At 43.1% G+C, this 288,358-nt stretch overlaps 1 protein-coding gene across 4 annotated transcripts; it reads right to left on the bottom strand.

The window, feature by feature from the left end:
* Nucleotides 1-90,680: 90,680 nt before the first annotated feature.
* On the bottom strand, nt 90,681-270,295 carry NFATC1 (nuclear factor of activated T cells 1). 4 transcript variants are annotated; one of them, XM_077352944.1, is made up of 10 exons: nt 269,723-270,295; nt 239,565-240,669; nt 223,514-223,673; nt 188,227-188,429; nt 183,240-183,412; nt 181,919-182,059; nt 165,278-165,333; nt 162,144-162,276; nt 139,473-140,153; nt 90,681-93,248 (listed from the first exon to the last, which is right to left on the bottom strand). In XM_077352944.1, the coding sequence occupies exons 1-10, from the start codon at nt 269,739-269,741 to the stop codon at nt 93,199-93,201; spliced, it is 2,721 nt and encodes a 906-aa protein (XP_077209059.1). In that variant the 5' UTR covers nt 269,742-270,295; the 3' UTR covers nt 90,681-93,198. The 4 variants fall into 4 exon arrangements, with proteins under 4 accessions (XP_077209059.1, XP_077209057.1, XP_077209060.1 ...); XM_077352942.1 differs by lacking the exon at nt 269,723-270,295 and adding an exon at nt 248,139-248,507; XM_077352945.1 differs by lacking the exon at nt 269,723-270,295 and adding an exon at nt 248,139-248,505 and having other exon boundaries at nt 139,774-140,153.
* Nucleotides 270,296-288,358: the final 18,063 nt, after the last annotated feature.

Here is a 288,358-nt window from a genome sequence, read left to right as displayed (position 1 = left end):
GCCATGAATGCTGACCCATTCTCCCCCATGGCCAACAGAAGTAGCATAGTGATGTTTGGGGCAGGGCAGCAGCCTCTCATGATCCTGGAAGTTGTATCCCAGAGCCACTGGTGCCCACATAGTGTTGGCTTGGCAGATCCATTATGATAGGAAGACATACCTGGAGCTGTCCAAGAAGCACATCAGAGAATGCTTGCAAGACTGCTGTCATCACTCAGTGGTGCTGATCCTACACAGACAGCCATCTCAGAAATCCCTCCATGTACTGAAGCAACACCTGCCACTGAGACTGTGTGCACACCTGCAGCCACCTCTTGGTCACCTTACCAGTTATCAATCTGACTACCGCTTCTGTCCCTTGCCTGAATGGGGGTCTGGTCACCTGTGCCACCACCTGACTCCAACCACTCTTGTTGCCCCAATAAAGCTTATTCTCTGTGTGGAGTGTATATGCATGTGTGACCAGGGTTGCCCAGGGTCAAGTGGCCAACTCAGGTGCAGGAAAGAAATTAAGGACTGTCAGAGATATGCTGCCACTCTCCACTCCTCCTTCTGCAGTGCCTCTGGCAGAGGTGATTTGGGGAGGGGAGAAATGGCTGAAGTGGTATGGCAGGACCTCTGGGTCTGATGAGCATCTGTGGGATACCCAGATAGGCTCACCCTGTCTACTGCCAGCCTCTGGTGGCTTCAGTACTGCATCTGCAGGGTGCCAATGCCAGGTGCTGCCAGGATCATAGCTGTTGCCCCCACGGTGAACCGGCCTATCCTAACCTCCCAGGGAGAAGGGGGACGAGTTGCCAAATCCCAGTTGGGAGACTTCTGGAGCTTCAGAGGTGAGGCAGGGAAGCACATGGCCCTCCATGGAGTGCAGACCCAGAGAGTCCTTCTTCCCCAGGATGCTCAGGGTCACTGTTCTCACTCTGGAGGGGAGCTTCAATTCTGGCTCCCACCTGGAGGATGGCAACCCTAGCTGGTACCCTCCCTGGCCAAGGCTTGTCAAGGCAGTGTTTTTTTTCCATGGGATTTAGTGCCAGGGAGGGGATGGATCTGATCTGTGCTGCCCCTCTCTGTCCCCTAACAGTGATGCACTCTGCCATCTTGACTGACGACTCCCATTGGCCTACACGGCCCCGCCTCTCATGCCACCCCGCCTCTCAATAATCCCACAAAAGCCTGCTGAATCACCATGGCTGCTGCTGTGTCAGCACCCTGCGGTGCTGTTGGGACACCTTTTCCCTTAGGCAGCCAGCTAGTGGCACCATGGTGCAGGCTCATGACTGTCCTGTTAAACATCTACAACCGGGCTGTTTTACAATGAGGTTTTCTGAGATTTTGGTCAAGTTGCACAGTGGAAAATTCTGACGAAGAGTGCTTGCACTCAAAAGCTCATGCCTTGAATAAAGCTTTGTTGGTCTTAAAGGTGCTATTTATAGTGGAAAAGTTAGATTATGCCAAATTTCAAGCTGATTAGACAAAATTCCTGGCTGCTTCTGCTTATCATTATTATTATCATTAGAAATTTTAGAAAGTCTAATGGCAGAATGCAATTTAATTCCAACTAATGGAAAGCCTCTTGAAGCTTCATAATGGTATAACATGAACATTTCTCACTCTTTGTGCCAAATACTTTCCATCTGAATTAGACAAGGAAAGTGAACAAAGGGAAGGGCAAAGCTGAGCACGAACCAAACACTTTCCAGCTGCACTCCATTCAATACTTACCTGGGATCATTTATTATTCAAATTTCAATTTAAATCATTTGAGGAAGGCCTGTGGCTCAGTGGTGTAGTGTCTGCTTGGCACCCAGAAGTTTGCTTACACAATTGGTGGCACCTCCAGTGAAAAGAATCAGGTCATAGGGGCAGTTTAAGGATTTGTGGAGCTCATAGCACTAGAGCCAGTTTACAGATTTGTGGGGCCTTAGCAGAGCATGACTGGTGCTGTTACCTGTGCAGTATTAGTAGGGCATCCTTATCAGGGGTAGTTGGAGCTTTAGAAGCAACCGACAGCTTCTTTTTGTTGTTGTTCTTGCGTTCCACAATCTGCATAAGTATGAAAAAGCCCTAATAACCACAGTAAGGGCCCTGGATCTGTGTAGCACATGCTACATGTGCTACTAGGTTAAACCACCTCTGAATAGAGGATGGGAAAGCCGTCTGCCTTAATCTTTGGATGGTCTCTACCAGTCTGTGTAGGCAATGCTGATGGGATTGAACCAATGGTCTGATGAAGGCAGCTCCATGTGTATATGTGTTCCTATTTATTGTCCATTCCCCCCCCAAAGGATATTTGCTCAAAGCAACTAGTAAATTTAAACTTCAATAAAACAATAATCAACAGAAACAGCAATGATAACACACCGAAAATCCCACAGATCTTAACCTAAGCCTATTAACAGTACAAAAAGAAAAAAACTGCTGAATTTTCACTCTGTACCCTCCACTAAAGATACTGAGGTGTACTTGCTGTCCCCCAATTTGTTCAATTTTTATCAGTTGATGTCTAAGCCTTTCTTAGGAGAACGGGTTACATGAATGTTCATTTTCCTTGTGTGAAATTCTTGTCTCATCTATCCGCCAAGGCCTTCAAACAATATCCAAAATGCACATATGGTTTAATTCAGTTGTATGAACTGACTGTTCCTGGACGGTGCAATACCTCTTGCTATTTGTGACATGGATATTGTGAAATAAATGGCATGATGGCTTGCCATAGACTATTAATTCCATTTTCACATTATCAGGCTGACCATACATAGCTCCCTAGATGGTGATCTGTGCTTTTATTGTATACTGCTCTGGTTGTATATTATCCCTGTATATTGCATCTGGGAATACATATAAATTCAGCTATAGTATCGGGGCTGTGATTTTGGGGAGAACTGACAAAGGCTTTACATAAACAGTATGGTGGACACTTAGGCGGGAAAGTATAAATACAATGAGAGAAAAACCACAAAGAAAGAAGGAAATTTAACAATCCAAGCTCTCTTCTCAAGTCTTAACCAGCTCCTGCTAAATTACTAGCTCAGCAGCAAATAAGCTAGTAAAAACCAAAGCTGTTTGCAATTAGATCTTTTGTTGCACTGATGCCTCTTTGTAATTAGTACCATAAAGGATGCCCAAGTGAAATATTTAACAGTGCTGAGGTTGCTGGATAAAAAAGTAGCACTAATTTCCCCCAGTTCTGAAGGCTGTTATTTGGCCAGAGAAAAAGCCATTCAGTGAATTTCTTGATTTCAGGAAAAGGTATTGTAAGTTCTGATATGAAACTTTACTGGATATATTTCATTCATTCATTCATTCATTCATTCATCATTCATTCATTCATTCATTCATTCATTCATTCATTCATTCATTCATTCATTCATTCATTCATTCATTCATTCATTCATCCATATTCCACCCCTCCTGGCATTGCTGGCTTGGGACAGCTTCCAACATAGCATAAAACAATACAATAAATTATAAGCAACCTGTTTCATCATATGTGAAATGGTTGTGTGGGTGTGGTTTTGTTCTTTTTCAAGTAACCAGAAGTACCAAGCTCTGGCCAAAGAATACAAGTCAGACTTAGGGGAACTGATGTAGGGTACCCCAAGATTCTGTTTTCCTCCTCCATGGTACATCATATTACCTGTACCATTTTGTTGTTTCATGTAAACTGCCCTGAGCCTTCGGGGAGGGCGGTATATAAATACAATAAATAAATAAAATAAATATTAAATATTTATATATGGTTGCTCAGGAAGATAGTTAAGATCTTTGGAACTGGGTGTCATGGCTATATTTCTTTGGCTAAGGCAACAGATGCAGCTGTCTTTGTCGTGGGCCAGAGCTTTGATGCTCCAACCAGGTAATTATGAAAGAACAAGTCAAAACTAAAACCATCCAAGATTGATTCTGGTCAGTAAGACTGGTATTTCAGAAAGGATTGCATTGACATCCTTAGATGGATTTTCCTTGTCATGACCTGGGATCCACATATATGGAACACCTTTCCCAGTGTTTGCCTGTGTGTAACTTACATTCTTTTTACAATTTGTCCTAGGGTTTGCTACATTTAGGGAGGTACATGCAACATTAACCTGTTCCAATATATTTTCTGTTCCATCATTCTGGAACAGGCTACCATTGGGACGAACAAGCTGTTATGTTGCAGTCTGTTTTGGGCTCTGTTTACTTTTGATGGCTGCTGACTGGGGTCCTGAATGGGCTGCCATTATTGTTTCTTGTTTTTAGCATGGGTTTTCTATATTTTAATCATGTTTAGGCTATATTTTACTTTGTGTACCACCTTGGAGTCTCTTTTGTGAAAGGCGACAAATATTTTAATAAATTAATACGGTTCATGCTCAAGCTAGACTTACTTAGTCCAGCATGGTTTGCCAAGTGCAATTGTAATGGTTTCAGTATCCAGATCAATATGGTTTTATTCCTAAAAGTATTATTTCAGATGCCATTAGGAAGGTTGTGCGTGTTCTGTTTCATTCTAAGATAGAAATAGGAATATTGTGGAACCAAACCAGGATGCCCACTTGCCAAGTCTCACTGATCTTTTCTCCAACACTACAGTCAACCCTACACTGAGTGCCATCTTGCTAAGCCCATTGATTACAGTGGATGTCACTCTGTTTGGGATTGCACTGGAAGAGATTAAAATTAATCGAATACAAGGAGAGGAGATTTAAAATCTCCCCAAATATGGACTCGCTGCAGCTGGATGACAATCGTGTGTGTGTTATCTCATCCCACAAGATGGCAGCATTACTGGATTTATTTAAGTTTGTATGTAGAGCCGACTTTGTGCCACAAGCCACCAAGGAAAAACAGTAACATGATATCCTACGGAACAAGACAATGGATGGAAAAAGGAAAAGGACCGATCCTTTTGAATAATAGATTCAGGTGGGTAGCCTTGTAGGTCTGAAGCTACAGAACAAAGTTTGAGTCCAGCAGCACCTTTAAGACCAACAAACTTCTGGGCATAAGCTTTCATGACTGGGCACAATTTTCCACCCAACTCATGTTTACATCTAAACAAATGAATAAGTAAATAATAAAGATGCTGGAGGAGATTGTTGAGATACCATTGTTGAGAATACAGCTGTTTTATTTTTCTCCAAATACTGTGCAGAGCATAAAAAGAAGTGGAGGCAATCAGATAGTCACATGAAGTGTGCTAGTTGCACATCAAATATACATGGTGTGGAGGATAGAAAAATAGGGGCACACAGTGGAATTCAAAACCAGCCTATACAGCTGACTTGATTTGACACAATAAGATGGGCTCTATTGTCATGCAAAATAACAACTAGTTTTGTCAAAAGGTAGGCAACATTAAAAACAGTATGAAAAGAAGAAATTGGAGCTTTGCTCAAGATGCCAGGAGCGGGTGCATGCATGTGTGCGTGCGCATGGGGAAGGGTTTAGAGAAACTATGTTTGGAAAGTAAAACAACGGGGATGAAAAGAAAAGGGTCTGTGGTCTGGAGCAAGGAACAGGCCTTTAATCAGGGAAAGTTATAGTTCTCAGAAGGATGTGAAGAAAGCCAGAACAGTTCTGATCAAGGCCACCGCACCGAAAGAGACGACTATATGGAAAGTGCATCTGTTCTTAGCCCAAGAGGAAACAAGGCTGATGACAGGATGTTCATTAGCAACTGAAGAAAGGATAAACAAGAGTTTCATTTTTCAAGATGAATGAGATAGATGTACATTCTGTTCAGGGAGATGAGTGTGGACAAATGCCAGCACCAGGCATGATTAGACATGACGTTAAAAATTATAGCTCATCAAGGGGGAGGAAATGCCGTGCTCCTCTCCTGCATTGATGTGACAGATGTGCTAATATTAGGGGATGGGATGTGTGGCAGGAGGGTGTTTTCTGATTAAATGATCAGCCACGAAAACTAATTAACACAGCAGTTAGGTGCCCTTCTCCAAGCCAGAACAGTATCTTAAAAAAAAATGGAAGCCAGATCTTTCTCTTCTTGCTGTAGTTCAGAACAGTGCTGTGGATCACTCTACTTTTCCGGACAATTACATCTGCATCCCACACACTGGGGTGGGGCAATCTGAAACAACTATCAGCAAATACTACCATCATCAGAGTAGCGAACTGTCTTTTCCCACCAGGCTTACTAATCCAGATCAGGAGATCCCTTTACATGCATTCCAGCTGCTAGAGTACCACGGCCTTTGTTCCCATCCCAAAAGCTTTCAGTGTAGTATACTGTTTAAGAGTGGCAGACTCAAATCTGGAGAGCTGAGTTTCATTCCTCACTTCTCAACATGCACCCAGCTGGGTAATCCTTGGGCTAGTCACAGTTTTCTTAGGACTGTTCTAGCAGAGCAGAGCAGTTTTGTTAGAGCAGCCTCAGCTTCACTGATCTAACAGGGTGTCTGTTTATTTTATTTATTTTTATTTTATTAAATGTATATACCACCCTCCCTTGTGGCTCAGGGCGGTTTACAGTGAAAATTCATGATGCAATATAAGGAATTTTGTTATTGAAAACATAATATTTCCAATAGTAAAATTCATAACAATAGAATCATTACCATTTAACATTAAATATTATGACCATAAAACTTTGCAACCCAATGACTGTATATTGTTTACTGTGCTGAGGTCTGACACTTTCATCTATGAGACATAGTTGGTGGTGAGAGAGGCCTTTGGGCTCTGGTTGGTGGAGTTGCTTCATTGGCCTCAACTGAAGGTGCTCCATTTTGCAGGCCCTGTGGAAATGCTTTAGCTCTGGCAGGGCCCTGATCTCTTCATCCCACCAGATGGGGGTCAGGATAGAGAAAGCCCTGGCCCTGGTCAAGGCCAGATAAGCCTCCCTGTGGCCAGGGACCACAAGCTTGTTGGCATTGCTGAGCATAGTGATCCCTCAGGTACTCAGTGCCCAGGCCATGTGTGGCCTTGAAGGTGATCACCAGAACCTTAAACCTGATCTGGTATTCAACTGGTAACCAGTGCAGCTGTTGGAGCGTGGACTGGATGTGGGCCCTCAAAGGTGTTCCCATGACAATCCTGGCTGCTGCATTCGGGACCAGTTGTAGTTTCTGGTTCAAGGATAAGGATAGGCCTGCGTAGAGCAAGTTGTAGAAGTCCAGCCTAGAGGTGACCATCTCTTGGATCAGTACAGCTAGGTTTTCTGGGGCCAGGTAGTGTGCTAGTAGCTTAGCTTGGTGTAGGTGGAAGAATGCCAGCACTGCTACTCTTGTGACCTGTGCCTCCATGGAGGGGAGAGGAAGGGAAAGGTGTTTATAAGCTGATTTGGGGATTCATTGGGTAGTAAAAAGTGGGGTATAAAAAACCAGCTCTTCTTCATGTGCATGTGGTATAACGGCTAGAGCATCAATACCAGAATGTGGCAGTCCAGGTTCAAATCACCACTCTGTCATGGAAGCCTGCTGAATAAACTTGAGCCACATGCTTAGTCTAGCCTACCTCACAGGGTTGTTGTGAAGAAAAAATGGAGGAGGGAGAATGCTGCAAGCTGTTTCGGGAATCAAAGTATATATGAAGTGTTGTGGGACTTTTCTTTTTTGCGTCCTGGATGTACTACCAATCAACTTTACTGGTTGCTCCTGAACTTTAGTATTGTGGGAGATGTAGGAAACAAGCTGGAAGAAAACTGCTTCAAGGTTCAAACATAAAAGCTGTACATAAATGTGTTCATCCTCTCTATTAGCATCCTCCAAATTATAAAACATTTTATAAACTTCCATCTGCCCCTTTAATTATATATTTTTAATGAACAAACCAAACTCAACAACATTTTGCCTTTCTTTATAGAGAAGGTACACTTTCTGTACCTTTTCAAACTGTTATATCCTTCTGAGATGGGCCAAAGCAGACCAGTAGATCTCAGGTATATTATGTTCAACCTCCTTTCTAGCAATCCATAGGATGGAGTTTGCCTATTCATTCATTCATTCATTCATTCATTCATTCATTCATTCATTCATTCATTCATTCATTCATTCATTCATTCATTCATTCATTCATTCATTCATTCATTCAATTTCTATACCGCCCTTCCCTATGGCTCTGGGCGGTTTACATGGAACATTGCACAAATTTACATAGAACTTTACAACAATCTATAACATTGCTGCTTCATCTGCCTATTTTATGTACTTTTATGTACTACCTTTCCCAGCAAGCAACATTTTCAATGAATGACCACAGCAATTTATGGAAAGCGGGAAGGATCCGTGCCAGTTGAGGTGGCAGCTTGCTTGAAGCTTGGAGCAGAGGAGGGGCTTCCCAGTCAGACTGTGCAGGCCAATGCAGCCGGCGGCACAAATCTCATGGGGTCTCTGTTCTCTAAGAAATGACTCATTCATTTGTTGCCCGTTCTGCCTCCTAAGAAGGAACCTGTAGTTGGAAACTGTTGAAAATGCATTTGATAGTGCCTCATGAATTAGATTTGACAGAATAATGCATAGTTGACCACAAGTTGTTACCGCATTGCACCGCCTCACTGGGTCAGGGATTAGGGGAACAGCCTTACAGTGGCTAGTCACCTTACTCCAGAACCGGACACAGAGGGTGGCAGTGGGGGAACAGTTATCACGCCCCTATGCACTCACTCTCCCCCATGCTTTTCAACATTTAAATGTGCTCTCTGGCTCACCTGGTCCAGAGTTTTGGGCTAGGCTGTCACCAGTATGTGGACACCCAGTTGTATCTCCTGATGGATGGCCAGCCGGATTCCGCCCCCCCCCTGAAACATTTGCCAGTTGTTTGGAAGCAGTGTCTGGATGGTTCAGGCAGATTCGTCTGAAACTCAACCCCTCCAAGGTAAGCCTTAATCCTGAGCCAGCTTGGTGTAGCAAGAGCCGGCTTGGTATAGTGGTTAAGAGTGGCAGCCTCTAATCTGGAGAACCGGATTTGATTTCCCTCTCCTCCACATGCAGCCAGCTGGGTGACCTTGGGTCAATCACAGTTCTCCCAGCTCTCTCTGAGCCTCAGCTATCTCACAGGGTGTCAATTGTGGAGAAAGGAGGGGTAGGTGATTGTAAGCTTTTGAGACGCTTTCCAGTAGTAAAAAGTGGGGTAGAAAAAAAACAGCATATCTTCTTGCCTTCTATTTAGAATGTTCCACAGTCATAGGGAATTAGAATCATGCTGCACCCCCCATATGCTTCACCCTGTTATGCTATTCTTTCAGAAACTGTATTTTCCATCTTTCACCACATGATGGCAATGCAAGATTTGAGGTTTGTGGATTGTATGTGCATGTGTTCATGCATTAATATAGTTAGATCGATTTTCTTTTTAAACAGTGGTGAAAATATTGATTCAGTGGTTATTTATTTATTATATTTGTATACCACCCTCCCCTGAGGCTCAGGGCAGTTCACACGGTATGTAAACAGTACATGGAACTTTGTATGTATAACATATAATTACCCAGCATTCCATAACTTATAAACAAACTACAACAACAATAACAATAACTCTGGCAACTGAAGTAACATTCTATTCGACATAACAGTTTGAACAGGTCTATGGTTCAGGTTGAGTGTATGGATTTCTGGCAAGGAGGTAAGGGACCCTGTAGATGTTGCTGATTTCGGTCAGCCTCAACTATATTCCTGGCTCCTTTTTACAGGCCCTGTGGAATGGCTTTAGTTCCATCAGGGCCTGGATCTCCTCCGGGAGCTCATTCCACCAGGTGGGGGCCAGGACAGAGAAGGCTCTGGCTCTGGTTGAGGCCAAGCGGGCTTCTTTTGGCTAGTGAAAAGTGGGATACAAAAACCAGCAGCTATTCGTCCTCTTGATTTTTCTGTATTTGTTGGGGGGGGGGGGAGGCTGGATGGGAGAGCCTGTGATGATGGAGCATTTCCCACCCTCAGCTTATATGCGAGTCAATAAGTTTGCCCAGATTTTTTGGTAAAATTAGGTGCCTTGGCTTATATGTGGGTCAGCTTATATGTGAGTATATACAGTAATAATCCTTTCTTCTGCTTTATCTTCACAGCATCCCTGTGAAGCGATGGGGCTAAGATCACCCAGAGCATTCCCATGGCAGACTGTGGTTTCAGACTGGGCTCCTAGCCCAACATATTAACCACTATATCCTGCTGGTGTTATTCCCTCTGCCTGAGGGAACTTAAGCCCTGCTCACCTGCCATTCTCACCACCCCCAGTGGTATCTATATCTGGCAACAACGCCAGTATGGTCCCGGCAAAGGCTACTCTGAAGTATCTTTGAGGTACACTGGTGTATCTCCATGTTATACCTCTTGGAAATTTAGAGACTAGTCTTGGAATTGCACTGATAATATCAAATACCACTTCCTTCCTCTCCAAGTTTCTGGTTTCCTGGCAGTTTTACACTCTTCTTACTTTTGGAACTCCAATGAAGTGATTGCCTATATTTCCCATTATTAGAAGAGCCACTAGATGTCGGTGTGGGGAGACAGACGTGGGACAGGCCTTTGGAAAAGAGATTGGTACACTTGAAAGGGCACACTGGAAGATTTCCGTAATGACTAGACTGTTTAAAACTAAAGATGTGGAGGAAGCAGAGTGAACTAACAATGCAACGGGAATTGAACAAAGAGGAGAATTAGAATTCTCAATGTACACTCAAATCAGTCCTATTCACAACAGGATTTTTTCTGTAGACAGGGCAGAAATACGTGTGCTCCAAGGGGTGACCTGCATGCTTCCTGCAGAAAGGGTCAATCAGGCAGTCGAGGAATGTCTGTGGCAGAATTGAGAAATGTGTGATTAGCACATGAATCCCAGGGAAGATTAGGCCAATCTATCCCCACAGAGAAAGGAATAGGAGTTAATAAGCGATTAGCATTGGAGACGGCATCAGGGCAAAATGACTTCTCAGGCAGACAGAGCAAGAGATCACCTGAAAAGTTTCCCATTTGCTTTGTCACCTTTTCAGCACCATCTGCAAAGGCATTTTAAAATACATCCGGTAGCGCATGTAGCTTCCAGACAGAGAGCTCCAGTGACAGGGCACATCTCTCCCAGTGATTTCCTTCGAGAGTTACATCCAAATGAAGACCATCAATTCTTAAAAGTAAACTGTGAAATCACCACCACTATGATAGTGATATCAAAATGTTAGGGGTGTATTTCCATTATGGGGAGAGATGGAAGGTGTAAATACTCTTTTGCCACTTTTTGGTTGCATTTTGTTATTCCTAAAATCTTCCCAGTGGTAACAGAAAAGCATGTTATTAAAAAGAAAGGTGTGTGTGTGAGAATAAGGTTGGAAAAAACCAAGCATATGTGGGTCAATGGCTAGGTCACAAGTGATGAGCATGACGCCATGTGCAATTGGAACTGCCAGTCACAAAAGTACTGGCTCCAACCCAGGGCTTAATCACAAGTGTTTTCTGCTCAATGGAGCTCAAGCATGCATAGCAGCATGCTGAATTGCCACGATGGTCATGCGTAAGGGCCATGGAAACTAATGAGACTATCAGTTTGGTCCTGTGCATATTTACTCATGAGTAAGCCCCACTGAAATTAAATCTGGACTCTAATCTGGAGAGCCAAGATTGACTCCCCACTCCTCCACATGCAGCCAGCCAGGTCACCTTGGCCTAGTCACAGTTCTCTTAGAGCTGTTCTTGTAGAGAAAACTCTTAAGAGTCTTATCAGACTCGCCTACCTCACAGGGTAGGTGTTGCAGGTAGAAGAAAGGAAGGTGTTTGTAAGCTGCTTTCGGTTTCCTTTTGGTAGTGAAAAGTAGGGTATTAAAAGTCAGTTCTTTTTCTTCTACTTCTTGTGCCTAAGCTAAATTTGCTTCTAAAAGCTGTAACTCTATGAACATAGTTTGAGACTATTCCTCTTACTGTAGTGGGAGTTACTTCTGGGAAAACATGTATAGAATTAGACCAGGGGTAGACAAACTGTGGCCCTCCAAATGCTGGCAAGGGCTCATGGGAATTGTAGTCCATGGACATCTGGAGGGCCACAGTTTGCCCACCCCTGGATTAGATTATTAAATACAGTCATTTTTTTTAAGCAGGAGGAGGATTTCCGAGATCAGTGGTTCTCAACCTGGGGGTTGGAACCCCTTTTCACAGGGATTGCAGCAGGGCAAACAGCTTGGCTGGAGGGCACCAGCCACACAACAGCCTTGCGGGGTAGATCGAGATAGAGCATTTGTCTGTCTGGAGCAGCGGAAAAGAGCGAGATTGGCATGGTGGGACAAGAGGCAGAACCTAACTGAGAAACCCCAGGGAAAAAAAACATTCATATGCAATCATGAACAATCTTCATGATGCAATCTTCATGATCCTCATGCCATTGGTCAGTTTTGGTTTAATTTCTGTGAAAGAACACTTGCATAATGTTATGGTTGGGGGTCACCACAACATGATGAACTGTATTAAAGGGTCGTGGCATTACGAAGGTGGAGAACCTAGATAATGATCCCAGTTACGATAAATGAGCATGGAATATTTGCAGACTTCAGAGTGTTTGCTGGTGTAGCCAATGAGGTCTACCATGGTGCCGCATCAAGCGGCATCAGTTTGATGCCACAAATCAGTGAAGTAACTCCAGCACAGCAACTCAATTTTAGGATTTCTGAATAATGTAATGAAGATGCAAAATATCATAGATGTGCAATATAAGAAAATTGTAAATGCATCTGCAAGTTAGCTCAGGGAAGGGAAGAATCATAAAATTTAAAACATTGTTCTTGATGTTAGGCTAATTTTGAGAGAGGTTGAGGAACCTTCATAGAATCATAGTGTTGGAAGGGGCCATTCAATCCAACCTCCTGCTCAATGCGGGGTCAGCCTTGATCAAAAGGGAGTTCTTGTTTTGCATGGTGGAAAACCTTCTCTGGTTCATTACTTAGGATGTATATGAACTGCTTTGAAAAGCCTTTCTGTACTTACTGAGTCTAATGAAGTTTCATTTGTGATAATTAACAACAGATTGCAAACAGATACTCCCTGCACACTCACTCACAATGCAAGACTGATCCTCAGTTTTGACGAGGAGATTAAAAAGAAAAAATATTACGATCTGAGTCTGTACAGTATTTCTTGTATAATCTTAGTGGCTGCCCATGGTATGACCACAGGCCAAACATGTTTCAACCCAGAGGGTCTTCATCATTGGTCAAATAACATGTATGTACATATATAATGATACAATGTTACAATATTACTGTTCACTCTGTGGGTTTGGCAGACATTGATGCAGATTTCTTTGAAACAACAGTTCTTTGCTCAACACCAACTCCAGCAAGAAATGTCGAACAGCAAACAACAGAACCCATCAAACTTCTATACAATTCAGGCTGCCTGTCAAGTGACCAGATTGGCCCTTAACGGAGCCCAGCAATTGGTCCATTTCTAGGGTCTCTAAATTGTCAATGGTTGGCTGCTTTACAATCCTTCGTTTGCATGTCACTTGAGCAAGTGTCACTGCATACATACATAATAATTACAAGACCTGGTTGATAGCATACGAATCCTGAATTCTGTTTTATGGTCATCCCATGTACAACCATGTTCAAAATTTATTTAATACAGCACTACGGCTAGATAAAACAGATGGCAAAGAACACTGGGATACAGCCATATTTAATATTGCAGAGCCTGAGAACCCCATGAATCCTTCACCATCATTTTATGGAAATACCAAAGGGTAGAATTCCAAGTTGTGCACATGGAGTGAAGCTTGTGGAAGAAGACTTTCTTGGCTTCTCCTTCCCACTGCAGCCCTCCAAGTCCTTTGAGCATCTGTTCTTAGGGGGTTAGGGGGTCCATCGCAAAACAAAACAAAACATGGGGGTCTGCAATGGGAGGGTGGTACCAGATGAGTGGAATGGGCAAACATTGCTTCAGCTCCTCTGCAAATGGGAGGGCTGAGCAGGCAGTGTCAAGTACCAATGAGCCAGTAGAAGTTCACCTTAAGGTTCAACCAAAGCAATAAACAGTTTCACGATTTGCTGACAGAGATGCTCCGAGCAGGTCAAATCCCACCCTACTATCATGAGCAAAGAGGTGATTGTTTGGTGGGCAGTTGAGGTTGTTCATGAACATCTTGGGCCAAAATACTAGGTTACTTTCCACTTAGACTGAGAATTGCACATTACTCATCCCTTATCACAGTTGCCAGTTGTTTAAATTAAAAAATGAAGAGAAAAAGTAATATTCAACCAAACACTGCATTTTTAAAAGTCTTACTGAGTCTGTCAGACAAACATCAACTGTTGGGAGAGTTTAAATTTGCAAAGGGAATTGAAGCATCAGACTCATTCAAAGAATAACATACGTTTCCTCCAATGCCCCCTGCAGGACACTCTTCATATTCTGTTCAATCATGCACACTGCAAATCTTGCATATTCCAACATCAACAAGCTTAAACATCAGGTTTCTAGAGCATTCGCAACATCATTTAATTAATTGAGCCAGCCATGACCCTGGGGGACAACTGATTTTACCTAATGGATAGATATCAAGAGTAGTCCAAATGCAGGAGGAAATGAAGCCACCACCACAGCTACTACATAGCCCCAAAGTTGCTTATCAGGGTGCTTGTATTGGGCAAAGAATGGTGAAAGAGAGATTAACTGATCCAACGTTTGGCTCACAAGTGATCATGGCTGTCCAAAACAGTATGTTTGCCTGTCAAAAGTACTTGTCTACCAAGTTGTCAGCATGCTTACTTAGAGATGCATTGAATTGACTCTGATTATTTACATTTAGAATTGGCGGTCAAGGTCATCTGATCCTTTCTTATGCAACCTACAACACAGCAAGAGTTTTCACTTGGCTGATATATGGTGAACTTTCCTATCCAGTGGCTTCCCCAGAAATCTTTAGAAGGGAATGCTTCAATTTCTTCTCAATGTTAACTTTTACCTATTAGTCCCATCTTCTCATGACCTGTTATCTTTTATTTCTTTTCCCTTGACAATTCACTAATAGCTTCATTCCCTTTCCCTATCATTGGCTCATCTTTCTTCTTATGTACAGGCATAAGTCAGCACCAACGTGCAGTTCTTTCTTGTCTTTTTTTCAAGATCTGATTTTTTAAGATCTCCATTAACTTCCAAACATACCTGCGGAGCAAAGTAAATGAATGTTTAGTTGTCATTCGTTCTGGGTTTAGAATCTAAGTGGAAATCCATTACATCCCAGTATAGATTTTTATAGTTTAGTTTCATTTATGTAATAAATGAATGCCTGACTGTACTTGGCACTGCATATGTTAGCTAATGAATAGACCTTCCGCCATAAACGCCTGGAAGTTTAAACCCATGTTTACTGGCCTGGATTAAATCCTAAATCCATTGTGGATGTCAAGATACTTCCTTGAGAAGTAGCTAAATGCTGGAAGTAAAACTGAATAAATCATGCAGACATTTGTGTATAGCTTCTATAAAAAATTAACAAAAAACTATAGCCGATCTGCTCTCTAACCTACACCATTTGAGCTTCTTCAGCTCTCAGTGTCTGGGGAAACAACTAACACAGGGAAACTACACTTCAAGTTTGCATATTGCATCTGCACCCTCAGTCCAGCACTCATAAAGGGAAAGGGAAAGGTATCCCCAGTGCAAGCACCGGGTCATGTCTGACCCTTGGGGTGACGCCCTCCAGCTTTTTCATGGCAGACTCAATACAGGGTGGCCTTGCCAGTGCCTTCCCCAGTCATTACCGTTTACCCCCCCAGCAAGCTGGGTACTCATTTTACCGACCTCGGAAGGATGGAAGGCTGAGGCAACCTTGAGCCGGCTGCTGGGATCAAACTCCCAACTTCATGGACATCACTTCAGACAGCATTACCAGTCATACACTAACCAATATCTTCATTAACCAATCAGTGTTTCTTAGGACTACTCTATTTGTATAGTACTTTCTCTATTCTGGCGGGAAACTGATACTCCATGCCTCATAGGCTCCAGGAACAACAGTTTAACTCTTTCGTGACTGCAGGTCACTAAACCAGTTTCCAATGCCCTGTCAGAAGTTCTGATCCCCTTATTCTACACACTGGTCCTCACATGTGGTTGGCAGGATGCACTAGTTTCTTACTATCGTTGACTATAGCCACATAATATATTATGGGCCCACTGTTGGCATTCAACCCCAGGTTATCATGAACTTTCGGAACAAGGCACAAAGAAATGTCTCCATCTTGGCCATTCCCATAAATGCCATGGGTCAGCCCACAGCTTACTCCTGTGAGGAAATGGAAAATTTGGGCCCTGCACCAGTGGAATACCAATGTGAGCTGCTGGGTCAAGAAACAGACCCAGTGAGGGAAGCATCAAGAAGTGAGAATGCATCCCAATCACAGCCAGGCTGCTTATTCAGGCGGGAGAAGAAGGAAATGATACAGATGTCTGAGTGTCCATCACTGCTGGTTTCTCCTGAACCAGCAGAGTACAGAAGAGGGAGAGACTGTTTGACAGCTCTAGAGAGTGTCCATCTGACCACTCAGCAGCAATCAGTATTAATTCCTGGAGCAGAGTCTTTGCAGGAGCAGGAATAACAACCAGATAGGGAAGCAAAGGACTTGCACCTGGAGGATAATGGACTCAGCAGCAGTAATAACAACAACAATAAAAACAACATTTTTTTATTTGTATCCCACTCTTCCAAATGCTTAGTGCAGGCAACACTTGGGCTTTGGAGATGAGTTAGTTAATGAGGTGGTTAAAGGGAATATGCTGAGCAATGCTCAATGTTGGAGAAATCCTGCACACCTTTGTGATCTGGCTCACTCTCTTTTTGTAGTCTGCCCCTTGCTAACCTTTGCTTATGTCCATATTTAGAAACCCAGACTTTCCACCCTGCACTGGTTCCAAGCCCTAGAGCAGGGGTAGTTAAACTGCGTCCCTCCAGATGTCCATGGACTACAATTCCCATGAGCCCCTGCCAGCGATTGCTGGCAGGGGCTCATGGGAATTGTAGTCCATGAAGGGCTGCAGTTTGACTGCCCCTGCCCTAGAGTCTCTGGCCCCTGGACTGAACCTTTGTCTTTCTGACTTCTTGCCTTGTCAATTGCCATTGTTTTGACATATCCTGGACATTCTGTGCAGAGTAACAGCGCCAAGCTTTGCCTTGAGCATGATATTACCATCCTAAACCTAGAGGGAACAACCTCTCAGATTCTGTTGCTTGTGCTGGAATGTCTGTGAATGCAGCATGGGTACTCAGCTGTATTGCCTAAAGCAGTTTCCACTCTCTTTTCTGGAGGAAAGGGAGACACCCAGGGAATTTAAAATGTCATCGCTTTGGTCACAGTGTTAAGCTGAGAAGAAAAAACAAATCACCTGTGCAAACCTAGCACCTTTATTAATTGTCTGCAGTTTTTGTAGAATAGAGCCCAGTGGCCTCTTTAAGACTGACAAAGTTTTATTCAATGTATCCTTCTTCACATATATTGAAATGGAAGTTACCAGTCTGTACATTTAGGTAGGGGTTGCAGTTTTGTAGCACAGTATTCTCCTGTTTGTTCAACAGATGGAGAAGTCATTTCTTAAAATTGCCTTTTGCCTACTTCTACTTTAGAAACAATCGCTGAAGCATATATATATATTATCCCAACATTATTATGATAATTTCAGATGAGGAGTTTTTTTTTCTCTCTCTCTCCTCCCCACTGTTACTCATTTCTGGGCTGTAAATGTTCAGAACTAAATTAAGTACAAAACCTAGTCATTCACCTTGTATGCTGGAAAGATCGCTGTGTCAGCACAAGTCTGATAGCCCGGAAACTGTGTCAAGCTGGTCAGAAAGAAGAAGTTGGTCGTGGTGACTAATGGGAGAGGTTGATCATTGCCAATTTGCCACTTTTCTGGGGAGTACAAATCTTCTTTTTGAAGGCCACATGGACACATCCACTCCACAGTCAAGCATGTTTTCCTTAAAAATAGGAGAGGGGATTTCTAAGCTAAAAAGAGGGAAGTGTGGTCCATCCAGCCATGTTTATTTTTATCCACTTTTAAACGCCTTGTTTTCCTCTTAAAGGAATTGTAAGAGTTGGGCAGCATGCTTAGCCCTGGAAAGTCCCTGCTTGTGATTGGGACACTAACCATTTCAGAAATTAAGGTTTCAATAGACAGGGGGGAAAAGAGCCAGAGAGCCAAGCAGTACTTTTCTACTTCAGAAAAGGAAAATCCCCAGTTGTTGGATGAAGTCCTGATCAAATGTGGTCCATTGAGAGAAATAAGTCATTGATGGAGATGCAGTGTCCTGCATCTTCAAAGTGGCGTTACAATTCAAAGTAAATATATACGAACCCTGCTATTTGTGGGAAGAACAAATATTATTGAGAATAGTCAATTAGCAGATTTAAGACCAGAATTGGCAAAGCTAAACTAGCAAGCTAGCAGGTTCCCCCAAGGAGCAGGAATATTTTGCTCAAACAGCAGGACACTGGATTCTGGGACATTGCAAGGGATCCTTCGGAATGGCAGTCCAGTTGTAAGAATGCAGCTGCTTAGGGGAGCAAAATGGGCCAATGTGACTGACAAAGTTGGGGTGAAGAAGGAAACAAATTCTTTGGCCAAGCCATGAGCATCTCTTAATACGCTTTGGGGTTCATAGCTGGAAAAATTGTTTAAAATGAATTCACAGTAGTATCTTCTTAAGACAACTGATGCATGCTGTGCTATCTCAGGTTTGTAATCCTCCCCCTTTAAGATTCCAGCCATTTAATTTTACTCTCTTCCATGAATGGTTACCTTGATCAAGGGCTTACTTCAGAAAATGTTAGAACTGGGAAATAAGCAACATCATTGTCTGGAGCAGGGGTAGTCAAATTACGGCCCTCCAGATGTCCGTGGACTACAATTCCCATGAGCCCCTGCCAGCGAATGCTGGCAGGGGCTCATGGGAATTGTAATCCATGGGCATCCGGAGGGCCGCAGTTTTACTACCCCTGGTCTGGAGCATAGTATCTGTCAGTTAACAAGGCCAAGTTACCACTTTACAGTTTCTTTCTGGGTAGAAATGATACCCCAAAGGGGTTGGTTGCTTGGTGTGCCAGGTTTGCTTTAGCTGTCTTGAAATGGCACTAGTTTGGTCCTCAGAGAGAATAGCTAAAGTAACAAGTATGGAGACATAGCATATGGCATAAGGAACTTAGTTCGTTAATTTAATAATAACAATCTATTTATTACCCGCCCTCTATCTGGTGACTCAGGGTGGGTCACAACTGTTGCATTTACATAAATAGGATAAAAATCAATATTGCCAGAGGGTTGGTTGTAAAGGTCAAGGGGCAGAACCAGCAGGGACAAGCAGCCGCCACCAGAAGTCAAGCGAGGCTACAAACATAGGAGTGTTGGTGGGGATGGGGGGGGGGAGGTAGACTACTCCATGGCTCTTGTGGCAGTTTTGGCATTGGGATGGATTCCTTTGCCTAGGGAAATGGAGCTGGTATGCCCATATCATCCCGTGTTCTGGGGAATTCCTTAAGAGGTTTAAGGATGGAGCCAATTAAATGGTATGCCCAGCTCAAGGGCTGTCAGTAGGGTTGTCACCACTAAGGTGGCAAAAGGAGCCATGCAGTGATGACTGGCACCCTGGGGTTTGCCACACATCAGTCGCACCCGCAGTAGGTGAGTTGGACGGGGGGGGGGGGGGGTTCCATCATCGGTATGTGGTGGATGATCCATGTCTGGTGGATGATCCATCCCCAAGCTGTGCCAGTCCTTTTATTGGCCAAGATTATCCATGGGGCATTGTATCACATGCACTTCCTCCCTATTATTCCCCTGGGCCCACAATGCAGATCATCTGCTTTCACAATATGAACCAGTTTGGTCCAAGAGCTGTGAGCCCACTACTAGGACAGCATTCCTCAGAATTGCAGCCTCTTATTTATGTTGAATAAAACAATTTCCTTTGGTAGGGCATGGGATCAGTGAAACTTTCAGCTCTGCGATGCTTTGAAATTGAGGGGAATTTACCATAATCACAGGAACTTCTAAATATTATCATCATTAATAAAGTTAACATGTGGTACTCAAGGAATGTCTATGCACACCGGTGCAAATGTAGCTTTTGTTATTTGTATGTTTCTGTTCATTGAACTTGTTATTAAAATGCAGCATAGACTTCCCCCTTCCCATTATTTCTCTCTTTTAAAACCCAACACAACCAATTTATGAGCTGAAACCACAATGGAGAGTGCGCCCACAGACAACGCATCTCGCTAAATAGCTAGGTCATCAGAAACTGTCTTCTGCACTTCCTTGATACTTTAAGTATTGATCCGCTTAATATTTTCCACATTACATATAATCAGCTTTATAAGGGCTGTCTCGGGATTACTCTTTAGGTGAACAGGTCACTGAACAACCACCCTGTGGGCAAAAAGACGAGAACAATGAGCACATCTCTCCATCTCTCCCTGTCTCCATCCTCCTTCTATCTATCTATCTATCTCTGCATCTTTTCAAAAATTTGCTTGGAACTCAATCAAGAAGCTGCTGGTTGCAGCCAGCTGGAGCGTTAAGAGCCCAAATGGGTTTGCAAAGTTGACTCCCAACAGAGCTGGCTCTACTCATTTGGACACTGGGCTCCGAGAAGAGACCATAGGGCCGCAAAGAACCTGAAGGAGGGAAAGGGGATCCCCTGACCCTTTAATAGAGGCTTAATGTGTGGAAATGGGCAGCTGAACCTTTTTGTGGCCTAGTGATAAATAATGCCCAATTATCAAAGGAACAGGGCATTTTGGCAATCCTAATGAGCATATACCCCTCTTGCTGTTCTTCTCCTCCCAGCTGCAGGCAATCTCTGCAGCTTGCTGGAGCCAGGTGGGCTGGTGTTAACAGCCACCAGCCACACAAGCCACACCTGTTGCCATGTCTTGATCACGGTAGCAAACCTACCCTGCTTGCCCACATACAGCTATTTTACCCAGTCTGCACTGTTCCCCAGGGAGGAGGGCTAGCTGCCAAGGTGCCAATGAGCTCATTGATATGAGTGACTGCTGATTGGTCAGTAGCTTACAAGTTATTGTCACACCTAGACTGTGGCCGATTTGCTACTGAGCATCTCTTATGCCAATATATCTGACAGTGCTCTGTACTCTTAAGTGTGCATGACAGTCATAAATGTAACATGTATCATCTTTTGCATCCTTTCACTTGCACACTGGGATAGAATTCCAACCTATCAAACTTTGTCCCATAGTTGTGAAGTCACACCCAGGAGAAGAGTCAGCCAATAATGTTGCATCCAAAGAGTCCCACTTACTTGTCAGTTTGACAATGTCGTTTCTGAAATTGGTTTCATGATAACATGAAAAAGGCACAACCCCGTTGATATTATACATGGATTTCAGCAGATCTAATTTCATAGGCAGTCAGAAACAAAATATTGGTTTGGGTGGAATGTACTTCCAAATAAGTTTGTTTAGGAATCCAGCCTTAAGCATTTTGGTAAACTTTCTCTTAATTTTTCTGCCCTAAATTTAACTTAGCACTCTTCTTGTTTTCATATGATGCATGATGGGAGCATCTGTCCTGAATCAAACCAAAGCCAACCTGGGGGGTCTCATAGTCAATTCAGAACCTTTTGAGATTAGGTTGAGGCTGTGAAATTGTCTTCCGTCTTGTAGAATGCTCTGTAGGTGCACTGCAAATCTGCACATGGAATAGTCATTGACTCTGAAAATGATGGATGTAGTCCCTGCATTGTGAAAATCCATCTAAATACTGAAGATACAAAAAACAGGGCCACAGTAGTATCACCATTTATTTGAACAGCATTTCGTCCGATACAAAGAAAAGAGAGTCCAGGTTCCTCTGTGCTTCTAGCCACATCTGCATTGTTGCTGCTAATGCTTTTCTTTTACCATCTTCAAAAGATTTTTCCTATCTTTTGCAGGTCAGAACTGATAATCAGAAATACCATTCTATTTCTTCAAACTGCTAGCAAAGCAACATTTCTATCTGAAGTCACAGAAAATTCTTTTTTTCCCCCTTTTCTCTGTGAGGCTGCTGAGACCAAACAAAACTTTTTGCTACATTATAATACCCCCCCCCCCCAAAAAAAAGTGATTTCTTGATCTTATGGACCTGGCAGCACGTTTCACACAATGGGATGCTGCCCTGACATTCTCCTGGGCACATTTCGATGTCTTAACTCTGGCTGAGACTTTAAACTATTTTTAGCCACTTTAAACGTATCCAGGGGGAAGAACGTTTCCCTTGTATTCATATAAACAGTATCACTATTATTAAAAAGTGAAAAATGGCTTCTCTTTTTACATCAGATGGTTTCTACAATACAATTCCATGTGTAGAAAAGTCTTTGGGGAGACATGAAGCCTTCTAATAAACAGGGATTCATTTGATGGAAGTCCAATATTTCTGGACTTCCAATCCCTCTGTGCATTGAAGGGAAAGGTTCTTCAGTCTAGATTCCTATTCTGGGGTTCGGATCTAACACTATACAAAACCTGACTGACTCTACTGTTAAATCTGTATTCTTGGATTTGGACTGAATCTTACCACTGAGACACATTTGCACAGAACGTCAGCAGCATCCCAAGAGGGCATCCCCCCAGTCTACAGAGCCTTGGCATTCCAATGCTGCATGTGAATGGCCAACTGCATGCAGTGAGTGTCTACTAAATGCAAGAGTAGTCAACTGGAACACCTGTGTAAATTCTTTCTAGGCAGCCTCATAACCAGTTGCTCTCACATCAGATGTGCACTGATGTAAGTGGATTATATGAAAACATCCTATAAAACTGGGAACTAATATTTGATGTTGCAGGTAAGATTCTGGGTGGGCGTCTCAATAAAGAGCCAAGTCTTGTTCTTATAGAGAGCATATTGTACCTTGTTAATTCAGAATCTGCTGGCAGTCCCCAGAATTTGGCTTAATTCTGGAATCACCAAATGTTATCTGATGCACAGGCATGAGGAAACTGGTACACAGTGCTAATGATCACATTAAAGGCAATTGAGTATTTGAGAGAAAACAAGTCTTGCAAGAAAGTATTTATACTGCAGAGCTGGCCATTTCTTAAATATTAGAAACATGCGTACAGCCCAACAGATACCCAAATATAAGTCATCAAAAATTGCTCATGGAATTTCTCTGCTGGTTCATTTATTAGGCAGCATATCGAGTAAGGCAGTAGCAGGGGGAAGAATACAGTGGTCTTGTCTGGAGTCAGTGTGGCATAGTGGTTAAGAGTGGTGGCCTCTAGTCTGAGGTTTGATTTCCTGCTCCTCCACCTCCAGCCCGCTGGGTGACTTTTTGCCAATCAGTTCTCTCAGAGCTCTCTCAGCCTCACCCACCTCACAGGGTGTCTGTTGCAGTGAGAGGAAGGGAAGGCGATCGCAAGCCACTTTGAGACTCCTTCAGGAAGAGAAACGCGGGGTACAAAAATGGCCTGTTCTTCCAATAACTGCAGCAAAAATGAGATTGCTTGCAAGGCATCCAGCGCCTAACATTAATGAACATGCTCATATCTCACAACTGAGAAAGAAAATATCAGTCCCCAAACAAATGGAGCGGCAAATAATCTCCTTATAGAATACATATGATTGGATGAGAGAAGAGATATTAGAGCTTATTTCAGAAAATGGATTTTTGTCTACATTATAGACAAAAACTATAGGTGTCTACACACGTGTGTGTATTTATTGCTGCATTTTGTAATAACAAATTTGTTTAAAAGAAAATAATATTATGCCTTCTTGACCAATCAAATAATGCAAGAAAAAGGAAAGGGGAAGGAGTTTACATACAGAAAGCGCTTTAGAAATACATTCAAATAGATTTTATCGTATTCTAATCGATATGAAAGCGGCTGCATTAGCACATGATGGCCACAAGGGGCCCTGCTAGCACTTCGGCACAAACTTCTTGAGGCCAGCAACATTACAATAGGAATTGCTCATCCCCATGCGCTTTACCATCTGATTCTGTTTACATGGGAATCTGAATGTGTGGCACGCATATTTTTCTGTTATTTTTTTTTCCTGTTTGTGTGCTCAGCACAGGCAAATGAAATAACAATGATTTATGCTGTTTCTCATCCAGAGCCTTACAAAATGGCTAAAGCTTCAAATCATGTCACAGCACATCACAGAAAAGGACATAAATGGGAAAAACTTTAAACGTTCTCCCTATATCAGCAATAAAAATAAGTTTCAGATCACTACTGCAACTTTGGATATTGATGAAGTGAGATGATTCAGTTGCCCAATGTTGAATCACATTTTGGAGTCTGGTTTCTCAACCATAGTATCACTCATGTCAGGACTGCCTGTGGAGGTCGATTATGCACACACTGGATAATGCACTTTCAGTGTGCTTTTGCAGCTGGGTTTTCCTTTGCGGAACCTCTAAAGTGCATTGAAAGTGCATTATCCAACATGAGCCTAATGGGCCAGAGGCAGGCCTAAGAAATGAAGCTACAAACTATAGAAGATTCCTTCTCATTCTCCTCCATAGTACGTGCAATCAGTTTCCAAGCTATTTGTAAATTTCAGCTTTTCATCCCAAGTATGTGAGGGCTGCTTTCAGCGCTCAAGAACTGATGTTGTACAGGGCCAGCTTGGTATTGCGGTCAAGAGCAGCAGACTCATATCTGGAAAGCCAGGTTTGATTTCCCACTCCTCCACATGCAGCCAGCTGGGTGACCTTGGGCTCCTCTAAGTTCTCTCAGAGCTCTCTCAGCCTCACCTACCTCACAGGGTGTCCCTTGTGGGGAGGGGAAGGGAAGGTGATTGTAAGCTACTTTGCAACTTTGGGGTAGTAAAAAGCAGGGTACAAAACTCTCCTCTGTAAGCCTAGTTCCTGTCTCTCATCTAAAGCTTTAGAGTTGTGCAGTAGAGTTATAAACCCACTTGGAGTTCTCCTGGAATTACAACTGAACTCGGGATTAGCGATCAATTCCCCTGGAGGAAATGGCAGTTTTGGCAGACGTTGAAGAAGCCTGTTTAGAGAGACAATGGTATCTCTCCATACAAAAAAGAAAGTAGCACACTTTAGATCTGAAAGAAAGAATCGCATTTATTACCTGCAGAACATCATCCTTAATGTCCTAGATGTATTGTGTATATTATTCATAAGGCTTTCAGCTTTTTGATTTGCACCTGACTTTTCAATGATGCCGTTCAGTTTGTGTGTGTGCAACCATACGGTTTGTGTTTGTTTGCAAGTAGCCATTGGATTGTCTTGTTCCTAATGTATACATTTATTCCGTGTAACTGAATATGTTTTCCGAAACAGACTTGTCATGCATTTTAAAAGTCTTCTGTGTAACTCAATATGTTTTTCAAAATAGACTTGTCATACGTATTTCATTGTTAGTGGGTAGTTGTTTGCGCTGGTGTACTTTGCAGCAGTAGTTTGGGTGGGCAGACTGTACAACATCACACTCCCCATTGAATTTCTTCCCCACATTTGTTTGTTTGTTTGTTTATTTATTAGATGGCCCATCCATCTTGGCATGGTATACAGCCATCAAAACATATAATAAAACACACAATCAGTTAAAATATCTAAAAGAGTAACTGGAGTTCTTGATCCCAGACCTCGTCCCTTTACTCTCAATGCTTCCCTCCACGCTTCAGCTCCACATCCAGAGTATTAGGAGGGAGAGGGTCTTAGGGGGGTGTCTTAGATGTTTCTGGTAGCCAAACCTCAATTGAATGTCTAGCTGAAGAGCTCCATTTTGCAGACCCGATAGAACTAATCGAATCAGAGAATCAGAGAATAATAGAGCTGGAAGGGACCTCATGGGTCATCTAGTCCAGTGGTCCCCAATCCCCGGTCCGTACCGGGCCGTGGCTCCTCCTTGTTCTCCTCCCTGGCTGCTGCCTCGGGTGCTGCCCTGCCACTCTGCCGCCGGCTCACCTTTGGTGCTCTCCGGCGGCTGCCATGGCTAGGGCTCCCTCTTGGTGTGGCACTGAGCAGCTGCTGATGGCAGCACCCTCCAGCAGGCGGCACGAAGTCAGGGGCCCCAGTGGGAAAGCAAGTGGAGCAGGAGCTCAGGTGGCGGCATCCCTTGGCAAAAGACTACCCCCTCCCCCGGGCCTCAGTAAAATTGTCAAGTGTTGACTGGTCCCCGGTGATAAAAAGGTTGGGGGCCACTGATCTAGTCCAAGTCCCTGCACTATGCAGGATGCTCACATCCCTATCGCTCATCTACTGTAACCTGCCACCCGTTTGCCTTCACAGAATCAGCCTCTCTGTCAGATGGCTATCTAGCCTCTGTTTAAAAATTTCCAAAGATGGAGAACCCACCCCCTTCCGAGGAAGCCTGTTCCATTGAGAAACCGCTCTAACTGTCAGGAACTTCTTCCAGATGTTTAGATGGAATTTCTTTTGAATTCATTTCATCCCATTGGTTCTGCTCCATCCTCTATATCAGTGGTCCCCAACATTTTTATCACTGGGGACCACTCAATGCCGGGGACCACTCACCGGGGACCACTCAACGCCTTTTACTGAGGCCCGGTGGGGGGGGTAGTTTACTCCTCTACTCTCAACCACTGCCCTAGCACTCTCTGATAGCTATGGTAATGTTTAAACATCCCTTCAAAATAAGATACAGACACGCCACAACAATGAAGTGTGTTGTAAAGGGCTGGGGGGGATGAAGTAAAGGGCTGGGGGGGGGAGAAGGCGTCCTTCGGGGCCCACCTCCAATTAGTCGAAGGACCACATGTGGTCCACGGCCCACAGGTTGGGGATCGCTACTCTATATGGCACCCTTTTAAATATTTGAAGATGGTTATCAGATCCCCTCTCAGTTGTCTCCTCTCTAGGCTAAACAGACCAAGCTCCCCCAACCTTTCTTCATATGTCTTGGTCTCCAAACCCCTCACCATCTTTGTTGCCTTCCTCTGGACACGCTCCGGTTTGTCTACATCCCTCTTCAACTGGGGTGCCCAAAACTGAACACAGTACTCCAAGTGAGGCTGAACCAGAGCAGAGTACCATCACCTCCTGTGATCTAGACATGATACTCCGTTTGATACAGGCCAACATCCCATTTGCCTTTTTAGCCACTGAGTCATGCTGCTGACTCATGTTCAATGTGTAGTTTACTAAGACTCCTAGATCCTTTTCACACATGCTACTGCCAAGTCTCCCCCATCTTATATTGGCGTATTTGGTTTTTCCTACCTAAATGCAGAACTTTACATTTGTCCCTATTGAACTTCATTTTATTCAGTTTAGCCCACTTCTCGAGCCTATCAAGATCATCCTGTATTCTGATTCTGTCTTCTGTCGTGTTTTCTACCCCCCCCCAGTTTAGTATTGTCTGCAAATTTAATAAGTATCCCCTCTAATCCCTCATCCACATCCACATCATTTATAAATATGTTGAACAACACAGCCCCCCGGACAGATCCCTGGGGAACTCCACTTGTCACTCGATGAGCCAGTCTGCCCAGGTGTGCTCTTAAATCTTCAGGAGATTCCGTAGATGGAATTGACTACTGTTTGGGATTCAGAAGGGCCCATTTAATGGAACCAGGAGTTAGGAACAAGTTGCATCTACTCACCATACTGGGATATCCCAATGTAATTTTGTCATGACCATGGGAATGGTCCTCCTGTGTAGCAAAAAGATTTTTCAGATTAACAATGGTATCCTGATTTCAAGCCCTGACTTGGATGGCACAGATTTAATCAGATCTTAGAAGCTAAGCAGGATCAACCCTGCTCAGTACTTAGACGGGAGCATAACAGAAATTGCAGAGTCACAACACAGAGGAAGGCACCCTATGGGGTTACCATAACAGAAGAAGAGCTGGTTCTTTATACCCTGTGAGGTAGGTGGAACTGAGAGAGCTTTAAGAGAACTGCTCTGTGAGAACAGCTCTAAGAGAACTGTGACTAGTTCAAGGTCACCTAGCTAGTTCCATGTGGAGGAGTGAGGAATCAAACCAGATTTGAGGTTGCCACTCTTTAACCACTACACCACACTGGCTCTCAAGTTGGCTACATGTCGAAGGCACTTTCCATCCATACCATCCTGCTTTAAGAGGGGGAAAATATTTAATTTTAAACTCATTGAGTCTATTCTGGTTTCAGGTAAGCACTTTTGGGGAGTCAGGGGGGATTTCATCAGCTGGGTGTCATAAAGTGCTACATACAGCAATCAAGCAGGTTACGCTATTAATTTCAAGGAATTAGAACAGCTTCCACTGACACAGAGAAGGCCTCCTAGAGGTCATTGTCTTGTTCTTAGCAACTTCCTTCCTGGTTTGGAGTTTGGCACGGGGAGGAATGCTCTGAAGCCTATTAAGCAGAACACCCCTCTTCCCCCAAGACCTGTCAGATTGGCAAACCACAGATAAAGAAATGGAAAGTAATTGCTCCAGGGGATTTCTACCCTGCCATGCCCAGAAATTAATTTTCCATTTTTGTTACAATGAAGGTTTGATTTTTCCCTAATGCTGAGACAGTATTTAAAAAACAATAATGCAGGTGCACTCTTACACTGGAGACTGGTTCCAGACTATTTCACAAATTAATAATTCATCCCACAGTATAATTTCATTGCTCAGTGTTTTTTAAAAGAATTGGGAGTGACGGGGGAGGGGGTCAGCAGATGAGTTAAGAGGCATATTAAGTGCCAACTGTGAAGAATATCTCCAATGCAAACTCCTTTGAAATAGGTAGAAGTTGAACAAGAGAACCATGGAGTCTATTGGAATCCAAATAACTTTGCCATTTCCATTCTTCTATATGGAGCTCACACAGGAGAAGTTGCCGGTAGATCACATCCTGTAGCAATAAGGCTAAAGTGCCAGTTTGTTTCTAATGTTTGCTTCTAGCCTAAGGACTGTTACTGGTATTGTTTATGCTGGCAAATGTTTTTATGCTTCTGGGTTTTGATACAGTCTTGTTTCTATATTTTTGTGTGCTTTTTTGCTTTGGAATTTTATGTGCTTTTATGCTTTGGGAAGTTTAAGGGCATTTCTACCTATTAAAAAATAGCGTTATGCCAGTGTAATGGTGTAGTGCTAAATATTATCATACCTCTGGCTATTCCTTACCCTCTTCCTGTCTCGCTTTCGTCTGCCGCCTTTTTGCGCTTCTTACACTCCACATTGTCTGCTGGAAATGGTGGAAGAGAACAACATGCTTTACATGCAACTTTCTTCCACCTGTCAATCAATCCTGGCAACCAATCATCTTTCTCAATGTTTTAAAGAGCCTACGATGCCTGCTATTTTTTTTTTAATTCAGTGCTTCACCGTTAAAATGCCTATGCATCTATGATTAGATGCATAGTGATTTTTGAATGCCACCCCTTATGGAATCATGAGTCTTGATACTTTAAAAAAATAATCTCATTCCTGATTTTTTGGGGGGAGGGACTTTAGAGAGGCATGCTTTGTGTCACAACTTTTAGGAAACATTTTTTGGCTTTGCTTGCATGCTTGTACACCTATTTGTTGTTCCAGGCAGTTCACTTAAAAAAAATTCCTTCCCTGGGAGAAGGGAGAGGGGGGCAGGTGTGAGGATGTGACATCAGAGGCAGAGATAGCACTTCTTCGCCTCCATACATTTCTTTTGCTGGTGGCCTGCTGGTTGCTCTCCTGTAGCTCATACTTTTTAGGTTGAGGAATCCACTTTATGCGATTCCCTAACTAGCACTTTAAAATGGAGGATGTAGCAAGCAGTTTGCTGCCTGGATGCTGGATGTTGCACGAAAAAGTGGATGATTCCAAAATTGTAACAAAGGAGAAACAGAATCTATCCAGACTGAAAACGGAAAACAAATGAATCTAGAGACCGTTTCTAGAGACCGTTTTGGCAGAGTCAAAGTCTAAATAAATGACATAAGAGACTTTTTATCCTTTTATACTCAATTAAGCCACTGGATAGATTCTGTTTCTCCTTGGATGCTGGATGTTGGCAACGTCATTCAGAGTGGCCAGAATATAATGCCTACCTAAGGTAAGCATTTCACTACATTTAACGGGTGCGGAATGGCCCTAAGCACTTTTATGCTTCTGGGTTTTTATCTGATGGGTTTCTTAAGAGTTTATGGATTGTATTTTGTGAGCTTCCTTGAGCAGGTCTCGGAAGAGACAGCATAAGAAAGATGGACAGACAGACAGACATGGCTTAGACCTCAAATTTCCAAAGGGCTATCTTGGCCCATATGTCCCTGTATGCCAACCAGAAGTGGTTTATTCTAGTAGCACATGTGGCATGTGTTACACGCTCCACAGTTCCAGGGCCCCCTGGTTACGAGGCTTCTGGACTGCAAGAACAAAAAAAGGCCAATATGTATGCCCTGTTAATAACTCAGCTTGCACATTGCTCATGGAGCATGTGTGCAGACCACAAGCCATGTAAGTGTAAGGGTCCCCTTAGATGCTGGGGCACTGCATTTGTGCATCTCAGCAAGGTTCAAGAAATGTTTCAGCAAAGTGAAGCTGTCGGTTGCTCCCAAAATTCCAACTATCCCTGGGAGCCTCCCCCCTGCAGGGCCAGCTGTGCTCTGCTAAAGCCCCACAAATCCTTAAACTGGCTCTAGTGTTACAAGCCCCAGGAATCCTTAAACCACCCTTGATGCCAACTACTGGTGAAAAAGGAAGCCAATTTTTGCCCACTCTAAAAGATGTGCTGGGAATAATAAGAATCCCTGTAGACACTTGCAAAGAGGATTGGAGGCCGTCGTAAAGAGGAATTTGGTGAGGCTGAGTGAAAAGATCAGCTGGATCTCGTCATGCATTTACTCCCACAAAGGGAACTCCCAAATTAAAACTCCCGTTAAGTCTCTGTTTTCTACTTTAGAAACCACCGGCTAAACAGTCTAACCAAAATGTTGCTATGATGCATAATTTAATAACGCTTTTTCTGTCTCCACACTGGGAATAATCTTAAATTTTATGAGGGGTCGTAACAGTTCTTTGTAATGTGCACTTTGTGCTACAGTTGTGATGAATCACATATACTTCCCCCCTCCCAGTAGGCTGTCAAGTCTATTTATTCCAATTCCACGCGATAATGAAAATGACTTCATAATGTATTGAGTCGTGACACGTTAATCTCATAAATCAAGCAAAATAAGATAGTGAGTCACTTCCTATGCAACAGCAGAATAATTTGGAAACAAAAAACCCTCTTGTTGATATTGAAATCCACCACGAACGATCTTGCCGTTCCAGCTATGCAGCAGAAGACGTGGCAAATTTCTCCACTGGTGCCTGGAGCATTGTAGGTGGTCTTCTACTGATAGACGCTATTTTGCCAAGATCTGCCATTAATTGTGGCAGTTCTCCTTGCCATTGTTTGCTTCTTCGGTTTCTGGGGTTAGTTAGTCTCTTAAAAATGCACTTCTTTGCTCAGCGCTTACCCAAGGCATGGATTTTTCTCTTAATTTATATCCCGAGCTGTCTTTTTCTATTTGACTTTGTGGTATTTATACTCCTGTATTTCATTCTTTTTCTCTATGAAGCATGAACTAGTTAACCACCTTTTCTCGCTATATTATATGGAACCATGGGCTGCATTCCCAGCCTCAAAAATGTGTAATCACATGAGTACATTTGGCCTATATCCCTCAGCACATTTTATAAAAAGGTCAATAGAACTCTCATTAAAGTCAGGCTTAAAAATTATGAATAGTGGCTGGTTCAGGTCCACATCGACCAGCAACAACTCAAACTTTGTTGTTTTTTATATCCAGAAATGCAGCAGAAAAAGTCTGGGATATCTGAGGGAGTCCGCTGCCTCCTGTGCTCCATGTTCTTTTTCTGCGGAAACAACCTGTGAGGACAGAGTAGACCTGGGGCCTCCTTGGTCTTGGCCATAGTGAAGGAAATTTCATCTTCCCTTCCAAAATCTTTATAGCTTGGACCAAAAAAAAAAAAGGGGGGGGGAAAGCCACAGAGCTACTGCTTCCTTTGCTTCCTGCTTCCTCTGCTTTTCATATCCATTTCTCAACCCCCCTTGCCTCTGTTTGGCAAATGTCCCTATTGGCTTGCCAGCCTCCCAGTGGGAGTAGTAGTCTCAAGGCTACAGATATCCCCACCTCCGTGTCTCTGAATTAAAACTAAGCTGCGCTAGAACACTCAAAATTGCAGAGAAATAAAAATGCAATTAAAATGATCACAGTTAAACACTAAACAAAGAGAGTACTTTATAACATTTCCTTTGAATTCTTCTGCTTTCAGGAGGCTGTGTAGTTTTCTTGAGAGGACATCCCATGGTTCATTCCGTACACATTGGATAGCACACATTCAATGCACTCCAGAAGCAGATTTTCCTGTTTTGCACAAGAAAATCCAGGCACAAAAGCACATTGAAAGTGCATTATCCATTGTGTGTGGAATGAACACATAAGATGTGGACCATGACTGAGAAAGCCTTTTTCCAGATCCGACAGATGTGGGTAGTGGTGGGCAAGAATCCACAACAGGGCCTTGGTTGAAGAAGGCTCTGTTCAGCACAGCATATCCATAAGGAGGCTCAGGTATTATACAAAGGGGAAAATTTCTTTGCCACTGTTCATGGAGTATGCATTTGCAGATGCAGGATCTGCTCTAGAAAGAGAACTGTTGTATAATTGTCCAAATAGTGTCTGAGAGCAGTGGAGAACAGGGTTCAAAGCCCAACTGGGCTGTGATGCGCCGGTCTAAACTGGAAGTTACATCTGACTCTGAGGCTTGCACAACCAGATGTGATGTCAGGGAACCAAATTCCCATCACTCTGAGGCTTGAACAGGCTATTTCCCTAAGCTGAAATGACCTAAGGAGACCATATTAGCCGGCAGCAAGAAACTTGGGTTGCCCAACATTATGTCCGGCTGTGCAAACAACATATTTGAGTCATGCCAGATGCAAAGACTATTTTGAGCTTTTTGGATGATTTTTGCCTAGTTGCTCTCTGTGTGTCAGCCTAGCCTATCTTGTAGGAACGTTACTGAGCAGCCATGGGTACCATAAATGTGTGACACAAGTGAACTATGCACAAAACCATTTTCAGGCATGGAAGACCTTTTCTGAAACAAAGTAATGTTTACCATAACAGCTGTTGGTCCATATTAATGTATTCACCGCCCTTATTTCTGTTGGTAAACTGCAGGTACGTCCTGTATTTTAACAAGGCTTGCTTGATTTTTTGTGTTTTTGAGCACAAGGCCATTATGCTTTGACAATTCATGTCCTGGTGTAAAATGACACATTGGTCTAACTACACGAGCAGCCAGTAACATCAGAATGGGCTCGTAACCAACTTTTGAACTTTGTATAGCCTGCATGTGTTAGGGATGTGATCTGACGGTCTTGAAAGACTTGCCTTTGACTAGGGAAAAACACTTTGTCGTACCAATCCAATCACACGCAATAATCTCGCTTCGATCTATCCAGCAGGATGGCTGCAGCGCTTGCTCTGAAAAAACATTTAACTGGGAAAGGCCCTCTGTACTTTTGTCGTCTTCTCAAGTGCACTATATTAAACTTATCACCTCACTTTTAACAAGAGCCTTGCTCCAGCTGCAATTGAGTCGTGGGACTGCGGATCTCAGTTCAGAGACATTGTGTAGTGTCTGTCTAGTGAATTTATTATGGAGGCTAAATTGCCAGCTTTACTCAAAGAAGCAGGTGACTGTAAAACTTGGTAAGGTGGTGAAGGGGTCACAGGGAGGGCAGCTGGTAAAAAATCAAGGGACTTGGAGACTTTATCTGATCCACCTTTCCAGCCTACCTCATGCTGTACTCTTTAGCGTAGTGCTGTTATTTATCCAAGTATGCAGGTCAAGATCAAAATAAGTTTCTCTCCCCTGCCCTTGCAGAAATAGGGACTAGTGGAAAGTAGCTCTTTAATCCAGAACAATTCCATTAAAGAAAGACAGGAGTTCTAAACTTCTAAAAATACCCAGAACAAAGAAATAGATTGTGACCGACCTCTTCAGAAAGTTACATATACATATTAAAGCATATTATGTACTGATGCATTTATTCCCATCAAAAGCCTCACGTGCTCTGTTCCATATCCATGATGGGAGCAGCTCTGTATGTATATCAGCCATTTATTTAAGAAGATGGAGAAGCTACTGCAAGCTGGAAATTCTTGTACATTAATGGCAGCCACTCCACCATCAAGACTGGACTGCATTGAATCAGGTGCAATCATGGCCCTGTGCTTGGACATTTTACTCAATGATGTCAATGTAGCTGGGGCTTAAATGAGAATGGGTTTAGTGAATCTGTCTCATGGTCAGGCTGGGCACAAAATGGCACATAAAGTTAAGTTTGTGCTGAGCTTTAGCCAGTTTGTGGGTTGTAAAGTGAAGTTTAAAGTGGCCCTGGTTGACCTGAATCAGGGCCAGAACTTTCTCCATCCTGGGCCCCACCTAGTGGAACGAGCTCCCAGAGGAGATCAGGACCCTGATGGAACTCAAACATTTCTGCAGGGCATGCAAAAGGAAGCTCCTCTACCAGACATTTGGTTGAGGTCAACCTAAACCATCACTTCCCATTGGACCCTAAGCCTCCCTCCGATGACAATCATTAAAGATCTGCCTAAATCACTGGGCCTTCAGTATGAGTTGATTAATGTTTTCTAGTATTCTACCATTCTACTGTTTATTGTTATCACAACATTGTTGTTATTGTTACTGTTGTTACCACATTACTATAAACTGAGTTATTTGTATTGTTCCTATTTCATGTAAACTGCCCTGAGCCTTTGGGGAGAGTGGTATATAAATAAAATATAAATAAAGTTAGTTCAGGGAAGCACTGGTGTCATAAAAAACTTTGGGGGAGGTTTGGGAAATAGATGTTTCTCCCAAAAAAACCAACATCAATTTAAATACCTTCTTTAAGCAGTGAGTTCACCCAGAGGGCATTTAAAGGGACTGTGATCCCTTTAAACACCTGTTAACTCTGGTTATCCAGGGTGTAAACTGCACGGAGCTTTTATTCCAATCCCGGATCGATTCAGTCCCTGCCGTCTACACAGAATGTGATTTCCGTTTTGGCCGATTTAAATTTTCCTTCTGCAGTAAGAAGGATTGATCCGGAGTGACCCTACCTTTATTGTGCGATATCTTAGAGTGCTTTTAATGTTCAATATTTCAAGATTTGGATTGGGAAAGCAGGCTGTTTTGAACCTCCGTGGTAGATATGCCCTGATTGGCCAAAGGTGGCCGTGTGACAAGCTTTCCTTAAAGGAGAAGCCCCTAATTTCTCTCAACTTCTGTCGGTTTTGGATTTTTTCTCCCTTCTCTGCCTTCTTTGATCCTCTCTCCCCCCCTCCAAGAAAAGAACGAGGCTCCCTACTTGGCTCCTCTCCCCCCCCCTTCAAGAAAAGAAAGAAAGAGGCTTGGCTCCCCCTTTTCCTTCTGAACTACCCTGAACGACATGTGAAGAATACGTTCCTGTTTCAATGGGGGGGGGGGAAGAGGAAGACCTGAGTTCAAATCGATCTGAATTCAACAGGATCGACAATGGAATAAACAAAGTAAGTGCAGACTCTGCCCTGATGTCCTGAAAAATCCTGAATATTGTTGGGATTTGGGGGGTTTGACCATTTCAGATAACTGGAAAAAAGAATACCCAGCTTTATATGTGGATGAAAGAATACCTCCAAGATATCAATAAGGTATTCATCAGCTGTTTTTTCAACTCAGATATAAGTGTCTCCATGCCTAACATCTGACAGAGGAACAGATCACAGGGAATACAGACCAGTACAAGGGGACAGATAGCAGGTGTGGCAGGTCATCAACTGCAGCACCTTGGCCAGCTCCAAGGCTATTAAATTGTGTCAACAGAGGCCAGAACCAGACTGACCATGTTCATTGAAGACCCAAGACCCACATCCCAGGATCTGTGTTTTAAAGAGCCTGGAATTTCAAGGATGTTCTATGATCTCCTGATTGTGGACCTTCTAGAGTAGTAGTGGACCTTCCAAAGGGTCTGAATGGTAATTTGGGGGGGGCAGGATTGGTTCCAAAGTTCTGGTCTGGAGGTGTTGCTCTTTGCTCTCTGACCTGGGTTGATGGTTTAGCTAGGCTATATGGGTCCTTCAGGGGTAATTCACCCAAGATCAGGTGGTTTTGTCATAGTGAACAGAATGTTATCAACTTTTACCAGGAGAGGACAGCCCCCCCCCCCCCTTTGCTCATCAAAATGGGTATAGTGAGGAACTATTGGAGCTGCATGGATAAAAGCCACACAGTATGGGGGGTGAAGTTAGGAGGGGAAATCAGATGAGATCAAGGGGAAAAGCTGGAGAATCCAAACTGTGTGTCCTTTGTTTTTGGTGTCTGTATCCAAACCTCTGAGTGGGACAGTTGGAAGTAGAGAGGAGGTGTAAAGGGCTTAATAATAATCAGTTGTATTAAATCAATATATTATTTACTAACTTCAAACTTTTTATTTGTTTATGGTTTTAGGGATATATTAGACGCTAAAATATGCCAGGAACTCTACACACAATATAATGACACTGAATGTTCATGATAGCAAAGATGTCATTGTACCACTACCGAATCCCATGTAAACAATGTTAATTTTTCTTGCTAACAGCCACCTTTACATCTGACATTTCATAAAAAAACTTTAGTCTGAATTCATACTTTGTCAGATACTGGTGAAGTGTGCATGCACACAAAAGCCTATACCCTAAATAATTTTGGGGGGGTCTTCAAGATGCCACTGAATTCAAACTTTGTTCTGCTTTAGACCAACAAGGCTACACACCACAAAAAGTGAATCACTGGCAAATTCAGCAATATGTACAAGAGAATGGACCGTGGTTTTAACAGCTCAGCTTTCTCTAATTTTTCTCTGTACCTACATATTGGTTTAAATCCCATATAACAACCAATTGAGTTTGTTTACAGAAGCAGTTTTGATCACATCCCTCCCCAGCCCTTTCTACACACTTTGAAAAGCTGCTTCCAGGGGTGGTTGGGAGACCTTCAAGAATAACGCAGGATGTGGTTCAGGGGTTGCAGCTAAAAGGGAGAATCAGCAGAAAGTCATTACCGTCATGACCTCATGCATCCACTGTTCAGTGAGTCACACAAATAGGAGGGCAGAAGTCCCCGCTTTCAGATCCCTGCTTTCAGATACAGCCCCTCAAGTACACTTTAGTCAGTGCAGACGTAAGGTAAGGGTACTTAATGCATATATATACTAAATGCATATATCCACGGTACTAAATGCATATATTTTATTTAGTCATTCTTGTCTTACTTTGCCTGTAATGAGCAAAGGGGAACATTCATGGTTCTCCTCTCCTCCAGTATACTCTCACAAGCTTCTTGATGGTTAAAACTGCGCTGAGTGAGTACAACATGGAGCTCACAGCAACAACCCAGTGAGGAAGGTTGTAGGGGTGGCCAAACTAACAATATGCACAGTACCAGCTTTTAAATCAACTACATCTCTAAATTATTTGGTCACTACTTGATTCATATACAAAACTTTTTTCCTAGAAACTTCTCACAGAAACATAGCTATCCTCACAATACAGGTTGAGTTCTCCTCATTCAATACCTTGCTTACAGCAAGTTTCTCATTTATGCCCAATTTCTTGAAACAACTTCAGAAATCTACTGGTTTCCCTTTTAAAATTCACCTCCATCTGAGGGTTTATATTTACACATTAACCCCCCTTCTTTCTTTCTTTCTTTCTTTCTTTCTTTCTTTCTTTCTTTCTTTCTTTCTTTCTTTCTTTCTTTCTTTCTTTCTTTCTTTCTTTCTTTCTTTCTTTCTTTCTTTCTTTCTTTCTTTCTTTCTTTCCATGAGAAGAATGCAGATTTCAGGTAAATTTTTGTATTTAATTTTATTTAAGCCTAAAACTTAAAATTCCAGATCTGTGGATTTAAATTGTATGATTCTGGATGATGTAATCCTTCCTGAGTCTTCAGGGAAGGTGGAATATAAATATAATAAATAAATAAAACTTGTTTTATATGAATGTATCTGTTCTATATCTGATCACAAAGCCTGGGTATCATGGGATTATTTACTGCCAAGACTTTCACTGCACTTTCCATTTTGATCTTCATTGAATCTGCAGAGCTACCAGCAAGTGATAGGTAAGCAGACTTGGTAAAGTGGTGAAGGGGTCACAGGGAAGGCAGACGGGGCTGTTAAATGGGAATACCTTTCAGTCAGCCTCTCGTGGACTAGTCTAGGTAGTGTTTGGGTTGGTTTGTTCTGTTCCTCCGAATCTCTATGAATCCCTTCCACCCAGGCCTACCTACAGTTCTCTTCTACATACAACTTTGTGATAAACCACTCTTCTAGGACTAGGGCGCGATTTTCGGACGAAATTAAAGGGAACTGGCGAACAGGGGGCTGTGTTGTGCTTGGGGACTTAGGGGACCTTTAAAGCACTTCAGTGGAGGGACTGTAGCTGGAGAAGCTTCACTGGGTGAATCAAGCCTCGCTGGTTCATTGCATTCCCCGCTCCGAGGAAAAAAAAAATGGCGATCGCTTCGCCGGACGTGCGGAGGAGAGAGTCAGGGGGAGGGACTTTGTTGCAACCCCTACATTGGGAACGCATAGGTCTTTTTCGCAAGTGTTGCAAGTCGTTGGCAGGAGTGTAGCGATTTTCTGAGGGTGAATCCACTTTTCTGGATTTCCCGGAAATCGCTACAATGAAGCGATTTTCGCGCTAGTGTTGCAGGAGTGTTGCAGATTGCTCACGACGTCATGCAGAATGTAGTTTTAGTGGCGAAAACAAAATGCAAGACTAGTGCTATATTAAAGTTGTGCGGAATGGACATGAGTTAAAAGGAAGAACTAAAGCCAGGTTTCCCAAAGACTATTTTTGTTGTTAGGTGCGAAGTTGCGTCCGATCCATCGCGACCCCATGGACAATGATCCTCCAGGCCTTCTTGTCCTCTACCATTCCCCGGAGTCCATTTACGTTTGCACCTACTGCTTCAGTTACTCCATCCAGCCACCCCATTCTCTGTCATCCCCTTCTTCTTTTGCCCTCAATCTCTCCCAGCATTAGGCTCTTCTCCAGGGATTCCTTCCTTCTCATGAGGTGGCAAAAGTATTTGAGTTTCATCTTCAGGATCTGGCCTTCTAAGGAGCAATCAGGGCTGATCTCCTCTAGGACTGAGCAGTTTGTTCGCCTTGCAGTCCAAGGGACTCGCAAGAGTCTTCTCCAGCACCAGAGTTCAAAAGCCTCAATTCTTTGATGCTCGGCTTTCCTTATGGTCCAACTTTCTCTGCCATACATTGCAACTGGGAATACCATAGCCTTGACTAAACGCACATTTGTTGGCATGGCGATGTCTCTGCTTTTTAGAATGCTGTCTAGATTTGCCATAGCTTTCCTCCCCATGAGCAAGCGTCTTTTAATTTCTTTGCTGCAGTCCCCATCAGCAGTGATCTTGGAGCCCAGGAAAATAAAATCTGTCACTACCTCAATTTCTTCCCCATCTATTTGCCAGGAATTGAGAGAGCTGGATGCAATGATCTTTGTTTTCTTGATATTGAATTTCAAGCCAACTTTTGCACTCTCCTCCTTCACCCGCATCAACAGGCTCTTTAGTTCCTCTTCACTTTCTGCCATTAGAGTGGTATCATATGCATATCTGAGGTTGTTGATATTTCTCCCTGCAATCTTGATCCCAATTTGTGACTCCTCTAATCCCATCTTTCTCATGACGTGCTCCGCATACAAGTTAAATAGGCAAGCTGACAGTATACAGCCTTGCTGAACTCCTTTCTCAATTTTGAACCAATCAGTGATTCCATGTTCGGTTCTCACTGTTGCTTCTTGACCTGCATATAAGTTTCTCAAGAGACAAATAAGATGCTCTGGTATTCTCATCTCTTTAACTTGCCACAATTTGTTGTGCTCCACACAATCAAAGGCTTTAGCATAGTCAATGAAGCAGAAGTAGATGTTCTTCTGGAACTCCCTAGCTTTCTCCATGATCCAGCGTATGTTGGCAATTTGATATATAGTTCCTCTGCCTCTTCGAAATCCTGCCTGTACTTCTGGAAGTTCTCGGTCCACATATTGCTGGAGCCTAGCTTGTAGGATTTTGAGCATAACTTTGCTAGCATGAGTAATGAGTGCAATGGTGCAGTAGTTTGAACATTCTTTGGCATTGCCCTTCTTTGGGATTGGAATGTAAACTGACCTTTTCCAATCCTGTGGCCATTGCTGAGTTTTCCAAATTTGCTGGCATAGAGTGTAGCACTTTTACTGCATCGTCTTTTAAGATTTTGAATAGTTCAACTGGAATGCTGTCACCACCACTAGCTTCATTGTTGCTCAGACTTCCTAAGGCCCATTTGACTTCACATTCCAGGATGTCTGGCTCCAGGTCAGTAACTACCCCATTGTGGTTATCAGGAACGTTAAGCTTGCTCTTGTATAGTTCTTCTGTATAATTTTGCCACCTTTTAAAAATCTCTTCTGCTTCTGTGAGGTCCCTACCATTTTGCTCCCTTATCATACCCATCTTTTCATGAAATGTTCTCTTCATATCTCCAATTTTCTTGAAAAGATCTCTGGTCCTCCCCATTCTATTGTTTTCTTCCATTTGTTTCCTATTGGCTGTCCAAATGTTATCAAATGAAATGGGGAGAAAGAGAAGCCAAGTGTTTCAATGCAAGTAATTTCCACCAAGGTATCTGGTTTATACTCTAACCAATGCATTTTAACAGCAGTGCTGGTTCAGTAATGGAACTTCTTCATGGTGTTGACATCTCATACTTTAGCCAATAGAAAGCCGATCCAGTCCGGTGGGTTGCAGTAATTTCTGGGGTAAACATCCTTTCTTCTGTGCCACCCTGATCCACACCGTCATGCCCTTATTAAGTTTTGCAGATAAATATAACACCTATATCTGGATGGCATCTGAAGACTTCACTTCCTTTGTTTATTATCCTACAGTGCAATGATTATTAGTAGAGACAAACAGCCAAGCAATCAAAAGGGGGGAACCAACCCTATTCGCCACCCACCCACACAGATTTCTCACCGTAGATTCTAGATATGACTCACGGGATATGTATTCAGCACAGTGGGTGGGGTACTCCTGATTTCTATGTTTCTATTGTTTGAGTGTGTGTTTCTTGATACTTGCTAATACTGACTTTGGCTGTAAGCCTCAAAATACTTTCTCCAGAGTAGTCAAGTTGAAGTTAAATGGCATTTACATCTCAGACGGTGCTCAGAAGGCCTCCCGTCTTGACATTTTGGCACTCTTTTCAATAAAGACTTGGAGCTCTGACATGGAATGCAGCTGCACTGCCTCACCTGTCATTGGGGAGATCCTACTCAGGGCCTTCCCAGTTTGCTACGGGAAGCGCAAGGAGTGGTGAACAGTCAGGCATGTTCTTCACTCAGTCAGCAAATACAGGAATTTCTGTCCAGGTCTCCGTCTTTAAAACGATGCTAATTTCTGAAGAGTCTGTTTGTAGCAGTGTGAAAAATGATCAGCAGTGTTTGTAGTTCTAAAATTTTTGAGCTGCATTATGCAAAGCACTTCACATCATCTGTGAATGGCAGCTGGAGGTGCATAAGTTATATGAAACCATGCCCTGGCAAACTGTGCAGTTAAGTAGACTTTGTATAGGAAAGAGATAGTATCTTGCCACCCAGGGGGTCTGCCTTTTAGTATCGGAGTGCCAAACAGGATGGGTAGATTGCCACCTGGTAGCCCCTGTGGGACTATCACTGCTCTATAAGCTGCCAACGTGGAATGTAGGCAGCTGCTCCACTGTGAGTTTCCCATGTACACAGGCGCCGATCCAACAGGGAGAGCCATTACCTCCAAAGTAAAGGTAAAGGTACCCCCCGTGCAAGCACCAGGTCATGTCTGACCCTTGGGGTGACGCCCTCTAGCGTTTTCACGGCAGACTCAATACGGGGTGGTTTGCCAGTGCCTTCCCCAGTCATTACCGTTTACCCCCCAGCAAGCAAGCTGGGTACTCATTTTACCGACCTCAGAAGGATGGAAGGCTGAGTCGACCTTGAGCCGGCTGCTGGGATCGAACTCCCAGCCTCATGGTCAGAGCTTCAGACTGCATGTCTGCTGATTTACCACTCTGCGCCATAAATGCAGGGCCAAAACTCTACCATGTGCCCTCTCCACAGCGGAAGCTTGGCCTTGGGCATGCTCAGACATATTCTGGATGGTTTTACACAATCTGAACATACTTTTCTGTGAATCCATTTTAATGCAGGTAGTCTGGACATGTTAGTGTATGTTTGAAGTCCCACTCCTTAGCAAAAGTTGCAAACTCAGATGAATATTGCCTTCTATTATCTGGTATTCATTCTTCACATCCTCGATGTCTTCCTAAAATTGATTGTAATCTATAGAGCTCGAACTCGGGTCTAGTAACTGTATGAATTGTGGCTGATGCTGTATAGAGCAGGGGTAGTCAACCTGTGGTCCTCCGGAGGTTCATGAACTACAATTCCCATGAGCCCCTGCCAGCAAATACTGGCAGGGGCTCATGGGAATTGTAGTTCATGAACATCCGGAGGACCACAGGTTGACTACCCCTGGTATAGAGTATGACTGCTGTAGGAGTCTACAGGGAGTAAGTAGCTGTTACCAAATGAACATTTGCCTGTTTGGTATTGTTCTGTGCATTATTGAATCTTTAGCATTTCTGTTCTGATACTCTAAGCATTTTGCACACTTGGACACCACATCTGTCTAAGTACTTATTCCTGGGGAATACATTTTTTCCTCTTTTTGCATATTTTTTGTAACATACTTTGTCTCAGTGATATTGAAATGACAATTTTGAACTCCTTGAAGAATGAAACCATTGTCAGCTGCCAGTTCCTGTTTGATCTTCCAGAAAGCTTTGATTTTCCATGGCACTTGCCACTTTATTATGGTCTACCCTGACTGTTCCCATACTGGGAACTTCGCTGCCCCGGCTCCCGTGCAGAAGGATAAATCCAGGCCGGACAAGGTGCACTGGGCCAAATACTCTCCCAAGCAGGAGCAGGAAGAGGTGGGATAACCTGCATCAGCTCAAACTCTAGCCTGCAGTCTGGAGTGAAGCCTCCAATGTGGAAACAGACCTTTCTTTATTATCCCATTATTTTCTGCATAGCCTCATCTCTCCACCCCCACCTTATCTCTTGCAGTTTTTCTCAGTGGCAGGATAATTCCTGATGAACATATGAACCTGTTCCTGCAGCTCTTCCTCCTATTTGGCATTCTTGCCTGGCTGAAATGTTCTGCTACAGGTATTTCCTTTTCTGGCTTTTGTGAGATTTTCAGGTTATATTTCTGGAGATGCAAAATCTTTCATTACAATTTTGCAGATTTATCAGGCAGGGTTTTTTCATTATGTGTTTCATTAGTTTGTGGTCTGTTTCAACTCTTATGACTCTTCCACAGATATACTGATGGAACTCTGCACACACTCCTAAAATTGCAAGCATTTATTCTTCTTTTTGCACATTATCACACAGTGCTGGAGTGGTAGCAAACATGATGTATATGCCACAGGCTTATCTTTCTGAAATACTACTGCTCCTAGCTACATTTTGATGCATCCACCTGCACTGCCACCTCTTTTTCTACATCAAAACACTGAAGGATTGATCAAGGGTACTTATTATTAGCTCTTATCTCTGGGAACATTTTATCATAAGAGTCATATCAAGCTTATTCTGTGTTCTTTCAAACTAGCTCTCAAAGACTGATTATGCAAGGGTTGGAGAGGCCAGGCTGGCAGCGACAGGGCTGTAGGGCTAAGCCCTGATTATGCATGACGTCGCTGCCAACCCGGCCACCTCCCAGCCCTGGCCTGAATCAGGGCCTCGGACAGCTCATGGTAAAGGAATGCAGACACTTCCATGTTTCCTGTGATGCTGCAATTGCCATTTGCAGCCCTACCAGGCCAGCTCTCCCCCAGTCTACGATGTCCCTGCAGGGACACCAAACACCCTGGCTAGCTTTGCAGTGCTGTGGAACTGAACAGGCAGTTTTCCACTCCCACAGTGGTGGGTTGTGGCACACTGATCTCCCGCCATAGTGCGGAGGGGCCCCCATGCCCTCTGCTCCCTCCACTGCTGCTTCTGCTGCACGGCGTGATGGGCTCTCCCAGCCCCAGCATTGTGCGTGTGCACGCACAATGTCAGGGCAGTCCGTATGCATCAGGGATTCCTTCCCCCATGTGACCTTGGGAAGCGGCTGGGCATGCTACCCCGTTGCAAAGAAGCAGCAGTGGCATCTGCTACCGTACATAATCAGTCAAAGTGGTGGTTTCATTTGTGCCAGTCCTGAGGCAAGTCTAGCTAAATAAATACCCCTATAATAATTTTCACCTTTGGTCTGGAGGTAATAGTGTTTCCAGTTGCTGGATTGTACCATCCTTTTCTGGATCTGGCTTTATGCCATCTACAGTTAGCATGTGAACAAAATAGGTAACAAAACAGTTAGCATGTGAACAAAATCTGCCTTTTATATGAGTTTAATTTCACATTTTTCTCTCTGTTATCTTTCCAATAGTGCTTTCAGGCTGGTGTCTTGGCCTTCCTTTGTGGAGCCAAGTATTAGCATGTCTTCAATAATTGCTTCCATACCTTTTAATCTTTTCATTGTTTCATGAATTTTCTTTAGAAAAAAATTCTGAGTAGAAGAAATTTCAGAAGGTATTCTGACCAAGTGCCAACATCCAAATGGTGAGTTGAAAGTAATCCATTTTCTTCCTGCTTCATCTAGCTTCAGTTGCCAGTATTCAGTTTGTGCATCTAATACACTGAAGTACCTGTCTCTTGAGAACATGTGTATTATGTCCTCAATGTTAGGAAGTTTATACTGTTCTGTCATGATGACTTGGATTATGTTTTAAGGGTCTAGATAAATGTATAATTATTTGGAATTTTATTTTCTGTGGACACAATAGAACAGGCTTTCTCAGCCAGGGTTTTGTGAAATCCTGGGGTCTCTTGAAGGTCCTGGAACGGTTTCCCAACTGGGTGGGAGTTCATTAATTTTTAAAATATTTTTTAATTTGTTAAACATTTATCAGGGTATAAGACAAATGGTCATATTGACCTGCCTACACTCCCAAAATTTCCAGTGGTGAACCTGGAGGGGGTTGGAAAAGGATGGGCCCTGGATGGGCATGTACACAGCTATGCTTTCCAACCATATTCTGCAACATCACACTACTTTGTGGGGTTCTTGAAGCCCGAATAATGTTTCAGGGGTTTTTCAATGGTAAAAAAGTCAGGAAAGGCTGCCATAGAACATTTACTTCCTATGGGTTCATCTAAATTTGCTGGAATTACAGTTTGCTACACACATTTACATGTTTTCCTTATTTTTTCTTTGACAGCATTTTCTACTCTTCTTACTGTATAGATCAGTGGTCCGCAACCTTTTTTAGGCTGTGGACTGGTGGGGGGACCAGCTGCGCATGCGCGTTTGCGCTGACAGCTGCATTTCCCTCCCCCCCTCCCGCAAAAAGAAGCTTGCCGGGATGCAAGCTAATCGGCCGCTTTGGCAGCCACTTTGCTTGCGGCCTGGGAAGTTTCTCACTGCAGGGGGGGGCGGGGAGAGGGAGCCGCGGCCCGGTGGTTGGGGACCACTGGTATAGATGACTGATTTGCATCTGGTTTCAGCTTTATGTGACACAATCCAGGTATGCTGCCTAGCCCTGTAAACATATCTGATAATTGTTCTTTCAATTTTTGTTTTGTTATCTCTGTCTCTTCTATGCTCACTAGTCTCATAATCCTTATCAGATGTAGTTGTTTGCTTTTCTTCCAACCCAATACTGCTTTTGTGTTTGTTTCACCCAAAGTACAAAATGTAAGGGTATACATTATATTATATACCTGTACTTTAAAATACATTTCCCAAATCACCTTTAAGATCCTGTCAAGGTTGATAAACTAATTTCCCCCCCCCAAATCTAAATCTGCTAGTGGTTTTTCATATGTTTGTAATGGAATCCAGTTAATATCAGGTCCTTTATTTATTTTAAATGGAATAATTTTCTTATTTTTGCCTTCTTTAATTTACATCATTATTTCATCTTCTTTCTCTTCTTCAGTTTGGATTACTGGCAAAAACAATGTGTCCATGTTGCCATAGATTTCAAGAAGTCTCTCTCCTCATTTTGTCTCATTCACTTTCCACAATATTTTCCCCCTCTGCTTAGTTGGAGAAAATTATTTCCTTTTGTGCAATTATTTCCTGCCTTTATCTATTTTGATGTGGTTCTTGCCACACCTTTTACCCTGCTTTGTTTCTTCTTGTCCAGAAGACAACGATTGGTGAGGATTGGTGATCTCGTTTCCTGTTTGTTTGTAATGTATAATTTGTCTCTTAATTCGATACACCTCTTGGGATTTATTCTGTAGTATTTTCATTTGCGCTCTAGAAATTTCATATGCATGTGCAAGTTTTAGTGCTTTCTCTAATTGGAGGTCTTCCCCTTGCAGTAATTTGTCCTGCATTTCTTTTGAATTGGACCTCATTAAGAGATTGTTGCCTATCATATGAGCAATACAATGAAAAGCATTATCTTTAGATGTAGAGCATTTAAATCACCTCCATATCCATTGGTTCTGTAATCCCTTACTGTCATTAAAAAAATCATGTAAAATAGAGACATTTTTTCCCTTGGTGTGCAATATGTCTCAAATAATGGAAACAGTACTGGGCTGTATTTCATATCTTCTGCTGATAGTTTGCCACTGGCACTGGAGGCCCTGCAATTATCTTTACCAGCTTGGTGTAGTGGTTAGGAGCATGGACTTCTAATCTAATGAGCTGGGTTTGATTCTGCACTCCCCCATGTGCAACCAGGTGGGTGACCTTGGGGTCCCCACACCACTGATAAAGCTGTTCTGACCAAGAAGTAATATCAGGGCTCTCTCAGTCCCACCTACCTCACAGGGAGTCTGTTGTGGGGAGAGAAAAGGGAAGGCGACTGTAAGCTGCTTTGAGATGCCTTCGGGTAGAGAAAAGTGGCATATAAGAACCAACTCCCTCCTCGTTCTCCTCCCCAATGTTGGTTGAAACTGTGCAGCCTTCTGTTCTTCAGACCATAACTCTGCCTCTAAGCCTCAAATACAAATTATATACACAGTTCTTTTACTGAAATGCTACACCTGTTAAGTGCTTGTTTGTTTGTTTGAATCACAAGATCTTGTAATGAGAAGCCCATCCATTGAGTCTACAAATATGAAATAAGACTATTTTGTAAATAACATTTCCTTTCCTCATAGGGAAGGTGCCTTAACCATTTAATCATATTTGTTGCCCTCTTATGTGTTTTTTCCAGCCCTGCAATGTCCTTTTATGGATATGGGGAACATATCCAAATGAGGCTGAACCATCATTTTATACAGGGACATTAATATATAGCCCATTTTATTCACAATCCCTTTCCTAATAAACCCTAGCAAAAAAGTTTGCCTTTTTCACTCCTGCAGCTTCCCTGGGTTGACACTTTCACTGGATTACCCATGACAACCCCAAGATTCTGTTACCAGCAAATTCAGACCCCATTATTGTATACTTGAAGATTTTTGGTTCCTATGTACATCATCTTATGCCTTATACTTACCAAGACTCACCAAGTTTGTGGAGAGCTCCTCTTGGAGCAATTCACAGTCAGCCTTGGTTCTCACAATCCTGAATAATTTTGTATCATATGCAAAGTTGGTCACTACTAGGAACAGATATGCACCAAGGAAATGCAGTTCGTTTCAGTTAATGGTATGCTCAGTTTGTGAGCTATATGAACCCAGAAGTACCTGTACAAACCTGTGCCCAGCAGAACCCAGTTGCAATGTGGCAATGACAGCTCAAAAGAACTGATATCAAACACAGATTCACACTCCAAGCAATGGAGGCTGCAAGCCTAGATAAACCAGTGTAACGTACTAATGGCTAGCAGAACCCTGTAACAATGCCAGCTCAATCACAATTCAAGTAAGGGGACATTTTTGCAAGCCCAGAAGAACCAGTACATTGTATGGTTCCCAGTAGTACCAGGGCAATCACAGAGTGCCCAGCAGACCCCATGCCAATGTGTAAATGCCAACTCAATATAATGGACAGAATCTCAGTCCAGATGGGGGTTGTAAGCCCAGTAGAACCCAGTGTGATTATGGCAATGACAGCTCAACAGGACTGATGTGAAGTACAGAATCATAATCCAAGCAAGGGGCATTGCAAGCTCAGCACAGCGAGCTGAGCATACAGAATAGCCAGAAGAACTCAGTGCCATTGTGGCAATTAGGGTTAGACATTGAACCAGCACACAAAGTAAAATTCTGGACTGAATTTTGGCTGGTTCAGTGGTCATGATGAGATGTTCATGGAAATTTTGGGGGACAGGGTTCAGGTGGTGGTGGTAGTGAAGCATCTATCCCTTCCATATCATAATGTCTTGCTGCTCCTACTGTTATATATGAAAATTGGCTAGAGCTTTTAGGAGCAGGCAGGAGTTAGGATGAATTACATAGAGACATAATACGGCTGGAAATTCAATCCAAGAATTTTGGTTCTAATCATTTCTTTTGAGGGTTTAGCTACTATCCTACCATGCAGTGGTGTTGTAAGGACTTCTAATAGAATGATTTGAATGTTCTAAATCACTATTGATATTAAATATTATCATTACCATCTTTATTTATATTTTAAAGGGCACTTACTGATAAGCACAGAGCATGTCTTTAGCATGATAATGGCACATCAGTGTATTGCTCTTATGCTTAAGTATAATTAATAATGTACTCTATAATTCTCCCTTATTCCTAATGCACAGAGTTGATCAATCCAAGCTGTTGTCCTGTACCACAGGGGGAAAAAAGAGGGGAAAAATCTTGAAAAGATGAGCTAGCAGCAAAAGCCACATCATAACAAGCTGCTATTGAGCATTAATTATGCCTGTAATCACTCAAGAGAGTTTAATTCATGCTGTAAATCACATTCCAATACAGAATTTTGGCATTACATTTTGTTTACTTAAAATAATGTCATGCAAGTGGCTTTGAAGTAGGGATTTTTCTTTTTTCATGTTATTGGCTCAGTAGAAGAGGATTAACAGTCTACAGTTTTAACAAAACCATATCATAGACTTCACTATGAGCTCCACCCTGTTCAGTATTTGCTACTAAGTGTCTTGGCATACAAGTTCTTTGGCTAAATGTAAAGTCATAAAAATATAATTCATTGCATTTTTATTCATTGCACATCTACTAATCACTGCCTTTTGCATAACTGCCAAACTGCATAACTGGTACTATTATTACTACTATTCAGTATAACCTAATGAAGCTGTATTTTATGAGTCTCAGGGGGGCTGAACCCAATCATCTTTTTTGCTGGTGAAAAAAAATATTTTTAATTTTTTTTAAATATTAGGGATCATGGGTTTGGCATGATCAGGAGTGCAGACTTCTGGGTGACCTTGGGCTTGCCACGGCACTGATTAAACTGTTCTGACCAAGCAGTGATATCAGGGCTCTCACAGCCTCACCCACCTCACAGGGTGTCTGTTGTGGGGAGAGGAAAGGGAAGGCGACTGTAAGCCACTTTGAGACTCCTTCAGAAAAGCAGCATATAAGAACCAACTCCTCCTCCTCCTCCTCCTCCTCCTCCTTCTTCTTCTTCTTCTTTTTCTTCTTCTTCTTCTTCTTCTTCTTCTAAAAGAACAAAAGCTGTGTAGGATGTAAACTGTAGTAAGGAGGGGAATAGGTGAAATTCAGTGAAAAAGCTGGCTTGATCTATGCCGCAGTTCAGGGTACCAGGGACCTAACCATGCCTTGAAACCTCAACTATTATTATGCTTATACGATACACTGGAAATTGACTCCCTTTAGCTATGGGCATGACAAAGTGCTTAAAGGGAGTAAATGGCAGTCTAATGAAGTTCTCATTTATTTAAAGAAGGTGTTTGTAATAACTGTAGTAAGACACATGACATATACAAGACACATTTTAAAGCCTACTTTGTGGCAGTGATGGTAGTAAAGAAACAATTTTTTTCCACCATCCTTACGTCCACACAGTTGAGCCCTGTGGAACTCCTCCAGGTGGTCAGCATCCAGTTGCAATCAGGCCCTCAAGAAGAGGTAGACTGATCAGCAATGCACAGTGACCAGTTAGCGACTAGAAAAAACAAATCTCTTGCATGGATGGTCAAAGGCGTGTTGTGATCTGGCCTGCAAAAGAAAGTAGTCTGGTTGGTAGCCCACTGTGACTGTTTTGATCAGCACTCTAAGGATAAAATCTCTCACATCCATTCCAACTTGGGATCTGTGTTAGCTATGACAGGGTTGGATGTTGACCTGTCCAATTGTATGGAATACTTTTCAATTTATTCAGTCTGAGTTATGGACAGGATTCTTGGACGTCTGAAGCCTATCACGGGCTTGTATAGCCCTTCTCCTTCTTGGTTATTTAAGTCTTTATTTAATACAAAGTGTTCTCAAGTGCCAGATAGAGCAATGAATTCAAAAGAAATTGGTAAAATACTGCATTATATAAATGTATTTTATTGCATTATATAAATGTATTTTAAAATCTTTTTTGTAGTTTTTTGACCATTCATCTGCTTTGGAGATCCTTATTTGAGTGGAAAGGCAGCATGAAGATGTTTTGAATGCAATCAAATTAAAAAGAGTAAGCAAAAGGTATGGGGAATAACAAAGCATTGTCCTTATTTAGATAACTCATAGCCACTGAAAAGCACATCTATATAGCATCAGCCACTGGTGGCCCCTATCTGGGGACAGATAAATCTATGGATTGGGGCTAAATGGAGCCTAAGCAGATCTTTTTGCACATTTGGGGACCCCCTAGGTTTGCAGAAAAAAACCTTAAATCTTAAAAAAATATACAATGTTTAAATTTTCCCCAGATTTAAATGCCTACCTTGGCAGTTGGAGGAGATCAGGAGCCTTGCTGAGTTCAGCAGAAGCAGCAGTGCAGGAGTAACAGATTATTGGTAAACTGGTACTGAAGATCTCCATCGTCATGCACTCAGCAGTCGTACTTGCAACAATGTTCCCCCCCCATTTTTCCATTTTATTTTATTTTATTTTATTTTATTTTATTTTATTTTATTTTATTTTATTTTATTTTATTTTATTTTATTTTATTTTATTTTATTTTATTTTATTTTATTTTATTATTTCTATACCACCCTTCCATATCCTAAACAAGTATATTTGGCTTTAAATCCCATGCTATTCAATAGTGCACCAATGGGACTTCCCCAGACATAATGTGTCATGTGAAAAGGGGAAACCTTTGGGGATTTTCAGAGGGCAAGAAGCAAAAGTTCCACATTTATTAGAGATTGAGGCATCTTTCCATGTCAGTGCAGTATTACTTTGCACATTGCAAGACAGATCATGATATTAAAAGCAGGCTGCAAGGCGAAGCCTGGAGAAACCCCTCATTTTCAAAGGGTAATTCAATGGCTGAAATAAGCTGGAAGAAAGGAAATGAGTTCTGCTAAGATTTTAGCCATCTGGGATAAGGGATCAAATCTCCTCCTCCCCCATTAAAAGTTGTGAAATGAATGCATCTTTCATTGACCTGTAAAATTCTTTGTGATCTAGTGTAAAACACCAGCCAAGGTGTTATTTAGACAGGCAAACACTGATATCTCTATTTGTGATTCTGAATAGCCCGGGTATATTCAGAAATCTGCCAGCAACATCAGGACATCATTAAATATTATTCATTACCTTCCATGGAAAAAAAGAGTCCTTAATCCTTCATCCTCAGTCCAAGAAACTATTGTAGTGTCCTCTGAGATCTTTCTGTTCTCTGCTTTAGATGCCTTAGCTTTTGGCTCATACTTAGATAGAACTGCCACGATGGATTAAAGTTAAAAATCTCTTTACCTTTCAAATTCAAAGATGAAAAAGAATTCATTTTTATGGGACTATTTCTGTGTGTGCATGTGCACGCACATCATAAGGGCCATCAAGTCGCCTCCAACTTTTGGTGACCCTATCAACTGATGTCCTTCAAAGCATCCCTTACTCTGGTCTTGCAGAATGAGCACCATAACTTCATGTTGGGTCTTCCTCTTTTTCTGCTGCCTTCAGCTTTTCCTGGCATTATAGTTTTTTCCAGCAACTCTTATCTTCTGATAATATGACCAAAGTTTAGTCATTTTAGCTTCTAGAAACAGTTCAGGTTTCACTTGTTATAGAACCTACTCATTGGTCTTTTTGGTGATCTAGTGGTCCCCAACCCCCGGTCCAGGGACTGGGACCAGTCCGTGGATCAGTCGGTACCGGGCCGCAGCTCCTCCTTGTCTTCCTCCCCGGCTGCTGCTTCGGGGGCTGCCCTGACACTCTGCCGCCGGCTCACCTTTGGTGCTCTCCAGCAGCCACCATGGCTGGGGCTCCCCCTCAGCGTGGCACTGCGCAACTACTGCTGGCAGCGCCCCCCAGTGGGCGGTGGGAAATCAGGGGCACTGGTGGGAAAGCAAGTGGAGCAAGGGCTCAGGCGGCGGTGGTGATGTCCCTCGGCAAAAGACTACCCCCCCCAGGCCTCAATAAAATTATCAAGCGTTGACCGGTCCCCGGTGATAAAAAGGTTGGGGACCACTGATCTATGGTATCTGTAAAACTGTCCTCACATTTCATATGAATCAACTTTCTTCCTTTCAGTTTTCATAATTGTCCTACTTTCATACCGATACATAGTAATGGGGAATACTATAGCATGAATTAACTTGATCTTGGTCACCAGTGACACATCCTTACACTTAAGGATCTTTTCTAGCTCATTCATGGCTGCCTTTCCAGTCTCATGGCCATTATGCATGGCAGGAAACATTGCATAAAGTCTTTTAAACAAAGAATTTTTATTATGCACATGGAGTGGTTTTTGACACAGAAAACCCAATGTAGCATTTTTGATTATTCATTGTCCTTACTCCTCATAGTGGTGACTATGTCTTTTCAGCGTAGCATTTGAAACTAGCTTTGCTACAACTTTTTCTTTTACAACAGTGCCAAAGACACCTATTTTTGCATGCATAAATCTTGGCATGTTTTTGGTCTCCTCCCTTTTGGCACCACACACCAATGGGGGAACAGACAGCTTCTAGTCCGTATTCACCAATGGCAGCTTGACATCCACATTAAACCCTGGAGAACTGTTACCACTCAGAGTGTTTCACTCTAGTCTGATTCATGTGTGTTAATGCAAATTCACTTTGCCATTTCCATCTGACTTGCAACCCTATTGCTGCAGGGTGCAACGTTAGTTTATAGCAATCTAGGAATATTAGGCCAAAATAACAGGAGGGGGATTGATAGATTTTCCAAGTGATATGGTAGTCTTACGAAATTGTTTCTTTGGCACCCGGTCATACCATGTGGAAATAATGAATGTCAAGTTAGAGCTATGTTTATGATATACTTTCTAAAATGCTTCTGATTACTCGATGTCACCCTTAATCAATACTTTCTTATTGAGAATTCTAAATCAGCTGTTCATTTTTGGCACCGCTCCAGAGCATGTACAAAGGCCTATTGCAAGCAGTGGGACAAGAAAGTTATTCCTGTGGTTGATTTACATCCTACTGATAAAGGAGTTCTGCATATCTAACTTTCACTAAATCAGGATTGCTGTGTTTGGTACCTGCATGCTTCACGGAAACCGAGAACTTGCTTCATATGTATGGCTATACCATGTGATATACAATTTGGTGATGATGCACTCAAACTATTATCAGAAGCATAAGCTTTGCTAGGCAACCTAGTTGTCTGAGGAAAAGAGGAGAATTGGCACCTATAATATCCCTAAATAATATTGTGTACAATAAGGCTAGCGATAAGTACTTGGACACCCAAACAGAGACCAGGATCTCTGTTTCCTCCCCTTATAGGTTCTCCAGCTGCATCACATGACAGGTCAAGGGAACAACAGAACCAGTGTTTAAGAATATGGGATCATTTCCATTTAATCTGTATTAGTTTGAAGATACCACTTGAAACTTTGACTTGGTTTCTGGGCCACACAATGGTGTTTCAATAGGATCTGTTTGTGTTGATAGAATTTCCATGCAACAGTAGAAAATAGGTGGTTCTAGAGTGATAAGCACCTCTCATCTTCTACATCAGTGGTCCCCAACCTTTTAATCTCCGGGGACCGGTCAATGCTTGACAATTTTACTGAGGCCCGAGGGGGGGGGGGTTGTGTTTTGCCAAGGGCTGTTGCCACTGCCGCCTGATCCCCTCCTCTGCTTGCTTTCCCGCCGGCACTCCTGACTTCCTGCCGCCCACTGAGGGGAGCTGCCAGCAGCAGCTGCGCAGTGCCATACTGAGTGGGAGCCCCAGCCATGGCAGCTGCTGGAGAGCACCAAAGGTGAGCTGGCAGCAAAGTGGCAGGGCAGCCCCCAAGGCAGCAGCCAGGGAGGAAGACGAGGATGAGCCGTGGCCCAGTACTGACTGATCCATGGACTGCTACCGGTCCCCAGACCGGGGTTTGGGGACCACTGTTTTACATGAATACAGAGGCAAAAATGCATTCAGCTTCTCTGCCATTTCCTCATCACCTTTTAGTCATCCTTTCACCCTTAGTCATCCCCTCTGGCTGGTTTTCTGAGAGCCATCACTAATACAACTTAGAACGCCATATTTCAGCAGATGACTGGAATTTAGGGTATCTCATTTGCATGTATAGTTGAACTGGTCTTGTCTTTCTGCTCTCTTTCATCCCCAATTGTAGACAAGGATCTTTGGACATTACCTGCTACGAAAATGGTTTTAAAACTTGGAGTGTGTTAGTTTCTTGTGATTACCTGATCCCTCAGTCAGCTGCAGAAGTTGCCTCCTTATTGGTGCCAGTTTGACCCATCTGTCTTGCACCAGCAGGCAGGTAGAAATCAAGTGGTATGGTTTATCCAATTTGGGAATACCTCCTGGATTTGAATAATTCTTGTTGTGTATGTATTCTTCCCTTAAACAATGCAAAGAGAGATTAAAGGAGAACTGAAATGTATTATTTCTGAAGCTAGGCTGTTGCTTTTTCACTCCATGAACTCACCCACTAGATTACATGGAAAAATAATAAATAAAAATTTGAAAAGATCCTGGAACTTGGCTTTAATTATGACGCAGAAATAACTCCCCAGCATCTATGAAAGGAGGGCATTTATTCACATTTGGCTTGATTTTCAAAGGTGTTGAGTAGTTAGCTCTTACCATTGTCCATGTAAACCGTGCCTGGTCAACACCTTTGAAAACCAGGCCAAAATTGCCTGTGGATGTTAAGCATTTCCCAGCAGAATCCTGATGCTTGTTTGATAAACTCTGTTTCGCAGCACTGTCTCCCCAGACAGCAATATATGAGTAATAATAGTAATGGCTAGCAGATTTGGGCAAGGAGTTAGAGATATTTGATGTGGTTCTACAAGGGCTTTCATGGTGCTTTTTATTATTTTCAACAAAAATAAGCTCTTGTTTTACAGGCAATATACCGGTAGAGCACAATAGAAGCACATGCCTGAAAACAATTTGGAAACAGGAAGGTGTTTGCCTGCTTATGTGCAACTTGGATACTTTTCCATAATTTCTGATTTCATTTTCTTGAAATAACTTGAATCAAATGCTGCCAACTGGCAGTCTAGGCCAACTAAGAAGGGCTTGTTTGTTTGCAATTACTCTTGGATCAAGACGCCAAATGACCAGAATATTCCAGCTAAGTATATCCATATGTGAGTACATTTATACCCACCAACTAGAAGTCCCTCATAACACTATTCTTCATACACACTTTAGTGACATCTGCACATAGTAAGAGAGCCAAGCAGTTCACTTGCAGAAACTCAGACAAGCACCAGTCTTCGGGCCTTGCAAACCAAACCAGAGTCCAACATGGCAGCAGGGTAGCAGGTGAACTGCCTAGTGCCATCTAGACATAACATTGCGACAAGTAACATTTAAGATATGTAAAGCAGATAAAATTAAATTGGACAATTTAGATGTCACAGGGCTGCCAGCCTCCAGATGGGGCCTAGAGAACTAAATCAGAACTAATTAAGAAGAAGGCCAAGCCTAGAACTTTGTAAGTTAAGCAATTAAACATGTTTTTACACACTAGAACAGGGATAATCAAACTGCAGCCCTCCAGATGTCCATGGACTACAATTCCCATGAGTCCCTGCCAGCATTTGCTACCTCTGCATTAGAATGTTTAGGATGCTTTTGTTACCTGCAGTTACTGAATTTCTAAAATTAAATACTTGGTTTATTGTCTTAGATCTTAAACACATCCACATCCATATCTCCATCCATGACAATAATCACAAATGTCTCCATTTCCCATATGGATATTTTTCAATATGCTGCCCGCCCATTTGATCTAGCAAAAGGACCTTGTGTTGTCACCAAGTGTGTGGCAGTGGTAGTGGATTGCTTTAGAACTCAAAGTTTTTGTCTTCGCTTATTATGACAGTGTCCAAAGAAAATCTTGTCATTCAGATACACCTAACCCTCACCACTGGTCAGAAGTTGGGTTTCTGTGTGAATCGGGATACGTCAAGACTGGAGTGTACCCAGTGCTGTTCTCAGCTCACTAGAGGCTAGAGTTTCCTTCCTCAGGCAATGGTTCCTTTGAAGTTAGAAAATTCTATCTGCAACACAATCCCAAAGAAGGCATGCACAGAAGATGAACAACAGTTACAGGATAGTTACCTAATTAAACCAGTTTTGGGTGGAAATATATGACCCTTCGTATGTCATGCAGCTCACTTTGGAAAAGCAGGCAAATATGGCATTTGGCACACAGCTGAGTGTTACCACCTTCTCACAAACTTCTCCAAATTAATGGAAGGAAACGCAAAGGAAGATTCATCCTTACCGGTGATCTGGCCAATACATGTCTCAGGAATGGTGTGCAGGGGGAAAGGTGAGTGCTAGCCTGGTGTAGTGGTTAAAAGTGCTGGCCTCAAATCTGGAGAACCGGGTTTGATTTCCCGCTTCTCCACATGCAGCCAGCTGGGTGACCTTGGGCCAGTCATAGTTCTCAGAGCTCTCTCAGCCTTACCTACCTCACTGAGTGTCTGTTGTGGGGGGAAGGAAGGGAAGGTGCTTGTGTCTTTTAGACTCCTTGTGTTAAGAAAAAGTGGGGTACAAAAAAACAGGCCTGAGCCACTACGTCGTTGGAATTCAAGTATAAATATATACATAGGTAGGTAGGTAAGTAGGTAGGTAAGTAAGGAAGTAAGTATTCAAATAAAATAGTTTGTCATCTCCCCTGCTGCTGTTTCCACTTTTCAAATGTTCCCTCCCCAGCTCTTTAGCAACTTTCTTTTTTCTGCTGACCAGGGTTTCCAAACTGTTGCCAAATGTCTAGTGCCCTCCTGACTATTACTACAAACAATTAAAATGAAACCTATGACCTTGCTATGCATGCCAAAAGCTCAGGTCACTTGGTCTAAATGTGGGCGGTGGTGAAGAGAGGGCCATTTATATGGTTAATATATCAGATGTTTAAAAGTAATGACATCAGCTGTGTGTAAAACACACTGCTGTTTTTTGCAGTGAATCGTGCTGAGATTCTCCCCCCTTCCTTTCAGAGGGTGTCCCCCTCTAGGATGATAAATTGACAGGCAGAACCCTGTTGAATTCTTGCTTGCTGTACAATTCATAGCGACATAGGAGCTTTGCTAGGAAAAGGGTTGGCAAAACTTTTAATACAGAGACAATAACTCAAAGACTGGCAGCTGGTGTATATGTTTGTGTGTGTGTGTGTGTGTGTGTGTGTGAGAAAGAGAGAGAGAGAGACAGAGGATTGACAAAGTTATATGAGCCTCAGGGGAGGGTGGCATATAAGTAAACAAACAAACAAACAAACAAACAAACATTCCCAGTTTTTTGCAGTTTTCCTGGGTGATAACCAACAAATTAAGCAAGCACCAGCCTGGTTTTTCAGGATGGTAATGTATTATTTACAAGGTGGGCTCAGTAAACACAGCACTTGAATACTTTTTCATAGCTAAAGACAGACAGGTCCTTCCTTTCTTCCAAGGAGCTTACAATCTAAAATAGGGAATGAAGAAAACAGATGGAGAAGTAGAGCTAAATTCTTACAGATTCCAAAAAAGATAAAAAGAGCTCCAGGTATTTCACAATTTTTTAACAAAAAAATCCTCCTTAATTTCCCCCATCTGTTACTTATCTATAAAATGAGATAATGTGACCCACTTTTGCAAAATACCGTTTGAGTTCTGTGATGAAGAGTGCCATTATATTATAGTCTTATAGAACAGATTACGCTCAGACGAGACACGGCTATATAAACCCAGCAACTGCTGTCAGCAGATGGCAATGTGAAATCCTTTGGGCTTGATCATTTACTTATTCTGAAGATTTACAATTATGAACAAAGAAGGAAACATCCATACCAGGTCTTTCTGGTTTTATTTGGAAGCCTATTTTCTAGGTTCCAGATGACAGGCATCATGTTAGAGTGGCATCTGCTTGAAATTTTAACCCATCCTGGCTGAAAGGTCTATCTAGAATGTTAATTTTTTTTGAATTAATTTTTACTCAAGTAGACAATCTTAAGCTAAAGTTCATTTTGAATGTAAAAAAAAAACCCTTATTGCTACATTTATTTAATGTAAATTGGCATGCGTCCGTGCATGTGATTCAACCTGGAAGACTTCAGCAAACCCCATTAATGTCGGGGAAACCCATGGAGATCATGTAGAAAAGTTTCAGCTTAACCTAAAGGGTGGGGGGAAAACAGGGATTTGAATCTGGAAATATTCCCATTTTCACTTCTGGAAGGGAGCTGGCGGGAAAGGAGTAATAACAATAATAACAATAAAAATGTCAGGGAACTTAAAAAACAGTTTGTCATATCCATTTTCCTTGGCAAGTTACTTTTCCTAGTCTAGCTTTGTGTGTCCCCTCCTCCCCCCCAGCCACCTTCATACTTCTAAAAATCTTATTTGAAGCTCTAACAAAGTTGCAACTTGTACAATGCAACTTGTTCGTCTCCCCTCTCATTTTTGAAAGTGCCCCTTTTGATTTGCTCTTCCCCAGAAGAGAACCTGGTTGCATACTTATTTATGGGATGGGATCCCTCCTTTTTGGAAAAGTCACAACCCAGGCTCGGCAAGCCACTAGCAGGAGAACAGTAAATTAACTTCATTGAGCAGGCAAAAGAAAACACACAGATCTTGCTCTTTGGCTTTTTTCAGTTGCTAATGTTTCCACAAGTCCCTCCAAGTTACAGAGTCTTCCCCGAGGGATTCACCTCTCCTTCCATTACTAAGTCGCAAAAGCCTGAAGAGCCCATGACTGAGTTACCTTCCACTTCTGAAGCTGCCTGCCGGTGACAAGCCGAACAGAGTAAATAAAAAAGCTAATTTCCTTTTCTGAAAGCTTTCTAGCTTATTACTGAAAACACACACCTAGGTATAATCTTTTTAAAATATTACTGAAATATGAGTGTTTTGCAGGGGTTGCCACAGAAACACGCAGCACGGCACAGCATCCAAAATAGGATGTCTAGACAAACTCCTACTGTCTGACCTTTTATGTATTTCCTAATCCAACCAAACTTGCCAACCAAATTGGTGACTAAGCAGCAATTCACTTTATACGCTGTCATAAAGGCCTGATAGGGCCCAGGTCACCGTTATAAATTTCAGTCTGGCTACTTCAGCAACTCTCGGCTTCCTTTACCAACACAACTCCCGTGTGGTTTCTGGGCTGCGATGTGTGCACTGGATCATCGTGAAGTAATTTCGGGGAGGGGGGGGAAACTGTAAAACCCCAAAGCCACAGCGTGGCTGAGAAACAGAGAGGACTTTCATCCAGCAGGACCCCAGAGTTTACATAAAACTCTAGAAGGAAGACTGGCAAAAGCCTCTGCTAAAAACAAAATTAAAAACACAGTGACGTTAAGTTCTGCAGCAGCTCTCTCTTGGGGGGAAGGAGATCAGGGTCTGCTGTACCTTTCTACTGTTAAACGTTTACAAAATGAACTTTGCTAGAGTGAAGAGCTGCATTCCCTTTCCTTCTCTTCCTGCACTGAAAAGTCAATTTGTTTATTCATTCCCCCGCCCCAGCAACCATTTATACAACAGGGCTCGTGGAAAAGATGTGGTAGTAGATGGTGCCAGTGTGTCACAGCTGACTTATGATGACCCTGTAGGCAAGAGATGTTCAAAGCAAGAGATGTTTAGAGGTGGTTTGCCATTGCCTGCCTCAATGTCATATTCCTGATATTCCTTAGAGCAGGGTTGTCAATCTGTGGTCCTCCAGATGTCCATGGACAGCGTTTGCTGACAGGGGCTCATGGGAATTGTAGGCCACGGACATCTGGAGGACCACAGGTTGACTACCCCTGCCTTAGAGGTCTCCCATCCAAATACTAGCCAGGGAAGGCCTGGTTTAGCTTCCAAGATCTGATGAGAGCATGTTAGCCTCCCAGTCAGGGTAGTCAAAAAGATACTTCACTAATTAATGTCCATGATGCAGAGATACATTGCAGGATGATTTTATATCAGTTTTCAGAATGCATTTTAGCTTTTTATGGGACATCTGATCAGGAACCAGACAGGGCCTCCCTGCAGTAAAGGAATTATTAACCTGTTAAATGAAACACGTTCAGCTAGGATGCATGTGCACACATGCAAAAAATGGACACGGAACATGTTCTAAAAGGCTTTCCAGTCATTCATTTAGCATTTTTAAAAGGCTTAAAATCAATATTCTAAAATGTCTACCAAGCTCAGAAGAATGTAAGGCACAATTTTGCAACCACAAAAACCTCCAAAAGAAGGGAAGAATGGAAAAGGCGTTTGGTAGACAGAGTTGGGAAGGAGGAAAGAAAAACATTTCTGGATAAAACCAGAAGTGATGGCACACTGGTCTGGGGATCACCAGAAACTCTATGGAAGAACCATAGAGTTTCCAGAAATTCCTAGCCTGGCATGATGTCCCATCCGGGTTTTCAAGCATTGTACCTACAGACTATAGCATGTCAAACTGTATCCTCTGGGAAGAAATGTCTACTTCTCCAGCTGCATATATCATTAAAAGGTGTTATCTCTGTCTGGCACTCAGGATTTAAGAGATGAACAAGCAAATAATGCACCAAGTGTTTCTTCATAAAGAACAGTAATGCATACGGATCATGGTCACCCAGAATGGGGGCAGAGGACTGACATGCTTTCATGTCATGTGTGATGACTTGTTTGTAAAGAGTGTTTGCACTCTTAGGAATGAACTATCAAGAGTACTGTAGACTGACTCATGACCATCTTGAGGACAGCAGCATTTGTCTGTGCTTAGAGTGCCAGCTTGTTGCAGTGGTTAAGAGTGGCAGCCTCCAACCTGGAGAACTGGGTATGACTCCTCCTCCACATGCAGCCAGCTGGGAGACCTTGGGCCAGGCACAGTTCTCAGAGCTCACAGGGTGTCTGTTGTGGAGAGAAGAAGGGTTGACAATTATAAGCCGTTTTGAGACTCCTTTGAGTAGTAAAAAGCGGGGTACAAAACTCTTCCTCCACCTCCAGCTCCAGCTCCACCTCCACCACTACTTCCTCCTCCTCTTCCTCTAGGGAATCCATTTCCAACATTCCCAGGGTATTCAAATCTCATACACAGCAGCAGATCATTCAAGAAAGTGAGGCAAACCACAAAGCAAGCGATTCCATAGCCGAGAACTCAAAACCAGGCAGGCAGTCCTTTTCTCTTATGCATACTTCCTGCCTTTGAGCTTCGGACTGATTTGCTCTGCTGGCTGCTTCTGGTGAGTGGCTACTTCTTGGTTGCTGGCAGAGGGCCTTGGCTCTTCCCGTTGGCAGAGTAGGCACTTCATCTAGGAACAGTGGAGACAAAAAGGAAAACAAATGGAGGAGTGTAGGGGGGGAAAGGAAGAAAGCTATCAACGGGTGCAAAGTGATCAAGTCCCACCCTGTCCCATTCTCCACAATAGGGCTGCCAACCTCCAACTGGGTCCTGGAGTTCTCCCAGAATTAGAACTGATCTCCAGACTAGGGATATTCATCGTCCCTGGAGGAAATTGCAGTTTTGGAGGGCAGACATACTCTAGAGCAGGGGTAGCCAAACTGGGGCTCTCTGCGCTCGCTTCGGCAACACATATACTAAAGTTGGAACGATACAGAGAAAATTAGCAAATTGGCACTCTCCAGATGTCCATGGACTACAATTACCATGAGACCCTGCCAATTGGCCATGTTAGCATAGGCTCATGGGAACTGCAGTCCACGGATATCTGGAGAGCCATAGTTTGGCCATAGTTTTGGCCATCCCTGCTCTATAGCATCACATCCGCATGGAGTTCCCTTCTGTCTACTCCAGGAATTGTCTCCATATTGTCAGGAATTTCCCAAACTGGATTTGACAGCCCTACTCCCCAGGGCTCCATAAAAGCAGTGGAGCAAGCTACCCATGCCCCATAGGGCTTCTTAAAGTTTTACAAGCTTCCTTCCTCTTGCAACAGTAGAGATCAACTCATTCTCATTGAGCCATTTCACTGCAGCAATAAGAAACAAGCTCAGGACTTCTTCTGCATCAGCTGATGATTTTGGATAAAGAAAAACCATCTTCCTCACAAGAGGTAGGCTAGGCTGCTGCTAGTATCTGGTTGGCTCAAGGTCGCCCAGCACACTTCCATGGCAAACTGGGGATTCTAACCTGGCTCTCCCAGACCCTCGTCTGATTATGATCTAGTCTGATTAGAGCATGGGAAGAGGTACAGAAAAGGGCAACTGAAATGACTGATGGAGCATTTTGCCTGTGAAGAAAGGTTGAAGAGATTAGGGCTCTTTAGCTTGGAGAAACTGAGGTTTACAGAATTATGCATGGAATAGAGGAAGTATATTCTCACAATATAAGAACTTGTGGGCACTCAATGAAATTAATAGGCAGTAGTTTCAGAACGGATGAAAGGAAGTACTTCTTCACCCAAGGAGTGACTAATGCATGGAATTCACTGCCATAGGAAGTGGTGGTGGCTGCAAACATGGACACTTTCAAGAGGCGATTAGATAAACATATAGGGAAGAAATCCATGAGTGGCTATAAGGTATAGATAGAACATTAGGTCTAAGGCAGTGATGCTCTGTATTCTTGATCCTTAGCAAGCAATAGTGGCAGAGCTTCTGGAGTTCTGGCCCCATGGGTGGACCTGCTGATGGCACCTGGTTTTGGCCACTTTATGACACAGACTGTTGGACTAGATGGCCATTGGCCTAATATAACATGGCTTCTTTTATGTTCTTATGGCGACATACGATAATTCCTTGACCATATAAGGTGATATATGTTTTCAAATTAAACCAAAACCTAGAGACCACAATAACAGTTTATGCTGTGTATGTGGACTAACAGAGGCAGGGAGCTTGGAACCAGGACCTGGGATCATGGACTCTTGATGACTACTTGCCAGCACTCAGGGTCTTGCCTGCAATTTGTCAGTTTTATCAACCTATCAGAGGCCTCCGTTAAGGGCCAATTGTGTTTGCTGTTCTGCATTCAGTTGCTGGTGTTGTGTAAAAGAGCTGGTTATTGGAAAGATTGCCTTCGAGTCATTACTGAACCCGCTGTTTAACAGTTTAGGCACAGCTGATACTGTTGTTACCTTGCTTGGATTATTACACTCCTCTGACCAAGATTCTAGAGTGATATTGTTATTAACTTGAAAAGATCCCTGGCTAAACTGGAAGCTTTTATAATCCTTCTAGAACAGGGGAAGCCAATGGCTAGCCTGGGTGGGTGAGGTCATGCCAGAACTTGGACACACTTCATAGTCTAAGAGAGATGCCTATTTTTTACCCTGGTGATTCATCACATCCTTTGTAAGTTCTAGCCTACCCAACTCCTGATAGTAGACAATTTGGAAAGAATTAAAATGATGCAGGTTGCACTAAACTCCAGCAGGTTTAGTTGCATCTTGAGTCAGCCTTGAATATTGCTAGTAATGTTTCTTGAAAAGTGGGGTGCTGAATTCAAACTATTTGGCCTAGAAAATTATGGACCAAGGAGTTAAACCACTACAGAATAAAATACTTTGCTGCCTATTGTGTGTGACAACCCACGTACAATTGAAAAAGATAGTCAGTGCTTGAGGTCCCAGTGGTTTGTGTTGGGGAAGTTTTTTCTTTATTATGTAGAAAAAGCAATATACTGCATTCCTCCATCCCTCCCAGGTGTAGTTATTTACCCTCTAACACAAAGACATTGGCAGGGTTCTTTTTTTTTTGCACATGCACAGACATACAAATATGCCTTCAAGTAGAAACAAAAATTCTTAGCCTTCTAAAACAACTTTATAAAGGCATGTAATTTCTGTGGAAAAATATTCACATTTCCTACATATATTGTTATTTATTTTAATCCTGCTCACAGAAAAATCTTAATGAGAAACAGATTATTTGGGAAGAATCTAAAACCAAACCTTATGAGAAACAGATTACACACTGTAAAATTAGTGATCCACAAACCTAGTTGTAATGTTAGTTGCAGGTGATACCCACAGAACATGCCCAGGTACACAGTCATCTCTTATATTAATGAAAGGATCAAGTAAGATCAAGGCAGAGGTTTATTCATTGCATCTAAAGTTCTCAGGGACCGTATGTGGTGTCTTCTTTACCAAGTGGGTCAGGCAAAAAGGCAGAGGCTAAAATAGCCATCCATGCCAGCAGAGCAGAAAGGCAGAAGGTATAGAACGGGGGTAGCCAAACTATGGCTCTCCAGATGTCCATGAGAATGAGAGGAAAAAAGATCTTAGTAGATAGCTCAATGAAAGTGCCAACCCAGTGTGTTGCAGCAATGAAAAAATAAAATTTATGTCCAGAATTATTACAACAGTGATGGATTAACATGTTATAATACCCCTGTATTGCATTCTATGTGTTCTATGATGTTACTTCATTTGGAATATTGTGTGCATATCTCTAAAAAAGAACACAGCAGAGCTATAAATGGTACAGAAGAGAGCAACCAAGATGATTAGAGGGTTAGAGGAAAGGCTGAGGAATCTGTTTAGAAAAGAGATGACTAAGAGGGGACATGATAGCAGTTTAGAAAATAATTCATGAGGTGTAGAGGGTTGCCAAAGAGCAATTTTTCTTCCTCTCCCAAAATACTAGAAATTGAAGGAATCCAATGAACCTAATGAACAGTAGCTTCAGGATGGACAAGACGAAATAATGATTTATATAGAGAGTGATTAAAATAGATTCATGGCTACTAGTCACGGTAACTCCATGTTCAGATGCAGTCAACATCTGACATCACAGAGCCAGGAAGCAGCATCAGGGAAGGCCTCAGCCTTGATGTCCTGTTGTTGGTCCTCTAGAGCAGGCGTTTGCTTGCAGGGGCTCATGGGAATTGTAGTCCATAAACATCTGGAGGACCACAGGTTGACTACCCTTGCTCTAGAGGAACTGGTTGGTCACTGTGTGAGACAGGACATTGGACTAGACGGTCTGATCCATCAGGGCACTTCTTATGTTCACATACTGTTATGACAGTACCAAGGGGAAGGCTAGCACAGGGACCAGAGATTTTCAAGTTACAAGTCAGGGTTGACCGAGCTTAGCTTCTGAGATCTGTGCCCATTTGATACGGAACTGGTCATCTCAGTTCTCTCTTTAAAAAGTTGTAACTTGCAATGATCCTTGCACTAGTGATAAAAAAGAATTGCCTTGGAGCATATATAGACTGATATTCCGCTTAGTGAGAATACATAGGATAACTACAGAGCAAAGAAATGCTCAGCAAGGTAGCAAATGATTGTTAAGAATGAAAGCTAGGTGTTTTATGTGACTGATAGGTGTCTGAAGTTTTCTTTAAGTGTACTTTCTGCTACTCTGGGTCAGAGAGTGAAAGTGAACTAAGAGTGTGTGTGTGTACGCGCGCATGAGAGAGAGAGAAGCATGTGCAATAAAATGGCATAGATTAGGCTTCCTGGGCAACTGCCAACTCAGTCTTTAAAAGCTGAAGGAAATAAAATAGCCTGAGCTATTGGAATGATTCAACTGGCTAAGGAGCCAACTGGTAGACTGTGCTTCACTTGAACAGCTGTGGTTTGTTTCCCCACCCGTTTTGGTTAAGTCTGGAAATGTATGTGCTTTTGCAGAAAGCTCTTGAATCAGCTTCAGCTGATACTTCTGCAGCCTGGAACAGAAGAGACAACTGGGAGTGGGGAGATGGAGGAAAACTCCTGGCTAAGAAGAGAGGAAACTCCTTTGCTGAATTGTTTCTCCATCCAGAATGGGAAGAACAGGAAAAGCTTGAAACTTGTTGCTCCTTTGCATGACTCATGCTGAAAGTTCTCCAATGTATTCGGACTATGTGTCTTTGAAGAAGGAAGTGAGAGTTATTGGCATGCAAGAAGAAAAAATATTTAAGATGTATATTGATGTCAGGTAGCAACACATTGCAGCTCTTGTTGTGAAAGGACTTTACAGAGTAACAACAAACAGTTTTGCTGAGACTTTTTCCACATGGGGAATAAGGCCTGGGCTGACGCTTGTCTGACAGCAGGGCCAATCCCCACTTCCACATGATTTTGGTGCAGTCTGGGCCTGTCCTGCTTCAGGTCCTCATTTGCACTGTAGCAAGGGAACACAGATTCTTCTGGCATTCCCTTCCCTGCTACAGAAACCATTGGGGCCGATGTTGGCCCAGGCCTATCTGGCAGGGAAGAGTCAGACCTTCCAGGCCCAGCTCCTCCCCTGCCCTGGGCTGACTACGATGTCCTAGGCACCTCTGCAGCACCGTGCAAAGCTGTCATGCTGTCTGGGACATTTTTTTTTCCTGTTTAGGACTGCAGTATTGCTACTGCGTTTCTAAACAGAAAATAACACACAGACACCCGCGCAGGGGAATCTTTCTGCCTTGGATGCGTCGTTTGGAGGCAGAAATCCAGTGCAGATGGGGTGCACTGCCAAAACCAGGCCCCATGGGGACACCAGAAGTGGTGGGACAAAGTGCCCCATCTCAACCTGGCAGCAGTCTGGCATAGCCACTGCCGTGCAGAATGGGTCCTTGTGTATACATTTTAAACTAGAGGCTAAGATCTGTCAGCTTCTAGGTGGGACCTTGAGATATCCCAGAATGACAACTGATCTATGGACTACAGAAGATAAAAGTAAAGTTTGGATGAGTGGTGTTATGGATCATACAGTGTAAAATTTACCACAACAAAGACAGCTAAGCCGCAAGAGGATTTATTTAGAATACATGTTTGCAAGCATGGAGAGAAAGCTAATTGGTGCATTCTCTGAAGTCTGCATCAGTGCAGCTCATTTAAGACCTTGATACGTCATCATGAGGTATCCTGACGCTCAGTCCCTCACTGTCCCTTTGACCAATCATGAGGTATCCTGACGCTCAGTCCCTCACTGTCCCTTTGACCAATCATGAGGTATCCTGACGCTCAGTCCCTCACTGTCCCTTTGACCAATCAGGTCAACGACGAAGGGCGTACAATCTGACCTATCACGGATGGCTATATATTTTATTACAATTTTCTCGCTCTATGTTTCAAAGAATACATTCCTTTATATGGAGGGATGCTACATTCAGGAGCTATCTGCTTTTGACAAATTCAAGGTTACTTTGAGAGACAAAGAAATAACTATACACATAGTGCCAACAATGAACTCAAGATACATTCTGCCTGGCCTAAAAATAAACCATACACAGACTGTGTCTAAAGTGTGTTCCACAAATCTGTATTTGTGTTCTCAATTGTGTTCCACAAATCTATATAATCTATATCAGTGGCCTCTATGATATCCCATCCCGTTAACTTCATGAAATACAGCTCAGAATCAGTATTGTGCATGCCGAACAAAAACCTTACATTTCCAGGGTTCTTCTATGATAGTGTACTAGAACCTTTCTCAGCATTTTTGCTTTTAAGAAACCCCTGAAATACTCAGGCATTGAGAAACCCCGGAAGTGACAGGATCATGCAGAATGTGGTTGGAAAATGTAATCTCCCCAAAGTCCCTCCCCTTTCCACCCCCTGCAGGCCTATCATTGGCCACTTTGGGAGGGGGGGGGAAGGTCGACATAACCATATATGATTATATCATCCAATAAGTGTTTAATCATTTTTAAAATATATATACAAAATTAATTAACTCCCCCCCCCATCCAGGAAACTCCTCCAGGGTCATCATGGAACCCCAGGGCTTCACAAAGCTCTGGTTGAGAAAGGATGATCTGCTTTTGTGCCCACCTTTCCCTGTTATGCTACCTTTTACTTTCTTGTTGCTTCATGATACGACTACATTATCCAGAACCATCTGATTATTGAATAGCGTGTCTGTCTCGGGGGCTTTACGCACCGGGATCTTTGTTGCAAATTGGTCACTGAATGAAAAATCGCCATTTAAAATAGTGGAATTCGTCGTTATGCATACCTGCCTTTGTAGTGGAATCCAGTTGCGTTTTGTAGCGTTTCCCACAGGCTTCCGGTCTCGGCAGAAATCGCTAGAAAGGAAGCGCTATTGCCGAGCTCATCCCGCCCCTGGCCGTCAAGCAGCCAATGGGCAGCCGTTAGCATGCTCCCAAACAGCCCCTTTCCCTTTAAGATAGGTTTTTTTTTAAAAAAACACACCCATTGTAACGAATCTGTGTAGATTCGTTGCAACGGAGAGACCCATCCAGCTGCCTAATGTGTTTGAGCTGTCATTTGATCGTGGCCACGCTGCCTCCGAGTGAAAAAAAAAATCCCCCCTCCCCCCTCTCACGGGCCCGATTTTCGGCTGAATGACTGTGTAAAAAATAAAGTGACTGCTTAGTAGTGTGCTTAGTGACTGAAGTGTGCTTAGTGACTGAAGGGGAGGGACTGAAGCCGGGGAAGCCTCTGTTTGAGCTGTCATTTGATCGTGGCCACGCTGCCTCCGAGTGGAAAAAAAATCCCCCTCCCCCCCCTCTCACGGGCCCGATTTTCGGCTGAATGACTTTGTTAAATGTGTGTGCTTAGTGACTGAAGGGGAGGGACTGAAGCCAGGGAAGCCTCTAAACAGAAGAGGCTCGCTGGTGCGTTTATCCCCGCTCGCTCGGTGAAAAAAAAATGGCGATCGCTTCGCCGGAAGTTTGGAGGACAGGCTCAGGAGGAGGGACTTTGAAGAAACCGCAACAATGTTAACGCACAGGTCTTTTTCGCTAGTGTTGCAGATTGGTTGCAAGAGTGTAGCGCTTTCCGGAGGGTGAATCCACTTTTTGGGATTCCCCTGAAAGCGCTACAAGGAAGCGCTTTTTGCAGATTGGTTTCAGGTGTGTGGCAGATTGTCTACGACGTCGTGCGTTAAGGCAAATCAATAGCGTTTCCAATTGGCAACCATTGTGCGATTTTGAAGGCGTGCAAAAAGCCCCTCGGGATTCCCCACCCCCAGATTGTTCTAGGAAAGTGACTCACAGGTAAATCTTGTCTGAGGAGCAGCCTGATTAATTCATCATAATCAACAGTATACAGTTAAAAAACAGGATCATGTTGCCTTTTAAGCATATGCACGGATGTCCAGGAGGACTTCCAATTGAGCATCTCTGTAGCCTGTCATATGATGTCAACATGTCTGATAAAAATGTAGCTATCTTTTTCTGATTCAAGGTTCCGATCCATGCTCACACACCTTGAGCTTCTCTTAGCCATGATTGTCATTTGTAAAAGAAAGCCAGTAATCTACCTCACATGGTTACTAAGGGCCTTTTTGCACGGGGATCTTTGTTGCAAATTGGTCACTGAATGAAAAATCGCCATTTAAAATAGTGGAATTCGTCGTTATGCATACCTGCCTTTGTAGTGGAATCAGTTGCGTTTTTTAGCGTTTCCCACAGGCTTCCGGTCTCGGCAGAAATCGCTAGAAAGGAAGCGCTATTGCCAAGCTCGTCCCGCCCCTGGCCGTCAAGCAGCCAATGGGCAGCCGTTAGCATGCTCCCAAACAGCCCCTTTCCCTTTAAGGAAGGTTTAAAAAAAAAAAAAAAAAAAGACCCATTGTAACGAATCTGGGTAGATTCGTTGCAACGGAGAGACCCATCCAGCTGCCTGGGGTGTTTGAGCTGTTGTTTGATCGTTTGATCGTTAACACGCTGCCTCCGAGTGAAAAAAAAAATCCCCCCCCCTCTCACGGGCCCGATTTTCGGCTGAATGGAATGTGTGAAATGTGTGTGCTTAGTGACTGAAGGGGAGGGACTGAAGCCGGGAAGCCTCTGTTTGAGCTGTCATTTGATCGTGGCCACGCTGCCTCCGAGTGGAAACCCCCCCCCCCTCACGGGCGCGATTTTCAGCCGAAACAGTGTGAAAAATAAAGGGAAAATACCTCAGCAAACGGGCTTCTGCGGGCTTCTTGTGCTTAGTGACTGTAAACAGCTCTGAGGAGGGACTGCAGCCTGGGAAGCCTCACTGGCTAAACGGAGGCTCGCCGGTGCATTGATCTCCACTCGCTCGGGGAAAAAAATGGCGATCACTTCGCCGGAAGTTTGGAGGACAGGCTCAGGAGGAGGGACTCTGAAGAAACCGCAACAATGTTAACGCACAGGTCTTTATCGCTATTGTTGCAGATTGGTTGCAGGAGTGTATCGCTTTCCGGAGGGTGAATCCACTTTTTGGGATTCCCCTGAAAGCGCTACAACGAAGCGCTTTTTGCGGGTCGGTTTCAGGAGTGTTGCAGATTGTCCACGACGTCGTGGGTTATTCCAAATTAGTAGCGTTTTCAATTAGCAACCATTGTGCTATTTTGAAGCCGTGCGAAATGGCCCTAACAATAATCCACATAAATATCATAAGGGGCTTCACACTTTATGGGTGGTATACAGCATACTGTTTAAGTTCATTTCTACTTTATAAACTCATTCTAGCTCTTTTATCCTCACCCTATGAATACATGTATGACAACTATTCCAAATAATTTTAAGCAGCCCCAAAGGTCATGTTTTCTATTTTAGAAAGAATCATGACAAAGAAAATGTAATCTGTGACTTCTGGTCACTAAACTCTTCTGCCAAATGAAGGAGCTGCTGGCAAAATAAGAAGATTTGCCTGGTCTAATATAACAAAAATACCTGTGTCTTGTAATAGTCATCTTTCTTTCCCTGTGAGTGAAAGTCAAGGTTTCCAGGTGTTACGCCTTGGCCTGAACTTTCAAGATTTTAATCTACTTTCCAGGGTCTTCCTGGGAAAGGAGTTAAAGGTTAGGGCAAATAACAAGAAGTCAGGAAACCAGCTGTTCTTGCTTTCTCCTCTGTTCTCATCATACTACTTCCTTTCCCTGCTAAGTTTTCAGTCTCTTTCTTTCTCTCTCCATGGCATAAAATGAAAGAGAAACAATTAGAAATAAAGATATAACAATCACTGTGAAGAAATGCAATTTTGGGAGGAGGTCTGAACTAAATAAAACCTTCACCAGGTTTTTTTTTCTCTGGGCACAGAAAAGGCAGGAAGAGGGAAGTCAGTTCAATGGCTTTATAGCCTCATCTCAGCTACCTCTTAAGAAACGCTACTTGGTTTAGCTGGGATGGTCCAATCCCCCCCCCCCAAGAAGGACTTCAGGAAGAAACCTCTGGAGATGTCTGGAAAAGCTTCTTTGACCAGTCAGACCTGGTCAGTAAGTGGAGAAAAGAGATATGATAAACATCCTGGGAGCAAGGAGCAAGGTATCTTCCTCAGGGGCTGATTCCATTGAAGTAGACAGAACTCTTAACTGAGGTATGGAGGTGGTGGCCATGATCTGACCTCCACAGCTGAAGGAGGCTTGAAGGTTATTGGATTTTCATAAAAATCTGTAACTTTTAAAATTAAGAAGCCTGCCTTATATTTAGTGACAGATAGGGTATGTATAAGAGAAGGACAGTGGAATTGTGTTTTACCCTTTTTGTTTGAATCTATTGCTCAATCTGATGCTGTGCTAAAATTGTGCTTGTGAACATCTACTTTTTAATACATTCTTTATAACTTCTGATGCTGGTAGTGGTTCTCTGTGTAACATAGATCTCCACTGTTTGAAATATGCTTTTTTAAAAATGAGCACCAGGAGGAAGGGGAGGACAGTCAATTGGCAAGTGGCTATTCTCTTAGTGGTGCACAAGGAAGCAAGCTGCCACCATGGTAACCAGACTCTGAGTAGAACCTCAGCTGAGAAGTTGGGAGTCCTGACCCCCCCCCCCCGAGGACGCAATTCCTACAAAGACCATGTGGTGGCAGTAGTTGAACAGATAAAAAAGAAAAGCCCCTCCAGGATTTGGGAAAACCCAGAAGGGCAAAAAAGGGCCCACAGGTTAGACTGGGACTGTTCCATGACAGAGTTATTTTATGTTTATATGACAAACCTGTTTTGAAGCCATTTGTATTAAATGATTCTATAGTAAAGGTAAAGGTATCCCTTATGCAAGCACTGGGTCATGTCTGACCCTTGGGGTGACGCCCTCTAGCGTTTTCATGGCAGACACAATATGGGATGGTTTGCTAGTGCCTTCCCCAGTCATTACCATTTACCCCCCCAGCCAGCTGGGTAAGGCAAATAGAAGGACAAGTTGTCTTGTGATGGGCTAGATCACTGATCTTCCTAGCCTAGTAAATACCTATTTTGACTGTCATTGGTTCTTCAACACTTCAAGATGAACATCTTTCTCTAATGTGTACTGAGATGTTGTTTTTTATTATTTTTAAGTGAACAGTACTTGGGGTCTTAAGCATGTAAAGCAAGTGTTCTACTGTTGAACTATGATTCCACTTGCTTTCCTTTTCCAAGCTCCTATGATTAAATGATATTGAGTGATGATTAAAAGAATAATACATTACTTACTGAAGGAAAATGTGCTAGTCAGAAATTTGGTGATCAGGTACTGTCTAGCATCAAATAGGAAATATTACACCCCTAAATTTTATTAAACAAAGAGCATGTCGAAAATGGTGAAATTCAATAGTTTCTAAAAAGAGTAAAAAAACCCAAAACTAACATTTCAATATTTTGTGAGGCAGAATGTCAATTTTGCTGACCACAAGGGCAGAGACAATCATAGAATCATAGAATAATAGAGTTGGAATGCACATCATGGGTCATCTAGTCCAATCCCCTGAACTATGCAGGACAGAATATGGAATATGATAAAATCTGCCCTGTAATATTTTAGAGGGGATGGCATTAAAGCCAACTAGTGAATGCCTTAACAAGGTGGGGGGTTAAGTGTTTCATATATAGTGGCAGAATCTAGGGAGGTAAAATACCCAAAGAATTGACTTGAGGAGACCCTGCAAGTCTGAATCAACATACTGTTGTAATCCAGCTCTGTAAGGCAATGTTGGGCAAGTGAAAGGGTCTTTGCCTTATCTAGCAAGAAGACATCTTCAGTTCTAAGCCCTAACTGCCTCAATTTAGCATCTACAGTCTACACCCATGAATGGTAAACATCTTGTTTAAGAAAGAATAGCAGATCTTCTGTTTCTGAAACAAAAATAATCCTTTAGTTTGATAGAGGGATACAGCTCTGAGAGATACATCTGAGATGGACAAAGTACTCCCATTATCCTACATATAAACTGGCATTGGGGATGGTCAAAAGATTCTGAAATCACCAAAATCTAGATAGTGACACCATACAGTAACTGGGGTATTATCTTAGAGTTGAACACCTGAAATAATCTAGTAACTCTAATGAGGACTTAACTGAGGAAGATCAAAAAACTTTGCCCTTGATAGAGCCAACTTCAGACATTTGACTCAATGTCTCCTTCCAATTTCTGAGGCCAGGAGACTTGATATATTTCATTACCCTGCTTAAGCGATTGCCCTTGTCCGTTTATGGGAAGGTGACCCTCAACTTGAGGCATCAGAATGAGAGAGATGGGTAAATTATCTCCATCCATGAAGTCCTGTATAGAAAGGCTCTTTATCAAGTGTACAAAGTCAAAAGCCATGAGGAAGTAATCAATAACACTTGCCCCCCTGGCATTAAAGTTCCAAATGAATCTAGAAAGCTGTTATCAACTGCATTTAAATCTTTATCCTGCATTGACACAAGGACTCGTAACTGTTGCTTAGGTGACAGGCTACCATTTCCCCTCTCCATGAACTGGAGCTACTTATGTCTATCAGGAGATGAAAGGTCAATCAGCAGGTTTTCTTTCCCATTTGCCCCCAAAGAAGGGGGACGATGACAAATCTTCTGACCTATGTGACTGAGTTTGTTTAATTGAAATCAGAAGGTAATAGATGGTATCTCTGAGGAATGATGGCATGTGAACGCAGTCAGTCAGATGTAGCGATAACCAGAGATGGAATTCTGGGCAAAAAAAAAAGAGAGAAGCAACAGTCTGTCAGAATGGATAGATCCTGTCAGTCTGTCATAACATTTTAGATCTACATTTTCAATCCTTGGAACAGAACAGCTCCCTAAGCTGTTGTTTGTTCCCCCAATTTATGAAACAGCCTCTAAAAGGATAAATATTCAAGACAACCCTACATGGGTCGAGAACAGACCTTTGCCTTTTGTTGCTCCTAGGCAGCCATCCAAACTCAACAGAACCCCTCCTGTCTCTCCCCTGACTGGTGGAGAATTCAGAGTTCTGGCTTATTGCCTTAGCAGTTAAAGTGGTCAGGGTATTTAATTGCTCATAAATCTTCTGCAGTGTCTCAGCAATGCAGAATGTCTGAGATGCTAATATAAAATCAAAATCAAATTCAAATTTCAATCCTTTAATGGCATATAAAACATTAAAAGATACCCATATATTGAAAACAGAAGTACCCTCATCACCCTCCTGGAAAAGTTGGCCAGATTTGTGAAATCTTTCTAGGGTGGGTGTGGTAGACTGTTAAAAAAGAGCAAATGCCAAAATATTGCAATCTTCTGGTATGTTGCTCTCTAGTTTTATAAAAGAGGTATCCTCAATACTCCCAAAGCTCTTCTGGAGAGCTCTAACAATTGTTAGTTCTAGCATTAAGTTTTAAAAAGTCATCAAGCTTGTATGGCTTGAGGATGGCTAGGGGTGGTCCTCAAAAGGACAACCTCTTTTCCTAGCCATAATATGCAGGCTCATAAATTCAATGTTAGTCACTCAGGGTAAAATGATAGACTAGCAACTCAGAACAGATAAATAATTAGCTATAGCTCATAAACAGAGGCAGAGGAAAGAAGCCAGGAATACAAATTTCCCTCTGGAATTTTTTTTTAATCTCATGATTGCTGCTAGATGTACTTTGGTGGACTCCAGGAGACAAGAATAATGAAACTTCCAATTATTAGAAGAGGCAAAATGAAGGCCTAAATTCTTGAAATTAGATACTTGCTCAATTACACCAGAAACCAGATTCCTATTCTAGAGCTTATGCCATACACGTTGGATAATACACTTTCAATGTACTTTTGCAGCTGGATTTCTAAAGTGAATAGAAAGTGCATCATCCAACGTCTGCAGAATAATTTAAAAGGCTAGAAAGAGGAACTTGTTTTTAAAAATCACGATTATAATAATTTGAACACTGAGGGTACATACTCTGAGTCTTGTCATCTGAGGTGCAGAGTTTAACTATAGAGTCTTGATTGTCGCTGCAAGGAAAGGGAGTATATTGTTTTTAGGGGATTTTATGTTGGTCTTATTGTTGTGACCCGTCATGAGCCACTGTGTGGGAGTGGCGATATACAAATTGAAACATAAACAAACAAATAAATAAAGGAAGTCCAGGGTCAGAGACAGGACCTGGCATTGTTGGGCAGGTGCCAACACTTCATGGCCTTGGCTGGGCCCATTTCTAGATAACAGCAGCATTGTAGCCTGTTCTTCTCCCTCTTGGTGCTAAAAGGAATAGCACTGAACCCCCTTGGAAGGAGGGTGTCCTCCCCAAAGGATAGGCCTGCCCACTCCTCTCTCCTTTTATGTACTTATTTACTTGATTTGTTAGTCTCTTTTCAAAACTGTATGTACAGGCTGTAGGTCCTCCCATCCACCCTCCTCTGCAAGATAGGCAAGTGAGGGGCAGACCTGTCAATGTACTGCTCACCTTCTCAAATAGAGAAATTCCTTCTAGGGGGAACAGCAACAACAGCTCTCATCCAGAGGAAAAGGACAGGTGTGTGATTGGAGTGGGCTCATTTGCTGGAGGAGTAGCCCACAGTTTGCTTGTCTCTCCCCTTGGAGGAGGCCTTTCTCCTGCTTCCATGACTGTGTTTTGAGAGGTTCATAGGCAACATTTTAAAGAGGAATGCATAGGATGAAATGTCCTTCAGTTTCAAAATCTAGACAAAAATGGAATTATGCCCCTTTGAGGTATCTCCTCTCCCCATCTTATTCCCAGGCTTCACACCTAAATTCTTCAGGAATTTCCCAATCCAGTCCTAGCAACTCTACTCCATTCTAAAGACATGTTTAGGTCAGGGCTTCTGACCCTGTGCACGACCTAGCTCTCTTGGACCTTTGTGATAGTGACTGAATTCTAGAATCAGTCGGCAAAAGTTCATGGTGGTGGGCTTACCTTGCTGCTGTTCTTTGTTCCATAAGAAGCAAAAATGGGGTTGGGAAGTGATATTGTTCAATATCATGAAACTCTATGAATTCCCCATATCTATGATTTTTACCATACTGATTAGGAGATTCTTAGAGTGTCGTGATGTCACTTCTGGATACAACCCAACTATTTTTGCTCCCAATGGAGTGTGGAGGTCTGTTGGCAAAGCTATTTGAAGAGCAGCTTTGTGTCTTCTGCTGCTTCTCAGAAGCTTTCAAGAATACTAGCCGATCACAGTTGTATTCCCTGTAGCAACAATCCTGTGAAGGCAAAAGATGGAATTTTGGCCAAGGCTGCCTAGCAAATTTCACAGATGAATTGGTACTGAACCTGTTTCCTGCTGTAGTGAAAACAGTTGGAACTGGTAGACCTGGGCCTTTCCATGTCTCATATGCAGTTTTGGTCTCCTAAATGAAAGACTCCTGGGTGGAAAGAGTGAGAGTGAGATCGTGTCCTCCTAACTTACCCTGTCACCTTCATTAACTGATATTATTATGCCTGTAGAAAAAGGCTACTCATCTCAGACTCCAAGGACAGCTCACGCTGTTTAGTTTGAGAGGCATGGTGATAGCATAATGTGATGTTTAGGTGATTATTAAAGTCAGCTCTAGGCTGAGGGAACCCAGAGAATGTGGGAAAGTTCAACTCTATAATTCAATTGCTGGATGTTTCAGACTGAAAGAGAGAAGTAGATAAGACTGTATTAGTGAAGAATTACTGAAAAGTGTGATTAAGTGCAACCTGTGGGCGGCGGGGCTTTTAAAATAGCTCTCTGAAAGGAAACACAGATGAAACAGAGGAAAAGTAAAACATGAAACTGGTACAAATGCAAATTAAATGTAATAAATATCAGTGTAGATACAGCAGTAGATACGGTCTGTGTTCCCTTTAACCTACTTACATGTGCCCTCCAAAGTGCAACAGTCAACTTTTTAGATGTCCAAATCCTTCTTAATTATATGATGAGACAGTCAAATATTTGAAAATTTGGTCACAACACATTTTTGAATCAGCTCTCTAAAGAATCAAATTCCATAGCAGGGTGACTAATCCGCAGCTTTCCTCCAAAACTCTTTACTTCAGAGAGGCCCTGAAAACATAACCATCAAGACGTTGTTATCTAATTGCCCCTCTCAAAATGTTCCCGGGGAGAGCCCCCACCCCACTTGTTAGATATATTATGTTGCATAAAGCAATTCTGAACAATTATATATATTCTTTTCTATACCCTTTTAATATTCTTATTAAACTTTTATTTTTCTTTTTAAAATAAAAAAAAATATTTAAAAAACACAAGAAACACTCACCTTTTAGAAAGTATACAACCAAATTGTTTCTTTCCCCCATAATAGAAAGTCATAGGGTTGTGGAGCACTAGAGCAGGGGTAGTCAAACTGCAACCCTCCAGATGTCCATGAACTACATTTCCCATGAGCCCCTGCCAGTGTTCGCTGCAGGTGCTCATGGGAATTGTAGTCCAAGGATATCTGGAAGGCCGCAGTTTGACTACCCCTGCACTAGAGCATAACCTGGGGAGTGTTTGAAGAAAGGAGAGACCTCCGCAGGGCAGAAGGCTGTGGAACCCACCCTCCAAAGCAGCCATTTTCTACAGATGCACTGATCTTCTTGACTGTCTGGAGATAAATTTGTAACAGCAGGAGATTTCCAGGTTCCACCTGGAGGGTGGCAACCCCATTTCAGATGCCACTCCAGATGCATTGGCATCACTTTCCATGATGAGCTCTTGCATGACTGGGAGGCGAGATGCCTAAAGTTGTGAGTCACGATCAATAGTATGGGTTACTCCCACATGGAGAAAAAATGAAACACATGTTTTTTTGTCCCACCCATTTGGTTTCATCATGGACAAGCAGCCCCAGCTGCATGAGAAGCATTTCCAGCATAGCTTTTTTCCCCCCTGAAGGACACTGATGTTAGGCAAAACTTATAAGGGGGATATTGTGACTGAAATCAAAGTGGGAACCAGTGAATGAATATGAAGAAGAGTTGGTTCTTATATGCCACTTTTCTCTACCAGAAGGAGTCTCAAAGTGGCTTACACTTTCCTTCCTTTTCCTCTCCCCACACCCTGTGAGGTAGGTGAGGCTGAGAGAACACAGACCGTATCTACTGCTGTATCTGCACTGATATTTATTACATTTAATTTGCATTTGTACCAGTTTTATACATTTCTATCACGTCCCCTTTTAGTTGTCTCTCTTCTAAACTGAACACTCTCATATTCCTCAGTCTTTCCTCATAGGAGTAGTGATCCAACCATATTGGTTTCCCTCTTCTGTATTTTTCTGTACTTCCCTTGTCTGTACTATAGTCAGTGTGGTGCAACGGTTAAGAATGGGGGATGCTAATCTGGAGAACTGGGTTTGATTCCCCACTCCTCCACATGAAGCCTGCTGGGTGACCTTGGGCCAGTTCTCTCAGAACTCTCTCAGCTGCATCTACCTCCCAAGGTATTTTTGTGGAGAGAGGAAGGGGAAATGGTTGCAAGCCATTTTGAGACTCTTTGGGATAGAGAAAAGTGAGGTATAAAAACAAGCTCTTCTTTTACTTCTTTTTCTAGCTCTATGATTAGGGTTGCCAGCTCTGGACTGGGAAATACCTGAAGACTTTGGGAGTAGAATCTGGGGTGGGGCTGGAGTATATACTCACTGGAGTATAATGCTATGGAGTCCACCTTCCCAAGCAGCCATTTTCTCCAGAGGAACTGATCTGTGTCATCTGGAGATAAGCTGTAAAACCAGTGGTCCCAAGGTCCCACTTTGGGACTCGCTTCCCTATCTACAATGCCTTTTTTGAGATATAGTAACCAAAACATCATGCAGTATTTCATATGAGGCTGCACCATAGATCTACAATGAAGTGGTATAGAACTGACAACTTATGCAGCTTCCAGACATAAATGAGGGTCCAGACATAAATGAATGGGGTGTATGGGAGTGAGAGACATTATACTTGGCTACATCTGAGGAACAGTTAGGGCAGCACAGACCCTTCCATAGGCTCAGCTGTGCCTCTGCTCTTGGACTCCTGGTCACCGTTATAACCAGTATCGGTTGTTGTAACCATCAACTGAAATTAGACCAGTATAAAGTACTGTTTATAATTTCATTGGGAGATCATTTCTTCCACTGTAGCTGACCTAGAGGGAACAGTTCTTACAGGGTGATGGGTTCAGTGATCAATATCCTTGTATGATTTGGTGAGCAAAGCTTATTGATTTATTTGTTTTGTGCCATGCTGTGTCTTCAAAGAGATACAGGTATGCCCGTGCACTTTGGGTGGAGACAGCTTATTTAGATTGACAGCAAATGAAAACCTCCTATACTTTTGGTTTCATTAGTCTTCATTATATGACCACGACAGCTTTAATTGCTGCCCTGCATACATAAGTAATAAAAAAGTAAAATGTTTAAATGAACTGTGACTCCCAGAAGCTATTATAAAAGATTAATGACAAGCACTCTTGCTAATTTAAACGTCTACAAGAACCATATCCGAGAAGCCCTTGTGGTTACAAGGATATCAGAACAATATTTGCTAGACCTCTTGTCTTGAGCCATTATGCACCAAGCGTTGACGATCTTGATTATTCCGTCCTTAGTGAGTCTGACTTCAACACATACTCAACTTCCATTTACTCAGGTCTGACAACCTATCTCTTTCGTGCAGTCCAAAGTGTCTTCATGTATTGATGACAGACTGTCATGAAGAATTGCTGATGCTGCTTGGAGCATTTGAAGGGATCGTTAGAAACATTCCAAATTTACTTGCAAATTTCATTCACTGGGCAATAAACTGAGAGTACTGACCTTTTCTTTAAAGCAAATGAAGGTAAATGTTTGAGCCACAGCACAGGCAGTTTTTAAATCTTAAAAGAATTCAGGCTCAATTTTAATTCACATCTGAAAACGGAATTTTAATCTTAATAGATCAAAGTGGATAGCCAGGTTAGTTTGTCTGTAGCTGTAGAAAAGAGCAAGAGTGCAGTAGCACAAAGACTAATCAAATTTGTGGCAGGATATGAACTTTCATGAGTCTCTGCTCACTGCTCATTTCATCAAATACAGCTAAAATGTAAGTCCATCTTTCCTTATATCTTGGTGAGAAGACTGATTTCATATGCGAAATGACAATAGCAGGCATAATTAGTTTAAGTGTGACATGCAGCGGGTTAGCAGGCATGGAGAAATCAGCATGGGTAATGAGACAGGAAGCCTAGGTCTCAATTCAGTCCAGGAGGATGTATAGTCTGGAGCTTCATTATCAGTTGCAATTCAGCAGCCTCTCTTTCTAATCTCCCTTTGAAATCTCTTTACAAGAGAATTGCTACTCTTAGACCGATTATGCACGGTGGCAGCCACACCGGGCTGTCGTTGTTCTGGTGCATCAGGGAAAAAACCCCCGCTGTCCCCTGACTATGCACAGGGGTGGAGCATCCCAGGCGCATGCTGGCTGCTCTTGCACAACTGCCCTGCGCATGCAACGCGGAGCCGGAAGTGCCGGGTGCGCTCAGAAGCGGTACCAGCGGCAGCGGGGGTGGGATTGGGGGCATGCCCACCTGCTGCACGATGGTGGGGAGCAGCATGCTGCCCTCCCACCATGGCGGGGGCAGGGGGATGCCCCAGCCAGCTCCACGGCTCTGCGGAGCTTGCAGGGGTGTGCAGTGTTCCTGCAGGGACACCGTAGGTTGGGACTGGGCCGGGCCAAAAGTAACCCAAGGACTGTGTTCGCGTAACGTGGGTCTTCCATGGGCCTGGGCCAGGACATGCCCATGCTGCTGGTGGCGGCATGCATAATTGGGGATTTCCCCCAATGTCCGGCCACCGCCAATGTGGGCGTTCCAGCCAGGGCATAATGGGTCTCTGAGTGGCAATCATATGTTTTGTAAGGTTAGAATGTGTCCCCAATGTTTTTTTTTATGCAATAGTTTCTAATCTTTGTCATAAGGATTGGCCTGGTTGTCCAGCGTAGAGGGTGGAAGGGCATTGCTGGCATATGATTGCATAAATCACATTAGAGGATGAGCAGGGGTATCAACCTGAGCTGGTACAGCAGTTGTTGCTGGGTCCACTGATAGTGTTGCTAGGATCTATATGGGAACAAAGTTGGCATCTTAGTTTGTTGTAGGCCTTGGCAGAAGAGCCCATGTCTCTGTTAAGTAGTTTATCATTGTGGTTGAGAAGGATTTAGCTTAGCAGGCTGTTTGTAAGGAAGAAAAGTTGGCCCCCACTGTGCCTGTGGGAGGAAAGTGTCTCTATTCAGCAGGGGTTGCAAGCTGTTAATAGCAGGTCCAGTTTAAGGCTTTGTGGGGCCCGTAGCACCAGAACCAGAGCAGGACCCTCAATAGTTCTTGTTTTTCTAGCGTGGTATTGAGGCCTTCAGGAGTCCCCGGGGAGTTCTTTCTATAGTGTCAAGTGGGAGCTAATTGGAGACCCTTATATTGTTCAGTGGTGGAAGGATGCGGAAGTGGCTGTTTGGCAGTAGACAGTAAGCTGTGAGGACGCTGCCTGTCCGAGCGTGCTCTGTTCTGTGCTGCGATGAAAGTATTCCTTTAAACATAGATGGTGGGGAAAGGCCTCCAGGTCTCCACAGAGCTGCATTGTGTATTTGGGTTTAGTAGGGTAGAAGTATAAACCACTTGAAAGGACAGATTCCTCTGCTAAATTGAGAGTATGCTGGAAAAATTTAACAACATTGCTGGTAGGCCTGTTGTTGTGACTAATTGTGGCTTGTAAAAGGTTAGAAAGTTTTTTGTCTTTCTCCTTTTGTAAAGGTTGGTTTCATATTGTAGATGCTTTGTCTCCTGTTGTGAAATTCCTCTGAAAATGGTTAGTTCTGTAGGGAGGAGCCAAGTTCAGTGAGCTTTTCCTTGATCAGTTTCTGGTTCTGGTACAGGATATGGACCACAGGTTTCAGTAGCTTCTTGGAGAATGCATGACACTAAATCTTACCATGGTTTGTGAGATAGGTGGATTGTAGTGAATTTTTTTTCTCAATCCCAGTGCAGGGACATTCTGGGCTGAACCAGAAACAAAATGTTATACTGTGGCACAGTGGGACAGCCACAGTTCTTTAGAAAAGGAGAAAATTTATAAATAAGGATGTTCAGTCAAAAAGGAGAGAAAAATCTTGCCTCTGAGTGAGGAAAGTGGACAAAATCATCATACATGTGAATAATACATTAATTCTTGGCTGCCCTCACTATTTCAGCCCTGCCCATTTCAATGGTTCTTTATGCTATGTACAGTCCAAATTTGTTTACCCATGGAAGCAGGTTAAACTATATCTCTCTTTTCCTCATTTATACCACTCAGATTTCTCAGTCATAGAAGCAACTGTTGGCCAATCTTGATTGAAATCATTGTTAGCCTCCATGAGATGTAAATTGGTACCTTCTAGACAACCAGCTTCTGTTTGTATAAGAGTACAGAAACATTGGGGTAACACAGAATGGGAGCAAAACAGAAAGACCCCAAACTGTCATCTATATAGACAGTACAGTTATTCTTGCAACAGACATTTTAGTCTCTTCTAGTAGCTACCCAATGAAAATGATCATCTTACCAATTTTGCAGTTTGCACCAGTTATTTCATGAGTCCAATACAAATAATTCTCCATAACAACCAATGACAGTTGCGACTGACAGTTAAAGAAGAGACATTTAAGCACTGACTGTGGACTGGGAAGTTGGCTAAGAGGGTGAGCAGATCAAGGAGGATCCTCATTCAAGCAAAAGAGAGAGAGAGAGAGAGAGAGAGAGAATAGAGAATATCTATTTTTAAAAAATGATCCCTGCCTGGTTAAGAAGGGAAATAGCTTCTAGAAAAGATGTGGTCCCTTGACTGTGTATAAAGAAGGATTTTGGGTTGTATGTTCCTACTTTCTAAACTATATGTGTCAGTGAAATTCAGAAACCTCTCATTGGGTTTCAGCAGGAAGTGAAAAGCAAGCCTTATTGAATAGCAGAAACACTTGTTGGCAGCAAATTATCTGGTTGTTTGTATGAATACAAAGTTACCTCGGTTGTATTATCTGTTCATCTCATACATCCTACACCTAATTCTACCTTACCTTTTCTCCTCCAAGTTAAATAAAACATTTTTTTTCTTTTTGAACTTTTAAAAGTCTCTGATGTGCCATTTCAAAAGCAGAATATAAGAAGCTGATTTCATCTTTACCCTCAGTTCCGTTGGCTGGACCAGCATCTATGTGGAACAGCCAATAAGAAGAAAATAGATAAAGGGGCTGCTCAGCAAGAAAGAAGACAGAAGGGAAAATCTTTCAGGTGAGGGAGGGAAGAGGGTGAGATTGTCATACCTACATTCTTCTTTCAAGTGATGTTGAATAGAAGACTTAGAAGAAGAGTTGGTTTTTGTACGTTGCTTTTCACTATCAGGAGTCCCCAAAGCACCTTACAATTGCCTTCCCTTCCTCTCCTCATAAAAAATACCATGAGAGGTAGGTGGGGCTGAGAGAGCTCTGACAGGACTGCTCTGTGAGTAGCTCATCTGGCTGCATGTGGAGGAGTGGGGAATCAAGCCCAGTTCACCAGGTTAGAAGCTATTAATCACTACACCAAGCTGGCTGTTGTGTAGGTGTAGGTACCATATTGGGAAAGTTAGGAGTGGGTGAGAGACAGTGCCTGAAACATTAAAAGGGGAATTCCTAAATTACACCTGTCTGCAAGTTCTCCAACCTAGAAATTATTCCTTAATGCCAGGTAGACAGAAGTTTCTGGCTCCTGTGCAGGGTGGAAGAAGCACTTTGCATATATCTAGAACAGCCTTTCTCAACTTTTTTATCATTGAAAAACCCCTGAAACATTCTTCAGACTTTGAGACACCCCAGAAGTAAAGCAATCGTGCAGAATAAAGTTGCGAAGCACAGCTGTATACACACCTGTTCATGCGCCCTCCGCTTCCCATCCCCTCCAGGCCCATCATTGGCCATTGGGCGGGGGGGGGGGGGAGGTCGATATTACCATATATGGTAATATCAATGTTTAACAATTTTGAAAAATACATTAAAATTAATTAACTCTTACCCACTAGGGAAACCCTTCCAAGGCTGCCGAGAAACCTCAGGGTTTCACAAAACATATGCTATGTCATGTTTTGATTGTTCTATTTGTTATGATGTTCCATGACGTTTTATGTAAATTGCCCAGAGCCGTATGGAAGGGCAGTATAAAAATCTAAATAAATAAATATTATGCCACCTTAACCTCTTGGTCTTCTGTAGTACAATATTCGGCCTTCTATTGTGAAAGGTTCTGGAGGGTGGTAAGGTTAGGACAAGAGCTTGATAGTCGTTAGTAATTTGCACATGTTCGAAAGCACACTTTCACACAGGCAAGTTATAGCAGGGTGGTTTGAATTCATGGTTAAACCAGATACAGCTTCTCCTTCTGCCTTCCCTTTTGAGAATGAATTTACTCAGGAAGGGGATAATGCCTCAGCTCCAACCCTTTTGGAGACTCCCTTCCCAAGCAATCCAGATGAAAATCCCTTACACATTTCCTTGTATGTGTTTTAAAATAAAAATGAAATGTGAGAATTCAGAGGTGTTGCAAAACATAGTTTTGAGCCTTCGGGGAGGGCGGTATATAAATCTAAATAAATAAATAAATAAATAAATAAAATAGTTAGGGGAGGATATTGCCCCTCCCCCACACCCATAGCTGCAGCCCTGCTGTGTATTGCTTATACATGTGATTATTGTTCCTGAGCTTTTTATGATGGCACGGTAGTGGTGGAAATATGCATCTGATTGTAGCCCTTACACACAAGGGAAGTCAGCCAAAAATCTGGTGTTGTCCAAGAACTTCTAGCTTCCACACAACGGAAGAGCAAAGTTCACATTAGTCTTTCATTTTGATCCAAATTGTTCTGCTACACAAAACTGATAAAGATCAACTCTGCAAGGTAAATAATAGTCCCTCTATGTTCTCTGTCACTTTACAGAAGTGATGAACATTATATTTTTGCAGGTCATGCTGTAATCTGATTCCTTTATTCAAATGCATCAGTTGAAAATGGAGGGCATGTTTATTATTCCTCAATCTCATGATGCTGGGTGTGGGGAAAGGAAAGGGAAATGTTGGAGCTATAGGTCAATTACCAGGCCTACAGGTAGCCATGATGACAGATAAGCCCTTGTTCAGGAGCAGAGGTTTATATCCTTTTAGTGCCCCAGCCAACATCATATATTTTTTCGGTCAGATAAAACATCTTTAAATGCATATATTGTAGTATACAGCGATTCACGTCTGGAAGCTGTATTCCAGCATTCATTTCGCGGGTCCTTGGATTCTGCCAGGACAAGAGGGAAGGATCAAGAAATCCTAAGTGTAACAGAAATGGCTGCAGTATGGGATCCAGGAGACCCCTAAAAAAATTCTTCTTGCTTGTTATACTATTTTGGGCACCTGTATGGGAGAGCTACTGGTTTGACTGGTATAGAGAGAAACGACGTGTACATATACACAAGCGCTAAATGATAATGAGAATCGATTAATGGAAGCCCCATTAACAGAGATATTGGTTTTTCATCTCACTTTGCATCCTAATGCCATTCAGTTCTCACATTGGTTATAAGCTCCTTTATTTTGCAGTATGCTAATCTGTTGCTCGTCAGGGTCTTATCAATTGCCTTCATCCAGTCTTGGCTATATGGACAGCTCAGTTTCTTGTACACCTTGACTCTAATTGGCCCTTCCAGGCAACTCCCTCCTCACCCTCTACCTATACAGAACAGTTGGTGACTTCTTTTTCAGTGCATCTGAGGGAGTGTGCGTGCACATGAATGCTTATACCATTGGCCTTGAAAGTGCGACTGGACTTGAGCTTTGTTCTGTTGCGTCAGACCAACATGGCTACCCATCTGAGAAAGCAGAAATTTATTTTAAATGCCACTTTTCTGCAAGCCAGGTTACAATGTTCTCCCCTCCTCCATTGTCCCCTACAACAACCTTGTGAGGGAGTGTGAAAGAGAGTGTCTGAGCCAAGATTACCTAGCCAGTTTTCCTCTCAGAGTTTTCCCTGGCACTTTGGACCATTACATGACACTAGCTTCAAGCCCCGGAAACATTTCCTGTTTGACTGCCACTATACATTACAGTGGTTGACCTAGGCTCTGGATACCAGCGTATAGGGGCTTTATAAACAACCCTATTGATCCTGCATCTATTCCGCCTCACACAGAGCTAAAGTTGCTCTGAAATCCTGTGACTCCATCATTAAAACAGGATTGGCTTGAACTCTACAACCCATTCTGTTGGGCCAGCATATTAATTGAGATTCAATGTGCAAATGTCTTTGTGAGAAAGTTCGGTGTAGGTTTGTTGGTCCATGGAAATGACTCCTATTTGGATGTACAAATGCTGTCAGGGAAAGGGTGTGCATTTTCTCATAGACCAGTGTGGTCTTGTGTCACGGGCTTACATTTTGATCTTGGGAAGGACACCTGCAGTTTTTGGTCTGTAATATGGGTACCTATAGCACTTCCAAAACATACTATGTATCTATTGTGATGTAGTAGCAGTCAGAAACAAGTACCCCAAGTTTGGGTTTTGTTTTTATTGGATGTGTTATGCTATGCCTCTTTATAGGTTAGGTTCATAGGTAAAGGTAAAGGTATCCCCTGTGGAAGCACCGGGTCATATCTGACGGGGTGACGCCCTCTAGCGTTTTCATGGCAGACTCAATACGGGGTGGTTTGCCAGTGCCTTCCCCAGTCATTACCGTTTACCCCCCAGCAAGCTGGTTAGGTTCATAAGTGTTGGGTAACTGGGTCCCATCCCTTGTTCTGAAATTATATACCCTGCAGTTAGCGGCTCCTTGGTATTTTTATACTAAGAGCCAGCATGGTGTAGTGGTTAAAAGTGGTGGGCTCTTATCTGGAGAATTGGGTTTGATTGCCCACTCCTCTTCCACATGCAGCCAGCTGGGTGACCTTGGGCCAGTCACAGTTCTCTCAGAGATCTCTCAGCTCTGTATACCACACAGGGTGTCTGTTGTGGGGAGAGGAAAAGGAAGGTGACTGTAAGTGTCCTTGAGACGACGTTGGGTAGTGAAAAGCAGGGTATAATAACCAACTCTTCTTCTTCTTTATATTTTTCTTGAAACCCTTCAAAAAAGCTGATTCTTCTGTCCTATTGTCAATGAAGTGGCCTCACCTTTCCCTTAAATCTACAGTCCTGTAAATAAAATATCTTATCCTATTCTTAGTAGGGGCAACAAGGTCCCTCACATTTTACGTTCATCTAAATGTGAGATTTGGGTTTCCAGACTCAATATTGTTGTTGTTGTCATCTGAGCGCAGCATCCGACATAAAAAACTTCATCTATGAGCATTGTTTGTTTGAAGTGCTCCTGGAAACAAAACATATACAGTCGGCAACAACTCTGAAGGCTTCCCAGGTAGAGTCATGTGTTCATTTAGCTACAGAGGGAAACTGCAGGGACTTTAATCAGCCAAGGAAGCTTCCATGCACCAGTGGGCTGAAGCTGACATCTGTCCCCTTTACAGGCCTCAAGCTAGGCTGCTTCAGTGATTTGAACCATTGAGGGACCTACCCTTGCCGTGAGGAGACTAGCCTTTGTTTTGCATGATATCTGATGACACGAGCCTGAAGTGGGTTGAGGTTTTCTGGAATTCAAAAGAACTTAAAATTCTTCAGAGAAAATTTGAATAATCTTATATTCGAAACAGCAAAATTGACCAAATATTTGGGTACTGGAGCTGTGAAGACAAGGGCCCCAGGTTTGTAGAAAAATGTGAAATCTAAAAACAAAATGTGGGGTTTAAAAACATAAAAATGATAAAAGGTGTGCATATAGCTTTGAGCACATATAGCTAGACAACCACAGCCTTGCAAGGCTGGCTTTTAGTGAGTAAAAGGCAGAGGGGACGGAAAGCCCTTTCCAGGCCTATTTTGGCCTTTGAGGGAGTACTAATTGGGCCAGGCTCCAAGTTGGGAAATTCCTGGGGATTTTCAGGTGGTGGCTGAGGAGGGAAAAGGCCTCAGCTGGGTATGATGCCATCAAGGCCATCCGCCAAAGCTGGGAGGGTGACAGTCCCCGGAAGTATAGATGTGATTCTGGGAGATCTCCAGGTCCCACCTGGAGGTTGGCAATCCTGGCAGCTGCCTCGACTTGGTACTACCTGAAATGCATGATTCAGCTGGGCCTGGCTGCTTGCCACTGTTCAGCAGCAGTCATTCTATGAAAGTAGTAAAAGCTTCATAGCAGCCATCTGGGAGTCCCAGGTTCGAATGCCCATCTTGCTGTGGTAGCTCACTGAGTGATTTTGGACAATCACATATGTTCTGCCTAACCTACCTCCCAGGGTTGCTGTGTGGGTGAAAATGAGAGGGAAATAATGTAAATTGCTTGGTCTCTACACTGTAAAGTGGTGGGGCACAAAGTAAATAATGTACTGTTGAAGAAAGGAGGCAGATATAACAGAGATTGGTGAATGGTTGAAGAAAGGAAAATCAGGTAGGAAAAGGGGAGTGGTGGGCTAGGGATAAGAATCCCAAGGAATTCCTAGAGATTTGGAGGAGGGGAGGCTGGGGGTAGAGGGGGGCTTGAGTTGCCAGCCAAGCCTCAGGTGAGGGATGGAGATCACTTGGAATTACAGAGATCAGCCCCCCACTGAAAATGGCTTCTTTGGAGGATGGAATTATATCTTGCTGAGATCACTGATCTCCCCAAACCTTGACCTCCCAAGGCTCCATTCTCCCAAATCTTCAGGAATATCTAAAACTGGAGCTGGTAACCCTAGGGGGGGATTGATTTATATAGTTGGGAGACCTATTGTGATTCTAGGAGATCTCCAGGCCCCACCTGGAGGATGGCAATCACAAAAGAGAAGGAAGACAAAGAAAAGGGGAGTTTTCAGGAGAAGGGTGTTTTCAGGAAATAAGCTGTGGAGGTTTCAGGATAGGGAAAGAGGAAATAGTGGGGAAGGGGCAAATGAGATGCGTCCCGCAAGTCCTTGTGGGTTCCCACTTGTACCTTCTAAAGGGAAACTTGATGGTCAGCAGGGTAGTTCAGTAGGATCGCCTGCAGGCCAGAGAAGGGAGTTCTGCACATCTGAATAACTCCCCAGCCATTCAGAAAAATGCTAATTTGAAAAAGACCCCTGTCTTAAATTGCACAATGATGTCTGAATATGCTCCTCGTTCCCCAGGAACACTGGAATGCTGAGAGCAGCTGAGTGTGTGTAGAACAGCGAAGGAGCTTTCCAAGCTGGTATCTTACAGCTAACGGTATCCTGAAGGATGCTAGATTGGTGAGGATAGCACTCAGGGCATTTTTTTCCTTGGGGCTATTAGCAAACTTGTCCCTTTTCCATGGGATGTTATTTACCTCCATGCCACAAAACGCTTCAGCTGCCAATTTCTATACATTCAGCCTCTGTTAAAGGAACAGACCATTTTTCTTCAGGCAACCACATCCATTGCCATGTTAGGAAGATTCTATATGCTTGGACGTGTGTTCATACGATAGAGAGCTGGTGCGTGTTAATTTTTTTGTGAGGGAGGCATTACTAAGGCCTGGTCCACAGATATTGCAGAATGAGTTAGATTCAGGTGGGGAGTCGTGTTGGCCTGAAGCAGCAGAACAAAATGAGTCGACTTGGTACCTTTAAGACCAACGAAATTTTATTTGTTGTGTCTGAGGAAGTGTACTATGCACACCAAAGCTTACACCTTGAATAAAATTGTGTTGTCATAAAGATGCCACTGGAGTGAAACTTTGCACAGCCAATTGCTTCCCTGTATGTTAATTTACTGCTCACAGTATGGACTGGTAACTCCCATTTCATTGTATCTGAGAAAGTGTGCTTGTGCACACAAAAGCTTATACCTTGAATAAAATGTTGGTCTTCAACATACCACTGGACTCGAACTTTGTTCTTAATTAAGAGTGCACTGCACTAGTACACACTGCAGGTCCAAAATAATTTTTTGCAAAAGAAAACTAAAATACCATTAATGCAGGTTATAGTCCATCTGGTTTCCTTGCTGCACTACTGTTCTTTTGGCGGGGATATTTTTTTTTGTGGAGGGGAAACCTGAGAAATATAATCCCTCCCTGAACTGATACAAACCTCCTCAAGAGCCTACCACCTTCTGCATCGGCAAATGCCTATTAGCGCTCAGCATATTAACACTCAAAGAAGGTAAAATTCTTATCCGTTATCTTTCTGATAGTTTTTATTCATGAATACATATACATGAGATGCATAGTATTTGAGAGCTAGGGTTGAATGTAATACATTTCCAAACAGCTTAACGAAAAAGAAAAGGAAAAAAAAACAATGACCAGGGAAGAGATGTGATACACTGGGAACAATACATATCATTATATTGCAAGGTTACTGCTGAACAACAAACTTTGTGTTGCTTGAGGAGTTAGGGCTTCACCCAAAATAATTCTGTATCTGAGTTAAAAATCCTTTGGCATCCTCAGAAGCATCTATTAACATTTGAGAGAGAGAGAGAACAACTGAGAATTACATTGGATATCCATGTTTTTTTTTGTTGTTTTTTTTTTGGGAAACTGCATGTTTTTAATGTAGAAAACACACAAAAAGGAGCAGTTTTGCTTGGCAGAATATGTCAGGGGGGTAATAACCCACTGAGTATTATTTCTGCACAAGTCCCCACTGAAATGAAGTTGTACAGAAACAGTGGGTTATAAAATGATTATATTACATGGAAAGTGACTTGAATTGGCAGTGCCAACAATATGCAAAACAGATATTAACATATCTCATAAAAGGCACATCCTTTCACAAGTTCCCTCCCCACCAAGAGTGAAAAGATGAACCACTCTAAAACTAGCTTCCAGTGGAAAGTTGTGCTTTATTAGAGCTATATTTTCTAGCTACAAAGTTCAGCAGAAATTTGTCAATTTCTTTTAACAGTCTGGCAGAATAGAAGAAAGTGCATGCAACTTATACAAAGCTGAGTACCAGGTAAATACATGTTGCTAAAGAGCTAGGAGACAACAGCCAGTTTGGGGATTGAGTAACATAATAATATTTACATACAGCCATATGATATATTCTTATATTTTTCACAGTAATGTGCAAAAGTTACAAATATGGCTTTTCGTTTGTTATAAAGGAAGTAAGACATAATTGTACAGAGTAATAATTCTAAATGATTAGGACTGTTTCACCTTTTTGTGAAACCTGTTGAGTTTGCATAAACTGTACACTGCACTTAAATTTGTCACCACCTTAGTTAGGGAGGTGCGGCTCACACATCTTTCCTAAGGCACCATATTCACGTTAATGCTTTTAAAAAAGGAAGCCATGCTTTCCTGCTGCTTATAAGAAATAATATGTTGTCGCTAGCTACATGATACAAAAGACAACATCAAAGGCTACGGCGCATGCACAAGTTCTACACGTACTCTACAAACTAAATTAGAGAACGAATTATACAGTGGTGCATATCAAAACATTTGGTTTTGGTAATATTTGTGGATACATGTAGCAGAGAGTTAATAAGGCTTCACTGGAATAATAATCTTATAATTGAACAAATATTTTACATTCTTCGCTAACAGTATTTACAATTGCTTTAACTCATCCTTTGTCATTTGGTAATTAATACATACGTCATATGCATCCATCTTGACTGTCTAAAGTGCTTGCTAACCAGCATGAGGAAAGAAAATGCATACTTGTCTTCAACTTAGGAAAATCACAATGCAGAAATAGCACAGCCATTGCTTTGGATGTTGACTGCAATCTCAGAATGAGAAAATTATTGCTAAATTCAAAGCCTTCACAAGGCAACCATATATATATATATATATATATATATATATATATATATATATATATATATATATATATATATATATATATATATATATATATATATATATATATATATATAAGTTTGTACATGCATAACATGCATATGACATCATTTAAGGAAGAGATCAATGCAATAATTTTGTCCATCAACCTTTTTTTTTTTGTGCTATTCAGTTCACTTGTGCTGTGTTCGAAGCCAAATTTGAGCCAAAATATCAACATGCTAATACAATCCACAATCCTATAGGCTGAAGAATATACAGCTGAGATGAATATCTGGATTAAAATAAAAACGCATCAGGAATAAGGCAACAAGGTGTGAAAAACAGTTCCAAAAGGGAAAGATGAAGAAATCCTGACATTCAACCAGAATTTTTTTGATTTATACCAGCAGTTTTTTCTTAAACATATTAAATTTTAATGGATGATTGATAGTTTCTGTGCCTAGAAATACTTTAGATGGCAGCAAACTAAAAACTGCCAGTAAAATGTCCTGATACCACAAGCTAACAAAATAAGGCACTTCAAAGGACAGTTGCCGAGTTGAGCCTGGGGGCGGGGGAGGGGAGAGATCTGTAGCCAGTGAGTCATTGTTGTGTCACTTTTCCTATTTCGGCCCATGAAACGCACCACCTGGTTTCCTCCATTTTCCTTGAGATGATTTTCTTTTTAAAAGGCAGGGTTTTTTTCTTCTTCTTCTGGTTAAAGCCAACCAGTAAATTTCTTGGAGAAATACAATATGTACACACACAAAAGAGGTAACCGTCGATTCCAAACTTTCAAGAAACTGGAAGAGCAGAGCGGTACCGAGGTTGTCTTCAGTTTATCTGAAGCTGATGTCTCAGCTAAGCTTAGGACAGAAAACGTTTCTAGATGGCCTGCTACGAATGGACGCTGGTGCTGGACAGATCGTTCCGTATTATTTCATTTACTGCAAAAGGAGAAGACAACACAAGCAGAGAAAATTTATTCCAGTGTATTTATAACTCCTTCTTTTCTGCTGAAAGATGCATCTAAAGAAAGTTATGATTTTCCAGTTTCTTACTAGGGTGCTGGCTACAAAATTAGCAGAACAGAGCTTGCCTCTTTGCCATAGAACAGACTCACACTGAAGGAATCAACATGCTAATTCGTGAAAGAGATCAAGGTTTCAATGGGGAAAGTCAGTCTTTGGCTTTATTGTATTTCATCTACCAGCTTCCATCTCTCTAATTTAGTTGTATACAAAAAAAATATTTAGGCTGGCTCTGAACACAAATGTGACAAGCAAGTCTATAGAACTGTTCGACTGTGAGTAAACTATCCGCACAGTTGCAAGCACCATATGTGTAAAGTTGCAGGGTCCTGACGTTAATGCCTAAAAATGGCCATGGCCCTGTTAGATATAGCTGCAAATGTGGAACTTTCCACAGAGGGAGAGTTGATAACAGAAGGAAAGAATCAAAACCAACGTAGGCAGGCACCCGAGAACAGTAGCCATGAGCTGCAGGCCTTCCAAAACAGCCATAGCCCACTTTTCCATATCAAGAAACATCTGAGCATCGATTTCAAAAATCCATACTGGGCATTTCAGGGAAGTCCTAAGCACGATCTACAAACTAAGGACTGAGCAGTAGGTCTGGCAGGGCAGTGCTGTTGTTGGTTGTGATTATTCTTTCATCCCCCAACTGTAGACTGTGAGGCTGTGCCGTTTCCCACACTTCAGTTATGTCCATTTATCGCTTGTGATTTTTGGCAGGTTGACAGGAAATGACTGAACCTGGCAAAGGCCATCAGCAGGGAACTGCACAACATCCCTTCTCTTTCCAACCCGCCTCCCTGTGGCCCCTGCCGCTACCTGATTTACATTGAGGCGGACAAAATGTCATCAGTAAGGCTGTCACCGTGCTGGAGCTTTCCGAACATCACAGGGAAGGGGAAACACAGGCCCACGTCATGGAACTAGCCTGGAAAAGCCCGAGTTTCCCTTTTGCTTGTGGACTGCTGATCATTCCTGCCTAGATAATGCCATGTTTTTGTTTGAGCGAGGGCAATGCTGATCAAAAGTGAACTTCCTGCAGTGCTTAGCTGTTGAACTCAGATTCGCAACACATTTTGTGTCAGGAAAACGACTCAGAATCAGAGTGTTTGGAACAGATAGTGGTTAAGTCAGCCATGTGGTTAAGTCAGCCATTGCTACAGAGAGCCAGTTTGGTGTAGTGGTTAGGAGTGTGGACTTCTAATCCGGCATGCCGGGTTCGATTCTGCACTCCCGCACATGAAGCCAGCTGGGTGACCTTGGGCTCGCCACACTACTGAAAAAGCTGTTCTGACTAAGCAGTGATATCAGGGCTCTCTCAGCCTCACCCACCTCACAGGGTGTCTGTTGTGGGGAGAGGAAAGGGAAGGCGACTGTAAGCCGCTTTGAGCCTCCATCGGGGAGAGAAAAGCAGCATATAAGAACCAACTCTTCTTCTTTAAAGGTTTTATCTGAGAAAAGCCATGAAGTTGTGCCTTCTCCTTCAGGACTGTGATATAGCCTCAAAAAGACATGGGGTTTCCCCCTCCTCCCCATTTCTTGGAGGAACAGTGATACAAATAGTTCTGTAATGCAACATTGCTCTCTGTTTCTTAGCGGCCCAACTGTACAAGCAAAAGAAAGAAGAAGCAAAAGAGTGACTGAGCAGCAGGTACTAGAAATATATGTACCAGTAGAAACAGAAGCTACTGGCTGGCTGCTGCTGATGTTCAGGTTAAAGATTTTTGTGTTTGCTCTGCTTTCACCAGGGGCAGAATGGCTATTTAACTGACATGGGAACTTCCCAGTGGCCCACTACCTAGAAGAAGAGTTGGTTTTTATACCCTGCTTTTCACTACCTGAAAGAGTCTCAAAGTAGCTTACAATTGCCTTCCCTTCCTCTCCCCACCATAAATACCCTGTGAGGTAGGTGGGGCCGACAGACCCCTGACAGAACTGCTCTGTGAAGACAGCTCTAACAGGATTGTGATGAGCCCAAAGTCACCCAGCTGACTGCATGTAGAGGAGCAGGGAATCAAGCCCAACTCTACAGATCGAAAACTGCTGCTTTTAACTTCTATGCCAAGCTTGTTTAGGTTTGGTCTAGATGGTCAGTGGTGGCCAAGCACAAGCAGACCTAAGCTCCAACAGCTATGCCAGTCTTTTGGGCTCAAACCTGCCAGCAGCAGCAGTGAATATTGGCATCAGTAGAGCATCCTTCACCACTACCAAGGGGCAGGAGAAGCCAAGAAGAGGCAATACGGAGTGTTGGTCTCTGAGCTTGGCTTGCCCCCTGGCCATTTTAATTTCATAGTCTGCTCTGATGTTTAACACAAACTGAGCCTAGGGCACTGGTATATCCCTGAAAACAGAGGGACATTTAACACTATCAAACAAAGCATAGTAAAAGATAAACTCTACAATTTGCTGGAATCCACTTTCCCAATAGTTGTTTGAAAACCATAGAAGGGGAAGAACCACAGACAGACATGGAGTAAATTTACAGGCTCAAATCTCAATTAGCATTAAAAATTACTCTTTCATTTAAATAGGAAAAAAATCAGTCTCAAATTGTTCTGTGCCTACAATCTGAAAAACAGAAAAGTTAACCAAGTTTCAAAAATAGCACAGCTTGCTATGTTTCCCTCTTTTTTCCAACTCTTATAAGAGCAAATACCTTTTAGTTGGCTTAACATGTTAACATTATATCTGAAGAAGTTTGCTTGTGTGTGAAAGTTTACATCCTGAATAAAACTTTGTTGGTCTTAATGGTGCCACTGGACTCAAACTTTGTTCTTACATAACATTCTATCATATTTCTAGAATTTAAATGTGTTTCATCCACTAAGTGATTTCCTATATATATCAAGATGAACAATGTCATTCATGCTTCCATTTATTCCTGACTTTCATTTCTGAAATAATCATAGACCTTAAATTCCAGTGCCACCATGTACTTTTACTATCAATATATCTAATTCTCAACATAACTCCATTTGTGAATACTTAAATCTGGAACCTGGAGCTGTGAACAGGCAACGCCGTGAACAATGCCGATCTTTCCACAAAGAAGAGCCAGAGGAAACAGTGTGTGTAGGGGGGAATGAGATGTCTCCCACATCTCCTTGTTCTAATATACCAGGAATACCCGTCTCCATAGTACCCTTACACTGACGTTTCCAGTGGCTTGTACAATTGCTGATTTAGCTTCATAAAATCTTTCTGAGAACTGGTCAAGACCCGTTTAAGAGATGAAGTAACTCAAGGATATAGAGAGATACCTGACATGCTATAACTATGCAGCCAGTTTGTGTCCAAACTGGAATTCAAGCCAGAAACTTCCATTTACAATACTTGGGCTGAAACATTCCTGTAGGCCAGTGGAATCCTTCCGTCCTACTCGTTCAAATGGCTTTTGCTTAAAAAAGAAAAACAATTTTCTAGTGAAGTTACCAATTACACCCACAGTTTCCCAATGTGCCCTCCACTTCTCAAATTTGTCAAACTGATAGTTTCCATCTTTATATTCACCTTTTCCACTGACATCACAACATTTTTTCTAAAATGCCAAAACAGAGCTATGAAAGGCAGGTTCATCCAGTGACCACGCTACCTGCCAGAGGTTTGAAAAGGCGTCTTTTCCTTTGCTAAACACATCAGGTGCCACTGCGACAGGATGTGGCAGCAAGCTGCTGCACCACAATTTAGTTTAATAGGGAGCTTTTCTTCCTATATTTAACTTTAAAGTGACCTTGCCATGGAAACTTTTGTTTTAACTGAATAATATTACTGACACCACACATGGTCTCCTCTTTAAAAAAAAGAAAAAAGAGAAAGCTCAGCAGGAGCTATATATCAATAAGCATGTTAAACATTTTGTTATGCCACAGTCCAAGCTTGAAAACAAAATGACAAACTTAGCTGACGTTTTGGTTTCCTGCTCCCTACGTAAACTGGTTGCATCTTACAATAAAGAATCTTGCCTGTCCCTTCCTATAAAATCCATGATCTAATCCTGATTGTGCTGGAGGGAAAAGACAGACACCCAGGCCCGTGTATTAAATAGTGGGTTCAAAGAAGACTCGGAAATGCTCTTTTCCAAAACACAGTTCTTTTACGGAAAACCAGCAGCTGAACCCAGAACACTCAACAACATGAAATTATATACATTTGAAGGTTCCCATCAAAGCCTGTGACTGACCCTAAGTGAAATGCTCTGATTGGTCTATTAAAACACCCAAGGCAGACTGGATCCTGTGTTTTAGCAAATGATATTAATGAGTATCTAATGCCAGGTCCCATTTTAGAATCTTTGTGAAACTGCTTAATGACTTCTTTCTCACTTTTTCTTGAATTTTTAAACTTTTCCTCTTATTTTTCTCTCTCATACCAGTCTTAATAGGTTTTCACTGATTCAATGAGTAGCTTTTTGTATTATTTCTTTTATTTAGTCTTTTGGGGAGGGTTCATACCCCCCCCCCCAGTGCATGGCCTTGCAAATGTCATATTAATGTTTTCATAGTACAGAGTACAGCCCAGATGTCTGACTTGACTCTAAAGTCTTTTCACTCTAGATACCTTTGCTAATGCTACATTCTTCCATACCACAGAAACACAAGTGAAATTATTATAGCTATACTGGCCAAAGGGAAAGTAAGGGAATGCTTAAGCGATGATACAAGCCCACAAACTACAATGGTGAATGCTTTGGTGCATAAAGGAATGTGAGTTCAGATTTCCTGACTTTACAATGTTATACATCATTAGCAAGTGCAAGTTAAGGACCAGAGAGGCCAAACAGAAACTGTAAAAGAACAGAGGAGCTAGGAATTTTGAAGAAAGGTCACAAAAAAGTTGAAGTTGCAATCTGTGGAGCCAAACTGGATATCCTGTTGAAGTCTGGCCTCTCTAAACTGCAGTCTATTTTTTTTAAATGGATAAAATAAAATAAAATTCAAATTAATGTGATAGTGTAGTATGCATTCTTAAGTGCTCCTAGGCTTTCACAAGCAGGATCTTGTGAAACTCTGGGGTTTCTTGACAACCCCGGGAAGGCTTCCCGAATGGGTGGAAGTTCATTTTTTATATTATTTTCTTTTAAAAACTTTTATCGGGTGATATGACCATATACAGTCATGTTGACCTGCCCCCCCCCAATGGCCAATGATGGGCATGGGGTGGGTGGGAAGGGGAGATGTTCCAGGCAGGCATGTACACAGCTATGTTCTGTATGATCATGGTCCTTCTGAAGTATATTTCAGTTAAAAAGTTGAGAAAGGCTGATTTAGATACATCACAAAACAACTGCAAAGAGTACACATAAAGATGCCAGTCCCCAGGTTTGACTTGGGAGTCCTCTGGAATTATAATTTAGTCCTCCGGACTAAAGAGATCTGTCCTTCTGGGGAAATTTATTTATTATTTATTTATTGTTACATTTATATATTGCTTTGGAGGGGGGGGAATCCATAGCATTATATTCCACTGAGGTCCCTCCCTGTCCCAAATCCCACCTATTCCTGGCTCTCCACACTCAAAGTCTCAAGGTATCCTTGGTCCCAAAGAAGTGTGCTTTACCCAGCCATGATTGGCTTTGCACAGGAAAGTCTTCCCTCCTGGTTAACTATCATTGAGCACTTTTACACACACAAAAGAATGCACTTTCAATCCACTTTGCTGGATTGATGGCAAACCTACTTGGCTCTGACCATGATATGTGGGTTAATTTTTAAGGGTGCCCAGGATTTTTATAACTGTTTTTACAACAAAATATAAATCTAGTTACAATTCTGGATTTTGTCATGTTTCCATCCTTTGGTCCAGTTTGATAATAGCACTTGTAAAGTTGTACCAAATCATAAGAAGAGCCCTGCTGGATCAGATCAGTGGTCTATCTAGCCCAGCATCCTATCTCACACAGAGGTCAACAAATTCTTCTGGAAGGCCAGCAACAGGGCATGGAGGCTGAGATCTTCACCTAATGTTTCGTCCTGGCTTTGGATGCAGAGGTTTAGAGCCTCAGAATATGGAGTCCTCCTCAGTCACAAGTGGTTAGGAGCTAGTGAAAGATCTATCCTTCATGAATCTATGTAATCCCCCTTTAAAGCTGTTTATTTCTGTGGCTATCATTAAAGCCTCTGGAAGCGAATTCCACTTTTAAATCCCTCGTTGTCCATCTTGAATCTACTACCCATCAACTCCATTGGATGCCCTCAAGCTCTAGCATTTTAGCTACACAGAAATGTTTAAGGTTCTTAGCCTTTAAAGAAATAACATCCTCATAACACAATCTGGTATTTAGCATATGTCAGACTAGTATGTTTGACAGATGGAATAAAAACACACACTCAACAATTCGTTTCCTTGCACTGAATTTGGCTTTTAGAGAACCCATCTGAAAGAAGTTCTGGCAGCTTTATATAGAGAGACACTTTTTAAAATGATGCAAGTATTGCATCATTTTCTTTTCTAAATAAATGATACTTCTTTTCTAAATAAATGATAAATGATAAATGAATTCTAGGTAGTCTCAAGCTATACACACTTTCTTCATTAATGGTCCAATAGAAGATATACTGTGCTTATGCAATTCTGTACTGAAAATTCTCTTATTTTCAGTTCTGAGTGCCCCCCAGGTTCTGAGGGGAAAAAAATCCTGCTTAAAGGTAACTATTACAGAACAAATACAGATGCACTGTATGTTGCTACCAATCTGTTGCAGACTAGAGAGGGAGGCATCTGTGCATGTTCTTTAAGTTGGATGCCCCCACCATTTGTTTATTGCTTAACAGTGATAACCAGGAAGTATCTGCCCTTGTTTCCCACTTGGAAGAGACAACACAGAAATTCGGTAAGCTTAGATCAGGTTTCTTGATGAACAGTTTCCCAAATGGGTGGAAGTTAATTATTTTTATATATTTGTAAAAATTTGTTAAACCTTTACCAGTTGATATGACCATATATGGTCATATTGACCTTCCCCCTCCCAAAATGGCCAGTGATGGGACTGGGGTTGGGTAGGAAGGGGAGGGCGTGCACCTCAGTAACCATATTCTGCACGATAATGCCGCTTCTGGGGTTTCTCAAAGCCTGAAGACTGTTTTAGGGGGTTCTCAATGGTAAAAAAACTGAGAAAGGCTGCCTTAGACGCTTTTACCTTTGTATTCTGTTCCTTTTATTTTGGGATCAATGTTCCAAAGACATCTAAAACACAGTCACTGGGGAATGTCTTGTAAATTCCATTTTCAAAATGCATATATCAGGTGAACTATCACACTCTTGCTGTTTGTTTTAGTGGCTATCAATTGTGAGCTCGCAAGATAATCTACTGAACCGCGAATACATTAAATGAAAAATAAGTTCATCACCTGTATCTCATAACAGTGGACATTCAAGTGCGAAACTATGTCAGTAGGGCACTTAACTAAACTTGCAGTTCACTGTCTTATTTTGCTAGACCTGAGTGTCCTCAGTTGCCACTGAATAGGCCATAATAGCTCATAAACCTCTTCCCAGAAAGATAAAAATGCTTCCTGCTTTTTACAACACCGAGCACATGACCAACTGTCAAACAATTCATAAAAAATTACAGCCACGGACATAAAAGGACATTTAGTACCAAGAGAACTATACAGTTCAGCTCACTGGGCTTCATTTTCATTTAAATTATATTTTGTGTGGGTCCTTTGTTACTTCTCCCTATGGTCTTGACCACACCAGATCTAGAGTTATTTTTTTTAAGTTACCCACTGCATTCTCTCAGGTGTAATTCACGATTAGTTGTGTGATGTGACTCAAAATGTGATGACTCACTGCTTGAAAATGCCTCTTGTACAATGTGATGTGAGGTAGCACGCCACTTGTGAAGGCCGTTTTACACATGTGACTCACCACTTGAGGTTGCTCCCACTGAGTGAGGGAACTGCAATGCAAGAACTCACCCTAAATGTTATGTTAGGACCATTCTATAAAACACATTTTCACCTTTATTTGATGGTTTTATCAAACCTTATAAAAAGCCACACAGAATGTCATAATTTTTTTTAAGTGATCGGGTTCAGAGGCCCCCTACCATTTTGGGGCACATTTGGAATTTTGACACAGCATGGTGGGCGGAGCCACAAAAATGGTTGCTAGAGAATACCTGCTGCCAGCATTGGAACCAGCCATAAAATGGTTGCCACAGCTTAACTTCAGTCACACAGTTACCATTCCTGTGCTGGGGTGACAGCTGCTGCTGAACAAGTCTGCATAACTGATGAGATCTACAGCGGCCAATCAGAAGCCTTGTTGGACAATAGTCCCACCTGGTTTTTCCTACTTTCTAAAAACACTGGGTGGGTACGAGGAAAAAGTGTCAGTGGACCTCGTAGCAACAATGACCATCACAATGGGGACCTAATCTCATCAGTAAAATCAGAATACTGTCCTGCCTTATAGGACGGTTGTGTAGATGAAATAACTTTTGTTATTCAACTCCTTCTTTCAGGTTGCTATAAATGAAGTTAGAAATCCAAACTGGCACACATTTAGACACACTGTTGCATAAGAAAACACATAAACATTGTGCCTTTACCTAAGACAATTTCATCTTATCTTGTTAGACACTATTTCATTTTTTCCCAGCTAACCCCAGCATTGAGAACTTTTGTAGGGAGGAGGTGTGACTCATTGCGAACTTCTAATCTGGCAAGCCGGATTTGATTCCACGCTCTCCCACATGCAACCAGCTGGGTGACCTTGGGCTCAGCATAGTACTGATAAAGCTGTTCTGACCAGGCAGTGATATCAGGGCTTTCTCAGCCTCACCTACCTCACAGGGTGTCTGTTGTGGGGAGAGGAAAGAGAAGGTGAATGTAAGCTGCTTTGAGACTCCTTCTGGTAGAGAAAAGTGGCATATAAGAACCAACTCTTCTTCTTAAATCAGTAACATCTTTGTCATGGATGGAAACTAGAAATATTTAATCCCTGAAGAACAAAAGCTGTATTGAACAACAGATCACTCTAAAATAACCAATAAGAAATTTATTCAGAAGTGGAAAATATAACTACACATTCCATGAAGACACAGGATCTTGTTTTATCTCAGGTATGTGCTTAAACGTTCACTTATTTCTCTCCCTTTAATCACAATAAGCCACAATAAGCCACTCGTACAGGGCATACTATGTTGTAGAACAGGACAATAGGCTGGTGAAACAAATGAGTGACAAGCAGCAAAGTTTTAATAAAAGGCGATCCTCCTCTCATATGTGATGTGTATTTTGGAAGTGATGTTTGACAGTCATTAACATTGAATCATTTTCCTACCCTGTCGGCCTGGGAAATCTAAATTGTGGAATCCTATGACTTTGGAAAGGGCTTTGTGTGGCATGTTCTTCCCATCTTAAGTTTAAGAAGAAATGCAAAGTTTCTTCTTCTGAAGCAGATTTTAGAAGGGGAAAGATGACCTGCAGGGCCAGGGGCCGGTGGGGGACCACCTAATTGCAGCACTGTTAGAAAAGCATTTACTAACAGCTTTTCAAATAAAATTTTGCAGTCTGTTTTTATTTTGTTGGAGGTTTTCTCAAGCACTGAAGATGCAATAGAGTTTAACATGCAGTAACCACTTGACTAAGATAGGACAGGGTTCCTATCCAAATTAGTCCTGAGCCTAGATTTATCAAGTTCATATGGTATAAGCTTCTCTGGTTTTATATTTTCTACCCAACAACAGTTGAAAAAGCTGAAAAAGTTGGATTCATTTTGCTATAAATAGTGCCAGATTGTTAAGAACTGTTTTTTTTACGCTCCACTGTTCACTACCAATAAGACTACCAAAGGAGTCCCAAAGTGGCTTACAAAAACCATTCCCTACCTCTCCCCTGAGAGGTAGGTGAGGCTACGAGAGCTCTAAATAGCTCTACGAGAACAGGCCTAAGAGACTAGCCGAAAGTCACCCAGTTGGCTTCATGTGGAGGAGTGGGGAATCAAACCTGGTTCTCCAGATTAAAGGCTGATGCTCTTAGCTGCCACACCAGACTGGCTCTCAAATTCATTAACCCAGATCCCATGAGCCCCTGCCAGCATTTGCTGGCAGGGGCTCATGGGAATTGTAGTCCAAGGACATCTGCAGGACCACAGGTTGACTACCCCTGCATTAACCCATGTAAGCTGTCAGGGTCTCAAAATGCAGCATCTCTTGACTGCTGTGCATCATCCTCATGACTACATGGACTTGGCCTGTAAACAGCCATCTGAAGAATAACACTCTTTGTAAAAAAAAAACCCAGCAAAAGCGAACCGCAATAATGAAGAATTCAGAACCCTTTTATAAGCGGCCGTTTCAATTCAATTACGGAAAGTACTACACTCTCCTCCAGCTCCCACAGCCATTTATACATGCACGTATATTATCTCCGAAAAGGAGAAATAAGAAAACAGCCCCATCTTAACCAAAGTTATGTATTTACATTCCTATAGCATAAATAACTGAAACAAAAACTAGGCTCGTGTTCAAAGTTTACATAGAATTTCCATGCCACAAGAAAAAGAAAAAGCAAACACAAAGTGATCATATGTTAAAAAAACTGCTGATTCTTAAGATTAAGGACTGGAAACTGTAAAGACTCCCCTAAGGAGTGAGAGAGTCTCAGTGCTCCCTTTTATTGCATTTCCAAAATGGACTGGGTCCCGCATAACATTTCTGCCTGCAGAGGGGATGGGCATATTTGTCAATTCCTCTCTCCTGTGACAGAGTTACAGCTCTCTTCAAGCTATTCCTGGGGTTTCCCCAATCCCAGGAATAGCATTTGGGGGGCATTTCCAGCAGCAGCAGGGGTGGGGGGGGGTGACAAATTAGGCTTCCTTGGACTGAAATCCTTCCATGTGTAGAAAAAATAGATGGGAGTCTAAGCAGGATTTATTAGAACATCTTGCTTTTCATGTAAGTGTTTGCCAGCCTTTAATGGCCCAAATCAGTGGTGGACAGCAATGGTGCATGGACTTGATCGGACCAAGTAGCCCAACCATATTTTGCCCAACTATGTGCCCCATAACTGTGAATCTCTTCTTAGTGGGTTGTTATAATTTCACAATAGGCCCTATAAAGCAGTGGTCCCCAACCTTTCTATCACCGCCGACCGGTCAACGCTTGACAATTTTACTGAGGCCGGGGGGGGGGGTAGTCTTTTGCTGAGGGATGTTGCCGCCGCTGCCTGAGCCCCTGCTCCACTTGCTTTCCTGCCGGTGTCCCTGACTTCCCACCGCTCGCTGGGGGTGCTGCCAGCAGCAGCTGCACAGTGCCACGCTGAGGGGGAGCCCCAGCCATGGCGGCCACTGGAGAACACCAGCGGCAGAGCAGCAGGGCAGCCCCTGAGGCAGCAGCTGGGGAGGAAGACGAGGAGGAGCCGCAGCCCGGTACTGACTGATCGACGGACAGGTACCGGTCCCTGGTTGGGGACCACTGCTATAAAGTGTGAAAGGCCAATTTGGGGTTTGTTTCGTCTCCTATGATTTGGAGAACAGTGGGTTCTGAAAAGACAACTTGGCAACCTAACAGAAATAAAACAGTTCTGCAGGGCCTGCAAAAGGGAGCTCTTCCGCCAGGCACTTGGTTGAGGTTGAATGAAACTAGACAGCATTTACTGGGCCCTGAACCTCACTCTTTGAACCCATGCAATGGATCTGACCAGCCATGGGCCTGTTAGACTGTGTTAAAATGTTATCTCCTCTGTTTGTTACCTTCATTTGTCATTATCTCTAAGTTTGATGTATTGTTCCTGTTTTGTTCTATGTGAACTGCTCTGAGCCTTAGGGGAGGGAGGTATACAAATGCAACAAACAAACAAACCAATCAATCAATCCCTGGTATGAATGATGTGTCTAAGCTAGGGATTCCCAATCAGGGTTTTGGGGAACCCTGGAGTTAGGCGAGCCTTTCCCAGAATTTTGGATGGCCTCTGGCATCACTAGACAGCACTGGAGCCCACTTCCCCTGTTGTTTTATAAGCCTAGGCTTTCTCCACAATGGAGAAATGGTTTTGGTTGGCTGGCTCCTGCATCTTACTTTCGCGCCCATTTCTTTCCAGGGTTCTTTGCCTGAAAAATATTTCAGGGGTTCCTTCACAGTCAAAAGATTGAAAAAGGCTGGTGTAAGCTGATACACAATGGTTCTTGCATGTATGTTTGGTTCTAAGCTAGTTGTATGTATTTAAAAAATTGGCCTCAAGCAGTACTAGCTCACCATATTTCATTCCCGGGAACACTTTATTTATATTTATAGCTATACATAAAACCAGTAGCCATAGAACAAGATAGCAATTAGGCACAAGATAATAATCAGGTGCAGCTGGAAAAGTCAGAAGCACATGTACCCATCCATCCTGTTGCCCCATACCTGTGGCTTCTATGAATTATGAAATCTGCCTTTGGTACTGATGATGTACTAGTCTGAAGCTGATCTTGTGATACAGGAAGTAATCTCAGATTCAGTATCGGCCTAAGACTCCCATCTTTTTCGGGTACTAAGAAAAAAATGTGAGTAGAAACCCCAGCTAGGATCTGATTCAGGAAAATACTGCACTGCCTCTTTTTCTGTTAGAAAACAATAATTCTTGTTTTCGTTCAGGCATAGTGTTATTCAGTGACCAGCATCTTTTAGGGGTGGCCATTCACTAAACTCTAATCTATAACCAACACTAACAATCATTAACATCCAACTGTCAGAAGTGACACTGCCATTGTTCAGCTGCATTGGCTCCAGATTGGTGACCGAATCAGGTTCAAGGTGCTGGTCTTAACCTTTAAAGCCCTTAATAGTCTGGGACCAGTGCACTTGTGGGACCTTCTTTTCCATTAGTCCTCCAAGAGGGCTAAGATCGTCACAACAACATCTGCTCAGGGTCCCCAGCCTGAAAGTGTTGAAGTTGGCCTTGACCAGCATGGTGGAATGAGCATCCAGGAGTGATCAGTGCCCCGCGGGACCTAAATCAGTTCTGCAGGGCTTGCAAGGCGGAGCTAATCCACCAGGCTTATGATCCAGGCCAAAAATAATATCCCCCATAATAGCTGGCCTCACCGCTAGTGGAGGAAGGAGAGTGGATGGAAGATTTGTTCCTCCAAAACCTTCCCCCATCTGGGCTTAGTTGAGGGCATGACTGGCAGAACTTGGAATGTTTTAATGTTTTAACTTTGTATATGTCTTTAAGACTGTAATCTGCCCTGAGCACTGGAAGGGCGAGATATAAATAAAAAGTTATTATTATATTATTTACTATTATCACCAAAAACAGTTACCTTTCCCTAACACTAGAAGGTACTTGATTTCCCAGTTGCCCTTGGGGTTCTGGTGCAAATCCTTAGATGGTGGTTGTAGTTGCTCACCTGGCTGCCTGGACCTATGACGATCTATGCCTGCCCTGGGGCATAAACCCTGGAAATGAATGTTGAGCAGAATACTGCGGTGAACGTGTTTTTTTTTTTTTTTGCGAGTGCCTAAGTTATGGAGACAGCAATTGATGGAATCTGTACAATTGTCATAGCCTGCAGGGTGTAGCTGGGAATGCTGAGATACCAAAAGAACTAGCTGTTTGCTTGTTCTTCTTAATTTGGGACAAGAACTCTTCAGTTGTAGATGCAGATACTGTGGTTACTTCAAAAGGAAGGCCCTCAATCTTTTGTCAAGTGTCAAGGGGGAGAGTGGTGGAATGTAAAGGAAGCCATGGCCCTAGAAGAGGAGTTGGCAGTATGTCTACCTGCGTTGATCTGTTGCTTAGACAGATGTAATGCCTCTGCCTCGGATAAAAGCTCTATGTATGCTGCCATCTTCTTCCAAACAACAACTTATAGCTCTCCAGAATGGCTCCATAATTTGTGATATGCAGGTGGAGTGCCAAGGAGGAAATGTGATCTTTCTGCTCACTGCATCAGTTTTCCGCCCTTTCCTGTCTGTGGGAGAATGCACACCCGTACACTGACTTGCCTTGCGACTCTTCCGCAATGAGGCATGCGGCCAGTGGGTGGTTGAACAGATGAGTAGGTCCTTCCTGTTGCACCCTACTTAGGCTGGCCATATTTTCTTGATATAAAAAGGGGACATTGGGATGGCAAAAATGGGACGGGGGTTAAATATTCTCTATTCATGAAAGTAAGATGATAAAAAAAGTTTTGTAGACACATTGAGCCTTCCATTGTTTTTCAGGGACAGAACCCATACACAAATTTAGGTAGACATAGTAGAGGGGGATTGTTTCTCGCCACAATTGCACCATGAATATTTCTCCGATGAAGTCATCTTATGCAGCAAATTTCGGTCTTTCAACACCTCACCATAAAACTTCTCACACTCCATGGCACAATTTTGTCTTACAACTAACATAGCCCTTGTTGTCTCAACACTTAATCTAGATGGAAAAACAAAAACAAAAACTAACTCTATAGCAATATGTATCTTTTATTAAAAAGGGGGGAAATTTACATTTGAATTAAAATAAGGAGACGGCTGGGAAATGTGAATAAGGGGGAATATCCTCTTCAGAAGGGTCCATATGGTCGGCCTAACCCTACATAGATTTTCCAGCTCCTCAGTGCTGGCAGGTATACAGTCTTGGTTCTCCTAGAGGGCTTTCGAAATATCAGATATACCTTCAAGAACAGGGAAAGTAACTATACCCAGTGCGCCTTGTATAAAGCTTGCCCAAAATCATATCACAAGGATTACTAGATGTCACTTCAGTATTCAAGTACCTGGCCATTCGTATCATTTGCTCCATGTAGAGCCTTAAGTTTTCATTGGGGGATATTAGATCTGGATCCCTATGGGATCATCAGGTGAGGATGGTCAATCTGAGCCTATGCTAGATGGAAAACAATCTCTCTCAAACTGCTCTCCTTTGAAATCAGAGGGGGGTTCAGGAGATCCATGGAGGAAGGTGAACGCTACATCTGAATTACATAAATGCTGTTGTTTTAGACATGATCCTTGCAATTGCCAATCACCCCATTCCTGTGGATGAGAAGAAGGAACAGTATAAGAACCTCCTGTTCTGAGGAAGTGGAGGCATGGATATTTGCCACAGGGCCAAAAGTGATGGTTCTGAAGGCTGGCTCAATGCAGGGGATGCAAGTGTACCCAGGTCAGGCTCTATCTCTCCTTCTGAGAATGAGGAGGCATGCAATGAGAGTATACATGGAGGAGAAATCTCTTCCCATTCCATTGGAACAGCAGTCAGCCTGTTCAGAACTTATGTGACCATCATCTCGGGACATGCCTTTGAGCTAGCTCAGCATAGCCAAACTGTGGCTCTCCAGATGTTCAAGGACTTCACTTTCTATGAACCCATGCCAGCACCATGCCATGCAGTCCAAGAGAGCTTTCTAAGAAAACAGCAGGCAAATCTGGCACAATGCAGTATTGTGGGACTTACCCAAGAAAAAAAGACAAATCAAATGCTCATCAGAGCGAGTCATTCTTGTACCACATTGGGTACATAGCAATGCCACTTAGAGCGACAATAATTAGAGAAGAAAGACGATCCACAAATCCCAGAGCTGGAAAAAAATCTTGTTCTTACAATGCATCAGTGAAGAAGGAACTAAGGGAAAGGGGAGGCCCCTCCCTGCAGAGCACATAACCATTTGGGTGGGAAGACAACCTACAGTGCACTCTGCAGGGGACGGTCTTGCTTTAGAGTGTCAGAAATTCCAAGTTTAGCTGTAAGAGAGCCTGAGCCAGAAGACTGAAGATGCACTATAGGGTATATGCTAATATGAGATACCAAAAATCAAATTTGACTGCAGTAAAAGGTAAAGGTATCCCCTGTGCAAGCACTGGGTCATGTCTGACCCTTGGGGTGACGCCCTCTAGCGTTTTCATGGCAGACTCAATACAGGGTGGTTTGCCAGTGCCTTCCCCAGTAATTACCGTTTACCCCCCAGCAAGCTGTGCACTCATTTTACCGACCTCGGAAGGATGGAAAGCTGAGTCAACCTTGAGCCAGCCGCTGGGATTGAACTCCCAGCCTCATGGGTAGAGCTTCAAACTGCATGTCTGCTGCCTTACCAGTCTGTGCCACAAGAGGCTCTTGTGACTGCGGTAGAGAGGACCTAATTCTTCACTGATGGATAATGCACTTTCAGTGTGTTTTTGCAGCTGGATGTTCCAGTGTGGAATGAGCTCGTTAATGAGAATCGTAATCACATCAGGGTTACCAACAGAACAGATTGTCAACTAAGGTGTCACCATCCAACCTCCAGCTGTCATTATTTCGGTCACTGTATCTTTGCATGCCAATGCACTTTGAATGTTACATTCCACTGGTGACCTAGTATGACTGATTTGCTGGATTTCATCACCACTTTCTACTGAAAATGTTTCACCGAGGCTTTCATTTTGTGCATACCATTGTGTACTGTCACAACTAGGCAAGGTATTTACAACTTGGAGAAGAATGAGCATTTCTGGAATCTCTGAGGCCACGTAGATATCGGGACTGTACTTGGCTCCAGCACCATTCTCAGCTGCAGAGATTGATATATGGCTTCTGAAAGTGGTGGACTTACGATGGAAGACTGTACTTGATAGCCCCCAAACTGCCATCTTTTCTTAATAACTAGGGCAGGGGTGGCCAAACTGGCTCTCCAGGTATCCATGGACTACAATTACCACGAGCCAATGCTGGCAGGGGCTCATGATCATTGTAACTGATGGAGAGCCACAGCTGGCCACCCCTGAACTAAGGCAATGTATCTTTTTTCTTTTCTTTTTTGCAACCTGGCTTGAATTTCAGAAGTCTTATGAAAAGTCAAGCTGGAATCAACCCAGATAGGCACTTAGTGATGATATAAAATATCACTGTCATCTAAGGACATGTCCACATTGGACTGGGGTTGAGGAAGTATGGATATTCTGAATCAGTGCATCAGAGCCCAAAACCATACATAAACATGTACATCCCACAGTGATTCTCTTGTAATCGTGCAGCAACCAGGTTGATTATGGGGAAATGGTGGAATGGAATCCTTCACACAGAAATCTTTGTCATTGAACTGGGAAAATGAGACATTTCTGTGTGGACATTTTTTCCCTCTTCCATGGTTCTAATTGATTCATGATGGTTATGCCAGCAGGCCCCCAGGTCCTGAAGCAAAACTGTTGTGAGAGCAGAATTTAAATAATATAATTTAGGATTGCAGGATTTAAAAATAATTGACACTTTGAGGTTAAAAATAAAACCAGATGGAATTAAGTGTAGCTCATAGTATGGTCAAGGACACATCATCTTACTGCAAACATCTGGTGTCAATGATAGGTTCACACCAATTCTTGTTACATGACACTTAGCCATATCACTTGTCAGCAGACATTTTGTACCCACCAGCACAAACACTCAATGTTTACAGATTTCCTGTTTTCACTTAAAAGTTCTTGCCTTTTCCTAGGAAGACATGACATATCACGAAGGCCAAACGGCTGCGCTGTACAGCCTAATCCCATGCATGTTTACTCAGCTCAATCAAGTTCAGCGAGCCTTACTCTAAAGCAGGGGTGGCCAAAGGGTGGCTCTCCATATGCCCATGGACTCCAATTCCCATGAGCTGCCATGGGCTCATGGGAATTGTAGTCCATGAACATCTGGAGTGCCACCATTTGGCCATCCCTGCTCTAAAGTAAGTATGCATAGGAAGTGTAGTCACAAAAGCACAAAAAATAACAGTTCAACTCTACACCCTCTACACCCTCCTAATGAGACAACATCTGGAATACTGTGTCCAGTTATGGTGCTGCTCTTAAAGAAAAGTTTATACAATTGGAATAGGTCCACCAGAAGAGGGCAACAAAGATGGTTGGGATCTGGAAAACATTTCCTATGAGGAAAATTGAAGGAACTGTGTATGTTTAGCTTGGAAAGGAAGACTGATTGAAGGCATAATACTTGAAGAACTATCACATAGCAAAGTCTTGTTTTCAAAGTCTCTGAATGGCAAGACTAGATTTAATCTGCCTTTCAGAAGGGCAGATTGTGAAAACGAGCATTAGAAACTTCCTAATGGTGATAGCTGTTTTACAATGGTACCAAATACATATAGATGGATGGTAGTTTTTCCTCATTGGAGGTCTTCAAGCGGAGGCTAGACAGCCTTCTGTCACCTTGGGTTTTCCTTTATTGAGCAGGGGGTTGACAAGTTAGCCTGACTAGGATTGTGGTTTATATGCTGGCAGTTGTTTCCTACAAAAGACAGTTTTGCTTATCACCAGTTTCTTTAACCCAGTTGCCACTTTACCTATGGTTGGAGTGTCCAGCTACCATTACTGCTCTGCACTGGGAGGGGCCAAAAATAAAGGTATAGGGAATGCTAAAAATAAAAGAAGAAAGGGAGACCGTTTGACTGGCTTAATGAGTGGAGGACTGGATACTGGCAGCCTTTCTTAATTTAAAAAGAAAGTTGTTCCAATCACAGATCATTCAGGGTATTGCAGAAGTAGGATGTACAATAGCAGGATAGTAGGATAAATTTCCATTGTTGAGAAAAAATTACTACTGGTAGGTGGGAAAAAGTGATATAGTGGACACACCTCAAAATCCAGATTGGTCATGCAACCCTACCCCTCTTTCCTGATACTACCAGACCCCAATATTGCTATTTTTATTTGGTAATATTTGGGAATCCTACATTTTTCAGGTCCGTTATACCCTACCAGGACCATTAAAGTCAATTGCAAATTGATCCTGGGGTATATTCAGTGGTCTGGAAGGGGATCTGAGGTAGAGGCACCAAAGGTTCAGCATAGCCGCCAGAGCTTCTCCCCAAAAGCATCCCCAAGTTTCAAAAAAATTGGACCAGGGGGTCCAATTTTATGGGCTTCCAAAGGATGTACTCCACCCTCCAAAGGGGAATAAATTGCAATACAAGCTCAGCAGAATGTCTCAGAGAATCTCTGATTCTGCAGTGGAAATGAAGTGGGGGGGGGGGGCATTTTTCAAGGCCAGCAGCAGTACCAGTGCAATGTGCCCAGCAGAACCAGTGTCACTGTGGCTCAGGACTAAGGTAAAATCTGAGAACCTCTAAAGTAGAACCTGGGGGGAGGACATTTCTGGAAAGACAGCATAACCAGTACAAGGGCCCAGCCACAGAACCTAGTACCAGCCTATTGGTGCCCAGCAGCAGAAACCAGTGCCATTGTGGCAAAAGCCAGCTGAACGGGACTGATGCCAAGTACAGAATAACAATCTGAATGAGGGGGAGGCAGGTTGCAAGGACAGCAGAACTAGTGCCCTACTGCCCAGCAGCACAACCCAGCTCCAACCTATTAGTGCCCAGCAGCAGAACCCAGTGCCAGTGTGGCAAATGTCAACTCAACAGGACTGAGGTCAAGCACAGAATCACAGTCTGAATGAGGAGGGGGGGGAGATCGCATGGACAGCAGAAATAGTGCAATGTACTAGTGTCTAGTAGCATACACATGGAACACAGAACAGTTAACCACCCCCCCCCAAAAAAAACCTCAGAAACAACCAATCTTCTAGAAATTCAAGGGGAGAAATTCAGAGAGGTAACTACTGGGGGATAAAGGGCTTTAGATAGAAGAGAAAGCAAAAGAACCTGAGGCAAAAGCCCCTCCACACATACCCCAGACCAAAAAAAGAAAACGGGGGGAAAACAGGGGGGGGGGGAAAGGCAACAGAATATCATCAAAGGATAGTGAAGGGGAGAGAGAAAATTCAAATAATAGTTTTTTAAAAATCAAGCAGAACCTCTCCCCCCCCCCACAGCCCTCCAAAATAACCAAAAATGAATAAGTTAACCAAGTTTTAAACCAACTCTAAAGAATAAAGCCAAAGACCAAAGCAGAACCAAAGCAGAAGGAAGGAACCCTTGGTTTTGCCCCCTCCTACAACCTACCCCCTCTTGTGGCGCAGAGTGGTAAGGCAGCCGTCTGAAAGCTTTGCCCATGAGGCTGGGAGTTCAATCCCAGCAGCTGGCTCAAGGTTGACTCAGCCTTCCATCCTTCCGAGGTCAGTGAAATGAGTACCCAGCTTGCTGGGGGGTAAACGGTAATGACTGGGGAAGGCACTGGCAAACCACCCCGTATTGAGTCTGCCAAGAAAACGCTGGAGGGCGTCACCCCAAGGGTCAGACATGACTCGGTGCTTGCACAGGGGATACCTTTACCTTTACCTTTACAACCTACCCCCAGGCCCAACCAACATCCAAGTTCCACAACAATAACTGTAAGACACAAACCCAGAAGAAACTAATACCAAAGGGGGAGAGGGGAGGATCTTGGCCTCCCCCCCCCCCACAACCTACCATCTACAAAGACCAAAGAATAACTAAAAGTAAATGGTTGGCTCTAAGGCGCTATAGCACCCTAGGGTTATTTTGTCATGCCTTTTCCCTCTCCCTCCTATTCCCTTGGAAACCAAAGTAGGAAAGAGTCCTAGAGAAGAACTGAAAGTTAACTTTGAAGCCCTTTAAACCTCTCCGCTATCAGCTATTCGGTATAGCTGAATATTTTCCCTCCAAATTAAAAAAAAATCAGTTTTATTTGAGATCACTATACCGGTAGCTGGTCAGATTCTCAGATCTATATATAGCTTTTAAAATACTTGAAAAATACTGGTAAAGTATTTTTCGGGGGGGGGGGGGGTTCCGGCTGGGATACAGCTATATTATTCAATATGCCTCTTTAACCTCAAGTAGGAAGAACATTCAGTTTGAAGCCTACTCCAAAAGCTGGAGACACTCAAACCGTTTTGCAAGGCACTTTCAAAGCAATCACTAGCCATCTGCCATTCTGATGTTCTCAAACTTCCGGAGAGAACAACTCATTGCATTGGTATGTGGGAAATTTACAATGTGTAATTTTGGCTAGGGGTTGTGCTTCTGCAATACAGAAGGCTTTATGAGAAATTCCATGTGCTTTGGTCAACCATGAGACAGTTTAAGCAATAACACAACTGTATTCATAAACTGAACATAACAAGAGCAGCTTTTCAGATAGAAGATATTCAGCAAACAAAACTGGCTGCCCACATCAGAGCTCTGGCACTTATCATAACTCTACGAAGAATGCAAAATCTCTCCCAATTATGTAGCAGTGAAGGACCAGGACAAAGTTTGAGTCCAATGGCACCTTTAAGACCAACAAAGTTTTATTCAAGGGACAAGCTTTTGTGTGCATGCATGCTTCTTCATATACAAGCACACGAAAGCTTATTCCTTTAATGAAACTTTGTGGGTCTTAAAGGTCCCACTGGACTCAAACTTGGTTCTCCTGCTTCAGACCAACACAGCTGCCCACCTGAATCTATCAAGAAAGAAGAAGAGCTGAGGTTTTTTGTACCCTGCTTTTTATTACGCGAAGGAGTCTCAAAGCTGCTTGCAAACACCTTTGTCTTCATCTCCGCACTACAGGCACCTTGTGAGGTAGGTGAGATTGAGAGAGCTCTCAGAGAACTGTCACTGGTCCAAGGTCACCCAGGAGGCTGCATGTGGAGGAGGAGTATGGAATCAAAACTGGTTCCCCAGATTAGAGACTACCGCTCTTAACCACTACACCAAACTGTCAAGGATTATGTTAAGGACTATGTTATTGTATTCAGACAATGTTATTCCACATAGCATTCCATGCTTTGAATTTTTTGAGGGGGCAATATAAACTTGGTTCTTTTATACAAAACAACAACAACAACAGAGAAATCATACAGGCTGTAATACATCATTTGTCATCAAGAACTAGCTTGGTGTAGTGATTATGGGTGTGGACTTCTAATCTGGCGAGCTGGGTTTGATTCCCTGCTCCCCCACATGCAGCCAGCTGGGTGACCTTGGGCATGCTACAGCACTGATAAAGCTGTTCTGACTGAGCAGTAATATCAGGACTCTCTCAGCCTCACCTACCTCACAGGGTGTCTGTTGTGGGGAGAGGAAGGGAAGATGATTGCAAGCCGTTTTAAGACTCCTTCTAGTAGAGAAAAGCAGCATATAGGAACAAACTCTTCTTCATTTACTCCAATGAAGTACAAATGAACTTTAAGCAAAACTTACTGAACTAGTGAGTCCTCTAAGCTAGTGCCACCCACTGTACATAGTTAGACTGAACTCCATGCAAAGTGAAAACACAAAAATGGGAAAGTATGGAATTTACACTCGAAAGCTCACGCCCTGAATAAATCTTTGTTGGTCTTAAAGGTGCTACTGGACTCTGATTCCATTTTATGGAATTAACATGGGACTTTCTCAGGATGATAGCCAAACTTTTCAGTATCTGTACCTAAACTAAGGTAAAAGGTAAAGGTATCCCCTGTGCAAGCACCGGGTCATGTCTGACCCTTGGGGCGATGCTCTATAGCGTTTTCATGACAGACTCAATATGGGGTGGTTTGCCATTCCCTTCCCCAGTCATTACCGTTTATCTCCCAGCAAGCTGGGTACTCATTTTACCCACCTTGGAAGGATGGAAGGCTGAGTCTACCTTGAGCCGGCTGCTGGGATTGAACTCCCAGCCTCATGGGCAGAGCTTTCAGACTGCATGTCTGCTGCCTTACCACCAAACTAATGAAGAGTAAATCACACAACCCAAAAAAAGAGAGAAGAGCCTCCAGCAATGCGTATTACAAACTCAGGCAGTCTAGAAATCCCTGGTGTCAAAAAAGAGGTGTGAATGTCCTTTACTTGTGACATGCTGGTGGAGATGTTCATATGCTTGAAATCTGCTACTTCAGCAGACACTTCCCAAACTCTTTTACGATTTCCCCAAGTCCATGAAGACTAGGAGCATATGCTGCAGACCCTATCAAAGCTGTGATTACCACTGAAAGTGTCTTGGAAGCCCAGGAAGACAGGTGAGCCATTTTCTCTATGTTCCTGTGGTCTGTGGCAGAAAACTCAAGGTATATATAAAAAAGAAAATAGATGATACAGGAATGCCTTAAAGAGCTGTTGTTGTTGGGAAGTGCTATCAAATAGCAGCCAGCTTACAGCAACCCTATAGAAGCAGGAGACAAAGGTGTTTTGGTTATTCCTTGCCTCTGTGTAGCATCCCCATACTTACTTGGTGGTCTCTCATTCAAATACTAACCAACGCCTGCCCTATACAGTTTCTGGGATCTGATGAGATCGATCCCTTAACTTTTTATTAACTTTTTATTAATCAGGCACCATCTGAAAATGGTTACAACTTTTAATTTTTTTATTTAAAAGGCTGGTTCGTTATAAGACTTTGTTTTGAAAAATCGTTCACTGCAGTACACCTTTCACAAGACAGCTCTGAACAAATTCTTATCTGGAATAGCTTCCATTTGCATGCATGTTTCTGAAATAGTTTTATTCCCACTTGCTTTGGAAGGAAATGTTAAGAAGAATGGAAGCCTGACATGGGGGTGGGGAAGAAGTGGCTTCCATGTGACAGCGAAAGGGGTTATAAAAAGAGTATCAACGTGAACTGGAAGACAGGAAGGGAGGCCAAAGTCACACATTTACTGGACCTTAGATGGACACTGATCCAGACCTTGCTAAACTACTGCTAGCATGTTTATAACCGAGTTTTGGCAGATACCTCTTTAAATAGTTCTTTTAGAAACATAGTCTACCTTGACTTTGTAAAAAACTTAAGGGATGAAACTTTCATCTGGCTATGACAGAGCAGATCGAAAACGCTGTGGGGACGGAGGAGACACTATTTTATCTCTCAAGACTTTAACCCCACAGTTTGCCACGTAATTCGATCCATTCTGTGACTTCTTCTAGCTATCTGCCAAGAGGAAATAACTTTGTTGTGCTGGGCGTCTGGGAATTTTAGCAAACAATCCTGAATCCATAAAATAATTGAAGTGTAGTTTTACGGAGCTGCTCAGTTCGATTTCTGATTTTTATTACAATGTCAACAAGTGCTTAATTAGTTTTAAAGTTTAGGTTCTTAAATCTGAGTAATAGACGGTAGTTTACAGCTTGCTGGCAAGGGCTCTTGTGGAAAAAAAAAAGGAAAGTGCATATAAAGGCGGTTCTAAGTCTGACATTATAACGCAGGGAGTGGAGCCAAAAGCAGCAAGCAGCATGGCTTTCCCAGCCCTGGCTAGCTTTAGGGACTGCTCTCTTACTGCCATCAGTCACTATGGGATACATTTCCCCAGTCTTAACAAATCTCATCTGGAGGCTGTAATTAAAGAAGAAACATCTTAATATGCAATTTGCCCCCCAAAAAACCATTTACAGATGTTAAGTAGGGAGGCAATGCACCAAGCAGCACTGCTGTCTTGCACAATTCGTATGAATTTCAGGAGACTGGCAGGCAAGCCCACGCAAGCAAGTGGGTCTGGTGTATTGTATTCCTTACTGCCAGTGAGCTGGATGCCTCCCTGTCAACTTTATGGTGATTTCTTTAAGGCTTTGCGTTGTTGTTCTGAGGGGAAAGATGCAGCAGATCATGCTGTATATCCCTGCAGTTCAGAAACGTTGCCTAGTTTAAACATTGCGGGGGAGTGTTTTTATTTTATTGTAGATTTTTAAAAGCTTCCCCCACAGTGCACCGCCCCACTCAGCAGCCCAGTAAAAAATAGATTTACAGAAACATTTTCAAACAAATCATACTGACAAAGTAAGTTGGGAGTTTTAGTAGGTTTTCCATTCATTTCCTGTCCAGATCACTGGTCAGTGTTTCCCCCCACACACACACACCATGTAATATGTAGCCCGCCTTCTACTTCCCTCCCTCTGAGGCAAGATCCCCCCCACCATTTATTTCCCTGTACTGACTGACATCTCCTAGTAATGTATTTTCTTCTTTTCTCGCTGTCTCTCCCCCACCCCAACCCCCAATCCTAGTATGATATTTTGGCTGTTGGCTCAGCCAAGGAAACTGAGGGAAGGATAAAGAATATATTTTAATGTGAGATATTTAAATGGCATTCAAGGCAGTTTGAAATTCAAAAATAACAAAATATTTTATTTAACATAGAGGGGAAAGGTCGGGTGAAATCAAGGGTTGAAATTTCTGAGGTAAAACCTGTACATGCACAGATTTTAGTTCTTAGTTTTCAGGCTAATGAGAGTTACTTAAGCTTTTCACGGTGACTTAAATATATATTTTGAAAGGCTTTTGTTCCAGTGTTTTCCCCAAACACTCCAGTATACTTTGCTTGAGTATTCCCCAACTTTTTGGGTTTCCAGATGGCTGGTACACTCTTTACTATGCCCAAACTCCTTCTATTGAAATATCAGTACTTGTCTTGAGTTTTCAACTGGCTCTAAAGGCAGTTTGTAACCACACCAGGTTAGGGATCTCTGCACTCTTCAGAGCTAAATCCCTGTTTTGAATGGGTAGGGAAATTCTCCTCTCACTAGAATACCTATCCCCTTTCTAGCCACCCACTCATCCTTGCCAACTTTCCCCAGTTCTCTTGTCTGTGTTAAACTGCTCTCAGTCAGGGCTAAATTCCAAATCTGTCAGTACTCAGCTCAGTCAAGGCAGACTACTGGCTGAATTCCTATTCAGCATGCAGCTCTCTCCAGACATCCTTTGCTCGGCTGATGGAGCAGCCTGCCACTCAAGACTCTGTTTCTATGAAGAATTAACCCCTTCACAGTAACTCAACTGTTTGTACAGCACTTCTAAGCTTCTTAAAAGTGCAGTCCTTTACATTACTGTTAAAGCATTCATAGAAATACATTGAACAACCCTTCGAGGCAATCTACTTTTATGCGTATGCCAGGCATGAGAGAATGACAGCCAGAAAATGGAGGTGCTTTATAGAAGCTCTTGTCCCCAAGGAATTTTAAAAGGGGGCTTTCCTCAGCTGGCCGAAGACTGCGCAACAGAAGCCTCTGCATATTCTGACTGCACACATGTCAGTTCCACTTCTGCAATGTTAACTGAAGTGGAACTTTTTCCTCAGAGCCAAGTACTTCATGATTTACACAGTCATATCAAATATCTCTGGAGTACACTGGAAGAAGGTGATGGCTAAAACTTCAGCCCTGACATTTGCGTCCCAGACACAGTTGTCGGATTGAAGCCCCCCTCCCACCCGGCCCCGGTTATTGGCTTTGATCGGAGCCAGAGCCTTTAGTAAATCAGAGGAATTTCTAGATTTTTCTGAGGACCGTCAACGCTAAGTGTTTTCCGGTACCTACTTCCTGCCATATCTAAAACAACAGCAGCTGCAGGGGCCTGATAGAGAAGCATCCCAGAGCACAATTTTTTACAAAATGGGGTGGGAAAGAATAAGAAAAAGAAAGAAAAAGAAGACGTTTATTCTGGGAGCTGATAATGCGCACATAAGGGATGAAAGTGTCATCTGGCTGATTGGATGTGGTGTATGACAACCCTCTACCCCAAGGGTAACAAAGTCAGAACAAAACCAAACCCTCTGCTGTGACCATGGGAATAAAAAGTTTCCATCCTTACTAGGATAACAGCGCACTTTCCCTATTGTACTGAATATCAAACTCTGATTAGCTATGTCTCCAAAGGACAGATAAGTGGCTCAGAAAGAGGTTCCAAATAATGAGTGGGAAGGTTTAGTTGGAGGGAAAAATAAAACAAAACATTTATACCATACTGCCATTTTCTCGGCCACCAATTTCTAAATCGGTGGCAAGAACTTGGTGGATGAGTTGTGACACTCAAAGGAGGCTTCCTGTGCTGCTTGCGAGGTTGCTGAGTAGTAAGTGGAAAGTAATTTTCACAGCCTAAAAAAGAACCAAGAGGGGGAGTCCCCAGAACAGAATCCCATGAATCAGAATAAGCACTGCTCTCGGCCACAAGAAAAGGATACGGGTATTAAAGTAATTTCAGGAATTTGTTAGTATCATATGTTTTAAGGTGTTTACTAAAACACCTCCCTTCCTAATTTGTCATATTAGTGATATCTATTGGCCCAGTGAAGCCATACACAAAAACTAAGTTGTGAGACTGTATATAAGGTATATCACTTAAAAAAAAAAAACCTCCTTTCTTACCCATCCCAGGTTCTTGCAACTGTATATTGTTCTTATCCCCATCCTCCCCCAAAGTATGTGATTTGTACCATCCATGATATCTATACAAGTTTGTGAAAGGAAGGTGTGTTTGCCTTGGTTTCTATTAGGTAAGGAAAGCTTTGTAAAAAGAAATGATGAATGCTGACAGTTCACTGAAAATAAGGAACAATAAACATTTTTATACCTGCCCCAAATCAGGTCACTGGGGCATCAGACAGCAGCAATAGATTACAGTCCAGACATGTCTCTAACTTTACATGAGAGCAGGCAGCAGGGGAAACAAGAGGTCATATGCAAGGGTCCAAAACGGTGGCTTCCTTCTGTATTGGATGTCTGTATTGGGGGGCATGGTCTGGGCATAGAATTTGGATCACTGTGGTGGGCAGGTAATTACAAATTTCCTGCATTCTGCAGATATTTTGACAAGCTGGCCCTATGATTCTGTGACTGTGCTGAAGATGCAAATAGTGAGTAGATCCCATTTGTTTTCAGCCAATATGCTCATCCTCATCACAAAACTGTTTTTCTACCCCTACCTCTCTCTTGATATGTGACTTCCTGTAAATAACCCCACTGTAAAAATCAGGGAGAACAACATCTTTCTTAGCAAGTCTCTTTAGAGAGACTAACATCATACTTTGTAGCTCGGAGCCCTAAAGGAAATGAGCTTGCTCCAGTAGGATTAGGCCAGTGCACTAATCCAAACTCCTAGGCTCGAGGAGTAAGTAAGACTTGTGCTAGCTACAGATACCTTCCAGCCTTGCATCAAATTCATCACTGATACACCCTGATGGAGAATATCTGTTGCTTGTGTGCACTTGATGTCAAATTGCAGTTGACCTACGGTGACCTTGTAGGGTTTTCAAAGCCAGAGACTAACAGGTTGTTTGCTCTTGCCTTCCTCTGCACAGGAAACCTGGAATTCCTTGGTGGTTTGCTATCTAAATGCTAACCAGGGCTGACCTGCTGACCAGCTGATGAGGCTGGCCTAACCTTGGCCATCCAGGTGAAGGCTATTTGGTTTGGACATTCCTAAACATGTTGGGGTAGCAGAGGAGACAGTTGGCAGCCATGTTATAAAAGAGAAGAACTCCATACTTTGGATGTGGCTCCTGAGCCTGCCCAGTTGAATATCTACAGCGGAATGAAATAGAGGCACTTATAAGGATTCTGCTTCTCACATCCATTCAGATTTCCCAGGAGTGGATACAACAAGTTTTGAGTTTCAGTCATCATTTGTAGAAGCAAGCACGCTGAAGAGGTTACACACACAAATGATTAAGAAGGGCAAGTTTCTTTTTTAGTGTTTTAGTGAAGAGCTTGGTTGGTTTTGGTCTATTCTGCTTGGAGATTACTGTGCAGGTACTTCCCCAAATTAATGCTAAATATAAAGCTGGAAATGTGTGGGCAGCTGTCTTCTCTGCTTTCTGTTTCTGTTATATTAGCATAACCTTTCCCCATCTATTGCTGGCGATATGTTATAAATATTTATTCCATCAACTAGTTGTTCAAGGAGTGTGTAAACCCTGGGTCCAATAACTCAACCAGCCATCTGCTGACCAACCCAAAAGTCTCATGTGAGCCAACCCTATATTGCATCTAACCCAGAAGTTGGAAAGCACCCTATGAACATATGTAGAATTGTTTCCATTAAAAATCTTTAAAAACCCATATTGCAGTACGACATGTTTATTCTCTGACTCATTTTGCACGTGTGCAAACGTTCCTGTAAGAAATTGATTCTGATTAAATATGTTGACATTTTGTTCTCTTTGCTTTTCACACAGGTGCCTTTGACCATAAGGAAGGCCGAGCGTCAAAGAATTGAGGCTTTTGAACTCTGGTGCTGGAGAAGACTCTTGCGAGTCCCCTTGACTGCAAGACGAACAAACCGGTCAGTCCTAGAGGAGATCAGCCCTGACTTCTCCTTAGAAGGCCATATCCTGAAGATGAAACTCAAATATTTTGGCCACCTCATGAGAAGGAAGGACTCCCTGGAGAAGAGCCTAATGCTGGGAGCGATCGAGGGCAAAAGAAGAAGGGGACGACAGAGAATGAGGTGGCTGGATGGAGTCACTGAAGCAGTCGGTACAAACTTAAATGGACTCTGGGGAATGGTAAAGGGCAGGAAGGCCTGGAGCAGGGCTAGTCAAACTGCGGCCCTCCAGATGTCCATGGACTACAATTCCCAGGAGCTCCTGCCAGCATTTGCTGGCATTTGCTGGCAGGGGCTCCTGGGAATTGTAGTCCATGGACATCTGGAGGGCCACAGTTTGACTACCCCTGGCCTGGAGGATCATTGTCCATGGGGTCGCAATGGGTCGGACACGACTTCGCACCTAACAACAACAACACAGGTGCCTTTTATTCTGCTTAAGTCCGTAACATTAATTAATACCTGTCAAGAAAAATCTGCACAAACTGAACATCTAATTGACGCAAAACTAAATTTCAGAACTACAGGTCTTCCACTGAACACCAAGCATTTTTGTCACTGGGAGACAATGAGGACAGTCCTATGGTAGGCAGAGAGTCAGACAGCTGTAGGAGACCCAACAAATTTACCTCCATCAGCCAAGTCTTCAGTGAGAAACAGTTGCTTTGCCAATAGTCCAGTGAGCTACTCAGAAGCAGCCATATGTGACTCAATCCTTTTTAAAATTCAAGGGGAAAAAATGAGCAAGCTGGTTCTTATTTATATGTGGCTTTGGCCTCCATGCCTTGGCCCTCCAGAGAAACTAGTTCGCCACTGTGTGAGACACATACTGGACTAGACAGACCACTGGTCTGATCCAGCAGCATTCTTCTTATATGCAAAATTTTCTAATCACACAGCTAAACTACGGATTTTTTCGCCAAAAAACCTTGACGTTTAAAGAATTTTAAATGAAAAGCTGTCTTGAAATGTATACATGTAGCACTCTTGCAGTTCTAAGATATACAACAACGAACTATTTGCATGGTGTTTGGAATCTAAATTTTTGAGTCATAGTAGTCATTTTGCAGTACATTACATAAACAGACTTTTTTGCATGTTCAATAATTAGCAGTGATCTGGTATGCCCGATATTATAGTATACTGTCAGCTATATTCAAAAGATTTATTAATGTGATGAACTGGAATATCAAGCCAATTTTGTCATTTCTAACGCACTCTAAGCTATTAAGTGCATTCTGAACCTTATTGTGCATTTCACAAATGCACGAAGGGCAAAGCTCACAGAGTTTTGCATTTTTCAGAAATCTGGCAACTCAAACATTTTATGTGTTTATTGCAAGCAAATGTGCTGAGAACGGAACACTAATACATGAATTGACATAACCAAGCCTATTAGGCACACAGGAGAGAATTCTTTAAACGCTGACCATACATAACAATTGTATTTCTGTTAATTTTGGCTCATCACATACTACATTTCAGGAAGAGATGTAAAGATGTAACATTCTGTTCCAGGTACAGTATATCTGATCTATGCCAATATTCAGCACCTGTTACAGGAAATGTGACTTTGAACAAAAATTCCAGAGGAATGTAGCCCTGCCACAGTGATAGAATTTTTTTATTTACTTGGAACATTGTGATGTGGCCTCTCCAGATACTTTTATTTTGACTGTAAATAATGACTGCAAAATGTTAAGAAATCCATGACTATAATGCAGTGATCCCCAAATTGTTTTGAGCTGGGGACCGAGGGGGGAGAGAGGGGACCAGGGACCAGGGGGGAGAGGGAGGTGCGGGCGCACGCAAATGCACCAGTGCAGAGCTGCTGTGCCTGCACGTTTGCGTCCGCTGGCACGCAGGCACCCGCGCCTCCCCCCACAGCACCGCACTTCCTGCGCCACAGGGGAGGGGAGGAGGTGCCCCGGGTGGCACGCCAGCGCCTCCCCCCCTCGCCATGGTCCAGTACCGAGGGCTCCACGGCCCGGTACCAGTCCAGGGTCCGAGGGTTGGGGAACACTGCACAGATTCCTCCCATTTGTTTATTTGGCAAGTAGAGGGAATTTAACATTTTAACAAAAGGATTCCATGTGAACAGCTCTAGTAGCTTATTGTACTATGGTGGAACTCACACATTTTACTCACAGAATCCCATTAACAACTGCTATTCTACCATCAGCAATCACTTTCCCTACATGTTAAGGCCAGGCTTTCTCAACCAAGGTTTCATGAAACCCCCGGGTGTGTTGATGGCCCTGAAAGAGTTTCCTGAATGGGTGGGAGTTATTTAATTTGTAATATTTTTTTCAATTTGTTAAACATTTATCAGATGATATGACCACCCCCATGGCCAATGATGAGCCTAGAGGCGGTGGGAAGGGGAGGGTCCCCAGGTGGGTGTGTTCACAGCTATGCTTTCCAGCCATATTCTGTACAATTGTGTCACTTTTGGGGTTTCTCAAAGTCTAAAGAATGTTTCAGGGGGTTCTCAACTGTAAAAAAAAAAAAAGGTGAAAGAGTCTGGATCAGGCTAAAAATGTGTCCTAAGGTATTTATAAGTGTCCTTTGCTGTCAGAATGTCTTGGTATTCAAAAACATTCTAAAAATGTTGAAGGGGAGACACAGCTACCCGACAGAATGCTGACACCCAATGCAAATTTATATGAGGGAAGTGAGAGATTAGTTTGGCTGAGAGAAAAACTATATGGAGCCTAGAGAAACAAAGGAATTTATGGTGATGGAATGAAAAGGACCATAGAGAGGATGATGGCTGAAATGAGGTGCCAATGCATGGGAGATCAGGGTGTAAGCTGCACGGAGCTTTTATTCCAATCCCAGGTCGATCCAGTCCCTGCCATCTCCACTGAATGCAATTTCCATTTTGATTTTGTCCAATTTAAAATTTCCCTCTGCAACAAGTATGATTGATCTGGAGTGACCCTACCTTTATCCTGAGATATCTTAGAGTGCTTTTAACCCTAATTTTAAGAATCAGATTGAGAAACAATGAGCTCCATGGTAGAGAAGCCCTAATTGGCTTGGGCTGACTCTGTGGCAGAGAAGTCCTGATTGGCCAGGGCTGACTCCGTGGTAGAGAAGCCCTGATTGGCCAAGGCTGCCCAGGTGATAAGGTTGCTTTAAAGGGGAATCCCCTAATTTCTCAGCAGAAGCATAGAGATTTGCGTCTTGGATATTTGGGGGGATTTTTTTCCTCCCTTCTCTGCTGTCTGCAATCCTCTTTCTCTCTCTCCCCTTCAAGAAAACAAAGAGGCTGTGCTTGCCTCCCCCTCCCCTTCTGAGCCTCCCTAAGCACGTGTAGAACACTTTTCTGTTTCAATGGGGAGGGAGGGAAAGAGGAAGGCCCGAGTTCAAATCGATCTGAATTCAACAGGATTGACAATGGAATAAACAAAGTAAGTGCAGATTCAGCCCTGGAGGCAGGCTGATTTAAGGGTCAAAACAAGCAGCGCTCTGAGAAGCAAAGGCCTGAGAGAAAGACAAGTGGAGAAAGCAAAGTTATGAAAAAAACACAGAATGAAAATTGAGGTAACACAAAGAAGAAAGGGTCTGCTCCACACTACCTAGTAATAGAAAACCCTGGTTATATGCTGCTTTGAGGGCCTATCAGAAAAGTGGTATATGGATATGTTCAATACATGAATAAAGATAGCAGGAAAAGAGAGAAATAATTTTGGAATAAATGACAAGAGAGGGAACCCCCAAAGGCACCTAGTTTTTTGGACCCTGGCAACATATCTATAGCTTAAAAGACTGTAGGATGAAGTTGAGAAACACATCTTTGTTCTTCTAGTATTTGTATAGGTTAATAAGAGCTACAGAGTTGTTTTTTTTTAGAGTGGGTTACAACTACACCCAATATAATTTCTCTTCTGTCCTTTCTAGCAGACTTATTCTTTTCTTCCCTCATATGTCCTGTTTCTCCTTATTTAAGAAACATAGTCAAAGTCGGCATAAATTCAAATTCAGTGCCTGTGAATGTTGAGGAAACGTTGAGAAATGAGTTGGAAACATAGCACAACTTGAATCACTGAATGTGACTCTCTGTATCCAGTTCTCATAAGCTGGTGATCAGTTCTCAAGTCCCATTTGTAACCAGACTTCTCATTAAAGTGGTGACAAATTACACATACCACGATATCCCTATTGACTTATTCACTTTGTTGAAAGATGATTATCTGATCTCTTGCCTTTGCTTTGAGACACCTCCTAGTATTATTATTCTTAAATCTGAGCCCTCTGATCGTATTCCCAAACCTCACTTTTATTAGGAAAACTTTTGTAAACTTTCCTGAATTACATGTAATGCTTTAAAAAGCCTTCTCAATTCATTCTTTGTGATCTCTAGATTTTTCATGCAGATCTGAACCGTGATGGATGTTCATGGGTACGCTTTCTTTTAAGCATCAGCTCTCTTCTGGTTTTGGATCAGCTAAGAATGTGGCCTAAATAGGCACATTTCCAGACAAAACTTTGACTGTATTGCAGAAATCTCTCAATCAGCCACACAAACCTTGCTTTCATATATTCGCAAACTCCCAAATCCAGAGTTTCAAAGGCTTTGGAAGACCACAAAAGCCAGCACACACATGACACAAGGGATCTCTTAACTGCTGAGGAGGGACAGGGCATATGTACAGGCTGGCCCACATTCCCCTCTTGGGGAAACCTGCAGTGTGATGGCCCTTACGAAATACTTCAGCCATGTGCTGTTGCCTTAAGTGGGAGATGTTTACCTCCATACGTATGGGAAACCTAAAACAAACATGCACAGAAAGGGCTAGTGCTGTGCTGTAATAAACTCCACTGGTCAGCTGGAAGAGTACAGCTGGTTATTTCCTTTTGTCTTTTGCATCTTGTTGTGGTTAAGAACAGCAGCTTCTAATCTGGAGAGCCGGGTTTGATTCTGCGCTCCCCCACATGCAGCCAGCATGGTGTAGTGGTTAGGAGTATGGACTTGTAATCTGGCTAGCCGGGTTTGATTCCGCGTTCCCCCGCACACAGCCAGCTGGGTGACCTTGGACTCATCATGTCGCTGATAAAACTGTTCTGACCAAGCAGTAATATCAGGGCTCTTTCAGCCTCACCTACCTCACAGGGTGTCTGTTGTGGGGAGAGGAAAGGGAAGGTGACTGTAAGCCACTTTGAGACTCATTTGGGTAGAGAAAAGCGGCATATAAGAACCAAATCTTCTTCTTCTTCATCACAGCCGTGATGCTGCTGTTCTGACTAAGCAATCCTATCAGAGCTCTCTCAGCCCCACTTACCTCATGGGGTGTCTGTTGTGGGGAGAGGAAGGGAAGGCGATTATAAGCCGCTTTGAAACTCCTTCAGGCAGTGAAAAGTGGGGTATAAAACCCAACTCTTCTTCTTATTATTTATTTACATTATTTATAGTCAGCATTTCTGACTTGGACTCAGGGGTGAGTTAAAGCAATCAACAAGATGGAACATTCAATTATCAGCGGATTAAGATTTGGGCAGCAGAAGCAACCAGAAGTGTAAAAAACAGAATTGAAGCAAAGCATAAGTGTTAGCATGACACATTAAATAATGTAAAGTTACACAACAAGATCCAAACTATACAAAGTAGGATAGACGACAGTCCCCTATAATTTACCCAGGTAACTTTGTGCAGCATTTTGCACAGAGCTGCCCTATTGTCTGTGTAGAAAAACACTCTTGAATAATTCAGTTTTGCTCAGTTTCCAGAAAGCCAAGATAATGACATTGTTATTAATTAGCTTTTAATTAGATTTTAGAGTCTTCTAAGCAATTCATACACATTAACTTTTAACATGTAACCAAGACTCCTTGGCACTGTTAGTAACAATAACCATCTATTATTACAAAGCGCTGTCATCTTTAAAACCCCCACACTATTAATGGATAGTCCAGACAGACTGAGTAAAGGGAAACACCAAGAAAATAGTTTGGTCAAAGATAAGGTCATGGAATGGCTTACAGATTGAGTTTATATTTACATAATAATGTTTAAAGTTTTTTTTTTTAAATAGTGGATAAAGTACCTTTACAGCTGCGTTTTGCACTTTAGAAAAAAAATTAGAAAGATAAAAGGGAAAGTGGGGCTGTCACCTGAGTATTCTGAAGGTAGATTTCAGATCTGCTACCCTGCAGCACTATTTTTACTGAGATTTCTTTGCCTGACCTCATATTTCTAAGGAACTTTAGTGTCAATAGATGTCTGGAGAATGTCAAAAGATCAGTCATGTATTTTACAGGCAAATACTAGCATTACTGCACACAGTTATACCCACCCTGAGCATATGGAAGGGTGAGATATACTATTATTATTATTATTATTATTATTATTATTATTATTATTATTATTATTATTATTATTATTATTATTATTATTACTACAAAGAAATCTTCTTAGCACTACACAAATGGTTAGGAGTTCTCCCCCCTAAAATAGTTCCCCCCCCCTTTAAAATAGGTTTTTTTTTTCTTGTAAACATTACTTTTTAACACTTTTTTGTTAATGTGTTAAAGTGGCTCTGTTCTAGAGCAGCCTTTCCCAACCTTTTTTCTATTGAGAAATCCCTGAAACATTCTTCAGGCTTCGAGAAACCCCATAAATGGTGCAGAATATGGTTGGGAAGCATAGCTGTGTACACACCCACCCAGGGTTTCTCCCTTTCCCACCCCCTCCAGGCTCATCATTCGCCATTTTGGGAGGGATAGGTGAGTTGATATGATTGTATATGGTCATATCATCTGATAAATGTTTAACAAATTTTTAAAATATACAATAAATCAACTCCCACCCATTCAGGAAAGCCTTCCAGAGCTGTCAAGAAACCCCAGGGTTTCATGAAACCCTGGTTGAGAAAACGTCTTCTAAAGATTATTTTCAAAGCTTACCCCCCTCCATTTAAAAACAAACTCAGCCAACATTTAATATTTATAACATAACTATTAAGATTTGGAGAGATGTTTGGGGTTTTTTTTTGTGGCATTACTAGTTACTGGGTTACTACTATCATGGCTTCATGGGAAGCTTCCCAGAACAGAGTCTGCACATATATGATACAGCAACTATGTTAAAGTAAAGCAGGTCTTCACCTGGGCCCTATCTGCACACATTGGATAATGTACTTTCAATGTGCTTTTGCAGCTCAGTTTTCCTGTGTGCAACAAGAAGATCTAATTCTAAAGTGCATTCAAAATGCATTATCCAACGTGTGCATAATGGGTCTTAGCCAGAACCTGGGCGGCAGAGGGAGGCTATATATGTTATAAAACAATTTGGACAGTACTCTCTGCAGCAGTTCTTTCATAGATGACATTTCTCAGTAGGGTTGCCAACTCCAGGGTTGGAAAGGTCCTAGAAATTTGTGGGCTGGAGGCTGGCAAGGGTAGGGCTTGGAATGGGGAGGGACTTCAGTGGGTACAGTGCTATAGAGTCCATCTTCCAAAGCAGCCATTTTCTCCAGGAGAACTGGTCTCTGCAGCCTAGAGGCCAGTTAATTCCAGATCTCCAGCACAGCCCACACACGAAAGTGACAACCCTGCAATTCAGATAATATTTCTAGGGTTGCATTTTAGTCTAACTTGTCTTTAAGCCTAATGCTTTTTAGATAGCAAACCAAGAGGTTATGTGATGTCCTTTAAAAAGTATCTTAGTAATACAGCTACCAAGCAATTGTAGGGGAAAGGGAATCTCCTGTGCTACACCAGTTTGTCCTGAAACAAAATTTGTTGTGTAAATATCAACAACCAAATAGTTCAACGACTCTGTACTCCTGACTACCCGGAGAAACTCCCTCTGAATCAAAAAGAGCACGAATATTTGACAGAGCAGCAGAAGGACATTTTATCACTTAAAAATACAATAACACGATAGCTTGCCAACAGGTCTGCTACATATTAAATCATTGTCTACTTCCCGAAGTAAAACTGCTTCTTAGGCATGTTAGCAACATACAAGTATTGCCTTATTTGATTAATGTAATTCCTGACAGATAGGTTGTGTTACTCTTTACATCCCGATATGTATGAAACAATCAAAAGGAGCTGGAAGAAGTTTAAAGCCAAAATTGGACACAAAGACACACACAGCCTGATAGTATTTGCAATAGCTAGGGCAAACAGACAAAGGCTTAGACTACCTGAGGAGGTAAAGGCCACAGTCTGGGAGACCAAAACTACTGTGTGATAGGAAATGCATGGTGGGACTGCTTTCTTTGCCCCACTAGCGCCAGCCACTGATACCAGAGCTGGTATCAGAATACTTCTTTTGTCACTTTCGATGTGGCTCAAGCAGTTTGGGATGTTTGGGACACAAACGTCAAGCACAGACATCTGCCTTCTCCAGGCGATTCTTTAAATTTCCTATGCACTTTCCAGGATAGCAAACACCGCACCTGGCATGGACAGCAACAAGGAAAGCAGCCATATTCTTGGCACTCTCCCTATAAACATGGGTCTTTCCACAAGACTTCCTCTGCGTGCAACAAATCTATTTATTTATTACATTTGTATACCCACAAGTTCATTTTAAACAACGTGTTCTATTTCTTCTGCCTTGTTTGCTGCCCACATCCCTCCAGCCTCCTTTCAACATGCAGTTGGCCAGCCCTTCTCTGCGATTGTCATCTTCTCATGTGGTGCCTTCCTGTCCGTTTCCCGTGGTGTCTGCTGAGTCTCATTGTCTGACAAATTACCTCGCTGCCTTCATCCAGTCAATACAATAAGCTGAATGCCTGCCTGTTTGCTGCTGACCCAAAGTGCTTACCTGCTTTTATCCAGAAAAACTGTTCTCTGGCTCGCAGGCCTAAGAACGGCTAAATCCTCCACTCACCCAGCAAGCCGACACACAGGCATTTCCTCCCTCTAGGGCTGGTGCCCACCCACAGCGTCCTGACCTGCTCCAAATAAAAAAAGTGTGCCCCAAGAACTACTGTTCCTCACCTGCTTTGCAAAACTGACGCAATGGTGAGGGATGGCCAAGATCTTGATGAAAGAGAGAGGGCCTCCTTCTGGCCCCGCATTGGATACAGGCCTACTTTTGAAAAATAATGTCTCCAGAAGCATTTTTGTCAAGACAGGTCCGGGTCATTAGAGTAACAAGAGTTTAAGCAGCTCCCACAGTGGCTGTGGACTGATCTGCCAACACTGCACAGCTCTCCAGTGACGTTCCCCAGAAATATTTCAAACGAATATCATATTCCAGTGATGAATGCAAGCATCTGAACAATGCTTTCTTGGGAAAGAAAGCTTTGCTTCTGCACAATGTAAATTTTCTTTGGCACCAAATCAGACTTATAAGCAAACAAACGTTACTATGACTTGTGCACAGCCAGCTCTTATCCACCAAGCAAAATGAAGGTTATTTTAAAAAATCCTTCCTATTTGGAATGGCATTAAGGAAGGAAGGCCATAACTAAAATGTGGAAGTGAGTTGCAATAATATTTCCACTTGTTTGCCCAAGAACAATTTGGCTGTGATTGCACTGGCATTTAAAGTAACAGTGATCAGTAAATTTGCTTAATTAAAATATTTTAATGTAAAAAGGACACATTGTCTGCATATTATTCCGTCAGTTTTACAGAACTCTAACTTACAGCATACTTGAAGTCAGAGTCCAGTAGCACCTTTAAGACCAACTGGACTCTGATTTTATTGTGCTACTTTAGACCAACACGGCTACCCATTTGAATCTATCCTTATAGCATACTTGTTCTTTATTCTAATTAGCTTTACTGGTTCTCCATGTAAATAATTTTGAGCATTCTCAATGCAAAGGTCTTCAGCCTTTTACACTAATTCTTGCAACAACGAATCCTTACAAGAGTAGAAATCAAACTCATCCAGATAGAATTCTATACCCATTGATTCGTCAGCTGTGCATTCCTGGGTGACATGCATTCATGAATGCACTTTTTGTACATGCAGTGTACTGATGTGGCTACTGGATTTAGCTATCAGCCTAGGAGACCTGAGCATGACTTGGCCATCTGCTCCACATTATTGTGTGGCTGCTTGTTGCAGGAAAAGACGAGTAATGTTAGCCAAGCAGTATTTAGGGTTGTTTGTCCACCATTACTGATTTTCTCACTGTGGAATTTTTGGTTGCCTAAATAACAGTTCTAAAACCACTTCCCAAAATAAAGCCCTTTTCGCACATGTTGGATAATGCACTTTTGAAGTAGATCTTCCTGTTTTGCACAGGAAGTGCAGCACCCAATATATGCAGAATGGGGCAATTTCATGTTTGGCCTGTCCAATATCTCCACTGGAATATTTCATCCCCCTCTCAAATTTGGTATGATCACTTCTCCTAACCAAGCCTTCCTGCCCTCCACTAATCACTGTACCTATTAACAATGTCATTATCTACCCAGCTGATACTGCATGAAGCCTTAGTCTTGATCTTATTCTCCCATACCTTTCTTTGTTGTTCTTTCTAAAACTGTTCCCCACCATTAAGATCATACGATCCTTACAATTAACTTCTTACAGTCAACTTCTTTAGCATTCACAAACTCTTTTTTCTTACCATTAAAACCTATCTTGGCCTTCGTATTTATTTATTGGACATTTCTATGCCACCTTTCTCCCCAAAGGGCTCTAAAACGGATGACATTATTTTGCCATCAAATATTTTAGCAATGAGCACTTAAAAGACTAGACATATCAAGTGAGTTCGTTCACACTGGACTGTAGAGTTGGCATATGTCATTTATTTTGTGCACTCATGTGTACGTAATGCCCTCGAGTTGTTTGGATTTATGGTGATCCGAGGAATAAATGACCTCCTAAATGGCCCATCATGAATGGCCTTGTTCAGGTTTTGCAAACTGAGGGCTGTGGCTTCCCTGGCTGAGTCCATCAATCTCATGCTGGTTCTCCCTCTTTTCCTGCTGCCTTCCACTTCCCATGGCATCACTGTCTTTTCCAGTGACTCTTCTCCTCTCATGTGACCACAGTATGATAGCCTCTCTTTGGTCATTTTTAGCTTCTAGATCAAATCAGGCTTGTGTTTAGTGCTTACATTTCTGGGGTTCTTTATCCATCGTTCTGCTTCCTCTGTGGCCCTGCTATATTTATACTTTGGTCTTCCTTCAGCTCTGCTGCCCCATATTATTATCTTATAGAAGAGACTGTGACTGAATTATTCTAAATAGAAGCAATAACCAGGAAGCTACTCTGAAGAGCCTCACTAGTCCCTAAGAGCTGCACTGTGTTAGTATATACAGAATGATGTATGTTCATTGGAAATTACATCCTATATGGTGTGAACTGGTTAGTTTCCACCTTGATTTCCTATTGACTATTTCCTTTTTCTCTCTGTTTTTTAGAAATCTTTCCCCTGTTCTTTTGCCCCTGATACTGCAACAGGGTACAGAGAAATAGGATGCGATGGAGCAAATTATGTTCTGATTAGTTAAAGCAAATGAATAAATGAAACACATTGTTATGATCTAGAGCTGTGAAATTTAACGAGAATTCCAAAATGACTGATAAACTAATTACAGACCAAGGAGATAGTGGAAATCAAGGATAATGCTTCGGATCCTGCCTAAAATTTCCATAGTGCAAAGGGAAGGATAGGATAGTATTTTATTAATATGGTCCAAACCAGCAAAACAAAGGGAAGGTAATTTGACTCATTTCCATCTCCCACAGAAGACTTCCGGCTCCCACTGAAGGAATACTTCTGGGTTCTCTGTTCCTCCAGAACAGCATTTTGGGCTGCAGCAGGAGGGCGACAGTAGTTTCTAGACAAAAATTCTTCTATCTACAGAATTTTAAATTGGGATCCATGCTTACTACTTCACCTTGTGACAAGGGATGGGCACAAGCTTGAAAATCCTGTTAGGTTTGAAGTATTCTCAAACTGAATCCCCCAAACCCAGATGACCCAACCCTCCCCCCAAAAAACTGGTCCAATTTGGGATAGTCCGTTTAGCTTCTTCCTGCTTAGAAGTGGAGAGGGAGGAAGTGAAATGGAGCACTGGAAGTGGGAAAGCAATCTTGATGGCTGAAATGGTTTGCGGCAGCTGTTTTCAGCTGACAGGGGGACATGCATGCCCCTCAGCTCTTAGCCTAAAATGGTGGCTAGCCAAGCCCTCAAACTGAATAAAGGTCTGTCAAATGTTTGGGTGAGGCACTTCCCCCTAACCTTGATTTGGGAGGCATGAACCGGGGAATTTTTTTTTCATGCCCCAGTTCATGCCCATCCCTACTTATGAGCCCTCAGCCTTCCCAAAAATGCTCTTCAAGAGTCTTCTCAGAGAGGTTACCTTTGCAAAACTGGAAGCAAAAAGTAGAATGTAATATTGTAACCTGTGAGGTTTTCAGTTCATGGTTAACCACTCAGTTGTAGACATTTAGGTCCATTAATACGTTGACCCATAATGAATTATTCGAGTTCATTATTTCTCCATCCTCCCTACTCATCTTGTCTAACCTTCGTTTCCAATGTTAGCTACTCAGCATGTTTTACCACAGTAGTATGTACACTTTCAATCATCATTACAAATGAAGAGGGGGGCTCCATCTGGGCACACAGCCAGCTTTACTAAAACTTTCCATGAGGAAAGTCTTTTGTTTTCCTCCAGAGCTGCTAGACGAGGCTAAAGGAGACGGAGGGAGGGGAGCAATATGGGGAGCTTGGAATCCAGTCCAATGTGATGACAGTATTACTGGACTTTGTAGAGTACCTGCATGTTGTTCTAATGACATCTGGACTACTGGAAATCAGTGAGCAAACTCAGAAGTTTTAACAAGGCATAATTGTGGCAGGAGCAGACTAAACTTAATGCCTTGGGAGTCAATCCCTTTAATCACAAAGCTGAGGTGTGTGAAAAAGGATACATTTCAGCAAAAGAATAATTCTGTCTGGTACAGTACTTGTTCAAATAAACTATATGACCAAATCATGTGCCTTTCAAATTGATATATAAATTTATATATAAATTTGAAATCTATATATATATATATATAACACTCACCCCACCCCTCTCAACTTAAGGCCTAAAGGCAACAGAATTTAATATATGCTGTACAGGAGAAATATAGACACGTCAGACATCTAACAGTTCAGCAGTGTAAGCAATTCATGGGAAGGACATTAGCAATAGCTCATATTACTGCCATAAGTTACAGTTTTGACTGCAAAAGTTATTTTTTAAGGGGTGCCTTTAAAACAGCCAGTTAGGCTGTAGCATTCAATAACACTTTGCCTGTGGTTTTGCCATTTTTACATACTTACATGAGAGTTTAATACTCCCAATTTACCTGTTCTAAAAAAAGAGAGAGAGAGATGGAGAGCGCTTGAAATGTATGCATTCATGGGCAAAGTGCTATAAAACTCACAGCTGTGCAGAGACAATTATAAGGAGCAAGAGCTGACCGGCACTGAAAATAAGCTGATGAAGTGATTTTGATAGCGGCTGTCAGCCACGTCTCAAAAATCCAGGCAACTCTTTATAGCCTAGGTAGTTTCCTTGTATTGATATGTATAAAAAACCCAGATACTGCCACCTTATCGAGCCCAGTGTAAGAAAGAAAAGGTGGGAAAGACATACAAGGAACACAAGTAAACAAACAAATTTGGCTCCTAAATTCCTTTTTCCAGAATTGTTTCAGGTAATTCTAGCCAGAGGCCAAAAGTGGTCCCCAGACCGTTATTTTGTACTGAAGACTACAAAGTGAGGTATCTGCAGATAAAACACAGTTTGTTTATTTCAAAAAAAGTTGTATTAAGCTGAGTGAGACTGCTCCAATGTCACTAAATTATAGCTGGCCTAGCATTTTGGTCTTCTCATACTTTATCTTTATCTCAAATGTTCTGGTAGTGAATGACATTTGGAAGACTGTACAGGTCCACAATACAATGGAGCATTAAGGGCACCAAAGCTCATTCAAGGGAAGAGGCATGAGCATGGCAATGTTGCATTATGTCCATATTTTGGACTTGCCCTCCAGATGGAACCTCCATTCCGAAATCTCCAAGTTTCCCAAACTGGAACTGGCTGACAACCAAGTACCTGTTAAGGTACTTTAGAGAAGCATTTTAAGGAATACATTTTAGATGGTTAATTACGAGTTATATGTCATTCTGTGTTATTTTCCCCCTTCCCGGTGGGATTCATTTTTTTTTACATTAATCAGTGGGGCGACTTCATTTTAAGATGAAGACTGATATAGTAGGGAGTAGCTGTTTGTCCATTTCACTGCCAGCCATCCCCCCGTCCCCCAAATCACGAATACCAGGCACTTTTCTCACCGGGAGATAAAAGGTATACAGAAAATCAGAACAGGTAGAAGAAGACACATGTGAGCAGACAAATGACTGGGAAGGAAGTTTGGTAATCATTTCCTGGTAGCTGTGATGGTGTCTACACTCATGTCATATGTTCACAATCTTTAATAATTATAGGTTGTATTGTGGATATTTGAACTTGTGTAAAGGCAGAGATGCTTAGAAGGCTTATTTTGAAATAAGTTATACCACTGTTTTCTTATAAATCAGCAGATAATCCTCATGTGTTGAAAACAGAACCAAGTTTCCTTAAGTGACTAGCACTAGCATTTGACATATGTGTGCTAATCCCAATGTTTTCAACAGAATATAAGAACCAAAATTCAGGTGACAGAAAATTATAACAAACCGCTAGTCAAAACTCCTGAAGATTTTAGACGCATAGATGCATAACTTAAAATGTCTTTTGATTATTGTGTTCCCCCCTTAACTCTATTTGTTATCAGCATGTGCAATTAAACAGTGTCTAATAATATTTCTTTAAACTGTTGAAAAGCTGGATCCAAGAGTCTCTTCCTGTTCGTGCTGATGTGTTCCCTTGTTGCTTATGGAGATAACATTAATGGATAACTCCACCTAATTTCTTTGATGTTTTTAATGGTAGGAAATAGCTTCACAACTGAGTAGTGCTGTGCTCCAGGAATCAAAATATACAGCATGAACATTAATAAGATTACTAACCTATGCAACAGCTCTTTTGCAGTGGAATGACCAATTCTGTTTTGCAAAATTGGTTTAGAGATTTTATGTATGCTGTATGTCACTCAGACAGAATATATTCAGATACCACAATAGATCATGTGTTATTTAAACTTTGGTTTGTACAACAAACTCTAATTTGTCTATCAAAGATAACTAACAAATCATTGTTTGTATATAAATCATAGTTTCTTAGCTTCTTGCCAGTTTTCCACATCCTACCTGTACTACCATCTCTGTGACTAAGGGTGTGCCATACCACAAACTGTGGTTTGTAAATTCACACAACAAAACCAATCACAGTTAGTACAAATTAGGTTAATAAACCACTTGTAAACCCCAGTTTGAATTCCTGGTTTAGTGCAATAAACCACAGTTTAAGACATTTACATTCATAATTTATAAACCACAGTTTCTTGTGAGGTCTGAAAGCAGCCACAGAAAGGGAAATAAATAAAGGTGATTCTCCAGGAATGGCCAAAGATACATAAGACTCAAAAACAAGTATGACAGTTAGTGGAGAATATTCTACTGGCTGTAGAGCTGCCAGATCCTCCCAGGCCACTGGATAGAGATGGGGTAATAGGATTGCCATATCTAGGTTGGGAAACTCCTGGAGATTTGAGGATGGAGCCCGGGGGGGGGGGCATGGACAATGCTATAGTCCACTCTCCAAAGGATCCATTTTCTTGAAGGGAGCTGATCTCTGTACTCTGGAGATGAGCTGTAATTCCAGGGGATCCTTGACTGGTTGAGACAAGCCCTCCAAACTATAATATTTCAGGACAGGCAGTGTCTATAATAATAAGCAGATGTTTGTGTATAGTTCTCCGATATGTAGGACTGGCTCCTTTATATGGAATTTCGTAAAAGATCATTAAAATGTCTAAATATAAGGTGAAATATTTTAGAGGTGCTATTTTCCTCCTTTTGAACTCTATTTCTCCAAGTCACTTAAAAAAAACAAGAAAGAAGTATGTCATTTTGCTTAGATGAAAAACTAATCTATTCTAAAGCCAGTCATGCTTCAACAGGGAACTGAGCGGGAAACAATGCATTAAACATGGCTGTATAAGTCCTATATTTTGACATACACAGATTAACTCCCGAGCTAAATGAAACAAGAGGTGGTTCTTGAGCATCGTATTTATTTTATTACTACAGTGTCCAAATGAATATCTCATTAATGCAAAAAAAAAAAATGTTTGTTACCTGTTTTATACTGTTTTGATCAATGTTATACCCCTAATTTGTTTGCAGTTCTTTCCAGACCAGTAACATGTCTGAGCAGAGTGTCTATAAAACTACATAGCCATAGAACATAATGTTACTTATTCCAGCTTTAAAATACCAGCATTTGAACTCTGAATTCAAATGGAGCCCTGCTGATTAAAATGGAATAAAATATTTCACAAGTTAAAAACACACACACACACAATAAACTGCTTTGGGGAATAATTTCCCCTTTAACTGACTGTCACTTGCCTATTTTTATTGAAAAAAGATCTTTTCAAAGGCAAATACTTTTGTCCCAATGCAATTTATGAGATTATGCAGTTATTGAAAGGGACCTCATGATGGCATTAATTTGTAATAACCAACATGGTTTTAGGCATCAAGTGATATCAGGCCATATAATCCCATTTCAGATTCTATCCCTTATTACCATGAACAAATAAAGCTTTAGAAATTTGACACACTGATTGGAGAATTTTAACATGGCAGTGGTGCGTGCAGAAACGTTTAAATGAAAGGCCAACTACGAATTTACTAGAAAGTAAGGGAGGTGAACGTGTGGAGGGGAAGCAAGCTTGAACTTCAAATGCCAACGAGTGAAGGTTATGACTTCATTTTTGATCTAAAATGTTTCGCTGAAATACAGCAGTTTCATCATTTGGTTCCATATAACAGGCTTGTTTATTTCAAGATGTAATATAATATGGACAATGGGAAAACTCAAAATGGGGTTTCAGTGCCATTATGCAAGCCCCTGGCATCGGCATAGGCCAATACCATATGGTTAAGATTACTGCACTGTAACTATTGGATATGCAGACAATTCAGCAACTGCTGATGCTATGGAAGAAATCTTTCCCATACCGTGGTCCGCCCAAGCAAGATCCTAATCCAATCCACAGGACTGTTAACTGGCAATCTTCCCCATCAAAGCTTATAGAGTTTTAAAAAACTCAGTGTCACATCAAAATGGCTGAACACAAACCTTGACATCTGCAGAAGACTTACCATCATCCAGGTATAACTGGTCCAATTCCTCAGGCTCACACTTGATCGTTACAGGAATAGGGGCCAAATTATGATTACTGTCCTCATGCAACTCGGGCAACGACAGTGGCTGCTCTGCTGGAGATTCATTTCTTTGAACATTCGGCAGTTGCTGCTGACCCATTATGGATGAGTGAGTCGGACTGCAGGACTGCACAAAGGTTGGCTCTTGGGTTACAGACGGAACTGGAGATGAGGGACTGTTGGGATAGAGTGTTTGTTGGTAACCAAGGGTACAGCTACTGCTCAGATGTTGACTCACCTGCGGCTGCAGCATGATGTGAGATGCCTGATCTGGAGAGCTTGGGTGCACAACTATAGACCTTGATACTTCCTGTATGCTGGGGACCCCTCCAACGGTCTGCTGAAGTCCTAGGTGGCTGTGGCCTGGGTTGGTGATGCACTTGTAAGCAGGACTGGAAAGATCATGCAGCTTAGGACTTGAGCTGGGAGACGATGACATCACAGTGTTTCTCGGCTGACAGGAAGTGAAGCCAGCCACGAGGCACGAGCCAGGATCAGGAGGCATCATGATCTGCTGGCTGTAGTACGGCTTGGAGAGAGGGCTTAATCCTTGGTTCCTTTGTCCACAGGTTTGAGCAGGCTCATAGTCGTCAGTGGGTTCTGTTTTTATAATTGGAACTGTTGAAAGAATAAAAAATAGAAAAGTGCTTTGAATAAACACAGGGTTGCACACTGGTATGATCAAGTTGGCTTGTGGCTAGGATACCCTTTGCAAAAACAAACAACATCTTGAATAAGACTCTGTGTGTCCTTTGCCTGGTTCTCCCACCCCATAAAAAATATGAATGAGTCATCCACACAAGAAAGTCACAGCTGGTTCTAATATTGAAAAAGACTATTTTCTTTGGACTCTCCTCTAGCTCTAATGTGCTATAAAAATCTATTTGCAAATAGCTGCGCTGCAGTAGAAGCTCTGGACCCAAGGGCTCCACGGATTTGTAGTAATCAAAGCAAGAATTTTAACTTGGATGTACTACTGCATGTGTACTGCTACTGACGGCCCATTTGATAGATGTCTGCACAATGGGCAAATTAAAGCACAGAGAGGCAAAAAAAGAGGGGCTTTCAGAGTTCACAAAAACAAAACTGTCAGGAGAGTGGCAAACTCATGAAAAACGGCGCATTTCATCATCAGACTTTGCCTTGAATAAACTAGAATCTAACTTTCCTTTTTCAAAAACAAAAACAGTAAAACAGTGTCTGTGGTATGGTTTTGCTACTTAAACTAGGGGAGGTCAAAGAATTCAGCCAGAACTATCTAGGCTATGACTTTCTTGATTCAGATACTTATAAGCAAGAACAGACGGATTAATCTTCCAATTAAGCAATCGCTCTGCCTGCCACATATATCATTGCAACAGAATCTACTAACCAGGTAAACAAGCCAGTCTCTCTAAAAGTATCGGGAAGAGAAGGCCGAAGTGTTTATTAAAGTGTTTGTAAAAGTTAAGACCATTCATGCTTCCCTACTGCTGACTTCAAAGCAGGTTAAGTAGCCAGTGTAATATATGACTAAAGGCACTGGTTTAGCATCTCTGTTGTAATCGTGTTAAAGAACTGGATTTAAATTAATGTATAACTGGAATGAAATTTATTGAAGTAATTTGTATTCTGTTACCTTCAGTGGGGTATACTTCCAAATAATTGTGCACAGGATTACACCCATAGTCAATGAAAAATGTATTGCCTAAAATCCAATACTTTAACTTCAGTAGATGAGAATCTGCCCAAAGCTTGCCAATTAATCCTAATTTTATCACGAAGACTTGCTCACTCGGGTAAATGATGAATGTTAAATCCATAGCGGTGGCCATCTCTAATCCGCAGGTTACTGTGCCACAGCAGAAGTTTTAAAAGTTGCCTGAGGGGTTGCATATTAATTAGTCATGACCTAAGTGTGAGGTAAAGGGCCTTGCTGCAGATTCAATAGCAACCAGTCATGGTTAACATGGCAGTGTGATGTAACTAAGTTGTGTACTGGGCTGCTTTTCAGAAGTTAAATCAGAGAATGGCAGCTTTCAATTCATGGTAATGTTTATGTTCTTCAGAAACATTTTCCATATACAGAGAGTATCTATTTACATAGGATTGCACTGACATTGGGTCTGCCTAGAAGATACAAACTAAGCTTTGTTGTGAGGTGTTTTTATTAAACGAGGCTCAGAAAGTAAGTGTGCTGCAGAGAAAACAACACTTATGTTTTGGTTGTAGTAGCCCTTTGCAAGGAGAAAAGAATGTTTGAAAATGGTAAAGAATATCTATCTGTTCAGTACCCAATCAACAACAATGGTCCGAAATGCCACATGAAGTAAACAATCTGTGTTAAGACATGAATCTGTGTAAAAGTACATGAATAGAGAATGGCAAATGATTTTTAATTCTGGAAAGGTTTTGTTCTTGTTGGCCCATTCTGCACACAATGGATAATGGACTTTCAATGTGCTTTTGCAGCTGCATTTCCTTGTGCTGCTCTAAAAGATTCCACCTTCTTTCGCATAGAAGCTCATCTACAGGAGCCTCTGTTCAGTATGACCCATAATTGTCCAGTTCTCAGAAATGGAACACCATCCATATCCTTAAGACAGTTCTCTCCGTCTACTCATGGTTGGCCCATAAATAAATATGACCACAATGACTTTATCAGAGGTCTCAAGATAGGAAATGGGAGGTTGTCCAATAAACAGAATGGTTATTGGGTAAACACTTTTAAATACCTGAAATCAAGAGAAAATGGCATCAGTAAGTTTCATAATGGAGTGAGGAAGCTGCTTCATGAGTGAGCATGGCTGCTGTCCTTTCCTGATTGGGTGCACATATGTGTTTCAAATGGGTAGCGAGTAAAAATGCGTACATATGGAGTCACAACTGATCCGAGCACCTGATCTGTATACTCTGACCCAAAAAGATGATGGAACCCTGGCTGAGCAACTTTGTGTAGGTCACTTTTATTCAACCTATCCAACAGAACTATTGTGATAAGACAGAGAAACAAAAATTGCAAAGTACTCTGTATGCTGAATATGACTAATATTAATGCCAGCTACAGTAGCATCTCTCAGAAGAACTTTGTTCAGAACCAGTTCATTACAGGCTATAATCTGAAAGCCCACTGCTTTGCACTGTATATGAATGTGTGGAATCGATGTGTGTGTGAGTTGTTAAATAACTCATCTGCAGTAGGCTCTGTTCATGTTATGTTATGATTTTAATGTCTTTTAATGGGGTTTTATTTGGGTGTTTTAAGACAACTGTCACCCGTCACAAGCCTACCCAGGGAGTGGCGGGAAATAAATCAAACAACAGCAACAGCAGCAACAACAACAACAACTTAGGCTATTTGTGCAATATCCCAAAATTCAAATACATTAAAATATAGCAGTCTTTGAAATGCTTAATTATTTTCAGGTTAATATTTAGTATGGCCTGACAATGATGATTTTAGGCAGCAAGGTGAGTCATGCCTCAGTTAATTTAAACTCAGAAGAAAAAAGGAAGTCACGAGGCACAATGATACAGTAGTCTTCTCTATGTTTATAAGTGAAAAGGTTATAACATAAATTCTAAATGGTCAAACATAAAGAGTCAGCCAAAACGGGATCCTAGGTTAAGTGACCCGCTTTCTGTTTTATCTTCATCAGTGGTTGCTCTTCCAATATATTGTCATAGTAGTAGTTGTAGTATCACATTGGCAAAATGCTCATAATCATCTGGTGATTTCATAAAGGGGGTAGAGAAGACTACTGTATCATTGTGCCTCGTGATTTCCTTTTTTTCTTCTGAGTCCACATTGAGGAATCCACGGTTCTATACTTGATCAGTTAATTTAAAGTCAGATTCAGAACCACATTTTTGCAGGAACTGTAGCTATATAGCTCTTGCCCAGCTCGATTATTTAGGGTAGTTCGATCTCTTACTGCCCTGGAGGAAGGGCGCCAAAATAACAGGAAATATTGGCCATCAGCTGTTTTGTGGATAAAGTCTTGTCGCTTCACCTTGACCTTCCTGCCACGGTTAATACAGTAAATGAACTGGAGGCCTGTTGGCCGCCTATGGAGGTGACGTTTGATGTCTTCAGGCGGCTCGCTCTACAAGAGGTGGACAGGCTGCTAGGGAGGATGAGGGCGACCACCTGCCCCCTTGATCTGTGGCCATCTTGGCTCCTTAAGGGGAGCAGTAGTCAGATAGGTGACCAGCTCAGGGATATCATCAACTGCTCCTTCGAAATGGGGGAGTTTCCTGAAGCGTTGAAGGAGGCGGTGGTATGCCCTCTCCTCAAGAAACCAGCTCTGGACCTGCATGACCCAGCACCACCCAGTAGCACATCTAGAGTTCCTGGGGAAGGTGGTGGAAATGGCTGCGGTGGACCAGCTCCTAGCGTTCCTGGAAGATGCTTCGGCGCTTGACCCATACCAGTCTGGCTTCCGTCTTGGCCATGGGGTTGAGACGGTGTTGGTCTCCTTGTTGGATGACCTCCGTTGCCAGCTCGATCGAGGCGGCTCTGCCGTGCTAGTTCTTTTAGATCTGTCGGCCGCGTTTGACGTGGTCGATCATGAGCTGCTAGCAAGCTGCCTCGCTGGTACGGGGATACGGAGTACAGCCTTGCGCTGGATATGCTCCTTCCTCCAAAACTGGACCCAGAGGGTTGCAGTGGGGGAAGAGCTGTCAGGTCCTTATCGGCTCCCTTACGGGGTCCCACAGGGCTCGGTGCTATCCCCCACATTATTCAACATTGTTATGCACCCTCTGGCTCAACTGGTACAGAGTTATGGGGTTGGTTGCCATCAGTATGCTGATGACACCCAGTTCTTTCTCCTCATAGATGGCCACCCGGACTCCCCCCCAGATCTATTTGCCAGATGTTTGAAAGCCATAGCTGGATGGCTCGAGCAGAGTCGCCTGAAACTCAACCCCTCCAGGATGGAGGTCCTGTGGTTGGGCTATAGGGGGGCAGATCAGGAAGCGCGCTTACCCTCTCTGGCCGGGACGCAACTCAATATCGCATCTCAGGCCAGAAATCTGGGGGTGACTATTGATGCCTCACTAACACTCAAGGCACAGGTTAAGCAGGTAGCTGGCCAGGCATTTTTCCATCTCCACCAGGCTTGGCTACTAGCGCCCTATCTGTCCTCTGAACACCTGGCCACAGTGATCCATGTGACGGTCATCTCAAGATTTGATTTCTGTAACTTGCTCTACACTGGCCTGCCTCTGGGCTTGATCCGGAAACTGCAACTAGTCCAAAATATGGCTGCTAGGGTCCTCACAGCTACACTGTGGAGGGCCCATATCCAGCCAGTCCTGAGGCAGCTGCACTGGTTACTGGTTATATTCCGGATCAGGTTCAAGGTTTTGGTTTTGACCTTCAAGGCCATCCGTGGTCTGGGCCCAGCATATATGAGGGACTGCCTTTCGCCCTATACCCCCCCCGCAGGGCTTTACGCTCTGTTGGGGCTAATCTATTGGTCATCCCTGGCCCCAAGGAAGCCCACCTGGCCTCAACCAGGGCCAGGGCCTTTTCGGTCCTGGCCCCGACCTGGTGGAATGAGCTCCCGGAAGAGCTGAGGGCCCTGCGGGAATTACCAGCATTCTGCAGGGCCTGTAAGATGGAGCTCTTCCGCCAGGCTTATGGTTGAGGCCGGGCAGCGAGGAGGATCAGGCTGGCGGTAGCGAGTGTCAGTTTCCCTCCACCTCCCTGCAGTTGAGGATGCGGAGACTGGATGATTAGGATTATGCCATCACTTGTTTTTACTGTTGACCGATTGATTATTAATTACTGTAATTTTATTGTTCGTTGCTATGGATTTTAGGGGATGGGGTTTTATGTGAGCCGCCTCGAGCCTTCGGGGGAGGCGGGATATTAATAATAATAATAATAATAATAATAATAATAATAATAATAATAATAATAATAATAATAATAATAATAATAATAATAATAATAATAATAATAATAATAATATTTAAAGGGGTTGCCAGTTCTTAATGAAAGAACTCTTGGCTAAAACAATGAGACTCAATGTGAATATGAATGTGTGGACAAACAGATAATGAACAACTTTTGCTGAAAAAGCACGAGCATGATCAATTTAAAAATGTATGACTTTCCTAACAGGCCTATTTGTTTCAACATGTTAGAGACCCATATTTTTTATTGCTCTAAGATATATTTTGCTTTTGGCTGTTAGAATGTATAAGAAAGAGGGCCATTTCCCTCCACAAAGCAAGGCTACAATGCATTCAACTGCCTATTGCCATAATGCAATGACTGCTTATGACAACTAAGAATTTGGTATCCTTTAAAAAAATAAGCTCATTTATTACATGAGTAAGAGCCTATTTTTCAGCTGTACATGGCCACTCTAAACCAGTTAGGGCAGCTGAAAGGTTCCACAACATATTCAGTTGTTTTGTAAATAAAGTCATTCATATTAATAATGAAACTTTATCAGCTATGGTACATCCACTTTTGACAAAATGATATTCTCTGCAGGTTTCTTCTGTTTCATTTCCTAGAAAGTATGGATTGGATCCAACCAACTTTTTCACTTGGGGAAAAGAGCACAAGGGTCTCTTTGATCACCCAAAAGGCTCTGCTGGGGATTGTGGGACCTGAATAGACAAAAGGCATGTAAAATGGGTTGAGGTTGGGGCTGCAGTAAGGGTAAGCTGGAGTGAAAAAGTTAGGTAAGCTGGAGTGAAAAAGCTGATTGGACCTGTCCCTATATCTATCTGAAAGAACTGTGACTAACCCACATTCAGCCAGAAGCCTTCATATGGAAGCGTGGAGAATTAAACATGATTCTCCAGGTTAGAGGACAATGCTTTTAACCACTACAGCACCCTGGCTCTCAGAAGTATATATGAAAGGATGGCTGATCCTTCAAAGAAGAACATTTTGAAAGAGAAGCCACAATTTAAGAAATGGAAGATAAAGCTGCAATTTGGAGGGACAAACCACCAGGAGTAGATGGAATATTGACAGAGGTATTCCAAGATATAGAAATGGAATCCATTAAAATCTTAACAAGAATATGCCAACGAATAAAGAAAACAAAACAATGGTTCGCAAACTGGAAACACTCAATTTACATACCAGTTAGGAAAAAAGGAGATATCAAAGATTGCAGTAACTATTAGAACATCACAATGATTTTTCATGGAAGTAATGTTTAAAATTGTACAACAAAGACTGTTTGGAAAGAGAAATGCTAGATTTTAAAACTGGATTGATAAGAGGAATTGGTGCTAAGAGTCACTACACATTTACATTAGTTATTGGGGTATATTAGAGAATTTCAGGAAAAGAATCAGCTTCTGTGTTATAGATTTGACTGTGCAGGCTGTGAAAAGTATAGTTGGTTTTAAAAGAAATGAAGATGCCATGACATCTGATTGTTTTGATGTACAACGTCCTCTGGACAAGAGACTAATGTTAGGATAAAACATGGAGAAACAGAATGGTCTCCAACTGGCAAAAGTGTCAGAAAAAGACATCTTTTATCTCCTTGGTTCTTCAATCTATATGAAGATCTGTTCAATTTGTATGCAGAATGTAGAGTTCAAGGGAGAATGCTTAGCAAACTCAGCACTTTTTCTTGCCTGCAGAGATGCTCAGAAGCATGAGTTAGCCAGTAACTGAGTAGTATCGCTAAAGTTGAGTGCTGCTTGTAGAAAACTAAGCTGTACTGTTTGTCTCTACTTTTGGATTCTTTAATATGAAGAATAATATCTAATTGATATTAAGCTACTTTTGTCCATTGCCACACTCAGATATCCTTGGACAGAAATCCTCAAGGTGTCTTCTGCCCATTTCCTGCTTAGTACTTCGTTAACTGGAAAAAGCATGCTTTGGATATAACTTGAAACCAGGGGCTTACTCAGTACCATCAGTGACCTGAGTCTAGTCGTCTCATATCTAGACTTCACATGTGGCATCGACCTCCAAAGAGATATCATAAGAGCAATACACATTCTGATTTTATAAATGACGGGACCAAGATGGAACCTCAAGATAAAATGTAGTCATTTAGTTTCTGAAACAGAGTTCCTTGGAGTCTATGCTCCTTTTTGACATGACTTAGCAGTTTGATAGGTGCAGATGGTACATGGCGTGATAGCAGCAGAAGTACTAACATCCAGAATGTCTACTTAAAGCATTCGTTGGCTGCAGTCTATAAATTAGGCATATTTTCTTGAATCCTGGCAAGCAGATGAGGCACTTATGAGCAGCATGGAGGCTAGTACATCAATTCACAACTGACATGGGACAAAAAGCCTTCCTAAAATCAGAGAAAATGCAGGAATAACAATAAAAATATTATAGTTCTACTCTTTTACTTGAGAAAATGCCCCATTTACAGAGTATAAAGGGCTTGATAGCAGCCTATTTGCAAAGGGTCACAAAATGCATCTGCCTCCAACTGGAAACTATACTGACAAAGTCCTGCCAGCTTTTTCATAGCCTGTTAAATATCAAAAAGGAATACTATGTCACGCAACAGCCAAAAAAACAGTGAACTGCAAAGAAAAAGAGCATGTGCCGAAGAAAGGAGAACCAATGTTCACATTTCCATTTAAAACACATATTGTCCCATGCCACCTAGCCATTATTTAGTTTATAGTAACAACTATGGTAAACTCTTTCCACAATACCATTGTGTTCAAAGAGGAAAAAAGGACAGAAGTACTACCAGCAAAGGAAACTTCACAGAATCTCATGGCTAGAAAGCATTTTAAATTGTCTTGGTCAAATGCTTTAGGGCAGGGAGTGGTTCCTGTTGGCAGCAGAGAATAGGACTGGCAGTAATGGGTTTAAACTACATGTAGAATGTTACCGACTAGGTATCGGGAGAAAAAAATCACAGTCAGAGTAATTCAGCTGTGGAAAACTGCCTAAGGAGGTAGTGAGCTCCCCCTCACAGGTGGTCCTTCAGCAGCAGCTGGACAGAAACTTATCATGGATGCTTTAGGCTTGTCCTGCATTGAGGAGGGGGTTGAATTAGATGGCACATATGGCCCCTTCCAAGTACTCTTATGGGAGGCATTATTCAAATACAGATTCCCCATGCAAAGGAGATTGCGACGATTTATTCAAAAGGATTTTGTGTAATGCAGAATACTGGATGTAGTAAAATACAGCGTTATTAACTTGATTCTTTTAAGTCAGTTTCTTCGTGCTCCATGCAGAATAGGCCCAAATCTATGATTCTAAGATGGGCTCTCTTTATTAGGGTTGCACTTCTGGGTGGTGGCTGGAGATCTCCTGAGATTACAGAGGTCAATTCATCCAGAGTAAATGGCCACTTTGAAAGAAGCACACCCCACTTAAGTCCCACCCCCTAGGAACAATGGGACCCTTCCTCAGGCTACATGGCAACATCAAGCATACCCCACCCTGGGGGATGGATGGCTGCTGGTATGGGGGAAGGAGGATCAATCTTGTTTTATCTTATCTTAGCCCATGTTTGTCTGTTCTGTCTTTGGGGCAGGTTTTTTATGAAGTTTTATGGGGATTTTATATATTGTGCCCCACCACGAGTCTCCAGAGAGTGGCAGGCTAAAAATCTAAGGAATAATACAAATATATAAATCCCACCCTCCTCATTTGGTACACGCTCAGTCACTGTATCACAAAAAGGACACCTCAGAGTTGGAAAAAGTACAGAGGAGGGCAACCAAAATGATTAGGGGTTGGAAAACCTTCCCTGTGAGGAAAGTTGAGGGGTCTGGTACTCTTCAGTTGAGAAAAGAGATAATGACAAAGGTTTATGAAATTATGCTGGGGGGGGGGGGAGGTGACAGAGAATTTTTTCTCCCTCTGCCAAAATACTAGAACTCAAGGGTGTCCAATGAAGTTTATGGGTAGTACGTCCAGGACAGGAAAAAAAAATAAAATACTATTTTGCTCAGAGAGTGATTAAAATCTGGAATTGACTACTAGAGGATAGACTGATGGCCACAGGAGTAAATAGTTTTAAAAGGGGATTAAATAGTTTCATAGAGGATAGGTTTTTCAGTGGCTACTAGCCATGGTGATTGAGGAGAACCTCCATATTAAGAGGCAGTAATCTTCTGAATCCCAGGACCAGGAGGAAACTCCAGGGGAAGGTCTCTATGACCTGTTGTAGGCCATTCAGTGGAACATTAGGCCACCATGTGAGACAGGATGCTGGAATAGCTGGAATTTTGGTCTGATCCAACAGGGCTCTTCTTATGTTCCTCAGGCACATTCCTCAAATCTCCAGATATTTTCCACCTGGAGCTGGCAACTCTACTCTTTATTTATCAAGTCACATATCAAGTTTAACGTATGGTACAAAATGGAGAGCAAAACTGCACAAGGGATCCATGAAATGGGTTATTTAAATGTCCCCACTCCAACTTATGTTTTATATAAGGAAAATTCTACTCCAGACTTTTAAATGTAAGAATAGAGATATGTAATTTCAGGAAATTTTGAAGTCAGACTGGGAAAATCATGGAACAGGAGAAAGCTTTTATAAAATAAAATACATGCTATTTATTTTCGTATGGGTTCCAAGTTCTTTACTAATGTAAAACCATGTAATGTATTATATAGCTAAACACATAAAATTGTATTATCTGATATATCTGTAATTTTTAAAGCTACTTGCTTTATGCAAGCAATTGTTAAACCCCTCCTCCTCCGCAGTGTTACAGCAAACAGTTCTTAAGCAGATCTTATTTTTCCAATTTTCCCAACTGGGACTCCCTTAGGGTTAAACACAAAAGCCATCAACACTGTAATAAAGTAAGAATGCTTTAATTGTTTGTACTTTACTTCAAAAACCTGCGACACTTGCTTACCAGAGATATAACTGATATTAGTGAGCATACCACAGACAACCCTCTTTCCAAATGCTTTCATCTTCCTTAAAAAAGCAATTTGTTTCTAGTATAACAGATCATCTTGTTAAGGGTATCTGGGAGTAAATCCAGATACAGCCATAAACATTTGAAAAATGTTGCAAAAGTCACAGTAATGTGGACAAAATTAGCAGTTGTTAGTAGACGTCTTCTGTGCAGACACACGTTGTGATGGTTTTTGCGCAGTTCATCCATGGACATATTTTTTGCTAGCCAAACTCCTGACCCGTATGGAGCTGATGTGGGCATGGGTTTTCATGCCCAGGGTATCATGTGCTGCAGTGGTGGGCTCCCGCTTCCCTCAGTTCCCACAAAGTCCCTGTCCCCACCCCCACCCCCCACAGAAAGGTAAGCCCAGTGAGAGTCCATGGTAGGTAGGAGGGATGGAATGTGTGTCTGCATAGAACAACTGTTACAGGTAAGTGCAACCCTATTTTCACCTTATGTCTTCAGTGCAGCCTCACATTGGGACCATTACTGAGTTAATCACCAGAGGAGGAGGGGTGAAACTAAGGTTGTGCACTCACCTAAAAATCTGGACTGCCTCGGCTTCAGAGGAAGCTGTCTCGGAGAGCTCTGAAGCCTGAGAGATCTCCAAAGTGGCGCTTCAGAGCTCATTAAAGTAAAGGGCCACAGAGGAGAGTGGCAAAAAACAAGCCACCTGCAGTGGGAGGCTTCGACTGTCCCTGCGGGGGTGCCGCGAGAGGGAAATAGAGGTACAGCCAGAGCAGGGGCGAGGAGGGTGGGGGCAGCAGCAATCTGTCTGCGAAGTAGCAATGCTTTGGAGGATTTTCGTCTGAGGCGGACCAAAGCGCACATCCCTAGGTGAAACTCTCACTGGAACACAGCCTGCAGAATAACTCTGCATATTTTCTGCATGGCACATCCAAGGTGTAGTGCTTCACAAACGCATCCTCTGCTGACTAGGTGGCTGTCTAGCAGATGTCCACTAGAGGTACCTTTCTGTGGAATGCAATTAACAAACCCTGCACTCTGATGGTACACCCCTTCACCTCCAGCAGTGAGGGAATTCCCATTACCTCATAGCAGAACAGCATGGCAGCTACCGCGCATCTGGACAAGAAGTGGGGAGAGGCAGCCTTTCCCTTCTTGGGGTCCCAATAATAACTAAACAATGCTTTATCCTTATGGAATGATGTGGTCCTAACTATATAGTAGAGGAGGGCCTTCCTAACATTAAGGGTGAGCAGGGACTTTTCTGCCTCTGATCCTGAAGATGGGAAGAAACCTGGGAGAGCAATCTCCTTTGCCAGGTGGAACTTGGAGACCATCTTAGACATGAAGTCTAGGCTCTGGTGAAACACTACCCTTTCACTAAGCACTTTCAGGAAAGGAGGATCAACCCTGAGGGCTGCTAACTCTCACTAACTCTCCTGGCGGAAGTAACTGCCAATACAAATGCCACCTTCCTTGAGAACAGTGCTAATGAGTACATCACCAGCCTTGGCTAACACCAAGGACAACAGGGTGTGGAAAGGAAAACACTGGACAGCCATTTGAAAAAAAAAACATTGAGCCAGATTGTGCACAAAAAGCAAATTTCCTTCCATATCCTCATGAAAAATGGAAAGGGCTGCTAGGTGGGTTTACACTCAAGAAACAGCTAGTCCTCCCTGTGCTAGTGATAACAGGTACTCAATGGCAGCTGGTGGACAAACCATCACATCCCTTTGGTGGATGGCCAGGACTCAAAATAGACCAATTTCTGATTGTAGGGATATCTAGCTGAAGGTTTTCAGGCTTGAAATAGAATGTCCTGCATTCCCAGAGAGAAGAACTGCCCTATGGCCACATGCAGATGTGCCACATCATGGTGTAATATCAGACCGTGCGTCAGTAGGTCTGGAGTGGGTGGCAACATGATATATCCTGAGCTCACCATGCAGAACAACTCTGAAAAACAAATCTGGTGGGGCAAGATGGGAGCTATTAGGATGCAGCCTGCTCCTTTGGCCACTATTTCCCCCATGACCCTGCTCAAGAGCAAGCTGGATTGCTGCACACTTGGGAGCAGAATTCAAGAGCCTTCTCAAACTCAGTAGTAGCAAAAAAATCCACCTGGGGATACCTCTGGTTTCAAAAATAACTTCGATGAATTTATGCTGGATGGACCACTTATAATTGGTCTGATAAACCAGCTCAGGTTGACTGCTTCTGTGTTCAGATTCTCTGCTATATGAATGGTCCTGGAGGAAGCTCCGAATCTTGCAATTACTTTCCATGTTGCTATTGTTTCTGTGTAGAGAGCCTCCGGGTCCCTGTTTATTGAAGCAGTACATTGTGGGGATGTTGTCTGTTTGGATCCAAATCCTCTTGCCCCTGAGAATATCTCAAAAGGAAGGGAGGACAAATCTCACCACATGTAGCTCCAGGATGTTGATATGAGGACTATTGTTTGTCAAGGGCCATTAGCCTTGTATCACAAACCCTTCACAATGGGCACCCCAACTGGATAAAGAAGCATCCATGTAGAGAGGACCCTGGGAAACAAGCTGGCATCCTCTAACACCATTGCAGAGACCTAATAAATATTCTGAGAACCAAGAAGCAGCATCCCAGGGAGTGCTTGGTAGTGTCATACCTAATAATAATAACAACAACAATTTTATTTTTATAACTTGCCCTTCCCATCTGGCTCAGGGTGGATAACAGAAGATACACAAATAATTAATTTACATGAATAAAACAGTTATTATATTCTTTAAATTAAAATATATTATTAGTAATCACCTCCTTAAAAACCTTACACAGTGGGCTATTTTTAATTGGGTGGTTTGACGTTTTGTTTTGTGGATGGAATAATGATGCTTTATGAGCAGTGAGGCCAGCATTTCTTCAATGATAATTTCCTGGTCTCAACCGCCTGCCTGGCGGAACAGCTATGGTCTGATTAATCAGATTTGTAAAACTCACACGTGTAGTCTACCTAAAGGGATGGCAGCGATTGTTGGTGCTATGAGGTCAAGCAGTTGCTGAGTTGCTTCAGTTGGCTGCCAATGCTTCCAGATGAAGCTGAATACCATGGACTTAAGGCTCTTGGCTCTGTCTTCAGGTAGAAAGGCTCCCCCTGCAGTTGCATGCAGGGAGGCACCAATGAACTATACTTGATGGGAGGTTTCCAAGTGGGATTTCTCCCAGTTCACCACTAAGCTCATCTGGGCACAGGTGGAAATTATTAGTCCAGACTTTTTCAAAAATTTTGCCGTTGAGAAACCCCTGAAACGTTCTTCAGGCTTCGAGAAACCTCAGAATTGGTGCTATCATGCAGAATATCATTGGGAAGCGTAGCTGTGGACCCGCCCACCTGAGGCCCCTTCTCTTCCCACCACCTCCAGGCCCATCATTGGTTGACATGACCATATATGGTCATATCACCCGATCAATAACAAATTTTAAAAAATATATTAAAATCAATTAACTTCCACCCATTCAGGAAATCCTTCCAGGGATGGCAAGAAACCCCAGTGTTTCCTGAAACCCTGGATTAGTCAAATGTCATTTTTCAGGAGGTCATAGCTGGCCACTACAATAAGCCAATCATCTAAGTAAGGGAAGATAATGCATCCCTGCGTGAGCAGGTGGCTCACTACTATGGTCATGCATTTGGTAAAAACTCTCAGTATGGCAGTGAAGCCAAATGGGTGGGACCTGTACTGAAACACTTCTGAGTCATGCCGAAATCATAAATATCTAGATGATAAATGGCTGATATGAAGACAACTGTAGACAAACTAGCCATTATAGAATACAAGAAGTTTCCAAATGCTGATCTAGTTGTGGCAGACAAAAAGTAATGCTCTTAGAGTTCTTAAAAATGTTCATGTACATCAGATCAATAATCTTTGGAACAACCCCTTTAAGTTATAAACCGCCCTGAGCCCCCGGGGAGGGCGGTATATAAATATAATAAATAAATAAAATAAATAACTAAGTAGGCCTACAGTATTACCTCAGGTAAAGTTAATACTGATTTGCCCAAGGCTGTGAGAGCAATAACCGACTTGTGTAAATGTTCTAGTGTGTTCAGTGATTCCCACATGTAATTTTCAAATGAAGTTCATTGTTTCTCTGTGGTACTCATAACTCATCCTGTCTTGGATACCGACCCTAGTTTATTGTGACTGTTCACTCCAGGATGAAAGGGAAGCTGAATCAAAGAGGCTGGAATTCAACTCTTTAGGGCTTATTTCTTGAATGTATAAGGAAATGATAGGCTGTTAATTGTTGATAAACACTCTCCTAAGGCCCCTAGAGCTTTCTAGCTTGATACTTGGTCTTGATTCACTATCAATTAGAATAAAGCTTTGCCCTTTTGAACATGTACTTAGTTGTTGAGTAAACTGCATGATTCCAGTTATCAAGACAGTTGGTCCTCCATGGCCTGAACCAATCTGACCTCTCTAGGGGCCTTAGCTAAGTTACTATTCTTGTTATATTGTTGTTAAGATCACTGCAATTGTGTTATTTAGAACCACTATTAGATTATTGTTGTTGTATTTGACCATGTTATATGTTAGTTCATTCCATGTATCCCCCCCGTGATGTTATATATAAACCACCCTGAGCCATATGGAAGGGGGGTATAAAAATCAACTAAAAATAATAATAAAAAATAGTTGGGCATGAGCTGATTAGGAGTTAAACAGGGGACAGAAGAATTGCATTTTGCTTGGTGTGATAAAATGGCATTCCACTGCTTCGCTTTGCTTTGAAATGGCCCAGGCTCTATAACATTCCACCGCTTCTTCGCTTTGCCTATCAAAAAACTGCCATCCTATTGGACCAGTTACAAATTTCCTACCAGATTCAGTCAAGTAGGAACTGAACAATTTTCCAACTGGCAACATACTGGAACAGAGAAGAGTCTTTGGTATAAAACAACTAATATCTTTTTTATCTTGCAAAATTATCCTACAGCAGGCAACTTCTACAAAATTTAAAATGATTACATTGCCCATCCTTGTGTCTTTTATGACCCCTTTTTAAAAATAATACTTGGGCCGTTTTCCTCCTCAGACAATCCAACAAATTGTTCTGCAGACAGAGCCAGGTTAAAGAGTTTGCTCAACTTAGCATGAAAGTTTAAAGCTGAAGCACGTCAAGAGACAAGCTGTAAAACCAAAGATATGTGTGGCAATCCAGAGAGCCCGTAGCACGCTGCATCGCTTTTTATTACTTTCCCCTGTGTTAGGTTGGCCTAGCATTTTAGTAAAGAAAGTGTGGGAGAGAGAAGGGCGACTCTTAAATGTCATCACTAGAAAACTATCGCTGCAAACAGTCAAGAGATAATTATAGGCACAGAACAGGAAGTAGCGCCCAATGCTGACGAAGTTGGCCACTATTTTCAGAAACACACTCAGAATCGCTATAACTTTGATTCTGCAGTGCTTACATACTTCACAGGGGGTATTGCTGGCCAATGCACTCTTGAAGTGATCTAGAATGTAGCGTACTGAGATGGATAGAACTCTGCAGAAAGCATTTCTCATTTAAGGTTGCTTACTCTTTAAAGGTGTGAAGATTTCTGTATGAAATTAGATCGTTTGTACTACAACTACCTCACCGAAAAACAGTCTTGGGATACTTCAGCAATGTATCCGTTATGAACTGGGCCTGTCCAAAACAACATCACTTCATGATAGGCAGATCTGTATGCACTATATTCATACATTTATTTATTTGTTAAATTTACATGCTGCCGCTCCTGGCCAGCTCACTCATGGTGGCTCACAATAGTAACAATTCATAATAACAATAAAATACAAAATAAACAATGATTAAAAGAAAACATCCCCACACTCAACCTACCTCCTATCTGCTATACATCCAGGGAAGATGTCCTATGGGCTACAGATCTTTTCTCAGCCTGGCCTCAACTAAATGCCTGGTGGAAGAGCTCCATCTTGCAGGCCCTGCGGAACTGAGTCAGTTCTGTCAGGGGCCCCAGCTCTTCTGGGAGCTCATGCCAGCAGGTAGGGACCAGGGTCCCGGTTGAGACCAGGTGAGCTTCACACGGGACAGGGATCTCCAACATATTTGCACTCACAGAGATTAATGCCCTGTGCAGGGCATAAGGAGTTAGACGGACCCTCAAATAATTGTTTTAAGACCTGGTAGGGAACTTCCACACTCACTTGATGATGCACTTTCTCCCCACTTTCAATGTAGTTCGCAACAACTCTGAGAGAGAACAACTCTGCTCCATCCTCTATACAGCACCCATATTTGAATCCATGCTCTGCCATAGAAGCTACCTGAGTGACCCTCGGCCAATCTCTCTGTCTCAGTCTAACACACCTTTCAAGTTGTTATGAGGATAAAATGTAGGGGAGGGAGAACTGTCGTCAGCCACACCAGGCCCTACTGTGTTTTGCAACTGTAAGAATCAGTATTTCTTAACATAATTGAAGAGCTAACTGTCCTTATTTCATTTTTAACACATAAACTGGCCTTTTATGCACAGGATTTTTTGGCTCTGTGTGAAGACCCTGACATAGATACGCTTGGAGTAATATTCAGCATGAACTTGGCAGTACACAAATACAGCTAGCAGAAGTTCTAGAAGTGTGGAAGCACTTTTTAAAGATGCCAGAACTTTGCAAGTAGGTTATCTGAGGATAGCTAAGGCTACTTTTATATGGGAAAAAAGGACTATGGCGGGGAGGAGAAACAAAGTCACTTGTGGATTGCAGCCCAGTTATCCCTGTCACATTGGCAGCTTTATTATTGTTGTTGTTATTATTATTATTCGATTTATTTCCCACCACTCCCTACAGGCTCGTGGCAGGTAACAATAGTCTTAAAATCCCCCATTAAAACCCCCATTAAAAGACTATAAAAATACCCAACACGGCGGAAAATACCACTCTCCCCTACCCGAACAAGGGCATTGGGGGATGGAGGGTGATGATGACTACTTCAAACTCCCCAGGGGGGCAATGTTCTGGACAGCTTAAACATTAAGAGTGCTTTCTTCCCACAGGTCTAATGTTGCTATCTTCATTTATTCAATATAACATTATTAGGAACTTTCTGGGTCTTGGGTCAATTATATTTGTTTCCTGGGCTGAAAGTTTAAATGCCATATAGTCCTTTGTAGCACTGATATGATATAAGTGAGTGGATTTGCATCAACAGAAGAGCAGAGTACCAAACAGGAGATCCTCAGCACTGAATAAAAACTGCCAGAGGACATGACAAAAAAATTAAAAGTAGTTATCTGGAAAAGCATATCTGGCAACGTTCTAGCTGTCACTCTTCAAATTGGCTCGGGGTTGTTGTTTTCTAGCACAGATCAAGTGATTTCACCCATCCTTAAGTTTTAAAACAGATGTTAGTTATTGGAAATAATATGAATTCTGTCTCGTATTGGTCAAACACTACCAAGTAAATGACTATAAACTACTTGCATTTATTCCTTTCCGTTAATCTAATAGAAGCTCTAGGATACATAGCAGTGGATAGTTGTTAATCACTTATCACCCCATAGACAAAAGGAATGAAAACAATATATTGCAGCTGCCAGAGTTCTTTTTGGATCCCTGTTAGAAAATAAAAGTTAACTAGGCCATAGAGATATACGTCTGAATGAACCTGTAGACACAGTAAAAAAAGAACGTGAGGGAATTGCCTGCATAGCAAACAATGGGGAAGGAACTCTCCTTCCTGCTGCCAGTCTAAAGAAAGGGTATGGTAAATGAGGATTGCCAAGGCCCCTTTGGTCACCAGCAGGGGATGGGAGGTAAAGCTTCCAGATCTAGGTTGGGAAATTCATGGAGATTTGGCGTTGGGCCTGGAGAGAATAGGGTCCTCTGTGGGGTACAATGCCATGGATTCCACCCTCTAAAGCAGGGGTAGTCAAACTGCGGACCTCCAGATGTCCATGGACTACAATTCCCATGAGCCCCGCTGGCAGGGGCTCATGGGAATTGTAGTCCATGGACATCTGGAGGGCTGCAGTTTGACTAACCCAACTCTAAAGCATCCATTTTCTCCAAGGAGACTGATCTCTGTAGTCAGGAGACCAGCTGTAATTCTGGGGGATCCACACGCCTCACCTGGAACCTGGCATTCCTATGCTAAACAGCAACACTGCAAAGCTGAAACAGGACCCAAATGAGCAGGCAAAAGAAAAAAAACCCAAGTGCTTGATCCCTGGGTGGCCGTAGGGTCTCTCTCTCTCTCTCTCTCTCTCTCTCTCTCTCTCTCAGTCTGACTTACTCTTATACGGTGATTGTGAGGGCCCATGCAGGACAGGAGAACCATTTATGCTATATTGACCTCTTTGGAGGTTGGGAAGGATAACATACAATAGATAGGAACTGCTATGCCATCAAAACCCTGCTAAAATAGTTTCCTATAAATATGTTATTCGAAACACAGTCATAATTCAGTGCGTCCTGCCCCTGCCCCCCAAGCAATTTTTCTTTCACTATTTGTGTTTTCCAAGATGCACAAGTGAGGCTGGCAACCTGTTTTTTTCCATTGCCATCTAGCGGTCCAATGGCTGAGACATGAACCTTGTATTTCCCTGCAGGCTCAGACAGACTGTATGGATTGGAGCAGTGGTCCCCAACCTTTTTGTCACCGGGGACTGGTCAATGCTTGAAAATTTTACTGAGGCCCGGGGGGGGGGGGCTAGTCTTTTGCTGAGGGACATCGCCGTCTGAGCCCCTGCTCCACTTGCTTTCCCACCGGTGCCCCTGATTTCCTGCTGCCCACTGCCAGCAGCAGCTGCACAATGCCATGCTGAGGGGGAGCCCCAGCCATGGCGGCCACTGGAGAGCACCAAAGGTGAGCCAGAGGCAAAGTGGCAGGGTAGCCCCCGAGGCAGCAGCTGGGGAGGAGGACAAGGAGGAGCTGTGGCCCGGTGCTGACTGATCCACAGACTGGTACCGGTCCCCGGACCGGGGGTTGGGGACCACTGGATTGGAGGACACCAGCTCTTGGCAAAGTGCAAGCATATTGCTAGAAGGGCAGCATATACACTTGACAAATAAAATAGCAATGCACTGCCTACATCAGCTAAGAACTTTTTCTTTTTTAACCTTCAGGATGACCAAGCCTCACAGATACAGATGGACACCAAATATTTCGGTGCAGTTCAATCATCGCAAAGGCACCCCATTGCTATTAGGGCACTGCGACATATGATTATACTCATTTTCACATTCTCTCTTCCCTAAGTATATTTTGGCTCCAGTCTTCACACCACTTCCTCTGCAGCAGTCTCAATGACATTTGTGGGGATTTCTTTGGAAAGGTGGTTTAAGGATTGTCTCCTTTTTAGTCTGAAATACGATTGACCATATTTATGGTAGCATAGCTCATGCAGAGTTCCTCGGTTGATGAAAATATGGTCCACGACCCCGGACTGGAAAAGGTATAGGAAGTTTGGCATTTATGATGAAAATGAAGACTCCCATTGAATTAGACTGATATGAAATCAACAGTATTCAGTTTAGTTTCAAGGGGTTGTATGTTTTGTTTTCTGCTTTCCCCCAACTGAAACCCAATGGGGGAATAGGCATTTTTTGAATGCAACCAGAGCTGGATAGCCCAGTCAAGGCTGATCCCTTCGGATCTCAGAAGCTAAGCAGGGTCAAGCCCCGGCTAGCACTTGGAAGGGTGACCTCCAAGGTATACCAGGGCCATGATGCAGGGGCAGGCAATGGCAAACCACCTCTGCACATCTCTTGCCTAGCAAGCAGCCAATCTTAGGATGGCCTGGCTACATCACACACAAGCCATACGATAACTAAATAATTGTATACAAGTTGGTTGGCTTCCTGCAATGTGGGCTGTGTTCATTTGAAAGAATTTGCTTTCAAAATTCCTTTAAGAAGGGTGGCCAGCTGATCAGTTTAGCAGTGATTCTCTCACTGGATGTTTACCACCATCTCAACAACCCTGAATGAACAGGCTTGCACTACTGTTGTTAAGGTCTTTCCTTCTTTTCTTTGAATTTATAAACTTTTTCTATTATTTTTCTATCTTGTATCATTAATAGGTTTATTGATTCAATGGGTAGCTTTTTGTATTTATTTTATTTATTCTTTTTTTGGGGGGGGGGGTTAAACCCCCACAGCCACCCCCTTTTGCATGGTCTTGCCTGGTACAAATGTGCCACAAGAAGCCCATAGGACTGAAGACTAAAGGGTTTTTTTTGTACTACTTCTCCTGTCCATACACATTTCTAAGAAAGAGATGCCATACACGGATATACTCTGACCCGTACATCAAATGCATGTATGTAAGGCAATGGCAATCTTACTGAGATGGAAAAGCACTCTGCACATGCAGAGCTGAACTTAGGTCCTTAGTCTGAAATTAACCCCTCCTATATGTGGAATTGAGTGGACTGTGCAATCTAGTAGCTTCTAGAACAGCATTTGTGCAGCTGCAGAATGTGTGTTCTCTGTTGCCTCTTCCAGGAGGATTCTGCAGATGTGTGGGTGCAACCTAAATCGCCAAGCTAAAAGGGCAGACCGCTGTTGTGCACCATTATTCCATTCCATATAAGTGCCTATAAATATATGACGGGATAGCAGCCAGAGTCACCTTTCTCTGACATTCTTTATGAAGGTAGCAACAAACCTAGGGGATCTTTTTTTCAAAACTGCCAAATATGCCAAGGTTGGCCTCCATCCTTTCCCTCAGGAAGCCTGAAAAAACATACTAAGCAATGAAAAGGAATGCTATGGCAGAAGGGCTACCTGCATTAGTTGAATTTTTAGCTCTTTCTTTGTACCCTGCTTTTTACTACTTGGGAGTCTCAAAGCAGTTTACAATTTTCTACTTCTCTCCTCACAACAGATACCCTGTGAGGTAGGTGGGGGTGGAGAACTCTGAGAGAAACTGGGACTGGCTCAAGGTCACTCAGCTGGCTGCCTGTGGAGGAGGAGTGCGGAATCAAACCTGGCAGTCCAGATTAGAGACAACCACTATACCAAGCTTTCCCCTTCCATGCTCCACTTCAGACGTCTTCAGGATTGTGGTGGCAATTGTGCTGAGATGGAAAAGCACTCTGCACATGCAGAGCTGAACTCAGGTCCTCAGGCTGAAATCAAGCCCTCCTATGTGAAAGGAGCCTCTGTGGAATTGAGTGGACTATGCAATCTAGTCTTAGCTTCTAGAACCATCAAGCCCTCCTATATGAAAGGAGCCTCTGTGGAATTGAGTAGACTGTGCAATCTAGTCTTAGCTTCTAGAACCATCAAGCCCCCCTATATGAAAGGAGCCTCTGTGGAATTGAGTAGACTGTGCAATCTAGTCTTAGCTTCTAGAACCATCAAGCCCTCCTATATGAAAGGAGCCTCTGTGGAATTGAGAAGACTGTGCAATCTAGTCTTAGCTTCTAGAACAGCATGGTGTACACATGTGTCAGTCATATTTTCCATAACAAAGGGAGCATGCTCCAGTTCCTTATCATTTGATACGGACAGGAAGGGTGATCAGAGGCCTCTCCCAAACAACCAGCACAGTATTTATTTGGAACAAGACCAATAATTTTTTTTTCCAGGCTGTATGACAATTTAACATAAGAGTATATGTATCAATTTAACATAAGAGTATGGCCTAAATTGTCCAAGAGCACTACAGAATTATTATTAGGGCTTTTTTTTTCTTCGTGTGGCATTCCTTCACATGATCTGCTCAATATTTAGTTTCTGTAGCTTGAAGTTAGAGAGAAGTTGTTACCATTAGCAGGAAGGTAGGTGAAAAGCTGGCACTGGCTTCGCTTTCTCTTCCCATTGCAGACATAGAAATTAACCTGGACAGGACTTGCAATTCTCTGATTGCGGAATGGCGGGATCTCAATCACCAATGAGGTCTGAAAGAAAATGTACGGTTATGGCTTTTAAAAAAAAGGAAAGATCTATTAACAAAAAAAATAAAAACCCGACTTACACAGAAGACTTCTGTGTAATCATATTCACACATAAATGTGAGGAAGTCACTTAGAAGCTTGGCAAAAATATTTGCTATATACTTAATGGTGAGACATGAGGTAAATATTCCTGTATTTCTTTTCAACATGTCCTGCTTAGATTTTTGCAAGTGAGTACTTGGGGGCTGGGGGAAATTGAGGGATATCTGAGGGGAGATGAGGTAGGCTAAACCCTTCTCTTTCTGCCCACCCTATTTCTCTGTCAGTACCTTCCTTACATTTTCTTGGTAGCACGTTCCTACATGGCCCTTTCCTAATCACAACTTGCAGGGATTTTAAAGAACGGATGATGAAAAGTACATCTTTCATGCCTCCTATGTGATAAGTGTTGACAGATGTAGTATGGATGTTTTTCTTCAGCACTATACCCAGGGTAAGAAAAAATCTCATATCAAACATTCTCAGGTTTGACATTTCAATAGAGAGGTCTCCCCAGACACTCTGAGAAACATTTTAGACCCATTTTAGGTGTTGCTTTTGAGACCTTATTTTCAATACATACAGAATCTCATTGCCAGTCTTTACCTGAATCACTCAATTTTCTCATTTCTTCAATGTATATGAAACCTTCCCCAGAAAGAAGAAACTTTCTCCTTCCTTGCCACTTAATTTATCTAAAAGAGAGCCAGCTTGGTTTAGTGGTTAAAGAATGGTGGTCTGTAATCTGGAGAGCTGGGTTTGATTCCCCACTCCTCCTCCACCTGCAGCCAGCTAGATGACCATCCAGCCAGTTAGATGACCTTCGGTCAGAGTTCTCTTAGTCCCACCTACCTCACAGGTTGTCTGTTGTGGGGAGTGGAATGGAAGGCAATTGTAAACTGCTTTGAGACTCCTTCAGGTAGTAAAAGGCGGAATATGAAAAACAGCTTTGTAAAATCTTTATGTCCCACTGCTGAATAAAATATATTCAAAGGGGCTTACAACAAACTTTTAATAACTTCATGTGGACACTAGATTGATTCCCGACTCCAGAATGTGCTTCATTCTCCCTTTACTTAGGCTTTGTTTCTTCTTACAGCTATATTCTCCCAATCTTCACTGACCCACAAATTTAAGATGACCAGCTTGTCCCACTTTTGGAGGGACATCTGGGGCCACCTGGCAAATTGTACTTATGTTGCAAGTAAAAAATATATATATTACAATACTATTTTTGCATTCTATGCATTCTATGAAAATGTTTGTTGCTCCATATAGACCAAATTTTTAATTAAGAATCCCCCCGGTGTTAAAATCTGGTCACCTTACACAAATTCAAAGTGGCTTACAATGTTACCAACTGTCTCCAAAGCTGAGCTGGTATAGTCAGGACCTTACTTTCCACATGTTATGTATGGTACTTTAAAAATGAGCCTGTGAATTTTCCAAGCATGTGATTATTAAAAGTAGAAATGTATGTGTGCTCTCATAACACATTTCCCTCTATAAGTTGTACTATTTTTAAAATGTGGACTAAAAGCCAATCTTCAAATATTTGAAGGACTGTCATATAGAAGATGGAGCAGAGTTGCTTTCTGTTGCCCCAAAGGGCTGGGCCAGAACCAATGGGTTGAAATTTGTTCAAAAGAATTTTCGGCTAAACATCCGGAAGAAGTTCCTGACAGAGCAGTTCCTCAGTGGAACCGGCTTCCTCGGGAGGTAGTAAGTTCTTCTTTGGAAGTTTTTAAGCAGAGGCTAGATAATATCTCACATAAATACTGATTTTATGAACTTAGGCAAATTGTGAGTGGGTGGGCAGGAAGGGATGTGCCAGTGTTCGTCTCTTGTGGTCCTTCCTTGCATACTCAGGGAATTGCTGATCACCACTGTGGAATGGTACGTGAATTTCCTCTAGGTTAGGCTGGATTTGGAGATTTTTGGTGGATGGGGGGATCATGAAATTGGGGTCACTGTGGGTGGGCAGGTAGTTGTGAGCTCCTGCATTGTGCAGGGGGCTGGATTTGATGACCCTGGAAGTCCCCTCCTACTCTATGATTCTGTATCTACACCTCCATGGCTTGTATATGTACCAGTACACTGATCTGAGGTGTTTGACACCTAAGGAATATGAAAACCAGGGCCAAGGAAGGAAGGCAGAAAACAAATATAGAAATAATTCCCCCCAAAAGATGCAGTTTAAAAACCAGCAATGACTAGTTACTGTCCTGTCGATCTGGTAGTGATGTCATTGAGGCCTGGGGATTCGCCAGTTTTACAGCTTATCTCCCGGTGACAGAAATCAGTTCCCCTGGAGAAAATGGCTGCTTTGGAGGGTAGACTCCATAGAATTATATTCCCTGCCCCGAATCCTGCCCACCCACTCCAAAGTCTTCAGGTATTCCCACCCAGAGCTGGCAACCCTATAATACAGTGAAAAATGCAGAGTAGCTTTACTGCAAACACAAAAACACAATAACATTAAGATTTTGTGTTTACTCCCCATGATATCTTATCTTATAATTTTAAAATAAAGTAGTCATGTATTTCAAATGAGGGCACTTAGGGCCAATTCACACACGCCCATGCACCTACTTGGGAGTAGGCCCATTTAATTTAATGAGGCTTCCCTATGAGTCAATATGCATAGGATTGAGCTTCATACCTCGTAGCTGAATTAACAGGCCTGAGCGCAAAACGTGGACAGAACTTAAAATTTTAATGCCATTTCTGTTTAGAGCAAGGAACAACTTTATATTTAGCTCTGCTGCGAGAGAAATGCAATGCACTGGGCAGAAGTTGGAACTGCTTCCATTGGAAACAGTTGTGTTTAACAAGTCAGACAATATGAAAGCCGTGATGTTTAATCTAGTTTTTTCACACATAGAGGTCACCACAGTAACTGAGTGATGCGCAGACATGCATGAACGCATTAACTGAGAAATGAAAGTGGGAAGGATATACTTACTGGCTTACACAGCTCTTTGTCAGTTTTGGCTTCCATTTCCCACACATGATGACCATCTAAAATATAAGAAGATAACAAAGATGTGTCTAACTCTATTCCCTTATTATCTCTTCATAGATTTTGGAAAATGGGAAATAAATGACCATATTTAGACCTCCCATTAAAAATATATAAAGCTGTTAGACCACTGGTCAACTAGCTCTGTATTTCACAGAGAAAGTCTCATCATCCGCTAGCATTTTAATTAAAATGTCCAGGTCCTGAACGTGGAACCATCTGCATTCAGGGCAAGCCTGTTCTACAATGGCACAGGGTGTTAAAAAGAAGCTTTCATTCCTGTCACACTGCCAATGTCATCCAGGCTGAACCTGTTAGATGCTTCAAGCGATTTACAAGAAATATGAATGTCCATTCAAAGGGAAATAGCTAAGTTGCTGGAATTTTGAGCAGGGTAAATTTTGAGCTCATCCAGTTGTAGGCCGTCCTATTGCCGCACACGAGTTTTGCCTACCCAGCAGTTGGAATTCAGGCAAAGGCACCTGCCGTAGGAAACCTGATGTCATCCATTTTGTATATTTATTACCGTGCTGGGATGTGTGAATGCAAATATTTCTTATTTTAAACCCCTTGCCACATCACTGTTTGCATTTTTAAGCCTCTCTTCAAGCACCAGTGAATGGCCTTTTTCTTCTCTTTTCACTTTCATGTCCAGGATAAGAGTGACTCATTTAAAGGTGTTTGATTTACTGTAAATATCTGTAACCAACATGCTTCTTAGGAAAAAAAATCCCATTGCAAAATGTGAATTATTGCACAGCCAGCTAGTACAGATTGCTTTTAGGCTAAAACAAGTAGGGGACCTGCAGGAGTCAGGTGCCCTCCCGCCCCCAGCAGTTTTATGCAACCTCTTCCTTACTTTTCCAGCCACCCTCATTTTTCTGTTTCTCCCCAAACAGCCTCTGCTATTCTCTTCCCATCTTCAGGTTTGCCTTGGCCCATTCCACACACACTGGATTATGCTAGTTTGAAGTAGATTTTCCTGTTTTGCACTGTAAAATCCAGCTGCAAAAGTTTTACTCTCTCTCCTTCCTACTTTTGGACCATCTAAAATTCTGTCTCCCCCTTCCTCACACAGACACTAACCAATGCCTGGATTAAGCTGACACCCCAAAACCTCCCAAGGTTTCAATCTGTAGCCTCACAAAATCTCAGGGGTACACTTTTCCTTAAAGAAGCAGACAGTGCTTGAATGATTTAGGGTTTTTCTAACCTCCAATGCATTTTTCTTTTGTATTTCATATTTTTCTGCACAAGAGGCTTCCCCTTGCCTCTCCCTGGTCTCATTGCATGGAATCCTTAATGCACATTTTATGGCCTGTTTCAAAAATAGATATAATGATGTATCCTACAGCAGTGGTCCCCAACCTTTTTATCACTGGGGACCGGTCAATGTTTGACAATTTTACTGAGTCCCGGGGGGGATAGTCTTTTGCCGAGGGATGTCGCCACCGCCTGAGCCCCTGCTCCACTTGCTATCCCACCGGCGCCCCTGACTTCCCGCTGGGGGGCGCTGCCAGCAGCAGCTGTGCAGTGCCATGCTGAGGGGGAGCCCCAGCCATGGTGGCCGCTGGAGAGCACCAAAGGCGAGCTGGCGGCAGAGTGGCAGGGCAGCCCCCGAGACAGCAGCTGGGGAGGAGGATGAGGAGGAGCGGCGGCCCGGTACTGACTGATCTATGGACCGGTCCCAGTCCCTGGACCAGGAGTTGGGGACCACTGCCCTACAGAAACTCACATGATACATATACTGGAACGAATTTGTCAGCTTCTCCTGATGTTCATCTTCCATCTAGGGGGCATCGCTGTGTCTGTATCATGGCACCTGGGGCTTCCATGGTCCTCACAAACACCTTTCCTGATGGCTGCCCCATGTTTTTAAAAAGAGGTCAGGTCGGGCTTTTGCCAACCAGGGTTTCTGATTGACCAATGAATATTTCATTGGCTGTACAGATCTTTTTTAAAAATACTGTTGCTATAGCAACAGCAACCACCACAGCCCAAGGATCTTCATTGTGTGATTGAAGATAAGATAGGGCAGCCAATTTGTGGCTCGCTCTATCTCCTGTGATGGCCATTTTGTGGTTGCCCTCATCACCTGGTATCAGAGTTCCAAAGGTGCCCATAAGCTCAAATGGGTTGGGAACTCCTGAAACATCCCTTGTATCACTCTAGTAATGCATAAACAGCCCCAAATATGGTTTCTTCCCAGTTGTGATTGATTGCTATAGTGCTTAGCTTCAAGTGGCTAAAAAGTTGTCATATGTAAATGCAGCCACACCACAGATTGATATGATAACACTGAGGCCCATTCCGCACCAGGATCAATGTTGCAAATTGGTTTCGGAATGAAAAAACGCCATTTTAAATAGTGGAATTCATCGTTATGCATACTTGCCTTTGTAGTGGAATCCAGTTGCATTTCTATCGTTTCCCACAGGTTTCCGGTCTCGGCAAAAATCGCTATCCAGGAAGCGATATTTGCCGAGCTTTGTCCCGCCCCTGGCCGTCAATCAAACGAGGAGCCGATGTGCGGCCGTTATCATGCTCCCGAAAAGCCCCTTTCCCTTTAAGGCAGGTTTAAAACACACACACACGTTGCAACGAATTTGCGTTGATTCGTTGCAATGGAGAGACCCATCTAGCTAGCAGGTGGCATGTGAGCTGCTGTTTCATCGTTGCCATGCTCCCCCAAGTGAAAAAAAATCCCCAGCCGTGCATGGGCGCAATTTTCAGCTGAAAATAAAGGGAACCAGCAAACGGGGCTGTGTGGTGCTTGGTGACTTAAAACAGAGGGACTGCAGCCGGGGAAGCCTCGCTGGGTGAATGAAGGCTCGCCGGTTCGTTGCTCTCCGCTCGCTCCGAGAAAAAAAAATGGCAATCGCTTCGCCAGAAGATCAGAGGAGAGAGCCAGGGGGAGGTACTTTGCTGAAACAATGGTAACACACAGAACTTTTCCGCTAGTGTTGCAGATTGGTTGCAAGAGTGTAGCGCTTTCCAGAGGGTGAATCCACTTTTGGGGATTTCCCTGGAAGCGCTACAACGAAGCGCTTTTTGCGGATCAGTTTCAGGAGTGTGGCAAATTGTTTACGATGTTGTGCATAACTGCATTTTAGTAGCGATTACAATTTGCCACACTCCTGCTACAATGAATCTGTGCAGAATGGCCCTGAGAGTCTCTTAAATTTCAGTCCCATTTCAGAATTCCAAGAATGAGTTTGCTTTATCACTACAGTATACTACACTGAGTATACATGTCAACAAATCTTCCTCAACATTGATAATTCTGTGATTTTTGGTGGGAAAATGGGATTGGCTGAAGTAATTAAAAAGCCTCTTTTCCTGAGAAATTGTTTCCCCCTTGACATCACAGCTCCAGTGGCTGCAACCAATGAAGGAACAAAAGAATGAAGTCTGTTAATAGGATTACAGAACTACATATAATGTCTAATTCTGCCCACAAACTATCTGCCACTTTAGTGCACAGACAAAATCCCTTTTTTGATGTCTTCCACGAGTCTGATTACCGTATTGTCCAACCCAACTCCAAATATTTACTGCTGGTTTTCTTAATTTAAAAAGCTGTCAAGTAATGGTCTTCGTCTTCTTTTAACTAGAAATCAATCCATAAGAAGATTAATCCTCTTATCCTATGACAAGTACATTTTCTTAGTAACTATGTGAAAAGCTGCACAAAAATGTTCTATATATCACATTAGACACCTAGTGACTTCCTCTACAAAACAAAAACAAACCCAGGTGAATCAAAAAATCCCTTTGCAGAAGCCATGAGCCCTAACATACAAGTGTATACCAGCAGCCTTTTATTTCCAGAGACTTAATAATTACACAATTCATCTACCAGATGTGTCTCCATTCCAGCTCTGCTCTCCAAACTGCAGAGTAGTAATAGGTTAAAAACCCATAGGATGGGCTTCTTCTTTTACTCTGAGAAAAACACAAATTACTGCAGATTTATGATCCCACTAAGGGTTGATATTTACAATTTAGTATGGACTGGTAGTTAAAGTGTTGGATGTAGACTAGGGAAAGCCAAGCCCAGATGCTCCCATAGCAAAGGTACTTGGTCACTTGAATGTTCTTAGCCTAAAGAGGATTGTTGATAAAAGGTAGGGAACCTCTAAGGACCCTAAGCTCATGAGAAAAAGGGTGAGAGAAAAGTGTAATATATCAATACAAATTTACCTATAAGAATCCAAACTAATAATCACACCGCTTGAGTTCTTTTCCTTTTTATATGTGAAATGCCAACAGTAAGGCTTTTGGTATGCTTAGCTTACGTTCCGAAAAATGGAAGAGTCCAACGGAGATTGTGTTTTATTAGTATCCATATTTCTTGCAAATCCTAATGTTTAATAAATTTTTATAATAGTGCTTTGTGCGACGCATTTTTATAACACTTTGCTTTTGCAGTGGCTCATATAGTTAAGTGTGTGCATTTTTCAAAAGAGGTTTTTAGGTATTATATGGCCTAAATTTTACAAAAATAGAAGCTGAGTATAGAAAGTTGTACTGTATCTTTTGTAATCTGAAAAGCAATAAGAGTTATTGCAGCTCCAGTCTGAAATTCTCTTGAGAATGTCCAGACTTTTGCAGTTACAAAAAGAGAGAGAGAGAAAGAGAAAGGAACAGATGACTCAATAAGAGTTAGTGACATTTCACTTAGCAAAAACATAAGGAGAAGAAATTGCTATGAAGCAGAGACCCCACAAAATAAATAAATAAAACAGAAAAAAAACCAGAAAGAAAGAAAAGCAGACAATTCCTTATGTTACGTCTGGTGAACCAAGAGGGAAATCTCTACGCCCACGGCCTGGGATCAAGTCCAGAAGGGAAACCTTAGACCACTACGTCAACCTCTAACAGTAAACATGTTTTCTAGGTTTGTACAGATCAGCTAAAATTAAAAGAAAGAGAGAAATGGGAATAGATGGAATAATTTTAGGGGTCTCAGAGTGCTAAAAGACTTGCTTATGCTACAGTAAAAGGCCTTCTGTCAGGGCGACTTTTGCCAAGCATCCTACCCAAGTATGCAAGATGCCGTCTCCAGTCAGAATGTGCCGGAGGAGTGAGGAGTGATACACCACAAAAGTTTCCATTGTGAGGCTGCCTGCCACATCTGCATCAGCCTGGCTGACTCACAGCCGAAGGCAACTCCCTGCCTGGCCAAAATCCAATGAAAGTACACCAGAGCAATTTATACCTTTCCAAAATGCAAATAATTCAAATTAGAGACATAACATAAAGCTGAAACAGACAGATTTCAGGCATTCCCATTAAGAGTCTAACTAGGCTGAGTTATTCTGTCCCAAACAGATTGTGGGTTGTTTATATCTAAAGGGACAAGAAGAAAAAGCAGCGACGATTTCCAGAGATACCCTACAGGATAAAGAGGTTCTCTGCAGGGAAGTTTTAGGACTTGTGCATTTGAGAAATTAGTCTAATGCCTTAGAATTAAAATAAAACTAAGCCAAAATATCCCTCGCCCACAAACAGTCACACCATGATGGCTGCTGAATGCTCAGACTAATACAAACAAATTGGGATAATCTTAAAACAGTAGGCTGTTTTAAGATTATCCATTGTGGGACCAGGTTTCAGACAATGACACTGTGAACCTGACTATTAGCTTCTTATTTCAGGAAATGGGATTATCATAAAGCGGTTGAGCTTTCCTATGCTGATGGGGAGGGGGGAGTAGATCCCAGAAAAAGACAAGTCTACAGATATACATTGGGGACTTCCAACTTTACTCCAATAAACTTTCCATAAAGTGCACAAAACTGAACATTAGGCTTGCCAGCTTCCCCTTGGTCACCAGTGGGGGAGGGCCAGATCCAGGGGAAACTCCTGGAGATTTGGGAATGGAGCCTGGGGAGGATATTCCAGTGGCGTACAGTGCCATCCAGTCCCTCCTCCAAAGCATCCATTTTCTCAACAGATCTGTGATGAGCTATCATTCCAGGGAATCCCCAAGTACCACCAGGAGGCTGGAATCCCTAGTGAACATATAAATGAAGGCTGTCTTCACATCATGCACTAACCCCTCCCCCCCCAGTTTTTGCATGCAATTGTTTCTTCTTGCCACATTTACCCGAAGGTTTCCTGCCTGTCTTTTCTGTAACTTTTCTGTAGTTGCTTTCATGTCGGCAAGGGAACAGATATAAACGCTAACAACCAATTGGATATGCTGTATTTGCTGTGAAAAGCCACACGGATTCTAAGAAACCTAGTTTTTTACACACAAAGGACTGGATCTAGTGGGGATTTCTACCAACTGAAAAAGGTCACTGACTCCCTCCTCCTGTGGCAGACGTCAACCCACATGCTGAACCCCAGGAGCGGCCTTGGGGGGCACTTTTGGTTCTTAGTGAGAGCAGGAGATGGAAATCCCCTCCCAACCTCAAATTAGCAGATTAATGAACCCTCGTGAAAATGAACAAGGGGAACATCAACAGATAACGTGTTAATTGTTTCTGGTTGCTGTAGAATTAGTCACCTTTGGTGGTAATAATCTGTGTTTTTCAGCTGAAGGACAAGAGGTTCTGTTGGAAAGTCTGACATGTGGAGATTGATAACAGTAGCCGGCGATTCTGCACACCGATCTCATTTATATCAGCCAGTTTTCAATTGCTAAAAATATAAGTAGGGATCTGAAATGGAAGAACTCAGCACTGAATAGGTCTTTGTAATGCACTCTGCATAAACTGTTCTGTGCAGAGTTAAAAGGAAACTGTGCAGAAGTCCAGAGTAAAAATATTCTAAAATCATTAGGGAATTCCCTGCAGAGTGAGTCACAGAAACGGCTTCCCCACCACACCCATCTCAAAGATTTCTATATAAAAAAGGCATTGTGGGCTTGTTCTAACACAGCAGTAGCAAAAGCAAAAAGATTTGTAAAGCTCGCCAACTTCATTATTTTCATTATATTATTGTTGTGTAATAAATTCAGTACTTTCCTTCATTGTGATTAGTCTTATGCATAAAAGAGCATTTCATGCAAAGTAGGTTAAAGCTCTGATAAGTATCACAAAGTACACATTTATAAATATTAGTTTGCACAATGCTTTAGAACTTCAATCCTATAAACTATATTATTATTATTATATTCACATTGGGAACTGCCGCAGAAAGATAAGTGACTACCACGAGGCTCTCTAGTGAGAACGTATACCTGGGATTTGCCTTCCAGGCTCAAATCTCAGACCATCTGGCTTCCCATATTCATGGTGTGTCTGGGAATATGCCGCAGGTACTCACATGAACATATACATCTTTCTTATACTGAATCAGACCTTGGTCCATCAAAGTTAGTATTTTTGGCTCTGATTGGCTGCAGCTTTCCAGTGTTACAGTTGCTGGTCGTTTACATCACCTACTACAAGGGTGGCCAACCGGTGGGTCTCCAGATGTCTATAGACTACAATTACCATGGACATCTGGAGACCCACAGTTTAGCCACTCCAGACCTAGAAGAAGAGTTGGCTTTTATGCCCCGCTTTTCACTGCCCAAAAGAATCTCAAAGCAGCTTACAATTGCCTTCCCTTCCTCTCCTCACAACAGACACCCTGTGAGGTAGGTGGGGCTGAGAGAGCCCTGGCATTAATACTTGGTCAGAAGAGCACTATCAAGGCTGTGATGAGCCCAGTGTCACCCAGCTGGCTGCATGTAGAGGAGCGGAGAATCAAACCCAGTTCTCCAGTTTAGAAACCAGTGCTCCTAACTACACTAAGCTGGATCTATGGGACCTTCTGCATGCCAAGCAGATGCTCTAAGCTCTCTAAGCTACAGCCCCTCCAAGAAGCATGAGAGAAAAAGATTGTGTCCACTGCTAAATAGCCATAGATGCATGGGGTTACAGAAATCTGAATATTTTTCACTTAATAATAGGTTAATCTTAAAAGGCACTCTGTTAAATAGAGTATCATCATGAAATACTGAAGTAACGACAAACGTTACTGTTCTATTTTGTGGTGAACTCTTCTCTCCCATGACAGCCTTTTTGTGGTTGCACTACTACATGGTGTCAGATTTCTGAATGTGCCCACAGACTCAGAAAGCCCTACAACATGCTCAACCTGGTGGTTGTTGGATAGTGTTACTGGTCCATATTCATCTTATTTTAAATCAAGGCTTTCATATCCCCTGGAAAATCTCGGGAAAGATTGAATCTAGGAGGCAGAATTGAGATCCTAGCATCAATTGACTAAGAGAAACGTTAATATTGTTCAAAAATATTCTCTTGCATTCATCCAGCTTATTTTAGTGAAGATCCTTGTGCTGTAGTGACAGGTGTTGCCAAAGCAATATTATTTTTTTAAAAATCTACGTAGTCAATCAGATCTGCAATAACAAATAAGAAGCTCTGCTGGGTAGAAACCCCACCCACTTCCTCAAAATACTGGTTGGGGGCTTTGAAAGGTGCCACCAAGCACCATTGTCCATGGTCTCTGTTTCAGTTTTTGTGGGGATGCAGATTTTAAAAATCTACTTCCTATGAATTAGTGCCATTGCATGAGGCCAACAGAAGAACCAATGATATACTTCTGCCATCAGCTAGAAATAGTCTTCTACCCCAGACCAGGTCATCTATATATCCCTATTAAATTATCATATTCACACATGGTACCTTTTTGTGCACAGATAAAACTGGACAGAACCCGGAGTGCTTTAAGCAGCATGACTATGCATCTCTGGACAGCATTTTGTGCATTTCCTTGGTAGTAAACAGATTCTCTTCAAAGATCCCTCCATTTTATGTCTCTTCCACACTGTAGCTATCCATTACAATTCTTCAGTTCGCATCTCCTTAATGTCTGGAATCTTGTGATTAAATCCTAAAGGTGAGGAAACGCTTCCAATGAGCCAACTTGAAAACCGTAGACTAATCATAAAATTGTAACAACAGTGCTCGTACTGCTGTGCTCTGAGATAGCATCAGTTCTCAGGAGATAAGAAGCTGCATACTTGGAGAAGAGATCCTTGCAGAAGCAACCAGTAATGATCACAGGCTGTTCTTTGGCCATCTGTGAGGCTGTGCGGTCATCACAAAGGAAGCAAGGCCTGTTTCTCTCTCTCCTCTCATCACCCAAGGAAGGCTCTAAAAATCATTCAACTAATTTACACCCATGAGATGCCGCTAAAATCCTTTCACTTCCTTTTCCAAATTTGCAGGTCCAAAATAAGTGGCATTTGCAATTTAATTGATGAGACATCAATTGTTTTGAGAGGGGGTTTGCTCACAGAAATTAGGGATTAGAATGTTACCAAAGTCACTACTTGCCGGTCAACTTCAAGCACAGGAATGCTGGCAAGAACAGGACTTAAAATCACGGCCAAAAACATCTCCCCCCCCCCCCCCCCCGGTTCTCTTTATTTTGTAACATCCAGCTTGATGAAGAGTTCTTCATGAACTTGAAAGTTTGCACAATGTGTTGTGTCATTTTCATTGGTCCTAATAAAAGACAGTACACAGTTTGGATTCAAGTCCTTCCAGTCACCAGGTTCCCCTATAGCAGGGGTAGTCAACTTGTGGTCCTCCAGATGTCCATGGACGACAATTCCCATGAGCTCCTGCCAGCGTTTGCTGGCAGGGACTCATGGGAATTGTAGTCCATGGGCATCTGGAGGACCACAGGTTGACTACCTCTGCCCTATAGCATTTATTTCCCTAGGTCAAAGCAATATAGCTACTAAGCCAATGACATCCATATGGACAATAATACCTCTTCTTGCCAAGACCCACTGTGATGTCAGGAACACATCTTGTGGGCCTTTCAACACAAACACATTTATTATGGCACTAAGGCAACAGTCTATTTCACCAGATTAACATGACATCGGAGCAAATCAGACACTTGCTGAAAGGTAAATTCATACAGCAGACAGCACACATTCTGGTTCATTCTGGGAGCTTGAAGACCCCCTGATTTATGAAACTTTAATCAGGTATAAAGTTTTCAGCAAAATAATGTGTTAAGAGTTAAGACAGCTCTGAGAGAAACTGCTGTGAGAACAGCACTATCAGGGCTTTGACTAGCCTGAGGTTACTCAGCTGGCTTCATGCAAGGAGCGGGCAATTGAACCTGGCTTTCCAGATTAGAACCTGCCGCTCTTAACTACTCCACCAAGCTGGCTCTTGAAGATGGCCCAAGCTAGCCTGAGCTTATCAAATCAGAAGGAGGCCAGCAAGGAAGTCCAGAGTTGCTACACAGCCATGAAAACCCTATGGGATCAACCTACGTCAACTGCAACTTAATGGCATGTTCTGCTAACAAATGTCCAGCTCACGTGTGACTGAAGGACACTTCAAAAACCTCTGTTCAACATCTTTAAGTTATCTGCAATGCTATTAGCTTGGTATACACCATTATTATTTATCAATCACATGGAATGTGTGTTATGTAGCCAAGTGATCCTAAGACTGTCTGGCAGCCAGGCCAGAGATGTTCAGGGGTGGTTTGCCATGACCTGCCCTTCATCATGACCTTGGTATTTCTTGGAGGTTGCCCTCCCAAGTGCTAGCTTGGACTGATGCTGTTTAATTTCTAAGGTCTTACGGGATCAGGCTTGCCCGGGCTATCCAGTTATGGTACGCACCATAACTTACTATTGTAAAACAATGTGACACAACGTATGCAGGAAAGTGCTTGGTCACTTTCTGGTCTGAGCAGCATAGATGAAGATTAATAAGGAGGATTCTTTGAGAGTACATAGGGAACCCTGCACTCATATACTTAGAGCCAACCCTATTTGCATTATTCCACAAATAAACATTTGGCTACTTAAAAGTTTATCCATGCTTCTGATTACAGGAGATGCACATATAAAATACAGGTGTGCATGTAATCTTTTTTTAAGAAGCAAATTTTTGGCCCAGGACAAAAAGTCTGAAACCGAAAACAATTCTCTAAGAAAACCTAAGTGAAATTCTGTAGGATAAGATTTCTTATGCATAAGCACTGTGTCCCATCCTGTCTTTTCCTTTCCTTGCACTGTGCAGCTAGGAAAATTTGGATTGATATTTCCTACCAGATACGTCACAACTACTGTATGTTTGTGAAAGGATTCCACTGAGCAATGATTCCATCATCTGATGAAACTCTCTGCTAAAGATATCTAGTTTTGGTAAGTGGCCAGACAGCCCTCTGCACCAATGCCACTCCAGGAAATAGGTACGAGTGACCTTCACATAAACTCTTGCACTCGAAGCCCATGCACTTCTCATGTTCCTAGCCCCTCTTGTGGGCACAAATTTTCAGGCTTGCTGCAAAGGAATGGATCAAAAAAATCAACCCAGCAGAAAACAAAATTGATGTAACACAGTTTGACAGAGGCTGTTCCAGAAAATATTATGCATGAGGCATGTGATGGAGGGATATTCTGCCACTCAGTTTATTATGTGAACTACAGCTTGACTACCAGTCTGAAACTTGAACCATTGCTGGCCAGTTGCCCCTCAAGCTGCTGCTGGCAGTGGAAAGACCAATGGAAAGACCTCTGAAAATGTAAGATCTCTTACCAAATGGAGTTCAGCCAAGAGTCTGCTCACTAGTCTCCACGTCTCATCTCATCAAAACAGACGCCAAACCTTGAGCCTTCAAACACAGCAGTGCAAAATGAAATGTCTATGGTAATATAGCCTCCTCCATCCAAGGGCCATTAAAGTTTCTGAGGAACCAGTTTGTTTTGTGATTTTTTAAAAAACCATTAATGCTTTTAATGAACTCCCCCGCCAGAATTATTCTTAGGGGAACCCCCCCTCCCAATCATTAGATTGATGGATGTGTAGATAATTTAAATAGCTCAGGTTTTAAGACTTCATTTCAGTTCTTTGTTAGAGCAACAGAAACCTTCCAAATTCTACAGTACTAGATGTACAGCAGCCCAAGACCTTACTAGCTTGACTTTCTATGAAAACTTACAAGACGAGACATAATTCTGGAAGAGGTGTACTTATGCTGCTACACCTAGCCTACTTAAAATGGCAATCTTAAAATGAAAACTTAAAACACTTTCCCCACAAAGAACTGAACTTGAAATATTTTAGTGTGATACATGGCTACCCATTTAGAGGCACATTATATTGGTGGAAATGTCCCAACACAACATGAATTAGTTTCTGACAAGACTCTGACAGTTTCTCAATATCGTCTTAATATCATCTATGAAACTGAATATAAGATATCATCTATGAATTTATTGCGCAGATGATGTGAGTTGATGAAACGTTTTCTTTGGTTATTTTAGAACTCGTCTCTAAATTCTGTGGTTTCTTTTTAAAAAAAAACCTTGCATCGAGAATACAGTATTCCTGTGTCTTTGAACTCTCTCTCTTTCTCTCTCTCTCTCACTCTTAGCCAATTCAGTTAAAACTAGCTTTGAAGATGAAGTCTCCAAAATATAATCTTGTTACTGCTCTGGAACAGATAAATGTACCCACATCTGAACTTCCTGAATCCCTTCCTGTTTAATATTCGGAAAGAAATGTACCCCAAATTAAAGTGGCAATGTAAACAGAAATAAAATAAATGTCTAAACCAGAATGCTTTCTATGCAAACAGAAATTTGCAACAGTCAAACTAACTATTGAATCCACTGTTGCACGAAAAATTTGAATTTAAGAAGACAGAACATTAAAAAATATAGCTGACATCTTCTGTTTCATAATTACTGTGGCTGAATGTCTTGGATAACATTTAATATTGACTCCCATCGCTGGAAAATATGGCCTGATGTGCAAGCAATTAATGACTCACAAAAATCCTTTGAAGTACAGGCTTCCTTCAAAAGGAGGGTTAAGGGTGCGGGTAGTGATGTCACTTCGACTTTATGCACTGGAGGTTTCATGCCAGGCTGCAGGCTGGAGTTTTAGTCATGGCAGATTGCCCCACCTCTTCCTGGACCCACATAGGGGAGCATTTGGCCTGGTGCACGTCATCCGTCTCCTATTTGTGCTCCTGCACGGGAGCTGGGGCAGTGAAGTTCCTAGTGCATAAACACTCTTCTGGAGGCATGGCAGGGGCTGTGGCCAACTGACGTAACTTCCGGGGGTCCTCAAAGTCTGAATTTTTTTTTAGGGGCTCCTCTATGGTCAAAAGTTTGAAAAAGGCTACTTTAGGGTTTCCTTCAAATATGAGTCATTGTTTGGATCAGCTGACTGACCCTCCCCTCATCCATGAAAGGATAATGCAATTTCTCCAGAGATCGTAACAGCTGAAAGGCAACTCTTACGGCAGACACAACTTGGGGTTTTGGCTAAGGAAGAAAGCCCCACGAACTAGGACTGAATGGAATATAAATGTACAGATTGTAATAAGAAATATCATATTTTCATAAGTAATATTTATTGACCTAGGTCACCAATGTGGTGCACTGGTTAGAAAGTCAGACTAGGAACGGGGAAACTCTGGTTCGAATCCCCACTCTCTCATGGAAGCCCACTGGGTGACTTTGGACCTGCCTCAACTGAATGTACCTCACTGAGTGGACATGAGAACAACATGGAGGAGAAGAGAATAGTCCCATTGGACACAAAAGTGAGGGATAGGTAAAAATAAATAAATAAACGTTAGTTCCTGGGATTTTGCTGAAGTAACAGGGGCAGTCCATGTGAGTTCAAACCATATTGTTGAATAATGTAATCTACTGGCTTCAGTTCCATTAACCATTCATCAGATCATCGGTTTACATTGGTAAAAACACAGAAATTGCTCAATATACATGGAATTAGCAGCGTTTAAAGGATGTAGCAGATAGCTTCTATAGTAATATTTCCTGTGCTTGCTTCCTAACAGCATGCCTTAATAGCAGCTTCTTCCACCACGGTATTAAGTGGCACAAGGAAGTAATGGGAAATGCATCATATATAGGAGTACACATCATTGTTCTTTAAAGAAAAAAAGACTTGCAGTTTTCACTCAAAGTTCATTCTGTAAAAGCTCTCACAGTAGCTGTGACAATAATCCTGGCCCTGTTCCCACATACGTATTCTCTTTGCAGACCTCTCTGCTGGGTTTGCACTTGAAGCTGAATTTCGGCAGCTGGCTGAGCCAGTTAATGTGCATCTCTGCAACTGCACTGCACTCCCATTTGACAATCAAAAGAAACTGCCTTACTCAGCAAAACTATTTGCACCTTGAATGTATCCTATGCAGCTAGGGACAGTCATAGATTACACAGTGGAGCAGCAATCTTTTTGGAACTCAGTGAATGTCGAGGGTTAAAGGGTCATGATTATCAAAGTCTTTGTTTGAATGACTAGGGGAAGCAAAGTGCTTGAGAATTTCAGGAGACAGCTTAAAGTTCAGTGGGTTTTGACAAGCAGCTGTGGAATTTCTGGTTTCTGCCAGCACCACGGAAACCCTTTCCAAAACAAGGCTTAAAAAAAAATCGCCCCCCCTCCTTGGCTCTCACCTTCACTGACCGCACTAGTTTACATACAGCTATCTCTTCTAGCCACATTTTGACCTGGAAATTATTTCGGATTAAATGTACTTAATTCACAATTTCTGGAGCAGGCACAAATAAAAATGGCAGATAGAGACGAACCTTTCACACCCACCTAGCTCCTAGTATGAAGAAAGAAAGAAAGAAAGAAAGAAAGAAAGAAAGAAAGAAAGAAAGAAAGAAAGAAAGAAAGAAAGAAAGAAAGAAAGAAAGAAAGAAAGAACTTTTCTTCTTTACTTATAACCTTTTTGCTTCTAAAAATACATGCTTTGCATGCACAAACCACGTGGAAACAAGTTAATTTAATTAAATGTGCATCTAATGAATTAACAAAGCTACACGCTCATTATATTTACTACCTTTAATACAGTGATGAGAATTTACATGCTGATATTAACACGTTTATTGCAAAAATAATTCCAACATTCAGTTGCTACCATTTATTTATTTATTTATTAAATTTATCTGCCACCCTTCCCTGGAGGCTCAAGGCGGCATCAGAAATTATATTAACACACTTAAGATTAAAATGAAGCAATGAAAATGACCAACATACAATATTCAATTTTCAAAACTACTACTGAAAGGAAGAATCAATTAGCATTTATGATATCAAACTACATTGCTTTTTATTTAGTATTTTTATCAAGCCGTCCCTCAAAGGAGCTCAGAGTGACAGACGCTGTTCTCATCTGCTCTGTTACAAAAACTCTGCATCCTTTAAATTGAGAGACTAACTGGTCCAAGCCCACAGGTAAGCTTCATGACATGGAGGAACTTAAAACTGGATCTTCCAGTCCTATATACTACACTACTGTTAATGCTAACCATGACTGAAATAATTTGCTTAGCTCTGTCAGGTGATGTTGTAAATATTATGCATAAGTAGGTCATAATGTACAATGCCACTCATCAATGAGAAAGACACCCTCCATATAGGACCATTGCCTTATAAAGCCCAGCTCCAAGAATGTTTTCATAACAGACATGCCAATTGACTCGAACTGGCTGCATCTGCACAGTGACCTGTTCCGAAACTCTTTATTTCATCTTAGCAACAACTCTGGTGCCAGCTCTACCCAGGAGCAGTTTAAGAATTTGTGGGGCCCGTAGCACCAGAGACAGTTTAAGGATTTGCGGGGCCCTAGCGGAGTACAATTGCAGCGGGAATAGCCAAATTGGGGGCAGAGCGGGAAGGGGTGTCACTCAGAGGGTCTTTAAAGATGAAAGGGAGGGGAGGGAGCGAGGCTATGGCCCTGATCCATGGGGTGAAGTACCACATGGGGTTGCCTGGAAGCATGGGGCCCATAACACATGCTACATGTGCTACATGGATAAACTGGCCCTGGTGCTACCATCCTATCTAAGCAAAGAGCAGTATTACAGGATCTAATGAAACAAGCCCAGGATTTATCTACTGGAACATCATCCAGAACAATAAATACCACCTACTTGCTGCAGTATCTTTCAGGACAATCAGGTCAGTCTTTCCAGCTCAGCCCTTAGCAGAAGATTTCAATCTTCCAAGGCACTCCACTGTTGACCTCAAAATCACTAATAATGACTGGCTCCAAAGAGAAGCTGATCATCCAAGATTTACTGACAAATATTGTTCAGCTTCCATCAAGATTATTCTTTCCACTACAAAAAACCAAAGGGAGCCTTGTAGTACCTTAATGACAGATTTTTTTGTAGTTTTTGTCAGCTAGCATCCACTTCATCAGATGCCTAGGCTGTAGCCCCTGGAAGTTTATACTACAAAAAAATCCGTTAAAGTTTAAGGTAATGCAGAACTCCTTTTTGGTTTTGCAGCAAGAGTTTATCCCACAGGACTTTTCTACTGTGGAAATGGCTCCTTTTTAATTTTCAGATGCCTTCAGATGCCTTGTTCTGCAGGAGAAAAATGAACTTCTAGTCCAGCAGCATCTTACAGTTCAACAAGAATTTCAGAATATAATCTTTTGAGAGTCAAAGATCCATTTGTCAGGTATCTGATGAAGGAAGCTTTGACTTCTGAAAGCATACCTGGGGCATTTTGTAGGTCTTCAAGTGGATATTACCCTGGCATTTTAGGCACATGCATATGCGTTGATTTTTAGGACCAGAGTTTTAAATACCTGGCGCTTTCTCCACAAAAATCACTTTTGAGTCTTGAAGAAAGTTGTGTCCGGTCAGAATCATTTTCTTCCCGCCCATCACATGATAGCTATCAACACTCTGCTTCTCCACCAAAGGCAATTCCTGAGCAGATCTCTGAGCTGATTTGAGCAAAAAGGAAAACATCATGATCAATACAAAATAAAACTTTCTCTCTGCACACACACATCTAAACACATATACACAGAACGTTCTAGAAGAGACATCATTTTATAGCATGCATGAAGAACGGAAACTATACTATATGATATGTGAGATAAAACAGAAGATGAATGGGCATAACTTGTGCTATACCATATTCTGAAAACAACATACAATCTTTACAGTATTGTTAAGTCATCCTCCAGTAACATTTTTGGATTATCACTGAACTACATAGTTGCAAGGTAGCCAAAAGGAATCTCTCTTGAGATAAATCCTCTGTAGTGAGAACCTTAAAACAATTTTATTAGTGCCTTACACTACAATAGATTCAGGTAGTCATATTGGTCTGAATAAAACTTTGTTGGTCTTAAAGGTACCACTGGACTCAAATTTTGTTCTTACGCTATAATGTGACACAAGTAGATTCCGCACATTATCTAGGATAAATTGTGCTACACTGATCTTTTGTCTTTAACGCTTCTTTCACACAGTATTTACGATTTGTGTGATATAAACTCACAATCAGATTGATTTTTAGTAGTTATATGGAGTCTGTCAGCCTTGTCCATAAAAGATATTTTGGTGATCTGTTCCTTTCACCTACTCCTTCCAGCCAAGTTTTTTGGAAGCTCATCTACAGCCAAACTAAATGTCATGCTTTACGCAAGTTTTCCATGGGCAGCCCTAATGTAGTTGCAAGTTCCTGGTGGCAACTTCTGTGTAAAATGTAGTGGGGGCCTAATTTGGATCAGTACTACGGCACGGGGAGAAGGGCTTCTGCCTCCCCTGGCACCATTTTCAGGAGATGAAACAGTTTGTGGCCAAGCTGTTTTGGTCCCTCAAATTAGTGAGAGGGGGAAGGCTAGATGCCCTGTCCAGATGGTGGCTTAGCTCTGCTTTTATACAGGATTTACCACTGGCAGCTAGCAAGCAGGGAGGAGAGTAGGCTTGTGGGTAGCAGTAGAGCAAGTGGGATGGGAAAGGAGCATGCGGACTCCGTTTCCATGCTACTTGCTGCTGCTGTAGCAGGTTGCATTTCTTCAGCCTCGAATGAAAGCAACCTGTGGACTTCAGGAAGATTTGTGGACCATACATGATATATTGACACCAAATGCACTGACAAAAACTGGTACTTACAGCATTCAATTGGGTTGGAGGCTACTTGCAGAGAAAGGGTTCTCCCATTGGGCTGGGGAATATGAACACGGAAGACAAGACGAACTCGTGTGTTCTTCCTTCCAATATCAGTTTCTCCTTTCCGCAGTTCGATGTCTGAATTTCTAAGTTTCAGTATTCCAGCGCAGTCAATGCTGACCCAAATCAAAAACAGAACTTTTCAACTTACTTTCATAATCTTCCAGAATTGTTTAGATTGCTTGCATTTCCACTATATCTTTAGAACATTATTACAGGTTCTTTGAAAAAACAAACAAACATAGGAAATCCCATAGAGACCCATTAACAGAAGTAGTTCCCTCAGATCTTCCATTTCCTTCTGCTTATCCACCCACCCCAGGCACTAAATTTTGATCCAGTGATCAGTTTTGTAGTTGCTAGAAGCTCCCTCATTGATGAGGTCCACACATGAGCCTTCACTGAAGTCTCCGCCTACAATTGTTTTAGCACTTATTGCTAAATTTCGCTGAATGAATTAAGGAAACAGGCAGTTGCTAGGCAGCTGTTTCACAATCCCTCTTACCATTTATCACTTATAAGGCTACAACAGTACATAATGTCCAGTCCACCTCTCTGAAAGTAGCCAGAAGACTAAATAACATCCTAAAATGGGTGTTCGCAGGTTTAGACCTTTCTGCCATTAATCTTTCTGGCACTTCTCTGACAAATGGAAATGTATTCCTGATAGCACTGTAGCCAAGAATCCCATATGGTAATCACAAGTAGTTCTGAGAGCTTTTCATAAATATTTATCATTATTTGTTTCACTTCTTATACTGTCATTACTACAGATATCAATGTATGATTAGGATTTAAGAAATTATTTTAAGGTTAGGGGAATTTATAGCAGTTGAGTAAAGATCAGCTTGGTATTGACATTAAAGCTGATGGATTAAATTCAAACTCAATGAATTTTCCAAAGAAAAATGCTTCTTATTAAGAAATGGCATAAATAACCAGAAAATGGTTATTTTCATTCATAGGCTCTCCAATATTACTAAACTGATCTGCACCAACAAAACATCAGTGGAAAATTCATGACACTCCCAGATATGAGGATACAATTTATTCTGTTCAGTCAGTCTGTTTCAGTCACTGGTCATGACATACAACAAAGTAGCGGCTGCTGGCTGAATACCAGACAATCCTTTATGTAAAACCAGAATTTTTAAAATGACAACAGTACAATATATTCTATGAGGAAAAACAAATTGAGCAAGATATGCTGCTAACTCCAAAATAAACAATAATGCTGCTAACTCCAACAAAAAAGCAAAAAACCCTCTATGTTATGGTTTGTAGATATGTAAATAAAAATAAATTTATGACAGAATAAACAGAAGTTCTTGATTATTTTTACAGTAGTAGAAGTGAGACTTATATTGTATTGTTGTGAACTGCCCCAAGCCTATGGTATAGAAATTTTATTATTATTATTAGTAGTAGTAGTAGTAGTAGTAGCAGTAGTAGTAGCAGTAGTAGTAGCAGTAGTAGTAGCAGTAGCAGCAGGGATCTTATGGATACTGATCTTGGCTACCAAAACTGCTATCAATAGAAGCAATTTGCTCATGGACCTTGGAATTCTACTTCTAAGGTCTACTGAGCCATTCTTGGCTGCATAGATTCTACCAAACAGCTAAACTAATTTCCACTACCCAGCCTACTATGGCATTACTTGCAAAGCTCCGTGTGTCTTCAAGGCATATAAAATTGCATTAAAAGGCAGGCAGAGAAAGCAAAAGCCGAGAAGGAGACTGCATAAAGTTAGAAGGCAAAGAGAAATAAGCAGGACCACAAAAGAGATTCAGCAGCTTTCATAATTGATCCTGCTGACTCAATCTTTTGTAACTAAACTGAGCATTTCTGACTTGAGTTTTGTTATTGTTGAGAATGAAAATGGGACATTTTCATCATTAAAAAAACCGCACAGGAGCTCTGGTTTTGTGATGGAGGCTACTGTATATGGGCAAGGAAGGTAGGATAATCCTCTGGGTAGGATTATTGGGAGAAAGTTGATGTTAATATATCCTGGATCCAGACCACAGAAGGCTTTAATAATAAGAGAAGGGCTACACTCTAGCCCTGTATTGTTACAGCTGAATCAAGGGAGAGGTACTATGACCACATTCGGATCAATCCTTATATAAATGCCAGATCTGTGGAATGTCTGATTAACATTTATTATAGCCATTGATACAATTCTTATCACAACATATAGTCTCTGGCTCAGAAATCTACACTGCTTTTAAATAATGTAATACTTAGAGCAATTTCCCTACATGTTTTCCTTCTCAGTCTTAGCATCCTATATACTTTATGAAAGTGTCTACCTTAACAACTTTATGACGTGCTAAAATGCAACATGTGAAGTGTTGCATTTCCATGCCGAGGGAAGTTGCACCTGTTGAATCTTCATCAGAAAAAAACAACCCAGACACTCTAAAAAGTGCTATTAAACATCATAATGATGAGTTATGAAGAAGATTCATGTCGTATACCTGCCAAAGACAAGAAATAGTGATCTGACTTCAGTAACTGGGAAGGTGGCTGGCCATATGCTCTGTTTGTATAAATTGACTGCATGCCATTGACTGTCGTGGAGTAAGGCCAATTTCCACATACATTTTCAACTAGAATTTGGCATGGCAGTCCCACTATAAAGTATTGACTACAGTCAGACCTGTCTCTCTCGGTTTTCTGAAAAAGTGAGCTGTTGTGGTGGCAAAAAGTCAGGTCAGCCATTATGAAGAGTGATATAGGCACTGCTAGCTAATCCCTGGCATTGTACAAATGATAGAGTTCTATTTAATGAGCTGGTAACAGCCCTATGGGCCAGATGGAGAACAGAACTGCCACATCAAGCTGAGCAAAGATGGGAGGTGGAGATCTCCCAGAGCTAGAACTGATCTTCAGTTGACAAGTATCACTCCCCCTGGAGAACATGGCTGCTTTGGAAGGTAGTCTCTATGACATTATACACTTCTGAGGTCCCTCTCATGCCCAAACCCTTTCCTCCCCAGGCTCTGCCCCCAAAATCTCCAGGTATTTCTCAGCCCAGAGGTGGTAACCTTAAGTACGGAGCAACAGCAAAACTTACTAAACAATAATAGGATGTTTTCTAATTAAGCCGCCCTTTCAAAATCTTGGACTTCGATTAAATGGACTTTCAGTACTGCTGTCGATGTATGCCTAATACAGCTTCAGTGAGTCAAATGGTTTGGCAAAGCACTCAAAGCATCTGCCTAATCTTGATTGTCAAGCAAGTAGCAGTGCTATTTATACTGGGCTAAACTAGTTCACATAAAATGACCTTCAGGGAGCCACCCTAACCTGGTCCATTTAGAAGCAAGCCCTATGTTAGCCATTGAGGCTTATTCCCAGAATGAGTCTTTAGAATTATAGCCTCAGATTCTGGGGGGGGGGGGGTCAGGTTATTGTGTACAGTAACTATGTCTGCGATGCCATTTGTTGACCTCATCTTGAATTACCAGGACAGAAGAAATATCACTGTCTTCACCAAGTCTGTTGAATTCCTCATGGTGTCCATGCCTGGGGCTGGGAGTACATGGTTCTGCACACACAACTGAGTTATACACTTGGTGCCTTCAGTGTAGTGATGCCTTTAAGCTCCATGTTTCTACTTCCAATCTCCCTGTAGCCCATGGCTACCTCAGAGTGTTTTTCTTTGCTGTCTTTCATCCCCAATTGCTATTTAATGCTATATAGCACTTTAGTAGATGATGATTAAAAACTGGCCACCAGGTTTTTTCTTTATTTTTTAAAATAACAATTACCTGGCAACAAAACAAGGACTCTGCGTCTTGGTAGCTTGCATCTAGACCTCCCGCAAATTTCATTTATTGCTATAATCCCATTAGGGAAAAGGAACATTATATGCAAATTATTTAGTCCTAACTGCGAATATCTATTTTCACTTTGATTTATTGACACATATCTCTGGGACAGGCATTCTCGTTATCTCTGCACCATCCAAATGATTCAAGTTGAAACAGCAGGTGACAGGACAGCACATTGATAGTTTCTCCAACATCACCATAAGCAGCCACAAGAAATATTGAACAAAATCCCCTACCCCTAGTAGGGAGACCCAGGTTGTAGGGAGGTAATTTAGATGTGGTTAGACACAGAACAATCAGATGGGCATGTGGTGACAGAACAGACTGTGCCTCTTCAGAGTTTGTGTGACAGATTCCAGTTTTGATTGTTTGTTCACATTAAAGATCCACACTAATGGAAATCTAGCATAACAGGGAGAAAGTCCTTACGTTGTGCTGATTTTTGCCTTGCAGGGAGTTATTAACACAGGAGGGCAATTCAAAATTTGATCCTTCATCTGCAGTCTGAAGTGATACAATCCATTCTCTGGCCTGCCTGACCCTGGCCTGAGTGGGAAAAGGGGACAAAGCACAGAAACCCATTGTATATCTCTTTTCCAAGTTTGCCTACTTAGGCCCATGGGACTGCATGCCACGTGTACTTGTGGCCTCACAAATCTTCACTCACACAGGCCCTCCCCCCACTTTTTTGCTTCCTAGGAAGAGTTCTAATAGGCTGGATTTCATGCAGAACAGCCTACAGGAATTAGGTGGTGTCAGGTTGAGAGCCTAAAAGCAGGAGCTGAGGTGGAAGATATTTACAGCTCTGTAACTGATATATACTCATTTTAAATGGCAAAGAAGCACATTGGTTGAAGCTGTAGAGGAAAAACCATCAGTTGCCCCAAATAAATATTTGCACCATTGAGTTGGACATTAAAACTATTAGGTCCAGCAAGCCACCTAAAAAAGGTTGCAGGGAATTTCCTACCCAGAACAATCTTGTAGAGGAGTTTTGCAGTTGGAGAGAAAAGGCATGTAGCATTAGTTGGCAATAAAAAGGGCAGACTGAAAGGACAACACGGCTACATATAGGAAGGAACTGGCCTTACATTGCTCTCATGTTGTTTTCTGGTAGAAGTGGAATTTCCAGGACTTTGGTGTTAGAAAGTATGGTTTCATGGCTGGTAGTAGAGACGGTTTTCCCAGTGATCCGATGAACCTGGTAGAAGGCATGGGGTCGCAGCAGTCGGTCGTCTGCAGTCCCGATGAACAGCTGTAGCGTGAGCGGTTCACTTTCTAAGTAACCATGTAGCTGGCAAGAGAACAGAAAGAACTCCAACTAAGCACTGAAAGTATAAACTGCACGGAATCTATTAAAGTTTTTATAAGCACGAGAGTCTACTTTAAGGAGAAAAACTTATGACAGGTGCTTAACCCACCCCCCTTTTGGAGGTCATATAATATTGGAATGATAAAAAGGTACGTTCTGAGAATGTCTCATTGTTCTAGATGACCTCAGGCATTTCAGTCCAAGATGGGCATTGAACAGCACTGGATCATACAGCCAGACGTTTTCTTGGATGCTTTAGGATGCTTTGGGCTGATCCTGCATTGAGCAAGGGGTTGGACTAGATGGCCTGTATGGCCCCTTCCAACTCTATGATTCTATGATATAACAGGTTTCTATGAAAAATGGGTTAACAACAAGGGAGTCTGTATTTTTCCAGAAAAGCTAGGCCAGTGGGACTGTGGAAATGAGAAGAACCTAGTTTCATCACTTACTTCTTGCATTTCAGTCTTATTTGAGGGAGTGTTGGTGTGAAAATCTTAGATCCCACCTAACATTTTAGAGATGGAAAAAGTATTCACGATGATAGAAAATGTTCACTTGGTGTAGTGGTCAAGAGCGGCAGCCTCTAATCTGGAGAGCTGGGTTTGATTCCCCACTCCTCCACATGCAGCCACCTGGGTGACCTTGGGCCAGGCACAGATCTCCCAGAGCTCCCTCTCAGCCCCACCTACTTCACAGGGTATCTGTTGTGGGGAAAGGAAAAGTAGGCAATTGTAAGCTGCTTTGACAATTCTTCTGGTCATAAAAAGTGGGGGTACAAAAAAAACAGTCTCTCTCACTTTTGCGGACACTGAACACACATGTGTTTAAAAACATTTCTTCTAGCCCCAGGCTGTCACGAAAACACAGGATACTTTTAACGTGATGCAGAGCAAAGACTCCCCAACGAATTCTGCAAGCCCAGTTTATACAGACTGGTGTCAAGCTGCAACCACTTCATTCCAGGCATTTCAGGCCCTGTGGCTCTTGCTCCCCCTAGTTCATCTTTCACTTTAAGAAAAACGAAAGTTTTTAGACTGCAGTTTGTGTGGCAGAGACACACTAGAGGCTTCAACAGAAGAAATCAGCACAGAAGATTGAAAGAGGCAGGGAAGGAAAACCTCATCTAAGTAGTTCAATCTGTTGCACTGTCTGGCTACCTCTTGGCAAGCCGTCCAACAGGCAGGATGTCTCGGGTGTGCACGCCACTAAGACTCTGCCTAATTTTTTGCAAAAATGTATTGCATGCAAAATCCCCGTTAGATTTGGCACCATCGGCGCTCCTTCCGTTTGCAATTTGTCAAAAAAGTTAGCTACCAAAGCCTGGCAAACACACTGTTAAAACTAAGCAAATGTCAAGCAGCATTATTTTAACAGGCAAACTCTCTTGAATGTGAAGATGGCTGCTATGTGGGAAGGGAGGGGAACCCAGACATTCCAGGTAGCCATTAGGGCCTGCTCTGGATTAAGAAATATCTGGAGACCTTGTGGGTGAAGCCAGGAGTGGGCAGGATTTGGGGCAGGGAGGGGCCTCAGCAGAGCATAATGCTATGGAGTCCACCCTCCAAAGCAGCCATTTGCTCCAGGGGGACTGATCTCTTCAGCCTGAGGATGAACTATAATTTCAGGAGCGTCCGAGGTCCCACCTGAAGGCTGGCATCCCTAGTAGCCTAAGGTGACCAGATTGTCCCACTTTTGGAGGGACATCTGGGGGGACCTGGCAAATTGTACTTACGTTGCAATTAAAAATATATAAATTACAATACTATTTTTGCGTTCTATGTATCCTCTGAAACTTTTTGTTGCTCCATATAGATCAAATTTTTAATCAAGAACCCCCCCCCCCCCCGGTCAATGGTGTCCCACTTTACCAATGTTAAAATCTGGTCACCTTATAGTAGCCATATCGGTCTGCAGAAAAATCCACCAACAAAATCCATGCAATGCCTTTTGTTAAGATCAATCAAAATGCTGCAAAACAGTGTGAAAGTTTTCAAATTCTCTAGAGTTTTAAAACATGGGGGGGGGGAGAGGTGTTCCTAATAATTACATGGGGAAAATGACAACTGGAAGCATGTCAGGCCATATGGCACGGATCTCAAAAGCTGTGAGAGCGGATATGCACTGATGATATTGCCACTACGCCTGCCTGCTGCTACCAAACCCCATGGGGATACAGCCCGAGTGTGAAGAAAGGCAAACAGCAAGGAAGAGGCTGCCTTGTACTTATTCTCCTGCCTGCCTTTTAAAATTAAATTAATCAAGAAAAAGGCTACATCACATCGGCAACTGTTTAAAGAATGTTCTCAGAGCATACGCCTTGACGTATTGAGAATGTTTTTAATGACAAACAGAATGAAAAGGGAGGGCATGAAGCCACCGGCAGCTTTGTTGCGCCCAGTTCCATCTAAGCTGGCTTTTCTTCCTCTAAGGAACATTTTAATGAACTTTATTGTCATTTTTTAATCACTCTGTGAACCAATGCCGGCTGAAAAGACAGATACAAGCAAATTCAATAACGCAACTAATTAAATATTCATTTGGAAAAAAAAACACTAAACAGGAGATGCTTGTTCTTTCAACGCAAAACAATATTTCTTAAATTTTGGAGGAAGTACTTTTTGGAACGGAGAACAGTAGGACTAAAGTGGGTGATGTGAGAAAGTTCCTGAAAAAATGTTACCATTCAGATTGGGTCCTCCTATCAAAACACTGCAAGTATTTTTGCACATGCAGATCTCTGAAATGTCATACACAGTCTGTTTAGGTTAGCACATGAATCTGTAAGGATGTTGTTTTTCTCACAGATAATATTGTGGATTTAGCAGTACTTACCTGCACATACACACACACACACACGCACACAGAAGTACAACACAGAAAGCCAGAAGTAGGATGACGGGGAAGAAGGAAGCTTTAATCTGCACTAGCCCTGTGTCCAAAAGGAATTCTGTGGTATGTTGGCAGAATTAGGATTCACTACCACTGCCACAATGGCACCTAAACCTAGGGATGCCAGGCTCCATTTGGAATCTGGGGATTCCCTAGAATTACAGGTCATCCCCAGATCACAGACAACAGTTCTCCTGGAAAAAATGAATTCCAGGCTCCATCCACAAAATTCTGGGAGTTTCCCAATCTGGAACTGGCAACTTTACTCTCGCATCCCCCTCCACTAGTCAGGGGGGACCTGGCAATCCTACGTAGGCCACATGGTTTCAAACACTGGAGACATGGCTGGGAAGCCCAGAAAGCTCACAGGAAAAAAAATGGTCAGGAGCACAAGCAGCATGGGCTGGCAGTGGTATTTACAGAATTGTAACATTACTGTTGCCAAATGAGGAAAGCTCTTGCTATTTTTTAAAGCCTTATTTTTTCAGCTAGCTTCATTATAGGTTTGGGACTTCTTAGATTCGTTATTTTTTTTAAAAACCCTGTATATCAACAGTAAGTAGTCTGTATCCTATCTGCAAGCAGGCATTAATATATTATGGGAGAGACTGAAAGCATTATTATTTTAATTAACTTTTGTGAACCCCTTAGAACATGGCTTCTAGCCAATCATAACACAGTTATAGGATAAAAGGACTGCTTGGGCAAAATATTCACTCCAGACAAGTTGCACAGTCTGCATGTGCTAATTTAATTCAAGTTTCTATAACTATTAGGAAGAGAAAGTATACTCAGAACTGTAACTGTATACAAATATGATCATTTTCCACTTAGCATATAGTGTTGTCTAAAATACAATTAAAAGAGTCTATATACCACCTGAGAGTTCAGATATAGGGTTGCCAGACACCTTGGCCTGGGAGGGGATCCCCAACTTTCAGTCTGCACCCCCATTAATCCCCTCAAAAAGGGAAGGATGCCAGAAATTAATGCCAAGTGCCTACATGACCCAGAAGTAGCTAAAGATGGGCGATTCGGCTTGGACCTTTAAATACCCCACTTAATGCTGATTCAGGTATGATGTATTTGAGCCAATTTGCTGATCCTTGTAATTTAAACCAGCTGAATCACCTGCATCCGAACCACAATTTGGCAATTCAGATGGGATTTGGACAATTTAAACTTTAAAAGGGAGGAGAACACACCAAACAGCTGATCCCAATGAACATGTGTTTGGCATGACCTTTAAATGCCTCCTCATAGACCCTTCCAAGGTGGCTTGAAGCTTGCTCTGGAGAGCCTGTGAATGGCGAGGGAGCAAGTGTGCCAAACAGCTGATCAGCTGGTTGGTGGCTCTTTAAATGCCCCCCTATCCTTCCGAGGTTGGAAAGGGGGTTGAAGAGACACCAAACACAGCCATTTGATGTATCTGGGGGTATTTAAAGGGAACCAGGGATCCCTTTCAATGCCTCCAGAGCCACCAAACAGCTGATCCCTGGACATCAGCTGTTTGGTATTTCAATCAAATCTGTTTGAGGTTCCCAAATAGGCCAAACCCAAATTGATATACCAAATGAGTGATTCATTTGATTTGAGTTGTACTGAATCAGGAAATCCAGATTCTGAAAAGTACTAAATCCCCTCGCCCCACCCATCCCTATAAGTGACATAGGCATGTTGGGGTAATCAGGGGGTGATGCTCTGATTATGGGGGCAAAATTCTATGGTTAGAAGCTAATTCCATCATAGAATTTTTGCCCCAAAGTCAGAGCATTGCTCCTCAAAATCCCCAACATGTCCATGTCACTTCTGGATCATGTAGGCATGTTGCACTAATTTCTGGTGTTCCTCCCCACTCCCAGTAAGAGCACCTCCTAGCCCTGTCATACAGGATGATAGGACAATGCAAATAGGCTGTCAAATACAGCTCTCTTTCAAAATTATATTCTCCATCCCATCCAAGGACTTTAATGCCTGTCACAAAAACAAACACTTTGGCTACAAAACTGATATTACCATTAAACAGAAGGCTACCTTAAAGACTAACAAAAGTTGTTTTCAGATAAGTTTCATGAATCAGAGTTCAATTCAATTCATCAGATGCATGCAGTGTACCTCCACTAGAGATATATGTATTAAAATTGCAAGCAAAAGAAAGGTAGAAATGGGCATGTGTTACAATCAGAGCCAGTATACAATCCATCTGATACACTGAGCTCTGATTCACAGAACTGTGTTGGAATTAATGTATTATTTTAATTGTTAAAATGGACTACTGTTTAATTTCACTGACACAGACTAACAGTAAGGTAAATTTTCTTTGGTGTCCATCGTCTTTCAGGCCCTTTTAGGGGGAAAAAAGAGATGAAAGTGTCCACAATTGATTTGGAAGGTAAGGGATATCCCCTCATTAATAGCAATTATCACAGTTTAAATAATAGAGATATTTACAATGAGAGTTGTCATAGCGATCGTTTGTTGGAAGTCATAGTTGAGAAATAAGTCCTCTTTTTTGGCTTTTCAGAATATGGTGACCCTGCTAACAAGGTTGCTCCTTTGGATAAGTTAAAGTGCCATTTTATGTTCGGCAAGAGGCAGCTTTTCCTGTCTCTTCTTCAACAGCACAATGTTGTGATGGTGCTCCAGGATGGGGTGTTTTGCAGGGCCCTTAAGATGACATGACAGTGCTGCCAGAGTCTTTGGTCCTTCTCTGCTCCCTCCCTAGCCCAGGAAAACCTCTTGCAGACTGCTGCTGCACCATGTTGAACTCTCCTCCTCAAGCGCCAGATGGTTCAGCAATATTAGTGTCTGTATCTCTTCCATGGAAGTTGTGCCTTCTGCTCCTAGATCAAGAGGATGAGATGGTGCCTTGTGCATGGACCACAATAGAGCAGAGAAGAGCAAAACATTAGCCTGTAAATCTTGAAAAAATTCTTGTCTCAGGGGAAAAAAGAGTTCTCAGACATTTGTTGCTTCCCTTACTCTCATTCCTTTCCCTTCGAATCTGACAGCAGATCCAGCCATTCTCCAGGCTATTAATTCAACACAGATGTCTGCTGACAGTGTAATACATACTTAGTTGCCCACTTATTTCAGGTCCAGAAAGGTCAAAAAATAATTAATCTTTCATAAACTGCAAACCAGAAAACTAATTTCTACACATCCTTATTTGGGACACAGTCATTATGGGAATAACAGACTACACATTGTTTCTCCTCTAAATGATCACCAATGGCATTGCGGAATTTATTTTCTGTATTACGTCATATAACCTGCTCCCCTAGACCATTCGGGGCAGTAAAACATCATGCAAGGATCAACATTTTAAAAGGAGGTATTCAGCGCTTGCCTAATTTTAGATCATGTGCCTATTTTCAATAGCTATAACAGGCTATTACTTTTCAAAGGATGCGGTAGTTGCTATTAGGCATTTGTCTTGTTCCATGTAAGCTGTCTTCACAAATAACATTTTTAGCCTTGCAAGTTATTTAGAGTTATTTCCCTTAAATATTGTATAGAATGTTTTGTATAGTCCTCTTTGTTGCTCCTGTTAGATTTATCTGCAAACTTTGATATAGTGGACTATTTGGATAGATTCAAATGAGTAGCCATGTTGGTCTGAAGTAGCATAATAAAATCAGAGTCCAGTAGCACCTTTAAGACCAACAAAGATTTATTCAAGGCATGAACTTTCGAGTGCAAGCAATCTTTGTCAGACTAAGCATTTGCTGGCAGGGGCTCATGGGAATTGTAGTCCATGAACATCCGGAGGACCACAGGTTGACTACCCCTTGTTCTAAAGCACTAAACCTCTTGATCCCAGAGTCAGAATGCAACATCAGAAGTTAGTCTTGGCATCTATGTCCTATGGTTGGTCCTCCACTAGCTACCACTGTGAGACTGGATGCTGGACTAGATGGACCACTGGTCTGATCCAACAGGACTCTCTTATGTTCTTATGGCCATAGACCGCTCCCTCCATATCTGCAGAACCATCTCTTCTGTATCCTGTCACAACAACTTCACCTAACAGTTCAGGGCCTTCTGTGGTTGGCCTCCTGCAAATTGGCAAGACCACCCAGACATGTGTTTTCTCTGTTGCGGCCCCCACCTTGTGGATTGACCTGATTGAGGAAGTTAGGAGGGCTCCCACATTTCTGAGTTCATAAACTAGGTTAAATGGAATTGTCCAGAATGGCTTTTCAAAAAAGGTAATAGTGCTATATGGTAACAGAATTATCCAGCAAGATGCAAAAAAGGAATGTAGAATGTATCACTATGTATGGGACACATTATGCATTCACTGTACACATTATCCTGTTGTCACAGCATTGTTTCTTTTTACTGATAAAATGCCATTTTCTGCTTTTTCTCTGTATTCTGTATTATGTCTAATATGCTTGGTCCTTATACATTGCTCATTAGATGTCTCAACAAATTGGTTGTATTGATTTACACTGTGCAATCTACTTTGAATCTCAGCAGGGAAACTATAAGGGTGGTAAATAAACTCACTCTGCTCTAAGACAAGGGTTTGCCTCACCACTCCCACCCAATTCCCCTACATACAGGTTAAAATATATTTAAATATATGGTGGTGACTGTAAAACATGGGAGGGAAGTTAGCATTCCAAATTACTGGCAAAAAAAACATGCATGCACATGCACATATTTTCCATGCATGCTGTGGAATACCATCCCTGGCTAGCAATATAGAAATCATGTGTCACACATTCTATTTTTACCATTTTCTTTCCATAACATGGTCCCAAGGTGCCACTGTCAGCCCCCCTGTGACTGAACACTGATGATATTCTTGGCTACATTAGAATAAGGGTGGGTGGATGTATAACCATTTCATTCCAAGTTATTCTACATCAATTTGACAATAAATGGCCACATCAAATAGCTAATCCAAAACTAAAGCAATATTTTGCTTTGGCTCTCTCCGCCAATTTTGTCCAAGAAACATGAGCATTCTATCCATTGCAGCAATCAACATCATGTTTGGAAACAACCTAATGAAACACAGCAAGTTTAACAGCAGGCCAAAACAGCTGCGGTCAGTTTGCTGGCTTGGATTACAATTAGGTCTGAATCCCTTGCTAGTCTGAATGCCATTAATTCAACTGCTGAGCGTGGCATTTGACTCCGGGTGATTTTACAGGTAAAATGCTATCATAAATGGAATTATCCCAAATCAAGATTTCAATTGTCTTAATAATTATTTCCCCATTGATAAACATACATGACCCACCTTACAATGCCTAGCATACTATTCACTGGGAAGTTTGTTTCACACAATGTATTTTTCATACATGAAGTCCACAGGTCAATTTGTTGCATGTGATGACTGCCTCTGTGTGTATCTGTTCAAGGAACCACAACAGGCCATGGCTTCCCATTGGATGTGTCATGTATGCTGCAAGCAGGCCTAGTCAGGTCTCCTCTTGGCAGTGCCCTTAGGTCTAGATAGTGAATCTTAGAGGAGTGTTGACAGGCACTGGAGAACTGGAACTGGGGCCAGGAGCTGGCATACAGGACTGTACCCAGTGGACTGGTTGATCCAGCAAAGCAGTCCCCAAGACTCAGCCTAAACAAGCTGGGAAGTAATCAGATCTAGCTGCCCTACTGGCAGGTTTTGAGCTCCTGCAGCTGCACTGGGCTGTGGCCCAGATCCAACAAAGAATTATTGTTCCCGCTGCCTGCTCTGGAATGGGGTTCTGTACAGCCAGTCAAGCATGTTGCCTCCTTTGGACCTTCTGCTGCCACTGTTTCTGTAGAGTGAGAATGTCCCATGGGTCTGGGCCCTGGTTACTACTGCAGGGGCCAGTGGCGAGGCCTACCTTGCAGGCTCAGGTGAGATGGCCTCTGGTGTGCTGCTAGATCAGGCTATCTCAACAAGGGTTTAATAAAAACCCGGGGTTTCTTGGTCATGAAAGTGCATTGTGTAAAAACAGTGAAGTCTGAATTAGCCCTAGAAATAACTTAACACCAAGTCTTTGGAACTCCTAGTTGAACTTCTTACTATTCCTTTGTAAACCACTCTTAAATCACTCGCTGTGAGCCTATACCAAGTAATATATCCTGAAGTCCTACTGAGATAAATGGAACTTTCCAGAATGTACAGCTACTTTTGAGGGATAGCAATTGTTAAATGTGAAACGTGCTAAGCACACTAATCCCATATTTTTTAATTTAAAATTTTAATATATAAACAGATACAAATGTCAAAAGTACATTTACAAAGCACAATAATCCTGTCTAAAGTTGTGTAAATGCAAAGATAGCTGCATATAACTGATGGCGAAGACACAAACAGAAAGCTACTTGTTTGGCAATATTTTGAATAGGGAAGTCCCTCTGAAACCAACCTTCTCCACTCCCAATACAGCAAAGCCACAGGCCAAATCCTGACTTCAACTGAGTAAGTGTAATCCAAAAATATATTAAAACTCTAGTGGGAGGAATTAAATTTCAGTAAAATAAAATGTTGGATCCAAAACTGCTTGGCAAACCATTTTATTATGAGGACTAAAAATGTTCAATAAAAATTACAGCTGAGTTTATAGGAAGGAGCTGTCCATTTATAGGTCAAATTGAACATTCTCTCTGCTGCTGTCCAGTTTTGGACCCTCATCAGGCAATGGGTGGGCACTGGTGACTGCTACTGCCACAGCAGTCTGTTTACCACAAAAGAGATGGGGGGGGGTTACATGAACACTTTGTTGTTACATGAACACTGGCTTTCAAATGTTTTGTCTTTAAGGGGCACCTCTCCCATCAACACCTTTGCCAGGGAATCTCTAAATACCTGTTACAGAGCTCCTGCGTATTATGGGGTGGCTCAGTATCTTACAATGAGGCAGTTCAGAACTATTCTCTCCCAGTTTTCAGATACTTATTTGGGAAAGACTTTTTAGGAAAGTGTTTGCTGGATTGGGGAAAGATACATTTGGGGACTTTGACAGTAAGGCTCTGTAAAAATTAGAGCTCCCCCTTTCCACAGAAAAATTAGATATGTGTCAGAGCACTGAGAAATCACAAAATGTTTTCTCTTTTGGGATGAGTGAATATTTACTCATAAAGCACAGTATGAAGATTTTTAAATGAAAGACAATCTATAATATTACATAATTACAAGGATGGCCACAAGGATTTGGGGAAATCCCACCCACCCATTTCTCCTGCTCACCCTCTACCCTCCCATCACCATCTCCTCCTCTTCCATCCATAATTCCCCATTGTCATTAATATGATCTCTTCTCCCTCCTTTAACTTCCTTGCTGTCTCCTCCATCTCCCACATCATCACCTCTGCCTGCTGCTCACTCATTCCTCCTCTTGGTTGCTCCTCACTTCCAAACAAATTCCCTAGTTTGGATTTGGGGCAGATTCCGCCCCCTTTACTTTTGGGGTTCTTCTTGTCCAATACTTTTATTTACTATAACATTTGTACTTTCTTTTTTTCAACTTTTATTTCTTCCCTTCCCCTCAAATAGCAAAAAACCCTAAAATTTGGGTGCTCAGGTAACAAAGAATGCCATCAGCCATCTCTCTCTCTCTCTCTCTCCCTCCTCTTGGCAATATTTATAATTTTTTCTTGTAAAAACATTTCACATATATGCCCCTGTAGTAAATTATTGTATTTTATCATGGTCAGACAATAAAATAAAAGTTGTCCAATAAGAATTGCATGGGTTTCAATTTTTATCGAAATTTTAGTCCCTCATCATATTATCCAGAAATTGAATATTGGTAGGAAAAATGTCTCCTTCCAGCGGACACAGAACTCACCAGGGGGTAATGGTAAGATCTGTTAGCATTCACAAGTGACCCAACAGTCTGCCCTCAAACACACTCAGCAGCCCACTTTAGCTTCACATTGCTGGCAAAGGGTATGCATAAGTAAGTGTCTTTCAGGGAAGCTAGTCATCTTTCTCGATATTCTCATGTAAGCTTTCCGGGCCTTCTCGGCACAAACACTATTGAGCTAGGCTTCTGAATGCTTGCTGTTCCCCATCACACACAGCCTTTCCATACGTACGCTCTCTCAAACTTACCAATCGCAGTTACACAACTTCAACCCTTACCAGACCATCTAATCCAGGGGTAGTCAAACTGCGGCCCTTCAGATGTCCATGGACTACAAATCCCATGAGCCCCTGCCAGCGAATGCTGGCAGGGGCTCATGGGAATTGTAGTCCATGGGCATCTGGAGGGCCGCAGTTTGACTACCCCTGATCTAATCAAATGTACTGCAGTGTTTGAAAATAATTGGCATCTACAAGCAAATTCCCTCAGCGTGGATGTCATTGCAAATATGCATATAGCGAGCCAACAGAAACATGAAACTTTACTTATTTTGATCTCACTGTGCTTAGTAAAAATACTGTTGTGAACTTATTACTGACGTTACTGAAAGTGGCACCAGGGACTCTGGGAGTGGTTGTTCCCCATATGACAGGTGCCGTGTGTCAATAAATCATCTGATCTCTTTCACTTACCCTGTCCTCTGCAACTCCTATTTGATTTGCTGATATAAGGCTATTGATACAACACCATTAACTAATTGTGAATAAGGATACTTTCACTGTACGTTGGATTGGGATTTTTAAAAAGAACACCGACATGAAAACTAACCTCTCCCCGCATATCTTTCTGAGTCTGAAAATGAGCTTAATTGTAGGCACAAGCCCAAGAATATCTACAGTCTTGGATGAGTCTCATTTATTTCAGCAGGGTGTGTGCAGGAGACACTTCCAGTAGTTTTTACCCACGGAGTCCCAGTTTAATGTGGGAGCATCAAAGGGATTGCTGGGGATGAAGGGAAGTTCCTGATCTGCCAACCCATCTCTAGCGTTCTTCATTATAAATGGATGAGCGGTGAACCAGAAAGAAAAGTAGGAAAATTTTTTGACCAAGCCCAGATGAAAACAAGCATCAGAGCTAATCTGCAACCCTCATGTTGCTGGCTTGAATAACAAAGCCTCAGATATCAATCTTGAATACAAAAAGATAATTAGGGAAGCCTTCTTTGTATGACAGGAACTGTTGGACTGGTACTTAGAATCACATGACGCTGAACCCTGAAGTAGTCAGGAAATGGGTCCTGGGTAGCCTACAAAACCCCCACACCTTCCTTGTTAGCTTACTTCAATAAAAGGAAGGCAACCCAAGAGGGTTTTGTGGTTATTGTTTAGCACTGCTGAAGGCTCATTTACAGTTTTCCCTTCAGAAGAATCGTGTGCTAAAGGCTCATCTGCTTTTTCCTCACAATCCCTGTTACTGACTGACTATAAGCAAAACTTATTGGTTTCCAAATATTACATGAGGGTGTAAACTAGATAGGAGGCTGCAAGATAATTGGCTTGTTTAATGTAGTGTGTGCATCAAAGATGCAAGTGTGTGTGTCTACATATCATTTATTTATTTATTATTATATTTATATACCACTGTGGCTCAGAGGAGTTTCATTGGAGTTTCATTTATATACCCTGTGGCTCAGAAGAGTTTCATTGGAACTTTCAGGAGCACAGTACAGTAGAACATCTTATCTGAATGCATGTTTTAACAGTAGAAACTTGAATAAACTTTCATAATGCAACTTTCATAATGCATATTGGTGTAGTGGTTAGGAGCGTGGACTTCCAATCTGGTGAGCTGAGTTTGATTCCTCGCTCCCCCACATGCAACCAGCTGGGTGACCTTGGGCTCGCCACAGCACTGATAAAGCTGCTCTGACTGAGCAGTAATATCAGGGCTCAGTCAGACTCACCTACCTTACAGGGTGTCTGTTGTGGGGAAGAGGAAGAGAATGCAATTGTAAGCGGCTTTGAGAATCCTTCGGGTAGAGAAAGGTGGCATATAAGAACCAACTCTTGGGAGGAGCCTCTGGGCACTCGCTGGTGGCAGGTTCACTTACCTCGACCAAAAGCCTGGTGGAAGAGCTCCAGTTTGCAGGCCCTGTGGAATCGTTTTAGCTCCAGTAGGGCCCTGATGTCATTTGGAACTTTTTACTACCCGAAGAAGACCTGGCCTACAATCGGCCCTGATGTCATTTGGAAGCTTGTTCCACCAGGTGGGGGCCAGGACTGAGGAAGCCCTGACCCTGGTCAAGGTCAAGACAGCTTCCTAATCATGTCATTAGGCTTGTAGAAAAGAGAATCCATTTATGAGAAGATGTTTGTATGAGAATATTATACAAGCTGCTATGCCATGAGAGCATATTAATCTTCCCTTAATAGAGATGTGATGGGCTTGCTAGGATTTAGACCCCTATACAGGTAAAATGTTCTTTGGGGCTACAGTCTGGAGTTTTATCCATTAGTCTCCAGAACTGAGTAGCAGAGATATCTCTTTAGTTCTCCAGGTTGTTTTCTGCAGTTTACAGTCATGAAATCACATCACATCTCCTTCCACTCCCCCATTTTAGAGTCTATTAGATTTATGGAAATAATGAAGAGAAAAACTGTTTTTTATAGCCCACTTTTCACTACCCGAAGGAGTCTCAAAGTGGCTTACAATCGTCTTCCCTTCCTCTCCCCACAAGAGACAACCTGTGAGATAGGTGGGGATGACAGAGCTCTGACAGAACTGCTCAATGAAAAAAGTGACTGTTACTGTCCCGAGGTCACCCAGCTGGCTGCATGTGGAGGAATAGGGAATCAAACCTGGCACACCAGATTAGAGGCCGCTACTCTTAGCTGCTACACCAAACTGAGACTTTAAAACAGTCCAAGAGAAATATCTACTTTTGATAACGCATATAAAAGAGTTTCAGATTGTGAGTTCTTTTTTAGCACTGCAAGTGTACACAAACACACCGTCTCCTTTACCCAGCATTTTGGCACCATTTGTTTTGGTTTCCTATATTCATGGTTTTGTTCAGACAATGCCACAACAAGGAAGGAGCTCTTGTGTAGCTGGAATGAGATCTGGGCCTCAACAACCCATCTGCAAAGATAGATCTCCCATTCTTCTTGCTCAAATGAAAACCAGTAAGCACAGAAAGAAAAGGAGAGCTGAGCAGATGCATTGAAGTCTCTGTAGATTTGCTTCTGAAATATTAGCTCGCTTTCAAAAACCCTGCCTAAGTAGGTTGACTTGGTTTAGGAGACTTGGATCTGAGAAATTCATCTGTATAACCTTAGAAAATTGGACCAACCAGTTAAGAAGTATGCAACCCTAGGCAGTTGCACCTTTCTAAGCTTATTGACTTCAATGGATTTTAAAAAGTGTAACTCATTTTAGGATTACAATGAGTAACAGTTCAGTCCTAATCACCAAAAAAAATTTAGAAATGGTGACTATGCCTAGACACTGGTGATAGATGCACAGTATCAGTCCCTCTCTGAATCACTAGGAATTTGCGAAGGATAAGTACCTTACTGTAATAGCACAGATAGGTCATAACAAAAAAGTAATAATCTCAATCATCACACCCAGACCATAACATGGGACACGCACAGTGGCGGACTCACAAAATCCTTAGCCCTTTCAGGTCTTACGTGGTAAGAGTGAGGGCTTGTCGCAACAATAACAATTAATTTAAAAGGTGCTGGGAAGGGGGGAGGAGGAAAAGGCCAAGCTAATGGCAAAATTGTTTGTTTCACATTTAGATACTGCAAAAACATCTGGATTCCAGTCAAAGACTCCATTTGAATTGCTGGAAGTTTAGTACTGGCACACAGTAGAATCACATGCACAAATTTATGAGCTGTTTGGATCTCAGATGAAAACGTTAATGATAATGCAGGATGAGTAATTTACTACAGTTTTGCAGAACTCGGCTGGAACAGCAGATTCTGATTTCCTGGGTGTGAATTTGAATTGCTGCTCTGGCTTCACGGTGTTTATAAGGAATATATGAAGGGGAATAAATTTCATCAGAGTTGGAAATTTGGCTTTGTACATGTGTATATAAATACAGTCTTTACAACAAGCTTCTCTTAACTATCAACTGCATAAGGGAAACATCATCTGATGTCCCAGCAATAATATTTATTGTTACTACATTGTGTAAATTGCAATTCACAGCCATCAAAAACAAAGGTAGTTTTCAATTTGATGTGGGTCAGGCTTCAGATCTGAAAGCCCTTTGCGCAGCTATAGTTGCCTCTATTTTTTGCTTTTAAAAAAAATGAATACATGTGCAAAGTGACAGGTGGACATGGAGACTTAAGAAACCAGCTGGTCTTTCATATTAAACAGTTTGCTGCTAGCATGAAGAAGAAGAAGAAGAAGAAGAAGAGTTGGTCCTTATATGCCTCTTTTCTCCACCCGAAGGAGTCTCAAAGCGGCTTACAATCTCCTTCCCTTTCCTCTCCCCACAACAGGCACCCTGTGAGGTAGGTGAGGCTGAGAGAGCCCTGATATTATTGTTCGGTCAGAACAGCTTTATCTGTGCTGAGGCAAGCCCAAGCCCACCCATCTAGCAGCATGTGGAGGAGTGCGGAATCAAACTCGACTTGCCAGATTAGAAGTCCACACTCCTAACCACTACACCAAGCTGGCACAGGGTTGGATCTAGCCAGATTTTCCATTGGTGAAAAGAAGAAAAGATACTCTGTGACCACCAAAAAAGTTATTGTGAGGATCATGGGACAAAAGCCATGTGAAATATTAATAGGAAAATGAGCAGTATCCAACCCTTCTAGTATGTATATAGAGTAAGGGAGGTACTTATGGGGATCACCCTGTATCTGTAGAAGTTAATGAGACCTCTGTCATCACACACAATGATGATTGACCATCACAAGGCAGGATTTGGTCAAACATTGTTATTTGTAATACTGAAAATGAATTTCCCAAATGTGTTGAAATATTCAAACTTCTTCTAAGAAGAAGGAAGCCTATGTAAAAAAAAAAGTAATCAGAAGAGATAAAGTTAGGAGCTATGTTTAAAAGCTTCATTTCTATAAATATTTGGAAAAGAGTAAGTACTGGGAAATATTGGACTGTAACTGTAATATTTAATACTGGAGTTACTGTTTGGATGAAGAGATCATACAAATCATATAGTGAGTAAGGGATTTAGAGTATAAAAATTAATGTAACTTGCTATCTTAAAAAACATGGCTTTGTATACTAAGGTTTAACAATTTGTTTAAACTGTGATGGAATTTAGAGTCCTACTTGCAATTATAATAGAGCTACAGTATGGGCTTGTGGACTATGCAGAAAGCCTTGCAGGGTGGGAAGGTAAAGGTAAAGGTAAAGGTATCCCCTGTGCAAGCACCGAGTCATGTCTGACCCTTGGGGTGACGCCCTCCAGCGTTTTCATGGCAGACTCAATACGGGGTGGTTTGCCAGTGCCTTCCCCAGTCATGACCGTTTACCCCCCAGCAAGCTGGGTACTCATTTTACCGACCTCGGAAGGATGGAAGGCTGAGTCAACCTTGAGCCGGCTGCTGGGATTGAACCCCCAGCCTCATGGGCAAAGCTTTCAGACGGCTGCCTTTCCACTCTGCGCCACAAGAGGCTCTTGCAGGGTGGGAAAGCCCATATTAATTCTTACACTTGAAAGCCATCTACACCAACATACTTTGGATAAGACAGTTAAGAGGGTTAAGAGGGTACCTTGGATCTTTTACAACTTTGAATCACTTTATGCCTCTAGATCAGCCTCTCTCAACTTTTTTACCATTGAGAAACCCCTGAAATGTTCTTCAGGCTTCAAGAAGCCCCAGAAGTGGAGCGATCGGGAAGAACAAGAGAGGATGTCGTAGCAAAGGATTGGCATGTCTGATATCTGCCTCTGAAAACTGTACAGTAATCTTGCTCTTCCCTTTAAGGACCCTGACAATGGCTTACCTTTTGGTGTTCAAAAATAAGATAATTTTAGTAATCAATGTTTACATCCCTTCCTGTTCTTCCCCTTTTTATTACTAACACAGTTGACTTGATTTGGAGTTTATCATACTGATATCAAGGTCAAACACCCTAGATCAAAGATTACGCTTTTTGGAGCGTTTAATGCCCATAATGGTGATAGTAGTTTAAGAGAGAAGGTTGATGATTATAATGTGGACCTCTATAATGAGAAAAAGAAAACAATAGATCTTCTATATTCTATATTCCCAAAACGGGAATAAATTTGATAAATGGCAATATGGAAGGTAACAAAGGGTGAATTTACCTGTTTTACCTTCTCCTGGAAGATATTTTACAGTTCTCAGTGGTTTCCTCCGAGAGAGTGACCATTGGCTACATGTTTTACCTTAGGAACTTTCATACTATTCTGAATGGTGAACTAACGGGTCCCTTGCCATCAGTTCAAGGCAAAATTTAATCAGATATGCAATTAACATAGACCTCCAAAAACCAATCAGTGATTCCTTTCTTAAACTTAGAGATGGTATTTTTTACAGCCCAAGATGTCGATACTGCCCTGATTCTGTACAATAACCTAGTTAAAGCTTTGAAACCCCTTTCAGTTAAGAATACTTAATGAAAGCCAGAAAGCTAAAAACTCCTGCTTTGACAACGAATGCATGAACAAGTAAAAGGAGTTTGGGCAGGCTCTTAAAATGTACAAACAGGGCCAACAGAATTGTTTACAAAAATCCTTTTTCAAATTACATAATAACTATAAACAGCTTCTCAGGAAGAAAAGCTCACTTCATAAAAAGGGTCGTGGCAGGAGCTAGCTTTGGTATTAAGCCAGAAGGAGAGGGTGAAGCTCTGGCATCTTACTGCAAAGTTAGATGAAAGTGTACATTGGGGATGAGATTCCCAAGATAGCTGGAAGACCACTTTTTCCAGTTATTTAATGACTCTAAACTGGGGGCTAATACAGTTGGAACCATCATGATAAACCCACAAAGTTAGCACCTGATTGGCCTGAAGCCACTCCCAATGTAATAAAATATTTAATATCTACAATTAGAAATAACAAGGCTCCAAAAGAAAATCATATTCCCCTTGATATGCTTTAAAGCTTTTCAGGATTGGTGTGCATCAGTTCTAGCTAACTTGTTCATCCATAAGGATCAAACAGGCAAATTCCCTCAGGAATGGACTTACTCTCTTGTTAATAAGAAAGGAAAATGCAAAGATTCAGGTAACCATAGGCCAATAAGCTTACTCAACATTATAGGAAAATTTTATGCAAGGCATCTCTTATTAAAACTAGAGGTGTGGATGTCTGAAAGAGATTTGTTGGTTCCAGAACAAATTGAATTTAGGCCAGGACATTCAACTTTAGATCATTGTCTCCTATTATACTTTATTAACAAATCTGTGAATGAACTATATAGACAACTATATGCTGCATTAATTGATCTTAAAGTGGCATTTGATTGTATGCCAAGACGGTGCTTTTGGGGTAAGCTGAATAAATTGAATATTGGAGATGAAAGGGTAGAGTAGGATTGTGTGACCTGTTTGCCAATGTCAAAGAGAAATCAGCAGAACCCATATCAGCGCCATAAATAATGAAGCTGGTGTGGGAGGTGGGTAACAGAGCACCTAGATCTGTGGTTCTCAACCTTCCTAATGCCACAACCATTTAATACAGTTCCCTGTGTTGTGGTGACCCCTAACCATAAAATTATGCAAGTCTTCTTTCACAGAAATTAAACTGAAATTGACCAATGGCGTGAAGATCCATTGTTCATGATTGTATATAAATTGTTTTTTTTCCAGGGTTTCTCAGTTCAGTTCTGCCTCTTGTCCCACCATGCTGATCTCGTTCTTCTCCACTGCTCAAGAAAGATGAATGCTCTCTTGATCTACCCCGCAAAGCTGTTGTGTGGATGGTGCCCTCCTGGCCAAGCTGCTTGCCCTGCTGCAACCCCTGTGAATGGATCGTTCAACCCCCAAAGGGGTCCTGACCCCCAGGTTGAGAACCACTGGCCTAGATGATGAAGGGCAACTGCAGCACCCAGGCTAAAGCTGCCCCATTGAGGCAGTGATGGTTACTGTATACTACACCTGCTGGGAGAGGAGGATCAGGGTGGACACAATCCTCTCCCACTCACTTTCTGAGGTCTTCCCTGGGGCAATGGTGTATATGGTTTATCTGATTTTGCTTGGAAAGAAAACAAAATATTACTAGGTATTGGACTGGCCTTGGTTCTGGTGGGATAGCAAAAGTGCCTGCCCACCCTGCACTTCTGAGTGTTCTGCTGGGCTTCTACTGCCCTTGCTTCTTAAAAGACCACTGCTGGGATTCTCTGGTGTGACACTGATTGCTGCTGTCAAATTACCATGGGACCTGGGGCTGTGCTGCTAGGCATGACTGCATTGGTTCTGCTGTCCTTGCACCCTTCCTCCTCCTGGCTGGGATTGTGATTCTGTGCTTGACATGAGTCAGTCCTGTTGAGACTATAGCACTGGGTTCTGCTGTTGACACTATAGCACTAGGTTCTGCTGCTGGGCTGTCCTTGCAGAAATCTCCCACGCACATACACACAGTTTCTACTTCAGAGATTCTCAGATATGCTAGATTTTGTTAGTCCTGTTAGATTTTGGCACAACCACTAGTTTTGCTGAAAGTCTTGCACTACTGGCCTTGTAAAAATGTCCCCAGGGGGCATAATGCCCCTTCAAATATTTATATTCTTGAATATCACTGAATCTGAATACCGCTGGTATTGGGATTTGACAGTATTGGTAAATACCAGAATTTTCAGGTCCAATATATCCAAATCTGAAATAACATTTTTTTTCCATTGCAGACCCCTAGAAGGCTGCAGAAACAGTTTATCCTTTACTGTATTTTCAATTCACTACATGTAAAGCATTTATTTATTTATTTATTACATTTATATACTACCTTCCCCTAAGGCATGACAAAACAATGATCACGGTCTTTAGAAGAAAGACCCATCTACCCACTAGGCAATAGATAGGATCCCATTAGAGCAGGCGACCTCTTTCAAATACCCATAGTTAATCTCCCAGAATTCTAACCCATGGTCAGAACACACTGAACATGTAAAGCAGAATTTCAAAAAGGTTGTGTTTGGTATAACCATATTTTATAGAACAAGAGGAGGCCAGTTGGTGCCCCCACTTTTGGAAATGTAGAGAACTTTCCCAGTTATTATATAGTGTTTCAATCTGAGGATTTGGAAGTCTGCACCCACTTGAAGATATTCAAAATAAATTTGCTCATGTGTTATTAGTAGTGCCAAATTCAACAGCATCAACAAGTTAGATATGAGTTGTCCCTAACTTCAAAATCAATTCTATTCCTCAAAGCTGCTGTTAATTTTAGGTTGAAAATCCTTTTCTGGGTTTTTTATAACCCTGGCATATGCCATGAAGAAATTTAATTTATGGAGAAGTTATATATTAAATGCAGTAGCCAACTTTGGTTTCTTAGAAAAATATCTAGGAAGGCTAATGTTTTTTTGTGTTTTTTCTTTTTCAGCCAAACAGTTAATAAAACAAAGTCTATTGGATATAAGTGCTTGATGCTGTATCATTAGGCACCTCAACTCTAGCCATCCTTCATAAGCAGCTTTCTCTCCCTCCATGAAATTTTCCAGTTTATTTTACAGTTCTATTACATCTTGAGAATAGGAAGGCATGTTAATATCGCATATATAACCCATTTAATGAACAACCAGCAATCAGACTAGGCCCTAGCCCATGTAATTTTTTGATCTCCAAGATTTGGATCATGAATGTGGATCATGAATGAAACCTCAGGAACATTTTAACAAGATATCCAGGATGACTGGATTGGTCTGAAATAAATTAGTCATATTTGAAATGGCAAAATTTATTGCTTTCGTTACAAAGATCCAGTTAAAACCCTCTGATATCTGTGTGGTCAAGGAATAGTTATCTCGCTCACATTGGGTCTTTTCATGCTATTACAGGATCAGTTTGTTGTGGAACCTTGCCCTTTGTTACCAAGTTTAATGTTTGTTAATTATGTATTACATTTTTAGATTTTTAATGGATATTTTATGGGCTCTAATGTGTATTGCAATTGTTTTATGCTATGTTGCACTGTTTTTCCTAATGCCACTTTCTAGGGCTGTGAGCTAATGCAATAAACTTGGCTTGACTTACACTTTGAGGAAATCCTTATCCATGGTTCCTCTATATATTTGTGAAACAGCCTGGGGGGTGGAACATGTCCGTCTGTCCAAGTTGGAATAGGGCCAGTCAGGGTGCAGTCAGCAACGCCCTGCTCCTACAGCTCCTTCCCTCCCTCCCTGGACTCTAGTCTCTTTGCTCTCAGAAAGGCCTCAATGCCTGGAGCCAGAAGCAGGTAAGGGAAGAGGGCCCTGGGAAAAGGGTTGTTGTGGAGGGCTTGCTAATGAGGGTCTCCTGGCCTGCTGACTGCCTGCTAAGGAGTTCTGTCCTGGGCCTGCTAACGAGCTGGCCAGCCCCTGCCTGCCCCACTTGATCCTGCTGTGCGCTGTGGCCCAAAGCCACCTTAAACTGCCTGGCCAGAGCCAGGGGAGGGGATCCTTTCAAGGCACGTTCTTAGGCACGGTTTTGAAGCTAGTAATCTAAATAGTGTATATAAGGTAAAGGTATCCCCTGTGCAAGCACCGAGTCATGTCTGACCCTTGGGGTGACACCCTCTAGCGTTTTCATGGCAGACTCAATACGGGGTGGTTTGCCAGTGCCTTCCCCAGAAATAGTGTATATAGTGTACCACATACTTTGGGCTCAAAGAAAAAAGTACATCCGAGTTAATGGAAGCAATTCTAAGCCAGTCTTCTCAGCAGTAAGTGTGGTTTTACTGAACGTGTTCTTACAGCTGCAGACAGTGTTACTGTTCCTTATATTGAAACTAATTAGATGCATGATCCTGATAATATTTTTCTGGAAGTAACTCACAGTGAGTGAGCTTCAGTAGGATTCAGGGGTGCAGACTCACATTATGTGCACAGATACGCCACGTGGAGAAGCAAAACCACAAAATAAAAACCTCTGCAGCAATTTTCACTTTGGGGTGAGAGAATTCTGGAGAATGCGTATTCAGCTCTTTAAAAACTGATGTTTAGTTTGGCCCTGAGTAGGCCTCTTTAGGAATGCACTGTTAGGGTTATCAACTTTGTTATTAACCCACTGGGAATTAAGTTTATCTTCTGAAGGCTAATATATATTATATGTGTATTAAAAGGTCAAATTAACTTGTTCATTTTGAGATATTGTACTATTCAATGTCTGTCTCGACATCTGAAATTCCTTTCAGGCGAAATGGCATGTTATAATTGCACTTTAAATGTGTAGCTTGCCATTCTGGCATTTCAGGCACCTGTAGCCACCTGGCTCATAAAAGTGGGTGGCAAAGAATGATGAGAAACATATCACAGCACTATCTGGTCATGATGAAGTGTGAACAGGCTCCTTGGTGAAACTACAATACAGAGTGAAATTAAGATGCTTGTAAAGGGGCAGCCATGGTAGCGATTAGTTGCACAAAGGCAGGTCCGCACATTACCATGGCATGTGCAAGAACTAACTGCAGTTTTTCTAAGCAGATACATTGGAAAGACATGAAAGAGCCTTCAGGGAGGGTGGTATATAAATATAATAATAATAAATAAATAAATGAAATAGCTTTCTGCTTTGTTTCAGCAGACCCCTTCCGAAGCCAATACTGCTGTCCGCAACTATTCATAGCTCTAGCAACTTAATTCTTGCAATGCACAAAATGTCCATATAAAACAAAACAAAAAAAGAAGAAAAAAGAGAAGGCACAAAAGGGATGGAGGCTACAGTTCATATAATCATCAGTCTTAGATAAAACATTTGCCTTGCTATTCATACCCACACATCTCTCACCTCCTCAGAGAATCACAGTTTCATGGAATGGCTTTGAATGGTGAAAGCTTCTTTCATCAAGAGATTGACATCATTCTCTGTTTCAATGACCATCAGGAGGAGTGTATTGGGATATGCACTGAGGAAACTCAACAAATCCCATGCCTGGTTTTCAACCTTTTGACTTATATGGACATACCATGTCCTTCCTTAGTTTTTATACAGCTTCACTTTATAACAGGGTGCATGCAGTTATGCTTTGTCAATTATATAAACACCTGTGGTTTTAGACAAACTTTGTTTATCATGTTTCTAAGTACTATTTAGGATCAAACATCTGTAAGTGCACAATCAATTGTTGTCTTAATGAGAAACATAGTGGGACCATGGGTTGGACCCTGTTGACTATTTCCACTGATGGGGGGAACTTGTAACCTCCAAACAGTGGAAATGTTCAACAGGGTCCAACCAACAGCCTCACTATGTATCTCATTAAGGTTCCTCATCTATCAGAAATGAATTTTGAGCTGCAGCAGGAGGGAGAAGTGAGAAAGTCAGTATAACTGGATACTTTTTGGCAGGATCCAAGATGAAGTATCAGTACAGAGTAAAAAAAAAAACCCCATCATTTCAAATTTCTTGTCAGTCATAAACTTAGTGGGTTCACGAATACCAACTTGTAGTAAAAGAAGAGTTAATTTTTATACCCCACATTTCACTAACTGAAGGAATCTCAAATCACCCTCCCTTCTTTCCAAACAAACACCGTGTGAGGTAGGTGAGGCTGAGAAAGCTCTGACGGAACTGTTCTGTGAGAACAGCCCTAAGAGAACTGTGACTAGCCCATAGTTACCCAGCTAACTGCAACCACACCAAGCTAGCTCTTCTTAGCCTCAGCCCCAACCTCCAATCCACTTGTCATATAGGGATAATATTGGTCTACCTTACAAAGCTGTTATAGGGATTATAAACCGCATAAACTGTCAAAACATTTAGCCATAGTGGTGCTTCATGAAGCAGGTGTAAAGTTTAGAAGTTTCCTAGCCTGTTATGCTAGCTTATAAACACAGCATCTGTACACCTGGGGCACAGAACACTAGCATGCTGAGGCTGCAAGTACTATAAGATTTGAAAGCTGAGGGTTATGTGGATGCCAAGAAGGATAGGCTCCATCTTGTTGACATAACCCTTGCAATAATTTATGCAAACAGCTTTGACCACTTATTGGATATAGGGTGGTCACTAACAACACCCGTCATCTAAGTGTCACAGTATGAAGTAAATATACTATTGAACTACTTCTGAAATTTTCTGTTCTCTTGCAAACATTACTTCTTAGACTAAGAATCTGTTTAAAACTTATATTTTGGAGTGGCAAAACTTAGAGCATTCCACTGCTTGTTTAGTGGAAGCAAATGCAGGAGGAACTTCCAAATAAATCTACAAGACTGTGACCTGTAAACATATTTTCACAAATCTATAAGGTAGCCCTGGATACTATTGGATTGAAAAACTGAAACGCTTCTCCACACTTTTCAGGGTGAATACGGTATTGCACTGACAGTACTGCAAAAAGCCTGATTTATATTTATTTGTACAGCAATATTTTGTAATAAATTCTCCCTCTTATCATCTAGATCTCAACCAGCACTTCAAGAGAAGAGAAACGATGAGCTTGTAGCCCTGGTGAACGTCAGGGTTGCATACTTCCTGTCTAAGAGTAATGTGATGATGTATTCTCATCTTTAAGGGTGGGGACTGTGACTGACTAAAATAGAAACATGCATTGTGATTACACACATGGTGTGCCAATAGGCATATTGTTATGGGCCTTACAACCTTCTAATCTCACAAACAATGGGAAAGGTAAATTATAAATAATGATGGCATATGATCTGCCTTGGACCAAAGCTGAACTGAAAGCAGAATGAATTTTTCAATATACAATGTCCTCCATCCAGAAAATGAGCTGAGGTTGTCACACGGATATCAATTGGACAAAGCGGCTGACTAGTGCTCTTAGTTTAAATATGCTAATGGTGCAATAGGAAATAGAGATATTCTAGACTAAGCCCACTGAAAGCAGTGGGCTCACAGTGGAGTAACTAACAAGTAGATTCTGCTGATCTTAGCAGTTTACTGCACAGTAAGGTTGATAGAGACGGAGCTGCAATTCCCAATGGATTTCGAGTCAATGTGTCTAGTCATTAAACAAGTAAAGGCTGCAGCCCTAGCAAATACATTGAGCAGCCATAACAAGATCCCTACAGATATGGAAGTCTACCCTAATCGAGAAGACGACTATGTCATGGCCACGAACATCGTGATCTTGCATGGGCTTAACTCAGTGTAACCAAGAGCCCAAAGGTTGAGCAAATGAAAATATAAAATAAAATACAACTATTCATTACATAATGGAGAATTAAAAACAACATACAAAGATACTACGAAAAAAATCAAGTATACAACTGCAAGATGAAGTTATTATTTGTTATTAAACATGTGTAACCATTATTGGGATTCTTTGGACATGCAACTTCATCTTGATCAGCTTAAGGACTGGCAGTACTGAGCTCCACCAGTTTCCCCTTTTTGGTCCTTCTCCTTGGGCAGGAGCCGCATTTGCATGGTTGCTTACAGTTGGGGTGCTTGATTATTTGCCCAGAACCCTTGATTGTTTTGTATTCTCCAAATCATGTGTAGGAAGCTTCCTTAGTGACGGTGCCCCAAGTGGTTTTACAGGAACATTGTGTACCTGTCCTTAAGCATGCTTTATAAATACTTATAAGTATTATAAACAGGGCCGGATTTACATGAAAAGAGGCCCTAGGCTATTCCACTATGTGGCCCTTTCACCTCCCATTTTTAAGTTTGTAAATTACATGAGAGATAATAAAATACATCATTACTGTGATATATATCAATATGTTAAATGAAACATGTTGTGATTGTTACTAACCTTTATTAAAAAAAACGTGGAATATAGGCCCCTCTTGATCTTGAGGCCCTAGGCTGAAGCCTAGTTAGCCTACAGGAAAATCCGGCCCTGATTATAAATATAAATATTTGCTTTATAAACACTTTATTATACTAATAATATATTTATAAATACTTTATAAATACACACACATCCCATGGACAGCAAAAATCACAAACAAGGAAATACTAGAGCGCATAAAGCCTGATATATCACTGACAGGCAAAATCATGAAACTCTGGCTTACTTACTTTGGCCATATCATGTGATACAACTCAATAGAATCAGAGTCCAGTAGCACCTTTAAGATTTATTCAGGGCGTGAGCTTTGGAGTGCAAGCACTCTTCCTCAGACTATGACCTTCTTATGTGACAGGGAATATATAGCAAAAAATATATATTCCCTGTCATGTAAGAAGATCTTAGTCTGACGAAGAGTGCTTGCACTCCAAAGCTCATGCCCTGAATAAATCTCTGTTGGTCTTAATGGTGCTACTGGACTCAGATTTTATTGTGCTACTTCAGACCAACACGGCTACCCATTTGAACTCAATAGAGAAAGCATTATGCTAGGACTGGTCAGTGGAAAAAGGAATTCAGGATAGCAAAGAACAGAGTGGTTAAATGTGATCAAAAAAAATCAAAGCATTGTACAATTAAAAGAAATGGTGCAAAATTGGAAGACGTGGAGACAGCTAAGCCCTAGGATCACCGAGAGCCTGACATGACTGAATGGCTAACATAATCACATACACATATGCATATTCATACATATATAGAGATATACATACATACACAGATGCATATTTGGCCCTGGCTCCTGCCTGACGCAATGAGTCCCTGAGGAGAGCAGGGCCCTGTCGGAACTTGTCCAGTTCTGCAGGGCCTGAAAGAGCTCTTCCGCCGGGCTTACGGTTTAGGCCGGTTGAACTGCTGAATAATCATCATATATTGCTACTCATTGGTTGCATCCCTAGCAGGCGGGCTGGTGTGTGGAGTTTATCGGTCAGCAGGTGGTTCATCTGATGCATTATCCATCCCCATGCTGCGCCAATTCCCTTGCGGTCTTTGGTTCCCAAGATTATCAATAATCCATTGTATCATTCCTCACCTGCACCCCCCTTATGCTCCTGGGCACACAAGCAAGGCCGCTCTGAATGTCAACCAAAACATAGAAGAACTCAGAAGAGGGTCTTGTACTAGTGTGGCTAATATTACTGCAACTACTTGAACTTCTCTATAAGGAACCTTTGTACCTGGATACAAGATGTGCATGTGACTTTTGTATCAGTGGGACTTATCCATTAAACCAAGATGCTCCTGAGGTTGTATAAGGACGGGGAGAGCAGCCAAGGCGACATGCCAGAAACAAGCCCTTTTATATATAAACTACTGAATAAGAGGAGGGAAAGGAATCAAGAACCAATTCCATATCCACCTACCTATTCTCATAACTCTCTCTGCCTGAACGTCTCCACCCTAATTATGCCATCCAGGTGGCACTGATATATATAATTAACTAACAGTGTGTAATGATGTGTGCTTTCCACTTTTATCAACCATTCTAGCTCTCCTCCATCCGCCCAACCCTAGTAGCACCAACAGTTCCTGTATTATTTTAAATGTTGATGATAAAAACATGCCCAAATTTCCTTCCCCTTCCTACTCTCTTGGCTCTCAGTATGATAAATCTCCATCCCCTTCCAAGATGCCAGTTGTTTTCTTTTAACTGGTCGGCGCCCGCTCCTTTATCTGGCCATGTAGTCAACAGAATGGAAGCAGGTACAGCTGTCCCCCTCTGTTATCCTCCATGCCAGGAAATAGTTCACCTGCTGAATTTGGCATGCTGTTCTTATAGGTTACAGGGATAGAAATGCTGGTCATCCTGAACATATCCTAAATACACATAATCATCTTCCACAGGCAGGAGCATTTTTCCCTGGAGATACAGCCAAGAATTATAATAATAATAAATAAATACATTGTTCTAACTTTTCTACCAAGCAGCCACTTTGGAAAGGTGGAAAAATTGTGCTCCTGTCTATGGAAGTTTCCCCATGCACAGACGTTTTAGATGGGATACAACTCATAGTAATATACCGAAAGTGGGAGATGTCCCACTGTCCGTCCCCCCCCCCCACCTTCCAACAGAAATGTCCTACAGACCCTCAGGCTCTGGATAGTTGTTTCAACACAACTAAGTTTCGCTTTGAACATTCTGCCCTGAGGAAATACCTTCATGTAAAATTATACATATTTCTTTGCATAGATCTTATTGGACTACTTGTTACTTTAAACTACCTGTCCGGCGTGTCTCATCGTGAGAGGCTGACACAACTATATCTCATGCAGATCTCTCATCATTCAAAATAATAATCCTCACAACTTTTACTTTCTGAAGGAAGGGTTGTGGAGAAGGTTAAAGGCAGGCATCTTAGTAAGCTTTGGTTATACAGCAACTGTGTGACCGTTTATGCACTGGAGGTTTCATGCCGGGCTGCAGGCTGGAGTTTTAGTTGTGGCAGGTTGCCCCACCTCTTCCTGCACCCACATGGGGGAGCATTTGGCCTGGTGTACCTCATCTGCCCCCGATTTGTGCTCCTGTATGGGAGCTGGGGCAGTGAAGTTCCCAGTGCATAAACGGTCTGTGAGGCTATCTTTATGTGAGGTAGGAAATCTTTCTCTGCCTCCAAATAATCTATTAATGATGCAGAACCCTGCTACCATTTACGGCAGCAGTAATGTTCGTAATGCATCTGACAGACTATTCTCCTTTTCAGTTTTGATTATCTGTCTGCTGCTTTGAGGTCGGCTTTAACTATGCAGAGGCGAGATGTGTGAAAGCCATTCAGGTGCGACTGATTCTTGAGGGGTAACGGCTGCCTCAAACACAGCTATAAAACATAGCCTTTGTCTGGATTGGAGCACAGTTCTGTGGCTGCATGCTACTAATGGCAACCTGGCTAACAGGTGTTTCCCAATTTTTCTATTCTCACAACACAAAAAAAAAGATCAAATATCCCACTGCCTATCAAGGGTAGCATTTTCTTTCAAGTGCAAGTTACGAAGAGCATACATGGAAGTCTGTCATGTCAAGATAAAACAAATCACTGCTTACTAATGTGAGTTTTTTTGGGGGGAGAGGCTGATTTGCCTTATTGATGTGAAACATAAAATAGTCACTGCGAATTATGTTCCATTCAGAGAATGCGTGTGTCGTTTTCTGTAGATCTGCTTGTTTTCTTTCATATTCTTTCCAATACGTCATTTTTGTTAGCATAGCTGAAACATCAATGGATCTCTGTTTATCCTTCAGGATACCCTCTCTGGGATAAGACGTGCAAGAGGCCTCCAATCTACTTCACATCTCATTGTTTATTCATTATCTGCTATGGTTTCCCTCCAGGAAAAAAAAAGGAGGCTAAAGATGGCGTCTTGATGGTGTCACCCTCTGTTGTCAGATTGTGACTCACGGCAAAAGCAGAGGTGGTAGACCATCAAAGGAAAAACACTGGGAAATCATTTGTGTTCCCGCCCTTCTACTGGCAAAGCTTTTGAGAGAAGATATAGAAGCAAGCACCCTCTAGGGACACTGGGGTATCCTGACAAAAAGGAAGTAGGAAGAGATTGTGACGGATAGAAGAGAACAAAGCAATACAAACCATGGGGGAAAGAAAATAAGAACAGAAATGAATAAATTAACCACTATGCCAGAAAGATCCAGAAAGAAATGGAACACACAGCACCTTACCCATGAAGGCGAATGTGCAAAGTGACTCCCCATGCCCCCTTTATTTAGTAACCTGACTGAACATCTAAAAAACAAAGTGGCACCAGTTCAACAAACCACAGCATCATTAGATACACTTGCTCTAAATCAGGGGTAGTCAAACGGCGGCCCTCCAGATGTCCATGGACTACAATATCCATGAGCCCCTCTAGCCTGCAGCCGGACTCATGGGAATTGTAGTCCATGGACATCTGGAGGGCCGCAGTTTGACTACCCCTGGTTTAAAGTTAGGAGATAAAGTGGTATGACATGGCTACATAGTCACATGGAGGACTCTACGAATGGCTGTGGCAGTAAAGTCAGTGGCATCTTGAGTCATCTACAGAAGAAGGGAGTTTACCAAAATCGGCTGCTCATTAGCTGCAGATGCTGGGCACCACTGGCCTTGGAGCTGGGCAGCATTCGCCTGAACTGATGGGCTACGGATGGGCAGGAGAAGATGTTTGTGGGACTCAGCACCATTGTGTGCAGGAAACTTTGTTAAAAGCCTTAAACGTTTTGGGACAAAGCCATGTGAAGTGTACTCACGTGGCCCATTAACTGAAATAACAATACTAATAATTTTTAAAAGAAAGAACTGGGACTGGCTTCTACACAGAGGCTAGTAAGAAATTCATCTCTTCATCTTTATTTCCCACTCCCCGTGCAAATAAAATTCCTTCTTGCTACCAGCAACAGGTCAACGCTTGAAGAGACACAAGCCTACAAACCTCTATCTGGATATTTTAATGCCTGTACTGAGAGAGAACAAATCTGCTGGGTGAAGTTCTTAATCAGAAGTTAGGATTTGAGGGTTTAAAATATTTTTTAAAATTGGAGGAAAAAAGATAATGCCATGCTCTTTTCATGTATGGTTACAGCAACTTAGATGAAAGTTCCCAAGTAGCCTTAGTGAAAGTTAGCTCGTGAAACAAAAATGTTCTACCTCTTTCCTCCCATTTAAGCCCACTGAGCTCATAAATATGCTGCTCCTGGTGACAGGGTACTTACTCCCTTGGAACGTCATGAATGGAGGGTCAAGATATACAAGGGTAGAAGAATAATTGAAAATCATGCATATCTTCTGCTCATGCTGACAGTACCTCATGCTGACAGAAAATATCTTTTGGAGTCAATCCTTAGTTACTAGCAACAGTATTAAGAAACAAAACAGCCCTGAATTTTTAACAGCATAGTCCTCTTGGATAGTGAAAATGGATACCGGTAAATTTTATCCCTTATGTATGTGGGTCTAAACCTGCACCGTAATTTGGCATATCCAATCCATGTTGTGACTTCCCAAAGGGCCTCCACAGCCTGATTTGCATTTCACAGATTAGTCACCTGGGGTGTGGGTGCACTTCCTAGTTTTGAAAATTCTGAAATGTTTTCCACAGAGCAGATATAGGGACAAACTATACAGCTAGTCTCAGAACAGAGTTGGGTCAAGTTTGATATGGTGATGAAGAATATTTTAGTCTGGATTCTTGTGTTACTCCAGTAGTATGCAGGCTAGTAGCATTGCTCTTTCCCACACTGTTGGGTAACAGGAGAAGCTTGAGAAATATTAAGGTACACTTGGTGTGGCTCCTGTTCATTTACCAAGGGAAGACATTGGCATGGGGTGTGAGACTGCAGCTTGGATTCCTCTCACCTGGTCCAGGACTTCCCACATTACCTTGGGGGTGAGATGAGAAACATTGTTTCTTTGGCTTCCACTTCATGGAAATAATACGAGTATCTGGACTTCCAGACCAATGGTGTCAGGGGGAAAAAATGGAACAGCATGCTCAAAGTATAATTACTTAGAAAAATATAGAATGCATTAAATATTTATATCCCGCCTTTCTTCTCGGATCACCAGGAAGGACTTGAGCCAGGACGGTACTTTTTCTTGTCTGGTGACTGCATGGTTGCCTCTTTCTTCAGGTATCATGTCTTACATTATCGTAACCATTAGAAAAGGTTTTCAGGGTCACAACTCTCTGTATGTGTTCCTGCTGTTCTTCCTTAGCATGTGTGGTTGAGCTCACCTGTATGAGCAATCGAATTCTTCAACTAGACTCTTTCCTGATTCTTGCATGTACATTTAGCTTGGACCATCTTTTCTGTTCCTACACTCTTCTACAGGCATAAAAATGCTGGTTGAATATCTGTCTCCCCTCCAAGAACCATCTTGGTATCATGGTTAAAAGTAGCAGCCTCTTATCTGGAGAACTGGATTTGATTCCCAACTCCTTCACATGCAGCCAACTGGGTGACCTTGGGCTAGTCGCAGTACTGTAAGAGCTGTTTTCACAAAGCAGAGTTCTCTCAGATCCATCTACTCACAGGGTGTCTGTTGTAGGGAGAGGAAGGGAAGACTACCATCAGTTGCTTTGAGACTCCTTTGTGTAGTGAAAAGCGGGGTGTAAAAACTTCTTTCCTTCCAGGGGAGATTTATTGTGTTTAGACTAGGTACTATGTGAACAACATACTCAATTGATCCCTTTTTACCCCAGGACTCATGCTCTGGTTCTACACAGGTAAGGGATACTCTTCATGAGCCTGGTCTGACATGGGGATCCATTTGGGCAACAATGTGTGTCAATCTACATGACAAGGATATGATAAAATGCAGGTAAAATCGTCCTTTTGGGTATCCTCAAAATCTGTGATTTTGTGGACTGGTTCAGATTTTATAACTCAGTTATGTCCATTTTACACAAAGTGGGAGTAAGTCTTGGTCCTGGAAACACGTATTTCAGGACTGGAACATAAAATTCATATTGTTCCAGGCATTTGTGAATCCCTGTGTATATACAATTTTGCTTCAATACTCACAGTTCATTCCACAAATGACATGAATTCTGTGGGGCTACACTCTTCAGACCTAGGCCTATCCCCACAACATAAATTAATATTGGACCAGAAATTGAAATGGGCCCTATAATTATCGGAAGAGTGGGTTCTTGGCCGTCTCAAAGACTTGTTTCCATTTCTTTTATGCTTTCAATTGATCCCTTGTTGTTGTCACTCTTTGCTCCTTAATGTTTCTCCGTCCTTCCCCTGTATGACTTGCTGGTGCGTGCCTGTCCACAAACAAGCCGCAAACAATTATCTCTGCCAACTGCAAAAAGAAGGAATTGTTGAATTTAATCCTAGATGGCCCTTTACTTCCTCCTATGTTTCTTGTATAAAGAGCCTCCAGACTCCTGTACTGATAGACCTCATTGTCTGTAAATACAAAAAAAATGTACATACACACTATTGAAGAAATTAAATTGCTGACTAGGGCCATACAGGATGTTAGTGGGAGGGCAGAATTTGAAATAACAAATTCCCAGAATAGAAAGCATTTTTCTCTCCCTTGTAGCAGCTTGACAGGGAAAGTACTGCATTTCTGAGGAGGATTATGATTAGTAACGAAGTTTTATGAGACAGGGTATGAAGCACTCTGCCAAACATTACCTCACCATAACCAATTAACCAGCACCTTTGATTAGCCAGTTTCTCAAAGCATTTTTAGCTCTTTCGAGGTGTGTCAGCTCATCTCATTCTCCAAGCATTCAGAAATCCTTATGATAACTTGGGCTGCCATGGTAGCCAAACACTCAAACAAGTAAAGAGAAAACATGTAGGAGTGAGAAGACATCAAGGGCCCAGGTGATCGTATGCATATTCACCCAGAAGGGAGCAAGTATCTATCACAGTGCATTTACAATGCCAAGGTTCTTCTGCACAAAAGGGTGATATCCAACTTATCATGAGTAAGCTGGCTTAGATCAGTAGCAGTGGGAAAGAGATGCCATAGTAAGGAAATCAGCAAGTATCGGGTGTCGAAGCGGGTGCAGAATTTATAGGACAAATGTTCAGTTGGAGCGGGTGTAGTATTTATTGGATGTGTGTTCAGTTGGACCGGGTGTAGCATTTATCGGATGTATTTTCCATGCGTGGCATTGACAACATAGCTAAATGGGAGTCACACAGGGTGGAAAGCTTTGGTGGGTTGGGTGACAGAAGTGGTGTCTAGCTCCAAATGCAACACCATCTTAACAGTAATTATTGCAATAGAGGATCGGGCTCCTGTACTTTTCATATTTGTGCAGAAGAAGGAATTTCAGCAGGGCCTGCACTTATCTCTTCTACAACACCGGGATATGATAAGCTTCTGGTGATAGTTTATGGTTTCCCTGTCCATGATCCCAAAACACCCAGAGGGAAATGGCCAAAGATGCACATCTTTTTTGTGCCTCAATGGCACAACTTTCTTCCAGTGGATGGAAGAAAGGCTGCTACAAGTAAGTGGAAAAGAGCAGGGGTGGGAGGGTCCTTCCTAATACAATCTTACTTTCTGCGGGGAAGGGAGAACACCCAAAAGCCAAGAAGAACCAGCTTCACTCCTTCTAGGGACTGAGAAATGGATTTAGCTTCTTCATTACTTCTCCATATCTGACATTTGTTGCCATTTCATGAGGCTACCTAGGCAGAGACACACAGCAGGCTTCATTTCATTTCCGCATACTGTAACGAGCGATTGTGGGGGAGCGGCTGGACACATTTAGCCCAATTAAATGTTGGCACTCTACTCCATTTTTTCCAATCACCCAGGGTGGAAATTTTAAATGTCAAGCTGGCCACTGCGAATTGGTGCCTCTCCTCTACATTCCCCCAAACCAGGAAGCTGGCAGAATACATACCCATGGAACAAGCTTATAGCTACAAATTTCACTTTAGGTATCATTCAATGTTCATTTTAAAAAATACAGTAGGAATTCTTAAACAATTTGTGGACTGGATTAGGAAAAGATGATATTGACAATTATAAATTTATGGCATTTAGGTAGATGAGCAAAACAACTGTATATGATTTGGTTCATCCTCTATTAGCTATCTCTCTGGAAAACAGGACTTAAATTGTTCCCAGCTGAAAACTACTAAATTTGTAACATTTTTTTCAAGGAATGAGCAAAGAGCAAGTTTCAAGAGAGATTTTTCTTTCTGAAAGCAATTAAATAAATGCAGTCCACATGAGAGAAATGCCAGGCCTTAGCAAAGCAACTATTTCTTAAGCTTCTACTCCGAACATCCAAACACCAGCTGGTCTTCCCCAAACCCAACACACAGATATATACTTTTTACCAAAGAACACTCAGTTTATGTTGTTGGTCAAAATGCTTCTGCATGTTGCTACAACAAGGAGGGGATCGCCATGGGGACTGGCATTATTGCCTTGGAAGTCCTTTTACCAAGGCTGCATCTTATTTGGCTCTCCCATCACTGGTGTAGGGAAACATTGTGCAAACCTATGCAGTTAGGTGCATTGAAATCCACTTACATGAATGGGCTTGAAAAGCATGTAATTATGCATATAGCTGCAGATTTAGACAGGACCCAGGTGGTAAGGTTTACATACTTAACAGCACACAGAAGCATTTTGGTTGCAACCACAGATGCATAAAGCAGCCCGCAGAGCATACAATCAGATACATGTGGTCTTCTTTTGAGACAATGAACATTGACGCTCAGAGCAATACAATACTTGCAAACCATTAAGGATCGGGCTTCGTCAGCTCAGGACAAGAGTTTAAGGGATGGAGAGAGAGTGCTGTCAGTGAAGTTTTTGAGGGCTTTCAGAGAGTTATGCATAGGTTCTTTCCAAAACAACTGCAAGAAGCCAGCTTTGTTGCCCTGAAAAAAAAGCTATTACCTGCACCATGGGATGTCCCCCGGCAGAAGCCTTCACAGCCCCTCGACTCCCTTCAGTTTCATAATGGGCTCTGTGATGGGACTTGGGCTGCACTTCAATCCGAAGTTCATAAGGTCCTGAGTGAGACGGCAACTGCCAATCCAGAGCAGGCAAGGATGGGCTGTAATGGAAAACGACAGGAATTAAATATTAACAAGCATACTATCATAAACCACAAGAATCTCATGCTATTACTTTAGAGACCATGTTTAGCAGTTCATCCTTCACCATCTTACATCTGAAATTTCATCAGTGGAGATAATGGTATGACATAAGTAATTTAAAAGGCAATGGTTATTTTATGAAGATTTATGGATGATGCAGATTTGATGGGCCAGAGCTATCAGTTGCTTAAACAAAATGGAAAAATGGTTCTACAGTGTGTGTTTTAAAAATCCACTTAATGTATCAATCCATTAATCAAAAAGTACAGAGGTGATCAGTAAGAAATGGAAAACCTATAAGTGCAGCTCTACTCTGAAATGGACTTTGGGGAGTGCCAGTACTTTGGTGTAGTCAGCTTCCATATCTTTTGCTCTCAGACTAACAGCCATACAATTTCTGATGTCAATACAAAACTTCTGTAAACGTCCCCATTAGAACAAGACTGGCCAAACATGTCCCCCTTTATGCGGCCAACACTGTTATGTATACATTAGGACAGTGGTCCTCAACCTTTTTATCACCAGGGACCGGTCAACGCTTGACAATTTTACTGAGGCCCGGGGGGGGGGGGTAGTCTTTTGCCGAGGGACATTGCCACTGCTACCTGAGCCCCTGCTCCACTTGCTTTCCCTCTGGCACCCCCAACTTCGCGTCGCCCGCTGGGGGGGCACTGCCAGCAGCAGCTGCTCAGTGCCATGCCAAGGGGGAGCCCCAGCCCTGGAGACTGCTGGAGAGCATGAAAAGTGAGCCGGCGGCAGAGTGGCAGGGCAGCCCCCGAGGCAGCAGGCAGGAAGGAGGATGAGGAGGAGCTGCAGCCCGGTACCAACTAATCCACGGACCAGTATGGGTCCCCGGCCCGGAGGTTGGGGACCGCTGCATTAGGAGACCTGAAAGCAATTTCTTTATTTCTCTAACAAGGATTCAGCAAAGCATCTGGGAATCTGATCATTATGATTCCAATCTGACGCTATATCTGAAACACAAATATCACTAAGTGTATTTTTCCTACCCTCTGCCTAGGAATACCTTATGATAAATCTCCTCAACCTGCTATGGTTCCCTGCCTACGTGTATCACAGGCTGTCTATGTGGTTGGACAAGAGTTAATTGTCAGAAATGGGCTGTACCAGTCATTCAACACCTGGTTTCTCCCAGAGACTTCTGTACACATCATGCTAAAGTAGATTCAAAGTAAACTCCCACGAAGATCTAATCATGTCATGCACTCTTTTGATGCATGCCTGACAAACAGCTAATAAATGTATGCAGCAGAGACATGGTCTTGGAGAAGCCAGGCAGAGATTATTTCAGCCATGTGAAAATATGCTTATTCTGAATTCTGCTTGAGGAAAAATATCAGCCCAACTGACATCATGAGACTGACAAGTTCATGCTATTATTATATGAAAATGGTTATTAAACGAAAAAGTCAACTTTTTCTTTTAAGTGTGTCATAAATCTCGTGAGCTACTGGTCATATAGAGCTTTCCTGCCCTCAACTGCCAACTAGTGTTATAATGAGCTGGGATGCAGGTAACAATGCACTTCAAAAGAGGGAGACAGGAGTGCATAACCTGATCACGATTTAGCAAAGTTTATGGGCCTTCCTGCTCTCATCCAGGTATGTCACATACGCTTGTTGTCTAAAGCTCAACATAGCACAGATTGACTACCTATAATTCAGAAATACACGGAACCAGTAAACGGTTGACTGTTTTTCCAGATTATTATCCATGGGCTGTGGAATCAACCAAGGTTCTCATGTTTTTAAGTAATCATTTAACACACATTAGCTGTGCCTTAACTCAGGCTCCCCAATTTGTTGAGCCTGTGGATACCTTAAGGAAAAAGGAGTAGGCACAAAATGGCTGCCATTTAATCATAAAATGCAGAGAGACTCCAATCTAAGAATTCTCCTATGATGGAAGCAGCTGTTTCTGGACTGGTGTTTCCTGAAAACCCTAAAATGATAATTCCTGAGCTCTTCTGAAGCACTTGATACTCCAGTGAAATGGAGGAAAGGCAAAAACTGGATCTTCGGTTTGGGGAAGAAATACATGAGTGACAGAAAACACACTGGTGAAACCACTGTCAACTGCTAAGCAGATCGTTCTTATAGACTCTTCCTTTTGTTAAACTAATTAAACTAATGGTGTCTACTTGCTCCTAACCTTCTTGCAAATAGCTGGGGGGTACAGCCTCAGTGGTATCATGTAATCTATAATTATCAAGAACACATACAGCAGTTTTTATTTCAGTATTGGTTGTGACTGTAGTCTGCAAGTTTTAATCCATGATATTTCGCCAAGAACTGTAGCTGGCATCTTTAGAGGTAGGATAGGGCAAGAATCTTCTCGATACCAAAATGTGGACTACAGCTATCAGACCATGGCTAAACAGCCAGGAAAACCTCCCAACAACCCATGGCCTCCAGCCGTGAAAGCCTTCAACAATTCTTTTTATTCCAAGATTTGATTCTCCACGTAAGATATCACACTGCATTTTATATCCTTCTTAACCCCCTTGAAACCAAGCATTGGGGGTAAAACAAGGATTCATCTCTCAGAATACAGAACTGTGCCCCAAACATGCACACTGGCTTTAATCTTCAAGGGAGGTCAGCCTCCTGTTGCTGTAGCTTACAAGCATCGCAATTCTTATTTGTGAATCCACAGAATAGAGGCACACACGTTGAAAACATGGTGAATTTCCCCGCACCCCGTGATTATATTAGAGAAAAACCATCTAAAGTGCAACTGGCAGAAACCATCTTCTCCTCAACCACAGTTAAAGCCATGATTATTTTTAACGAGAAAACCAAAATACTCATACCTGGCATACACTACCATGTCACATCGCTAATGTATTTAGCAACTTGAGGTGACTACCATTAATCAAACATACTCAGCAAAATCTGAAAGGCCAATCTGCTCTTCTTGTGTTGCTCACAATATAGAGAGCAGTATGAAACATTCTTGGGTGACTTTTTGAAGAGACTGTGCCTGACTGCTCTAGAAATCTGCATAACACAAGGCACCTGTGCATCTCATGTTGACAATCACTAAAGATCATAAAGCAGATTATTTTCTCCCTTCCCCAGCAACCAAGGACAAAATATCAAATTATGACATTCCCAGGGTAATTTTTTCCAAAAACTCCTTCCATCATCGCAAAAATATCGCCTTCAAAGTTCAAATCTGCCTTTAACATGTAAAAGAAAATAAAAATTAAAAAAATGGGAAAGTGGCTGATTAAAAAAAACAACACAAAACACTCCTTTTTCCTGTTTTGATCTCAGATTGGCACCTAAAACGCTGATTAAAAGAAAGCCGCTCATTCCATTACGAGGCAGCCACAAAATTCAAACCTACAACCCATCATTAAAATTCTTTTGCAATTTACAAGCCCTGACCAACAACAATAAGCGTACAATTAACTGTAGTTTTCCTGATAGAGGAAGCGGCATGATGCTTTTAACAGTTGCAGGGGCTGTGGCTTGCCAGTGCGATTTCCTACTCTAGGTTATCTTCATTGTACACTTAATTTCCTGCAGCACAGCAGAGTTAAAGGAAGAGATACTGAGCATATATTTAGATTCTGAAAGCTCTTTGTGAAAAGTGGGGCCCCTATGATTAGAGGCTCCAGCCACGCCACACGGGGATATTACCCGTAAAGAAGACTTGAAATACTGAGGCAGAGGCACAATGAGGGGAAGATATTACCTCATCACATATTAAGGTTTAAAAAAAAAATTTAAGTGTACGCTCAGAAATGTAAATGGTGAATGAGACGAATAGTTGCTTCTAACAAATACATTTACTGAAGCGTCGGGATTGCTTGTACTTGCTTGTACGAACAAACCCGTGTTCTGTGAGGAATGCCCTTCCTTAGCACGACTCTCCGACTTCCACTGGAGCTAGGCTGGCCTCTTCTAGAAGAGATTCAAGCTAGCGATTTCTCAGCCACCAAACTGTAGGATTCTGCCAGGGTTAATCTGGTTGTGAAGAGACCACAGCCATATACTTATTAGGAGGAATGGAGAATAGCTGACTCTGTGTCAAGAAATGAGATTGACTGACTTTTACAGACTCTTCTCCTGTTCCTTTTGCAGCTGCATGATACATAACCCCAGATGAATGGTTCATGTCTTGTATAATTGTTTTTAAAAATACTTGCTTAAGCGGTATGTATGAAATGCTTGTGAAAGGGACAGGGATAGGGTTAGGCTTGTCAGTGCAGGGTTGGGAAATACCTGGAGATTTTAAGGGTAGAGCTAGAGGAGGGGAGGGACTTTGTGGGGTATGAGGCCATAGAGTCCAACTCCCAAAGTGGCCATTTTCTCCTGATCTCTGTTGCCTGGAGATTAGTTGTAATCTCAGGAGATCCCCAGCCCCCACCTGGAGGGTGGCAACCCTACATGGGCTCAATTTAACAAGTGAGCTTATATCGAGTCATTGGTTTTAAAATGAGAGCAGCAAAAATATACAGAAAAGGGCTGTATAATCTGTCTTGTTACGTCTATGCTATTTAAAAACTGAAACTGTTCACTCTTATTCTATAGAAAATGTGTGGGGGGTATGTTTGTCTGGAGGTTCAAATCCTGGCTTTGGAAATATAGAGTTAAAGATGATTTTTTTAAACTTTTTTTTTTTTACTCAAAGGAGCAAATAGAAGATCTACCATCCACATAGGACCAACCACTGGTGCTTAGGATGATGTAGCTGTGCCTATATTGCCTATGACGTAACAGTAAGGCACATGCTTGGTACAGCCAGTAGCCCACACGTTCACTGAATGCATGGGCACAAGCACCCCTGCCCCAACCTCTGCCTCTGCACAATTGCCTGGACATCTGCAGGGACAGCCATTCAGGGAGAATGGTCACAAACTCTCCACCCCTTCCCCTCTGATTCATTCTGCTTGTTGAAAAAAGAGAACTAGGACAGATTAGAACTTCCATGTTCAAAGTCAGTCAACCTCTGAATCCCAGTGCTGGGCGGGAACATCAGGGAAAGGTCTCAGGCTTCCAAGCCTTGTTGTTGGCAAGCCAGAGGAACAGGCTGTCCATTGTGTGAAACAGGATGCTAGACTAGAGGGAAACACTGGTCTGATCCAGCAGGGTTTTTCTTCTGTTCTTAAAAGATAGCCAAAAAAATTTGTTTGAAGCAATGAAAATTGCAAACCTGTGAATTGCACCCATCTAAAATGTGCAGAAGAGCTCTTATATTCCTCATAGGTGCTTCACACTTTTGGCCTGAGAAAACCCCACGGAAAAAAACAAGACTTGGTGTAATCCTAATGATCTTCCTACCCTATGTTTTTAACAGCTGTTTTTTTTCATGTGCATTTACATATGTGTAATAGTTTAGGTTTTACATTATTTTATTTTGGTTTTGTTTTTTAAATAATGTTTTGTTTTTGTTAGTCACCTTGGTGGCCCTTATTGGGCAAAAAGGTGGGGTATAAATTTGTGGTTGGGTCAAGAGTCTTAATGCATGGTTTCAGCAGGTGCTGGTGCACTTGTAAATGGGGGTGAAACACCCCACAGTACTTTGAAACATTCGTGCATACAATATGATCAAGGTTGCTTCAGCATTTTAATCATGGACATGTGCAGACCATAATGCAGAAGAAGAAAAGACACAACTGGACCGAAGGAAGAGGCAGTTGTATCAAAATGTACATACTCCAGTTTTGGAATTGCAGTTAAACCAAAATTCAGGAGGGAGGAAAGGTTACACACAGCAAAGCCTCAGAGCAAAACCAAACAAAAACAATGTAATGAGGAAAATTCTAAGTTCTACTTTTGTGGCATGCTCTGGATTTTCTCCCTCCCCCCCCCCCCTATGTGCCGGACAGGCCCTTATCAATGTGTACCAGCCATTCGCACCAGCTGTCATGTTCTGGGGGCACCGACTTGTGAACAGCTGTAAAAGCCTTGCATACAAAAAGATGCTGACTACTGGAGGTCTGTAATGCTTTCCTTGATCCTCTCCATTAGTTACAGAATCCTCTTGGGCAGCGGTTCCCAAACTCTTTTGGGCTGCCATCCCGTTGGCTCCCAGGCCACATCACTAGTGCCCCCCCCCTCCTATTCATGCACATTCTTCACTGCCCCCCTGGATCTTTCCACTGCCCGGGGGGGCATACTGCCCACTTTGGGAACCCTTATTCGAGGGGATCCCTGGAGAAGAGCCTAATGTTGGGAGCAATTGAGGGCAAAAGAAGAAGGGGACAACAGAGAATGAGGTGGCTGGATGGAGTCACTGAAGCAGTAGGTGCAAACTTAAATGGACTCCGGGGAATGGTAGAGGACAGGAAGGCCTGGAGGATCATTGTCCATTGGGTCGCGATGGGTTGGACACGACTTCGCATCTAACAACAACAACAACAACAACAACAACAACAATTCTAGGGGATCCAACTGATCTCTGCAAAATGGCCTCGCCCCCTCAAAAAAGATTTGGTTTGCTGGAGGGCTGAAGGGTCTAAACAAGAACATGTGAAGCCCAAAATACAGGTGTCCTTTTATTTAGCCCAGGACAATATGTGAAGAGTCAGGTCTAAGATCTGAACCTTCAAACAGTTTTCCTCGTTAGAATCCAGCCATCAAAATCAGGTTGCTTTTTTAGGTGCACATGAAGATAAAACATTTGATAATGGCATGAAAATCTCAGCTTTGCATGTCAACAATGTTACATTTTTAGTAGTAAAGTTTGGCATTTGTTTAAACACTCCCTTACTATACAGTCTGCTTTCGAAGGTGCTCAGAGGAAACAAACAAACCAAAAGGTTTTTCCTTGGAGTTTGTTTCGTTCAATTGGCTTGGCAGTAACGCTTATTAGGTAAAACTACATTTTGTTACAGACATTTTATGATGCCTAAATTGTCACAGATGATACGTTTCTTAAAGAAACCTAAACCTACCCTCTTCCTTTGAGATAAACCAGTATGTTTGTGTGGAGGGGGAGACATACAGAGAACCCTTTTATGTAACACATTTTTTTAAAATGCAAATTAAACAAGTCAGAGGTTTAATGGCAGCCCAACACACATATAACAAAACACCCAATGACAGCAGAGAAGTAAAATTTAACTGGATAGCCAATATATAAAGACAAGAAAATATAAAACCTACTAGCAGTGCCACAGATGCCTTGTCGAGCAGCATAAAGCCCACAGCTGTGGCTATTTTGGGCACAAGGAAGTTCTTGCTAAAACCTTCTTGGCAGGCAGGGAAGACATTGTACCCCGTGGGGTCAGACAACTTTGCTGATGCCTTTCATCTGTCCTATGTGAAAATGTGGTGAAATCACAGATCTGTCTGCTGTTTTTTAAGCTATGCTGCCTTGGGAACGGCTGAACACTGAAGCTGTAATTCCTCCATGCTTTCAAGCAAAGTATAAAGCATGCAGTCCCGGAAGAATGAAGCCTACCCCCCCCCCCATTACACGGGAATCCTGTGCATTCTAAAAGAACACGTTGGGGTTATATTTTGAGGGTCCTGATTCTGCATCAATATGCCAGAACCCACTGCTGAAAACACCTTAGATGGTATAATAGAAAAAATTGGTATTCCAATTAGAAAACACTAGCAAAACATTAGAAGACTTTCGCAACAGCATTATGGTCAGTTCCTTTTGCTGTAATACACAAACCTACTGAATACCTGAGGAAGTATACACAATACATATTTGCAACTTTATCGTGTGTGTGTTTTATGTCCGTTCACAGCTCACTTATGGCAGGGTTTCCAGGGTAAGAGAGGTTCACAGATGGTTTGCCACTGCTTGCCTCTGTGTCATGACCCTGGTATCCATTAGAGCAGGGGTAGTCAAGCTGTGGTCCTCCAGATGTCCATGGACTACAATTCCCATGACCCCTGGCAGGGGCTCATGGGAATTGTAGTCCATGGACATCTGGAGGACCACAGGTTGACTACCCCTTCATTAGAGGTCTCCCATCCAAATACTAGCCAGGGCTGACCATGCTCAGCTTCTGAGATCTTATGAGACTGTATGAGATCATGTCAGCCTCGGCTACCCAAGTCATTTTTTTTACCATGACACCTACTGAAATTGCCGACTAAACTGTGTGGCTATGCAATTTATTATACTTTATTATGTTTTTATAGTTCTAAACGTATGTAAACCACCCCAAGCCCATCATTTGGGAAGGGGCTATAAATTGAAGCATTAATAAATAAAAACTATATCTAGCAAAATGTAAAGGTATTTTTTAATGGAAAAAGGTTACTAGAAAATTGTACCAGCCTTGATGCAATCAGTTAAGAAATTCTACATATTTCTTGGGATAGTGCATCAACTCAGGACAAAGAAGATTTTTTTTAGGGTATCTACAATAGCAGTGTGCATGTGCCTACCCAAAATATGTGAACGGATGCATCAAACATCGGAGAGTTAAGAAGACTATGCTGTTTGATGGAATGGAGGTCCCACCAGTCTTTTATCACCATACCTATTTACTTCTGAATCTGACCTTGTGTGCTTTATTGACTGAAACGGATCTGAATGAAGTTTTCACCAATGATAGGTAAATGTACTGTGGGCAGAAAGCCAGGGCAGATCTACCAGTGCTTTAATTCCAGCAAAAGGGAAGCTGTGGAAACGCAACCTCTTTACCCCAAGGTCTTTTCTCTGCAATCACTGGTATACTGGAAGTCTCTACCAACTTCAGCAGTGACAGAAATTGCCTCAGCATCTCCCCACTCACAGGTACGTTCTATTCCAAGGCTAAACCCCACCCCTGGCAACACCCTAGTCCAAATGAAGCCCCACTATAAGCAGAATAAACTTGTATACATTTATTTAACATTCATGGATTCCCCCCCCCCCCAAAAAAAAACCTGAGGCATTTTGTTTTAGTAGACAGCCCCATTTCCTTTCTCAGAATTGCAGCTCCCAGGGTTCCAAGAATCAAAACCCAGTTCAAGTCTGAAATGACTACATAATTATTTTAAAAACACAAGGCTAAAGAATTGTGCCTTGACCTGGGTGGCCCATGCTAACCCAATCTCAGAAGTGGCTAAGTATGGTTGACTAAGTGACCCAAGAAAGGGACCCAAGAAAGTCCCGGGTGCTATGCCGAGGCATCCAGTGGCATCCCACCTCTAAACCTGTCTTGTCTTGAAACTTAATGGCAAAAAGGGGAGAGGGAGAGACCGTTCCCACCAGTCTTCAGGCTGGAGTTTGAGACAGGGCATGTTGCCCCGCCTCTTCCTGCTCCCTTACAGGGGAGCATTTGGCCCAGTGCATCTCGTTCGCCTCTGATTTGTGCTCCCGCATGGGAGCCAGAGCAGCGAAGTTCCCAGTGTGGAAACAGAGAGAGAGAAACTGAGAGACCGTGTGCTCTGGACCATCTCTCCTTTTGTAGTCTTTTTTGCCACCTTAAGCCCCAAGCTTTTAAAAAAACAACATTGTAGGTCTTTTTGATACCAACTAGAGGAAAAGGCTAGTCACTCCGGCTTTACATCGTAATGTGTTTCATATTGTTCCCTCCTAAGCCATGCCTTCACACCACTCGCTTCTGAACAGATGTCTTGTTTGCACTCTAGCACAAAGAAAACAAATGGAAAAAACACAAGGAACAGACCTGTTGCTTGGGGGCAAGCCAATGGCATGAATAATCCCTTATTGGCAAGTGAACTTGTTAGTGGTGTGTCTATAAGTATAAATTGTATGGCAAAGAAAAGCCATACTATCTTTGCTGTCTTTTACCCCTTGTCAAAGACGCTTAAACAAAGACTAAAAAGGGATTGTCGAAAGATTCCATATTTTGGCTTTACTAAATGGTAGGCATTTGCCCCAAGAGTATTTTCCATTGCAGAGGGAGGCATTTAGATAAGTTATTCCATTTTGCTGGAAGCAGCATGATCCACATGGCTATTAATCTGCTTGTATCAATACTCCCCTTAGGCACTCCTGGTTCTGTTGTAAACACTTTCTAAATGCTGAAACTTGGCATACGAGATTAAAGACTACCTGATTGCAAACAGAGGAGAACTCTTAAAATGCACACAAAACACATCCACGAACAAGGTTATCAATGTGGGCTTTTGTGGGAAAACAGCACCCAGGTGTTTTGTCTAAGACCGGGATTTGGCTTTTGAATTTCATGTTATCTTCTCTGACCAAGTTGCCAATATGCTCAGTTGGCCTTAAGGAGCGTCTTCATTGAATCTCCTGCATTTTTAAAAAGGTAGCTAATGGCACCTGTGGAGCATGTGAAAGAGCATCGGAGAGTGGATCTTTCCCCCCCTTTAGTGCTTTCACAATGCAACCTCGTCCTGGGAGCTGCAGGCTTGGTAAGTGTGTAGATTTTCCTTCAAAGAGACAACAGTAATTCTAGATTTCGCTGGGAAAACTACATGAGGAAAAGGTTTAGCACCCCTTCCCCAATACCATGACCACAGGGGGAAAAAGAACCAAAGATCCACTCATAGCTTTCATGCTATCATGGCTAGTTTGGTACTTAGAGAATGGCCTCCCGTTAATGGCACAATCCCCATCTGTAAAGTGGGTTGTCACAAAGAAGTCATTTTTAAATGTTCAGCACATTAAAAATTCTAGATAAATTAAAATTATCAGCTTAGCGGTATGTAAGTTTTTAAAATACTAAATGCAGCAGTCTTAAACTTGTAGTGCACTTTACTGTGACTCTTGTTTATTCATACAACCATTTGTAACAGGCTGTGGAAATTCTCATTTTGTAGGTAAGGTCTAGAGCAGGCTCAGATAGGGTTTCATGAAACCCTGGGGTTTCTTGATGGCCCTGGAAGGGCTTCCTGAATATGTGTGAATTAATTAATATTTTATATATATTTAAAATTTGTTAAGTATATATTGGGTGACATGACCATATATGAAGAGAAGAAGAAGAGTTGGTTCTTATATGCCGCTTCTCCCTACCCGAAGGAGGCTCAAAGCGGCTTACAGTCGCCTTCCCATTCCTCTCCCCACAACAGACACCCTGTGGGGTGGGTGAGGCTGAGAGAGCCCTGATATCACTGCCCGGTCAGAACAGCTTTATCAGTGCTGTGGCGAGCCCAAGGTCACCCAGCTGGCTGCATGTGGGGGAGCGCAGAATCGAACCCGGCATGCCAGATTAGAAGTCCGCATTCCTAACAACTACACCAAGCTGCCATGTGATCATGTCCACCTGGCTCCCCCTCCCAAAATGGCCAATGGTGAATTAAGAGATGTGGGAAGGAGTGGGGCCCCAAGTGGGCATGAATACAGCTATGCTTCCCAATGATATTCTGCACAATTGTGCCACTTCTGGTCCATTATTAATTTGATTTATTACTCATGTTCCCAGCAAGCTGGCTTGCAGCGAGTTACAATGATACCCCTGCAATAATTAATTCCTAGGGTGAACTGGAACCCATATTCTGCAAATCCCTGTCCAATACTGACACAATCTGTAATTGAGGGCTGATTCACATTTAAAACCAAACCCCAAAACATGCTCACCTACAGAGAAGACGTCTTTACCAATGCATATATCATATGGGCAGAGTCATCAAGCAGCCAGGATTGGCTGCAACACCCTACAGAGTAGCCAAGTGAAGCCTACGGCTCTTTGATGTGAGAAGATGCATCTGGGTAGAAACCATTTTACTTGTCTGCCTTTTTAATATGGCACCACTCCTGTTCCTTCTCCGCCCTCTACCCACAACCGCTTTAATTAGACTCATGCATACTGCTACACTCAAAGGAGTTTCCTTTGGGATAAGGAGGCCTTGTTGACAAACAGAGGCAAAGGTGGACCATATTGACTTGGAATCTATGTGAAAAACAGCTACTCATTTAGGAATTTTCCACATCACTTTTTCGTTGTAGGAATTTTTTTATTCAGGAAGAAACATAGGAGGTAATACAATAGTTCTGGCAAATAAAGCTTATGACAGGGTGGATTTTGGAATCTGCATTATTTGTTGGAGCCTAACCCAGACTTTGAAACACAGCAGATGTGTAAAATAATGGGATGGGGTAGGGTGGGGGTGAGGGGGCTGGCTACCTATTTTTCAGGCGGTTTAAAATAACAGTTTTGGTTGCGTAGCCTACGACTGTGCCGTGCCGTCTGCGTTCAATTCCCCAATTCATAGACATGAAATGAAAAGGTTTTATGGATAAAAGGAAGCTTGGGTGGGGTGTTTGATGGGTGAAACAACTTAAATCACACTTTTACAGTAGCTTCCAGCTGTCCTGCAGCACAAGTTAATGAGATCACATGGAAACAGATTGAAAACCAGGAAACATATTTTTACACAAAAGCAAAACAGTGGAAAAATTATTCTATGTACATAATGCTGGAACTCATTTCGTTTTTCTTCACTTTCAGGAACACAATAGGGATAGTTTTAACTGCAAGTAATTTTTTTTCCTTCTTTTTAAAAGGATTATCTGCAAACTACTGAATGGTGAAGATTAAGGCAGCCTGATCACCATAACGTTTCCCCTAAAAACTCACAGACTACTCATCCAGGTAAAGGTTTTGGGGAGTTTCTTTCCCCCCAGTTTATACTGTTACGGTAGGGAAGGCATTAAACACTTTTTTTTAAGTTTTCATTTAAGAAGGCCCGGAGGGAAGCTGTTCTTTTAAATTAAGTTCCAGTTTTGGAAATCACAGAGATTTCAATCAACTGAGCACCTCCTAAGAGTTCTCATTTGCACACTCTAAGTTTTATTCAAGGTGTAAGCTAGAGTTGCCAGGTCTGGGTTGGGAAATACCTGGAGACGTTGGGGATGGAGCCGGGAGAAAGCAGGATTTGGGAGGGGGAGGGAAGTATAATGCTCTGGAGTCTCCCCTCCAAAGCAGCCATTTTCTCCAGGGGGACTGATCTCTTTATTCTGGATTAGGGTTGGGCACTTCGGTGTCCAAAGCAGCCGCTCATGCCCTAAGCAGCCAGCGCCGTGTCACGGGGAGTGGGGGGAGGGGAGGCATGGGCATCAATGACACCCGTGCCTCCCCTTCCCCACCCCCGTGGCGCAGCGCAGTGCTGGCTGCTTCGGGCACGAGCGGCCGCTTTGGAGACTGAAGCGCCCAACCCTATTCTGGAGATATAATTCCAGGAGATTCACAGGTCCCACTTCTTCAAACAATGAAATGGGAGTTACAAGGCCGCATATATAAGAAGAAAGTGGGTCAGGGATTAGTATGCAGCATAATAAATACGTTTACCAGATACAAGGACCTTACAGAAACAAGCTAAATTTCATTATCTGACAAACTGCATTTTATTTACTGCACATTTGTGCACATTTTATTTATTTATTTGTCACATTTCCATATCGCCCTCCCTTGCAGCTCAGGGCGGTTTACAATGAAAATGTTTAGCTCACAGTTTGGTGTGATGCTGGTATAGTACAGACAACACAATAACAGTTTGGGACTTATGTGAACAACATTTGAACACAATAGTCTAGGGGATATATCAACAGTTTTAGGCTTATAACACAGTAACATTTTAACAGTCATAAACTGTGGAACTCAGCCTTTTGTTTGTTTAGTGGTTGTACAGGTCTGAAGTCGCCTTGTTCACTCAGAACACTGAATCATATTTGATATACAAGGAATTGACAGCTCCATTGGGATTGCTCTAATTGGTCTCAACCAAAGGCTTGGCGGAAGAGCTCCATTTTGCAGGCCCTGCAGAATTGTTTCAGCTCCAGCAGGGCCCTGATCTCTTCTGGGAGTTCATTTCACCCAGTGGGGGCTAGGACACAGAAAACCTGGGCTCTGATTGAGGCCAAATGGGCTTCCTTGGGGACAGGGATTGCCAGCTTATTAGAATTCATGGCGTACAGTGCTCTCTGGGGGAAGGGCATAAGCAGAGAGACAATCCCTCAAGTATGCAGGGCCCAGGCCGTAAGTGGCCTTGAAAGTGATCTTAAGCCTGATCCGAAATACAACTGGTAGCCAGTGCAGGTGTTGGAGAGTGGGCCAGATGTGGGCCCATCAGGGTGTTCCAATGAGGACCCTGGCTGCTGTATTCTGTACCAGCTAGAGTTTCTCGAGTACGGATACAGGTAGGCTTGCGTAGAGCGAGTTGCAGAAATCTATTCTAGAGATGATTGTTGCATGGATTACTGTGGCTAGGTGTTCTGGGGACAGGTAGGGCACTAGTAGCTTAGCGTGACGCTGGTGGAAGAATGCCAGCACTGCTACTCTTGTGATCACATGGAGAGGGAGGCATCAAAGATCACACCCAAGTTCCTGGCTGAGTGTGCCATGAAACACATGAAACACCTTGAATAAAACTTAAATTGTCTTAAAAGTGTCACTGGAGTTTGTTCTGTTATTTCAGACCAACATGGCTACCCACTTGAATCTAACTTCATTTGCACAAATTTGGCATGCACCCCATTCAGAATTTTAGGGCATAAACCTATGTGATAGGTAGGCATTGTATATTTCCTCATTTCATTTTACATGCTCTTCCCCCATAGGCCATCCACACTGAATTATGGGAGTGCCAGAGTTCTGACATGGCTACACAAGAGTGCTGCGTGGTTTGCAGGGACGGAACATCATGACTCTGTATGAGACAGCTGGACAAGAGCTGCCAATTACAGCAACTCAGTTATCAACGGTGCACTGTGCAACCCAGAAACATCAATTTAGTAGAATAAACTGCAGCTTTGTAGGGTGCTCGGAAGCCATTTGCCATTACTAGCATTGCTTGATTTGACATAACTGTTCTGCTTAATGTTTAAGTATTCAACAAATCGGGATCTCAGGCCAAGCTCAAATGCCCATCAGGATTTGATGCACCCAATTCAACCCCCTTTTGGAGTCTTTTGACAGGAACAGAGGCCTGTGCTTGGCTTCTGCCCTGGGCTACTTTCAAACGTGACTGTGGCAGCATTTCAGGCTGCAAAGGAGCAGACACCATATTCTTACCCTAGAGAAGTCTGTGACAACCCATTCAGAGCAAAAAACAGAATGCCAAAGCAGTCGCTGTTATGATTTTGTATGCATGTATTAATAGAACAAGATTACAACAGGCTAACCTTATTATTTTAACCAAGATTCTTTTTAAAAAATTATGTTATGGAACACAAACAGGGATGGGAAATAATAATCTAGACTAGGCTGGTTAAAGATCAGACTGAACATTATTAGGGTAAAACTGTAAATGCCTTTGTATTTGATGTTTCTGTTTTCTGTTTTTCTGTTGTTCTTTAGGGTTGGCACCCAACAAAACCATCTGGATATGAGTTAGGGGAGTTAATTCCCTCCTCCTGCACCAGTCCTCCACTTTCCTCCTCATGCTCTTCCTCAAGAGCCAGACTGGTGTAGATGTTAAAAACTATGGCCTCTAAATTGGAGAATCGGGTTTGACTCCTTGCTCCTCCCCATGCAGCCAGGTAGGTGACCTTGGGCCAGGCTCAGTTCTCTCAGAGATCTTTCAGCCTCAACAACCTCACAGGGTGTCTGCTGTAGGGAGAGAAAGGGTAGGTGATTGTATGCAGATTTGAGACTCCTTTGGGTAGTAGAAAGCGAGGTAAAAACATCAACTGGTCTCTATAAGTACCTACTTCCAAGTTTGTAAAAACAAATTAGCCCAAACCTTAGCAAAGACATCGCTAACCAACCAGCCCAGAACAGCCACGCAACAATCTCAAAACCTATGGACACCCTGAAGCTGCCTACCAACACATCAGTGTGAGAACAAATCATAACACACCACTTAAGAAATCTGAAGAGATCCGTGGCCAGCTTGTAAAAGTTGTAAAAGAAAAGGGCCAGTGGAGAAGCAGAAGGAAAATGACACAGAAAAACAGAGCTCTTTCAAAAACACTCATGCAAAAATACACTGTACCTCATGTATGACGTCGGAGACAGAGGCTTCGATTTGGCCCACTGATAAGGATGCTGAGGCACAGAGAGGTACTGATCACAGAAGCTTCCTTTCCTGATGTGCTGGAATCCAGGAAACTCTTCTGGGGATAAGTCAGCTGTCGGTGATATAGTCCCATGTTCATCACCGCTCGGTTCAGTCTTGAGTGCCATGGAAGGGGTATGATCTATGGCCGTTTTCCTGGATTTGATAGGAATCCCATCATTCATGTCTATCGTGCTGTCCGTGGTGAGGGCGTTGATAGCTGCCACGATGGCCGAACTGGTGTACTGGTTTGTGTTCCCCAGCCACGTCTCATCAGTAATGCTAACCCTGGGAGAGCTCTGGGGAGAGGGGGTCGGAGAGTGGTGGGGCGAGTAGGAAGTCTGCCGGCCATTCAGGCTGTATTTTCTCTTGTTACAAGGGGATGAGGGCCTCGAGTGGCGAGCGCTCACCCAGTTTTCCTCTGTAATGCTTGTTCTGGGAGACCCAGAGGGAGAATGTCGTGGCGAATTAAGTAGCGTGCAGGCTACCACGTTGCGGGGATATCCCTCCTCGGTGTCTGTGGTCTTAGGTGATACACATGGCGACTGCCAAGGAGAGGTCTGGGGAGAAGTGTAGGGATAAGAGTAATTGGATTCATAGGAAGAGGCTTCTGAATTGCAACTTCTGGAGGACAAACTGCTTGCTGGGCTCAGGCATGACGGGTCTCTGTAAGCCTCAAGGTTTGGTAAGTTCAGTGTGGCAGTAGAAGGGGACCTCTTGGCATTGGGGATGGCCTCCTCAACCTCAGCGTCATGGAAGAACTGGTTGTTGTTGTTGTGATGCAGTCCCAAGTAAGAGGTTATTTCGATTCTAGGGCTTTCGAGCGCTGGCACTCCGTTAGGTCTGACATTTGGAGACAGATAATATCCAGCGGTGCCGCTGTCGGGGTGCCCTCCGTATCCCGAAGGATGATTGGTTGATGGGACAATCGAAATGACTGGATTAGATGTCTGAAGGCCATGACATGGAGCTGACAATGAAGGATGTGCCACACTTAGAGGCAAGCTCGAACTTATATTTGAAGATGCATAGATGTAATGTTCTGTAAAAAAATAAAATAAACATAAAAAAACAGAAATAAAAAGAATGACATGAGATGCTGGACACACAAACAAGTAACTGATTAGTAAACCAAAATGCTAACATGGAACAGCTGACAAGTTGACCATTTCCTTCGATTTAAATCCTGCCTCCAACATTCACTCAGCCTTGCACAAATCAAATGAATATTTGCAACTCCCTAGTCCCAATTCAGGCCCTTCCCCCCATATTGTACACTCTAGCTGCTGTTCTGTGGGGCCTCTCCTAATACCTGCTACTGCAAACCCTTTAACGCAAGATGCCAAGGATTGGACCTGTGACCTTCTTAATACAAGGAGATGTGTTACCGCTGATCCATGGCCCTTTCCTGTTTGTCTGTGAAGGGCACTTACTAATTATTCCAACTGGCAGCAGCTCTCCATGGTCTCAAGGAGAAGTCTTTCATAACGCTTACTACCTGATTCTTTTCACTGGAGAGGCCAGGGATTGAACCTGGGATTTATATCATGCTAAGCAGATGCTCTGCAACTAAGCCATGGCTGTTCTCATTCCTATCTTTGAATTGCCACCAGCCACTCACCAAGTAGGAATTGTACAACATTCTAACAGGAAGAATACGCAGAAGACTGTACATGAAAGACAGTACTGAGTACTACAGGAATACTAAGAAAATAAGCTATTTTTGCATATCCCCCCCCCCCCCGTGTTTCTTGTGTCTGCTGCATGAAGCAGTCCAACAAAGAGATACTTGAGATGTGCATCTTAAATTTCCACATCTACTCACAAAGGAGATCCACAACTTTCTGCTCTGGAGATGATATTGGAATAATGCAAAGAGGATATGGAAACTGCATGTGAGTCCTTTGAGTATACTTCCTCCCAGCTTTTCTCCAGAATAACTAGAATGAAGCCTATAGAACAGTTAGACAATTAGATCTCTCTCTCTCCTTTTTCTATGGAATGTTTGTTTCTCAATAAAACTGTTTTATTTGTTTAAGTAGCTTGGTGCTTTACCCCTCTTTGCATATCTGAAATACACCAACAGTGAAAAGTAAATATCTACACAGGTTTCTGGGGTTAGTGATTCTCTGGACTGAAACAGCACCAATCCAATTAGGCTTTTATTTGTTGTCCCTCTTTCAAAGGCCATTTCCATTTTATGGAATTTTCATTTATAACTAATTATTATTTACTTCAAAGATGGTAGCTAGCACCAATACAAATTCCACCACAATGCAAGAACTAGAAAGGGTTTGAACAGGTAATCTCATACAGGTACTCGTACCTGGCACCAGTGTTTCTGGAAAGAGAGAGAGAGAGTTGCCCTACAAATCAGACAAACACTGCACCAAGGAGTTGGAGATTTTTCTGACATTCTAGTGGAGCGGCTACTATACTAGTTCAACGAATCTCAGAACAACCAGCCCTTCCCAGGACTGACCAATTATTGTGCTCACAAATAAGCACTTTCCATAAGCCTTCTGAAGAGGTAGATGAAGTGCCAGAGGGCTCCCTCTCAAGGCTTCCCCCATCCAACAGCAGCAACACCCTTCCGTCAGTGGCATATCTGCAGTGGATGGGTCGCCTCCTTAACCGGCTAGTTTCGACCTCCAGTGAGGAGATGTGATTGCACGCCAACAGTCATAATTGACATTTATTCTCTGTGATCCTGAGAACTAGAAATTATTTGCAAGCCTTTCCATCAATGTTTTGTGCAACTGAGCCAACAACAACTCTACACGAAACCCTTATTGGCGTAAAACTAAGTCAAGAACAAGAAAAACGAAGGTAGGTAATCATGGTGCCCTAACAGATGTGGATTTAAGAACAGTCGACAAAAACTGTTAAAAGTGATGTAAACATCCTTGTCACTCAATAGAAATTGACAGAACAGATCTTTTTGATGAGGCCACCATTTAGATATGAAGGACATGACATGCCTTCGCAGGACGGCACACAAAGGGCATCCAAATATAATATGAGGCATAAACTCCACCAACTATACAGCGCTCCTAGCTCTTATCACAAAATAAACCCTGTCCGGTATTTCCACCATTCAGTTTATCATGCACGCCAGACTGATATTCTTCTTAATAAAGCCAGCTTTCATTGCAACATGCATTTCCAGTGTCAAGGGCTTTTCAAAAAAAAAAAAAAGAATTCTGTATGCCTGAATGAAAGAAACAAACAAGTCAAGGCTTCCGAACTTCCTCAACATGCAATGTTTGTTTCTTCCCTTCCCAGGAGGCAATGCCCCAGGCAACAATTCTCCTCCACTTACACAGTGAGATCCGGAAAAGCTGTTTTAATGATCATGGCTGAATTCCCAACGCAACTTAATCCTCTCTAGCACTGCGTGCGCAAAGGAGATGCCAAGCCAGTCACTTTGGCAGAATTGCTTAGTCCTTGTTCTTTTTTGTTTACTAGCAATTCTTAGCTCCGCCTAACAGTAAGTTAAACAAAGCACCCTTAGCACAGCACGCTATCTGACATAATTCAAGAGGCTCCATCAGAAACTCTGCACTTTGGGCTGATTTACACAAGGTGATTTACACCATGGTCCACACCTATATACAAAACTTTTGAGCAAAACGCCTTTGCCAAAATTGCTACCAACTAAGAGGCATTCGGTATACCACAGGGGTGATGTGGCCCCAGCGGAACAACTATTCAATGGAATACTAAGTTAGGCCCCAACCAAACACCATGACAGAGAACTATTCTTGAAAATTACATTTTTTTGTATACCTGTATTGTATGAAAGAGCGTTCGTACCAATGTAAAAAGTAAATGACTCGTCAGCAATTGTACTTCACCACAGGAAATGTATCATGACGGCCAGAGAGAGAGTCAGGAGAGAGAGCAGACGTGGACCAATTTATATATTGTATTATTATAACTTCACCACCACCTGGGACTATCCTCTGGGAGAAAAGTTTAAGGGCCTTGAGTTAATGTGCTTGTTTCTCCACTCTCGCTGCTATTAGTACGCAGGATTTCCGACTCTGGAGACACAGCTCTGGTGAAATACCGTGTTCATCTAACAGCCATGGGACATCTTGGTTTGGCTCTTCAGGGTCCCTGCAGCAATTAGAGTGGGTGTGGGAGGAGTACATGAATCTGAAACCTACTCTTGCATTCCTTGATTTGATCAGAATGCAAACTGCTGATCTGCAAAAGACATAGGTGGGGCCAGTATGTGCTTTATGGATCTCTGTCAAAGAAATGGCTCGATGTGCACATCAGGGACAATTCAGGATCAGTTCACACTGCTGAATTCTCTATACCTACCAATCATTCTCAGCCTTTTTATGGCCACAGTCTTTTAGGAGCACTTCTCAGGCTCCAGGGCTCCCTGGAGTAGGCTGGCCACCTGTGCAATGAGCTGGCTACAAAAGGCCTAAGTGAAGAGCAAGATAGAACTACTCAATGTACCTTGTCTTGTATTTACATGAGACAGATTTCTAGAACATTCGACCAAGAGAAGCATATTAGTTCATTTTTTTCCTTGAATGCATTAATTCAAGCACACTAAGGAACAGATTACATTATTTCTTTGTCTTTCTCTTGATGAAGGTTGAATTTTCTAGCAATTAATGATGTCATACATGACAAAAAGATTATTTCATCAGCTCAGACACCTGTGCCCCCCCCCAAATCTTTTGGGCTCACCTTCTCACATTTTTTCAGTCTGTGGTCCCCTTTCAAATGTGTCGTGGCCCTCCAGGGGGCCCTATGACCCCCGTTGATAATGGCTGCTCTACACAACAGCACAGGTGGGTACACTATTGCCTGCCCCAGGGAAACATAGTGGGAACACACATATTGGGCTGGGAGCTAGATCCAGGGGCTATTATCAAGGAGAATAACAACACAAAATTGTAACATTAGGAGGTTATGTTGTCCACTGTTTCAAAGTCACTACTCATAAGTGGGCCATATCCCCCATTTAATAAGGGTCTCAAGAGAAATCACCATATTTATCTTGTTTAATGTTTTTGAGAGAAGAAACTAGGAAGGAGAAAAGGCACAATAATACCTATGGGCTTGAATAAAACTTTGTTCTTAAAGATGCCAGTGGACTCAAAACTTTGTCCTACAATAGCAAATGGTTTGTCTGAAAATCTCCAGCACCAACTACTATTCCTGCAGTAATGCAATCCTTTCTGGTGCAGGTTTCATAGAGATATGCAAGACTGCAATCCGTGCTCATGACAAAACAGTTCAAACCTGTTCTCCCTATGCATAATGCAACGTAGCAGGGGCAGGAGAGCTTTCCAAATTCCTTCGACTGTGAACTGCCCCTAAATCAATAGCTAATTGTGGCTATTTATTGAAGCACAACACACTGTCGGATGGAGTCCAGGCTTTCATTCACAGGTCAGATGGGATTCAGAGTAGCTGAGCCACTAAAGTGAAGCCTTGCCAAAATAACTGGAGTATTGCTGGCAAGTTCTCCCACTCTGCAAGTAGTAGTTTGTAACGCAGTACAAAATTTGTGCTCCATAAACTGAGTATTGGAAGCCCTCCCACCTTCTTCCATATACAGCAGATTGTGTAAACTTCAGTGAAAATCTCAAAAACACTCTCATATCCAGTTTCAGTCTCCATTGGTCAGGGCTGAAGTCCAGGAGCAGCTCGTCTTCCATCTTGTCCTTCTCCGGTGTGTCTTTGAGCAATGTCTCAGCAAGAGTGCAGGAGGGTATTCCTTGACTCTGGTTCCCCTTCTCTCTGCCCTCTAACTTTGAGGACAAGACATGGCCTCTTCCCTCCTTGGTTCTCTCCAGGAAGGCCTTATAAAAGAGTACCTGGGGTGGGACTTCCCTATATTCCCACCAATGTGTCCCAAGCCTCTTTAATGACTGGCCTCCCAGCCAATGGGCTGTAGTCCCTCCACCCTCTACAGCCTGCCATTTCCCCTTAAAGTTGTTAAAAGCCTCTCTTAGCCCCTCATTCTCATATGTCCTCAGGCCATGTTTGGCCTTCAACCTGTGCCAGTGAGCTGGCAGAAGTTGTCCTTCCTTTTCCTAGTTTCCCATTGCTTCCTGCAGACGTGGGTTCACCTTGCCTCCCCTGGTCATTCTCTGACAGCCAAGGACAGTCACCTGAAGCTCTTACCATCAAGGTGGGGCCAGCCACCAGTGGGGGCTGCAGGAGTCCACCTGTCAACACCAGAGCAGGTGTGCTATCTTGAAGGACCTTCTTGAGTCCTCTTCCCTTGTCCCAGGTGTGTACAGGAAACAGTTCTGGTCCCACCACCTCAACTGAGATCCTCAGCCTCTCTCCAAACATTTCACTCACCACTTCAGGGGCTCACAACTCAAAGTTACATGGGCCTCTATATGGGGATCACTTTGAAAGCATGTGATGTCTTGAAGCCCCAATCCGTGACAACATCATGCTGCCATCTGAGTCTGTGTTTGGGACGCTGGGTAGGAATCAATGGGCAGTTCCCACAATGAAGGAAAGTGAGCAGTGGGGTCTCACATGGACCAATTTTTGAGGCTGGCATTACTTAATCTATTCATAAATGATCTGGAACCAGGGTGAGTAGTGTAGTGGCCAGGTCTGCAGATGACACAAATAATTTAGGCAAAAACCAAGCCTGACTGAAGCACTCCAAGGGGATCTCCACAAACCGGATGAGTGGGTGGCAATATGGCAAATGAAGTTCAGTGTTGGTAAATGGAAGGTGATACATACTGGGATTTTTAAAAAGTCCCAACTTCAAGTACGGGCTAATGAAGTCTGAGTTTGCTGAGACTTGAGAGGGGAAAAGATCTTGGGGTGGTAGTGGACAGCTCAATGAAAGCATCAACTGAAGTTTGTGGCAGCCGTGAAAAAGGCGAACTCTTCATTTGGGATTATTAGGACAGAGAATGAAAATAAAATTCTCCTGTGGTGTAACCTCATTTGGAATTCTGTGCACAGTTCTGGTCACCAAATCTCAGAACAGACATTGCAGAACTGGGAAAAGTACAGAGGAGGGCAATCAAAATCATTAGGGGGTTGTAGCACTTCCCCTATGAAGAAAGGCAGATAAGACTGGGACAGAAAGGAGACAACTTATGGGGGACATAATAATGGTTTATAAAATTATGCATGGGGTGGAGAAAGAAATTTCCCCCCCCCTCTGCCAAAATAGAGATCTCTGATGCATTGTAGATTCAGGATGGACCAAAAGGAAACACCTCTTTGCCAAAAGAGTGATTAAAATGTGGACTTTGTTGCCAGAGGATGCAGTGAGGGCCACAGGAATAAACAGCTCTCCAAGGGGATTAGATAGATCCATGGATAGGTCTATTAGCGGCCACCAGCCACAGTGACTGAGGGGAACCTCCACATTAGGAGCCAGCCAGTCTTCATTATCACAGTGCAAGAAAGGAGTTGTGTTGGGGAACCTTCCGGCCAGAAGCAAGGTTCAAAGGAAGACTGCTGGGGCCCTCTCTGGCATCTCCTCCATCACAGCCACTATTGTGCAGCCCTCCGCTCCTACCCACTGCCTCACAGCAAAAGGCAAAGCCCGTCCTTGTCCAACACTTCCCAGCCCTCTTGAAATAAAGCATAGCTTTATTTACTCATGCTCTACTGAAGCACCTGTGAGAACTTGGGAAAGCTGGGGGTTACTTTAATCCAACCCCCCCAGGGGGGGGATCGGAGCCTCCTGTTGAAACCTGCCACCTGTCTCTATCCACATCAATGGCTCCTAAATTCTTCATGCTGCAGGATGAAAAAGGCAAACTCTTCGTTCTCTGTCGTTCGGGGGAGGGGACGCACACAAAAGCAGACCTAGTCCCCAAAACGTCCAACTCGAATAACTAACCATGCATGTCAAGAACCTGGCAAATTTCACTTGCCCAGGCCCCAACTCCGCTCCAAAGCCCATGCAAAGGGCACAAGCCGCCGTGTCTCCAACCCCGCGTGGGGCCATTTCCACGAATCTCCCTTGCGCTCCCTCCCCTCCGCAAACCTCCTGGCCGCCTAAGCCCCTCTCGGCCGCAGACTCCATTGCACAGCCCTTTTCTCTCGCTCCGCTCGTTCCCTCCTTTCCCTCCCTCCCCGGCCGCGAGCGCAAGCACGTGGGAATGCTCGACTGCAGACGCGCAACGCCGACGAAGCCAGCTCCCGTCGCGCCCGCGCAAGCCGATGTCGCTCGGAGGCTTTGGAAGAACCGGGGCGGAAAAAACACCGGCGCGTCGCGTGTCACGGCATCGCTCGAGGACACGAGGCAAGGCGCAGAAGGGAGGGCTGCGCGGGACGAGCCATTTTGCTCCGTCTCCCGGACCGGACACCAGAGGGGGGGGGGGGAGCGCTCAAAGTAGCTCGATCGGTCTCGGGGGAAGTGAGGCTGTCCTCGCAGCGCTTCGGCCTCCGTCCTCCGGCTCAGCCCCAGAAGAGCCGCTAGGCTTAGCGGGCTGCAAAGAGCCGTCCCGTCCCTCCCGGATGCCTCGGGTCCCCTGGCGCACCAACCTCTGCCGCTGGCGCCCTCGTCGCTCTGGTTAAACTCGAAGAGGAAGTCGAAGTCAAACTCGGGGTCTTCCTCCAGGCCCGTCATGGCTTGGCCGAAGGAGCAGCGACCCCCGAGAGCGCCGCCGCCGCCTCCTGCGGGCTGGGAAAGTGGCGGCGGCTGTGTCCCCGGGACACCTGTTGCAGGGCGGCTGCGGCCGGGCAGCTGTCGGGGGTGGGCTGGGCGATACGCGGCGCCCTCCCCGGGGCTGGGCAGGGGCTCTCCACGCTCCCCACCTGCCTTGGATGCGCGGAGCGAGGGGGTGGGCGGCTGTAATGTGACCCTTTGGCGAGCGCCGCTGGCTCGCTTATCTCGCCATCGCCTCCCTCCCTCTGCGGGATCCTCCCCCTCCCTTTGTTTATCGGCACCCGGAAACTTCAACACTCGGGTTGCTCTGCTCGGCCCGGCCCGCCTCTCGCCGGTTCCTCATTTTAAAATAAACCCTCTCCGCTCAAGTTACAGCCCGACTGAGGGTGCCTGCCTGCCGGCCTGCCTGCCTCCAAGCTTCTCCCCTGGGCTTGGCCGCTTGACCTGTGCTTGTGAAGAAGAGGAGAAGGGCTGGGGCTTTTGTACCCCGCTTTTTACTACTCCAAGGAGCCTCAAAGCGCCTCACAACCGCCTCTCCCCCTCCTCTCCCTGGTGAGGTAGGTGGGGCTGAGAGAGCTCCGAGAGAACTGACTGGCTCAAGGTCACCTATCTGGCTGCAGGTGGAAGAATGGGGAATCAAACCCGGCTCTCCACATTAGAAGCCACTGCTCTTAACCACTACAGCAAGCTGGGTGGAGGGAAAGGGGGGGGCTGGTCATTTTCTCCACCTAGATGACTTGCTGCCCTAAAAATGAGCGTGCCCAGAATGTGTCTGTCACGTATTACGCAGCCTGGCCTGGTTCCTCATGTTTGTTGTGGGAACGCTGGTGGCATAGTGCCACTGGTGCTGCCACAGACAGGACGGCTGTCTGAAACACGGGGCTGTCAGCAGGTCAGTGCAGAATATGATGGGGATGCCAGCCTGCAAGTGGGACCTGCGGATCCCTTGGAATCACAGCTCATCTCCAGACTAGAGAGATCAGTTCCCGTGGTAAAAATGGATGCTGGGGGTGTGTGGAGTGAACACCATAGTGTCCTCCACAGGCTCCATCCCCACATCTCCAGGAATTTTTCAACCTGGGGGACCTGGCAACCCTAAATAAGGCACATGGTACACCACGGAGACACAGGACCAGCCATCCGCCAGGTCGCCTTATGCAGCCCAGGCCAAAACCAGTGCAAGAGAAAAAGGGGCATTGGTCTTTGGGGAGCAAAGAACACCAGATGTCCTGAAGGAGTCTAGCTACCCTCTCAGGGGAAAAGGCAGTGAAAATCAAAAACACAAAACAGAGCCACCCCATTCCAGAATCACTCACCATTCTGATTAAACGAATCATCCACCCAAAGACAGCTATCAGGATCTATACTACATGTTCAAACCACTTCCAGATACATAATGTCTGGAGATTCTTGACAAATGAAATAGCAGTTCATTGTTAACAGTCCTCCCCAACAATACTACCATCCCTGGAGTTCTTTGAGGAACTCATAAATTTCAGAGCTATGACCTATCCCAAGATATGTTCTAAAGACACATCACTACCTTGCCGGAAGCTAAGCAAGTCTGATCCTGGTCAGTTTCTGGATGGGAGATTTCTTGGAAACCCCATCTACCCCACCAGCAGCCAGTGAGGGGGGGGGGAATTCTCTGTCTAGCTCTTGAATAGGCACCTAGATTCTTACTTGCATTCTTCCCAAAGGATGATTTCTATCATTCTATTTATTTATTCATTTATTTATATACTTTATTCATATCACTTCTTTCACCCCAAAGTGGCTTGCATAATTTCAGTTTACTCCATTTTAACCTCACAACAAACCTGTGAGGTAAGTTAGGGAGACAGTGTGTGACTGGCCCAAGGTCAGTGAGCAAGTTTCCATTGCGCAAGTGGGGATTCACACCTGATTTCCCAGATCCTAGTTCAACATTTTAACCACAACACCACATTGGGCCTCTTACTGTGTGGCAAATGAAACGGCTGAATTGCTTCCATTCCCTTTGGCTGAAGGTGCACTGGGCACATGAATGGTTTCTATCCTTAATCCTGTGGGACAATTCTAAATCTAAGTGGGTTTCATCCTACAGAGGATGAAATCAAAAGGCTTGGTTTCTCCCTCCACGTTCTGCTCAATACAGCAATAGTTTGGGCCAAAACTGTGGTAAAGCAAAGGATAGAAGGCTCTGAGACCCAAACAGACCTTGTCCATACCCCTAAATACCTTGTTCCACATAATCCCAGATACATTCTGGCCCCAGCAGAGTATCTCTCTTTATTAGAAGCCAAACATCTTAGGAGGGCCTTCTCATTAGCACGGGGATCAGCTCTACCCTCTGCAGTCCTGGAGGGATGTTCTAAGAAAGAAAGATTCTGCCCTTACAACTCGGGGGAGTCCCTTGTCCATATGATCCTCAGGTGTCCCCTCTATATAGCTGCCAGAACTAGGCAAATTCTACCTCTTCTTGAAAACATTCTCAGCTGTACAGAAGAGGGAAAAATTAAACTTCCATGGAAACATAAAGCCTCAACTGTTACATAAGTTGCCAAATATTGCGCCCAAGTATACAGTGTTCAAAATGCTCAGTCAAGGATCTACAAAAGGTGATTTACAGGAAGATCCTTTATCTTTTGTTTTACATGCTGTTTAATTTTAACATTGTTTTAACCTATTGTCTAGCTTTAAATTTTTAAAACTGTTATGCCCACTTTCTGCTGTATTGCTATAGCCTACAGTGAAATGTTTGCATTATATTTCATTCTGAATTTTCTACTACCTTATATTGGTTTACAAATTTTATCTGGCCAAAGTGCCATACAGAAGGATCTATCTATCTGTTGACTGACTGACTGACCCAATCAGGGGGGGTTATTTTAAAGTACGTAGGACATGAAAGAGTTTCACCAGTATATTATAAACTGATTTTATGCTGAATAGTTCTTTCAGAGAAGAAACATTCAGGAATTGGGGAATTTTAAATGCACTGAGCCTCAAGAATATAAAAACAGCTCTCAGTCAACTTTTGGCATCCAGTACCAATAATCTGCACACTTAAAAAAAAAATTCATTGAACACACTGCTGTGTTTATAGGAATGAAATGTTGGATTTTCTTAATTGCTTTTGAACCTTTTCATTCTTTGCAAGGAGTGTAGGAGATGCTGCTGTAGCCAACAACACCCATCCAGCAATTAATCTCATGGAAGACAGAAGTAGTTACTCTGAAGTTCAAGACCATTAATTCTTCTGAGATAATTGAAACTACTCTAGATTTTCTACCACTAACTTAATAGACAAAATTACCACTGGTGAAATACAACACCTTCCAAAGCAGACACTTCAATAACAAACACACATACACGCAGACACACGTGCACCTGTCCTTTCCCCCCTTATGTCAAGCTTTCTCAAATAGGGTTTCGTGATGGCCCTGGAAGGGTTTCCTAAGTGGGTGGATCTAAAATTTTCAGGGGTTTCTCAAAGCTTGAAAAAAATGTTTCAGGGGTTTCTCAATGATAACAATGTTGAGAAAGGCTGCCTTGTGTAATAATTGTCTTTGCTCAGAATAACCTTGTGATAAGCAATTGGAGCAGAACAGGAGATCCCAGTTTTGTGAATACTTTTGATGGGGGACGGGAAGATTTTAAGAACAATTCACATGACCGGTTTTGCAGAAATTTTATTAAGTTCTACAGACCGGATGCATTGATGCATTGTGGACAGAAAAGGGTGAAAAAACGACTTTTCTATTCATAACAATTTATTCAGGGAAGGGCATAATATAAATAAATTTATTTACATTCCACCTTTCCCACTAATGGGGACCCAAAGTGGCTTACCTAATTCCCCTCTCCACTGCTTTGGTCTTACAACAACCATGACTAGTCTAAGGCCATTGCAAAAGCTCCCAGGACAAATGGAGAATTCAGATCTGAGTCCTGAGTCCTCCGGATCCCTAGTCAGCACTCCAACCAGGACTACTCAGTTAGGGAACTGTATTCTGAAGTATGCAGGAGGTGAATTAATTTTACCAATATATAATAAACTGATTGTATCTTGAATAGTTTCTCTGGAGGAAGATCATTCAGGCAAAAGAAGATTTGGAAACCATATTGACGTTGAACTCATCTTACGCCAACCAGTTTTGCCTTCTCTTCATTTTGGAGCATTCCTAAGCTTAACTCACCAAATTCATTTCCAAGATGAACTCTGGGTGCGTTCCTGTATTTTAAAATGGGTCCATGAAACCTCGTGTAGTGTAGAGTTCCAAAGAACTCAGGATTCTTCCAGTTAAAGATGGCTTCAATCCCCCCCCCCCAAAGATTCTGCATTGTTTTTGAATACCTATGCAAGGTAAGTGAAAAAACTCTCTCTTCCTGTAAGGAGATAAATGTGCACTTTTTGTCCAACACCCCCCATTTTCTTTGGGGGCATAAGGAATGGTGATAAATGGGGGTTGAGCTCGAAGGTATGACACAGCCATCAAGGAAATTATAGGTTTTGTATTTCGCTCCACCCGCTAGACAACAGTCTAAGTGCCAGAGGTTTCCAGTTTCCCAGAGCAGGCTGATTCCAAAGCATCTTTTGGGCTGGCTGACAAACAATGAGGTCTTCAAGATGAATGGAGAACGGCCAGTCTGTATAATGTGCTTGTATCTATCTACAGCTGACCCACATCACACAAAACAAAGATGATACCAACCAGCCATTCCAAGTCATGGGGGGAAAGCAACTACCTGCTAGGAAATGCCATGTCCTTACACTCTAAAGTACCAGACATCTCTTTGCCCTCCCCCCATCAACACACCCTGCTGTTACAACTACAGCCAACTGATCATGGGTCTCAGTTGAAGCTCCCCAAGTGGGTAACATCTTTAGCCCTTTAATTTGCAACGGCATATCAGCTTGCAGTGCCAGCATGATAGCACAGCATACATAAGGCCAGGAGCCTAATTTGCAAGCCACAATTAAACTGGCACCGCTGGTTTCAATTACACTCATTCATTTTATTTAATCTATTTTTAATCCCACCCTTCCTCCAAGCAGCTTGAAGTGGCACAAAGAGTTCTTTTTTTTAAGTTTTACAACAGCCCAGTACAGCAGAGAGAGAGAGAGAGACCCAAGGGTACCCAGTAACTGAATGGGGATGTGATCCTGTATTCTCACAAGCCCAGTCCAACACCTAAATGATGCTTTCTCAACCAGGGTTTTGTGAAACCATGGGGTTTCTTGACAGCCCTGGAAGGGTTTTCTGAACGGGTGTGAGTTATTTTTAATATATATATTTTATTTGTTAAACATTTATTGCATGATACAACCCTATATGGTCATGCTGACCCGCCCATCCCTTCCAAGATGGCCAGTGATGGGTCCGGAGGAGTTGGGAAGGGGAGGAGCCCTGGGTGGACATGTACACAGCTTCTCAGCCATATTCATCATCATCATGCCACTTCTGGGTTTTCTTGGTGCCTGAAGAATGTTCCAGGGGTTTCTAAGTGGTAATAAAGTTGAGAAAGGCTGCCCTAAACTCTATACCACACCTGGTTAAATCAAAATATTCTGCACTTAACTGAATTTTAGAAATGATGCACACATAATATGAATTTATCTCCCTGGCTCTTCAGGGATCTCTGAGCTTTAAGACCAGAAATGTATGTGCTCACAAGTACTATGTTTCTGGGGCTATGTCCAAGCACTGTTGGATACAGCACTATTGTTGAGCTTTTCCAGTAAATCGCAACTGGGTTTTTCCCTGCCACCAAGAAAACCTGGGATGTGAATGGCTGCTATGGCACAATATTAGACCAAAATCCAGCAAGCAGTGGGTGTGGCCCATAGTGAAGATCATTTGCAAACTCTGCAGGGCTTTGATGAAATCAAGAGAAGTAGGGCAGATCTCATGATCAACCAACCTTTCCTCCTGTAAATTTTAACATCTGACATTCTGGATTCAGAATCAGACAACATCCGGGATATCACAGTAATTTACAAACTGCATGCACTTTATTAAAATACTTCCACTTACTCTCAAGTAATGTCAGAATAATCCTGGGATCTGTCAGTATGGTGAAGAGTGCAACGGACAGTAGTTGTTAACAACAAAAACAGTTATTTGCGGAGTTTTAACAATTTGTTGTTGTTGCTGTTGTTGTAAGCAGGGCTTTGCTTCTGTGTTGGGAAATATAATACCTTCGCATTTGCCAAGATAGTTTTAAAGTCTGCAACATGCAAATGACCTCACCGTCCCAGAAGCCAGAATTGCAGAGCTCCCAGATCTTCCAGGCTACATTTCAAAGGAATACTTTATAAAAACAGTTATGGAAATGGTATTCCTCTACAGACCCTGGGAATACCATTTTCCAGGCCAATGCCTGAAAAGTCCATCACAGAGTGCCAGGAAAATACCATTTTTTTTCCATGAGACCCATTATGTTCCTCCCTCTCCTGCTCCTTTCCATAACAAAGTGATATATTGCCTTACAAATTTTCAGTTACAGTTTAGTCTGCTCTGGCAAATGTCAGCTCCTGGTTTTCCCCCAGGCAGATTTTTTTTTATTTGGAATTAAACTGGTAGTAGCCACTAGCCCTTAACACCGCTGCAGCGGCAGCAAAATTCCTAACAGACATACTCCCCAGTCTATTCCTCTTGACAGAGAACTAGGTGAGAGCTCTGAGGACGGGGAAGGGCTCATGTACCTGTGTGTGTGCAAGAGTAAAAGAATTGGCTCTGCGTGAAAGTGGTTGCTGTCATTGATTTAAGAGGCACATCTGCACAGCCGATTGGCAAGACCAACACGTTGTGCAATGCGCCAGCCTTCTGTGCTTCACTGGCTTTGGGGTCCCTTCTTTGCTCCCAGCTGTTTGTTCAAAGTTCAGGAGGCTGAGTCACCAGGGTATGGAAAAAGACTTTGGCATCATCATTTAAAACTGAACCCCCCCCCCTTATGTGGATGAGCAGAATCATCCAGGTGATTTAAAAAAAGGAATCTGAGGGGCCAACGCAAGCAGGGAATAGCTAGAAAGTAGTCCATCTTACTTCCTTGTCTTTTTAAAAAATTAAATTCTTTAAATTGGTAATCTTTAGCAGGAGTCACCATACTTATGTAGCAGAAATGCAGAGCGGTTGAAAAACTCGCTGACACCCTCTCTTCTGTTTTCAGACCGCATATATTCCACAGGGCCTGCAAGGCCTGTTCCGCCAGGCCTATGGCTAAGGCAGAGAAAGAAATTTTAGTCCTGGCTTCCCTGTCTGCAGCCCATCCAACAAATTGCTACCAGAACAAATATATTATTCCTCCCAGTTTTTTATTTGGGAAAGGAGGTGGTGGGAAACAGACCTGCTTATTTTACACGGAATTATTTTAATATTGTAAAACTTTAATTGAATGTCTTATTTATGTATTTTAAACCTTTGGGATTAGTTTAGTTTAGTGGCTACGAGTAGCGGTTTCTAACCTGGAGAGCTGGCTTCAATTCCCTGCTCCTCCACATGCTGCCAACTGGGTGACCTGAGGCCAGTCACAGTTCTGTTACAGCTGTTCTCTCATACAACAGCCCTGTCAGAACTGCCTCAGCATCACCTACCACACAGGGTGTCTGTTGAGGAAGAGGAAGGGAAGGCAATTGTAAGCCACTTTTGAGACTCTTTCAGGTAGTGAGAAGCAGGATATAAAAACCAGCTCTTCTTCTTTGTAACCCACCGTAAGCCTTCAGGGAAGAGTGGGGTATAAATGTAATGAAGAAGAAGAGCACCTATACTAGGATACTGGATCCTATACTAGGATTTTGTATTACGATTGTGGCCAGGGCATCAAGTTTTCAAAAAATCCATCCTTAAAGAAGAAAATAAACAGGGTCACCAGAGGCAGGGCCAAACAACCTGTTTATAAAAGGGCTGTATAAAGTCTGCTTGGCAACTCTAAAAGTGATTTGAGATGTGACTTAACGAGCCAGAAGCTGAAACAGAGCCAAAGTGTTCTAGGAATGGCTGCTTGGTGGGAAGCACTTCTAGGGAACCCCAGGAGAAAGATATTGAACGGTCGCGGCATTGAGATCAGTTGTAATTAAGGTATAGTGACCATGTGTCACAAAAACAGCGGGACGGTCCCGACTTTTCACCAAATGTCTCACGTCCCGGGCCATTGGCGGAATGTCCATCCGCCACCGCACTCGGGAGGCGACAGTGAGCCAAGGGGAGGGAGGGAAGGGAGAGGGCGGCTGCCTCCCTCCAACTCTGGTCACTTTAAATTAAGGGTGGCCCAGTATTTGTATTCTACCTTTTGACCACATGTGATATCATTTTACCAATATGAAAACAGCAGCAAATCTTAAACACTGTCAGAAGAAAAATCTTTTAAAAATGGACCAGCTAAAAGACTCCAGAAAACTTTCACGCTGGGCATCAGCAACAGGGAAAACAGGATTTGAGTACAACTTTATTACAGGTGGAAGAGGTTAAGGAAGACTTCAGCCAGGACTGGGGAATATGCAAGAAAAGTAGCTTAATGAGTTGCAGTGTAATGACAAGGAAAACAAAGATAAAATTGTAAAGTCTGATCTGTGCATTGCGTTGGAACTGATTCTTAACTCAGAGCGAAGGAGAAATTTTATGTGTGACTAATTTCAAGCACTTAGCACACAGCTGCAGATCTAGGGAGCAGAGCAAATGACTTACAAAAAATTGCAAGAGATAATATCATCCAGCAGATGAAAAACCAGATTTTGGAGGCAGACAGATTTAAGCAGAGTGTCTACAGTGGATCTGTGCAAGGTGGAGCAAGTTACTACAGATCAGTTGAGAGGACCAGGGGCAACAAAGGGGGGAGGTAATGGATGCTCATTAGAAATATCGTTAAAAAGCCTGCTTCACAGCAAAAGACACAATTGTGCTCAACCAAAGCTGGAAACAGAAAGCAATACTATAGAGATAAGCGGGTGCCACAAATGGGAGATTACCCACTGCAAAAAGTCTGCCTTGCATACTTAGAAGAACACAGGAAGTGTGGCAAACTTAACCATTTTGCTGAAACATTTAAAAGATATATTTACACTGCAGAAAGAAACAGACTGATACACCACACCATTAAGTTTGGGGGAAGAGGATGCAAATCTCCACATTGTACTGTCAGTCCCACAGCAGAGGCTTTTTTAATTTGTGGGTATGACTATTTGCAAGCCGGAGTACTTCAGTTAGCCAGTACCAGTGTGCCATGAAAAGATTGCAAGCATCTGGGAAACGAAAAATAAAAGGTAGCTCCATCCAAATTCCAAGCACTAAATTCTTGTGTGCCTGCACTCATTGGATGCACTTTCAGTGTTCTTTTGCAGCTGGATTTTCCTGTGCAAAACAGGTAAATCTACTTTTAAAATGTGTTGAAAGTGCATTATCCAGCGTGTGCAGAAAAGTGTCCTCGGTCTGAGAGCTGAGACTAACTTTAAATTTTGCATGAATAATTAATGTAACCACAACCGATCCACACTGGTGGGTCACTGACCCAGATTACAAAAAATGTGTCGCTGGATCGAGACTGCCTTTCAGAGCAATAGTCTATTTAGAAATCATCCCTAGGAGTCAACCTGAAAACCGTGTTATCTACAAAGGTTCCAGTGGTAAGAAGGAAAGAAATGGAAAAGGTCAAGGCAGAAGGACACTTGGTGTGAGTTCGTCCTGCATTTGTTGCTGACAAACCTGGCAGAGACTACATAAGAATATGAATCTCTTCAATAGTCATGGTAAACCAGACTTGGCCACTGCATGAACCAACCTGGGGTATTCTTCATCTCCCCTCCCCCACCTCCCCAGCCAGGCACACAGGCAACCAATTAATGATTTCTGCTTTCACAGCAAACCATAGCTTGCCATTTCAGATATGACAGTAAACTATGGGTTGTGCTTTCCCTGAAAGCTGAAACTGCAAGCAGGGAAGAAAAAAACATTGTGTGGGATCTTGAAGGAAAGGTATGCAAGCCTCAGGATTTCCTAGACCTCAGTTCACTCTTGCCATGGCTAACCATGCTAATACTTCCAAACGTATTGATGTGTTTGCTATTATATCTGAGCTGGCATGTACTTGCACTCAAGAGATATGAACAAAACAATACCATGAAAATATTTTCAATAGCTTCATGAAGAAGAAATCACCAGCAAACTAAACAAGAACAAAGCTGTTTTCAGTGCACAATGGACAGATTTGGACAGACTTAGCTGGATGACAGAAGTCTGTTGTTGTGGTTATTCAATTATTCAGTGGCTTGGATTCCACTTCAAATTTCTGCCAACAGGCGTTTTCCATTTGTAGAAGGACAGCCTCCCTCATTTCCCTGCGCATTAAAATCACACATCCCCACCCACCCACCCCACATTGTTCCTATGAGAGGAGCACTAAGAAATAGCTGGGTGGAGTCACAGGTTGCCCACAGATGGGGGCAATCGACATAAATTGCCTCCAATATGCACATGCAATTTTTTTTGTCCATCCTGGTACCTCTTTCACCAAGGGGGGGGGGGGTGGAATCAGTGATAATGAAAAAACACCAGAAGACACACAAAATTTTTGTCAATGGCCCCCTTTATGTCAATTTATGTCAATTGTCCCTTTCTCTGGCCAACCTGTGACTCCACCCAGCTATTTCTTTAAAGTCTTGGAGCTAGCAGAACTAAAGTTATATACCGTCCATGGAAATGATTCATCTGTCACATTTTGTAAAGGTTTTGAACTTGGGTCTCCCAGTCCAACATTCTAAGGGCTACCACACTGAGCTCTGAAGAATACACTCTTCTCAGGAGGTCTCTCTGTGAGGAGAGAGAGACAGAGAACTCAGTACTGCCATTAGAGATGTACAATTTGTGGAAATATTTAAGCCACGGGATGGTGGTAGATGACATTTTTTCCTTCTGGGGGGGGGGGGAGTTGAAACATATGCATGTCCCATTAAACCTGAACTGTAAAATTACTGTTTTAACATAAAATGCATCACTTTTAACTTACTTAACATATACAATTGCAATATTTGACAGATTTATGGAATTTTAGAGAGAACTAAGATCTCAATGGAATCTTTGGTATTCTTCTGAGCCTTTGGTGCAGTTTCTGTGCCACATTTTGCCAGTCTTTTTTCTCCTTCCTGCAAGATACGCAATAAGCTACTTGTTACCCAGTCTGTGGGTAAATATAGGTAGGGAACAGAGTGGAGAGGTGTATTGGATTTTATTGTTTTTAATGTGTTTATCCAATTTTTAATACTATAATGTTTTATTGCTTATTATATCGATCATCCCAAGCCTGCTTGTGGGGAGGGGCAGTATAAACGCCAAATAAGGGGTCTGAGAGAGCAGTGAAACAGTCAACCACATCAGGTCAAAAGGACAACAGACGGTATGGAATAGCTGAGAAGTGATAAAAACCCTGCATGCTCCCCTGAACAAAATTAGGTAGCCTAGGTGCAGAAAGGCATCTTGGATTTAAAAGCTGTATATGTCTATATAGTATACCCCCCTCATCGTGAGAAGCATTCAGAGGATTTTTTTTTTTAGCACACTTCTAAATTTCCAGTTTTTGTTGTGGGAAAAATTGGGGGAAAGACTCCCCTAAAATGTTTCCCCTTTTTTTCCCTGGGCCTTTACAGTTCTAACTGCCAGGAACTTTTTATTTGGATTACACCTCCAACTGAATAAAATTCAAACCGTGGCTGTAAATTAAAATTCTGTTTTATACTAAAGACTAAATAGAAGTATAGAGGTTGCAGATTATGTGTATCATTCAGCCTTTCTCAACTTTTTTACCAGTGAGAAACCTCTGAAATAGTGGTCCCCAACCTTTTTCAGGCTGGGGACCGGCGTCAGAATGGAGGGCGATTGTGTGGCCGCGCATGCATGTATGTGCCATGCGTGGCCGAAAATGCACATGTGCGGCACTTTTGCGCATGCCCTGCTTCCCTCTCCCCCTCCCCACAGTAAGAAGCTTGCAGCCTGGTAAGTTACGTACTGCGGGGGGGGGGGAGCCACGGCCCAGTGCCAGGGCCTTCACGGCCCGGCACCAGGCCGCAGCCCGGTGGTTGGGGACCACCGCTCTGAAACATTCTTTGGGTTTCAAAAAAACCCAGAAGTGGTGCAATGGGAAGCATAGCTGTGTACATGCCCACCTGGGGCCCCTCCCCTCCCCTTCCCAGCCCATCATTGGCCACATGAATATATATGTCCATATGACCTGATAAATGTTTTACAAATTTTAAAATATATTAAAATTAATTAACTCCCACCTATTCAGGGAACCATTCCAGGGCCATCAAGAAACCCATGAAGTGTAACAGAACAATCAAGAAGAGTTAAGTGCCTCCCATCTTCTTTTAAAATGGCAATGCTTCAGCACTTCAAGGCTTAAGGGAGGCATACTGAATACCAGGTGTGTCACTTGGAAACTGAGCTATGTAAAAGAAAATCTTGAGAAGCCATTTGTTGGCCAGGCATGCATGTACAATTTGAAGACTTTATACAGTAATGTACCAGATGTCAAACCTTTAGAAATAAAATCCCCAAAAGAAGCAATGTAGCTTCAGCTGGCAAGAATAGGCATGCAATCTGAAATTGAGGCAAGAGATCAGAATCGTTTTTATGGTATCTCCTTTGCATATGGAGCAGCCCGGTTACCATCCACATGGAATGCATAAACCTCCAACATTGCTTCCCTCCCACCTTTCTGTAATTTTCCTAATAAAAATGTAATTTAAAATCATAGGTTTGGAAGGGGCCATGCAGGCCATCTAGTCCAACCCCCTGCTCAATCAGACTAAAGCATTCAGCATAATTATCTGTCCAGCTGCTACTTGAAGACTGTCAGTGAGAGGGAACTCACCACCTCCTTAGGCAGCTGATTCCACTGCTGAACTACTCTGACTATTAATTTCCTTCCCTGATAGCTAGCTGATACTGTTCAACGTGTAGTTTAAAGCCATTACTGTGGGTCCTATCCTCTGCTGCCAACATAAACTGCTCCCTGCCCTACTGTTCATATCATCTAAAAAGGTTCTGACATACAAAACTGCAGGAGAGAATCATAGAATCATAGAGTTGGAAGGGGCCATACAGGCCATCTAGTCCAACCCCCTGCTCAACGCAGGATTAGCCCTAAGCATCCTAAAGCATCCAAGAAAAGTGTGTATCCAACCTTTGCTTGAATACTTCCAGTGAGGGGGAGCTCACCACCTCCTTAGGCAGCCTATTCCACTGCTGAACTACTCTGACTGTGAAAAACTTTTTCCTGATATCTAGCCTAAATCGTTGTACTTGAAGTTTAAACCCATTACTGCGTGTCCTCTCCTCTGCAGCCAGCAGAAACAGCATCCTGCCCTCCTCCAAGTGACAACCTTTCAAATACTTAAAGAGGGCTATCATGTCCCCTCTCAACCTCCTTTTCTCCAGGCTGAACATTCCCAAGTCCCTCAACCTATCTTCATAGGGCTTGGTCCCTTGGCCCCAGATCATCTTCGTCGCTCTCCTCTGTACCCTTTCAATTTTATCGACGTCCTTCTTGAAGTGAGGCCTCCAGAACTGCACACAGTACTCCAGGTGTGGTCTGACCAGTGCCGTATACAATGGGACTATGACATCTTATGATTTTGATGTGATGCCTCTGTTGATACAGCCCAAAATGGCATTTGCCTTTTTTACTGCTGCATCACACTGCCTGCTCATGTTTAGTTTACAATCCACAAGTACCCCAAGGTCTCGTTCACACACAGTGCTACCTAGAAGCGTATCCCCCATCCAGTAGGCATGCTTTTCATTTTTCTGACCCAGAGAGAACTTCCCCAGGAGAAAATGGCTGCTTTTCAGGGTTGACTCTATGGAATTATGCAAACAAAAGAGCGGATATTTCCAAAAATATTGAAATTATATCTGAAGAAATATAAAGATGACATAAATCACTGAAACTCATACAAAAATAATATACAAACTGAAGAAAATGAAAAACTAAACCTTTATAATTGACAACTAGCAACAAAAATTACCCATTTCTTGCAAGTTAATTTTTAGACCACTTTGGGCAACCTATAGCAGATAGCCATATGGAAGGGCGGTATAAAAATCTAAATAAATACATAAATAATATTTCTGAATGCTATGGCACCCAAATAGTGCTTTGTAACCAATGAACTAGCATATTGGGAAGAATGTTCATAACATTGCCTATCTCTTGGTGTGTTAATTTTCAGCTTGTGAAGGGGATGTGCAGAAGAACACTCAAACATTTGGATTCCCCCATCCGCAGTCTGAATTACTAGAGTTACTGAATTACTACTAGAATCATCTATTACCTTGTGGGTATCAAACCACTTTGTGGGCATCCACTCACAAGGGGATCTAGTTGTGTGTTATCCAGACACACCATCTACATTTGATCCAAAAAGCAGTAGGAAAGTGGCCAAATTATTAACACCAGAGGCACAGACATCTGGAAACCAACACCCCACATTGCCCCAAGGTGGTAAATCCGATTGGATAATGATTGCCTAGCTCCGCCTGAATTTTTAAAAAAATTATATGTACTTGATGAGAGTAGGGATCCAACATAGCATTCCCATGGGTGCACAGACCTGGGTCCATGAAACATGGAGCTACTCACTCCTTTGGCAGCCCCCTAACTGGAAAACCAAAGATAAGCTGAACATATTGTTAAAGGACAGTCTGGTTCTCATCAAATACTCTAGCATGGATTCATAACATCTGACTGGGAGCTTTAACTAAAGTTTTCCTGTGTTGCATGGAAAAACATACAATGATGACACCCATAGGCTTTGTGGAAATTTAATACTGCCAGGTTCCTTAGCCATGTTAGGATTATGACTGCCTCATACATCGCATGTGGGTGCACTGCTACCTCTTCCCTCTTGCCAGCTTGGGATCACAGTTAAGAGCAATGGCCTGTAATCAGGAGAACCAGGTTTGAGTCCCAACTCCTCCACCTGCAGCCAGCAGGGTGACCTTGGGCCAGTCACAGTTCTCTCAGCCCTCACAGGGTGTCTGTTGTAGGGGGAGGAAGGGAAGCCAGTTGTGGGTCTGCTGCTAAGTGGATGTGATCAGAGCCCTCGTGTTATATCATCAGGCTGGGACAGCTGAGTTGGGTTAGGAGTATTAGGGAAGTTTATACCGCCATCTTTTGATATTGTCTGATATTGTTAATGTTTTAATGGGGGGGGGGGTTATGGATTATACTGTCTGTTTTGATTATGTTGTTAGCCGCCATGAGACGACATTGTTGAGAGTGGCGGAGTATAAATTAAAGTATGTATAAACAAACGAATGAATGAATGAATGAACCAATGAATGAATGAATGAGCTGCTTTGAGACTCCTCCAGGTAGAAAAAAGCAGGGTACAAAAAAACAACTCTTCTTGCACATACATTACCCTATCCTCTTCATTTTTGGAGGTTACCATAGTCCTATATTATATCTGCACTGGTGTTAATGTGACAGTCACAGTTCAGTCAAGTCACAGCCTATAAACCACTATTGAATCATGGCTGGAAAGTGTAGTCTGAGTTAATCATAACTGGGGAGAATCCTGGTTTATACTTGATGTTGAACCATGGTGAGCTCTGAAAATGAAACCGATGGGAAAACTTGTAAATTGAGGGGGGGAAGGAACAAAGGGAAGAAGATCAGGCAATGTGACGTCTGTATTGGGTCACAGAATCCAGTTAAAATGAATAATAAAACACAAGTGGCTTGCTTACTCAAAACAAAATGTTTTACACACAGTAGTCAAAGGCCAGAATGCTCTCTGTGACAGCACACACGTGACTGGGGTTTATTATTTATTTATTTATTTATTTATTACATTTATATACCGCCCTCCCTGAAGGCTCAGGGCGGGCTGAACATAAAACGATCAAGTTCAGAACTGCATTTGGTTTTCTAGCAGTGATATTATGGGCACTGCTACTTTTTAAACTGCAGCGAATAACCTGTCCAATAAAACCCCAGAAAGCAACTAGATTTTTGCTTTTTAAAGCACTGTGATTCAGAAATTACTCCAAGGCATCCGCAGGCAGCCTGAGCTTACTTACAGCTGGGACTTCAAGAGACTTTGGTGAGTTCCAGCACACTTTTACATTCACTATGCCCTTTTTATCCCCTTTCTGCCTTCAAGTCACTGCTTCCTGAGGCAACCCAGGGCTTTCGAGGCAAGAGATGTTCAGAGATGGTTTGCCCTCCGTATCATGACCTTGACATTTCTTGGAGGTCTTGCATCCAAATACTAGCCACTGACCTTGCTTAGCTTCCAAAATTTGATGAGATCAGCCTACTCTGGGCTATTCAGGGCAAAGCATCTACCTTTACTGCTAAATCTGGTCACTTCCCCACTTACCTGTGGTGCATAGCCCCCATTTCTGGAAGGGGGGGCGCTGGCAGGACAAAGGTGGGTTGCAAATCTCTTCCTACGCAGACTAGCCTGTGTGAGAAGCTATCCAGCCGGCCGTGCACAAATGCGGCCAGGCTGCAGCATAGATTTAGGCTTCACGGGTTTAAAAGGAGGTCTGAGGTATGTGTCTGACCTTTGTGCACCAGTACAGTCCCACCCCTACCCCTACCCAGCAATGAATATATTCTGATGAGAATTCCCGAGGAATCAATCAATTTGCAAATATCAACGCATGGTACAGCATCACCATCACAATTACCAAAATCAGAATTGATTCTAGCAAGCTCTCTAAATCAAGATTAAAATGTTTGGAATTTCCCTAAGACTGTACTGGATATTAAAATGTTTCTGCTTTTGCATGAGAGATTGCACGCAGGATGATAATATAGGATGTGCATGTAGCAACGTGCATGTAGTATACATTTGCGTGTAGGGAGAGGCACAGCTTACTAGCAGCATGTGCTCACACAAGGACAGGTGTGCATGTAGGATGAAGGACTTTGAAGGACAAAGAAGTTGCAACCTTCTATGTGAATTGAGTTTAATGGATTCAGTAGGGTGTCACTCTGCTTAGGATGGCACGTTGTTACTTGTTAGAATATAGAGGATCTGCAGCGTGCATGATTCAGTAGCATATGATGAATATCCTGCAGGGGGCATCAGAGGAGATATATAATTAGCATAGTTAGGATAGGAACTTCCTGATATTTTTCAAATAATCTTCTTCTGAGTCCTGATTGGCTCGGTTGGAGACTTCCTGCTCCTTTGAGCACACTTCCTCCCTGTTTGTGGTGACTGAGTAAAGACAACAGAACAGCTCTCTCTCCTCTTTCTGTACATTTTTGCTTTTCTAAATAAGACTATTTTATTCTTTTAAGCATCCTGGTGCTCTGATTCTCTTTGCATATTTAGACTCTGCCAACTTTACTAACACAGACAGATATTTTGCCTATAGTCTTCCCAGGCATTTTCAAATTGGAAGATAAGGACAAGAAGATCAAAGATGGAAGGAGGAAGCACACGCAAACCCATAGGATGCTTTAATATGTCCCAGGGAAGGGCACAGAAGACTAACAAAAGACACAGAGTTTGCCCACTGATTCCTGTCATGTTACCTAGATATTTTCCAAATCTCGTATATTTCACCTGTCATTAGATGGGGTAAAGTTTCTCAGTAGGAATATTGTTAACAATTTGTGTCATTCAATGCTACACACAAAGCAGTAGAACACGGTCTCTTCAATGGTTTCCATGACGTTAAGAGTCACTAACCTTTCTTATCTGACCATGGATGCACTCAGGAGACCTCTTGTCCCAGCAAGAAACCAACCTCAGAGATATTAACTACCTGCAGCTGCCCTGCTTAGTTTTATGTTTGGGTTAGATGGCTATGGATTCAGAGACTGAAAATGAAAGTCCCCCAAAACTGCTGAAGGCACATCAGTTGGAACAAAACATTCCACGCATTAAAACGGCACAGCCATTAAAACCATGAGGCAGAGCGGCTAAAATTATGAGTTAATTGGAAGAGGAGGAATTTGAAGAGCCCAAGAAGGAATTTGAAAAGCCCAAATGTAGAGCCCAAGCATTGAATGACACAAATTGTTAATGATATTCCTACTGAGAAACTTTATTCCTTACTGAGAAAGTAATGACAGATTAAATATACCAGATTTGGAAAATATCTTGGTAGAAAAAGATTTCATAAAACAACATATCTGAGTGTGGCATTGCAAAGAGAGAGAGAGAGAGAGAGAGAGAGAGAGAGAATTTATTTTTGGATGCCACTCTTCCCTGAGGGCTCAGGGCGGCTCACAACCATGTAAACAATAAAACTGACAAGATCCTAAAATACCATTGATTTGTTAAAACCAAGGCATTCCAAAAGGATTGTCCCCTCTTCTCTATAAAGTACATGCTTGGTGATCAGTAAGTGTATATTTCAGCCAATGTTTTAAGTGTTAGATAGGGAGGCCATTTTTTAAATGATATTTCAAGGCCTCGACCGTAGGCCTGGTGGAAGAGCTAGATCAGGCTCTCAGTGCTGTTATGTTTTAAATGTAACATTTGAGGTAGAATGACAGGACTGTATAAACTGACTTTACAACCTGGTTCTTAAGCTACTAGTTCTTCCACTGGTGACAGAAAAAGGAGGGGCAACTGTTGACCACTGAAAAGGCTATACTGAAGGTCATGGGACTCATGTGGTCAAATGAGACCACATCTGCAGCGAGGAAGGGAAACAGGAAGGATTAAAAAGGAAAGCTGCAATTGTGTACATACTTAACTGGTAGTAAGTCCTATGGATCGGGGGGGGGGGCTTACATAAGTAAGAATTGGCTGGATGCACACAAATTCATTATTTTACACTTTCAAGGAAGTCTTCAAATGGTTACACATATACAGATTAAATTAAACTCAGTATTAGCATCATATTGTCATCTCATTCAATTAAAAATAGTATCCATGTGCTGGCTAATATTTTTACCGTTTATATTCACCTGCTGTGAATATTATACCATATGTCCGCACGGCTCTAATACACAGTTATATATACTCATCAAATGAGAACAAATTCAAGTATGTCAAGATGAGAGTATAATTTCTATTTAATCTAAAATTGATAAAGCCTTTAAAATATTATTTTAAGATCAGCCTATGAACTAGTTAGAAAGGGAAGCACTTGAATTTAGACTGATTTATTCCACAATACTAAATACATCACAAAGAGCAACATTGATTTCGAAATCCTAAATGTGTTTAACTTCAGAAGTACATCCTGACGAGTTGAACTGAGATTACTTCCTGGTAAGTATGCTTTGACATGCAGCTCTGCTTGAAATGAAGTGTGTACTGAGATCATCAAGAATTTCTTGCAAGGGAATACTGCACATACTACACATTCGAAAGTAAATTCCAGAACAAGAATGAATGGGCCTTGGTTCAAATGAATCCTATTACTAACGACCAGGTTACCAATTGTTAGGAACGGAATGCCAACTGTCTCTGCCAAATCTGGTAGAAACTGTTCTAGACTATAAGGAAAACAGAGTGGAGTTGAAAGTTATCATCCTAACATGCTTCCTTGGGAATAAGCCCTATGGATTGGTTTCTGACGTAAAATGCATAAGATCACGCTACACATCTCCTTAAATCTTTGGAAGCTCTGGCTTAACTGTTCTATAGATAAGGCTGTTAAACTGCCATTTTCACAGCATGTTATATCAGCGTTATCGTACTGAAGTCCACAACTACTCTAAAAGAACAACAAAGATTTATTCAAGGCATGAACTTTTGAGTGCATGCACTCTTCCTCAGACTCGAAAGCTCACACCTTGAACAAATCTTGGTTGGTTTTAACGGTGCTATTGAACTCTATTTTTGTTGTGCTACTTCAGACCAACATGGCTACTCACTTGAATCTACTCTAAAAGATGTAATTAACGTTGCTTTTGGCCTCCTATTGGTGACACTGCCTCTCCCCCTGTGTTCTGCCACAACAGCTCTGTGGCTTTGCGCAAGGTCTCCTGCAGGTGCCAACTGGGCAAAAATGAACAAATGCTTGTACATGTGGCTTCTCGCATCTGGCCCCCGCCTTACAGACCAGCCTGCCTGAGAAGGTCAGGAGGATTTCCGCCCTCCTGGCTTCCCCAAATAAAGTAAAACTGTTACTCAAGAGGGTGGCAATAAGACAGCACAATACAAACAATTATACATAATTCACAAAGTTACTTGGGCAAGTTATTGGGGACTACAGTTTATACCACTGTTATAGTTTGCTGGAAATTGGATCCTACTATGTAATTTTCCATCATTTTATGTGTCCTGTTATCACTTATGCCTTTCTCTCCCCCCTCCCCCCCAAATTTTTAAGTTTTCTGGTTGGTCCCACAACCCAAGTCCTGTTTCATTGTTAACTGGGTGCCCCCCCCCCCGTCTATAAATTGCACTGACTCTGCATAATCTGCCCAGAGCCCACGTGAGGAAGGGAGATTTTAAATAATGTAAATAATTCAATGTTGGGGCTTGTTTGCTCCGGATGGCTAACAAAACACTCCAGCACAAAATTAAACCACCAAGCCAGGAGGAGGGGGGGGTTGTTTGACAAATCTAAACAAACAAAACACCTTAGTTCTAACAGAGCCCAAGTAATAAAAAAAGGGATGGCCAGTTTGCAAGGGGTATGTGATGTATGTGATGCCCAGGGGTGAGGGTGGCTGACGGTTTTCCGGAACTCAACTGGGAAAAGAACAGATCTGAAGCACCCCGGCACGCGCACCCCGAGCCATGTCGACTGTTGGGTGTGCTCGGTCAAGCGAGCCGGTGTTTGTGACGCCTCCTCCTAAGGCAGCCGGCCCTACTGCTCGTCAGCCTTCCGGGGCGAGCAGACCTTCGGCTGCGCTGGAGAGGCTCTGCAACCCCTTGGCACGTCCGGCGCACGGAGGCGGCCAGCCCCGCACGCCAAGAACGCCACTCCACGGTGTCCTGGGATTCCTTGGGCTTCCTGCAGGAGCCCAGCCCTCCCTCCCCCACCCCGCGCCATAAGCCCCGCTTTGTTGCACACCCGACGTAACCCAGGCGCCTCCCGCCCGCCCATCACCCGGCCGAGTGCCCACCCCAAAGGACCCCGCGCGGCGCTTGGTTTTGTTTGCGGAGCCTGCCTGCCTGCCGGCCTGCCCGCCTCCCTCCCCGGCCGCGCTGGCGGCCAAGCTTCCGAAAGGCAGCGGAGACACCTATTGGCCAGGCGCCGCAGCGGGCCAGCCCCGAGGCTGCTGTGGGGAAACACCAGGGGGACACCGCTTCCCTCCCAAGCGCGGCAGCCGGCGCCAAAGGCGGCCCTGGCCGTCCCTCCTGCCGGGGCGCGCACACGCGGGCGCACGCCTGGTCTGCCGGCCGGCCGGCCGAGCGCCTCTCTGGGGTTCCCTTGGCGCGCCGCGCCGCTCTCTCGTCTCGGCCCCCGCCAGAGGCCGCAGCCGTCAACGTCAAGAACGACAGACAGCGGGGAGGGGGGGGGAGGCGGGAAGCCAAGCCCCCCGACTTTACCTTCCTCCGCCGATTTCATGCTGCTGCTGCTGCTGCTGGAGAAGGCGGCTGGACCCAAAAGTTGTCTCCTGCCCCGCTTGGCCGGCTCTCGAGGCGCAACAGAGGCTGTGGTATCCGCTCAGCGCCAAGAAGGGGAAAAAGTGAGGTGGAGGAGGAGGAGGTTCGGGTCCCCCTTCGCAGGAGTCGCGCGCCCACGCTCGCGTGCCTCTCGCCGGGCGGCGAAGCGGGAAAGCAAGGTGGCCGGACTTTCTTCTTGACGGCACGACGCGGAGCCTGTGCGGTTGCCGCCCCCCGCAGAGAGCCGTCCCTGCAGAGGAAGGAGCGCGGGGAGCGGAAGGGTCCGCGGGGCAGCCACCGGGAGCTCCTGCGCGGCAGGAGGAGAAGGCAGAGAGCGCGCTCGGGAAGCGGCAGGCAGGCAGGCAGGCGCGCGCGGGGCTCTCTCTGTCTCTCTCCCGCTGGCTGGCTGGCTGGCTGGCGCGCGGCCGCCCTCCCTCCCTCCCTTCCTTCCTTCTCCCGGGGTCTGAGGCTGGGCCGGTGTTTATTTTGATCGGGAAAGTTTGCAGAGTCTCTAAGTCTCTCTCTGACGCACGGCGGCGCGGCGGCGGCTGCCTTTTTAAAGGTGGAAAACACCCTCCCTCCTTCCCCCTCCCAGCCCCTCTCCCCGCCCAGCGCCCCGTGATGTCACGGCTCCGGCCAGCGACTCTCCGCTGCCTGCGAAGGAGCCCAGCCAAGCGGCGCGCGGGCCGGGGGGGGGGGGAGAGAGAAAGCAGCTGGAAGAGACGTCCGAGAGGAACCCCTCGCCCCCACCCGCGCCGCTCCCGGATTCTGCTGAAGAAGCAGATCTCGCCGCTCGGCCAGACCTCTGGCCACCCGGAGTCCCCGCCTGACTCCTGCTGACCCCACGGCGGGGAGCGGAGCGGGGCGTGGGGGGGGGGCACAGGTCCCGGCGCAGAGAGACGCTAATTGCCTTTCAATAAAAGGGGAGGAGCGGGACCGCGGAGGAGGGAGGAAGAAGCCCTTTGCATGTTGAAATCATTAGAGCAACTAAATAAATAAATAAATGGCAGGCTTCCCCCGCTGTGGAAATTTGGAAAAGAGCGTCCGCTGGCAAGGAGCAGAAAGGAAAATCCCATCCTGCTAAATGACTAACAGACTCCGAAGAGTTCGTTTCAAGAGCTGAGGATCTTCTACTGCGATTGCCGCTCTTTAACTCTCTCCGCGACGCTGTCCAAGCTGCCCCGGGGCTCGAGATGCGGCCATGGAGAGCGGCTGGGTGGCTTCGGCGTAGTGCCCCCAAGGGTGCCTGCACACGACAGCTTCTCCCCGGGGTTAAACCTGGCTGGCCTTGACGGCGCCCCTGGCCTCGAACTTGGGTCTCTTGCTTCGGACCAAGGCGGCTCTCCACCTGAAGCTCTGCCTCCTGTAAAGCAGCCTCCTCCCCCCAGGGTGTAGTTGGGGTTCTGGAGGCCGCTGGCCCGGTTGGATGGAAGCCTGCGGTTCCTTCCTCCTCCCCTGGCCAAATTGTCTTGTGGGGACTGCTCAAGGAAAGACGGGGTCGCCTCCGATCGCCGACTTATAAAGCGAAGCGTGATTCTGCACCGCGCCACACCTGCGGTTCCAAGGCCAAGAATTGTAAAGGCGCTGGGGGTCCGGACAAGCCCATGGGGGGGGGGGAGGGTTGGCGCAGGTATTTAGCTCGTGCCCCAGAGCCCCCGGTCCCCAAATCAGAGGGGAGAATCAGCCGGATGCGTGCGAAAGACTCTCTTCCGTGCTACTACGAGGCCGGCCCTAAACGAGACAGGGCCCTCAAACCACAGGAGTCCCTGCACCGTAGCCGGGAGAAAGGGCGCAGAACGAAGCGTTTATTCAGGAACTGGGATTGAAGGACGTCTGGAGAGAGAATGGCGGGCGGGTGGGTGGGGAGCAGCTATTCTGGCGGGGTTTGCCCTTCAGAATTCGCACAAGCATGCCAGGTCCTGTCAGATCGCGAAAGCTTAAGCTGGACCAGCCCTGGCTAGTATTTGGATCGGAGACCCCCTAGGATTTGGGTGGTCCTTCCTCCAAGGAACACTCGGGGCACCGACGCAGGAGCAGGCAATGGCAAGCCACGTCTGAACGTCCTTGGCCTGGTTGCCAGATAATGCTGGGATCCCCTGGCTATACAGCACAGGCCAGGCTACAATACATGATAATAGTGCTGTGCATGGAGTTTGCTTTGATGCACTAGGAGCCTGTGGAGGTGCAGTTTACTGAATGGCTGGCTGGGTTTATATACCACTTCGCATCCTGGGTTTTCAGTGTGGTTGGCCTGCAAAAGGGTAAAAGGATTAAAAAAAATATGGATGCCAGCCTCCAGGTGGGACCTGGAGGCCCCTGGAATGACTACAGAGGAGTTCCCCTGGAGAAAATGGGTTCTGTGAAGGGTGGACTGGACGGCACTGGACCCCCACTGAGGTCCCCACCCCCCCAACTCCATCCCCCCAACTTCCAGATGTTTCTCAACCTGGATCTGGCAACCCTACAGTGGTCATGGGGGAGGATTAAAAAGCTGCACAACAGCAAGGCCTCAATCCTGTGCACATTTACATAGAAGTAGCTCCCATTGTCCTAGAGGAGATCAGCCCTGACTGCTCTTTAGAAGGCCAGATCCTGAAGATGAAACTCAAATATTTTGGCCACCTCATGAGAAGGAAGGACTCCCTGGAGAAGAGCCTAATGCTGGGAGCGATCGAGGGCAAAAGAAGAAGGGGACGACAGAGAATGAGGTGGCTGGATGGAGTCACTGAAGCAGTAGGTGCAAACTTAAATGGACTCCGGGGAATGGTAGAGGACAGGAAGGCCTGGAGGATCATTGTCCATGGGGTCGCGATGGGTCGGACACGACTTCGCACATAACAACAACAGCTCCCATTGTGCACAGTGGGGCTTGTCTGAGTCCGAAGGGAGAGAATTGCCCTGTAGAACCTTGAGGATTCCTGTTAGAAGCAGCTCAGAGCTACATTGGCCTGAACAATGGAGGGGGTGGGCTGCCCATGGTTGCCAGCTCTGGGACGGGAAATACCTGGAGACTTTGGGGGTGGAGCCAAGAATGTGCAGGAGGCCCCTCTGGAGTAAAATGCTATGGAGCCCACCCTTCAAAGCCGCCATTTTCTGCAGGGGAAGTTTTCTCTGTCACCTGTCCATGAGGGGGGGGAGAGACCCCCAGGCCCCACCTGGGAATGGCATCCCTAGAAGGACCTCAGTGTGGTACTGTGCTATGGAGCCCCCCTTTCAAAGCCGCCATTTCCCCAGGGGAGCTGGTCTCGGTCGCCTGGAGATGAGCATTCCAGGGATGCCCAGGTCTCACCTGGGGGCTGGCATTCCTTCTAAAGCGGTGACAGAAACAGGTGGCCAGCCTGCTCCCCGTGCCCGAGCACAGGAGGGGCTGAAACCAGATGTTGACAAGTCGGGAGGCCGCGGTGGTAGCCCTTCTTCCGGTTGCCACCTCTGTCCCGAGGGGCCGCCGTGTCCTGCGTGAATTCGTAGCCTGCCCCTCCGGCCCGAACGAACAGTGGCGCTCGTGTCCAAGGCCCCCCCACCCCTTGAGCGTCGCTCTCCAGTCGCCGATCGTTTCTTCTTCGCGGGAACTGGCCAAGTGTGCGGCTCTTCCGCCCGTGCGCACGCCGACCGCGCTCCCTCAGGTGCCATGTGCTTCTCGCTGGGAGCTCTCCGGTTGCCTTCTGCGGGGGGCTCGATCCCTTCGCGTCTGACGGACGGTCACGACGAATGCGCGACAGGAGGCGGCCGGGAGGATGATGAAGGATCTGTCTGGGCTCGGTGCCTTCCCGGCGGAATAGCCAGCGCCCGTCCTCCGGCTCCTGAAGAGTCCGGTCAAGGCGAGCGCGTGTCTCCGGCTACCCCCCGCCCCCCGCTTGCATGTGTGGCCCCTGGCCGCTAAAGGGGCTCGTTAAGCATCCAGGAGGGCTCTGGTTGCAACATTTAGAGGGAGAAGAGTGGATAGCCGCGCATGCTCGTTAACAGCCCCTCTTGCAACTGCACGTGCACCATTTCAGGACACCCCGCCCGCCCCCCGCCCCAATACGCCCTATTAAATGTGCACAGAGTCCTGGGATGCCAAGCACGAAATATATACACAGAGAGAGCACTGCAAGCACCAAAATACACGCACACACAACCCTTTGCTGTCTCAGGGCAATTGCGAGCGCCGGTACAGGGGGGGGAAATACCAGCCACCAATGAGCCCCCAGCGCAACGCCAGCAGGCAGACCGATGTCGTCTCTGCACGCGGCGACAATAGCGAGACTTACACACAAAGTTTCGGACGGCGCGTGTGCAGAATCAAAAATAATGCATTCTAGAAGTTCGTCGAAAAGTCTTGCATATCTATATTAAAAAGGCGGATCTCTCCATCGCTCGACGGGCCCAGTGGCACGCAGGACATCGCCACCATTCCACGGCGACCGCCCCGAGCCGAATCCCGCCTTCCCCTCGCGAACGCAAGGCTGGCCTTTGCCCACCCCGTCCCTGCGGCCCCGTCCCCCGACTCCCGTGGCCGCCTGCAGACAGCCTCGTCGCTCCCCCTCGGGGATCCCAGCAAGTGGAGCGGCGAGCGCCTCCTGCGTGCCACGTCTCGCCCCGGCGGAGCCAGCCAAACGCGCCCCCCCCCTTCCCCGCCTGGCTTCCTTAGCGGCCGGCAGGGCTCGAAGGTCGGGCCAGGAGAGAGGCAGGGGGCTGCTGCCTGGGCGGCGGGAAGCGGCGGCCTCCCGGCCTGCCTGCCTGCCTGCCTGCCGTCGGTGTTTTCTCCCCCCGCTTCCCGCCTCGGCCCTGAAATGACGGAATCCCCAGTCTGTTGCCTCCTGTTTAATGCCGTTGCCTGGGCCACGGTGGCGCGCCTCCAAGTCCGAGGGAGGCGGAGGCAGGAGCGGCGGCGGCGGCGGCTGCAGAAGAGGGGGAGCCGCAGCCAGCTAGCCTTGGCCGCCTGGGCTGCGGCGCGCAGCTGGCCCCCCTGCCAGATGTGGCTGCCTGCTCGACGGGCCCAGGCGCCCCCCCCCCGCTCCGCTGGCTGGCTGGCTGGCTGTGCCTCCGGCCTTCCTGCCTGCCCCCCCCCCCCGCCCCGCCCCGGGGAGAGCCTGCGGACCGGACTTTATTTTAGGGCCTGGGGATGACGAGCGGAGATCGAGGCAACCGGGAGGCAGCAAACAGGCCTATTTTTAGCCGGGCTGTTGTTCTTTGGGCGGCCGGGCTGCAGCCAATTCACCCCTTGAGCCGCTTCCGGATGCCAACCGCTGCCTTCCCCGGGCGCAGGCCTGTCCCAGTTTGGCTCCAGCTGACGCAGTGTGGCTTTAAAGGGCGGGGGGGGGGCACCCACAGAAATTCAAGGCGTAGGGTCCACGCTTCATTGTTATGGATACAGTTGGCCCCTATTTTAACATGGGGGTTCCAGTACACAAATCCACAACTCTTTCCACATTTGTGTGTGTGTGTGGGGGGGAGTGGATCAAGACTTCTTTCAGTATATCAGGTGGACTTCCAGTGACCTCTGCATTTGGACAGACCAGCTCGGAATGCAGTTTGGATCTGTATTCACCTCTTCGCTAACACTACAGCTCTCGTATGCATCCAGGAACTTTTTTTTAACCAACCAAACAAACTTTTCAGCTCTGGACACAAGGAATTGGGGCAGGGGGAGGTGCTTTCCTGTGCCTTAAAATGTTCCATGGCAGGGAGAATGCTGGCCACTTTTATTCGTTTCTAGCATCTGCCCAGGCAGCTTCCAAAAATATCACTAAATAAATCAATATAAAAACTACGTTGCCATGTTATGAATTCTTCAACCACTTCCTCGTGAATCAAACTCACTGTCCTAGGCTATACAGAGAATCTATGGAACAGCAAAGAACATCAGCACTTAGAGAATGCCCTTCAAAATAAATTGCAGCTTTACAGGCCCACCTGATCACTAAAAATGCTGGGGCCTTGCTTCATGTCAGGTAAAGAGTTCCAGAGAAGGGGATAAGGTTTTCCAGAGGTTCTTCCCAGTATGTGTGTCCCGAGGAGTGAAGGGTTGTCAAGCAGCCCCCCCCCCGTCAGCTTGATGTAGCAGTTAAGAGTGGCGCTTATCATCTGGTGAGCCAGGTTTGATTCTCCGCTTCCCCCACATGCAGCCAGCTGGGTAATACAGCTATTCTGACCAAGCAGTAATATCAGGGCTCTCTCAGCCTCACCTACTTCACAGGGTGTCTGTTGTGGGGAGAGGAAAAGGAAGGCGACCGTAAGCCGCTTTGAGTCACCTGGTAGAGAAAAGCGGCATATAAAAACCAACTTCTTGACTGGAACCTGGATGAGTATTGTGCTCAGGCTGTCCAGAGAAAAGCACCATGTTGCTTAAAAGAATACAATAGTTTTATCAAGAGAATAAACTTTATATAGAAAGAGAGGAGATAGACCAGACTGTCTCTAACCCAGCCTTTCTCAACTTTTGGGAAGCATAGTACATGCCCACCTGGGGCTCCTCCCACCCCCTCTAGGCCCATCATTGGTCATTTTAGGAGGGGGTGGGTAGGCATGACTATATATGGTCATATCACCCAATAAATGTTTAACAATATATATATATATTGCAACTGCTTTGCAACTGCAGCCTCCTCTACTGGTGGCCTCCCCACATTTTCTGGTGTGCTCCCTGGGGTCAGGCTACAGATGTTGCAGACATACCCTTTTCCATCCCAGGGGGTGTGTCAGAAGATGTGTTCCAAACCAAAAATATCTGGAAGTGCTTAATCTAGCTATGCTAAATATGCATCTCCTCCGATGTCCCTGTAGGATATTCTTCATATGCCTTTGCATCACGCACAATACATAACTTGCGTTTTCCAACACAGACCACTTAGTACTACTCTAATTTTGTCTTCACTGTTGCACTAATCTGGGAGGAGCAACCAAGCCTGACACAGTCCAGGAGCTGGCAACCTTACGGCCAAAGCCATGAGTCTAAAACAGTGGTCCCCAACCCCTGGTCTGGAGACCGGTACTAGTACGTAGATCAGTCGGTACTGGGCCGCAGCTCCTCCTCATCCTCCTCCCTGGCTGCTGCCTTGGGGGCTGCCCTGCCACTCTGCTGCCGGCTCACCTTTGGTGCTCTCCAGTGGCCGCCATGGCTGGGGCTCCCCCTTGGCGTGGCACTGCACAGCTGATGCTGGCAGTGCCCCTCAGTGGACAGTGGGAAGTCAGGGGCACTGGCGGGAAAGCAAGTGAAGCAGGGGTTCAGGCAGCGACATCCCTCGGCAAAAGACTACAACCCCCCCCCCCCCCCCGCCCGGGCCTCGGTAAAATTGTCACTCGTTGATCGGTCCCCAGTGATAAAAAAGTTGGGGACCACTGGTCTAAAAGATGTTCACTGGATTGTGTATTTCACTGGATCGTTCACTGGAACTGCAGTTTCCTATGCTTTCCTGCCCTGGAAGATCAGGGGAGATTCAAAGGTGAAAGAAGTCTCAAGTCACACTGGTTTATGCTAAGAGCTGGGGGTTCCCAAATAACTGGTGTATTGTAGTGGGTAAAGGTGTGAGTTTTGAAGGAGGAAATATTCCAGCCTTGCCTTTCCCACATGCAGCCAGCTGGGTGACTTTGGGCCAGTCATATTTCTCTCAGAGCTCTTTCTGCCTCACCCTCCTAACAAGAGTATCTGTAGTGGAGAGAGAAAGAGGAGGTGATTGTAAGCTGATCTGAGATTCCTTCAGGGAGTAAAAAGCAAGGTACCAAAAAAACAGCTCTTCTTAGTGTAATGTTGGTTTCACACACACACACACACACATGCAGCCTGTCTGCAATAATGGCTTTCATTAAAGAGGATTACTTGAGGGAATGTGAACAAGGGACTTTAAACATGCAAAATAAAATAAAACAAAAAATCTAAAGAAGCCATTTGGGTCCCCATCCCAGGGCCAGTTTATCCATGTAACACGTGTAGCGTGTGCTACAGGCCCTGCCCTTCCATGGGCCCTACTTGGTGCCTTCCCTTCCATGGATCAGGGCTTTAGCCTCTCTCCTCCCCTTTTCCCCCTATAAGGACCCTTGGAGTGATACCCCTTTCCACTGGGGGGGGGCTCTGCCTCCAGTCTGGCTGCTTCTGTTGCAATTGTACTCTGCTAAGGCCCCATGAATTCGTAAACTGGCTCTGGTGCTACGGGCCATGTGAATCCTTAAACCACTCCTGCCCCAGCCTGTGCTTCTGCATGAGACCCCTTCTCTAGTCTGGAGGCAGTTTAAAATGACGTAAGCATGCATGTTTCTAAGAACAGCAGATTGCACCTAATAACCATTAAATGGTATTCAAAGTCCTGGCAGTTATTGGAGTAGGTAGCATGTTGAGGGGGGATGTGGTACAGTGCTATTGCCAGTTTCTGCTTTTTTTTGAGGGGGGGGTCTAGGAGCTCCCCTCTGCTCAGCCCCCGCCCCCAATGTTTACCATTCTATCTACCACTACCCTTCATGTATCCCCACTGGACTGGGCATCCTTCCTCTGCTCTGTTAACAAGTCTTTCCACTTTCTTGTATGATACATAAGCATCCATACAGGTAAATAAACTCTTGAGTTATTTTATTTTATTTCCATACGCCCTTCCATATGGCTCAGGGCGGTTTACATACAACATCACAGGGGGATACATGGAACGAGTCAACATACAACATAGTTAATATACAACAATAACAACCCAACAGTGGTTCTAAACAACTTCAGTGATCCCAACCATAAATGGCAGGGAAGGGCACTGGCGGGCCCTGCCTGGACCAAGGCAGCTGTCCCTCCACAAGGTATGCTGATGCCAGCACTGCTGTGGTAGATGGAAGATGAAACCTGTTCCCTCTAGCAAATACCTCCCTTTCTCCTAAGCTTTGAATTAGGCGTAGAAGAAGAAGAATTGGTTTTATATCCCACTTTTTACTGCCTGAAGGAGTCTCAAAGTGGCTTACCCGCTTTCCTTTCCTCTCCCTACAAGACACTCAGTGAGGTAGGAGAGGCTGAGAGAGCCCTGACAGAACTACTCTGAGAACAGCACTATCAGCTCTGGCTGCATGCGGAGGAACAGGGAATCCAACCCACATGGCTAGCCAGGCTGGCAAAAGCTGCCAAGGTCTGTTGCTGCTGTTCTTTGGTTGGACTGCGGGCAGGGCCTTCCCAGGGAGTGTGTTCATACTGCGGAGTGCTTCTCCATAGATATTTGAAACAGAAAAGGAAAAATAAACAGAACTGACTTATGAATAAAGACTCCTGTTGGCTCAAGAAGTACTGCAGAAATTACTCCAAATCATTTCCCGTCCCTAATACTGTTCATACTACTAGTTTAATTCTATCGCTGCATGAAACTTTGAGACAGATGACTGGAACAAAATAGCAAAGACTTGAAAGAACTCTTGATGAAGGCTAAAGCAGAAAGTGTCACAGCAAGGCTACAGCTGAGCATCAGGAGGACAAATGTAAGGCTTGCTGTGGAATAACACACCTTTAAGGTTGACAGTGAAGAAACTGAAACCGTTCAAGGCTTTTTGTATCTTTGCTCCCTCATCAGCCAAAAAGGGTGGCTAGGCAAGAATTCACAAGGAGGCCGAGATTGGGAAAGGCAGCCATATTGGAGCTAGAAAAGATTCTTCAATTTAAGAACAAGATAATTCATTCAACTCACCCACCAACCTCAAGAGAAGCAGCATGGTGCAATGCATAGTATTCTGAACTGAGGTCAAGGAGACCCAGATCAAGGAATCACCACTCCGCAATCTTTCTTTGGTAGCCTTGGATCAGTTGTTCCCATTCAGTTGACCCAACCTCAGAGGAGACAAAGAGAACCATATCTTGAGCTCCTCAGAAGACAGGCTGTTAGATTTGTGTCCAGTAGCATCTTAGAGACCAATAAAAGTTTTAGGTGCAGGGGTGGCCAAATAGTGGCTCTCTGGAGCCCCTGCCAGGAGCTCACGGTCATTGTAGCTCATGGACATCTGGACAGCCACCATTTGGCCACCTCTGGTTTTAGGGTACAAGCTTTCAAAAGTTAAAGCTCCCTTTGGAAGAAACGTATGCTCAAAATGTTAGGTTATGGGGTTTCCTTGCACAATGTATTCACACACACACATACACATTTTAAAAATCCCTCCGTTCCTATGCCTCTTTCAATGGTGTGATTGGCCAGCATTTAGAGATGCCAGTCCAAAGGTGGGACCTGGGGACTCCCTGGAATCACAGCTCCTCTCCAGACTAAGGAGATCCGTTCCCCTGGAGGGTGGACTCCATAGCATTATACTCGACGGAGGTCTCTCTCTACCCTAAATCCCACCCACTCCTCTTTCCACCCCCAAAGTCTCTAGGTGTTTCCCAACCAAAAGCTGGCCACCCTATTTCCATGTGTGTAAGCTCAGTGCTGCCAAATTCTACCCTATCTTCACTGGGAGAAGACGTCCAATAATAATAATAAGAGTTGGTTCTTATTTGCTGCTTTTCTCTACCTGAAGGATGCTCAAAGTGGCTTACATTCTCCTTCTCTTTCCTCTCCCCACCCTGTGAGGCTGAGAGAGCCCTGATATCACTGCTCGGTCAGAACAGCTTTATCAGTGTCGTGGCGAGCCCAAGGTCACTCAGCTGGCTGCATGAGGAGGGAGTGTGAAATCAAACCCAGTTCGCCAGATTAGAAGTCCGCACTCCTAACCACTACACCAAACTGGCGATCCATCTAGCCCTCCCTCCAGGATTGCTTTTGCAGCAGCACCAATGATCTGGTTAAGAGTATACCCATGGAAATGCCCCGTTCCCGAGGGACAACATTTTTATTTTAATAATTCACAGTGACCCTGAACCTCCACAAGTAGCAGTAGTGGAATCTGACACACGCAAGTTTGGGAGGGGCTAGGAGATACATTCCCATTGTTCAGTTTTCTTTGCTCCATTTATGGACATCCCTTTGGCTTGAAAGTAGGAACAGGACTGACTGGAAACATCGGATCCCAAGAGCACAACAGTCCTCTTGACCCAACCTGGATAGCTCAGGCAAACCTGATCCCATTGCATCTTGGAAGCCAAGCAGGGTTGGCCCTGGCTAGCAGTTGGAAGGGCGACCTCCAAGGAATACCAAGGTCACGATGTGGAGGCAGGCAATGGCAAACAACCTCTGAACATCTCTGGCCTGGGCTGCCAGACTACCTTAGGCACTCCTGGCTACACTACATGCAGGCTACACAATAAATGAATAAGAACAGTCCCCTTGGATTCAATCAGAGGTCCAACTTAGTTCCAGGTTCCTTTGGCAGCTGCATTTCCATGGGAATTCCATGGGAATGAGGCATTTTCAATGGGAAGCTCGTAAGCATGACATGATGTACTAATAGCCATGCCTCATTTCTCACTCCCCCCCCCCCAGTGTCCAGCAGCCACAGGTGCATTGCCTCTAACTGTGGAAGCTCCATCTGACTTGCCATGACTGATATCTGTACGTTGTACTGTCCATTTGTTAGTCTCTTCCTTTTAAAGACAATTTAATCTGGCCATTTGCTAGTTAGAGCCTCAGTATCTGGGATGTCAGCAACCATGATTTGGGGCTTAAAAAAAATCAGCTCTGCAAACCAACCATAACATTCTACAAGCAGTTTGAAGACATGCTTCCATCCCTCCCTCCACCGCTTCCCTCAGCTGCTGCCAAAAATCATTTCACCACTTTTATGGTGCATTGCAATTTGTGCTCAGGCAGGCCGATGCCAGAGGAGGGATTTGGTGTGCAGGAATAATGTTGCAATTTACCTTAAAACCACTCTCATTACAACAGAGCGTGCTTGCTTGATTCACCTGGCTCACTTCAGTGGGCGTTGAAACAGAACGTTTAGGAACGCAGCCAGGACTGAAAGGCAAAAGGCCTTAAAAATCACCGCCTTCTCTTTTGAACACGAATCCATTCTTTCAGACAGACATGGACATTTTAAGTAAAGACTCTCTAGACAACCAAATCCCTCTACAAGGAAGAGGAATGTGGATTCAACTAAGATGCTTGTTCCCGGAAATCATTTTGAAATAATATAGGGGATTATATATCGACCCAACTTTCCCTTCTAATCCAGGGAGCATAAGGAAAATGGCTGCCGAAAGGAAGAGGCAAGCGGGGCTCTGGCAGCAATTTTCTCCGCTTGTGAAGTGCTCACGATCCGATCGTCATGCCAGAGCCACGATGGCTCCTAGGAGACACTGTGCTGATTCATCGGATTAGGATACGATCCTCCCCTCCTGGGCCGAAACCATCCCCACTGCAGGTGCTTCATCTGCAATTCTGAGCAGACAAAAGGTACGTCCCCTGCCTATTGCTGCTAGTCCGGACTTGTTCAGCAGAGTCAGTGCAGTGATGGAAGGGACACGTGGGCCAATGGAAGCCCAAACAGTGTTGCTCTTCTTGTCTGAGGATGTGCCTGTTCTTGAGGCATTTCCAGCGCTGGTCATGAAAGTTGCTTCCAGCTGGAAGGCGCTTGGCACTTTCCAGAACATTTATTCATTTATTTTGTATGAACATTTAGAAGAAGGGCTTTTTTGTATCCTGCTTTTTACTACCTGGAGGATTCTCAAAGCAGCTTACGATTGCCTGTCCTTCCTGTCCCCACAACCTGTGAAGGAGGTGAGGCAGAGAACTGCGACTGGCCCAAGGTCACCCATTTGGCTGCACGTGGAGGAGTGGGGAATCAAACCTGGCCCCCCAGATTAGAAGCCGCTGCCCCTCTTAACCAGCTTTACACCTCATTTGACTAGCCTGGCAAAAGTCTGGGTAGTTTGATTAAAATCCAACCAGACACTCTGAAGACTTAAAGGCACCTACATTTTCTTAAAGAGGAAACGATGATTGTAGGCCCTCCTTTCCTCGCCACCCCTGCTGTACCTGGGGGCTACAGTGGGCTGCAATTGGAGGGAAGGGTCAGCAGAAAGTGGCCCGTCCTCTTTAGAACATTTGAGTGCCCTTCTGACTTTGGGGTGTGGGGCTAGTTAAAGGCCACCAATAGTGTACAGTAAGAGACTTCATCGTCCATGGGGACTAGGAGGAACAGCTGATCAGAAGCCTTGCAGACAAGGCCAACTCAGCGTCCTGCCATCAAAAAGACAGAGTAAATACAAGCAATCCAGGTTTCTGTTTATTAATCTTAAAATATTGTATTTTTTTTTGACGTTTTCAGTGTCATTCTTATTATTTTAATAGCCAGAGATCTTTATAAAAGTCTCTCAGGAAATATACAACCATAATAGCCTTTCAAAGGAAGTCATTTGCTCTGCAAGATGTCTTTTTTTCTTATTTTGAACAATAGTTTCGTGCAGATACCTCATGACGTGAGCCCTGCCCCTGCTTGAGAATTAGCGTCTTTGTTTATGCTCTTTCACGGGGTGATAAATTCTCCTCCATGAAGCAGCTATTTTCTCTTCTGCTCACTGCTATTGCTATCTCTGTGTGTTAGCTTCCCTCCCCCCTCCCAATTTCATTAACTTTCCATTTAAATGTGCTATCAGTTTTCCTTTTAATACACAACCTTCCATTGTGTAATCCTGAATTCCAACACATTGGCCTATTTCCCTAGTGTCTCCAAATCTTTCCACAGTCTGGAGCATTCCTGAAATTTGTCAGCTATCCCCATCCTATGATGATGTCATTGATGTGTCTGGACCAGCAATTCAGCACAGAAGTGTCAAACAGACCAAGTGTCAGTAGCACTCAGCACGGAAGAATTCTACCCCCCCCCCCCCGGCCCCCTCCTACAAAACGGTGAACTACATTCCTGGGCTATTTAAAAATGATGTTTCTTAACTTCTAGACAGAACTCTGCAATAACCATATTGTTATTCTACGTTTTATAGTCCAGTAGCTCTGCTGGAGGATGAGGCAACCATATGTCCTCCACACACAGGGCTGCTTCTTGGAGGAGCGGTTTCCAGCACTGCTGGGGAACCTCAAGCATAAGAGAAGCCATGTTGGATCAGAGGAATGGTCCAGACAGTCCAATGTGATGTGTCACGTAGCGGCCAAAGCCCAGGTGCCAAATGTAAGAGTCTATCTACCTACACATTTGTCCTGCCCTTTTAACAGGAAAAAAAGAGCAGTGTACATGGGACTCCCCCACAGATATTGCATTATTGCTGGTTATGCATGGCAAGGAGTCAGTATGGTGACTTTTCTATGTGCTGCTCCCAGAGAATGATCCAACGAGGACCCTGGATGCAGTCCCTGACACTCAGAACCCTTGAAAAACGGGGCAGGACATTCCTTGACATCCCACTTTTCACCCCAAAGCAACAAGACTGTTCTCCCGTTCTCTGAGTTATCCTCGCAACAAACAGCCTGGAGCTTCCAGCCTCCAGGTGGGGCTTGGGAGGTGTCTGGGATTTGCAACTGATCTTCAGACTATGGAAAGCTGTTCTCCTGGAGGATATGGCAGTTCTGGGTGATGGGACCTATGGCACGACACCATTTTGGAACACTCTGCCTTCCCTAAACTCCATCCTCCCAGGGTGCTGACGCCAGATCTCCAGTGGCTGGCCTCAACTCCGAAGGGATCCCCAGCTCCCAACTTGGGACTTGCAGCCCTAGGATCTGAACCTTGGCCTCCTGGATTTTGGCATGATCCCTTAACAACTACCCCGTGCTGGCTTCTGAGAGGTAGGCAATGAGGCAAGTGTGAAAATAAATAAATAAATAGTGATGATGCTGATGCTGAAAAGGATCTAGAGCAGGGGTAGGCAAACTGTGGTCCTCCATATGTCAATGGAGTACAGTTCCTATGAGCCCCTGCCAGCATTTGCTGGAAGGGGCTCATGGGAATTGTAGTCCATGAACATCTGGAGGACCACAGGTTGACTGCTCCTGATCTAGAGGACAGATGCCCTATAGGCTGCAGTACCTGCATCTGATCGCTTCAGCAAGGCAAGCTGAAACAGCCATTTGGAGGCTTGGTTCCTTCTTAGAGCTGTTTTCTATGCTGCATAGGCCTTTGCCGCTGCTGGAATGCAACTGAAACAAGGATATACCGGACCCTGTCAGCATCAACTCTCCTCGTTGTTTAAAGGAAACACAATAAAGAGACTTTCTTTTCACCCTTCCTTCATTGCGCTCCTAAGATACAGTCGGCCGCATGATTTGTTGTTTCTTTTGCTTTGCTGTATTGTTTTCATGTTCTCTCATTTCTGATAGGGAGGAGCAGGGGTGATTTAGGAAATCTCTGGGGAGATGGAAGAAGTGTTGAGAGAGTGCACAGGGGGTCAGAAACAAGTCCTGGGAACAAGCCTTGAATCTCTCTCGGTGACAGTAAAAAGCTCAAGGGAAAGTGCTCTTGTTCCCTTACCTTTCGCCCCCTTCTTTCGCATCCCCCCATCATGCGCTGCCTCCTCTTGCCTCTCTCACACACCTTTCCCCAACTGCTATACTCTCCATTGCCCCTCGGAACAAAGTTTGCGTCCCATCAAGCGTTTTCAAGCCACCCGAGCACATGTGCCTGTATCACGTGGGCTGTCAGAATCAATGCTGCACCGAAGCTTCAGTTGTCCTGGCACGCGAGTCAGACAATCTCGGAGACAGAGAAATGCACAGAAAAGGAATCCGTGACAGTCCAGATGCTGGCAAAAAGGTTGTTCCGCAAACTTTTCCAAAACACTTGGCAGCAAAGGGACACGGGGCCAGGGCATCACTGGGATGAGCGAGGCTTGAGAAGGTAGTCACCGGGCTGTGCTGAAATGACACAGGGTTTACTTCTCTGTTCTCAGGGCTTTGCTTTTTCTTTTTTTAAACAGCTGTGGGTCACAATGCGTTTCCTGCCCAAGCCTGATTTATATTAACTGATGTCTGCCTTTTTGCATAGCAACTATTTATTTTCATAAATTCTTAGCACGGATTGTGCCCGTTGCAGTATTCTGGAGACCTTTGTTTTGAATAGACTCATTTGTACTCTTAAAAATCCACTGGGAAAGAAAAACTGAACCAGGTCTGGGTTTCTTGGCCATGCTGAAGTATCAAGACAACTTGATGGTGTTGATCTGAAGTAAGAGAACAAAGTTTGAGTCCAATGGCACCTTTAAGACCAACAAAGTGTTATTCAAGGTGTCAGCCTTGTGTGCATGTGCAATTCTTCACAAGTGTTCCTGCATGTGAAAGCTTATACCCAGAATTAACTTTATTGCTCTTAAAGATGCTACTGGACTCAAACTACATCCTATTACCAAGCCAGGCTGTCTATTACATGCATTCATTAAGTTACCTTTGACCATTGGTCCATGTAGACCACTGATGTGTTTTTTGACACATCAGTCAAGAGAGGGACTTGAGCAGAGAGGGAGTTTTCCTTGAGATCCTTTAACTGGAGATTCTAAGGGTTGAATGTGAAATCATCTGTACACAAAGCCTGTGCTTAGCAAAGCTTGTGCTTAGCTACTGAGCCAGGGCCTGGTTCTGGTGGCTGACTTTGTTTCAAAGGGGAAATCTCAAAGGGACAGCTTCTTGTTCCCCAATGAAAATTTTAAAGTTCAGTTGCTTCTGGCAATAATACTCAGCAAAGTAGGAAAATACTTTTACATTTAAGGGTTTCCCACTCTAAAAAACCTATGCTATTAGTTTTAAAGAGTCAGTTTTGTAGAGATTTATTTGTAAATAATGATAGATATAAAGGTTTGCACACAGAGTCTTGGTTCAAAGAATGGCGTAGAGTCTTCTTCTATATCGATTTTAAAAGGTTCGGGGGGGGGGGGGAAGCCAGCTAACAAGGGCCTGTGCAACCTCAAATCATTTCTTGATGCACGGCTCCCCCTTCTGGGATTTAGTGGGTAAAACATGGCCAAGATAAACGGGAGCTTGTGAGATGACAATTTATTGACAGTTTCATGGGAAATAGCTCATTAGGGTAAGGCGTGCTCCACACGAGGCATTTTTCCTTTGTGAGAGTGTAACCCTGCACAAGCCATTGAGTTTTGAAATCGATTAGTCACATTTACCAGCTCAGAAGCTGCTTCATAGTCTAACAAGATATATAAGACAAAACAGAAATTCTAGCCGTTTTCATATGCGACAGAGAGCATAGGTGCATCTTTCCTACTAGATTTGAACAGAGAATTTTACCTGTGTAGGACATATAGCAGGCATGCCCAAACTGTAGCTCTCCAGACGTCTATGGACTACAATTACCATGAGCCCCTGCCAATGTACAGGAAGCGGTCCTCTGATCCTGACCAGGAAATTATCCTCCATTATATATGAACATTGGTTGGATAGCTTGGCAACCAAGCTGTACCTCTCTCGCACACAGCTATATTTTATTCTTCTGTAGATAGTTGGGGTCCCCAATGGGGATTCAAAGGGGTTTACATGGTACTCTCCTCCATGTTGTTCTCATCACAGAGGTAGGCAAGACAAAGTGTGCATGACCAGCTCAAGGTCACCCAACACGCTTCCATGGCAGGATGAGCATTTGAACCTGGCTCTCCCAGATCCTAATTAGACCCTCCAACCCTGACAACACATTGGCTATATTTATTTATTATATTTATATACCGCCCTCCCTGGAGGCTCAGGGCAGTTTACGTAGGACATATGAACAATACATGAAACACATATGTGACTCTTCAGCTAAATATAAGGTAGATAAGGTGACATTGTTCACTGAAACAACTTCTGAGATTGCTAAATAAAACAAGCCTTTGCATTGCACAGTGTTCTTTTTCAGGCAAAATACAAAGTCCTTCCCTCATCTTTATACTGTTAAGTTATCTGTGCATATCTAAATCCATAGACTGGGGCCACGTGGTGGTTTACGATATTTTCCTGCATATTTGAGGCAATTTGTGGGCTTGCTGAAAAATCTGAGAATTAAATACACACACACACACACACACACACACACAGGAGGTTTAAAAACCTTGGGAAATAAAGGAATATTTTCTGTACTTGTGCAGAGAAAGCTCTTTTCTTACCTGTGTGGTGGTACCTGGGAGCTGCAGTGGGCCATTCAGGAGCTGCTCTGGACCGTCCCATGGTGGTGGTCCCTGGGAACTGTTTGGAGCCTTGCTACATTGGCAGCAGACGGTGGGAGCTGCTCCAAGCCCTTCTGGGGTAGATGCTGGGTGTTTAAGTAAGCTTATTGTTATTGTTGTAGCCATAGGCCATAACATTCCAGCACATACGGCAACATGTAACAGTATGCCCGCCTCAACAGAAGGGTTAAAACAGGATAAATCTTGAAAAGTGAAAAATTAGATGGTAAGAAATAAATGCAACAGAAAAAATAATATCCATAACATGGAATTACAATTCAGCTAAAATTCTTACAGAATTAGCAGGTGCTAATTTCTCCCTTATGAGCCTCTTATGGCGCAGAGTGGTAAGGCAGCAGACATGCAGTCTGAAAGTTCTGCTCATGAGGCTGGGAGTTCGATCCCAGCAGGCGGCTCAAGGTTGATTCAGCCTTCCATCCTTCCGAGGTCGGTAAAAGGAGTACCCAGCTTGCTGGGGGGTAAACGGTAATGACTGGGGAAGGCACTGGCAAAACCACCCCATATTGAGTCTGCCATGAAAACGCTAGAGGGCGTCACCCCAAGGGTCAGACATGTCCCGGTGCTTGCACAGGGGATACCTTTACCTTTACCTGATT

This window comes from Paroedura picta, chromosome 9 (genome assembly GCF_049243985.1).
Source record: "Paroedura picta isolate Pp20150507F chromosome 9, Ppicta_v3.0, whole genome shotgun sequence".
Classification (NCBI taxonomy): Eukaryota; Metazoa; Chordata; class Lepidosauria; order Squamata; family Gekkonidae; genus Paroedura; species Paroedura picta.
Note: the sequence above shows the minus strand (reverse complement) of the source record. Positions and strands in the feature narration are given on the sequence as shown.

What these genes read in the sequence shown, in the direction of transcription:
- NFATC1 (XM_077352942.1), bottom strand. Translation starts at nt 248,223, where the DNA reads ATGACGGGCCTGGAGGAAGACCCCGAGTTTGACTTCGACTTCCTCTTC. An exon ending in CGAGGGCGCCAGCGGCAGAG is followed by an intron (nt 240,670 to 248,138) that starts GTTGGTGCGCCA and finishes ATTTTTTTACAG; the next exon opens with AACATTACATCTATGCATCT. An exon ending in TCTCCGACGTCATACATGAG is followed by an intron (nt 223,674 to 239,564) that starts GTACAGTGTATT and finishes TTTCCATTACAG; the next exon opens with CCCATCCTTGCCTGCTCTGG.